Source organism: Pogona vitticeps, chromosome 2 (assembly GCF_051106095.1).
Source record: "Pogona vitticeps strain Pit_001003342236 chromosome 2, PviZW2.1, whole genome shotgun sequence".
In the NCBI taxonomy this organism is placed as follows: Eukaryota; Metazoa; Chordata; class Lepidosauria; order Squamata; family Agamidae; genus Pogona; species Pogona vitticeps.
The window spans coordinates 80,225,532-80,513,889 of record NC_135784.1 but is presented as its reverse complement, the minus strand read 5'-3'; the positions used below and the strand labels follow the sequence as shown (position 1 = coordinate 80,513,889).

General features: G+C 42.3%; 3 protein-coding genes and 1 long non-coding RNA gene across 26 annotated transcripts; 3 read left to right on the top strand and 1 right to left on the bottom strand.

Moving 5' to 3' along the window:
- The first annotated feature begins 125,290 nt into the window (after window positions 1-125,290).
- LOC144586749 (uncharacterized) lies at window positions 125,291-160,567 on the top strand. 5 transcript variants are annotated; one of them, XR_013541762.1, is made up of 7 exons: window positions 125,291-131,133; window positions 131,970-132,105; window positions 135,412-135,495; window positions 138,156-138,203; window positions 140,447-140,534; window positions 140,884-141,119; window positions 144,342-160,567. XR_013541762.1 is itself a non-coding variant. In XM_078385489.1 (7 exons), the coding sequence occupies exons 2-6, from the start codon at window positions 132,013-132,015 to the stop codon at window positions 141,116-141,118; spliced, it is 363 nt and encodes a 120-aa protein (XP_078241615.1). In that variant the 5' UTR covers window positions 125,291-131,133; window positions 131,970-132,012; the 3' UTR covers window position 141,119; window positions 144,342-160,567. The 5 variants fall into 5 exon arrangements, 4 of the variants coding, with proteins under 4 accessions (XP_078241615.1, XP_078241613.1, XP_078241612.1 ...); XM_078385489.1 differs by having other exon boundaries at window positions 141,069-141,119; XM_078385487.1 differs by having other exon boundaries at window positions 140,972-141,119.
- Window positions 153,832-179,382, bottom strand: C2H3orf18 (chromosome 2 C3orf18 homolog). Of its 13 annotated transcripts, none has more exons than XM_072989809.2 (7): window positions 179,208-179,382; window positions 171,881-171,950; window positions 170,504-170,890; window positions 169,399-169,424; window positions 168,956-169,088; window positions 164,309-164,335; window positions 156,899-161,981 (listed from the first exon to the last, which is right to left on the bottom strand). In XM_072989809.2, the coding sequence occupies exons 3-7, from the start codon at window positions 170,735-170,737 to the stop codon at window positions 161,910-161,912; spliced, it is 492 nt and encodes a 163-aa protein (XP_072845910.1). In that variant the 5' UTR covers window positions 170,738-170,890; window positions 171,881-171,950; window positions 179,208-179,382; the 3' UTR covers window positions 156,899-161,909. The 13 variants fall into 13 exon arrangements, with proteins under 13 accessions (XP_072845918.2, XP_078241619.1, XP_072845910.1 ...); XM_072989808.2 differs by lacking the exon at window positions 179,208-179,382 and adding an exon at window positions 176,090-176,290; XM_072989813.2 differs by lacking the exon at window positions 179,208-179,382 and adding an exon at window positions 176,090-176,290 and having other exon boundaries at window positions 168,956-169,085.
- On the top strand, window positions 176,722-263,215 carry HEMK1 (HemK methyltransferase 1, mitochondrial release factors N(5)-glutamine). Of its 7 annotated transcripts, none has more exons than XR_013541760.1 (12): window positions 179,348-179,506; window positions 188,665-189,145; window positions 189,814-189,905; window positions 196,228-196,321; window positions 228,798-228,959; window positions 230,280-230,344; window positions 243,446-243,495; window positions 244,395-244,500; window positions 246,524-246,606; window positions 248,241-248,336; window positions 259,879-259,992; window positions 260,530-263,215. XR_013541760.1 is itself a non-coding variant. In XM_078385484.1 (12 exons), the coding sequence occupies exons 3-12, from the start codon at window positions 189,885-189,887 to the stop codon at window positions 260,582-260,584; spliced, it is 807 nt and encodes a 268-aa protein (XP_078241610.1). In that variant the 5' UTR covers window positions 179,348-179,506; window positions 188,665-189,145; window positions 189,814-189,884; the 3' UTR covers window positions 260,585-263,215. The 7 variants fall into 7 exon arrangements, 6 of the variants coding, with proteins under 6 accessions (XP_078241609.1, XP_078241610.1, XP_020644445.3 ...); XM_078385484.1 differs by lacking the exon at window positions 246,524-246,606 and adding an exon at window positions 196,100-196,143; XM_072989807.2 differs by lacking the exon at window positions 246,524-246,606 and adding an exon at window positions 187,501-187,595 and having other exon boundaries at window positions 179,394-179,506.
- Window positions 206,181-208,686, top strand: LOC140704418 (uncharacterized). Its single transcript, XR_012083602.2, has 2 exons — window positions 206,181-206,928; window positions 207,590-208,686. It is a non-coding gene; the product is annotated as an uncharacterized LOC140704418 (long non-coding RNA).
- Window positions 263,216-288,358: the final 25,143 nt, after the last annotated feature.

The following is a 288,358-nucleotide window of genomic DNA, read 5'->3' as shown; positions in this document are numbered from 1 at the left end:
TTGGCCTTCTGGTTATTCTGTGTGGATAACAATAATACTGTAAGATGTGCTTTTTATTCTTAGAAACACATGTTCCAGAACTGTGCTATCTTCACTAAGGCATGAATATTAGATTGGGTAGGTTAGCTTTTATTATTTTCTGGTGTGTGTCTCTTGAATGCCTTTAAGTCTGTCTCCAAATTTGCTCCTGCATTTTGAAAGACCTTTTCTTGTAGTTGTTCTTGAACTTTTGCCATTTTGTTCTCTCCCGCTGGCTAGCTGGCTCTAATAAACTACAAGTTTATTGGAACAGCTTTCTGGATTTTTGGCTGAGAGGGTTTGCGGGCCTAACCCTTCCAGTCATTGCCTTGACCAGCTACTGGGGTTATCAGTGTTTGTGTGGGCGTGGTGGCAGCTACCTCACAAGATCGGTGCTTTAGCTCAAAGTGCCTAGTCTTAGGTATACTTTTCTGTTTTGGATTCCCTGGAACATAGCCAGGTCTGGGAGACTGGGGTGTTCAGGAGTGATATGGTTTCCATCAACCTCCACAGCCTTCACCATATCTGTTTCCCCCTGGGCTTTCTGACCCCAGGATGAGCAAGAGTAATGTGGCTGAGAGGGAGTTGTGACTGGAGAACCATGACAACACTGCATTTTGAATGTCCACAGCACACATTTAAAGCTGAGCTGGGCAGTAGCCTATTGGCCGCAATTCTGTTTTACATTGATTTCAATGGAATTTGACTAGTGTAACAACTTGAAAGCATTGCATTCTTTGATTTTTGCCACCACATTTGATGAAAGATGGATGTTCCATCCCCACTTACTTCCATTAAATATAAAACCAAGAAAACATCATGAACCTTTTCCTGAGATTTATTTCTGATGTCTAGTTGGCCATAGGGCCCAGAGGTTTCCCTCTGTGATTTATGTATCTTTTCACAGGGCCTTAAAGTTAATCTGTTCCCCTTAGCTGTCGGCAGGTTGGAACAGTATGAACATTTAAAAAGTGCTAAAAGTCTTAAAGCTTCTATGGAACAGCTATTGCTCTTGTCCAAAAATATATAAAGATATGAGTGGGCACATCGGTACTGAGAAATGCTCTCTAATTTCACTTTCCTCTGGGAAGAAAGGAAGGGAAGAAGGGAATAATAGAGAGAGACTAATTATACCATTACTGTAAATCACTGGTTTGGATTTCTTTAATTTGTTTTGATTTTGAGGTTATGCTTTTCCAGATTCTCACAGAAATCATGAAGATTAGACATGTTTGGCTTAGTCCTAAACATAATTACTGAAAAGAAAATCTGTTTCACCATGCACAACCCAGTACAGAACCCAGAAAACCAGAGTATCAGAGACCAACAAGAAATGTAGGGTTGCAGTTATGCCTCCAAAGCAGAAAGCCTTTGCTCTTCCCTGTTCACATCTGGTACTCACAAATGAGCTGCTGCGAGTACCGAAGGGATCACATCCTAAAAAGGCACCATAATCCTAACTTGAGATGGGCTTTAGCAGCAGGCGTGAGAAAGCCAAGAGAATCATATGTACAATGGACGTCCAGATAGCCTGAGCACCAGGGTCAATGAGCTGAGGCTATGGTGCAGTAATCATAAAAAGCTGTACCAGAGAGCTAGCTGGCTTTGATGTAGGGCCAGCAGTTGGCCAAAGAGGTCTTTCTCACACATCTCCTCATGGCTCACCACCACCACCACCAAAATGTTCCCTTATCAACTGAATAGACTGCACTCTGCTCCTGAAGTGTGCACTTTGGTGGAATCTTGATGTATCAAACTGCCTACAGAACTAGTAGGGAAAGGGTAAAGCAAGGATCCGAGAATTAAGAGCTTCTATATGGATCCATTGATAGCTGAAGATGTGGACCAAGAAACCTTCTGAACTGGAATAATGGAGGAATCATGAACCCTTGTACTTCTTCCTCCACTTCTTCTCTGGAAACCTTTGGTGGAAGAGCTGTCTGCTTCTTCAGATGGATCAGCAAAATATATTTTTTCCATTCTAAAGGTTTCAGGATTCCTAGCTCATGGGAAAATGTCCACGTTAGAGGCAATTACAGCTAAATGAAAGCACAAGAACCACTTCTTAAATTACAAGAACATCAGAGTTGCTTCTACATTGTGTTCTTCGTTCATGCTTTTCTAGCATGTATGAATCTTGGAGAACTGACATATCATCACCAGGAACCGAGACTAGTATTAGACAATGTAATCATTGATTCCTCCCCCCTGCCAAGCACAAGAATTCTGTTTTCCTAGAAATCTCCATGTGCCCGTGATGTATGGAAGTGAGAGGTGGACCATAAAGAAGGCTGACCACCAAAGAATTGATGTTTTTGAATTGTGGTGCTGGAGGAGACTCTTGAGAGTCCCCTGGACTGGGAAGAGAACAACCCTATTCATTTTGAAGGAAATCAACCCCGAGTGCTCACTGGAAGGACAGATCCTGAAGCTGAGGCTCCAGTACTTTGGCCATCTCATGAGAAGAGAAGACTCCCTGGAAAAGACCCTGATGTTGGGAAAGAGTGAGGGGAAGAGGAGAAGGGGACGACAGAGGACGAGATAGTTGGAGAGTGTCATCGAAGCAACCAACATGAATTTGACCCAACTCCTGGAGGCAGTGGAAGACAGGAGGGCCTGGCATGCTCTGGTCCATGGGGTCATGAAGAGTCAGACACGACTAAATGACTAAACAATAACAATCATTGACCTTCCTTGCCAAGCACAATAATTCTGTTTTCTTAGAAATCTCCATGTGCCCGCTTAGAAAATGAAAGTTTTCAGGCTTCCCTGGAAAGAGAGCATGATTATTTATTTATTATTTAAACAATTTCATTGGCAGTATGGTTACAGAATAAAACAAAACATGGAAGGGAACTCCCCATCCTTGTCTTTTCCTTGTGTTACCTCTAGCTGAAAAGCTAATGCCTCAAAATAATCTTTTATCTTGTTTTACTGCCATTCACTTCATTTCTGGAAATTCACAGTTTCAAGAATGGCAAGAATCTGTGCTGCTGCATTGAAAGCTAGTTCATTTAACTTGAGAGAGGAGCACATTACAGAATTCCACACAGAAGAAATAACAGAAGAGATTCCATTACACCATAATGTACCCTGGGAGTCATAGCATACAGCAGAATTATAGCATACACTGTCTTTTGGATGAATTTCTGAAAAACACCACAAAGTGTTAGCCAGTGAAAGGGATATCAATCCACAATGTTGGAAATTAGCCACCCTAACAATGAAAAATATATTTCAATTGCAAAGAAGGGATATCTGTATCTCTCTCTCTCTCTCTCTCTCTCTCTCTCTCTCTTTCTCTCTCTGTCAGAATATGAATATTGCCACCAATAGCAAGTGGAAACAGGCCTTCCACTTATCACTGGTGGTGTGGCATGCATGGCTGTCATTATTTGTGGTACACCAATTGCAGAAGTAGCCTGTCTGGGGCTTCCCCACCTCCCTGCACTGCTGATCAATCTGGCAAAGAGGCAGGATGATGAGTCTCCCTACTCAGCTACTGAGCCGTCAGCAGGGCAGGGAGGCAGGGAAGCCCCAACCAGGCTACACCCGCAATTGGCACAGTACAAACGATGACAGATTGTGCTGTGCCAGGAGCGGTAAGTGGATGGTCCAGTTCTGGTTGGAGGGTCCAACTGGCCCAGCCACCTGTGAGGGCAGTATTCATCTTCATTTCCCCCAGAAGATAAATATGAGTATCCCATTTCAAGAAAGGGCTTCTGGGGATTGTAGTTTTGTGATGGTACTAAGCGTTCACTGTAAGGTATCTGTCCCTTCATAGACCCACAGCAGATCCTTCTGTGCTCTTGTGAAAGCCTGAGGCAACATCATTAGGAGACGGAGGCTGAACATTAGCACAAGTTCAAGCTCCAACAGGTGATTGCATTCAGTCTGCACCATCAGGCTGTTCAACATGACTAATGTCACCATTATCAGGCATATCAAAAGGAAACAGACCTATTCCATTAAAGTGAGCAATATGTTAGGAAGGAAGAAATGGCAAGTTATTTTCTCAAAACCCTTGTGAAAAGTGGCAGACTCTTCTTTGGCTACCAGCCTGTCCCCTGCTCAATGTCTGCATGCAGGTTGATGCAAGGGGACCAGTAGGCAAAGCTCAGCGGTCCTCAGGCTTTAACTTTCTCTCTATGAAATTCTCTCTCCACCTCCCTCCTCTCTTGTCAATCTTTTATATGAAGAAGGATGGGCGGTGGAGTAGAGTGATGGGGCTGGAATGCAACGAAGTATGTTTGATAGCTACATCTGCCAAACTGCCAGGAAAATACACTTAACAGAGAAGAATTTTTCCTATATTACTTTGAAAAACACAAAACTGCTCTTTATACGAAAGGTATTTTAGGAAGTCATATAGATGCCTTGCAATATACTGTAAGCAGTGGGAAATTAGGCATAATCAGTGGCAGGCTGTCTATATCTCATTGCCCACCCAGCCCAGAAATAACAAGACAAGACACAAGTGTTGGGTTAAAACTTGGGCCACAACTTTATTAACTATTTAAAGTCATCCCCCAAAATGCAAGTGGGGCTATCGTAGTGCGATATTCTTTAATGTATGGATAATCCTCGATCTCTGGACATTTCTCTAGCAGGGCAGGTTCCTACTTCTGAATCATGCTGTCCACTGCACAGCATGCCTTCAGATGCTCTGTGAATTGGTACCCCCCAACCAACTCTTCCACCGAGCCTCATGACCCTAAGCGAGCAGCTGGCTGGGAGATTGTACCCTGTAAAACCCACCTCTCATCTGACAACCGATTGTCAGAAACTGATAGAGAGATGGCCAAAATGTTGTCACCACATGACAATCCTGAACTCACCCAAGCTTTTTTTTTTAATCGCACTACTCACCATGGCATGGGGCTATTTATATGCCCCACGCCCGCCACCCAAGCCAAAAATTTCGGCTTGGAGGCCCCCTTGCAGGTCCTTCAGGAAAATGTCTGTCCCTAGCTCAGACATATGAACTCCATCAACCCTGAACAACTCGGGTCGATGAATGGTTATGTCCAGGTGTTGAATCACTGCACCCAGCCCTGACCGTACTGTCTGGCCTATCTCCCAATTCATTCCCCACCTGGAGCGATCTATCCCACTGAGTTCACAGTTGGCTTTCCAGACAAGCCAAGGAATAATATTAGACCAAAGTATTCTCAATGAAGGAAAGCGATCCTTCAATGTCTGAAGGTCGTGGATGATGTCCAAAATCAACGACTTGCCCTTCCTAACTGTCAAGTCGTTCCCACCCAAATGAACCACCATCAAATTGGCAGGCGTGCACTCAAAATCCGATAGGGCTGCTCCCAATAGCTCTGACCATAACATGCCCCTGTTTCCTTTCCAATCGAGAGTGGCAAATGCCCCTAAACCAAGATTAGGTCCCCAACCTGTCTTCAAGGCATGCTCCAATGAACATAGCTGTGGCCATATACCACGACTCGTAGCCGAGAAATAGCTGCCACAGGTCCTGTAAGAGAAAACCAGAGTCACATCTATTCTGGGAGGGAATGCACATAAGCTTTAAACCTGTGAGAAGACCACCTCCCTAACTTCTTAATTTGTTCCTCGCCGTAACCCAAGGCAACATCCGTAGAGGCTGAGCCTATGCAGAATGAATGGGTTCCAAATTTACATCCAACAATGCCTGCTTCACAAAGGCCTCGGGAAGTGATAGCCCAAAATTGATACCTTGTCAGGTAATTTCCGCTTTATGTAACGTCCCAGATGACGATTTTTGTAAACCGAGGTACTACTGTATGGATGTCTGTATAGGTCATAAAATATGGTAGGTATTCATTAACTTGAGATGGAGTGACTCAGTAAATGAATCCAGAGCCTTGAGTTTGCAAAACCTGAGGAGGTCTACTAATGGTAGAGATCATTCATTAATAGTGTCGCTATACATGGAGAGCAACTTAGTGGCAGATAAATCAAATGTACGCACATGATTTACACAAATGATTGCTGAAGTGTAATTGTGGTGGGGTAGAGGGAAACAAAGGGCAAAAGAATTCATACAAATCTATAAACCAAGCAACCATTACAAAGGCACCTGCTTCCCAGCCATCCAGCACTGTTTGTGCAAAAATTGTCTTTGACATTTTTTTCAATGTCACTAGATTCTGCCTGCTGAAACCTGATTTCCTTGGCTTGTCTCACATCATCCTGAAAAGCGACCACAAAGGAAGCAAAATTGTTTCTTTTATTTTATGTATGCTGGCAAAGGAGACATCCAGATGGTGGATGTTATTTTACCAGGGTTAGATCCTAAAACTTCCTTTTCAAGAGTCAGTCTAAAGGAACAGTGCATAAAGACACAGTTGTGCATGCATGGATGGTCTTCTCCTTCTCCTAGTTAAACCTCACATCCTCCAAGATAATTTTTCATTGCTTGCTGTTCTTCAGATGCAGGGGACTACAACTCCCATCATGGCTGTGCTGTTTGGCAAAGATGGGAATATAGTGATGCAAACACACCTGGAGGGCATCGGCTTGGAGAAACCTGTTGTAAAAGATTAAGGTGACTGGAAGGCCAACTGCAGGAAAAGAGAAAGATCTGGAATCACAGCCAAATTAACTTAATATGGGTCATGAAGGGAATGTTTGCTGCCCTCCCTCCCTCCCAGCCACTCTCCCCATCCCTGTGGTGACCTCTTCAATACTGAGGTGGCTCAGAAGCATCCATTTCATGAACTTCCTTAAATTTTCTTAGACTCCAGGCCCTAGCCATAGTAGAAAGACTGTGACGGCAGGGATTTTTATGACACCAAATATAAAATATGCATTTTAGTGTTCTCTCATGATATGGAAGCATAAAGAAAAAAACTGGTTCAGATAAAGTGCATTGTTTGTTTGCGAAATGCCTCTTAAATGGTAATGCACAAGATAATAGAAAGAAATCCTCAGAGGAGGGGGAAATGTTCCTTTATAGAGCCCATGACAGTCAATTCTTGGGTCTATTACAGTTTAATACCACGATGGTTGCTGCCTGATGTTCTCCTTGCTTTCAGTTCCGGCTGATTAATACTACTCCTACGTTACTTACTGGCAGCCAAATGCATCTTAAAAACAGCGCCTTGGCCAGTGTGGTATTGCCAGCCATGCAACAAACTCATTGCCGGGTGGAGAGGAATCTTAACTTCTGCCCGGAGCAATAAAGCAGCTTAAGCCAGAGCCATAATGCTTCTCAAACAGCTTTGTTGTCTCTTCTCTCCTCAGGAAGGATTTGTAGAGGAGAACAGAGAGAGAGAGAGAACTCCCACTCCCCTCTCTCCTGTTTGACTTCCAGTCAGTGGAAGAATACTAGACAAACAGAGAAGACAATTACTCATGCGACAGTCACTGAAGAATGACAGTGTTATGGCTCTCCTGGGCCGCTTAGCAGCCAGGTTGGCCAGGAAGAGATGGGGGTGAGGGTGGGGGAAAGAAAGCTGAGATAGTTTATGGTTTCCTTTATGAAGTCCCCAAAGCCTGGATGGTTAGATTCATCTCTGAAAAATCCCACACCTAGAAAACGTTATCTGTGGTACAAAAATTTTTTGTTCTGATCACTGGGAGCTACCAAGCATATGTGACACACCTGGAGTTTAAAAAATATATTCTTTTTAATCCAATGCCTTGCCCAAATAAGCTTATAGAGAGTAACCTTTAAGCCAGAACCACACTGAAAATAAACCAGTACATGATCTATTGAAAGCTAGATACAGTGCTGAAAAGTCACACACCATCATCTTATTGGTTACTGACACTGACATAAGTGCAATGGCATGAGCTGAGGTGGTAAAGGTCTGCTAGGAAATGACTTGGCACTTGTCTTCCTCATCACACAGGAGTGAAATGAACCTACTGCATGACAAGGAATATGAAAGGTAATCTGTCAACTAGTGCCAATTTGCTGCTGTGATTTTTGCCATTGCCTTTATGCCAGCATATGTAAGCAATAGGATTCTGGTCATTCGCAGTCAAAGTAAGGAAAAACAATAAATTATGTTGTGTTGTATTTGCTTTGTTTAAATCACAGGTAATGAAGAAGTTGTATTGTGATTCTTAAAGAAACAATAGCAAAATATAGAATGAAATAAGATAAAATTGAGTACTAAGCCTATGGGGAGAAGGGGAGAAAGAGAAGGGGGGGAGAGCACTAAATTGATGAAAAACAGTTCTTTTTTTAAAAAAAGCCAGCTGAGAATATATGGTATGGGAAAATGCTGAAGGATAAATAGAGTAGGCAAAAACCAAACTGAGGTAACTTATAGACATAAATAGGGCAGCCTACCAATGTATGGAAAACTTTGACAAACTAACCCATGTGGAAATTACTCAAAGTACCTTCGGTTCTAATATCTTATTTATCTTACATCAGCTCTTGAACTCTTGCAGTTTCTCTGAGGAATGCAAACTTCCAAATCTCCCAAATAATGTAAGCAAACTTAATTTCCCAGCTGTTAAAGGAATGCATCTGTACCATCAAGCCTGAACTATCTTTGGAGGCAAAAGTGTTGAAACCGAGGTTATCCTGGTTTGGGTGTATCATGAGAAGGCAGTATGCTCTGGAAAAGACAATGATGCTGGGAAAGGTTGAAGGCAGCAAGAAAAGAGGAAGACCAAATATGAGATACATTGACTCCCTAAAGGTTTAGAAAGTACTTCATAAAATCTGAGAAAAATCAAGAAACAGAAATAATAAATCCCATCCTAAAATTTAGCAGCAAAAGTGATTTTTTTTAGAAAAATGAGTATATTCATTTTATATGCCACTTTTCTCCCTCAACTGGAACCCAACACAACTTACAATGAGTTATCAGAGGGAGTGTAACCCCATCCTGCACGATGTGAAAGCTAGGAAGGGCAAATGTCTTGTGCACATGCAATGGCTCTCACTTCCCCAGGGATTCTGTCCACATCCTCAAGCTGTACAAGTTGAAATATATACATTATCAATGGGCAAGCAGGCACCTGAGTTACATCCACTGGGATTGCATCAGTTGAAGCTTCCAAGCTGGAATAAATTTGAGTCATTTTTATCTGCAAAGCGCTGTGGAAATTGTTCACAATAGGCTGTTGAGTGGTCTACAGTCTCCACTCATAGGCAAAAGCAAAATTGGCTCTTGACCACTTGAGACAGCCCCTCTGAACAACTCTGGCCAGATGCAATGCGTGCAGAAAGAAATGCTTTCTTCACTGCCAGTGCTGTCACTAAATAGGCCTGCTATTGGGCCCTAGCCTGTGTTTCCTCAGGCTTGCTCAAAGTTTTCTACCATTGTCACTCTAATCCAGACCTGAGCAAAGTGCAGCCCTCCAGATGTTCCTGAACTGCAAATCCCAACATTCCTCACTATGTAGGCTAGGCCCAACTCTCCTCATACTATTGGCTGTATGGGCTAGGCCCAGATCTCCTCACTATTGGCTGTGTGGGCTAAGAATTATGGGAGTTGCAGTTCAGCAACATCTGGAGGGGCGCATTTTGCCCATCCCTGCTTAATCTCTGTCCTCCTCATTTTATCATTACCAGCTCCCTAGTAAACCAGGGGCAGAGTTTCTCTCCATTCCATAGAGGTTGCTTAGGAGCGATCATGCCCTTCCTGGCCATCTCCCTATTTCAGAATACAGAAGCCTCCTGCCAAGGCAACAGGAAATTCCATCACAGCTTCCCAGAGACCACTTGGACCCACCAGCCTCTGGGGTGGACCATTTTAAGTGGCTCTCACATGTGCAAGGGCTGCAAGTTCAGGTGAAACTTAACCCCATCAGGTAGTGTTCTGTCTGTCACAACAGAAGTACAGAGATCTCCTCCACCAACATCACTATCACCCTGTCTGGCACAGAAACGTATGTCTAGAATGTATCCTGCAATGTGAATGGGGTCAGATGGTGGACATGAAGTCCTGAGCCAATTCTGACAAGATGGTTTTAGCATGGAGGTTAGTTTCCTTTCACCATGAGTGGAGGGGACTCCAGCACCACTGCAAAGACCAATCCAGCTAGCCCAGGAAGAGAGACTCTTGAGCAGCGAGACGGGCAGTACAGCAACAGAATCCCTTATCTGTCCTGGACGCTCACCTTGAGGTATGCACACTCAATCCCACCAAACTGTGGGACAGGGCAATATGGCGAGTGGAATAAAATCATGGTAGATCACTGCAACTCCACCTCTCTACCCACCAGCTCTTGTCTGCTGCTTCACAGAGAATGGTGATGGGCAAAACTGAGAGAGATTAACCCCTGTGATTTGACACTCTTCTTCTCTTTTAAGAAAAATATATTTAAAATATATTCAAACCATCAGGAAAGAACACTTCAATGAAAAGTGAAGAATTTAGGTAGGGACTCTCTATTGGGTATGATGCATACTCCCTGTCCTGCTTTGTTGCAGATCATATTGGTTTCATGACTGACATATCCCTGTTACTTTTCACCCAGTGTCGTGTGATTCAACTATCCATATAGCTGAATATTGACTAAAAAAATGTTACTTCTTATTCCCCCACCCTCCCCAGCTTTCCCTGCATCCTCCTCTTCTGCCAGTATCATCACCCCTTCTCTGCCCTTTGCATTTCCTTTACTCCTTGTTCTCGCCACCTTGTTCTCTTATCATCTGCATCACAGTGAAGTATAAGTGGATATCAAGTAATCTTTTGCCTTAGCCAGATTTAATGTTTTCCCTTTTAATCTCATGGAAGGGAGATTTCAGGGCACACCCTATTCTGATCATTTATGTCCTTGCAATGGTGGTGAAGTAGAAACAGTGGGAAAAGTTCTCTTATACTGTCATTTCTATCAAGATCTCTGCAAGGGTATTCTCTCCTCTATTTTTCAAAAATTTCCAGGGAGATCCAATGAATTTTATATTATTTTGCTACTCTCTGATAAGGTTTCTTACATTACTAGTAAAGTGGCCAATACTGCACAGCCACTATAGCTTGCTGCAGTCTCCTGACCACGTAAGGTCTTTGAGTGTGCCCCGCCCTTGTTAGAAATATTTCTTGTTTAATTGTACTTTCTAGGAGAGTTTGGGTGGCATACTGATGGTTATAAGTGTCTCTTAATTTCATCTTATATTATGTCACTGGTGTGATGTTTTGCAAGTTTTTATATCTTTCAATGCCGCTGGCTAACTTAGAACTTCTTTTTTAATATTGTAAAAGAGCCAGGCGGTGCATTGATGGCGACATGTCTTGTCCAATGTCTCTGATATTATGTGAATTTATCTAAATAATGTATTTTTATCTTCCTGGTCATTGACTGTAATAAATAAAATAAAAAGAGATATCCAATACAAGGTTTTGGAAACATGGACTTACCTTAACATTTTGTTGTACATGTATTTTATGCATCAGTTGCACATAGCTGTTGATTCAACAAAACTTGGCTTCTCTTTCTTGTTCTTCATCTCCTTTATCATAATTTCTAAACTCTTCCCAAGGAGCTTGAAAAAGATTTTAAAACAACACAGTCGTCCAATGGTCACTTTTTCAAATTCTCTTTTTCCGTTGTATATGCTGCCTTATGATTCTCATCTTGTTTATCTTTTTAAAACCCCGTTGGCAGAATTTGGAAACATTGTCTTTTTTCTGACCAAAACTCCCCAAATACCCCAGTCAACATGGCTATTAACCATGTACTGTAGAGAGATTTGGAGAGGTGAGCTCCAAAATAGCAGCACATTGAAGCACTCACAGTTGCTTGAACTAAAATTCAGCAACCTACCTATAGCTGCTGTGGCGGACAGCCCACACGTCACTCCTGTCAGTCATTTTAGAGCTCTAGTGCAGGGGCTGAGTTAACGGAACTGGAGGAGCCAGAGAGTCAGTTAGGAAGAAGATTGTGAAGGGTTTAGACAAGAGATTGGAAAGTTGGTGCGTTAGAGAATATAAAAAAGTTAAAAGTGATAAGAAATGCACAGACAGTCAGAATGAGACCTGCATTAAATGAATGAATACAAGCAAGCTTACATGTAATCAAATCCACATTTATTGAATGAATAATAAAAGAACATCCATGATTTTACTTCTGTGATTTTCCTACCAAACCATAAATAAACCTTGTTATATTTGGCAGCAATGGTCTGAGATTCATAATTGATACAGTGAGGGTAAAATCCTCTGGTGGCAGCGAAAAAGGGTGAAAAGAATAAGTCGTGTCCGAAGATGAACCTGTGAGTGGGAAAACAAACAGGGGACACTGGGAGTGCGCGACAGCTACCTTGTGAGCTTCAGGCCTGAGCATTCTTGGTTTCAAGTCAAAATTCTGTATAAACGTACCAGTGTCCTCTCTATATCAACAGACAGTGATAGAAGGCCAGTAGCTGTTTTTTGTTTGTTTGTTTGTTTGTTTGTTTGTTTTGTCCTGGGAGCCTACAACTGTTACACAGACTGATCAGGAAGGACATTAAAAGTTCACTCATCTAGGAAATACATAGAAGATCAAAGCCTTAGGTTAGCAGTCCACTGAAGGACCACACTAGGTGATGTTAAATACATGCACTTAATAAGTTTTTTTTTAATTCATTAAATAGCAGCTTCAGGAAGGATCAGGATCAGAAACAGCTCAAGCAGAACCATGAAACATGGTCTTTTAATCTTTCTCCCCAAATGCTACAATTCTACTCATAATCCATCCCTGAAGCTGCTATTAACCTGTGGCCATCAAAAAATGAAGGATTTTGGAAAGAAAAAGTGCTAGAGGAGGATAATAAAAAGAAAGGCTTCCAGTAAAAACTCCAAGTAACTAGCCCTAGATTTCTGGTCTCAGGACACCTGTGCTGGCAAAATTTGTAGGCATCCTTCAGTCTCAACAGACTATGGTAACGTGCTCTGAATAGAGGACTTGGAACAGCATCTAGTGTGGCTGAGGAGAGTGACAATCCCTTCCACATTGAAGACAAATACAATCTATCCCCAGTCCAGCTCCCTGATTTTGCTGGTTTCGGGACTGCCTCTTTGTCTCAGCCTCCTGGACAAGGGTCTCTTCACATTGGGAGAGGCCATGATGCAACCCCTGCCTCCAGGCTCAACGCTCAGATGTCAAGATTTCCCATCTGTTGAGGTCCATTCCTAAAGCCTTCAGACCCCACTTGCAGATATCCTTGTATCGCAGCTTTGGTCTCCCTCTGGGGCGATTTCTCTGCACTAGCTCTCCATACAGGAGATCTTTTGGAATCTGACCATCAGCCATTCTCATGACATGCCTGAGCTAACGTAGACGTTGCTGTTTCAGTAATGTATACATGCTAAAAATTCCAGCTTGTTGTAGGACTACTCTATTTGGAACTTTGTCCTGCCAGGTGACACCAAAAATGCATCAGAGACAGCACATTTGGAATGTGTTCAGTTTCCTCCAGGAAAGGGTCCAGGACTCACTGCAGTACAGGAGTGTACTCAGGACACAGGCTCTATAGACCTGGATCTTGGTATATGACATCAGCTTCTTATTAAGCCATACTCTGTGAGTCTAGAGAACATGGTAGCTTCTTTGCCAATGTGTTTATCCAGCTCAACATCTAGGGAGAGAGTGTCAGAGATTGTTGAGCCAAGGTACACAAAATCCTGAACAACCTCCAATTCTTGTGTAGAGATGGTAATAGAGGGAGGTGAGTCCACACCCTGGCCCATGACTTGTGTTTTCTTCAGGCTGATTGTTAATCCAAAGTCTTGGCAGGCCTTGCTAAAATGATTCATAAGTTGTTGGAGCTCTTCAGCAGAATGGGCTGCATCATTGGTGAAGAGGAAGTCCTGCATCAGCAAAGAGATTAAAGAGCTTTCCATCTGATCTAGTCTGGAGAGAGACACCTGTTGCAGTTCCAAAATACATGAAATTCTTACACATCAGATGATTGTTAAATGACTAAACAGCTTTGCCCCTGGCAAAAAGGTTGGGAACTCTTCTCTGGACTCCTATTGATTCAGAGTTTAATAATCTGATTATCAATTAGTTTAATTTGATTGTTTAGTTCTTTTATTATCCAACCGTCAAATAAAGCTACCAAAACAATGAATGTTGTGCCAATTTTTTTTAATGGATGTGGTCAGCTAATTGAATTGTTCAGTAAACACTGGACTTCCTTTGCAAAAGCATGTTTTAACATTCCATGTTCTAGGGATACCTTCAGTATAAACCATCCAAAGAGCTGATAGAGGCTATTGACCATGGAGCTGAGGTTCAAATCCTCACTGTGCCATCTGGAAGAAGGGTCAACCAAGATCATCTGGGGCATGTATGGCTGATACAGGTCACATGCCCTACCACTTGTGCAGTCTGGACAAGCTCCACAGTACCAGAGCAATACCAGAAGGTGGGACTGGTAAAGCACTTCTGGAATACAGAAAGTACACCTCTGAGTACTTTATGCCTAGAAAACCCCAGAAGGGTTGCCATAATCAGTCAGAATTGACTTGCCAGCACATTGTTTTTCTTGTTGCGCATTAATCAGCGTGTTCCAATTCTAAAGAAGGCAGGTTAGTATGTACCTTAACAATGCCAGTTTCTTAGAAAGCAGAGCACCCTACTTATGCATGCTGAAAGACAAATGCAGCTATCTGCACTTGGGAATGCTTCATGTTTAAAACACTCTTCCTCTCAATGAAACTGAAAACTCTTCCGTGCAATTAAAGATAGGGCAATTGTATATTTGGTGGCTGAGTCAGAGAAGATGCTTCCTCAGGGGCTGCCCATTATGTCAGGAATCAAAATGCAGCCATTGCCAAAATATCCTGCACATATATTAAAGATACCCTGGGAGTTTGCTGGTCAGCCTCCCTTTGTTTAGACCCAGGATCTGAGCTTGCCTCTTCTAGCAGTCTTGGAAAGCCTCCACCCCTAACTCATTTTGTCCTGAAACTGGTTGATTTAACCTTGGCATTCTCTTATCATCTGCATCACACTGTCCTAGCTGCAAGAGCTAAATTGTTTTCCATTGTCCATGAACTGAATGGGGCGAAGGTTCCAATGAACCTCAAGAACAGAAGAGCACTTTTATTTATACCGTCTGAGATTGAAATGCAACAGGTAATATAAAAACAAACACAAACTTCTTTCTCCTCTGACTCCCAGAGGTTATTTGAATTGAATACATCAGGTTCTTCCAGAGGGGTAGATATGTCACTTTGTTGCAGCAAAAACAACCTGCAACACCTTAAAAAGCCACTTAATTAGAATCATGAAATGTTACCTTGAATCTCAGCTACATATAAACAATGGGAGGTTAGAAAGAAATGACCTCATTGTATATAATACTATCCTCATCCCCCATTACACACACATGTGTATTATCCTAGGGATGCAAATCTTCATCATCTTGTCCTGTTTAGATTTCCTACAGGAAAACAATGTTTGCACAATTCAAAGTGCTTATGGTAACATTTAAAGCCCTTAATGGTTTAGGACCTTGCTACCTGTCTAAGCACCTCTCCCTCAAAACATCTACCTGTCCCACCCATACCTCATACATCCCAGTGTTGTGGGTGGTGATCCTGAGGGAGGCCTGAAAATCTGGCACTTGAAACCAGGCCTTTTCTGTGGTTGCTCCATCACTTTGGAACTTGTTCCCACATGAGATACACTTAACCCCCTTCCCTCCTTGGTTTTACTGTTGACAAGTTAAAACTTGACTTTTCTCACAAGCTTTCTATGGCCTTACCCCAGAGTAATCTTGCTGATTAATGGGGCTTTCCCCCCTCCCCCTCTGTTTATGAATCTGCCTGTTTTTGCCACCTAATATTATGTTTTTAATATATTTTTTTATATTTTATCATCTTTATTTTTATTTGTTACTTTATCTTTTGCTAGTACATTTCACATTTACTGATCATGTGGGTGTTATTGGGGTTGTTTATATTGTGTTATTATGATTTGTTTGCTGCCCAGAGTAGTGGCTCTGCAATTAGTTGGGCAAGATTAAAATACAAATAAATAAAATAAATAAATAAATTTTGAGTTAAATTATCAGGACCTTTTTTCTCACTCTTGGCTGGAGGTGGAGAATCTATAGAGACTTCCAAATTGCTCACCAAGGTGTCTTGTTAAGTTGAGGCAGCCTAAATTAACAAGAACAAGGAATCTGATGATTATTTTACACATCCCTACTCTACGTAGCAGTTCGAAATCATGTAAAAATGCAAGTAGATATATAGGTACCACCATGGTGGGAAGGTAATGGCGTTCTGTGTCTAGTCGTGCTGGCCACATGACCACGGAAACTGTCTTCGGACAAAACGCTGGCTCTACAGCTTGGAGACAGGGATGAGCACTGCCTCCTAGAGTTGGACACGACTGGACTAAATATCAAGGGGAACATTCACCTTTACTGTATGTATGCCTAGATAACTGCATTTAAAGAGGGGACATAGTCCATGAAAGCTTGTGCCACAAGACATCTTTAAGCTGCAACAGAACACAGTTACACTTTAGCTTCTGTTTCTCTCAGGGAGCCTGATGTCTGAGTTCAACCACTTGCCTTTTCATCAAATTCATCCTTAGGGCAGGGTGCTGGTATTCCGTATGGATCCTTGAGGTAAAGTTATGGGCAGCTTTTCCAGATTTACAGTTCTAGGATTCTGTGAAAGGCAGAAGACTGTCAGAAAGGTTTGGACAAATGAATAGGCCAGAAGCAGGAACAATCAACACCATTTCGCTAGAGTCCATCTTTCATTATTTAAGCTTCCACCCACTCCCGCTCCATGATATTTTGGGATGGCCATCTGTCCCAGATTGGGGACTGTGATTGCTCTGACATGGCTAGTATGTATATCTCAAGAAATGTATATCCATGCAAGTGAATGCAAATTTAGAACTGCTCATTGCCTCATTATGAAAGAGTTTTAGAAACAGAATCTCAAAGTATAGAAGTGTTTTTCCTCTCTTTTATTGTTTAATTGAGTAGAAGGCAACGAGAATATTCTTTGTTAGGTCACAATCTTTGCTATTGCTTTGAATTTCCAAGTCAGTTGTTATTGGCCGTGATTGTTATTATTACATCACAGCTCTATGCTTCTCTCCGTCTTATTCAATTGTATTTATTTATTTATTTATTTATTTTATTTATTCGATTTTTACCCCGCCCCTCTAGACAACGTCTACTCGGGGCGGCTTACATCAGTTAAATTGTACATGGACACCCCCACACACTTTATACATGACTGTTCAGAAACCTATTCAGCAGGGACTCATCACCAGGTAAGTGTATAAAGGACAACAGCCTTAGGCACAGATCTATAAACTATCATGGCTTTCCTCAAGGAGTTGTGGTTTGAGACATTGCTAAGAATTTCTTAGCTCTCTGCACAGCTATAATCGGAGAGCTTCCAGGAAAGCAATGTTGATAGGTAAACATCTATTTGAGGTTGTAGAGCTGTAGACCAGCCCTCACCTCCATTTGACCAAGCACCTAGACAGCTGGCATAATTCCTGTACTCTCCATCAGCCTTTCTTTCTTTTATGATACTTTAAAACATTTTTAAAGAAATATTTCTTGTCTCTTTTTGATTTTGAGTAATAATTTCCTCAATACAGTACTCAGTTATTACATTTCTTAATCCATATCACTGCATGACAAAACAACATATTTATTGCTTGCATGTTTCTTACATTTATTTATTTATTTATTTATTTATTTATTTATTTATTTATTTATTTATTTATTTATTTATTTATTCATTCATTCATTCATTCATTCATTCATTCATTCATTCATTCATTCAAAATGTTTTTACCTTGCCTTTCTCCTTTAAAAGAACCCAAGGTGGCTCACTTCTTTAAAATACAATATTTAAAATCTAAAAAAAGGATACAAATTATTTTTAAAAATCAAACAAATACCACACTAAAATAAATAAATAAACAAACAAACAAACAAACAAAAGCAACACCGAAAACACATTCAAAGCAGTAAGGTACAACCAATCAATTAAAACTTTACCCAGGAAGTCAGTCATTAAGGGAAAGATTGTCTGAAGAGAAAGGTCTTTGCCTGCCTCCAGAAGGACAGCAAAGATGGGGCCAGCCTGCACTCCTGTTGGGGTGAGCTCTGAAATCTGGGAATAGTGACAAAAATGGTCCTCTCCTACATACCCATCAAATGTACCTTGAAGGAAGTGGGACCGAGAGAAAAGCCTCTCCTGATGATTTTAACACCTGGGCGGGTTCATAAAAGGAGACACAGCCATTGAAATACCCTGGACCCAAGCCAGTTAGAGGTTTATAGGCTAGAACCAGCACTTTGAATTGTGCTCAGAAACAATATGGCAGACAGTGGAGCTGCTATAGTAGGAGGGGTATGTGATCCGAATGACTGGCCCATTAGCAAAGTGGCTGCTGTGTTTTGTTGTTCTGCCTTTCTTCCAAGGCAGTGTTATGTGGGCCTTCTCCTCTTTACTTTGTCCTTCAAACAACTCTTGCGAAGTAGATCAAGAGGAAAGAATCTGAACCCAGATCACCCAGAGAGTTTTGTGACCACTTCAGGATGTGAAACTTCCATCTCTCCATCTCTTGTCTGACATTCTGGATGCTATACCCCAAAGGAAGGACTGTTTTACTTGAACCTCTGTAAGGACTGTGTTTTACTTGAACTTGGGCATAACAAAATGGCACCTTCAAACTGTACATAATTTTCAATGACATAATCAAACTGCTGGTTTAGAAATGTTTAAATTTTCATTGCCAGGGCTGAAAACCACCAACTGTTGGCATTCCTTCTGCACTGCAGCTGTGCCATTTGGTCACAGCACTTGCTTCCTGTAGGTCTTTCCCTTTTCCTAGTACTGCCCAGAAAGGTCAGAGAAAATCAGCAGAAGTAGGAGGTTAGGGATAGCAGAGGGGAGCCTCAGCAGGATGCCAATTAGCAAGAAATACAATTGGCTGCATGCAGAAGCTTGGGCTTTATTTTTCAAGACAGAAGAGAGAGATAGAGAAGTTTTAAAAAGCTATTGCCATTTTCTCTGACAGAAGATCCAGGCCTAGCAATGATATAAGAGGCAGAGATATAACAAGGAGGTGCAGCCTTCTGTCTTGTGGAAAAATATTATGTAATGACAGTTGTATATCTTTACCTGGAATGTGCTTTAAAATGGTGCTCACCTGTCAAAAAGGAAATGCAAAAATTCATATACAGTATTAAGGAACAGCAGAAAGACATTAGATAAAATATAGCAAAATATTGGTATTAGGCAAATCAGGGCTCAAAAGGCATTTGTTAGGAGCACAGCTTGAAAATAATGAGACAAAAGCAATGGCATTATCAGTAACTAGTTACTTTTCTAGGTAATTAATATGCAACTACATTATATCTGAAAAATGACATAAAGAGCAGGAAAAACTGGCTTGGTTGGAATAAAAAAGTAATCTTTACTAATTAATTTCAGAAGGTAATTTCCAAGTTTTATTTCATTCTCTTAGCAACTCTACAGGTTTTTTAAGGAAAAGAAAAGTAACAAAAAGCAATGAGCAGCAGAATGAATAATGAGTTGCTTTCTCAGCATTGCAACACGTAAGAACTTACTTTTCAAAAACAGTACAAATTTACAGGAATAAATCACATTTTAAAAGTAACTTTTCAGGCTCTGCTTATGAGAAAGGCAGAAAAAAAACTTGCAGATACATTCGTAAAGGAATTTTAGGAGAAAAATGGCAATGTTCAGAAATTCCCAAAGTTCAACCACCCCAATTTTCAGCAGGAACTTACCCACGTCTGCCTAGTGGATGGATGACTATAAAATCAAACAGGTTCTGTATGACTGTTACTTGGAAATGTTGTTCATGTTGTTTGTGTTGCACATGGTAATTGAAAAGATTGTATCATAGGTTCTATAATTAAAGTCCAATAGTCTATTCACAATGTTTTTTTTAATTCTCGAGATGCCAGGGAAAAACATGCTGTTTCTCATTCATAGCAATTTGAAACTCACACATGTTGAAATACAAGTATACAGTTAAGAAAACATCAGACCCTGGTTCAATAATGGGCATCTCTTGGATAAGTGCCAGCAGAGACGTCCCCATGTGGTAAACTCACCTGTAAGTGGATTTGAAGAGAAGATGGGCAGAGTGGAGAGAGGGGGGAGGAGCCATTCAGGACAGCGTGCAGGTGGTTTCCCAAAATCGGAGACCAGATCTACATATCCCAGCAGCCTTTAAAAACAGCAAGAGGAATTACACATTTAAAAACCTGAGAACACAAAACGTCGACTGGGCACTAAATGGACTGAAGAACGGATGCCAAGTACGTTTTCCTAAGGACAGGATTCCATGGCTAGGTGCCAAAGCTGAGGAGGTCCTGTCACTAGCCCCAATGGTGGGGACAATCACAATAAGGTTTCAAACAGGACCTTAGAAGATGAGGATGAGTCAGTAGGCTTTTTCTTAGGTATTGAGGAAGTCTCATGCAATGCAGGTTCTTCAACATTAGGTAGCAGCATCTTGAATTGCTCTGAGAAGTTAAATGGGGCTAACAGAATTGCTTAAGCTCTTGTGGGATATGTTCACTCCCGGTCCCAACTCCCCACCTCTGACAGCTGCACACCTGTTAAGCAAGCATAGTCCTCGGTTCCATCTCACAGGAAGTACTTTGTTGACATCATCATCTTCATCATCATCAATGTGGTCCATGTATTTTCAGTTTCTGGCTTACTTACAATCCAAACTATGGGAGAAAGAAAGGTTACCAAAATATAGCATCAAAATATTACTTCTCCCCAAACAGTTTTCCAAAAACAGGGGGCAGTGTGAAGGACAGTCTGATTGATGTTGGTATGTTGGTCCCTTAGATATCCCATCACATGTGCTTCTCAGAAACTAGCAGGTACTTCAATGCATAACACTTCATCATAACTGCCAAAGGCAGACTGAGGGAGAAAGAGAGATTTCAACTATGTGAAATGTGGAACTTTTGTCAGCTGGGTTTGGGCCCCTTTGCACAGGGCCATCGGTTCCAACACTCCTATGAAGGAGCAAAAGCAAAAAGTGAGAAAATGCCATTCCCATTCATGGATACTTTTTATTGGTTTGCCTGCATCAAGCTGCAGATTCCAACTGGGAACCAGAAGATCAGGGCTCCCCTCGGGAGAACCAAAACCTCCCATCTGTGTTACGGGAATTTCAGGCTATAGGCTGTCTTTCAGTGAACCACTAGGGCCTGTTTCCATAGGAGGAGTGATAGAAAGCTACACCATTCAATTGCATCTCTTCCCCCCCCCCTTCCTTTTCCAGAACTAAATGACACTTATTAAGAATGGCAGTCACATTTTAGGCATAGGAAGTAAAGATTAGACAGATAGGAGTGCTACGTCCCTTAAGGTTTTCATTGCTTAAAGGAAATTCATTGTAACCTTTCTGTTTCCTGTCAGGATTAGATGATACATGCAGAGACCAGTTATCCCTTCAGAAGACGTTAAGAAGTAAAGGTGTAGAGAATTTGGGGCAAAATTGGCTTTTACAGTTTGGGTGATTTGAAAAAAAAAGGCATGTTCATTCTTCCTAAGGTTTTTGTAGGAAACTGTCCTCAAAATGGTGTACAGAACAGGGGTTCATTGGCAAGAATATGGCTAAGTACTGAAATATTCTGAATTTACTGTGCTTTATCTGGATTGATAATGACACATGACATCATTGTCAGAGTTCCAATGATGGTAACAAAAGGTGTTAAGTGCAGCCATATAAATGTTGCTCTATAGCTAGACCAAGCAATGCTTACCCAAATAATGGGAAATCCCGCAGACAGCAAAATTGTACAACTCTATGCCTGGATTGCTAACAAAGATAGAGAAAACAGAACAAATTGATGAAGAATTCAAAGCCATTGTAACATATACATAAAGGAAAGCCTGAATTTCCTAATGGGTAGATTTTAGCTTTAATACTGGAAAAGAAGGTTGTTTGTATTCACGGGAGAATTTGGAAATTCTTGTAGATGTACTTGAGCAGAAATGTTGTGCAAAGGAACATGGATGCATACACTTGCTTTACTGAATATGAAAATACTTTTGACAAAGTCCATTATGGCAAGCCAGTGGAGTTGTTGGTGAAGAAAGGTCTTGATTCAAGAGATATTACTATAATTGGCAACCTGTAAAAGCAAGCAGCCCAAGAAATGCAGTTAAGGATTCAAAATGGAAGCATGCCGTGTGCTGCTGACAAATATAAGTACCTTGGAATTTGGTTGAACGAGCACATAGCATTATAGGCACATAATAAAAGTCAGCATAGAAGTGGCCCTGAGCATTTCCCTTGAGATGAAGAATGTAATATGCAACAAAAGCTTAAAATTGGCAGTAAGAAGGAGCAATGTACAGCGTTATGTATTCTCAGTTCTACATGGAATGAAATTATGGACTTTAACTGAGGGAACTATAAAAAGATATAAGCATCATAAATTTGTGCAGTTTTTTTTACAGGATGTTAAGAATTTCTTGGTTTGAGAAGGTGACAGACAAAGGAGTACTAAAATTGTGGTTAAAGACTAAAATCATAAAACACAAGAAATGTAGAAAACTAAACTGTATTGTTCATGTGATGAGAAATGAAAAGTACAGTTTGTTACAGCTGATCATCCAAGGTAAAATACATGGGGAAAGAAGTGCAAAAGGTGACCTTAGTGGCTATGGAAGAAGGAGACAATCCACTCACACACAAACACACTATAATATTGTTCCCTGGGGCACATTTGGTCCGGTTGCATCAGTCCCCTCTAGTTGGATGGGAAGGGTGAATTTGGTTGGGCTGCTCTATTTGGAAGTCATTGCACTTTCACAATCTTTTTTTTTTTTTTTTGGCCTGGAATGAGTACTGTAAATTGTTCTTGAGGATAATTTATGATTGGCTGCATCTGTCTTATCTAATCACACATGTGTCATGAATTTGCTTTGATTATCCTGCTCAGAAGTTACTATTCAGGGCTACTGTGTTCTGTTCCAGTGGGATTGGTATCTATAAAGAGTTAATGAAAGAATAATGTTTTTTAAGTCTGTGGTCTGAAATTTTTGTTCTGATGTTTTGTCTATTGCATTCCACTGTTTTTGGCATCATTTTTTTTATTAAGAAGTTCCTGCTCCATCCTTTCCGTTCCATTCCGGCTTTTACCTAGCCCCCCTTTTTATTCTGCATGTATGCTTTGGAAACACCGTATACAGTTCAAGACACTGATCCTGTAATGGAAATGTCATGGCACAGATTCATTGTTCCTTGTTCCAATGCTTTACCTATAAGGTGGCAAGCATCAGATCTCTCCCTGCTCCCACCTTTCCTCTTCTTTTGATTTCTGGTTAAGCCAACAGAAAAGTGATTTAGTATTTGCAATGGAAGAAATGAGTTAGAGAGAAAGTAGCTTCATTTGTTAGTGTGGCAGAAACATGGAGAAAAATCAATATGTGTAAGATTGTTATAAGAGATGTTACTGTTTTAATTCTTTGTGCTCATCTTATTTTGCCATAAAAGGGAATCGAACCAGTAAATTATTCGGGGATGTTGAGAAAAGCAGCACTTGTTGAATTTCCGCCTATTAGAACGTCTGCTGAAAGAGGCATGGAGAGCCCTTTTTGAGATGGGCGAGTAATAGTTCATGTGACTAAAAGTCTGGTAGTCCTCAGAAATTCCAAGTTCAAAAGAAAACAGTATTATTCATGGTGTCATTTTGGTCTTTTCTTGATGGTGCATTTTGACCATTGTGAGAAAGAACATCTCTTCCACCCCCAGCTACTGTAGTGGAATGCATGGTCATTCTTGTGCTATGATTAATTATCCACATTATCCACAGAGAGCTTCCCTGGGTCTCCAGGTGGGAGCCTGGGAAGAAATGTTTGCTTTAAAGGTGAGCTGCAAATTGAAATTAATTAAGAGGGAATTCATGCTGGCATAAAAGAGGTGATGTCGTGGGTTGTGTTCTACTTCAGCTTTCCATAAAGGATGTGGTACATGTAGACTAATTAAATGTGTGTGTTTCTGATGGAAACATTGCCTTAAGCATCTTCATGTCACCTTAAGAGAAAAAAAGGGCATGCATCTCCAGTGTGCTTGTCCCAGAACAGTTGCAAAAGCTTAGATCTCTTTTCTTTTTTTCTTTTTTTCTTTTTTTCTTTTTTCTTTTTTCTTTTCTTTTCTTTCTTTCTTTTTTTTTTCTTTTTTTGCAAAGGGAATAATGTTAAAAATGATAATAATGACCAGGGATGCTAGTAAGTCTTTGGGTCCCAGTCCTAAGTCTGAATCTGAGTCTTTTGGTACCAAGTCCCAAGTCTGAGTGAGAGTCCCAAGTTGTGGGGTCCCAAGCCCCAAGTCCAAGTCCCTATTGGAAACAAGCTTTTTTCCCTAGGAAAAAAGGGAGTGGTGGGTGGGTTCTGAGTCATGAGTCAAGTCTGAATCATTGAGGAAAAAAAACCCACCTTGAGTACAACTTCAGTTACCGATGACACTGACTTGACAGTGAGCTGCACAACTCGAATCCACATCCCCAACAATGACTAGTGGAAAGGGCAATGAAGAGTGAAACCACAAACTGCAAGATCTCCTCCTCTTCCTCCTTCTGTCCCTCATCTGACTGCCCATTTTCTCCCTTGTGGTTAAGATGGAACAATCATTCAGATCTCCATTGCCCCTCTTTTCTACTAAATTTATCCTGGAAATGATCTATGCCCTGTGTATGACATCAGACTAGAAGCTAATAATGTGCTCATACAGTATGTCACAGAAGTGAGTACACCTCCTCACACTTCATAAATATTTTCATATATCTTTTCATGTGACAACACTGAAGAAATGACACTTGGCTGCAATGTAAAGCAGTGAGTATACAGCTTGTATAACTGTGTAAATGTGCTGTCCCCTCAAAATAAGGCAACACACGGTGTTAATGTCTAAACCACTGGAAACAAAAGTCAGTACACCCCTAAGTGACAATGTCCAAATTGGGCCCAAGTAGCCATTTTCCCTCCCTGGTGTCATGAGACCTATTAGTGTCACAAGTGTGAAGGGGGAGTGGGTGTTATCTCTCTCTCTCTCACTCATACTGATCACTGGAAGTTCCACATGGCACCTCATGGTAATGAACTATCTGAGGATCTGAAAAAACGAATTGTTGCTCTACATAAAGATGGCCCAGGATGGAAGGTGAAAGGTGGAGATGTGCAAGTTCTCTAACACCCACCAGTTCTGTGATGTCGTCATGGAGGAGTGGGAGAGGACCCCAGTGGCAACCTGTGAAGCTCTGGTGAACTCCATGCCCAAGAGGGTTAAGGCAATGCTGGAAAATAATGGTGGCCACACAAAATATTGACACTTTGTGCCCAATTTGGACATTATCACTTAGAGGTGTACTCACTTTTGTTGCCAGTGGTTTAGACATTAATGGCTGTGTGTTGCGTTATTTTGAGGGGACAGAACATTTCACTGTTATACAAGCTGTATACTGTATTCACTGCTTTACATTGTAGCCAAGTGTTATTTCTTCAGTGTTGGCACATGAAAAGATATACTAAAATATTTATGAAATGTGAGGGAGTGTACTCACTTTTGTGATATACTGTATGTGGTTAACAGCCAAAGAATGCAGCAGCTATACTGATACAGCCAATGGTTTCCAGTCTCCAAGCATATTTCCCAGCTGAGAACACTTTTTTAAGGTGAGCCTAGCCAGATATCATTCTCGCTCTTGGCACTTGTCCAGATACAACTCACTTGCCTGTCATTTGATTTTCAGAGACTTGTACTGAGTCTCCTAAAAGAGGCGCATATCTCTGCAAAATGTTGGCGCTCACTGTCAAAGGATTCAAGGAAGATCATGTCAGGGGAGATGTTATCACAAAGCTAAAGCTCCCATTTTCAGAAACAGCTGCACTTCTGTTTACTCCACATTCAGGGTGCTCTTTGAAGGTAGCAATGACAAAATGGAATTCACACATCTCTGCACATTAAGACATTGGAGATGATCACATCTCGATAAGACGGTCTGAAAGTCTAGACCTGCCTAGAGGTCCTCATGATGATCCTGGAGACCCTGCCACAAACAGAGTTTTCTTTTCAACTGAAAGAAAACCTTTGGAACCAAAACAAATTCTGTCCATTTGCCATGTTCCCCTTATACACAAGAATTTTTCCACAGATAAGTGTTCTGGGGCTATTAAAGAGTTTCATGTGGATAAACTTTGGTGCCATTCTTTCCTTCTCTTCTCCCCCCATTCTCCCAGTGTTGTTGTATCCCTGGGGTGAGCAATGGTGTCCCTGCAAGTTGTTGGCTGTCACATAGTGGACCAAGAGCTTTTCAGGACCTTCTCAGTAGGAGGAACTATGTCATGTCACCATCTGCCACCCCCTCAGGCTTCCCTGTTCCTTCTGAGCTTAAGTGAAATCCTCATTTGGTCCATTTCCCATGTTGCCCTTATGAATTAAAATGAAACTTCCATAGAAAAATATGAAAAATGTGGGGGAAAAAGTCTCTTCCATAGATAGATAAATCATTTTTCTCAGGAGCATTATATTGTAACAAGCTATCCCTACAATAATGCCAAGTGAGTGAGCATCCATCTTGAATGCACCTCTTCTATTATTGGTTGCATCCTGTTTTCATTTAATTCAATGATTTGATTTTAATTTCTATTCCAGATGCTTTATTGCTATGTTGTAAACCACCCAGAACAGTCGACAGACAGACAGACAGACAGACAGACAGACAGACAGACAGACAGACAGACAGACAGACAGACAGACAGACAGACAGAGATAAGGCAGGCAGGCAGGAGACATTAACTTTACAGAACACTTTCCTGTTCGTTGTTGACATGGGTCACTATAGGTGCCTGCATTTTGGACTCTCCTTATTGTGTATAGCACCCATAATGCTATTAAGATAGTTGGGCTGCTGCCTTTACCAGCAAAGCCAATTATGAGGGATCATGGGTGCTACAATCTAACAACAGCTGGAGAGCCACAACTGCTCATTCCTGTTATAGTCATTCCCCTCCTTCATCCACTGTTCTAATTCCCTTAGATGCAAAAGAATGACATCCCAGAAGAAGCTTATTTTAATCTATATTGCCAACCACAAACAGTAGGAACAATCTCCATAATATCAGCCTTATGTCTCACATTCTCCCTGGGTCGCCTTTGGGTTGACAACATGGAACTAGAAAGTGAAAATGTGTTTTCTGTGTGCAGGGTATGCTTTGATCAATGGAATAAGATTCATTACTACTGATTTTAGGGCTAGAGGTTACAATGTAGGTTGCTGTGTATCTGCCAGTGAAAGCTACAGTTGACCCTCTACTTACAGAATTAATCCATATTGGAACGGTGGCTGCAGGTCGAAAAGTCTGTAGGTCGAATCTCCATTGACCTACAGTGCATTGAAAACCGATTAATCTGTAACCGGCCATTTTTGTTCCATTTTGTTTGGTTTTTTTTTCTGGTCTGTAGGTCGATTCTCCAGCTGCAAGTCGAACCTAAATTTTGCGGCCAGAGAAGTCTGTAACTCGAAAAGTCTGTAAGTGGAGCCGTCTGTAAGTCGAGGGTCCACTGTATTGTTGCTGAATCGTTGCATGTCGCAGATGCTAAAGGAACGGGAATGCTGCCAGGAAAAAAAATGGGCTGCCCAACTACAAGGGGGAATCATGTAAAAAAATGTTTTTTAAAAAGCCCATGAGATTCTAGATACTGTACCGGAGATCAGGTGTGGCTACCTAGTTATGGGAGAATGACAGTCCGCACATGATCTACATCGCAAATGTAAAGACCCCAGGTAATGTGCAACAGGAGATACAAGGGACTGGATTTCCAGGCATAAACCTTAGCAAATCCATCCCGAATTTAAACCCTCTGTATCACTTTGGAGCCCTCCTCTCAGGCCAAGTTAAAGAAACCATCCTTTCTAGTCACTGTGTTGAACGCAGAAAGATTTTATACAGTCCAGCATCTGTTTATAAACTCTAACATTCACACACCAATGCAAAAGCAGTAAGCAAAATATAACTCATTTATAAAAGAACATTCAATCGCACCATCCATCTTAAGTAAGAATTCAATATTTCCCAATACAAGCTGTTTTGATTTGATGAATGGGGAAATCATTCTTTCTACATCCCCCAGTGTCTCTTATTTTGTCATGGCAGATCCTTTGTTTTTTGCTCAACAAAATATTAGCATAAGATCTGGAAGCCTACTCATATATATATATATACCCTGCAATGAAGAATTGCTTTAAAAAGAGGAAAAAGGAGAAAAATAGGTAACCAAACTGTCTATGAACACCTGCTTTTGTTTATATGGCTGGGCTTAGGCTCCCCAGTGTCATTCTTTCAGGTGAAGTGACATTTAGCCTTATCATTTGCACTGTGGACCTCTTCCATAAATGAAGAAGGGGGCTATAAAATCAGGGGAAGATCAGACACAGGAAGCAAACATAGGTTTAAAAATTTTTATTTTTATTTATTTTATTGATTTGATTTTTACCCCGCCTATCTGGACCAACAGTACACTCTATGGGATTTGACAGACTTTCAATGGGAAGGTTTAAAGGATGGTAAAATCTCCATTCCACGCCACCCCACCCCACATTGCCACATGCATTTTATGTTGTGGGCTATTCTGTTTTGCATGTGGCTCAACAGCTCTGTGGGTTAGGTATCTGGCTGCAGAGCCAGAGGCAAGGAGTTTGATTCCCTACTGTGCCTCCTGCAAATAGAACCAGCCTGTGTGGCTTTGGGCAAGCTGCACAGTCCCAGGACACGCCAAGAATAAGGGAGTGGCAAACCACTTTGGAGTAGTCTCCACCTGGAAAATCCTGGAAAGGGTCACCATAAGTTAGAATTGACTTGACAGCATATCAAGCTGTCAAGCTAGATTCTGTTTGCTCATGCCAAGGGTCCTGACATAGCCTTATTCATTCTGCAGATGGAATCAATGAAAATGCTTAATTTATTATTATTATTATTATTATTATCATCATCATCATCATCATCATCATCATCATCATCATCATCATGGTCTTAGATGTGAACGTCAGAGAAACACCCCATGAAAGATAGCATATTGTACTCCTGGAAGAGAGGATATTGCGCCCCTAGGAGAGAAATACCCGATCACCTCTAGGGCCAGGGAATTTCCAGAGGGAAAGAAATGGCCAGCACTGCTAATGGTTGAAGTTCAAAATGGAGTCAAAGAAGTTACAAAAAACAGCACACCTATGAAATGCAAGTAATGTTTTCGTTACAATTTCAGGAGTATCCTGTTGATAAATTGCCTTCTTCCGCAACCCTCTAGAATGCAAATTGAGGGGTATGTAGGAGCGGTGTGATCTCAGTATACTGCAGTGCCACCATGATTGCAAATGGCCTGAAATAGTGAATTCTTCCAGTTAGGAAGACCCAAGAAATGAACAAGAGCCCACTCTGGCCCACAATCTCACAGGTTCTTCCAAAGTTCTCAGTCTGTTCAGCTTCTTTCAGTGGAGGTCAAATGACTTGTCTTCTTCTTGGTTACCTGTGATGTATTTGCTGTCTTGGGATCTTTTGGACCACTTGCTAGGTGAATCTGCAGTGCTCAAGAGGGCTAGAGAAACTGAGGCAAGGCTAGCAGTAACTTCACAGGAAGGAAGCTAGTTTGTCACTTAGACTGGAATGAACTACCACTTGGGGCCTTCTTCCATGTGGCCCTAGCCTAATATCGAAAGTCTCTGGTAAGCAATCAGTTGAAATCTCTGTCGAGACGGACCTGTCCCTTCTTTAGCTTCTCTCTGGGCAGGAAGAAAAAAAAAGAAGAGAACTGAGGCAACTCTACCCACTTTGGGATCTGGTTTAGACCACTGCTGGCTTTGGTCTTACTGATGTATCATACATGAGGAAACAAGGCCTTTGATAGAAGGGAAGCTTGCCCACTTCTCATCTCAATTAAGGAGGTCCCATGGCCTACAGCTAATGTTTGTGCATTTGTACTCCCGCCAACATTTTTGAGAGGAATAAAGCAATTTGCAAGTGAGTCAGAGCGTGTGGTACTGAATGAGCTAAATGATGCTTCCAGTGAGTCTTCAGGCATTGATTTGTTACACACTACTCTCTGAAGTCATTTGCCTCTCAATATATCCCTTTGCTTACTCATATGTAGACACCCTAAAAAGTACTCCAGTTGTGGAGCAATATTTGGAAGGAGCTGCATTTGCTTTTTATTGTTATGTCACTGCTAGCATTATATCTTCTTTCTTTCTTTCTTTCTTTCTTTCTTTCTTTCTTTCTTTCTTTCTTTCTTTCTTTCTTTCTTTCTTTCTTTCTTTCTTTCTTTCTTTCTTTCTTTCTTTCTTTCCTTCCTTCCTTCCTTCCTTCCTTCCTTCCTTCCTTCCTTCCTTCCTTCCTTCCTTCCTACCTACCTACCTACCTACCTACCTACCTACCTACCTACCTACCTACTTACTTACTTACTTACTTACTTACTTACTTACTTACTTACTTACTTACTTACTTACTTACTTACTTACTTACTTACTTAATATTTGTATTTCCAAACTTTTAAGATGCAGTCAGGCTGGGCCCAGAGTAAGCCACAATGAGACTCGTGCCTCAGGCAGCAAAAGAGGAAAGGCAAAATGAGGACACACCACCTATCTAGCAACTACCTGAGAAGTTAAGCTCCCCAGACTGCAAGAAAAAGTCCATTCTCTCCCTACTTGAACTCCTGGCAGTGGCCATAAAGGCCTAGTCAGATTGTTCACCATGAGGCCATCTTTCTCCCAGTGGATCAAATACTCCTCTAGTGCTGTTCAAACACACACACCTTCCATGACTAGGCTACATGGCGAGTCTTCTTTTGAATAGAAAAGAGGAGAGAAAGCAAGTGGTGGTTTACCAGCATTCCAAGGCTCCCAGCTTCTGGCTATGTTGGAGCACCTCATGGTGAGAGGCTTTCAGTAGATTCTCCCAAACCATGCCCAACCAAGTCTCAAGAGATGTTGCCAAGTCTCACAAGACAGTAAACTATTGCAGTGCTTTACCGAGTATCACATTTTCTCCCATAGGCCTGGTAAAGTCCAATGAGATTCAGAGAAGGTTCCCCATGATGCCAAATGAGTATTACCTGCCTGCTGGCACTGAGTGGGGACAACAGTGGTCAGTCTCTACCTCTGAGACAGAAAAGGCTTTGGCTGGCACTGAGTAGGGATAAACAAACAAACAAACAATCAAACAAATAATCCTTGCATAAGGAACATTTCAGAAGCTGTGATGGCAAATTGCTGTGCATTAATGAGAAGCTGCTTGTGTTCCTGGATCTGCACTTAATAGTGCAAGTGGGCACACACCCAGGAATGCTGAGGGCACTGATCTATGCAAGTTCCCTTACAGAAGTGTAAATCAGCAATAAGATTTGGGTCAGAGTTAATGCTACTAACTGCTATACTGTATAATGCTTGTGTAGTTTTGTGGCCTTTGGATTGATGATGTGTTTGCATGCAAGAAACCGTGGGATCATGATGGAAAATGAGGACATGAAGAAGAAAAAATAAAATGTTCAAATGTTCACAGTGCAGCATATGATAACAACCTTGACAGGTCTAGTTCCCAAGTATAGCACATTCCACTCTTCTTCCAAAGAGATCCAGGTGGCAGGTAGGCCAGGCGCCACATTTTGACACATATCTGTGACATGCACAGATACTGTCCAAAGAGATAGACTTGGGGGAGTGTTGTGTTTTCCTGTCCCTTCTGGAACTCCAGGACGGTTTCCGAGTGGCTCAGAGGAGAAGGAACCTTGCTTCAGCTCCTTTGCAACTTATTGGCTCTGCCACATTAGTCACCAGAGTTTCCCACATGGATGGGTCCTTGTTAGAAGCAGCTCCAGGACTTCCCTGCCCTCCAGAACATCGTCGTCGTTGTTTAGTCGTTTAGTCGTGTCCGACTCTTCGTGACCCCATGGACCAGAGCACGCCAGGCCCTCCTGTCTTCCACAGCCTCCTGGAGTTGGATCAAATTCATCTTGGTTGCTTCGCAGACACTGTCCAGCCATCTCATCCTCGGTCGTCCCCTTCTCCTCTTGCCGTCGCACTTTCCTAACATCAAGGTTTTTTCCAAGGTGTCTTCTCTTCTCAAGAGATGGCCAAAGTACTGGAGCCTCAGCTTCAGGATCTGTCCTTCCAGTGAACATACCATCCCAGAAATTAAGGATAGGCAACTGCCAGTAGTTAGCAGACCTCACTGGACTCACTCTAAGTCCACCCATGAGGGGCACATCATTGCCATGTTTCCTGCTACCACTGCAACCGAAATTCAAACACCAACCCCATGTTCATTCCAGAAGCATGTGCCTCTAAAATCCAGCAGCTGTATGTGAGGCTGCCAGAGTTTCTTCTCAAACCCTGAACTCTGATCATCCATAGGTCACAGGCCTTGCATGTGAAAGGAAAAGAAGGCCTCAAACACCAGTGGGAGTAACATTCGGGGGGGCTGCATCGTTTTAGTAGCAGCAAGGCAAAGGCATCAGGCACCTCAAATGTCTGTCAAGGCTGCATGGGCACCTTTCCATTAGAACTAGCCTGCATGCCCAGTAGTGAAGGTGAATGGGAATTATGGGCCTTCGACAACATGGAGGGCCACAACTTCCCCACTCCGTAGTGGGACCTGATTTAGCACCAAGGCTATTGTTTCTGCAGAAAGACTCCTTTGTTGCCTTCAGTCTGTCGTACAGCTTCTGTCACAGGCTAAGTGGCAGGTCTTCAAAGTCCTCACAGAATCTCATTCCCTTTTTCTTTATTCGGGATGTTAATAGTGGTGCCTGCTCACCCTCACCATCAGACCATGGCAGAGGCTTCTATTGATCTCACCCTTCTTCAAGTAAAGTCACCGGGCCTTTATCAAACTTGTGCTTGCCTCTGATAAAAAAGCCCACCTGTGTGGTCTCAATAAGGGAGCAGGCTTATCTAGTCTCACTTCAAGGTAGCAGAAGTTCCTTTGCCAACACTGATCTGGCAAAGAACATCCCCCTGGCCCTTGGCCATCCCTGGATGCAGAAAAGAAAGGCCAGAGACCACAGCAGGGATGAAGTCAATTCTTCAGCAAGGCACATCAGTCCCTTTTTTAAAATTATTATTATTATTATTTTGCAAGGGGCTAGGAAGGGAAAAAACAATGGAAGAAAATAGGGGAGCAAAGAAGGGGGGGCATTCTGTTGGCACAAAATCTACAGTCCCAGGTGCCCTACTGGAACTAAACAAAACCATGATAATTCTTAAATGGATTGGAAGCAACACAATGTAGCATCCTTATATTCATTCCTTGGTCCATACTGGCCTCGGCCACGAGCTAAGAATAAAGTCATGCCCACCTATGGCTTACTTTCCAAAGCTTACAATGGGACCTATGAACCTGTGAAAGTTTTGGCAGGGAACAGGATCCGGCCCCTAGTCTTAAGTAACAATACAGCAGCAAACTGAATGTTGTAGCTATGGCAACATGCAGTTCAACTCACATTCTCAAGCACATAAAAAGGCAATTTCCTTTATTTTTCTCTCCTCCTTCCCCCCCTCACATTTTTATATATTTCTCAGGTTTATAATGGCAATCATGGCCTCAGGTTCTTGCCTCTGTCAGTCAGTCACTAACTGCAGGGAAATGCTGACTTAACAGCTCAATCTCGGAAGCACACAGCCTTCACTGAAATCACTGGTGCTTGCTCTCATGGAGGGCATCATTCCCTGGCAACTGCACTAACAGAAGTCACACAAACATACCTAGAGATTCCATGGGTGGGTTAAAACTGCTGGGTTTTTTCCCCACCACTCGCTCAATGACTCTGCCACTCATATCAGCCAAAGGGACAGGAATTAAGGTGGGGTGGGGTGGATTTTCCCATCACTGAACTCACAGGTTGGGAACCTTCAGCCTTGCTGGTGCTGGTCTATAGCTCTCATAGATCTGGCCAATGAGCAGGGATGCCCCAGCAGGGATGGGAGGCAGACTCCAAAAACATTTGGAGGACTATTGGTTCCCTACCTTTCACTTAACACCATGCCAGGCTGCTGCTTTCAAAGATGAGAAGCAGGGCTAACGACAGCAACAACAACAACAAGAGAGATCCATGCTTTAGCAAGACCACTACACACCTTGTATTTATTTTAGCATTTACAAGCTTTCCTTCCTTCACAAAGGATCCCAGGGTAGGGTATATAAAAAACAGGCACAGTATGAGAAATAAGAAAGGTAGGATTTACCAAGGAAGAGACATAAAAACTGTTCAACCAACCAGGTAAACAAACAGTCAGAAAAGATCTGAATATTTGATGAGGGTGGGGGGAGATCATTCTGTTTGACATAAAAAATAAAGTGAAGTCAGTGCCACGTGTATTTCCCTTGGGACATATTCTGAAGTCAGGACAAGATTGGAATACCTTGAGGGGGGCGGATTGGAATTTGTGGCTGGGAGAAAATAGGGTTTCTATCTCTTCATTTTAAGCAGAGGCTTGATGGGTGTCTTCTGCCAGAGATGATATAGTACTGGATTTCCAGTGTTGGCAGAGAGCTGAACTGCATGAGCTTTGAAATCTATGATCCCTTGTCATAGAAAAAGAAAGTAAGGTCAGTAACAGTTGTATCTTCCAAGGAGGAGGGGTAAAAGTCCATACCAAAGTCAAAAATTTTTGCAGTGTTTCCTCTGTGTATGTCTGTTTGGGTGCCTGTGTGTCCTGACTATAACTAGGGTGGAGCAACTGCTCGATAGCTCAGTGGTTTAGGTGTCTGCCAGAAGTTGGGAGTTCAGTTCTCCACTGTGCCTCCCTGACAGGGGCTGGACTTGGTGACGTTGAGATTCTGATATGAAAATGTATTAAATATTAATGTTGTATAGTTAAATGGCTGATTTTACCTGAGTCACTGTACTGGTTGTATTCAACTGTGGGTATCAAGGATTACCGGTGAGACTTAATGTTGTACAGCTGTGCACATGATGAAACTTTGTGTAACAGAAAATGAAGTAATGTATTTTCTGATTGGTCACAGAACGGTACATAAGTCATGAATAAAATGAATGTCTTTATCTGCTGTAAGTCAGATCACTTTTTACTATGCTGTGTCTTGCTTCATGTCATGTCATGCTGCCAGAAGAGTGTCTACTCTCTATGTATATATGTAAACAGACTAAGTTGTTGGTTTTACTTTCTCAGTGTCAGTGTCATAAGTATCTCTGCTAACCAATATCTGCTTACTCTGCTGATGTTATGAGAATACACGTTATAAACAAAATTCTCAACCTATGAACCATAGGATTCCTTCCAGTTCTGGAGTTTTAAGATTACTATTATTGCAACCAGGGCAAAATTTAGAGGATCTGGCAGCTTGTGAGGAGGAGGATAGAGAAACAACTAAGAGTGAGCTGTTCCCTCAGGTAATTGAGGTAGACTCAGAAAGATCAAAGAAACCCGAGGCAAGAGGACAAGCAGAAGAGGTAGAGGAAAGTCGCGAGACAAAAGTAGAGAGAGCTCGAGAGGAAGGAGCGCGCGCGAAAGAGAGCAGTTGGGACCATTAGATAGACCAGAGGCAGGAGACAAGCGATCGGTATACCGCGAAAGGGAGAGGAAACCAGTAGAAAGACCCGAGGCAGGAGACAAAAGATTGGTGTCTAGAGAGAGAGAGAAAATAGATATATTCGTAACAACTGAGGAAGGAAACGTTTCTAGAGAGACGGAGAAGGTGTCTGTCTTTAGAGAGAGCGAATCCGGGAAAACAGAGAGAGATGCCCAAGTCTTTTCAGTTCTGGTTAAAAGACCTGCAGTGAATCCGATAAGCGAAGAAGAAGAAAGCCGAGCTAGCAGTAAAATAAGACCCATTATCCCTGGTTTGAGTCCAGAAAAATGGACTGTACTAGTGTACCTGAAGAAATAAGGTCCAGCACGTCTGGTGCATCACATCCCACCAGAAATAGAGAAAGAAGCCCTGAGAGAGGGAGATTGGGCCCGCCACCCATGTTGCCGGACTTTGTGTGCAATTTGAAACAATTTCCTGAGACAACCAATGGTGGAGGAGGAAAGAACAAAAACTTATTATTAAAAGATTTAAATGAAGAAAAATCTCTGTTATAGTTTTGGGAGAGTTCCCCTCCCCAGTTATCAGTTCAAGGTTCTGTTGTTTGCAACCAAGAAGAAGAAGTGAACACTGTTGTTACTAAAAATACTTTACTTTGTAATTCTGACTCTTCCTTTTGTGTCTCCTGAAAGAGCAACCCTCCAAGGTAACAGAGAACCCACTCATACAGCTGCTCTGTCCTGTGCTCATCTTCTGATGAGCTAAAAGCAGGGGCAGCCACACAGCCTTCATCCCCCCCCCAATCACCTGTAGCAGGAATCACTACCGAGATTGCCAAGCTGCCACTCTCCTCCCTGCCATGCCTGGTGAAAACAAACAAACACCCAGGACAGGCCACCACAGAAACAAGAGAAGGCAGTCGCCATGCCTCCTGGATCAAGGAGCTCCTTCTCCTCCACAGCATAAGCTCCTGTTCTTGAATGCTGGCTCCAGCAAGCAGTTCCCTAGAACCAAGGATAGTCTCTGAGGTCACTTGCGCTGGTCAATGATTCGTTTAATTGGGTCGTTGGGCTTCAAGTAGTTACCGTAGTTACATTAGACCTTTACCTAATGTGTAGGCAGAGGCTGTTTTGGTTTCGTTTCAGGTGCTGCGGCGGTCGAGTTGCGAAGACATGCGATGATTGTCGGCCACAGTTTCATTTATTGGTCGGCGAGATACGCGTCCTCTTCTTCCTGGGGGAACGACTTAGGAATGGGAAACCGTTTGCACATCACCTGGCGAGGTGTTCAGGGTTTGAAGTGGATACAGTTGGGTAGATTGACAGCCTTTGGCCAATCGCCTCCTGATATTTTGGTTATTCACTTAGGAGGTAATGATTTGCCTGGATTACCAGGTAAAGGGCTAATATTAGATATATTGAGAGATCTCACTTGGTTAAGACAGAGATATACTACAATGCGAATTGTGTGGTCAACAATTATACCGAGGCTAGCCTGGCGAGGTGCCCGGAATTTGGATGCGGTTAACAAGGCCCGGCGGGGCGTTAACAGAGAAGTTTGTCGAGGTGTCTGCAGCGGCGGCCTCGGATCCGTGGTTGGTCACCACAGGATCTCTGCGTGCGATGAGAGTCTTTTTCGAGAGGATGGGGTCCACCTGTCCAAGGCGGGTTTGGACATTTTTCTTGAAGACATTAAGGGGGGCCTGCTTTTTGAGCTCGAGGAGCTTGGTGGCGGGCATAAGACATAGCTACGCTAGTCTTTATGCTGTGGTGGGTAGTGCGGAAAAACAGGTGGTCTCGGTGAGTCCCGTTTGTAAGTCCAACTAGCCAACAGCGTGTCTGACCTCTCAGCTCTGCAGATTGTGCGATCACAGGGCTGGTGTGGGAAGATGCGTTGGGCCACTCCTGGATCGACAGTCATCAATTAAGGATGGCTCGAGGTCTAGGGGTGTTTGTTTAGCGGCCGGCCAGGTTCTTGCTGTCAGTAAGACAGCGGGAGCATGGGGGCCGGGGGCTCGCCCAATGGCGATCTTAGGGGGTATTTTGATACCCCTGTTTCCTGTTTCCGCACTACAGCAGGCCCCCCAACAGTTTTAAGAATTTGAATTTGGTTGAATTAATTAAATAAAGTGTGGCCCGTTTAAATCCAAGCTGTTGTCTCTCGTATTTATTCCGGGGCTGGGGGGGCAAGTCTTCAGCCGCCGAACGGGCGTTTTGCGCCCTGGAACGGCGTGGCTGGCTTTTGCACCCAACATCCCGGATGGAGCGAGAACGTTGGGAGACACGTGGGCGAGTTGGGAGGGGGAGCTCGCATATATATGCGAGCTCTCCCCGATGTTCGCCCTCTCCCAGTTTCGGGCACCCATCCACCCTCCCTTGTGTTAGTGTGGCTTTAGTGGTCGCCTTTCGAGGGGCCGGATAGGAATTTTTGACCTTCAGCTTGACTGGCTTTTGGCTGGGGGGATTTTTCGCCTATCCCACACTACTGACAGGGTTGTTGGCTTTGAGGTGGTTTTATATGGTCACACTGGCGGGTAGTGCGGAAAAACAGGTGGTCTCGGTGAGTCCCGTTTGTAAGTCCAACTAGCCAACAGCGTGTCTGACCTCTGGCTCGAGGTCTAGGGGTGTTTGTTTAGCGGCCGGCCAGGTTCTTGCTGTCAGTAAGACAGCGGGAGCATGGGGGCCGGGGGCTCACCCAATGGCGATCTTAGGGGGTATTTTGATACCCCTGTTTCCTGTTTCCGCACTACAGCAGGCCCCCCAACAGTTTTAAGAATTTGAATTTGGTTGAATTAATTAAATAAAGTGTGGCCCGTTTAAATCCAAGCTGTTGTCTCGCGTATTTATTCCGGGGCAGGGGGGGCAATCACCTGTGGCAGGAATCACTACCGAGATTGCCAAGCTGCCACTCTCCTCCCTGCCATGCCTGGTGAAAACAAACAAACACCCAGGACAGGCCACCACAGAAACAAGAGAAGGCAGTCGCCATGCCTCCTGGATCAAGGAGCTCCTTCTCCTCCACAGCATAAGCTCCTGTTCTTGAATGCTGGCTCCAGCAAGCAGTTCCCTAGAACCAAGGATAGTCTCTGAGGTCACTTGCGCTGGTCAATGATTCGTTTAATTCTTTAACTGATAAAAGACAGAGCAAAAATACATGTAAATTCATATTTTAAAAAGAAGGCATTCCTTCTTCATATATAAAATGTTAGGAGGCATGACCCACCTTGAACTTCCCATAGCAGTGTGACATGCAGAAATTAACCAGGCAATCCTTTCTGACCTGAAGAAAGGGAAAGCTTGACCTCTTCATGATGGCATATTTCTGTTAAAGCCACAGGAGCAGGCCAGGGAGGGGAAAACAGAATAATCCCATATATTTTTGCTTCTGTCCACTATATAGAACTGCCAATGATTTACCTTCCTTCCTTCCTTCCTTCCTTCCTTCCTTCCTTCCTTCCTTCCTTCCTTCCTTCCTTCCATATTTATTTATTTATTTATTTATTTATTTATTTATTTATTTATTTATTTATTTATTATTCGATTTATACCCCGCCCCTCTAGACAGAGTCTACTCGGGGCGGCTTACAAAGAAGAATAAAACATTATAAAATATAATCAAATAAAAACATCAGTATATGTAAATCAATGACATAATTATATCAACAAATTAGAAGATCAATTTGGAAAAAAAACCTAAAGAAAATCAGGCATTCCTCCTCTTCCTTTGACAGCCGCCTGCCAGATACACAACCATTGAGCTAGTAGAGGGGTTTTTTTTCTGCCAGGGAGATTAGAACATGGGAAAGCTTCACTATCTAAATTTGTATGTGGCTGGTTGATGTTAGAACCATGGAAGAAAGACTAGTGGGGGGGTGGGGAGATGGTGCTTATAACAGGGGTTGTAAAATACAAATCCTTCCAAAAACCTGAAGTGGTGTGTGTGTTTGTTTTTAAATAAGCTTTCTACAGCAGAAAACACATGAGAGAGAGATTAACTAGGAAAAACCTCAGTTACTCATTCATTGGTATGGTGTGTACTCTGGTCGTCCGGCACCCTCGCCTTAGAAGGCTGATACATAATCAGGTATGTTGAAGGATTTGATACAAAAGAGTATGATAATGAGCCAGATAAGTGGTTTATTATTTTCTCCTCTACTTTGTATGGCATGCTGTAATATCTATTTATCTATGTGTATTTATAAAGTGACAAAAAGAGAGAAGGGGGAAAGGGTCCTGTTTTTATTCACATCGGTTTATAATAGCTTCTTTAAAAAGGTCAATATGAGGTCTTAAACTACTTGAGGGTCTGGGCGTATTAGCTATTATGACATTAGAGATGAGCATCTTTTTCAGAAGGTCATGAATGAGTGCATTGGGCTGACCCTGGGTGGCCAGGTGGGATCGAGAAACAATAGCAGATGTCAGGAATCCGAGCTATCAGCATCCATCAGCTCTCTCTTTTGCCCACCTCTCAGCTGGCGCAATGTGAAGCTGTTTCTCCCAAGACTTAAAACCAACTGGGGCCAAATGGCAAAAATCCTGGGTGACTAAATTTCCCAGAGAAGGTCTCAGTCACGAATGACTAAAAACAAAATTATAGAGCAATCTTGGCTGACTGAGAGCAGAATGAAATGTGATTCATTTTCCTCTGCCAGGCAAGGACTGCAGCAAAAATGCCTCACTTAACCCTTTGTCTTCCATAAGTACCTCTTCTCCTATTTTCTTTTTCTTTTTCTTTCTCTCTCTCTCTCTCTCTCTCTCTCTCTCTTTCTCTCTCATGCTGACTCTTACTGAATGGGTGCTAATAATAGCAACAAACACACTCTGGACAATCACTTGAGAATATGCCAAAGAGCCTGGAAAAGAAGAAGGCACCAGTTAAGGCAATGATCATGTGTCAGAATATGGAGGACTAAAAATCATATTGTAGAGATCATTTTGCAAATATATGTTGGTTACTGGAGTGTAAAAATCAGTCTGCATCTTAAAGATGACAGCAAAGCCTTTAGCTGTGTGGACCCTTCTAAAAGGAATGGATGTGCCATGTCATGTGACTGTCCAATGAGTAGCCTATAGTCTGGACAATATGGAGAAACCAAATGGTTTCCAACAAGGAAAGGTATCAGGCAGATTTCTTCCTGCCTTGCCTGTTCAGTCTTTATGCAGAGCATATCACATGAAAAGCAGGATTAGATGCATATGAAGGAAAACCCAAATCTGAGTAGAAAAAGTAAAACCTCTCACAGGCACTATTGAGTCTTCAGTTGCAAGGTAGAAAGGGCCTAAAAATCATGTTCCTGTCTTCTCTAATGACATATATGCCCCAAGGAGGTCACAATGCTTCTTTGCTACTTTGAGTCTCAGTTTTCCTTTCCAGAAGATCCCATGCTTCACCACCTACATCCTTCTTTCATATACACCTCTATCAGAATACTTTCTTGTCTCAGAAATAGCGATCATATTGTGATTTTATTTCCTTGACAGCCATGCTGAATTTTATGCATGCCCATGTCATCAGCCTTATTACAGTGGCTCAGTGATTACAGTATGTTCAAAAGCTGGAATTATTTTAGTGACTCAGAAGCACAGGTTCCCATGTTAGAAAGTCCCATTAATTCTCAGACTTTCTTTCTTCGACTACTACAAAGAAATCACAGCAATGGGAAGAACCGTTTTAAGGGGATTAGAAAGAATCTGTAGCAGAAAAACCATCAGTCTCAAAGCACTGGCCAGGGCTGAAGGCATTTGTTGGTTTCAATGTGCAGCCAATCCCTTTTATTGTCCTTTTTTCCTGGTTCTTTTTTTATTTATGTTTTATTTTTAAAAACTAGGGATAAGGTAAGGAGTACAAAAGGTAGAGGGGGACATGGGGGGAGAAGAGGGGAAAGGAGAACACAAAATGTACTGTCATCCAATCTGTTCATGTTGCAATATCAAGTCAAATTTTCACCTTTCTACAATTTGATTGCCCTCCAGGTTTCAACTTACAGTTACATCTTAGTTTAATTCTATGTTATTCAAGCACTATCTGGAGACTCAAGCCATTTATATAATAAATCCCATCGTTCAGTTGCCTTTTGTATTGGACAGTCTTTCAACACTTCTGATAGAATATCAATTTCTGCCGCTTCCCATATCTTCTAAATGAGTTCCTCTTGTTTTGGTATCTCCGATTTCTTCCAGTTATTAGCATAAAGAATTCTGGCTGCAGTGGCTATATATATAACTAAGTAGTTCCTTGTCTTATCTATATTATCTGGTATAATGCTCAGTAAAAACAATTCTGGGGTTAGTGGAACATTACAAAGCAGTATTTTTTGTAACAGAGTATGTACTGCTATGCAATACGCTACTCTACAAGTCCACCACATGTGGTAAAAGCTTCCCTCTTGTGCTTCATACTTCCAACAAACATTTGACACTTCTGTATAAATCTCTGACAATTTTTAGGAGTCATATGCTAAGTAAAACATCTTATATATGTTCTCCTTCAAATTTACCGATTTTGTGAGCTTGATGTTATTTTTTCATATTTGCAACCATTGATCAATATCAATATTATGTCCTATATTTTGTGCCCACCTTGTTCCTGGTTCTGAAGTGGAGAACAGCAAAGTCAGATCTGTGTCTGATGTAGTTTTCACCACGTCTATAGACCACATCAGAGGAATGGGAGGCCTTTGTATCCAGCAAATGCAAGACACTCTCCAACCAACCTCTAGTACCGTTTTTTTTTCAGCCCCAGAAGCCTGACTGAAGAGGAGCAATGGCTGTGGAGTTTTCTGCTGCCCAAGGGAAGACACTTTCTCAGCCTGAACCCACTCTACAAGAAAAAAAAATGACTAAAGTGAGGCTATCATACTTTGAGCACATCATGAAAAGACAAACGTATCTGGAAGAAGTAGTACTGCTAGGAAAAGCTGAAGGAAGTGGGGGGGGGGAGACCAAATATGAGAAGGATTGACTCAATAAGGAAGCCACAGTGTTGAGTTTGCAAGAGTTGAACAGGCCTATTAATGATATAACATTTATGGAATCACTCATTCATGGAGTCATCATAAGCCAGAAGTGTCTTGACAACTCACGACAAGAACAAAACCGGGCTGAAGATCAGCACTTTGAAAAACGAATTTTTGGACTATAAATCTCAGAATCTATCAGTGGCCATTTTGGTCAGGAGTTTCTGAATGTTGTAGTCCAAACAGCCAATTTTGTGAAGCCGTAGTTTAAATATACACCGATCAGCCACAACATTAGAACCACTTGCTTAATATTGTGCAGGTCCCTCTTGGGCTTCCAAAACAGCTGTAATGCATTGATGTGGACTCCACAAAACCTCTGAATGTGTCCTGTGGTGTCTGGCACCAAGGCACTAGGCATAGATCCTTTAAGTCCTGCAAGTTGTGAGGTGGGGCCCCTGTGGATGGGATTTGGGTTCCAGCACATCCCATCAATGTTCAATCGGACTGAGAGCTGGGGAATTTGGTGGCCAAGGCAACACTTTAAACTCGTTGTCTTGTTCCTCAAACCATTCCTGAACAATTTTTGCAGTGTGGTAAGGTGCCTTATCCTGCTGAAAGAAGCCACTGCCATCAGCAAACACCATTGCCATGAAGAGGTGTATGTGGTCTGCAACAATCTCTCAGTAGGTGGCATGTGTCAAAGTAACATCCACATGAATGCTAGGACCCAAGGATTCCCAGCAGAACACTGCCCAGAGCAGAATACTGTCTCCACAGGCCAGCCTTCTTCCCATAGTGCATCCTGCTACCGTCTCCTCCCCAAGTAAACAACACTCACACACCTGGCCATCTACTTGATCTAAAACAAAAATGATCCATCAGACCAGGCAACCTTCTTCCATTGCTCCATGGTCTGGTTCTGATGCTTGTGTCCCCATTGTAGGCACTTTCGGCCATGGACAAAGATCATCATGGGCACTTTGATCAGTCTGCAGCTACACAGTCCCATACAAAGAGAACTGTGATGCACTGTGTGTTCTGGAACATTTCTATCATGGCCGACATTACTTTTTTCACCAGTAGCAATTTTGTGTGATGGGACCAGACAGGCTAGCCTTCACTCCCCATATGCATCAATAAACCATGGGCACCTACTGTGGGTGATCATGGAACAGAGGGAAGGCAATCAATCTTTAGAGAAAGTGCGAAGAAGTCGACAAGCAGATGTCCGAGCCAGCGGATCCTCAGGCAACGCCTTGAGAACTCTTTTTATTAACTTAGCACGATTACATAGAATGTTGTGAGAATTCAGTAGGACACTAGTTACCTAATCGCCATTAGGATTGGCTGTAGAAATCCTTTGATCTAATGCTCTAACTCTAAGCAAAAAAGCTGAATGAGAGTTCACCCCGCCGGCTGGGACCTGCTGCTCTCTTCCAGGAGTGTGTTCACTCACTGAAATGAAATGCAGCTGACAACCTTGAGCAGGGGCTTCCCACAACCCACAGCCCTGACACTGGTTAACTGGTTGTCCTTCTTTGCACCACTTTTGGTAGGTACCAACTACTGCATACCAGGAACACCCCAGAAAACTTGCAGTTCTGGAGATACTCTGACCCAGTCATCTAGCCATCACTGTTTGGCCCTTGTCAAAGTCACTCAGATATTTCCTGCTTCGAACACATGAAATTCAAGAACTAGCTGTTCATTTGCTATCTAATATATCCCAGCCCTTGACAGGTGCCATTGTAAGGATATAATCAATGCTACTCACTTCACCTCTCAATGGTTTTAATATTGTGGCTGATCAGTTCAGTTTAATATCTTGCCAAGATAACCAACAGTAAAACCCCTGTGTTCACAGGTAACTGGCCTCTGTAGTTCAACCTAAAAAATGACACAACAAAATAAAAGCCAAAGGTTGGGGGAGAGTAAGGATACATAGGTTCAACATTTGTTTCCAAGTTGTTAATGGTTTTGCTGACTAGTACTACTACATCTAAACTGGGTTTTAAATATTTACTATCTAGTCATAAGAGACGTATTATTTAAATATGCTCAGGAGGATTGGTGGCTGTGTCTTTCTGTAGTCTTGGATCTGCTATCTGCTTGATCAATATCTACAAAAGAAAAAGTGTGGGGAGGAGAAGAAGGGAAACATGGCACAATTATACAGAAAAGATATTAAACTGGAAAAGCCACACAGAACTGGGAGTCTAGGATTTACACTCCAGCAATCTAACCTCTGACTGAAACGGAATCAATGAAACTTTGATTGATTTCAATGGATACAATCAGAGCATCACTGAGAGCTTTTGAGAATCCAATCCACAGTGTCCAATGTTATTATTATTTTGTAATATATTTCTGACTGCTTGTAATGTCCATTTACCTGATCAAGCTGTGTGTTTATGTTATTATCTCCTACTAGTCTTAGTTTGACTAGGCCTCTTGAATGGCACTGTCCTAGCACAAAACAACTAGAAAAAGCATGTTCATAAAAGCTTGGACATTTCTCCCCCAAGAAACAAGATATCATTCCGGGCAAGCATGTGATTACAAAATATCAGGTTCCTTAGGCTGAACTGAATAAGACAGCTTTTTTGAAATTCCTACTAATGCCATTTAATAGGTTAAGACAGGGACAGGACAAGACAAGGCGTGGTGGTCAAGAGTACATATTTCAAAGAAAGCAGCAGGTCATCTATGTCTGCATATCTTCAAGGCTACTACTACTACTGGCCTATAGCCAAGGAAAGAGAAAAGATCCGATTTTCAAAAAGTATGTACTATATTGCCTTTGCCAAGGCTTCTAGAACGGGGGGGGGGGGGGAGAGGCTGCGATATTCTAGATGTTGGGGACCTTCTACGTCTATGATGCCTCATCATTGGCAATGCTGGCAACTGCTGATGGGAAATGGAGCTGAACAAGACCTTAGAGGGTCAAAACTTCACCAACCTGCTCTTGGGTCTTGGCTCAAACAGTGCCACCAGCAGCAGGGCCAAGAGTTTGTTGCAATCTATGAGAGGCCTCTGGACAGGCTCAACACTGCTGTACTTGTACTATGGGAATGAGGCTCTCTTGCCCCTCTGGACAATACTGCAATCGCAAGTTACAACTTCAAGTAGTGGACCTTCTAGAAATGCCATTTGAAATCATCCAGTCGCTACTGATGTGAAAGTGCCCTCCCCAAATGGCAAAACATCCAGACTTCCTCTAGTCAAAAGGACGAAAAGGTGTTCCTCCTATTTCCCCACACAGAAACTGACTGGACTGCCAGAGGACTAGTGATGTGACATCATCCTTGACCAAACCTCAGGGCAGCAACATGCTTCAGGGAAGTGGTTCCAAGACTCTGGCCTTTCACATTTTTCAGGCTTCAGCTCCCAGGATCCCTGATCATTAGTCGTGCTTACTGAGGCTTCGGGCAGTTAAAGTCCAAAAGATCTAGAGGTGGACAATCACTGCTCTTAGCAATCAGAAAATGCCCCGTGGCACACATAGACCTGACGACCCAGAGAGAGGATGAGGTCTGGGAGGTTCAGAAGGAACAGCTAGAGAGCTGCTGCAGGACTACACCACCTGCTTTTGCCTCTAATTTCCCATTTACGTGTAGCCTGGATCTGATACCTGTTAACTTATATGAAGTGACAAATGCACAACCCTGTGTGGTCTGGCGGTGACTTGATGCCTTGGCTTTCAATCACTGTTTATCAGGACACAGCAGCTCCTTCGGTGCATTGTAGCTATTCATAGAAATGACTTGCCAATTTTTCAAACAAGCATGGAAACCAATCTTCCTTAATCCAAGGCCAGCCATAGCCTGCAGTGATATTAACAGTCTGCTTTGGACAATGGATTCCAAAGGTAGCATTATTTTCCTGTCTCTGCTTATAAGTCCCCTTTTTCATTTTCCTTTTTAAAAATGGTTGGTGTCGTTTGGAAAGATATGAAGGAACAGGGGTTTCGTTTGATTCCATGTTTTGGGAATTTAAAAAGAATTATCATAAATCAGCATTGCAGTAACTCTGGACGAGATCAGACAGACATTTGTCTCACTGTTTGTTGCACTGTGAGGGGTGGGTTGGTTTGTTCTTTTTTCCCCAATGATCAAATGACCTGATCATTCGAGTGAATTAATCCATCCCCAGAGCATCCCTACCCACACCTTTTTGAGCCCCTATCAGGGGCTTCTACTTTTTTGGTGTGAGTAGGTGCACTCTAGTCTGATCTGTTTCCAGCACATGTGATCATCGGGAATGTACCAACTCAAGCCTCGCAGCTTCAAAACTGCTACAGCTTCTTCCACTGTCAAGTCTGATATCATGAAATGACTTAATAAGCAAGCCACTTCAGGATATTGGCAAATTGAACACTTCCCTTGTTCTTCCTCAGAGGAGTGGGGTGGTGAAATTATTATTATTATGCCTCTGCTAGACCATTGCTGATGCACTGAACAACTTAGATTAAATTTTACAAATATTTTCTTTGCCTTTGTGTGAAGTGTCAATCAAAACAGCAGCTGCAGGAAGTTTCTCAACTGACACTACATGCAAAGTAAAGATTTTTTTTAAAAAATGACCCAAGTGATTCAGCATATCAGCAATGGTCTACCAGAGACAATAATAATAATAATCTCACTTTCCCTGCCCTTCTGTGGAGGAACAGGGGAAGTGCTCAGTTTGCCATTATCCTGAAGTGGCTCATTTATTAAGCCACTTCACAATATCATAAATTGACAGCAGAAGGAGACTAACTAAATAGGGTTGCTTGAGGTCTGTGTGCCATCTGAATGAGACAATTGCACCAAATGACATATCGCTCTCCCCCTCCCGTTCCCCAACCTCAAGCAACTCTGATTAGACCTTACCAGCACACTTCAAAAATGTTACTGTAGTCAAAGCTGGATGGCCTTCAGGAGAAAAGTTCCTGATTCCTTGGATATTGCTTAGATTTGTTTCTTGTGACGCGGGTTAAAAATGTGTAAAGAGTAACACACTTTCCCCATAATACTTGCTTGATTACTAACTTTACAGAACATCTCTACAGCACAATTCCAGTGCTGATTGTCTGGTTTTTAAATCTTCCTTATCCCTTGGTGACAGTGGTAGGAATATGTATCACAGTGACAAGGCATTTGCGAAATTAAGTACACATCTTTGCCCATTCCAGTAAATGTAAAAGGTATACATTAGAGGCCTTCTCTGTATATGCTGCAAAATCTTGGAAAGCCATCATTAAAAAGTAGCCTTTTGGTTCTGATTTAAGACCCTGATGAAGCTCTGACAAAGCCATACAAGTCCTTCATAGAGCAGGAGGCTGCCTAGAGCCAGCAATAGATTAAAGCAACCGAGAAGTCTTCCAGGGCCAAGCGGCACTCAAACAGTTTGTCAAGGTAGAAATCTGCAGATAAACATGCTGCTAGCCTCGGAAGGCTTGATTTGGGAGCTGCTCAGTCTTATTTACTAGGTAGTTGTAAAGTGCCTACAAGCAGAGAAGTAAATGAGAGGAAGGAACACAGGAAGGGACTCCAAGGATTAAACAACAGGGGTACTTCCAGATTTTGCCTCATTTCTAGAACTGTATGGAGGGTCCAGACAAATGGTCTCATCCATTCAGAACCCTCCTATGTGAATCCTTCCTTTTAATTACCATCCAAGATACAAAGACAGAACAGCTACACAATGTCTTTGGATTGGTAGCAACAGAGAGTCATTTATCTGAAAGCACCTCAAACGTCTCTCTCCCTGAAAACTCCTCTGCTAAGTGTTTGCCAATAGACTTGCTGTCTGTGAAAGCACCCGTGTGTTGTCTAGTAATCTCTAAGCTGAAGAATAGCAGTAAATTCCAAATCACCAGGATCACAGCTGCCTCTGGTACAAAGATGATTCCAGGGCCCTGAACTGAGAAAGCAATGAATAAACAACGGGATAGGTCTAGTCAAATTTTAATTCAGGCACTGAATTTTCTGTACAAATTCAGATTTTGGAGGACTAGTAAGGCTTGAAGCATCTGGGATATCTCTTTTAAGCATTAAGCTTCTCTTCAAGAAACATTTCAAAAATATTCCAAATCTTAAAGAAGCCCTTTAAAACGATTTTGTGTGTGAAAAAGAGGGGGGGAGAGAGGGGGGGAGAGAGAGAGGCTGGGAGTGGGGAGTTACCTTTCTGAGGACCTTACATAGTTCTTCACTCACTTACTGCTTATCAACAACTGAAAGATAACAAGGACTGGCCTGCTGTGGATCTATACCCCCCCCCATCGTCCTTCGATACTGGAAGAAAACAATATTGGAAGGAAATAAGAACTTGCAAGGACATTGAACAGTGTTGAGTGGTTCAGATGTATTATAGGAATATCTTGGAGGAGAAACTAAACACGGAGAAGAAACTGCTACAACGTGAAACATAGTTGTATAGCCACTCCTATTGTTGGTATAGCAAACTTGGATCCTTTCACTTTTACTTTTATCTCTATTTTTCTTTTTTATTAATATCTTCTGGAAGAATTGCCAGCACACATAGTTGCAGCAGTTGGTGTTTTCGATATTGGTGCCTTGTACCTTTTTTTTTGTTTGAGTTGTTTTTTTATTGTTAGTATGTTTTGTTGGGCAGATAACTCATATAGCCAGCAAGACCTACTTAAAATAGGGGTCTGTTACAGGCAAAATGTCACTGCTGAGTTTCTCAGATCACACAATATTCCAGTGAACATAGCAAGGAACCCTGGCTCTCTGTGGATTGTCATCCCGACAGGAAGGACGAGAAGAGGGAGGGAAAAGGGGGGTGTAGAGCCAGTAGGCTACGGAAGCAACCATACAGGTCACCTCTTCCCAGTCTCTATCTCACAAATATCAGATCCTTGGTTAATAAGATGGATGAACTGAAGCTTCAGATGGTAACTAATAGTATTATTTGGAACACTTGCATTCTACTAATTACAGAGACTTGGCTGCACTGACTTATTCCAGATTCTGTGGTGGAGCTAGCGGGCTTTACTGCACAGTGTTATGATAGGACAAAGGATTCTGGTAAGAACAGAGGAGGAGGACTCTGTGTGTATGTTGATAACAACTGGTGCATAAACACAGTGACTGTAGACAAACATTGCTCCCCAGATTTAGAGTATGTGACTGTCAAATGCAGGCCCTTCTACCTTCCAAGAGAGTTCTCTGTGACTTTGATAAGTGCGGTTGATATTCCACCAGATGCAAATGCCAATTTGGCCATTGGATATTTATATGATACCATCAGCAGACAACAGAGCACATACCCTAGCACAGTGCATATCATAGCAGGAGACTTCAATCATGTGGGTTTGAAAGTTAAGATTAGGCATCCTTTAGTCTCGAGAAACTATGGTAACGTGCTCTGAATAGAGGACTTGGAACAGCATCTAGTGTGGCTGAGGAGGCCAATTTGAGAGTGACAATCCCTTCCACACTGAAGACAAATACAATCTGTCCCCTGTCCAGCTCCCTGATTTTGCTGGTTTCGGGACTGCCTGTTTGCCTTGGCCTGCCTCTTCAAATTGGGAGAGGCCATGCTGCACCGCATGCCTCCAGGTTGAACGCTCTGATGTCAAGGTTTCCCATCTGTTGAGGTCCATTCCTAAGACCTTCAGATCCCGCTTGCAGATATCCTTGTATCACAGCTGTGGTCTCCCTCTGGTGCACTTTCCCTGCACTAATTCTCCATACAGGAGATCCTTTGGAATCCGACCATCAGCCATTCTTATGACTTGAGAAGTAACACTACCAAAATGCCATCAGCATGTTAGTTGTGCCACCAGAGGGGCCAATATATTGGACAAGGTCTATTCTAATATCATGCTGGGCTACAGGGTCCGACCATTAGCACATCTGGGACAGTCTGATTATGTGTCCTTGTTTTTAATCCCTGCCTATGTTTCCATCAGGTAAACTGTTCTCCCCACTATTAAAACCATAAGAGCTTGGCCAGATCATGCCTCCCAACAGCTGCAGGACTGTTTCAATCAGACTATTTGGGACGTTTTTGAACATCAGGACCTGGAGATGTTCACGGACAGTGTCATGTGTTATATTGGGAATTGCATAGATACTGTCACAGTGGACAAATGGATCTGGGTCTACCCCAATCAGAAGCCCTGGATGACTAGGGAAGTACAGCATCCATTAAGGGAAAGGAACATTGCCTTCAAGTCTGGTGACAGGGCCCTTTATAGTATGGCCCAAGCAAACCTGAGGAGAGACATCAGAGAGGCCTAGTTAAACTGTAAACGGAGGATTGAACACCATCTGGACAGTAGTAATAGCAGGCAAGTGTGGCAAGGAATCCAGCATCTTACCAACTATAAGACCAATACTGGAGCTTTGGTGGGTGATGCAGCATTGGCAGAGGAACTGAGCATCTTTGAGGAACTGTTGAAAGCTGCCAATCCAAAGAAGGCTGCTGGACCTGATGGCATCCCTGGACAAATGTTGAAGGATTGTGCAAACCAATTGGCTGGAGTCTTCACTAGAATCTTTAACCAGTCATTGCTACAATCGAGTGTTCCATCTTGTCTGAAGTGCTCCACTATTGTTCCTGTGCCCAATTAATCTCACATTTCCAGTCTAAATGATTATCGACCGGTTGCACACACTTTAGTAGTGATGAAATATTTTGAAAAACTGGTTTGGAGTCATATTACATAATCTCTCCCCCAGAGTTTTGATACCCACCAGTTTGTATACAAAGCAAATAGATCAACGGAGGATGCTGTAGCTACAGTCCTTTATACTGCATTGTCCATCAGTGGAGACTGGGTAGAATGGGTGAGGGGTTTTCATTCTTTGGGTCTCCATATTGAGGAGAACCTAACTTGTAGCATAAATACCTCAGAGGTACTGAATAAGGCTCAATAGAGATTGTTCTTTCTAAGGATGCTTAGGAACATCACTCAGAGACTGTTGGTGTCCTTTTATCGATGCTCAATAGAGAGTGTATTGTCATACTGCATGTGCACGTAGTATGCAGGTTGTACAGTGTGTGTGTGTGTGTTTAGTCATTTAGTCGTGTCCGACTCTTCATGACCCCATGGACCAGAGCACGCCAGGCCCTCCTGTCTTCCACAGCCTCCTGGAGTTCGATCAAATTCATCTTGGTTGCTTCGCAGACACTGTCCAGCCATCTCATCCTCGGTCGTCCCCTTCTCCTCTTGCCATCACACCTTCCTAACATCAAGGTTTTTTCCAAGGACTCTTTTCTTCTCATGAGATGGCCAAAGTACTGGAGCCTCAGCTTCAGGATCTGTCCTTCCAGTGAGCACTCAGGGTTGATTTCCTTTAGAACTGATAGGTTTGTTCTCCTTGCAGTCCAGGGGATTCTCAAGAGCCTCCTCCAGCACCACAATTCAAAGGCATCAGTTCTTCGGCGGTCTGCTTTCTTTATGGTCCAGCTCTCACTTCCATACATCACGACAGGAAAAACCATAGCTTTGACTATTCGGACTTTTGTTGGCAAGGTGATGTCTCTGCTTTTCAAGATGCTGTCAAGATTCGTCATCGTTTTCCTCCCAAGAAGAAGGCGTCTTTTAATTTCAGGGCTGCTGTCTCCATCTGCAGTGATCATGGAGCCCAGGAAGATAAAATTTGACACTGCCTCCATATCTTCCCTTTCTATCTGCCAGGAGGTGATGGGACCAGTGGCCATGATCTTAGTTTTTTTTGATGTTGAGTTTCAGACCGTTTTTTGCACTCTCCTCTTTCACTCTCATTACAAGGTTCTTTAATTCCTCCTCACTTTCTGCCATCAGAGTGGTATCATCTGCATATCAGAGGTTGTTGATATTTCTTCCGGCAATCTTAATTCCGGCTTGGGTTTCTTCCAGTCCAGCCTTCCGCATGATGTATTCTGCATATAAGTTAAACAAGCTGGGGGACAATATACAACCTTGCCGTACTCCTTTCCCAATTTTGAACCACTCAGTTGTTCCATGACCAGTTCTAACTGTTGCTTCCTGTCCCACATATAGGTTTCTCAGGAGACAGATAAAGTGGTCAGGCACTCCCATTTCTTTAAGAACTTGCCATAGTTTGCTGTGGTCCACACAGTCAAAGGCTTTCGCATAGTCAATGAAGCAGAAGTAGATATTTTTCTGGAACTCTCTGGCTTTCTCCATAATCCAGCGCAAGTTAGCAATTTGGTCTCGAGTTCCTCTGCCTCTTCGGAATCCAGCTTGTACTTCTGGGAGTTCTCGGTCCACATACTGCTGAAGCCTACCTTGCAGGATTTTGAGCATAACCTTGCTAGCGTGCGAAATGAGTGCAATTGTACGGTAGTTGGAGCATTCTTTGGCACTGCCTTTCTTTGGGATTGGCATGTAGACTGATCTTTTCCAATCCTCTGGCCACTGTTGAGTTTTCCAAACTTGCTGGCACATTGAATGTAGCACCTTAACAGCATCATCTTTCAAGATTTTAAATAGTTCAACTGGAATGCCATCACCTCCACTGGCCTTGTTGTTAGCCAGGTTTTCTAAGGCCCACTTGACTTCGCTCTCCAGGATGTCTGGCTCAAGGTCAGCAACTACATTGTCTGGGTTGTACAGTGGCCCAGAGAAAATAGCTTCAGAGGGTGATTGATACAGCACAGAAAATTATTGGGTATCCCCTCCCCACCTTGGAGGAACTGTACAGGTCCCACTGTCTTAAAAAAGCACAAAATATTATTAAGGACACCTCCCACCCTGGACACCCTTTGCTTGAACTACTGACACCAGGAAGACAATATAGATATATTAAAACAAAGACAAATAGATTTAAAACAGTTTTTATCCAAGGGTGACAACTTTGCTAAATTCAGTTAAGGGTGGCATGTGAATGTATTTTGTTGCTGTTGTATTATGTTGGAATTTTGTAAGGAGTTTACATGGAGTTTTAGCTGAATGAGTGACACACTGGATAGCACTCTGGTGATTTTGTTGCACATGCAATGACAATAAAGTGTTATTCTATTCTATTCTGTTAAAAGGGAGTGGGGTGGCAGAGCGGAAGAGACCATGTAAGAGGATGGCTAACTCTGGAAATCAATGCTCTGCTCCACAGTGGTAAGGGAGGAAGGAGTTCCAGAGAAGCAATTTAGCTGCTATTGCTGTTATTTTCTCTTGTTTTATCAGCTAGGAAGCAGCAGAAGCACAGGCAGTTCTTAGTTTGTACCTTATTAGGAGGCATCATGTCACCATTAACACTGGGGAGAGAGATGAGTATGGGGCTTCATTCATTCAGTACCAGACTTGACAGAGGAAGTCCAGTCCCACTGCTATCACCTGGGCTTCCTAGAAGGGGATGATACAGCTGGGCATCCACTGTGTGCGTGTGTGTGTTGTAGCAGAGTAGTGCTAAAAATGGGAAGCTGATGGGAACTCTTGGCAGCAACATCGCCTCTAATCACTTTTCAGAAATCAGCTGTCTTTAAACAACTCTTTGAAAAATTGGTTAGGAATTCCTTCAAAAAGTGTTCTCCCTGCTAGATGTTTGTTTGTGTATTTTTGTGTGGGCACTAAAATAGAAAGTGTGCAACAAGATTAGCACTAAAACAGAAAGATTACAATCAGAGAAGGTGTTAATGGCTGAATTCCACCCAGTGTAAATGGTAAAAAACAAAAGAATCGTACAGGAGGTGGTAAAAAAAACACACAGAGAGAAAGCCACGGCGTGTGTTGTACTTTGTCACTGTGGATACCAGTGTATCAGTGTTATCTGAACAGTACTAAAATACTGGTATCACAAATGAACATAAACTGTATCTAATATTCCTTTGAATGAGCCCAGAGTGGGTTCAAAAATGTGAAAACCAAGGAATCACAAAATATGGGAGAATTTGTTTAATTCCTATTATAGTTAGAAGAGTATGAGATGCAAACAACAAATGCACAGGGAAAGTGTGAAAGAATAGCTTAAGTCTCAGTAACCCACCCGTATTCATAGTGACTAGCACGTGATATCTTAAAAATTCACTGGAAGTATAAGGAAAAATCAATTAAAAAAATTTGCTTACAGTTGCTGTCAATAATTACAATCAGTAGGAAAAAAGAAAAAGAAAAATGGAAGAGAATTCTCCATGCTTCCAGCATGATCAGAGGTCAGGAAAGGAGAGAGAGAAACAAACAAAAGAAAGCAAAGCAAACAAACAGGAATAGGGGAAAGGCAAGCTAGAGGCGGGCAAAAGAACTTTCGTTCGTTCGTTCGTTTAGTCGTTTAGTCGTGTCGGACTCTTCGTGACCCCATGGACCAGAGCACGCCAGGCCCTCCTGTCTTCTACTGCCTCCCGGAGTTGTGTCAGGTTCATGTTCATAGCTTCGATGACACTGTCCAACCATCTCATCCTCTGTCGTCCCCTTCTCCTCTTCCCCTCACACTCTCCCAACATCAGGGTCTTTTCCAGGGAGTCTTCTCTTCTCGTAAGATGGCCAAAGTACTGGAGCCTCAGCTTCAGGATCTGTCCTTCAAGTGAGCATTCAGGGTTGATTTCCTTTAGAACTGATAGGTTTGTTCTCCTTGCAGTCCAGGGGACTCTCAAGAACTTTACCAGTAGGTTAATGCAGTGGTTCCCAACTTTGGGTAATCCAGCATTCCTGGACTGCAATTCCCAGAAGCCTTCACCACCAGCTGGGCTCCCCAGGGTTTCCAGGAGTTGCCATCCGAGAACACTTGGGTTAACCAAGGTTGGGAATCACTGGGTTAGTAAGAAAGGAAAATTTAGGTCCCCCCTTCTACTGATGGCCAGTGTCAGAAAGCATGCAAGATTGTTATTATCTCAACATAAAAAGTATGAGATTTCGACTTTGGGATCTGCTCCCTCCAGTCACAAAATTATAGAACAGAATCAGAGTTGGAAGAGATCCCAATGGTCATCTAGTAGTTCACAACTCTGTCAGTTAAAAAAAAAGCCACAACTAACACATTCTTAACATGTGACCATTCCAATTTCTACTTAAAAACCTCAAATGAAGGTGAATTTGCCACCTTCCAAGCTTGTCAATTTCACTTTTCTACAGCTCTTGCAATCAATAGGTTCTTCCTAATGTTTAATCAGAATCTAATTAGGAGCTATTCCTTTAAATCCTACCTTCTGGAATCTTTCTTCCATGTGACAACCCATCAAATAGCCGCCCTGAGTACACATGGTCTAGAGGGGCGGGGTAAAAATCAAATAAATAAATAAATAAATAAATAAATAAATAAATAAATAAATAAATAAATAAATAAATAAATAAATAAATAAATAAATAAATAAATAAATAAATATTTGAAGATGGCTACAATGGCCTCTCAGTTTTCCTTTTTCAACCACTTCTCTCAACTGGTTCTCAACTTGATTTCCAGACCCTTTATCACCTTGGTTGACCTTCTATGGAGATATCCCAGCTTGTCTATCTTAAATAAGAATACTAAGAACTGGACACAGTACTCCAGGTGCCTATGACCAAAGCAGTCTTCTTCCCAAGGGAACTAAGCAATGAATTGTTTCGTCTTGATGCAGCAAAAGGGAGAGCCGACAATCATTATGGCTCTCCACATCTTAGCAGCTGCTTTGAGTGCACATCAATCCTTGCTCTGCCACATAGCAAATAGTTACATTGCAATGCCAACATCCAAGCTCAGCTTAGTACAGATTGGTGTTTTTTTTTTAACCACAGGAGTAGATTCTGGCGAGCTTGCTATGTCACACTTTGCTGGCACTAGAGGCATTTTACCAGGCTTGCTCCCCTTCTCTCTCTAGGCAGCAAGAGAAACTGTGTTTAGTTAGAGAAGGAATTAAAAAAGGATGCACTGAGCAGAATAATAGGATTTACATTTGCTACAAAACATCTGCATCACCATGCAGAGGGAGGGAGGGAGAGAAGAAGAAGGACAGGAGTAGTTTTCAAAGCTTTGACCAATTAGAATGGGTTGGGGGGGGGTTTGGGTATAATTAAATATTAAAGCCCCAAAGACAACACCGTAAAAAATGAAAGAAGCAGAAGAAAAACAATTAGCAAAGAATGAAAACAGGATGGGAGCAATATTAATTGAGCCTATTATAAAACACTAATGACATTTGAAAACCTAATTTTTGCGTTGTCAAACCATTTTGATTAAGTGTGAAATGTTGCTCTTATGAACCTGCCATATTTTAACTTGGATATTAATTCCTGCCTTTAGTTGTCTTTTTATCTGTCTTGCTCTGCAGGGGTGCTTCTGTACCAAGTTTGGCAGCGCCTGTTCTCTAGCCGCGTTTCCTCCATTTTCCTTCTGGGGACGTGCCCTGACACTCTCTTTCCTTGCCCTCCCTTGCAGTGATGTTGTAATAAATTTTGAAGTGCAGGTGTTCCTTACGACGGCCCTCCTAGCCAGGCCCTCAAAGAGAGTGCAAAAATGCCTCCACTCCGTTAACCCACATTTTAAACAATAACAACAACTTTTTACAATTTTTCATTTCCTACAGCAACAAGGCTGTAATAAGCTTAATCGCCCATTCAAGATCAAAGTCATCCTCCAGAATCATCCTCATCCTCATGTGCCATCATTTCAATTTTGATTTCTGATACCGCCTTTCTGGGTTTTCTAGGTAAAGAGTACTCAGAAGTGGTTCACCCTTCCCTTCCTCTTTGGGTATCCTCGGACTGGGCAAGTTGCCCAAGGCCACCCAGGCTGGCCACGCTGCACCTCCTCCAGTTAGCCAAGGTACAAGGAGGAATTGAAGTCTCAACCTCTGTCTTCGCAGCCAGATGCCTAAACCTTTGAGCTAGACAGCCAGCTCCTATCCAAAAGAATAGCTTGCAACAATATACATATATAGGAAGAAAACTATTTCCCCTAAAGTTGCCATAAGGACTGCAGCTAAGCCCAGAAGGAACTGGGAAACAAGAGAGATCATTGTCTTTGCTAAATCAGCTTCCTAATGGCAGCTGTGTTGGTCTGTGACAGCCAAAACCGCACAGTGTCTTGCAGCAGCTTGAAGACTAACAAGCTTAAATTGGCATAAATAACTTGGGGTATCAGATAAACCTGGCTGCAATTCAAAGAAAACCTGTAGATCTGAAGCCAGTGGATTAAATGCAATGGACCCAACTGCTTCTGCTGGAACTAGTGGCCTTCCCATGGTACTGCCTCTCCTGTTCACATTAAAATCCAGATCCAGGGGGTCAGGAAACTCCTAGGAACAACAACAACAACAACAACAACAACAACAACAACAACAACAACAACAACAACAACAACAACAACAACAACAACAACATCAAAAGCAAAAACAAATGTGGCATCACAGACGGTTAGATCAGCAGGAGGGGGAAAAGAAAGTCCTAATGCCTTTGGATCTCAAAAATTTTACTGCTGTTGGATTTTCCTCTAAGGAGCGACATGGCTCTTTGTTGCTCTTGCAAATCAAAAGGTTTGGGATCTTTGGCTCTGTGAACCCGGGCTCCACTACAACACTGTGGCTATGGAAGAAACAGTCACATTCATGAGAGCAGGGAGAATGATCTAGGAGCTGCTTCAGATGAGAAGTAAGCAATAATAGATGGAGGCTGTTGCAGTGGATGGGGGAGAACAAATGCTCTCTGTTAGATGCCAGCTTCGCAGAATGGAATAAACACAATAATTGAAAGAAAGAAATCTGACTTTTGATTGCTTTTTAAGTGTTTAGCATGAAGTTTCATCTAGGGAAATGACAGTTATTTTTATCTCTAGCTGTGTCAGTCATGCTTTCCCTTCCAGAAGTTATTTCTTCTCAGCTCAGGAAGCCAGCTGCAAGGAGCTGCAAGGAGAATGACAATGGCCTCTGCAATTGTAAGGTATCAGCCGTAAAGCCCATTTTGCAGCCTCAGAAGCAAGTAGCTGCAACAGCACAGAAGACTCAAGTTCAGCCCCAAGTCTTTGGCCTTGACAAGGGTTGATATGCAGCTCTAAGAAAGATTCCAATTTTTTTAAGGTTTATAAAGACAGCATGCTTAGAATCAAGGATTAACACCGAACTTTGTGTTTTGGGCTTTCAAGTCACACTTGTCTTATGAGACACCTTCCAAGTTATGTGAAATATTTAAGGTTTTGCTGGTTTTATGCACACACGTGCATGCGTGCACACACACAGAGAGAGACAGAGAGAGATATTCCATAGTTGAGGAGGGATTTGAACCAGTCCTCCTGAGTCCTAGTCCATCACTCTCATTGGCCATGCTTCCTGAGAGATTCTGGAAGTTGTTTGTTTTTTTTAATGGAATTTTTAATTCCATTTTTTAAAAAATGGAATTAATTTTTTTAAAAAGCAATCCCCCCCCATGTTGTAGGGGAGAAGAGCAGTCAGCCATTTCTTGTCTGAAAACTGTAAACACATAGACAATTTTTTAAAGCCTACCATGTAGTCTTTCTGTGACAGCACTGAAAGAATTGGGTGATAACTTTTCCAGTGGCTAGTTAAGTCTCCAATCCTAAAGCCACTAAGGAAGAAGTGCCACTGAGCCCAGCGGGACTTTGTTCAAAGTAAACATGCACAAGATCATCATATAAAAGAGGTATTCAACAGAGGAAGAATAGGCAAACTGCTAAAATATCATGTGCACAGAAGGAAGGCTAACGAATATGACTATGCTGATTAGGAAATCATCTTGGAACAGACAGGACCAGGAGCCTGTGCTTCTGGAGAGAAGGAACATATTGATCCATCTTGGACTGAATGGGCTTCTGGATTTCTGTTCCACCTATACATGTTATGTAATTGATAACTGTGTGAAGTCAAGTCAATTCTGACTTACAGCGACTCTTTTCAAGGCTTTCCAGGTAGAGATTACATTCTCCATTTTCTCTGTTCTATTCTTCCTCTTTTCCTCTGTGTTCATGTGTGTGAATCCCACCCCACCCTCCGTCTCTCACCCCTGTTCCCTCCTGTCAATGTATTTTATTTTTCTTCATCCTGCTATCCCATTTTCCAAATCAGCAGATGGGGAGGAGGGCTAAATCCCCACCAGTGTGACTAAGCAAGAGGTAATACTTGGCTTATTCTTTGCAGATGCAACTAATCTTCATTCACACAAATGCTTATTATTTTTCTGTTCCAAGACACAAAGATGTGTGCTGGCAATGATATGAAGTACAGTATGCAGAAGTCTTTGGTAGCCATTTAGCCCCGACAGTCTACAGCACTTGGTACACCACCTCTCAGCGATAGCTACTTTCCCTGCCCAAACCTCTTCATCTCCAGCTGCCTCTTCATTGCTTTGTGGTGCTTTCTCACTGCCTTGTTTCTGCTGTATTTGCTTTTGTCTCCTGTTACCTCTTTCTTCTATCTCCCAAGGATGGCTTTCCCAAGAGGAGTTAAGTTGAATTGATCTGCCATTTAATTACCTGATGTGTTCATTGCTCTGCTTGTTCTTTGTAAATAGCCCTGTCTGTGTTCCATTCCAGGCAGGAGATAGTGGAGGTCTAGCAAAAAAGAAAAAGCTAGCACCAGTGAAGTCAGGCTGCAGCTTCTTCCAAAACAAGACACCTGCCAGCAACACCTGTGCTTGTCAATGGGCTCTGCCTTCCTTGGGCAGGGCCCAGCATTTAGGGGAATGGATGTGTCTGTTCCGTGGCAGTGAAACAACCTGGCTGGCTGGAATGCATGGAGGCTCTAACAAGACACCTGGCCCCTTTCCAGTTCAATTCAATTGCTTCTGCCTCAGAAACCCACACTATGGGCTTCTGAGCATAATGGGAGCATGTACACTTCACGAAACAGAGACAAAACAAAAGTGCATGGCTGACTTTATTTAGCTTGCCCTGTGCTGTTCTTGTCCAAAGGCTTTTATATCCCAAGAGACTTCTTTGTCTGATGGATAATGGCGTGTAATTATTCCCTTCATGATCTATGGTTCCTCCACCAATTGTGACTCTTCTGCACCATCATCACATTTCTTATTTTCGTGACCAGTTGATCACCTGGTGGTCAGTCTTCTGCTGAGGAGCCTTTCTGTATTTGGCTAGACTTGTTCTCAGACAGCAGACACACAATCTGCCTCCAGGCTTATACCTCAGGAAAGCTTGCCAGAGTTTGTGTTCCTTTGGCAGAGCCTCTGAATAATCCAGGGTCAACTCCTGACCACGGTGAGACAGCAAACTCAGGCTTTTTGGAGGATGGGCTGTAATATCGGAAAATAATTTATTTGGGAAAGGAATGAAGGTATGCAGGGCAGACAATCATGCTTATCTCCATACCATGAAAAGTGTTCTCTGGTGATTCCTGTAAATGACCAAACCACTTTGAAAAGCAATGCTACTGAGTTTTGAGTTTTAAAAGTTTGGCACCTGAAAAGGACTGGAGTTGAAAGGGCCTGAAATGTGGATAAGTGCCAATGTCCACAGGAGAGACTAGAAAATAAGAGCAGTGTTCAGGTAGAAAAGACACCCTTTCTCGACATCAGTGCCAAAACTACAGTATATGTTTGCATTAAGTTGAGAAACCATGCTGTCCTCAACAAGTAATGCCCTCTGTTTTTATGATATGGGAAAAACACATAATATCTCTGGATTTGATCAAAAGCACTTTTACACAACGAAAGTCTTTTCATTGTGTAAAGTGCTGCACTCTGTTCCCCTTTCATGATACTGCACCATTCCTCTCTAACTAGAAGGAGATCCACATGGTCCCCCAACTCTATAGGCACAGCTGTGTTTGCTGAGCAGAACTCTGTGCACACATCTCTTGGGCCAGCTTTCTTTCTTTCTTTCTTTCTTTCTTTCTTTCTTTCTTTCTTTCTTTCTTTCTTTCTTTCTTTCTTTCTTTCTTTCTTTCTTTCTTCTTGGTCTAAACAAATAAGTTGAGAGACCCCTCCGAAAAGAAAAAAAAATCAAGGTTGGGGTAGGACATGTGATTGTTGTTGGGAGTGTAGCTCTCATCAGCCTCAGCCAGCATAGTCAGTGTCGAGGGATCATGTGAGTTGCATTTGATGACCATACATTACTATTCCCCAATTGACACAGAGACCAGTTTAGGTTAGTCTGCTCTCTAGATGCATAAAACATGGTCACATCCAGACTCCCAAGGCTCTCGTATTGCCTAAAGTGAACACAGCCAGCCCTAGCATTATGCAAAAGGAAGCCAGTGCTTCAGGCACCTACCTTTGGATGCCATAAAAGGACAGTCACTTGTTATTTAATTGCTCTTCCTTGTTCTCTTTACTCCCAGGAATTGGTGCTTGTTAGATTTTCTGCCTCAAATGCCAGAAGAGATTGACCAACCTTGGATCCAATGCCCCTCAAGCAGTAACGTGTCTTGGGACAGCCCTGGCAGTGGGGGAATAGAACCTCCGGCATGGCTGCGAGGGTTGCAGAAAGCTCACTTCTATTTTGCATGCTTTCCATATGCAAATAGTAATGTGGTGCTTTTGTGTGTCTTTCCTTCCTTTGGCACCAAGAGGCCTACATTTAAAAAAGAAGAAAACAGAAAGAGCTGGTTTTTGCTGAAGACCTAGCATTATAGGTGTCATATTATTGCCATGTGATTACAACTACACAGGTTTCTTGGAGGTGGAGGTGAGTGCAGGAAGAGCTTTCTGCCTGCTTTGGACCACTTGAGGAGCTGCTCAGTTCTGCCCTGCCTGCTTCTGTGCTGTAACAATCTCAGTTTTTTTCTGCTGCAATGTCCAGCTGATGGGATTTGCTACCATGTTAAATGAATATGGATTTAGGTCTCTCTGCTTGCTGCAAGTATGTGCACGTGTGAGAGGGAGAGAGAGTGCAAATATTGTCGTTACTGGATTTCTTGCTCCATTGGATTTTAAGTAAGTGCCATCATTCAGAAGCAGGAACTCTGCTGTGGTTTAGTTTTTTTGGCTCATTCCAGTGTTGATCCTCTCTCACTCTATACAAATACACACACACACACACCACCTGATCTATTGCTTCATTTGATGCACACATTCCCCCCATGCTCAGATTTATGTTCAACAAAGGCAGAAACATTTTGTATCAACAGAAAAATATGTCTTCATTTAAAAAATCTCTGAAGTGGGGTGAAACTTGGACATGGCCATCTGTCTCTTGGGCAGAGCAATCCTATTGACCTGCCTCAATAGGTTGCATCACTTCCTAAACTCTGCTGGCTTGCTGTGGCCAAGGCAGAAGCAGAAGCTGCTGCTTCTAATATATGGAGGAATGGTATATTTTCTCCCACCTTATATCCTGTTGCAGTTAATGGAAAGGAGTCCTTGTGGTGTTTCCAGACATGATTTATTTTATTTATGTATTTATTTATTGGATTTTTACCCCCCCCCCCCCGATCATGTCTACTCAGGGCGGCTTATAAAATAAAACGGGAGAATTACCAGGATGGAATAACATAAGAAAAGAAAAATAAGAGAGACTTAGTTGACTGGAGGGAAGCCCTGCTTGAATAACCAAGTTTTTAAATGGCTTTTAAAAACACCCAGCGAGGGTGCCAGCTGAATTTCTGTTGGAAGGGTGTTCCACAGCCGAGGGGCCACTGCCAAGAAGGCCTGGTTTCTTGTTTTTTTCTTCTGGGCCTCTCTCGGCGTCGAACCCCTCAGCCGTCCCTGCTGGCTATGATGGGTGAACTGGGTAGATCTGGGTGGGAGAAGACGATCTGCTAAATATTGAGGTCCCAAACTGTTTAGGGCTTTATAAGTGATCATTAGCACTTTGAAGTCTACGCGGAAATGGATGGGCAACCAGTGCAAAGCAGCCAGAGTGGGGGAGATATGCTGGTGTTTTCTCACCCCACTAAGGAGCCTGGCTGCTGCATTCTGGACCATCTGAAGTTTCCGCATCAGCCTCAAAGGCAGCCCCACGTAGAGTGTCTAATCTAGAGATTACAAGCGCATGGACTAGAGTAGTGAGAGCCCCCCGATCAAGATATGGTCGCAGCTGGGCAATCCGCCATAGATGAAAATAGGCGGTGCAGACCACGGACGCCACCTGGGTTTCCATGGTAAGCACCGGGTCCAGATGTATCCCCAAGCTGTGGACCTCACTCTTTGCAGCAAGGGTTGTCCCTCCAAAGGAGAGGGAGTCACCTATGTCGCTGATGGAAGGGCCACCCACCCTCAAGACCTCCGTCTTGTCCGGGTTCAGTCTCAATCCATTTGACTGCATCCATTCCAGTACAGTCTCCAGGCAGCGCTGGAGAGACCGGACAGCATCCACTGAAGCTGGTGTAAAGGAGATGTAGAGCTGTGTGTCATCAGAGTACTGATGACATGATGCCCCACACCCCCTGATGAGGCCCAGCGACCTCATATAGATGTTAAACAGCATTGGGGAGATGATTGACCCCTGTGGAACCCCACAATTGAGATTCCACGGGGCCAAGACATTCTCCCCAAGCTGTACTCTCTGGGGGCGGTCCTCCAGGAAGGAGCGGAGCCAGGCAAGTGCCAGGCCACCAACTCCCAACTCGGAGAGCCTCCCCAGGAGGATACCGTGGTTGACGGTATCAAAGGCGGCTGAGATGTCGAGGAGGACCAACAAGGACATATTGCCCCCATCGGCCTTCCTCAACAGGTCATCCAACAGTGCAGCCAGTGCCATCTCTGCACCATAGCGCAGCCTGAAGCCTGACTGAAATAGGTCCAGAGCATTGGTTTCATCCACGAGCGCCTGAAGCTGATCTGCCACCACCCTCTCAACCACTTTGCTGAGGAAGGAAACATTGGCAATGGGCCTATAATTGCCAATTTCGTCCCCCACCAAATTTGGTTTCTTCCTAATGGGCCTAATGAGTGTTTCCTTGATGGCGAGGGGAACCTTGATCAGCTGGGAGATCCTTTTGATGGAACAAGGGGGGCTGGAATCTGGTCCTCCTTATCCCTCCACTTAGCACAGCCCCCCAAAAAGGAACAAGAAGATAATACAGGTTTATATAAAGTGTTTACATGGTAATTTTTTTAGAGTCAGTGATTATGACAGCCAGCAAGATGCAGTTAATAGGTTGTCAGACTACGACTGAGTGGAACTGGGTTAAAATCCCTGCTCAGCCACTGAAACCCATGTGGGTGATGCAAGTGCAAGCTTCAGAAACACAAAGCAATGTTTCAGCAAATATGGGCATGTACTATGTGATAGAAAGACAGTGACGAAAGACAGACAAAAATCAACTCATTTAAAATGTAGTATTGGTGGAAAGCCTTACAGGTACCACATACAGCCAGAAGGCAGAGAAGTGGGTGCTCAATCAAGTCCAACCTGAATTCTCACTAGAGTAAAAATGAGTAAACTGAGACTATCCTACCATGCACATATAATGAAAATACAATGCTGACCATAAAAGATAATATTGCTGGGAATACTGGGAGGGGCAGTAGGATGAGAGAAAGACCTAACAGATTGCCTCAGTGAAGGAAGCCACATCTGTTAGTCTGCAAGACTTGAGCAGAATTTACTCGAAAAGATCATATTGCTAGGGGGGGTAGGTGTGGTAGTAGGAAGAGAGAACAATCTGAGCATAGCTGTTAATGATATGGCTTTTTGGGCCATACATCAGAAGTGACTTGATGGCACATAACATATTTGAAACTTTTTTCTTATTTACGAGACAATTTTCTAGTGACAAAATGGGTGGAATGGTTAAAACTATGACAGGACCAAAGCTCAGCTAACATGGAGTAAGACCACTCACAACCACAAAGCAAAAAACGGTAATTTCACAGTTTAAATTAATTAGCTTCTGAGTATTTGCTTCCTATTCTTTTTTAGAATACTTCTTTTAATATTTTTACAACCAGACACATAATGCCTGTTTGGCCAGGGAGGAGTTAAAAAGTTCTCCTCCTGAGAGTCAGCTAGTAGGATCCTGACTGAAAAGGTCAAAAGTTCAGATTGCTCCAGACCTGTAGGTAACTTCCCCTTTAAAAACTGGTGCAGGGCCCTGGTTTCAGTAATCCTGAGAGAATATTCACAGAAAGCACATAGGGCTAGGGCAAACACAACTGCTCTGTAGTTTTCTACTTTGGAGTGCTCTTGTTGGTAAGCCTGTTCTGAGCATGCTCAGTCTTATAACAAAGTGGTTGTTTCTCCTTTTGAAAGACCTTTTTCAAGGATGAATATTTCAGCCCCTGCAGCCTGGTTTCCTTCAAAAAAATTGAGGGGGGATTAACATCACTTGTTTTTACACAGGAATGGGGGGGCAATTTTATATTTAAAACATCATTTCAAGATATGTGAGATTTTAAAAAATCATAACTTAAAAAATCTTTGACCAAACTTCCCCAAATCTAGAACAAAGCAAGAACAGACTACCTACTATCTCTGCCAAATTTAGTGCTGCTCCAAAGTCTAACTTCAAAGTCGTAGGAGGGTTTTTTTGTTTTAGCTACCCCAATTTTCATGGTTGCCTTGTAGACTGTTGATTTGCTCTGCTGTGCAATAACATCACTGCAATCTTGTGCAATGATAATGTAGAAATTATTATGCAGGTACTCACTCTTGATGGGCCACTCACCTTCTTTTTCTACTCTTATAGTCCTTCAAGGACTATAAAGACTATGGATATAAAGACTATAAAGATTATAAAGACTATGGAGTTGGATTAGGTCCCTTCAAATACAGGACACCTTCAGATTGTGAACCGTTTTCTCACAAACCACTCTAAAGTAGGTCAGATGGCCACTCTAAAGATACATAGATTTCAAATTCCAATGAACTTGGAGTGAAGCCCTGCACTTTCCAAACCAGGCCACTAAACTAGTATATCATTTGCAAAAGAGGCAGCTCCTGCTTCTGGTCAAATGACTTAGTCAGCCTAAGTAACAGTTCGATAAAAATGAAGAAAAAATGGCTGCCATAGGAAAGGCCATTGGATGAAGGTGCTCTCAGTGGCCCTCTGAGGAATATTAGCATTTATATATTTACATGTTACATATATATAGTTCCCATAAGTAGGAAAGAGGTAGCTGGAAACATCCTCAGGCCCAATTCTACAAGCATTTGCCCGTAATCTGAAGAGATGCTTGGGACAAGCACGCTCATTTTATCATTTTCCCCCCAATGTTTCTGTGCCAGATCCTATACTCAAGTTAGACTGTGGTGCCGCCAGTTGCCAGAAATCCTCTTCTCTCACATATTTTGCCCCTTGTAGCCTATTGACTGAACACTTTATAACCTGTTCTGTTACAGATTAAACTGTTCTGCCTCATTCTGCTATCTTAGCTGCTTGTCTGGAATGATGTATTTATCTGATTTCCTGTGCCTAATTACAATACATTTGACAGCAACAAAAAGAGGGTTTAGCAAGTCTGCATGCTGTTCAGGCAAGAGACCATTCCAGGCAATGACTGTGGTAAGGTTTGGGAACCAGCAGTAATTAGAACTTCATAGCTAAATAAGAGAGATGTTTGCATTCTTTCCTAGCAAATAAAATTTATATTTATTTTATTTTATTTATATAACAGCCCATTAGTGCTAGAGCACTATTATGGGTGGTTTCACAGCAGGTTTAAACCATGTCAAAACAACCAAACACTTAAAAACACCCACAGTAGAAAAACTTAATGGCACAAAAGGAGCAGGACAAGAAATGAGCAAAATATCAACACAGGTTGGTATGAAAGGCCTTTCGAAAAAGCAAGGTCTTAGGTTTTCTTCAAAATTCCAAAAGGGAAGGATCCAGGCATGGCTCCTCCAAAAGCTGATTCCATAGAGTTGGGGCCACCATGGATAAGATCCTGCCTCTGGTGGAAGACTTTCTGGCCTCTCTCGGGGTGGCCACCCAAAGGAGCCTGGTCTAGGAGGATCTGGTGTGTCCAGTAGTTGACATTGGGGTCAAATGCTCTGACAAGTAATGTAGTCCCTAACCATGGAGCACCTTATATGTCAGAGTCAAAACCTTGGACTTGATCTGGGACACAACGGGTAACCAGTGTAGGCAAGCCAGAACTGGAGCAATGTGCTCAAATTTTCTTACACCAGCGACAGTTCTGGTCACCGAACCCACTGTAATCTCTGGGTCAGGTTCAGGTGGAGCCCCACATTGAGCATTGCAATCGTCAGTCTGAGAGATGACCAATGCTTCCACCAATGTCCTGAGGGAAACCTCGTCAAGGTACAGGCAGAGTTGGGTGATAAGCCTCAGCTGGTTAAAGGCTGATCTGGACATAACTGTGGTCTGGGAGTCTTAAAAAAGATCTGGGTCCAGAAGAACACAAAATTACGTACTTGCTCTCTAAACAAGAGGGCAAAGCCATCCAGTTGAGGATTTTAAATAGTTCAACTGGAATGTCATCACCTCCACTGGCGTTGTTGTTAGCCAGGCTTTCTAAGGCCCTCTTGACTTCACTCTCCAGGATGTCTGGCTCAAGGTCAGCAACTATATTGTCTGGGTTGTCCGGGATATCCAAATCTTTCTGGTATGGTTCCTCTGTGTATTCTTGCCACCTCTTCTTGATGACTTCTGCTTCTGTTAGGTCTCTCCCATTTTTGTCCTTTATCATGTTCATCTTTGCACAAAATTTTCTTTTAATATCTCCAATTTTCCTGAACAGATCTCTGGCTTTTCCTTTTCTGTTATTTTCCTCTATTTCCTTGCATTGTTCATTTAAGAAGGCCCTCTTGTCTCTCCTTGCTATTCTTTGGAAGTCTGCATTCAATTTTCTGTAGCTTTCCCTATCTCCCTTGCATTTTGTTTCCCTTCTCTTCCCTGCTATTTGTAAGACCTTGTTGGACAGCCACCTTGCTTTTTTGCATTTTCTTTTCTTTGGGATGGTTTTCGTTGCTGCTTCCTGTACAGTGTGATGAGCCCCCATCCATAGTTCTTCAGGCACTCTGTCCACCAAATCTAGTTCCTTAAATCTGTTCTTTACTTCCACTGTGTACTCATAGGGGATTTGGTTTAGATTATACCTGAGTGGCGCAGTGGTTTTTCCTACTCTCTTCAGTCTAAGCTTGAATTTTGCTATGTGAAGCTGATGATCAGAGCCGCAGTCAGCTCCAGGTCTTGTTTTTGCTGACTGTATAGAGCTTCTCCATCTTTGGCTGCAGAGAATATAATCAATCTGATTTCGATATTGCCCATCTGGTGATTTCCATGTATAGAGTCGCCTCTTGTGTTGTTGGAAAAGAGTGTTTGTGATGACCAGCTTGTTCTCTTGACAAAACTCTATTAGCCTTTGCCCTGCTTCGTTTTGAACTCCAAGGCCAAACTTCCCTGTTGTTCCTTTTATCTCTTGACTCCCTACTTTAGCATTCCAGTCCCCTAGAATGAGAAGAACATCTTTCTTTGGTGTCAGTTCTAGCAGGTGTTGTAAATCTTCATAAAATTGGTCAATTTCAGTCTCCTCAGCAATGGTGGTTGGTGCACAAACTTGGATTATTGTGATGTTGAAAGGTCTGCCTTGGATTCGTATTGATATCATTCTATCATTTTTGAGATTGTATCCCATTACAGCTTTTCCCACTCTTTTGTTGACTATGAAGGCTACTCCATTCCTTCTGCGGGATTCTTGCCCACAATAGTAGATATGATAATCATCTGAGCTGAATTCTCCCATTCCTGTCCATTTTAGTTCACTGACGCCCAGGATGTCGATGTTTATTCTTGCCATCTCCTGTTTGACCACCTCCAGCTTCCCAACGTTCATAGATCTTACATTCCAGGTTCCTATGCAGTATTTTTCTTTGCAGCATTGGACTTTCCTTTCACTTCCAGGCACATCCACAGCTGAGCGTCCTTTCAGCTTTGGCACAACCACTTCATTAGCTCTGAGCTACTTGTACTTGTCCTCCGCTCTTCCTCAGTAGCATGTTGGACACCTTTCGACCTGAGGGGCCCATCTTCCAGCATCATATCTTTTAACCTTTTGTTTCTGATCATGGGGTTTTCTTGGCAAAGATATTGGAGTGGCATTGCCATTTCCTACCCCAGGTGGATTGCATTTAGTCAGAACTCTCCACTATGTCCGGTCCATCTTGGGTGTCCCTGCACAGCATAGCCCATAGCTTCTCTGAGTTACTCAAGCCCCTTCGCCACGAGAAGGCAGTACCCATGCACTAAAATAGACTTTCCACTCCCAGTACAATAAGCTTAAATTTTCAAGCAATATTATTAAGCAGTCAAAGTTAGATGCCGTGTTTCCATCTGACCAAAATTAAGCCATGGGTTGTGGGCTCCATAGGCCTCCTGTTTTCTTCTAAGGTGTTATGCACAGGCAGTATGCTGTTCACTTCAGGCAGCTGAACTTTGCCACCATTTCAAGATATGTCCGGAGGTAATTTTTTTTTCCCATTTAAACGCATGGCAAAGGATGCCAACATTGACAATGAGCAAATTTTAATTGATTCAAACCACAGTCCAAAACTAAATTGCATATGAATGCAAGGAGGGTTCTTCATAAAGTTCCTTGTGACTACTGTTCTCTTTCTTTTTAGTCTTCTGTGTCTTTACTCTGGAGTCACAACTACTCTCAATTAATCCTTTCCAATATATTTTTTTAATTTTTATTTTCCCCCTTTTGTCTACTCCTCTGTAATCTTTTGCCAATCACCTTGTCATACACTGAGTTGCTTTTAAAAATGTCTTCTTCTTAGAGGTGAATTTAGAAAAAATCTGCCACCTAGCAACTGAAAAGGATACAGCAGGTTACAGACAATTTTAAACTACATAATTAGACCTAACTGCTGGAAATTAATTAGGGTCAGAATACAAGTGATTATTCAAACCTGTGAAGATGCAATAGTAACAGGGGTGGGTGATGTTATGATTGTTTTTATTTTAAACTTGTTAATCTTCACAAATACTAAAGATTTTTTTGCGGTATGTTAAAGATAAGCAACTGATTAACTTTAGACAAAAAGCTATAAATGGTTTTGATGTTCAAAATTGTCCGTGGGCCAGACAGGAGCGGCTCGCGGTCCTTATGTGGCCCTCGGGCCGCACTTTGCCCAGGTCTACAATAGTGTAACTCAAAACAAACAAACAAACAAACATACTATGTAACAAGTCCCTGATCAAATTCTTCATTGCCTACCAACTCATTCAACTGGTGCACTACTAGAAATTCAGTTGCAATTCTTTAACTAAGGGCTGTTCACTGTTAAACACTGAATTTACACAGGTGCAACTGTTAATTTTGGCTACTGCATTCTTAAATACCAAACAGCCCTCAGGCACATTTCTCTAGGATCCTCTTAGTAATCAATCATTCATAAAGCTTTCACAGAACTCGGAACTGTGAAGGCAACAAATAGGCAGATACAGACATACACACATGCTTTTAATGATCCTGCCTATCATGAAAGGAAACCCTAGACATCACAGTTGGCTTTATCAGCTATATAACAAACCAAAATCAATAGATGAGGCTTTTCCCAGTACGGAGAGGCAGTGATGGACAAAATGTCTTTGTGCAACTGTTAAGGACACAGCTGTTCTGACATTAAAAAGATTGTCCAAAGAGTCTGCAACATCAGAGAGAAGAGGTTCTACAGCAGTTTCGAAGGGAATCCCTTGTACATGATAGTCCCATAGACAAACATATATCCCTACAAAAATAGGAGTGAATAACCCTCACAAGATACAGATCTTAAAGAAAATGGCAACCTTCTCATCAGTGAAATCTATAAAAAATATGACTATCTGAAAACCACCTTTTCTGATTATTGAAGCTACAAAAATATAGGCAGTTTAGTGGGTGACTGTATGGACATTTGTCCCATTGTTTGATATTCTATGGGGACAGAGCGTTTCATTCCTTTTGCTAGTGATCACATGACATAAGTGCCAGTATAAACCAGCTCATTCCCGGAGTGTGCCTACCTGCACGTTTCTGGCTCCATGTTGATGTGGGTAGGACTGCTCCATTTTGGTTCATATGCATGTCATGAATTCAATGGGATTTCATCAAAGCAATGTTTTTTTTAAAGCCTATTTGGGCAGTACTGACATTCTGCACATTTTAGAAACAATTTTAAAAATCAAAACCTTTATACCAGAAGGAGGAGGAGACAAGCAAAGAGGAGAATTTTTTGTTGTTTTCTTTTTTTTTCCATAAAGGAGGTGGGCCAAATAGAGCCATTTGAGGTGTGGATGCCATGTGGATGCAAGGATCACACCAAATGGCATACGAGAGCTCTATGTGGCCTTAACCCAATCTGGGTTTAGCCCAATCTGGCCTCCTGTAATTGAGCCATCTAGCCAAACCCTTGGCCTGTCACACCATAGGAAGGAATGAGATCCTGATTTTTGTTTCTTGTTCCAGAACATGTTGTCACCTCTGATTTTCTCCTTTTCCTGGCCAAAGAAAGGCAACCTCGTGGCTTCTCCATAACTCCATAATGGCTGGATAGAGGAGACCTGCATATAAAGAAACCAGTTTTAGTTACGCTCTTTCTCCTTCATTGTCCCTGAACAGATTTCCTGACACAATAACTCTTAGTTCCCTACTGTTTCCCTATTGGAAGCTGCAGGCATAGTTAGTCCTGTTCAGTAATCATAAGCTTGGCCCTGGTCAGCTAGCTTAAGTATCAAAACATTATGTTACTTTTTAAAGGAGCTGTTCAGCAAGGTGGTGACTTTCACTCCCTTGTCAACAAATAGAGACAGTTTCCTCTGGCAGCCGTTTTCTCTGCAGGGTCCCCAGGGAACAACTGAAACAAGCCGTGCTATTGTCAGCTTCTCACCTTCCATTACCACCCGAGGTCTCCTGAGGCAGCAGGATGCTTTTGGCTGAGTTTGCCTGCTGTGCGAGGAAAAGACCGAAGAGCCTGTCGAGCCAGGATGGAGGGGCCCTGAGCGTTCGGTGTGGTTATGTTATAAGATAGAAGTAAGCCGCTAAAATGACTGCCAGGCAGGGATGGCTGAATCAATCAATGTCACTTCCTCTCACGTTTGAATATTTTAAATCTCCAACTCTTCGTGCCTCATTTGTGTGGACGTTTGTAAATGTTGGAAAGCTTGTACTAATTAATTTTAAAAATACTAACTAAAATGCAGATCCATCTACAGTGACCAAGTTCAACAGGTACAACTACTCCCAACATGGAAAGGCTGAACCCACCTGCCATGTCGCTTTGATAGATGAAGGATCTGGGGGCAGGGAGGGGGAGAGGGACTATTTAAAAAAGAGGTAGCTGCTCTTATGAAGCTTAACAAAGGTTATTTCCAAACATGCCTGGGTACAGAGGAATGGAAAGCTAGGCTTTTAAGCAGTAAGTGCTTGGGAATTTCTGCCTCCTTGTAGGAAAATTGTAGCTTGACTTCTGCATTTGTGTGTGTGTGGTTTTTCCTTTTTGTTTTAATCTCAAAATGTCTTCTTTTGAAATTTTGAAAAATGAACTTTTCCTCGGCTATCAAAATTAAAGAAAACCACAGCGCTTTATACAACTTTCAAGGGAGATGACCAAGGTCATGCCATCATAATATCTGTGGGGATGAACTAGACAGGAAGGAACTGGGTTTCTCCACAGAGAAATTTACTTAGCACCACACTGTTTTTCAGGGCTGGCCTAAGACACGTTGGCATCTGAGGAAAGGAATAATATAGGCATCACCCATTCCATGTTCAGATGAATCTTATTTCCCTTTTAGACCATCCCATAATCAACATTCTGTAGGCAGTTTATAAAACATTAAGCACATTAAAATAAACAGCAAAGCAATGACTGAAGATAGCACCCTAATAAAATTAAGAATTAAAAAACCCCAGCAAAGAATAAAACCAGTACAGCATGTGAAACCAAAGTAAAAAAAATAAGACTCAAATAAACGTTTTTAAAATGTTTTTAGTAGCAGCTTATTAAAAACATGATTAAATAAAAAATAGATTCAAAGAAGGAATGTGAATCAGCTGAGGAGCCCAAAAAGGGGATGGGGCAAGGAAATAGATTTCCAAATATAGAAGTTACTGAGAAAGAATTTCTCTGGGTTCTTGAGTTCCCTACCTGACTTCCTGACAAACACATATCAGACATTCACCAGCAGGATTTTAAGGATTTCATTGAGCCAGAAACAGTGCTTTGAACTGAGTTTGGAAAACTGCCGGCAGCTATTACATGACCTAGGTGTCCTTTCCTTAGGACATATTAAGAAAATGTATAGTCATTATCACAGTTCCTATTATGCCTGGCCTCAGGGGTAAAAATCCATTTCCCACCAGAAATCTGTAGGTTTCACACAGATGCTAGGTGTTTTACACACATACACACTCTATGTCACAGACACTGAGGGGGAAATAGCTATGTTAGTCTGCCCCCATTTGGTGTTTCTCACAGTGAATTCACATATGTGGCAAAGATCCTGAAGCTGAGGAAGATGATGAGACAGAAGTATATTACGGGCCATAATCTCCCAATCAGGGAATGGGTCTGAGAGTTATAATACAACAAAATAACCTTCTCAAATTCTGATCATGGGCACAGAGAGTGTGGCCCCAAGGTCATGCAAACAAGGGAAGGCATGGAATACAGCACGTATGCAGAAGGCAGGAGGCTGGGTTGTGACTGCAGGCAGGAACCAAAAGTGGACCCATCCATAATCACACAAGTGTCATCTTCTATCATTAAATTCAGAGCCCAAAGTTACCTTTCTGAATCATTGGTCATCACAATTCCTGCCACAACCAAAGTTTAAGTGTACTGTCAAAAGCAAAGCCTGAGATCCCAAGTAGACTGAAATAACAAATATTTTCCCTCCATGGCAGAGATGGGACTATTTCAGCCATGTTTCTTCTCCCTGTGTGTTGAACAAACCTGTCTAGGTCGACTAATTGTTCTCAGCTGTACCTGTACCAATGTATTTCTAGATGGGGAGAGGAAGTTGATTTCTTGGAAGAAATGCAATAACAGAAGCACACTTTCCTATTATTTGAAACACGAAATAATAACTGTGTTTCTCTTCACTGTTGTTTGGCATCTGACAAATCCTGACACCATAAACTCTGATTTAGATCTCTGGTAGAACAACACAAGAATTAGCTAAGTTGCTCTCTTTTTCTAATACAATTAGATTATTTTGCACTGTTTCACCAACTTCTTCTCATCTGACTTAAGTATCAAGTCTGTATGTCTGGGAATAAGTTTAATTCCTGCCCACCCACATGTTCCTCTTAAGTTGTCATCCTATCCTGTCATTATATCAGACTTGCTGCCTGGGATTTACTATTGTGACACCGTGTACTTTAGTATGACTTTCAGACTCAAACTGCCTGCAGCACTGCTCCTTTTGCTGGATGTTATGGCCCCCTCCAATAGTTTCACAGACACTGGGGTGGGGTGGGGAGTAAAAGTCTTGTTAAGCCTATAAAAGCAGGTGGCTTTTCCTGATTATGTTTAACCTTAAACGAATTCTGCTCTGATGGATTTTTCTTGTCTATGCAGGACAGATTTTTTTTTAATGGGGAGACATTTTCTTCCCTGACGGTCAACTTGTGATTAAGTCAAATTACTGATGTATCAAAGGGAAGGTGAGCTTATAGTCTGTCTAGTTCAGTTAAGTACAAAAAGAGGCCAAGGAAATTGACTGTGGTTGGTTCATAGCAGAAGCAGCCTGGGCTCACCAGGATGATTTTGGTAGCTGCCTTTGGTAGCAGTTCTGAAGTGATTTAAAAAATCTTAAGCCTGATCACTTCCATAGCGCTGTTTAACCTGGCTACATACCACAAACATGGCTCAGGAGAAGAACGATGGTTTTGAAAAAATTCCTATAAAGAGAAGAAGAGAAGAGTAGTTGTAACAGGAGACTCCCTACTGAATTGAAACTGAAATATACTGGGAAGATCTATGGATCCACCAGGTATGCTATCTGCATGGAGGACATATCAGGGATGTGACATAAGGATTTCCATCACTCATCAAATCCACAGATGCATATCCCTTTCTCCCCATCCATGTAGGAACAAATGACACAGCCAAGAGGAACTATGAAGAAATCACATCAACCTTTGATGCTCTGGGAAACCCAAGGAGTTTGGGGCCCAGATAGTCTTCTATCTATCCTACCAGATCTCAGAAGAGGCACAGAAAGGGAAAGAAAAATATTTTGGGTGAATAATTGGCTGTTAAAAGTGCCAATGTGAGGGATTTGGAGTTTGGGACCCAGGCTAAGCTTTCTGGAAGATGGATTGCTGGCAAGTGATGATTTGTACCTTACAAGAGCTGGGAAGGATGAAGAACTTTATCTGGAGAACTTTAAACTGTAAGAAGATGCAAACTCAGAGAGGAAGATAGATGAAGGCTTATGCACAATAAGTGAAAGAGACTGAACAGCTGTAATGGGGCTCAATAATACTCTTCATTAAAATGTAGGAAGGAAATCAGGCCACAAATCACACAATCTTCAGTGTCTATATGCAAATGCCAGGAGTATGTGAAGCAAACTAGAAGAACTGGAAATCTTAGTTTAGGAAGGTAAATATGACTTGATAGGGTTAACTGAAACTTGGTGGGATGATTCCCATGACTGGAATACAGCAATTCAAGGATATAAATTGTCCAAAAGTACAGAAAGAATAGAAAGGGAGATGGGGTCACAGTGTATGTCAGAAATCTATATTCCTGAACAGAAATACAGATGTGTGAGCTTGGTTGTCCCATGGAGAGCATCTGGATCAATATAAATGTGGCCAAAAAAGCCCCAAAAAACCAGAAGGAACATGGTAGTTGGATTCTACTACCAACCGCCCAATCAAGGAGAACAGGCAGATGTTCAAAAAACTGCAAGGATTTTTAAAAGACACAATGTAGTACTAAAGGGAGAGTTCAATTATCCTGACATCTGTTGGGAAGTAAATTCGGCCAAATAGAGCCCTTCCCAATAATTGGTTGTCCAATAGTATCCTGAGAGAATGCAGGTCCTCCCCCTCTTTCTGCTATAAGGGGGAGGGGGGGATACATGTAATTTCTAAACTGTTTCTGTTCATCCATTTCAACAACATCTAAAGATTAAAAAATAGAAGAATGGTCTTCAGTTAAGATCTGACAATTTGGATTCCCCAGATGGGAATACTTTTTGTAACAACCCCTAAATCTTTCCTGCCTGCATGGGCAACTTCTCCGATTTGCTCTGGTCACAAAGGAGAGTTACAATGGGTATTCTGGAATAAGAGAACTGGTGTGTTATACTTTATTCTCAAAAACACTATCCCATTCTCCCTGCCACCACTGTTTTCATGAATTGGGAGATTCTAGGTGTGTGTCTGTATAACTATGCTTTCAATTATAGAAATCCAACTGCATTTCCTACATTTCCTCACCAGCATCACAACTCTTACAGAAAGGTATTCCGAAGAAGGAAGCAGCTTCACATACTAAATCCCCATGCTACCTGAGCAGCTAAGGAAGCGTGCATCTTGCTGTAAGTCAGTAATAGAAGAGGAAAATGTCAGATGGCTTATTTTGGGGTTCATGCAAGGAAACAGGAGCCACTGTCCTGAAGTGACATTCAGTAAGTCTCTTCTTGAGGCCTGCAAAGGTAACAAAGGAAAATTGTCTTCCTTGTTTCCACATCTGTTCAGTTACAACTATTCACGTGAACCTCAGAATGTACATTTGTTTTAGTTAATTACACATAAAGGCTGATTGCATCTTCTAGTTTCTTATTCCTAGAGTATGGAATAGAAGACATTTAGTGCAGAAAAATGTTTTTATGACAAGATGATTTTTCAGTGCTTTCTGATTGAAAATTTATGTGCATTTATTTCTCATATCCATGCTGCTGTGTGTGTGTTTTTAAAAATTAACTCTAGGCCATAACATTTTCTGATATGTACAATGTATTTAGTGAATAATATTATCAGGTCTAAATAATACATCTCTAGAAAGAGAGATAAGGTTGCTTGCATATAGCATATTAAAAGGCAAGATATTCCTCTTGTTCTTAGGCCTCATGTATATAAATGTGCTGCTACTAGAGGCCTAAAGCCAGTACCAACAAGACACACATCTTGCCTCTAGTACCCTGCTTAGCCAGCAAAAGTTTGAAAGGAAAGGTGGTTCCCTCAGAGCCAGAGTAGAGTCGCACAGAGGTCAAAGAAAGTTAGTAGTCAGTGGTAGATGAAGAGTGAATCAGATATAAGGTATTCAGGACCATGGACAACTCCCCCAAAAGGTAGCCTCTTGTCTATATAAACTAGTGCGGACTGGATGTAGACTGCGTATGCTGGCTGGATAGCTCAGTGAGTTAAGTAGAACTAGAGGTTGGGAGTTTGATTCCCCACTGTGCCTCTTGGGAGTACAGTTAGTCTGTGTGGCCTTGGGCAAATTTTATATTATTATTATTATTATTATTATTATTATTATTATTATTATTATTATTATTATTATTATTATTATTATTATTATTATTATTATTATTATTATTATTATTATTATTATTATTATTATTTACCAGGCAGAGTACATCAAAATTATAAAAACACTGACTGGTATTACATAACAGACGCAAGTTTTTTTAACAAAAACCCTAATTATTTGTTAAATATCAATGTAACATAAATGCTGTTCCTAATATAGCCATTTTTGCAGCTCTAATGGTGATGTTATTTCTAGTCTGCCACTGCTTATAATTGTGACGGATAGTCCAAATGTCACGCCTGTCCATCACATTAGAACCCTGATGTGGGAGCCAATGACAGGACAGGAGGGCAGAACCAAGAAAAAGAAGGAAAGAAAAGGACGACAGTTGGAATCAGTTAGGGTGGACAGTTATGAAAAGTTAAGACAGGTTGGAGAATTAGAGAGAAGGAGGAGTAGGGATATGTAGAGGGATAGATAGACAGGGAAGATAGAATTTAAAAGAGAACACTTAGAAAGTTAATGTATGAGAGAACTAAAAGAAGTGAAAGTTATAAGAATTAAATAAACAGTTACACCATGATTAAAAACGAATATAAATGAACCAACGTATGTGTAAATCAAAAGACGTTTAATGAATTGCAACCACAATAACATCCATGATTTTCTTTATGTGTTTCACCTGTTAATCTTTAAATAAACATCATTATATTTGACATCTGTGATTCTGTGTTCATAATTAGTAATAGAGGAAGTAATCCTCTGGTGGCAGCATAATTAGGAAGAAAAGGAACAGTCATGCCCAAAGGTAAATCTGTCTGTTACAGAAAACAAACAGAGGAGCTGGGGGTGTGCTACAATAATACAGTATGAAATTTTTTGATTTTATTCCCAAAGCCCCAATGATGATGGGGGCCACTGAGGTATGTTTCATCCACAAGCAAGACATTTCAACTGCCAGGTCTCTGTATTTTGCTAGTTTTCCCAATTCTTTATCTTCAGCTCTGGCATCCCCTGGAATTCCAATGTCAATAATCCAGATATTTCTTTGTTCTGTTACTGCTGTGTCTGGTGTGTTATGTTCAAGGTGTATATCAGGATCCAAAAATCCCACAAGATCTTGACTTTGTCATTTTCTGACACCTTCTTTACCTGAGGTTCTCATGGGCTTTTGGAGGATGGCAAAGTTACATTTTTACATCATCATTATCATTAGAGTGGATATAGGTAATGCCATCCCTACCACCACCATTTCTGTACACATGCACTTGCATACACACACTCACATGTCAGTTGTGGCAAAAATGTTGGTCGATGTAGCTTTGTAGGCATCTAAAAGCTCCCTTCATTGGCCCATGTTTCAGCAGGTGATCTACTAATCACTATTGACCAGTAGCTCTTCTTTTCTCAAACAGATACATTCTCTTCACTGTACTATATACTTCTCCAGTCTCTTCCTTTGGGGTGGTGAGCAAATGGTGATGGAAGTGAGGAGGAAGTATAGGCACAACCACTACCTATTCATTTAATTACTGTATTTGCTTCTTTGTTGGAATGGGGAAGTATTGGAAACGGTCTGTGCTAGAGTAGCCACCTTGTATCAACAAAGAAGATGACCAAAAAACAAAATCAAAAAACACACCCCATCAGGTTCTTTCTGTCACGTAAATGTTGGCAGGTTCTTCTCCAAAGTGAAAACTAGTAGAATTCTCACCCACCCCTAATTCCTCTGGAATGGATTCAGATGTTTTCTAGAGACATTCTTCCAGAAAATCCAGCACTGTTTTTTTCAAGGGCCATATGCTAATCGGTTTCCCTGCTAACAATATCTGATGTGTGTGAATGTCATTTCATCAGCTGAAAGGTTACTGGGGGAAAATGACCATTTTCAGTCTGGGGGCTGGCTTTAATCCCAGGACAAAGACTGAGGGCTTTATGGCTTCTTCTAAAACAGCAGCTGACACAATGCAGAAACTCATTTGGCATCATCGGGAGGACGATTTACTCCTAGCCTTGCCCCTACCTTAGTTATGATGATTCTCATATGGAGACTTGGAATCCTCTCCTGATGGGATTCTAGAAGAATCCAGTGGCCAGCTTTCCTGATCACATTTGCTAGCAGGGTTGGCAGGAGGTGGGTGGGGAGAAGTTATCCATCTTCCTTTCTCGCTCTTCCTGCTGCCTGCCAAATTGCTCCAACCTCCCAACCCCCGTCTGGCTTCAGGTGGTTCATCAGTTTTCTTGCCTGTGAACGAGAAATAACAAAAGCACATCATTTGTTGTAGTCATCTCTCTGGAAAGGATAAAACACCGCGCCAGTCAGATGCTCCATTCTGCAACTGATAGCATAATCGCAGCATCCTGTCGCTGTTCTTGTAAGGACTGATCCCTTACTTAGCCACTGCACATGACAGCAAAATGAAAACTTCATTGATCTACTGTTTCTTCCTTCAGGGGAGGCTGTGGCACTGCATGTGTTTTGGCAACCGGTACCAAAACAGTCTTTTGCATTCTTCTTAATGTGATTCCTTGCTAAACACAAGAGTTGTTTAGCAGGTGGGGGAGTATCTTACCAAAGCACTGCATTCCAAAACACTGCTAAAAGAAAATAAAGTAAAAGGGGCCTGTAGGCCTTTAAAATTCCATTAATATGAGCATTCATCAATGGCTGCATTCTTTTGTTATGGACACGTGTTCTATGTCTTTAAGAGCTACATTACATGCAGAAATAAATACAGTACAGGTCTCCATGGCTGTCTTACACAGTTGGTATATGAGGGTGGACAGCCTTTGCACCTGACCCCTCATTTTGAACTACCAGCTCCTACAATCACCTACCGTTTGACACTGGCTATACCAGATCAAATTATTTGGAGGCTCCAAGGCCCCCACCACTGTGTAGATCTTGGAAAAGTTACTTTTTTGTATTATAGTAGTCCAAAAAGTGACTTTTCTATTACCTATCCCTGTGTTATATTCTCACAAACTTTACCCATTGAAAAATAGCTTTCATGGTTTCACTGGGTGGTGGTTTGTACAAGCATCTGTCTTCAAACATCATGCCAGAGAAGTCAGATAGACTTCCAGAAATCACAGGATTCTTTACCTTTCTAAACATTCAAGAGCCATACCTAGACATTAGTAAGAACAGTAAGAGCTGCTTTACTAAATCTAAAAGTGCCAATAGTCCAATTCTATGCCTGTCTACTAAAGATGTGCCATTTGGATTTTTTTGTTTCTGATCATGGGGCGTTCTTGGCAAAGATACTGGAGTGGCATTGCCAGTTCCTACTCCAGGTGGATTGCGTTTAGTCGGAACTCTCCACTATGTCCTGTCCGTCTTGGGTGTCCCTGCACGGCATAGCCCATAGCTTCTCTGAGTTACTCAAGCCCCTTCGCCACGACAAGGCAGCAATCCATGAAGGAGATGGCTGGACAGTGTCTGCGAAGCAACCAACATGAACCTGACACAACTCCGGGAGGCAGTAGAAGACAGGAGGGCCTGGCGTGCTCTGGTCCATGGGGTCACGAAGAGTCGGACACGACTAAACGACTAAACACACATTTGGATTTTTTTAAAATTCCAGCTTCCAGAATTATATATTCTGGAAACTTCTTCACAGACCTATACCTACAGATACCGAAAGTTCACTCACCTGAAGAAAGGCCATGTAGCTTGGCTCCAGCTTTGCTTCTTGTTAAAAATGGGGGAGGCTATCCTTATGCTATCCCTATAAGGCCGTGGTGGTGTTGAGGGTTAAACCGCAGAAGCCTCTGTGCTGCAAGTCAGAAGACCAACAGTCATAAGATCGAATCCATGTGACGGAGTGAGCTCCCGTCGCTTGTCCTGACAACATAACAGTTCGAAAGCATGTAAATGCGAGTATATAAATAGGTACCACCTTGGTGGGAAGGTAACAGCATTCTGTGTCTACTCATGCTGGCCATGTGACCATGGAAACTGTCTTCGGACAAACGCTGGTTCTATGGCTTGGAAACAGGTTGAGCACCGTGCCCTAGAGTCAGACATAACTGGATTAAATGTCAAGGGAACCTATCCCTATGCTAACTAGTCTCCCACCTAGCACCAGTATATCTTCCTTTTTAAACAGGACCATGGAACCTTTGAACTAAGCATTTCTCCTGTTGAGTAAAATTTAAGTGTCAGTGTGGATGTGTCAGATGGAACTTTCAGAATGGAGAATTCTGGGAAACGGGGACCAGAAAGTCCAAATGGCACATTCCTAATGTCTAGTCATTTCTGAATCCCACTGAATTCAGTTGGGTTTATAGCAGGCTTTCTGAACTCTGTTCTATTTACATCAAAATCTATTCAGCTGAGGTCAGAGGGACTGAGTTATGGTCTCACATCCCAGGTCTCTGAGCAATGAGAAGTCCCAGGTATGTGAGTATTACCCAGGTTTGTTTCCTTGAAAGAAGGCCATTGGAGACCTATAGCAGTGGTCCCCAACCTTGGGCCTCCAGATGTTCTTGGACTTCAACTCCCAGAAGCCTTCACCACCACCTCTGCTGGCCAGGATTTCTGGGAGTTGAAGTCCAAGAACATCTGGAGGCCCAAGGTTGGAGACCACTGACCTATAGCATTTTTCAATACATGATTTATCTATATCAGAAAGATATAACTGGAGCATAAGTGGAGGCTCACAACAGGCATCACTTGAAATCCAATGGTAAGTTCCAACTAGAGTAAACCTATTTCAGTAGAGATTTAGTTAGTCAACAATTGTGTAAAATCAAATTTAATTATCCAGTCATATCCGACCCTTGGACATTTCAAAAGCCAGCTCTCTCAATGATTTCTGATCTTGTACAGCTTCTTCCAGCTGCTTTATATTTTGACCAGTATCTGCTTTGATGACATCCAACCAACACATTCTTTGGTGTCCTCGTCATCTTTTACCATTGACCATTTTGAGCATAACATCTTTCTCCAATGATATTGATCACATGGTAGGGCCAAAATAACTAAGTCTACGTTTTGTTAGTTTGCCTTCCAGTGACATGTCCAGTTTTATGCATTTTAGCACTTCTTTATTCATTATCTTTGCAGTCCATGGAATGTGCAAAAGCCTCCTCCAGCACCATAGGTCAAAAAAATCAATTGTCCTTCTGTCCATCTTCTTCATCATCCAACTTTCACAGCCATATGTAGTTATGGGGAATATGATGGTGTGAACTCATCTGCCCTTGGCCATCGAGCTGACATCCTTGCTTTTCCATACAGGTACTTGATTTATACACATCATTGTTGTGTCCTATCTAACATGATTCGACGTTTTGTTTCTTGATTGCAATCGCCATTTGAATTGACCAGTGAGCCTAAAAAAAAGATGAGTTCTTCCACATATTCAACCTCATCTGACTATCTCCATATTGAGTTCATACAGTGGCTTCCTGATTTTCTTACAGTGATTTCACCAAATGTAGTGGCACCTCAAGGTCTTCTAGGGCTCTCCATACTTTGACATGGTCAACACAGTCAAAAGCTTTCCTACAATTGATGAAGAACATGTAGGTCTTCTTTCAATGTTCATAACATTCCCTATTATCCATCAAATATTTGCAATGTGATCATGGGTGCCATAATCCCAACTGAAACCAGCCTGGACATCTGGCAATTTTCTTTTGACGATTGGTACCAGGCATTGTATAATTTTCAGTAAGATCTTACGAGCCTGAGAGATGAGAACAATCATGCAGTAGTTAGAACAATCGTTTGAATCCTCCTTTTTTGGTAACAGGACACTGATTGTTTCCAGCCTTGTGGCTATGTGTTGGTTTCCCAAATTTTCTGGCACAAGACTTCTGGCACAATAATTGCCATTGGTACTGGCATTAGCAATTCTACAGGGATGTTATTGATCCCTGGAGCTCTGTTATCTGGCAACAACTACGTAAGTTCCGATAATTTAATGGTACTATGCTAGCGACAATGTACTACTGGATTTTAGCTATGGGTCTCTCATTAGTTCTCTATTGAGAGGGCACCAGCCCTACACCAATCTCACAGTGAGTACTGTACTCTGTAGAAATTTTGAGACATTTCTGTGTACTCTATATCTAGAAAACCCTGGAAAAGGTCACCAACAGGCAGTATAGACTTGATGGTACTTTTTTAAAAAAGCAACTGCTCGCCTGTAGAGTAGTGCAGCGAAACCATCAAAGAGTCTTGTAGCACCACAAAGACTTACAAGTGTTATTCGGCATAAGATTTCATGGGCTGCTGCTCACTTCTTCAGATGTAGGTGGCAGTTCATGAAAGCTTACGTTAAACAATACTCACTAGTTTTTAAGTTGCCATCAGTCTCCTTTCATTGCTTTTGTGGCATGAGCTCTTTTAATTCTTTCTCACTCCTGACTCAAAAAAAAGCTAGATATTTCTTTGATTTCCTGCTAATGCACAGATATGGCTCACCAAGTTTTCTTCTCAAAGGCTAGGAACAAGGTTGAGTTATTTCCACCAAGCATGTCTGCCTTTTGGGTCTTCATGGCTCCCATTGAGGAACACCACCTGAACATTATAGGTGATCAAACATCTGCCAGGTTTTGAGAGATATTTGCTTCAGAGCAACTCCCACTGATCTTTCTACTTGCCAGACCTGCAGAGTTAAGAATCACAGAATTGGATCCCAGGAGTACACCTTGACTAACAAAGCCTTGTTTATTCTCTTTCAGGTTAACAGATCATGAACCAGGGTGCCAAACAGTGTATTTCTTCCAGGATTCTTGGCAAATATCCAGAAGATGATTAGATTAAAAAAAAAAAAAAGAAACTCACATACCTTAAACAGCTGTACGGAAGCTAGAATTTCAGTAGACTTATGGCATTAGGCTAGTTCTACAAGGATGAACACATTCACCTACCCAGATGTCCTCTTCTGTAGGACAGCTGCATGGGAATGACCCTGTATTGGTTAGGGAACTCACCAGTGGGACATAGCTTCCTTCTGGGGGTTTCTTTAGAGTCATTCACCTGTAGCGTCTTGTCCTCTAAAAGTTTTTGTTAGCAATCCAGTAAGACAGAGGCACAGAACATATGAGCCTTCAGCTATTCTTGAACTCCCAGTCTCTTTCACTATTGGCTGTACTTCCTTGGGCTGATACGAACTGAAGTCCCAAAAAATCTGAAGATATATTTCCCACCCCTGGAGTAATATGACCACAAAGATGTTTCAGTCTTATTATTTGGAAATAATCTGAGAGGCGAATGACATTTTAAAGCTAACTTTTAGTTCTTTTTTGGAAGTTAGAGCAACTTGTGGCCTCCAGTTACTGTTGAACTTCCATCATCCCATCATCACTGGCTTCCTTGACTAGGCTGGTAGGAACTATGATCCACTAACATTTGGAAGGCCAAAGATTGTTCAGAAGTCATCCAGCTGTGAGGGCAGCATCATCATCTGGCTATGGTCTTTAAACAGTGTCTTCTATGATCCCATAACAGCATTTTCATTAAAAGCTGGCTGCCAGTGTGTTTACTTTCTCCATGGGGGCTTTTAATAACAAACACCAGCTGTCACTCCTAATGGAAGCAAAAAGGACTATGTGGTAGGCATTTTCACATGATTGGGTCACGTGAAATCATGGTTGATGAGAGAGGTTTGTGTGTGTTATCCCAAATAGCATCTGGAGCAACTGCACTGGTTACTTAAAGGATCAGTTTTTTGGCCTTGTGCATTAATGCAGATAATATCTGGACAAAGCAAACAAATGGCACAGAATTTAAGACAAATGTATTTCAATAGTACAGGAGCCTTCAAAAACCCAGGAACATTCCATTTATGAAGAACATTAGTATCCCTTCTGAGGAGAATAGAACGAATGTTCTCAGCCTGTCATTTGAGGTTTATCACATTGTCAATTTCTTTTTCAATGTATCCAGTGATGGTATTTAACTCTAATCCTACTTTCAACACTGCCAATATTTAGATAATACTGAGAAAGTGAGTTCTAGAGCTTGTCACTGCTATGGGGGTGGGGGTGGGGGCTACTCAAGCTTTAAAAATCTTTCAGTAGATTCTTCAGCAGTCTACATGAATGTCTTGCATAAAGCTTGGGACTTTGGGTTTTTGAACTACAACTCCCAGAATCCACTCTCCTTCAGCATTTCCACATAGTTATGCTGGCAGGGGGTGTTCTGACAGGTGTCAATCAAAATTATCTTAAACAAACAATGGCCAGGCCAGTGTACATTAGAATAGGGATTGTGGTGGTGCTGCTGTTGCTTCAGATGACAATAATAATTATGATGGTGGTGGTCAATGGCAGTGTTATTCTTACAACAAACTTCTTCTATAGTTCATGCTACAATAAATGTATTTATCTTCCTTCCTTAGAGAAATACAGGACTTTGTTGTTTTACATGAGACACACAAACAAAGCTTCTTGAATTTTTAAAGAAGCACATCATTGGACTGCAATCCCCAAAGAGATGCCAAACTCTGTCATTATCAGCTAAATGCCAGTTGGTATGAAGGGCAGAGTTATGGCAGCTAAACTGTACCTTCAGTTAACAGAGGCTATAGGATTCTCAGAACAAGATAGAGCTTGAAATAGTGGCTGGTTTTGAACTATTACCACCCAGCATCCTGTCAGCCATCATGGCCACCTTTCCAAACTCTGGTACCAAATACTGAGGGAACGTCAAACATTATACAGTGGTGCTCCGCATGATGATGATAATCTGATCCATAGAAATTGCTGTCTTGTGAAAACATCGTCTTGCGAAAACCGTTTCCCCATTGGAAAGCATTGAAACCGATTTAATGTGTTCCAATGGGGAAAATAGTCATCGTTTTGTGAAAATTGCCCATAGGGAAGCCATTTTGCGAAGTGCTGATCAGCTGTTAAAACGGCTGTCCTGCGAAGCATCAGTCCCGAAAACACCCGTTTTGCAAAGCACTGATCAGTGCCAAAATTGTCGTCTTGCGAGAAACAGTTTGCGAGGCACGGACCCAAACATCATCCAGCGAAAATCGCCCATTGGAAACACTGTTTTGTGAATCGCTATAGTGATCGCAAAATGTCACTGTCATGTGGATTTGTCGTTTTGCAAGGTTGTCTTCTAGTGGGACACCACTGTATTCACACTCTAGTTGTGGGCTTCCCAGGGAATCTAGTTGGCCACTTGGAGAAACAGGATGGTGAGGCAAGGAGGTCTGAAGTTTAATAGAACACAACCCTTTTTATGTCCTTAAAGCAAATCACACAGAAAACTGCACTGGAGTTACAAAACAACAATATCTACTGTCTTTGGTAAATGGCCAAAAAGTCCCAGGCATGAGATCACCATTCCACTTTTATTACAACAGCCAACATCTATTTTACGGACCAGTGCTATGCCTCTTCACTACACTGAACTAAATCAGCTTCCCTCTGAGTAAAGATGCATACAACTGCTCTCTTCATATCAAATTTGGAGACTCCTTTGTTCCTTACTATTATGTGGGCAAAGAAGCTCAAACAATCTTCTTTTCATGGAAGAAAGGGAACAGGTTCCTTAACAAAAAAAATGAATGCAGGAAATAACTTATTCTGGCAGAGTTGTATTTATTAAAGATGAAGCACAACAAGCGGGGCACACTCACACACCCCACGAGACTCATCTAAAGATAACCTCCACTTCTCATTGAGAGCGCGCCAAACACCTGCACTGCTTGGTGGCACAAGTTAATTGCACAACAACCAGGAGATAAATCTGTAATTGAAATCCGAGGAGCCACCCAACGTGCACTTTATTACCTTCTTCTCCCAGTGGAATTGTGATCAGTGATTTGCACCAAAGAAATTCTCTCTGCCCTGGAAGCCTCTTAGCCTATAGATGTAAAAGCAATACAGCAACGCCCTTCTGAACATAGCCAAGAGCTTCAGTGTGCACAGAACCCCAGTGCCCCATTCAGGGAGGTGTCTTAGAGAGCACTAAAATCAAGATACATGTCAAAGCAAAAACATCATCATCGTTGTCCTCGTTGTTTCAGTGTGAGCAAGCTAACATGGCAGTTGACTTTTTAAGGTTAATTTGAAATGGGGTAAAGGAGGCAAAGAAGGGATTTAGGAGAATAGAGAATATGCCAGTGACATTTACTTTCAGAAAAGCGTGCATAGGACAGCTGCCTAAACATATTGTTGGTTATATTCCTATGCATGATGTACAATATGAATATCCATGAACCCAGAATATTCATGAACCCAGACTTTGCATCCACCTTACAAGCATAAAGCTAGCATAGATCTGATGTACATGTCCATGGCTAGACCCATGTACACCCAATGTATGCACCTCAGATCTTCAATCTTGTTAAAGTTTGAGGCACCAACATTGTGGATTTGAACATAATTTTGAAAAGTTTGGTTAATTGCCGGGTGAATGACTATAGTACAAATTAAATGGAAGTGCTGGAGTTAGCATCAAGATGTTGGCAGGGTGCTTAAGGTGTGAAAACTGGAGATGATGTTACTCTTAACTCACAGGTCTTTTTGTTTTTAGCAATCTTGTTAATGGGAAAAACATCTGAGCTAATTTAAGTTGGAGCTAATGAATATATTTTGCAAAATAATATATACATATGTGAGTGTGTGCTTGTGTGTGATTGCTTGGAAATGAAGCATCTGTGCCATGCACATTATATGTCACTGTCTTCCGTTATTTTATTTCCCTATTGTATTATGACACTGGAGACCTTGAAGCATTATTGAATCTTTATTGCCACTGAAAGCAAATCCTCTGAATAGATATAGGATCTCACGTGTACTGTACCTTTTGTTATTATATATAATAGCTGTTACTACTTGATTCCGACTTGACTTTAACATTGGAACAGCCTTCTCTGGCTGAGACCAGTAGTCTTTAGTTTAGCCCCTTATCCTCTCTCTGGCTAAGATCCACTTACACATTTATGTAACAGGTACTTTCCTGGGTGGTTTCCTTTCAGAAACATGACCACCAAGTCTATCAACTTGTCTTTAAAGAAAACACTCTCAAGGAAAGTCATGAATGGGTTTGCTAATGAAATGGGAAATTTCCAGTACATGCCATACCCTTGCAGAGAATTTCCTCTGACAGTGGTCAGTAGGAAAGGCAGCTGTCAATGTGTATGTCAGCCTCCTTTGATCACATGCAAATAATCCTGCTTACCCCTCAGCATGGTTCACGCCTGCCCCACCTTATGCAACAATATCAGGAATGTAGCCATTTCTTCTGTAGCATCAAGAAGAAGGCAAACAAGTGGATAACCAATCTCACATATGCTGGATATTCCATGTTTTAATGCCTCCTTTGTCTAGGTTTCCACCTTTTCTAAGGGCTGTGCACCAGATACCTAAACCATTAAGCTTTGTTTTGTTTTGCTTTGTTTTGTTTTCATATGCCAGACAGACATACTTAGCTATCACTTGAACTAGACATCCAATAGATCTATAAGTAGTTCAAAAAAAGTTATCTCAATTTTTAAAAATCTGCTCTCATTTTGTAATTAAGTACAACGTGGTCACAATCTTTGTGCATAGTTATCCTAGTGTAACACGAATAATGTCCCTTTTGGAGGCAAATTGCCTCGAGTTCAGAAATCACCATAGACATGGGTTGAATGCTGGGCCCTTTGAGCTTGCATTCTGCTGGTGTACATGAAGAAGAGAGTTTTGGCCACTATTCCTTCATTGGCTGACTGCATTAGCAGATCTCACATTCAACTGCTGATACCTGGATTGATCTTAGATTTCCCTGCGAAACACAGTATTATGTACCTGGTCATCTGTGTAGGTCAGAAAAGCCATTCCTTTTTCTATAGACCAAGGCTAGTTTAAGAATGTCAACTTGTTTTTTTGTATTTATAGAAGCACCTCATAACATATATTCTCTTGTCAACCCTTGGAGAGAAGGCTTTTTTTAAAAAAAAAGTGTCACTGGCATAATGAAAAAATGTTTCGTTTATCTAACAGGAGATCAGACACTATGCATTCTGCTATTCAGTAATTTAGAGTTAATTATGGACCGGTTTACTATCCCTTTGCACAAGAAAAGAATCACATCTACCTTTTAGCAATCATTCGGAAGTCACCCCCTGCTTTTTAAAATTATTCTGGACTTTGAACTCTGGCTCTGTGAGTCCTTCTGCCTTTAGAGACTACCAGATCCACAGGCCTAATCAATGTAAGTTATTGATAGCAAATCAATTAACTCAAACAATGGATCAAAATGAAAGAGCTTTCATTAAATTAATAAGTGAATCCAAGTCTTTTAAGAAAAGTGTCAGATAAGGACGGCTCAGCCTTTAGGGACAGCAGCCTTCAGAATTCAGTATCCACCAGCAATCAGCAGCCAAAAGCGCTGGCATCATGCTATTCCTCCCCTTCCCCCACCCCCCCAGCCTGAAATGTTCTGATTTTTCCTAATAGTTTAAAGTGTGATCATAGAGAAGCTGTGAGAACCAACAGTAGCTTGGAAGGAACTATAGACTAATGCAAATCAGCTGCATGGTCTGGCTCCACAGATCATGCACAGATCATGCAGCTGCTATTTACTCTGATCCCATTCAAGAGATGTGATTGGAGATGGGAAACATGTTTTTAAAAAAAAAAAAGTCCCACAACACTGGCCAGGATATTTTGGAAGCTGTATTCTAAAAAAAAAAACCCACACCCGCAACCTTTTGGGTTTGCCTGTCCCATTGCTTGCATTCATTTTTAGTAGACCGACGCAGCAGCTCAGCCTTCCTCAGTTTGGTCTCCTCCAAATGTATTCGACTATAATCCCTCCAGCAGCATTGGAAGGGTGGTCGGGTGGGGAAGGGAACAAGAGCTACTAACTCCTCCTCAACTCAGAATTCCCCTCCTTGCGTTGTGTAGCCACGATGGCCAGTTTCCCTGCACTGCCTGAATATAAAGCAGAGGTGGAGAACATGTCATTCTTCAGGTACTATTGAACTGCAACTTCCATCGGCCTGAGTCAGTATAGCCAGGGGCAAGAGATGATGGGAGTTGTAGTACAAAGACATCTGGAGACCTTAAGTTGCACATCCCTTGTATAAAGTTCCCCACCTACTTTTCACAGTGTATTCCCAGGGCCAAACTTACATTAATTTCATGGATATAAATCATATATGTATGTTACATGGTGTAAATAGCAGCCACAGGGCATCCTCAGCATCTTTGCAATGTAAGTTGAGCCCTTTTCTCTCTTGTCCTGGGCTTGACAAAAATGACCCATCTGAATCTGATATTTGCATGTCAGTGGAAGCTCCCATTGGTGTCTGTGGAGAAAGCTTTCTGTGAAATGTGAATGGAAAAATTTGCTAAGGTTAATTTTGGTAGCATGGGGGTGAGGTGGGGATTTTTACAGCCATGTCGTAGGGAGTGAAAATGTCCCTGTGTGACATAATCCTGAGACTGCTCTTCCTATAACAGGTTTGTACATGACCTGTGCTCAGGCAAGTAACATGGAGTCAAATTCTGCAAGAAGAGCCAAGTTGACTCTCTAGTCTGCATGAATAGCTGCTGTCCCTGCAGGCCTAGAGATGTTCAGTGCTATCGATCGGAAATGGACAATTCTATTGGACCAGAGAAAGCATTCTCTGTCTAAGTGGGTTGTGGGTTGTTGTTTTTTAAACGGAACTCAGAAAAAAGGTTTCTCCTAAACTGATATGTAATTGTTAAAGACGGGTCCTTTTGCTCTGAATTGCTTATAGAAACCCATGTTCACATGTGTATCCCATCCTTTTAGTGATGACTTGAGGAGAGGCAATGTGAGGGCTTCCTCACACATTCCTCCTGCTCTGGGCGGTAGGCAAGATATAAAGACTGACCCACAGGATGATGAATTTTATGTTTTCCAGGCTTTGAACCTGGGAGTGTGTGCTCTGTTGTGAATGATCTTTTACACTCCCGTTTCCACACGGTCTGTCAAGACTGAGAACAACCAACTGGCCCTTATCATGAGCAGCAATACCTCCTTCAGGAGCTCTGGGGACATGTTTGGTGCATGGCTTTTGGTTCTTCACTTGACTGCCTTCAGCTGCCACCTGCCAAGCACACACACTCTCTCTCTCTCTTTCTCCCCCTCCACATAGGCTGCGGGTTCCTGAAATCTTTTGTCTAGGATAGCTACTTTTCCTAAAGGTTTGTCCCATAAAAGATCCCACATCACAAACCAAAGCAGAGGGAGAGGAAAATTCTTTGAATGCCCCTCCCTCCCCCCCACCCAATCTTTTCTCTTTCTTGGATAAATGAAAAAGCTGTAACTAGCAAATCAAAATCTATTTGGTATTTGTCCTCCCTTGATAACCAGGCAGCCGATGCCTATCACCCCTGCTGAGGCTTATCGGCTGCCTCCAGCCTCTTTCTCCGGCAGCAATCAGTTCCTCCAGGGTCACAGAGAGAGAGAGACAGATAGTGCAAGCAGGGGAGGCTTCCCTGCCTTCTGTAGCCATCCCCAGGTTGTGTGTTCAGACTCTGTGTTCCTGAGCAAGTGGGGAAGAAGATAAGGAACAACTAGGCCCATGTGAAGGGTTCTCTCAGGTCTCCTTAAAAGGCAGCTGCTTTTAATGTGCCTATAGTATGAAGTTTACAACTTAACTGGACTTTATAAAAACAAAGATATTATGTCTGCCTTACACTCAAGCCTTGTTCCTGTGCAACAAGAATACAGAATCAAGTAGAGAAAAACAGGCTCTGTCTTAAACATCTGAAGAAGCATAGGAGCGGACAGGGAGAGTCACAACTTTACGATGTGTTAGTCATGGGCCTGATGCACATACAGAGGGAGTGGGCATACGTTTCGGTCCTCCAGGTGTTTCAAGACTCACACAGCACTCTCAGCCAGCAGGGCCGATGGCCAAGAACTGTGGGAGTTGCAGCCTGGAACCTCTGATAGCTAAGGTTGCCTCCCAATTGACCCATACAGTCCCTATATTGAACCACATCTGAGCTGATTTGAGTTGAAGAAGAAAAATGTTATCCTCTCTATGCTTTTCCTCTTTAAATTGGGGTTGTTACATCTTTCCCTTGAGATAATGTTCCCTTACACCATACTGTAGCCAAGAAACTGTAACCAACACCTCAGGGGTACAGGGCCTGTACCTCTGCATCCTCTTACCCCTCTTTCCCCCTTATTTTTTATTACCATTTTACCCCATAGTAGTTTAAGGGAAAAGAGATGAAGGAATGGAATTAGAGACCTGCACCAAGAGAAGTGCTGATTTACCATTCAGCAACTGATTCAGTGAGTCTACTTTACTTGATAGCAGCAATTAGATGCAAGCCTAGGGGCTATAGATAAGAGTTATCTTCCTTGAATTTCTCTAATCCCCTATTTAAAACATATCAGCCAGTATCCTTCATTGCATCTTGTGGCAGGAAGTTGCACAGATTAATTAACCACTATATGAAGGAGTGATGGGATGAAATGGAACTGTGGCTGCTTGTCTCTTTTTCTTCTAAGGCCAACTTTGGCTATAAAATACGTTGTGAGCATGTGCACATTTAGCATTAGCAACACCTCTATGATGCTGGAGCGTTTCAGCGTGTTACATATAAGAGTGTGAATTGCAAATTGTGGCATCTGAAACATCTTTCTTATTATATCTCCAAGTCAAGGACAGATTTAAAACTTCTAAGCAAGGGTGAGAAAAAAAAATCTCCTGATAAATATCAGAGAAAACAGGTAGGAACGCGCATGTGTTTTATATAGATCTTACCAGGCCATGTTTGGCAAGAGGTGAGCACGAGAAATCCATTAAGAAATAGTTGTCTGCGCTGCTTAGAAGTGAGAGCTGAATGGAGTTGCCCTTGTTTGCTCTGCTTGGTAAATTAGCATTTCTTTAGAAGCTGGTTGTATAGATTAATGCACACTGTTGTCAGCTTGACAATGTGTAAAATGCCACATAAGTTTCAGTGGCAGCTTTTTTCAGGGAGATAAGGCCCATGGAGGGGTTGAGAGTGACAAGAGCCATGCAGTCAATTGTTCAACACTAACAAATGGCTAGATACAATTTTTTTCTCATTGGTGAAGTCATGAGATACGTCTCAGAACAGGAGATGGCCCAGGGATGGAACCCTAGGCAGAGCAATAGGGCAAAACCCGGCGAGACCAGTCCTTCTGGGTCATTCCCAGTTGAAAGACAAATTGTTGGTAGCCATCTTGTTTTTTGTACAAGCCTCCTCCACCACCCCCAGTTTTCTAACTGACATGCACTGTGCCATTACAATTAGAAAGCAGGACTGAACTTTCACATAGCTGAAGTAAGCTACAGCTTCCGTCCTCAAAATGCTACCGCTCTTAGAAAGAACACTACCCCAAAAGGGAGGGGGCTAATTCTATGGGGCTTTTTAAAGCTGATGAAGCTTCAGGCTTCAGCATGTCTCACTCAAGCCCTGTGGAAAGGATGGCATCTGGAAAGGACTGCCTAGGGTTACAGCAGAGACCAGTCCGTCTGCTTGACAACCTCCATCTCGGACAATTCTCCTGTGTGAGGATTCTATTATTTGTGGCCATCCTAAAGAATGGTCAGGGCCTGATGCCAACCAAGGTGCTGTGGGGAATGGGCAATCAGGGACCTTTCATCCAAGCAATCACTTAGCCCAACTTCCATTCCCTTCAATGGGCCTTAACAGCCAGTTCCTCAAAAGAGACCCCTCGTGCAAATGAATGTTCATGATTGCAAGAAGAAGTCACATTTCTAGACACGGGGCTTGATCAGGCCAAGAAAAAACATGAAGGTAAATGGAATTATGCATGGCCTCTTTTTAACAGATGAGCGGGTGAGAAACAATCCATATGTTTAAGCATTTTCCTGTACTTTCCAACAACATTGCACAACGTGAAGTCTGCAGCTTTCTTTTCTCATTCTAGCTAGGGTTGCTTGTTATATTACTTTCAAATGCCATGCTTTAAGTATTCTGAAACGGCATGCCATTCTAAGTACAAATAATACTAAGTATTTATTTCGGAATGATCTAAAGCAGTAATATCATTGATTATTAATAACAGTCATGTTACCTTTTAAAGTGCAGGAGCTCACATTGATGGTTGTCATTGTCACACCTTCAGGAAGAGTCTCAATACGCAGATGACGGTGTTGATCCATCCCTCCATACATTTCTTTTTCTCTGTGTGTATGTATGTTGTGTCATTATGCAACATAATACCCAGTGGTTTAGCATTAGTGGGCATTAGCAGGGCAGTATGTTGATGAGCATATTGGACATAGGCTAGAGAGATATTGGTTTGCGTTGCTGATCAACTTATATGTGCATCAGGCTTTCAGGTACATAACATACTATGGAGGGTCCCCAATTGTGTATGCTACCTTGAGTTCAATGGAGGAAAATGGGATGCAAATATCGGGAATATTAGCACAACCAATAGTCCACATTCTGCTACTAATGATGGTTGAGAGGCTCATCCAGAGTTGTTTTCGACAGAGCATAGGACAGTTTTATTTTCTAACCTGCTTTTAATGTAAAGGAGAGACTCCTTCATGCTATGTTCTAGCAATTTCATCTCCTCCACAACCACAAATCTTCTTTAAAATAATGGCCCTTCGTTGCCCCTTCAAGGCCAACTCACCCTAAAATACTTTGCATCAAAACAATAATAGCTCACAACAGTATATAACTATTAGGAAGATCCTTCCCACCTTCCAGGTGGGGGTTACACTTACTTTCTACCCATGTCTTGTAGGTTTTCTGACTCCTGTGTAATCTCTTTCAGCTCATGAAATTCATGGGATGGAGGGACACAGTCTTTAATTACTGAAAATTGTCACTGATGATGAAATTGGCAGGGGCAGGTTTTGAATAATTAAAGACTTCCTCCTTCCATCCTGTGGCTTTCACACAATGAAAGTGGTTACACAGGAGTAGGAAAAGCCAAGTGTCCAAATAACACTTTTAATAACCAAAAATTGCCTCCTGTGTGGGGAAATCACCACCCTTCCATAGGCCTATGCTATACAGTAGGATCTTAACCAGTATCCCATAGTGTTTCAGTTCTATGAGCCCTGGATTTGCTACAATAACAGCTCTTGTTTCTAACATAGGAACCAAGGACTCGATATCAACATGCTAGGCTCTTCACAAGCAGCTACTGATGGAATTTTAGAAAGGAATTCAAAACGCACACCCCAATAATTTGTCTACCAACTGACTTGTGTGTGAAACAGCCTTCCGAAACTATGGTCAAGCTGGCTGGGGTTAATGGAAGTTGTAATCCCACATACTGTATTTGAAAGGCAACATACTATGGAAGTCTCATCCAGTAGACCAAAGAAGTTGAAACAGTTTTGGAAGTTACAGTCAGATTAACATCTGTGTAAACCAGTTCAGGATTGTCCCGTCAGTCTCTTAATCACTATGTAGTACTACAGCTAGTTCTGATCATGCAGATTATTTTATTAAAGGCATGATATGGCACCGAAAACAAAACGGGCCCTGCCAGCTCAATCCAGAGGCCATCTAGTCCCATATCTGTTCCACAGGGGCCAACCTGATACTCCTGGGCAACCCACAGGCATGACAAGAGGGCAATAGCACCACATAGGAACTGATCATGAGAAGTGCTATGCCTCTGGCATCAATATATTGTAGTTATCCTCTTCTCTGAGTGCAAACAAATTTTCTCCCCTTTTCTTGATTCTTTCCATGGGAATACTGCATACTGGCTGAAGACCTATCCAGACTCGAAGATCACCTTCTGAGACCTGACTTCTTGGTTCTGCTGTCATTAAGAACTGAAGTGAGATTTGTGGGAATGGCTGCACCTCAGAGGGCATTTCCAGTGTCGGCAAGCCTGGTTATTGAATGCTGTCCCCAGGGTGACACTCCTGGCACCAGTCACATGGGCTTAAACCTTTCCTCTTTATTCTCTCACGCTATTAGGCGATGTCTGTGCTTTTCAGAGTCATGTGATGCTGTTGGTCTCAGCTACAGGTTTTATTTTGGTTCTATTCCATAGCTGTTTTAATTTTTTTAGGTTCTCCATTCTGTCCATTGTTCTTTTATTTTATGGTTTTGGTGAACTATCCAGAGAGCTCTAACTAAAATGAGTATGCAGCTCACGTGGGTGGGCAAAGGGTTCTTTGCATGATGATATTATAAAGTGGGGAGATATATAAATCTAAACAACAACAGCAACAACAACAATTTATTTTATTTATTTATTTATTTTATTTCTATCCCGCCTATCTGGACATATTAGCCCACTCTAGGCGGCTTACAATAAAAGAAACAATATAATTTTAAAACATTGCACCTAGACTAAGATAGAAATCAAAGAAAGATATAAGAAAGGAAAAATCGTCAAGAGTTTTCTGTTGGGAAAGCCTGCCTATACATCAATGTTTTTAGTCGTTTCTTAAAAATGTCCAGCAAGGGAGCCGCGCGAATCTCAGGAGGTAAGTTGTTCCAGAGACGAGGAGCCACCGCCAAGAAGGCCCGATTTCTGGTCTTCTCCTTCCGGGCCTCTCTCGGCGTTAGGCTCCTCAGCCTCACCTCCTGGCTCGCACGAGTGACACGGGTAGATCTTGGTGGGAGAAGGCGTTCCACCAAGTATCGAGGTCCTAAACCGTTTAGGGCTTTATAGGTAAGCATCAACACTTTGAAGTCGATGCGGAATCGGATGGGCAGCCAATGCAGTGCGGCCAGAGTGGGCGAGATATGTTGGAATCTTCTCACTCCACTGAGTAATCTGGCCGCAGCATTCTGCACCACCTGTAGTTTCCTCAGCAACCTCAAAGGTAGCCCCACAACAATAGTGCTAAACAAATGTAATAAATAAATACGTGCATGCATATACACAAGTGCGTGTAGCTTATGGAGATAAATTGGAGATGCCCCCTTTTTCTTTCAAATGTTTCTTAAGACTCAGCATTGATGTGTGAAATAGGATTTATTCTGCAGGAGTTTTCCGCATACTGTTAGTGACATCTCTGTTCCAGAACTGATGCAAACAGTGCTATTTTTTTTTTAATGTACAAAGGGAACCATCGTCTGCATCCCTAATCTATCCAATAGGAAAGTGACTCATATGGCCTAAAATCCATTTCTGCTGAGCAGAGAAGTGGCAACTTTCAAAAGCTGCTTTTCTGGTGCAATTTTCCTCTCACCGTTGAAATTCTGGGTCATGTCTCTTTAACTGACATGAGCTCTGTGTATTTTGCACATGCCACACAGACCCACCCCAAGAACCATTGCCCCTTTCTTGTCCACAAAGCTAAAAATGCATCTTAAGAAATCAAGCATTATTCTTCCGTCATCAGGCGTGCCCGTGTGCACAAACGCCAATAATCATTGGCACCGTAGCAGCTTGTTTTCTGCTCTCCGGCTTGTTGGAGATGATGTATGAAGTATAAAGAATACCGTGAGATGTTTTTCTTAAGCTACGTTAAACCCACTGTGCTGACAGCAGCAAAACGGAGCTTGTTTTGACAGGGAGCTAAGCTAATGTGACACTGAAGTTAAACATGGGGAGGACAAGTATCTCTATCAGGCTCTGGCATCAATTTTTCATTTGTGGGTCACTTCTAAAGGCGCTTGTTTTGCAGCGGGAGAAGGCGCCAAAGGAGAGCCGTTCCTCTAAAATTTCGTACCAATCCTCCACTGCCAAATCCACTGTCTAGCTGCAAACAAAGTTAAGCAGATCCACCCTTCCAAGAGACACTGAGGCAAGTGTATATTCCCAAGTGTAACCAGATTGAGCTGGATCCGGTTTTGAGGTTCCATCTGCCACTCAATGTCTGTAACACTTCTGCAGGCAAATGACCTGAAAGCCAATATTGTCCCCTCTCCCCCTCCCTGTTTTGTGAAAAAGGAAAACCACTGCTGCTGGCATAGGCAGTTCTAAGCAACGATGAGTAAAGTTACTTCTATAGACCACAGCCCCCAGAATTCCCCAGCCAGCATGGACCTGCACGAAGTGCTCTATCAAGCAAGGAACAAGGAATGTGTGACCTGCAGATACTGCCAGATCACACCTCTTACCAGTCCCATTCAGCCTGGACCATGAGGTTGGTCCATTCCCTACACCTGTGATCCGCCAAGCATGAGCTATCAGAATATCAAACCCTTTAAAGAAATCTCTGTTTTTCTCCAGGACAGCTTTTTATTTTATTTTTTCCCTGTCTAGTTTTTCATCAGTCTCCCCCCCCCCCCCATCCTGCTGAATTTGGTCTGTCAGTTTCTTGTTCCCTCAACACAACTGCAAATGCTGACTTTGGGAGTACAGACCTGGCATCCCAACAATTCTTGTGTTGATTTCTTTCCTGCAGGCCCTTGTAAGTTATATTTAGTCTGTAGAGGATTTAAATATTTCTACACATATTTCATCACGTGACTAGTTCTTGCTGGCTACGTCGAATTATGACATTATGTATTATTATATGGCTCTGCATCAGCTAGGATCATTCATGTGACCCACCCATATTTACTGTGCCACCAAGTTGTAACACTGCAACAATGCACAAGATCCCTTCTCTGTCCTGTCAGCAAAACCAATATTCCATGCCTTCTTGGTTTCTTACCTTGATTTTGCAATCTCCTCCTTTCTCATCTTCCATTATCTAACATTGGTGTCGTAATATTGACCCAACACTCACAAATCATGGATTCCCAACCCCAACAACCCCTTGTCTGATCATGTGACACCCAACCTGACCTGTTCCTAACAGCAGAAGAAGCTTCTAGTCCTTGTCACAGCCAAGGGTCAGATCTCTTGTTGTGCAACATAGTGTCTGAGAGTATGGAAGGTGGGGAAGACTGGGGGGCAGAAGCCAATCTCAGAAGCCCAGAGGCACAACCTATGAGCAACCTCCAGGGACAGAAAACACCACACAAGCCAACAAAGCTTTTGTCTGAGGATGCCTGGCCTCTGTGAAGTGCTGCCTGGTGACTCCACTTTCTCCAGGGTGAATCTGCTCCTGGCCTCAGTATGAAATGTATAGGGGCTCTACAAGGTGCCGAACCCGATCATCAAAATAGGATCCAATAGCTTCGGTAACTGCTATAAACATCAAATTAAAACCAAGAGCAGACCCACTGTTCTAAGAATCACCAGCCTCCACCACCTTGACTCAGCCTTCTCTCCTTCCAAGGTCGGTAAAATAAGTACCTAGCTTGTTGGGGCAGGCAATGTGTAGCCTGCATAATTAACTTGTAAACCGCCCCGAGAGTGCTTGAAGCACTATGGGGAAGCATATAAGCAGCACGCTTTGCTTTATGCCACCTCTAGGAGCAACCAAAGATTTCCATATCCCACTACGTAGAAAGCAGTATATAAATGTATTATTTAAATAACGCAGGTCTCAAAGGCAGAAAACCAGTAAAATATGAAAGCAAACTAACCGAAATGACAGCACAGACCATTTCAAATAACAGCAACAGAGAAAAATGACAGAATAAATGCAAGCATCCCTTCAATTAAAAGCAGACTAGGTTACCCACATTTTATTATCCCATTTAAACACACTCAAGGAAGAGGCCACATGCATATCCACATTAGTGTATTATATAAGGATGGAACCACCACAAAAAAAAAGCCGTCTCTGTTCTGCCCTACAAGCTAAGAGATTCTAGTGCATGACCATGAGCAGACATTTCATGATTGAACATAGGGTTCAGCAGGTTTAGGTGTTTCAGATAATCTGGTCCCAAATAAAAAAGAATTGAAGATAATCACCAGCAATTCAAATTTGCCCTGGAAAATACACTGGCAACTACTGTTGTTGGTACAGGATCAGTGTACCAACTGGCAACCCTTGCCTACCTCCCATGAACAACCAGGAAGGTACATTCTTCACCCACTGGTGTTTCCAGACCACCTTCAACCACCGGTGCCATCTTTCTGGACTAGTTGAATTACATTATCTCTATAGTACCTGTGTTTTGACGACACAGCCCAGAGGTAAGGTGCAGGGCACATATACAGCCCACAACATTGGGACCAATGTTGTGCTCCTGACACAAAGCACTTTCTTTTTTAAAAAGTCACGCTGGTTGGAGGGAGGGAGCTCCCAGTCCAAAAATAGGAACAAAGCTCCACAACATGCAAAAATGCTTCTTGTGCATCTGGATGGCTTAAATTTAAAAAACAAAAATGAGGATGATGACATAGATGGGCCCCTTTGGTGTCCTACCAGAGACACCTGCCGGCTTCACTTTACCTAGCCTTTCTTTAGCCTGTTCCTCCAGATGATTTCTCCTTAATGGATTGCTGCCTCGTCGTGGTGAAGGGGCTTCAGTAATTCAGAGAAACTATGGACTATGCCATGCAGGGACACCCAAGACAGACAGGACATAGTGGAGAGTTCCATCTAAACGCAATCCACCTGGAGCAGGAACTGGCAAGCCACTCCAGTATCTTTGCCAAGAAAACCCCATGATCAGAAACAAAAGGCTAAAAGATATGATGCTGGAAGATGGGACCCTCAGGTTGGAAGGCGACCAACATGCTACTGAGGAAGAGTACAAGTAGCTCCAGAGCTAATGAAGTGGTTGGCCCAAAGCCGAAGGGACGCTCAGCTCTGGACGTGCCTGGAAGTGAAAGGAAAGTCTGATGCTGCAAAGAAAAACACTGCATAGGAACCTGGAATGTAAGATCTATGAACCTTGGGAAGCTGGATGTGGTCAAACAGGAGATGTCAAGAATAAACATTGACATCCTGGGCGTCAGTGAACTAAAATGGACAAGAATGGGCGAATTCAGTTCAGATGACTGCCATATCTACTTTTGTGGGCAAGAAGCCCGTAGAAGGAATGGAGTAGCCCTCATAGTCAACAAAAGAGTGGAAATAGCTGTAATGGGATATAATCTCAAAAATGATAGAATGATGTCAATACGAATCCAAGGCAGACCTTTCAACATCACAATAATCCAAGTTTATGCACCAACCACCAATGCTGAGGAGACTGAAATTGACCAATTCTATGAAGACTTACAAAACCTTCTAGAATTGACACCAAAGAAAGATGTTCTTCTCATTCTAGGGGACTGGAATGCTAAAGTAGGGAGCCAAGAGATAAAAGGAACAACAGGGAAGTTTGGCCTTGGAGTTCAGAACGAAGCAGGACAAAGGCTAATAGAGTTTTGTCAAGAGAATAAGCTGGTCATCACAAACACTCTTTTCCAACAACACAAGAGGCGGCTCTACACATGGAAATCAAAAGATGGGCAATACCATAATCAGATTGATTATATTCTCTGCAGCCAAAGATGGAGAAGCTCTATACAGTCAGCAAAAACAAGACCTGGAGCTGATTGTAGCTCTGAACATCACCTTCTCATAGCAAAATTCAAGCTTAAACTAAAGAGAGTAGGAAAAACCACTGGGCTACTCAGGTATAATCTAAACCAAATCCCTTATGAATACACAGTGGAAGTGAAGAACAGATTTAAGGAATTCGATTTGGTGGACAGAGTGCCTGAAGAACATTGTATAGAGGCTCGTAACATTGTACAGGAGGCAGCAACAAAAACCATCCCGAAGAAAAGGAAATGCAAGAAAGCAAAGTGGCTGTCCAACGAGCCCTTACAAATAGCAGAGAAGTGAAGGGAAACAAAATGCAAGGGAGATAGGGAAAGTTACAGAAAATTGAATGCAGACTTCCAAAGAATAGGAAGGAGAGACAAGAGGGCCTTCTTAAATGAACAATGCAAAGAAATAGAGGAAAACAACAGAAAAGGAAAAACCAGAGATCTGTTCAGGAAAATTGGAGATATTAGATGAATATTTTGTGCAAAGATGAACATGATAAAGGACAAACAGGAGCAGAAGGCATCAAGAAGAGGTGGCAAGAATACACAGAAGAATTGTATCAGAAAGATTTGGATATCCCGGACAACACAGACAATATAGTTGCTGACCTTGAGCCAGACATCCTGGAGAGTGAAGTCAAGTGGGCCTTAGATATGCAGATGATACTACTCTGATGGCAGAAAGTGAGGAGGAATTAAGGAACCTTGTAATGAGGGTGAAAGAGGAGAGTGCAAAAAACGGTCTGAAGCTCAACATAAAAAAAACACCTAAGATCATGGCCACTGGTCGGTTCCATCACCTCCTTGCAAATAGAAGTGGAAGATATGGAGGCAGTGACAGATTTTACTTTCTTGGGCTCCATGATTACTGCAGATGGTGACAGCAGCCACGAAATTAAAAGACGCCTGCTTCTTGGGAGGAAAGCGATGACAAACCTCAACAGCATCTTAAAAAGCAGAGACATCACCTTGTCAACAAAAGTCCGAATAGTCAAAGCTATGGTTTTTCCTGTAGTGATGTATGGAAGTGAGAGCTGGACCATAAAGAAGGCTGACCGCCAAAGAATTGATGCTTTTGAACTGTGGTGCTGGAGGAGACTCTTGAGAGTCCCCTGGACTGCAAGGAGAACAAACCTATCTATTTTGAAGGAAATCAACCATGAGTGCTCACTGGAAGGACAGATCCTGAAGCTGAGGCTCCAGTACTTTGGCCATCTCATGAGAAGAGAAGACTCCTTGGAAAAGACCCAGATGTTAGGAAAGTGTGAGGACAAGAGGAGAAGGGGATGACAGAGGATGAGATGGTTGGACAGTGTCATCGAAGCGACCAGCATGAATTTGACACAACTCCGGGAGGCAGTGGAAGATATGAGGGCCTGGCGTGCTCTGGTCCATGGGGTCACGAAGAGTTGGACACGACTAAACAACTAAACAACAACAACCAGATGATTTATCCCTGTGGCTTCATGTTGGCCTTAAAAAGTATAGGAAGAAGATTCCTGAGCCCTCTTCAACGCAACTGGCCCCATGGAGTCCCCCAGCTGCATTTTCTGAGTACATCCTTTCCACACACACACACACACACACACACACACACAAAAAAGGAGTGCAGTCACTGTAACTACTCCAGTTAAATGACCCAGGAAGAAATCCTGGCCAATAGTATGAAAGGCCCTTACAAGGATTTAGAATAATTAGCAGATTCACATGAGTCACCTACCCACTCCCTGGTCATTCATTCTTGGGTATGGACTTTAGCCAAGCTTGAAAAGCAAAAAGCGAGCTGCTTATACACCACCCCATATCACTTAAAACACTTGCTGGGTGGTTTACAATTTAATTATACAGGTGACACCTTGCCCCCCCCCCCGTAAGCTGGGTACTCCATTTATTGATCTCAGAAGGATGTAAGGCTGAATGAACCTTAAACCAGCTACCTGCTATTGAACTCAGGTTGTGAGCACATTTTTGGCTGCAGTGCTGGCACTTTAACTCACTGCACCACAAGGCTTCACCAGTGCTCAGCTGACGGCCTGAGCCCAGAAACAGTGTGCCTGAGTAAATGCCGAGGCATTTAGTTGCTTCTTGGATCTAGCTCAGAGCTACTAGAGCTGCACCAGAGCTTGACAGTGAAAGTGTATGGTTGCTTTTCCTAATTGTCGGATGAAATTAATCTTAGATTATCTGCTTCACCAATCCAAACATGGGCTTTTGCATTAGCATCCATTTTTCCTTGGGCTTGAATCTCTCAGGGAATAAGATGCAAATTCTAAGGGCTACGTGACTTCATGAAATCTGTCAAATACTGGTTACAGCACCATGCAGGCTGGGAGACAGAGGGGGAAATAATGCTCCATTTATTTACCACAAACTAAGTGCTGTACAACAGTGTACGTGTCTGAAAGCAACTGGCGCTGACAGAGGGACGCTCAAAGTCACTTGTCAGTGGGTGTCATCAAGGGTACTGCTTGGTTAGTTTGAAACTCAACTTTTCTGCCTCCCCGCCAGATTGCCTTAGTTTGCTGGTACAGCTTAGCATTACAAGCAGGCTGTTTTAAATGTGCATACACTGAAATACGTAAAGGGAAACCTTTGTTAGCTGTTTTTTAGCAGGCTTCTCTGAAATATAGCAAAGAATTAAAATGGAAGTGTCCTGCCATACCATTAGAACAGTGGTTCCCAACCTTGGGTCCCCGATGTTCTTCGACGGCAACTCCCAGAAATCCTGGCCAGCACAGCTAGTGGTGAAGGCTTCTGGGAGTTTTAGTCTAAGAACATCTGGGGACCCAAGGTTGGGAAAACCACTGTACTAAAATAACCAGAGTCATGGAAGATAAACTAGTTTTGATCCTTAGAACCACAGGCATAGTGCCCGTGTCTTGTCCACAATGGTTTACAAACTAGGAGCGAAATCTGGATGCAGACAAAGTCTTCCTCCTTCACCAGCAATACTAGTGCATATTCTTCACCCAAGTGGATGATCTTGGAGCGTAGGCTCCCTCCTGCTCTTTCTTCCCTTCTTCATAAAGCTTTCCTTCTTCACTTTAGTCCTGCATAGGACTACATATGGTGAACACTATGCAGGATTGCTGTCACAGAATTTGAAACTAGAAATTGTAAGAATCTTTGCTATTTGTACTAGCAAAGGACAGCAAGCTAGTGAGGGGAATCAGAAAGCAGTCTATTTTATATTTATGCTAACAGTATGCACAGTGCTAATACTGAGCTTAAGGCTATTCATCCAGAGTGAATACTCCAGAAAGTCATAATTACAGTAGATAATAAACAGAACATGCAACTTTTTCTGTTTTTGGAATAAACTTTCATCGGAAATTCGCCTGCACCCTGGCTGGGTGTTTTTAAGAGCCAACTTAAGACCTGGCTCTTTAGGCAAGCTTTCCCTCCTGTCACCATTTGATTTTCTTTTCTATCTTAACTTCCATGTTGCTTTTCCATCTTGAATGCCACTAATATTATTGATTTGAATTGTCATTTAAATGTTTATATGCTGTTTTCATGCTTTTACTGTAAGCCGCTCAGAGTAGACGTAGTCTAGATGGGTGGGATACAAATCAAATCAAATCAATCAATCAATCAATTTGTTGCTTCAGGAAGGCCACTGGGGAATAGTGCAAGAGTCCTAAAACTTCATGCTGAAGCCATGTGAGTTTGTTTGTTTCTAAATATGGGAGGAAGAAGCAGGAAGGAATGTGAGAAAAAGGAAAGGAAGCCCAAGCATAGCAATCTACACACAGACTAGAAAGAGGGGAAAGCACTTATTGGTTAGGCAATTGAAATCTAGTGGCACCAATATTTTGCAGGTCTCTGAGTCCTTGGCAGTTGTGCCTCATTCGAGTGGGAGGGGAAATTGTGTATTATGAATTGTTGACTTTTACACACAGTGGCTTATTCCACTGGTAGACAAGACTTGAAATTTTTATAAATAACACATATTATCCAGTGACTCAACCAGAATGCTTCAAGATAGCACAAGACTGCCATTTGTGTCTCCTTTATTGAAAGATGAAACAATTGTAAATCCAGATTCTCCTGGTTTGACAGGCATGCAGATAAAATGGCCACATCTAGGTGGGAAAGCTGAGGTAATCCTGAGGACATATTATATCATATCTGCTACATAGATTTTTAATCACACTCTGGTTAGCAGAGGAATAAAAAGGAAGAATTGCTGTAAAAACAAATGAAATTATTTAAAAGTCCATAAAATGGTTAGAGAGCCCTCACCTACTGAGGCCTGGGACTGAGTTGCTTAGTACACACATAAATCTGGCATTGTGCGTTGCTTTTCAGTTATTTTAAAATGCACTTCTGGTTCAAGGTTAGCTTTTTAAAGTTATAAATTGGTGTAGATGTTCTCATTGTCTCATGCTTGTATTATCTTTAAAATGCTGCTTGACCAAAGGGCTGGTTTTTGGCGGAGCCTTTCTAGAAAAGCTACTTCTTCTGCCCTGATTATGTTAATTGAATAAAAGGACAGGAGCACTGCCTTTGTCTGTTTGAAGCAGTTCTTATATAATGGCACAGTTGAAAACTCAGTGATGCTTTGAAATGGCCCATTTTTAAAGCTCTTTCAAATCATTGCTGATGCATTGTGTTCATTAGGAACAATTTAAAAAACAGTGAAAAACTTCCTCTCCGTTCCCCTCTGCAGGTGCCTGCAAGGAAGCTTCGAATTTCTCAAGATAGTTAAGCAGCTTAAGCAAAGTATGGAGGAGGAGACAGGAGTGAGATTTATTTATTTATTTATTTATTTATTTATTTATTTATTTATTTATTTATTTATTTATTTATTTATTTCTAAAGGGACAGAAGATCAGTGGACGCTAGATGAACCATTCTCAACAGGGGACATATGACACACACACCCAAGAGACTCCAGCACATTTGAAGGCAGGAAACAATTCTTCACAGTGTGAGTGGTTCCTGCACCTTGCTCCATAATGACACGGCAAGTACTTGCAGGAACAGGCTCTTTATTAGAACAACTGAACTCCCCAAAGGGCCAACATGGTAGATGACACAACTAAGTAACTTGAGGGCACTGGGGAGTTGATTTCATACCTGAAGCCTTCTGGGGAAGAGAAACCCCTTACCAGTCTTTGACTGGGAGGAGTGGAGCCCCACTTCCTCTACCAGTTTGAGGACACCTCTCAGGTGATCCAGGCACAGAGTGTAGCAACAAGTGAGATGTGTACAGGCAGTCAGCTGTCCTTGGAGGAGTGTTGTGTGAGTTCCTTCTTCCACTACTCATCCAAAGTTCCCACCAGCGACGACTGCCCTGTAGGTGGTAGTAATTCTCTCGAGAGGCACAGCCCAACTCTACCTGGACCTGGCTAAGCTCTCCAGTGTGGCATGGCACAGGAGGAGGAGGTACAGGAGGAATCGTGAGTAAGCTGGTCAGGAGGTCTCTGATGAAGGGTTGCCTGCTTCTGCTGTGTCCTCTGCCAGTGGCATGCATGTCTCTGGTTTTCGAGGCGCCAAGCCTCTTGGTGCCTGACCTCGTCTCACCAAACTTGGACAGCTTCTTCTGGTTGCACCAGAAACTACTCCCAGCTGGGGATCACAGCACTGCATGGTCTCCCAGCCAACCCTTGAGCACTCTGGTAATGGCAGTGCCTCCTGGGTCTCAAATGCCTCCCAGTTCACAGCACCAGCCCAGCTGTCCTCTCCCTCTCCTCCCTCCCTCTCCTCCTTAAATATGCTGCCCAGAGCAGACCTTGCCACCCAGAGTAGATCTTTGGTCCAGATGGGTGGGGTAGAAATCCAATTAATTCACTCAATCAATCAATCAATCAATCTATCTATCAATCAATCAATCTCATCCCAGCCATCTCTGTACCTGTGGTCTTGATGGCATCATCTGCATCTCCACCTCCAACAGCCCAGTCCACAAAGGAACTGTGGATTGGCAATCTTGCCCTGACTCTCGAGGAGGTGGAGAGCCCACTTTCACCAGCAAAGGGATCAGGGCCAGTCCTACACACTCCCTATCTTATAAGATGCATTGTGCAACTTATACAACCCTGATTTGGCCTGTATTTCTTTCATATTCTGTTTATGGATGTCCACCCCCCCCCAAAAAAAAGTTGAGAATGGCTGATCTAGACAGATGCAGGACAGGACAATTGGGCTATTTGGTTACACCCTCCGACATTGTTGCACTGAGCCACTGCACCCTGACACAAGCTTGCAATGGACAGAGGTAGGTGCCCAGGTTAGGAAATCCATTTATCCACAAAAACCTCATACTTTCCCCTCTTCTGGCACCTCTCTTCCAAATGTGTTTCCTTACTGGGAGAAGAATAGCCATTCTCTGAGAAATTCCTGCCAGTGCCCTAAGACCTGGCAACCCTGCTCACAATAGCCTTTATAATACATCTGTCTACTCAAAAATAAGTCTCACTTGAATTCAGGTTTACTTCCAGATGTAGGTAGCTATAGGAGACAGCATTTAAAGATTCAGGGCCATCTTCTTGCAGTACCAAAATTCTTAAACTATCTTGCATGGTGTTCTACCTTGCTTTTTGCCAAAAAAGATTCTACTTAATAATATGCACTTTTCACACTTCTGATTAGATGAAAAAGATGATAAATGGAAGCAATCAGTGACCATTCTTCATTAAAATTCTAAGCCCCACAATTAGAAAATGATCAGCAAATACAGATGTACTGTATCTAAATTAACAGATGAATAAAAAACTGCATGAAATGTGAAGTAAGGATGATTGAATACATCAAATGCCAAGAAAAAAAAATATATGAGCACTTAATGGAGTAGCCCATGCTCCTTAGCATAAACTCTTGTGCTCTTTAAGCAATGTTAAGATTTAAATATATGGTATGATTGTCATCTTGAGGTGGCCAACTTTGACAGTATAGGTCTTATTCTCATTTTGCAATGAACCTCTATTTGAATGATGTGGGAAAGAACAGTCAGAAGTACTCCATTTGCAAATTATGCTGGTCAGTGGAACAGGGACCTTATTTTGTAATGGGAAGATAATGGGTTTTTAAAAAATGGATCCAGGTACTGGGACACTAAAGAAACCAGGTGGAGCTCAGACGGCGAATTGCCTAATAGATTATTTTCATTTACCATAGTCTCTCGAGACTAAAGGATGCCCAATCTATTATTTTCATGGTACTTCCTATAGGCATGCACATATAAAGTCTTGCAGTTGGTGGGATCTGAGAAGTTAAATTTGGGTGAACATAATTTTTATATAAATTATGCTTACCATCGATTTTATAGAACAAAATGAAGTCTTTCTGAACATGTCAGAGTGGGAGCCTTTCACCGGACTTTAGTTGGAATCAAACCATTAAAATCTAGGAATTAATTTTATGAGCCACAGACTGGAGTGCAGACACAACAGAGGAGTGTGACTTGTTATTTTGACATACACAGAAGCAGCAACTGGAAAAGGCCGAGTTCCATTTTCATTTATGTCAGAAGAACCTAGCCCTACACTCCTTTGGTTGACTAACTGAAGGACCTTTCCCCCATTTGAGCAGTGTATTAGAAGGATGCCCAAGTTCCCCCCAACCCAAGGCCCTCCCAAATGTCAGACTACAGCTCCCATTGTTCCCAGTCTGCATGGTTGTGATAATGGGATCTGTAGTCTGCCCCATCTGGAGGATATCATGCTGAGGGAGGCTGCCTACCTGTCTCCCAAAGGTGGCCTGATATGTTTCCAATATTTTCTGTCTTCACAAAAGGCATCTCCTAAGAGCCTTGCCACAAAAGGGTGATTGCAACAATAAGCACTGGAATCTCTTCAAGGAGTGTCAAGAGGACCCTGACCTTGAACTTCTCAAAGCAGCCAGCTGAGGAGAATACCTAAAATGCTGAAGCTCAATAAGAGTTAATAGCTGCAGTTACAAATGAGCGGCAAGCATTAAGTCATTGAATAGCTGGCGGTGGATGTGAAACACTGTTGCCCTTCTATTAATTCTAAACAGCATCTCTTAAACCAGAAAGCGGTGCCCAGATTTCCAAGTCAATATTAATTTTACACTTGGCACCACAGGAGAGTGAGAGCAGCTGGGTTCACAAGGGGTCAGTCTAATAAAGAGACAATAGAGGGGCGGAGGGAGAGACAGAAGACTCAAGATTGAGTTCACTTAGCCAGGCACAGAACATCAGGTAACTGAACAAGATGCATAAAGTCATGAGGAATTCACCATTGTAAAAAGAGAGTATGACCAGGATGAGGTCCTGCCAGGAGAAATCGGAACCATATAGATAATTTTAGTTCATGGTGGAAGCAAGTTTCATTGTGGATTGATATGACATTGCCAGGATCTCTTTGTAGTCTACTGAATCTTGTCCCAAACTGAAGAGGGATGGAATCAAAACTGACAAAAAAAGAGTTCCACATAAAGGCACACACAGTCATTAGACATTGTGTGTGTCTATATCTGAAAATCTTTTTCATCCATCTTAAAACTGCAGTGCTGGAAGGGACCCTATGGATCATTGTGTCCAGCCCCCCTCAAGGAGGCATAGTGGGGAATTGAACTCCCATACCTAAACTACTGAGCTACCAGCGGTTGAAGCTAAGGCATCTCTGGCCCTTTAGAGATTTTTGGCCTGTATTTTCCATCACCTCCTGCCAGTATACTGATTGTGCAGGATCGTCGGAGCTGTAATCCAAAATCACATGAACAACTAGAGTTGTCCACATCTTGTGCCGCTAATACTAGCATGAAATGTGCTAGAATGGAATACTTTCATTTCTGGGCTTCCCCATTGAGGAGGGAGAAAATATTTGAGCCTTCTCACCGAGCTGTAACTAACAGTTTTGGCACATGGGCCTTTAATCTCCTAAGGGCTGATTTGGGATCTGGGAGTCATACAAGTTTTGCATCTGCAGGAGAGAGAATGGCAGAACACCTTGGTCTGAGCAACCGATGGCCATTTGGTTTGGCACTCAACCCGCTTGTTTCATTTTCTACTCTACCCAGGAAGGACCAGCTGGAGAAAGCATGCAGGCTTGGAGTGAGTGGGTTCATATCCTTCCAGCAGCAAATGCTGTGACCCTCAATAAACACTGAGTGCTATTGAAGGAAAAAGCAGCATATAACAGGCAGATTAATTCCTTGTGTGGCTTGGCCACCTCATGCATTATTATGTGAACCACTCCTGAGGGAGCAACTATTGATGGAGAGATGCTTCAGTCTAAATATTCAGGGGCCATCCCCTGTTCGTTGTCATTGATTGCTGTTTTTTTTTTGTGTCCTTTCTTCACTTCTGCTGCTTGTTCTGGGATCAGTTCTGGCAGAATCTCAGTTTTGTCAACACTGATCTTGATAGAAAATGGTTACATTTAGAAGAGATAGGTGTTAAATATTTTCAGGTGTTTATTAGATCAGTGACACAATTACAGGCCTGCATTCATCCATCTGCTGTGACAGGGACCATTCAGATTTTAAGTATATCACCCACTAGGTATACAGGAAAAAATGGCCAATAGTAAACGGTCAATATATTTCATGCATCTGACATGACCCACAGTAACTGTGACATGTTGGAAGAGGCAGATAAATGTATAAGCAGGGACAGGGGTCTCACCCGGAAATTTCAGAGTATGGCATGCCCTCCCCCAATGACAAGCTCCCCATGCATGTTGATAATCACCTAAACATCTCATCTTACGCATGCAGTTTAAAGGTTCATTATAAGGATATAGAAAAGTTTATTGTGGAGAGGATGCATGTTGAACATGAAAGTTGCTAAAACAATTATATAGGAGTCTTCAGCTGAAACTCAGCTTGGAAAAATCACGTATTTGAACTGTTGTTATGTACCAATGAAACCTTCCCATCTTATAGAGACCCTATGAATTACTGATTTCCTTTTTGTAGTCCAAATTTGGCCTGCATCTCCCAAAATATCTTTCATGCCACTAACAATAACAGCAGCTAGGGGATTCTGAGCCTTGTAATACAAATGGGTAACTTTTCCGAGCCCTCCTTCAGAGTTGGTAAGAGCCAGGCCCAAGCACTTTATCCCTTGTCTTGCTGATGCACAACATTTCCAGAGTCGGCTGCAACAACTTGACATAGCACTCCTTTAATTGGTGCTTGCCTTCCAAGTCCCATATGACTTCAGAAAGTGGTATCTTAGGGATGGCCTCCTCTCAAGCATACCTGCTGGAGACAGGCCAAGACATTTTGCCTCCTGAGACAGAATAGCAAAAGGCATTCCCATCTCTCCACCCACACAAAGCCAGCCAAATCATCTCAGAAGGCGAGAAAATAAATCCCACAAACTGCACTCTGCATTCTTGGCAGTAAAAATACAGTAACAGTAGCAACTCAAATAGCTAGTAATGTGCTGGCCTTTCATAACACCCCTAGTCCACTTCCTGACGCAACCCTCTCACTCTGCCTAATGGCAGGCTGGCCTTGGTGCTTACTCATATGTGGAGATAATCATCTGAGGCTGTTCTCTGGATGACCTACTCACACTCTGAAATTAGTGGGCAGAAATGGGACAGCTTTCTTTTAGTTGCAGGGCCCTGTTTAGGGAAGTCTCTTCTGACGCTTGCTCTGATGTCTTTTTCACCTCTTTCTGACAAATGAACCTCCAGATGGCCTTGACATCAATCAGCATTCAAGAACAATGGAAATTGTACCTGGACTGCTTTTTGAAATGTTTTCTTCCTCTCCTATCCCCAAGTTTTATATAATCTCTGCCTGATGAAGAGTTCTCATAGAACCTGAAAGCTTCCCTTGCACATAACTCTTTAGTAATCCAATAAAGTTATTGGAACTTTTCTAGACATGGATCAGACAGCTGCTTTTTCCTTTTAAAAAAATATCTCTGGTTACCTTGAACATTAGCTGTAGTTATGGTTTTAGTCAATTGTGTTTTCTAACTTTTGCTTTAATGTAACCTTCATCATTTTGACATTTGAGATATTTTTACTCTTACCTAACGAGAAGGCCCCCTTCTTGGATATACACCTTAACATGGTGAGAGGTTTCGAGTGTGTCAGAGAGCTGAGAGCAATGTTGTCAGGAGGCTAGACTCCTTTCTGAGCCTGGACTCCAAGCAGGCTCATTCAAGGTGAGACACCAGACTAAGAGGCCTCTACCCACTTCAGGAGTAGCAGCCACATGAGCAGAAGAAAAAAAATGGATTTTCGACTGGTGGTAGAGGTGGAGAAACATCTGGAGGCCAGCTACTGTGCAGCAGTGGTAGCTGAAGGTGACACTGCTGGATCATCTTTCACAAACAACGGCAGTGACACTTGAGACAACTTTTTTAGTACTGCACATAAGGTGGCAATAGTAAACCACTGTTGAACATTTCTTACTTTTAAAACCCTACGACAAGATAGTCCAAGATGAAACAAGAGATAATGCTGGAAGATGAAACTCTCAGGTTGGAATCCATTCAATCGGGAAAGCAAGGGACAAATACAAATAGCTCTGTTACTAATTATACAACTAGATTAAATCCAAAAGGATATCTAGTGGCTGATCCGCACAACAGTGAAAAGAAAATCAAATGCTGTATGATACATACAACTGGAACATGGAAGGGTATATGAAGTATGAATCAAGGTAAACTGGAAACTGTAAAGCAAGAAATGGAACATTGAAACATTGAAGTGCTTGATGTCAGTGGACAAAACTGGACTGGAATGGGACATTTTTAGTCAAACAAGAACAAGTCATTTAGTCATTTTCTACTCTGGAAATGATAAATTCAGAAGAAATGGGGTGGTTCTAATATAGATAAGATATAGCACAGGTAGTTAGGGGCTATAATGCAAGGTCTGACTAAATAAAATAATCAGACTCTGTGGAAAACCCATCAACATAATTATATGTCTATGCTCCAACTACAGATAAAAATGATTTTTTTAATACAAACATCTGGGAGAATTTGATCAAACACCAAAATATGCTTACACATGACTGGAACACAAAAGTAGAAAACAAAGCGATTTGGAATACAGCTGCTCCATCTCCTGCTTCCAATCACATAGTCATAAGTAAATTAAATTCACTATGTGATTGAAAGCAGGAGATGGAGCAGCTGTATTCTTTCTTCCAAATTGAGATCAGGAGGGAATGAGGTGCTGAAGAGTAAAACTGAAAAAGAGAGCAAAAAAGAATTATATTGCTAAAATGTAATTTAAACAACATTTCCAAGGAATTTAAAGTCCACATAAAGAACAGATTTGCATTACTGAATTCAACTGTCTGAGAAAAAGAAGAATGGTGGGATTGAAGCTAGAGATATTATTAGGGAAGAATGCACAATTCCTGTATCAAAAAGAAAAGAAAAACCTAGATGGATCACAAAAGAAACAGAAGAAACCTTTAAAATTGTAAAAGACAGGCAAGAACCAAAAGTAAAAGGTGACAGAAATAGAGAACAAGAAAAGGGGGGAAACAAGATATCTCTTCCAGAAGTTCCAAGAAATCAAAGAGAAATATATGCCTAGATTAGGAATGCAGAATCACGCTGAATATGAGATGGTTGACTCCCTAAAGCAGTGGTCCCCAACCTTGGGCCTCCAGATGTTCTTGGACTACAACTCCAAGAAGCCTTCATCACCACCTCTGCTGGCAAGGATTTCTGGGAGTTGAAGTTCAAGAACATCTGGAGGCCCAAGGTTGGGGACTACTGCCCTAAAGGAAGCCACAGGCTTTAGTTTATAAAAGCAAAGCAGGGCTGCTGAGGAAAGAATATTTGGAAGATTGCCCATTCATGGAGTTGCTTTAAGTTGGGGGGGGGCAACTTGATGGCACATGCCAACAATAACATCCAGAAAGTTCTGAAATGTGGAATATTGTTTGAAAAATAATATGCATTGCTTGGTTGTGACTATGGGAGTGCGAAGACGCTCCTCTGTAAAAAGATGTGCATTAAAGGCAACAGCATGCCTGTCTCATTCCCTTTTCATGTGACTAGCTCTGAAATAGCTGCTTAAAGGTAATTTTATTTAATTGCAACTTTTTATGGCTCTTCTATATTTAACTGCGGTTGTTTCAGTAATAATGCTGGCAATTTATTTTAAGACAGTAACCTTGGCTTGCTCATTATGATAGCATTGGCAGGAGCCATTGTCAACTGAGAGCAAACAAAAGATGCATGGCACTGCTAAAGTTCGCTCGTCTATTCTTTTATGGATATTCCGTTATTCTCTTTCCAGCCCCGTGCAAGCCAAGAGGCAGGGCTTCGCACCCATTTCTCTCCCCATCTCTAACTCACAGTAAAGGGTGCGGATCTCTTGTCCATTCCTCTAAAGCCATTCAGTCCAAAGCGTTCTCCAACAGGGCCAATGTCCATCAAGCAAGTGATCCCAGAAGAACCTCGTCAGGCAAGGTCTAAGGCGCTCACAGTGAAGTTTCTGAATTCCAGCCACACCCACTAGCTTTGCTAGAAAAGCACTTTGACTTAGAACCAAAATAAGGCAGATTCCTTCTCTCAGAGAAAAAATGCAGCTGTTTACATTACTGTACTTGTGTGTGTTCACAACTGCTTTTATATTCCAGAACTTGAACTGCTAAGTCAAGATGGGCATGAACTGCCAGTTCGGTGATTCGTGCCAGTTCGTGTCAGCTTGTTTTTCAGCCAAACAGGCGTTCGGCATTTCTCAGCCCCACCTCCTCCAATGGGTGTCCGCTCAGAGGCATCGCTCTGGCTTCCCAACCCCGCTTCCTTGGGTTGAGAGGGGAAGATTTTACTCATTAAATGTTTGGAACTAGAGTTCTCACAATCCATCATCATTCATCATCGCTGGAGAGGCTTATGGGAGTTACAGGCCACACTATCTGGAGTGCCAAAATTTCTACAATCTGCTGTAAATTATTGGTGTAACATGTCATGTTATAGACCCTATTACACAAAATGCTTCAAAATAAGTTAAACAGCCCCTGTGAACCTTATTTTAAAAACAAAAGGTGCCTCAATTTTATTTTATTTTATTTTGCCATCAGCACACCACCTACATTTAGCATGACATGGTTTCCTCCTGGTCTCATAGAGGAAAAGTCAGTCCTGGAGTGGGAGACGTTTCTGTTGCTTATGTTGGGGATATGCTGGCGTTAGCCTCCTTTACCCCTCCCTATCTCCTTTACCCCTCCCTTTACCCCTCCCAATTCCATACTTCAGACCTGCCTGCTGAAAGGCCATAGGATTTCAGAAGTTCTGAGCTACAGCAGCAGAATACCAGATACAGTGGTGGATTTTTTTTTATTTTTATTTTTTGGCAAATGGACCAGCAGAATCCAGGGGGTGGGACTTGAATTGCTGGACTCACTGTCAAGTCAGACTTAAGTTGCATCTGTGACTTGAGTCCAGCTCAACTTAGGTTTTCTTTTTTCAATGTCTCGACTCGTGACTTGGAACCCACCCCACCTCGTTGTTTGTTTGTTTGTTTATTGTTTTTTCAAGGAAAAGAGCTTGTTTTTAATAAGGACTCGGACTTGGAGCTTGGGACTCAGGGCTTTGTACCAAACACACACACACACACACACAGAGAGAGAGAGAGAGAGACCAGAATGGCTAAAATGGGACAGAACCATGGATAGGATTGCAGAAGAGCACGTTCTCTATTCTGCACAATTCCAGACTTAGTGAAAGAAACTTTGCTGGCAGTGACCTCAAGGGGGAATTAAAATGTGCCCCATCATATTGTCGTGGCATCACATCATGCTATGGTTTAGCCCAGCATGCCCCACAGTGGCATATAAGCCTTCACATGGAGGGACCCTAACTCAGATGACAGCTTACACTGCTCTCTACTCATTCTTTTTTTCCCCTATGTTGTATAGAGGAGAACTTTGCTGAGGCAAATGATGGAAGAAAGAGAGCATTTTTGTGCAACCTATCTCCAGAACACTTCGAGGAAACAAACCACATTGCCTGCCATTCTTTCCCTGGAATTCTACCAAGCATCCTTCGCCTCCCCCTACAGAACTTCCAAGCACACCTCAGATCACCAGATACCAGCACCAATGCAGGGAAATGTATTTCTGAAAGCAAAATCTTACCAAACGTCCCTGATTTCCAACTCTAACCTAGTTCCACTCCAGTGCTATATCAGCTTCTTCTCCCACCCCCCAACCCATGCCCACACTGCTTAGATGGTTGCTTTACAGCACATTTTTTTCAGTACACACTCTCTTCTTTTGGACACATCCAGCTACTGACAAAAATGTCTATGTCTACAACATACAACTGTGTGCAGCTTTCTTTGTGCTTTTTATAAAAGTGCATGTGTGTGCTGTCAAATGCATTTTTTGAAATACACCTCAAACTTTGAAGTGCACATTCTGCCAGCTGCCAATTGGGTCCATGTCCAGATTGATGCACAGCTTCAGAACATCCATTTTAAAAAAAGATGGTACAAAAAAAATCATCCATGCACTCAGCCTCAAATGCTCTTCTGGCAACTGGGGATGTCAGGATAGAACACTTTCAGACAGAAGCAAAGGATGGAAGCAACCATGCCACCAAGTACTATGGCCGCAGATGGCTGCTAAGTTTCCTCTCTCATCAAACCCTTTTGCCATGAAAAGTGTATTACTCTAGCACTCTTCCTTCCCAACAACAAGGAGGACAGAGAGCTAAATTCTCCACTGACAAAAGTCCAGGGACCCTGTTCCAGCCACTGCGATTGCTGGCCACCTGGTGGAGAGTTCTTAAACATTTGAATAGTTCTGCCTTCAATAGGTTGACAGAGGTTAGCAGGCAAACTTTTTTCTGCCACTAACTGCAATGTTAGGAGAAAAGTTTTCCTTGGCAAATATCTGAAGTCAAAAAACCACAAAGGCATTGGAACTTAAAAACTGATGGTGGTGGTGGTGGTGGTGGTGGTGGTGACGACGACAACGACGACGACGACAACAACAACAACAACAACAACGACAACAACAACAACAGCAGCAGCAGCAGCAGCAGCAGCAGCAGCAGCAGCAGCAACAACAACAACAACAACAACAACAACAACAACAACAACCGGATCCAAACTGATAGACACCTTGAATATAACACACCAGACACAGTAGTAATAGAACGAAGAAATGTCCGGAGCATTGACATTGCAATTCTAGGGGATGCCAGAGTTGAAAATAAAGAGTTGGGAAAACTAACAAAATACAGAGACCTGGCAATCAAAGCATCTAGTTTGTGGATGAAACACACTTCAGTGGTCCCGTCATTGGGACTTTGGGAACAATATCAAGAAATTTCACACAGTACTATAAGCAGTTGCAGATCTCAGAAATCATACCATCATCAGAGCTTTAAAAACCCAGCAATATTAGGAACGGCATAATACTGCGTCAATATTTAATAAATACTTAGGTTTTTGGTTAAAACTTGTATCTGTTCTATACTACCAGTCAAAGTTTTTATAATTTTGACTGTGCCTTGAGTTTCAGAATAATAACGAGATCTTGAAAGTTGGAAAAAAAAACCCATATCCGGTCTTATATGTAGATAGCTGTCACCCACCCACCCAAGAAATTCAGGCTCTTTGAATATATGTGGGAGAGGTTGAGAATTGTTTTGCCAGATTTTCCCCAATCCTCTACAAGGCAGATGACACAGGAGCAGGGATGACATTGGGTTTGCTGCTATAGCTGTAGTTGTAGCTGATATTTTACCTGGGGACCTGATTTTCAGGATGTCTTGGGCATGGGGAAAGAGAAGCAAATCATGTATTCGCAAAGGCTTTCACGGCCAGGATCTAATGGTTGATGTGGGTTTTTCAGGCTCTTTGGCCGTGTTCTGAAGGTTGTTCTTCCTGACGTTTCGCCAGTCTCTCTGGCTGTGGCATCTTCAGAGGACAGCACTCCTAAAGATGCCGGCCACAGAGACTGGTGAAATGTTAGGAAGAACAAACTTCAGAACATGGCCAAAGAGCCCAAAAACCCCACAACAACCAGAAATAAAGCATATTCAACCAGAGCTTGCGCGGAGCTGCCTATCTGTGCAACCAGCTTTGTTTTTTCACATCTACCGTAGGGAACCGAGTACCAGGAGAAGAAAGTATCTATTGGCCTTTGTGCCATCACTCTCCATTCCAACAGGCCTAGTTTCAGATTCAGATTAAGCCTAAAGGTCCCCACCCCACCCCCCACTGTATGATTTCATAGCTGAAAATCGGGACCACAAATTGTGTGTTGCTTCATCCCTACAGCTGTTTCAGAGAGACAATTACAATGTTCTTGCCTTGCGGGTGTTATGCAAGTTAGCCCATGGCCTGCAATAAAATGTTGTACTATGAAGCCTAGCTACTTCCCAAAGCCATGCCACGCCATGCCTGCTTTCCATCACTTTCCTTTCCCCAGAAGAGTCAGTCAGTGTTCCTTGGCCACTGACCACATTCACACAAGCTTCATTGAAACTGTCTTAGGGGACCAGCTGATTGATTGATTGATTGATTGATTGATTGATTGATTGATTGATTGATTGATGTTTTGAATACCTTGAAGATGCAAGTGCTTACTGACAATTTCTCTTTTGAGCACAGATGGAAGGGTGGCCATGTGTCCTCTGTTGTGGAAAACAGTCCTCCATATGAAAGGCTGCCAGCAGACAGTTCCCATTTTTTAAGGTACCTCCCATTCGGAAGGCTATCCAGTCCAAATATAACCCAAAGAGCCACAAGGAGAGAGAGGAGGAGAGACCTTGAAAGATAACAAGTGAGTGCTGCAGCTTTAGCTACATAAACAACACTGAGGGCTTTCAGACTGAGAAAAGATCCCTGGGCAGCCACTGGAAGGGAAGTAATAGGAAGTTTCTGAGGGCTAAAGACACACCAATGATTGTCACCCATTTCCCCAAAATTTGGGTCACCTCCATATGTTACATTTTTCTATATTGGGATATCCTCCTTGTTAGGAATATAGAAGTCTGATATATTGATGCTTTCTTTATCAATTGTCTTTGACCATTTATACAGTGTATCCTCCACCAGTGGGTTTACAAATGCATGCCATGACTTGTGGCAGCCATCAAATAAGAAAATGGCCTACTTACATCTGAGCTTTTGACATACTCACAACGATCTAGCTAAGGCAGTTGTGTGGAAAGAAAACTATTGTTCATTTGCCTGTGTTAACCTGAGTGTCTAAACAAATTAAAATCAGCCACCCCCAATTTGATTTGCACGGAATTAAAAATAAGATATGCATGATATTTAAAAACCAAGCTAAGCAACCAACTCCAGAAGTTAACTGTTCCAGTTACAAAATTCAGCACCTTTTCTCAGTGGGATCCTTGTTACAATGTGCGAAGAAAGAACGTACTAATGAATGTGAGGAAAGGCCGCCACCATATGGATGGTGGGAGTAATTCATTCACTGCTTTATTCATCCACTAGAATAAATAAATAAATAAATAAATAAATAAATAAATAAATAAATAAATAAATAAATAAATAAATAAATAAATAAATAAATAAATAAATACTCTTGTCACTCTACAAGATGCATAAAAATCAACTTTTCCAACTTTTACCTATAAAACAGATAGGAAATCAAGTTCATCTTGAACTATTTATAACTGTTTACCCTGTTTCCCTGAAAATAAGATCTAACCTGAAAATAAGTCCTAGTATGATTTTTCAGGATGCTCGTAATATAACCCCTACCCCAAAAATGATCTTTAGTTAAGTGAAAGCTGGCCCTCCACCACTGTGCAGCAACCAGAAAATGGCATGACTGTATTTGCATAAACATAGATTGTTGTAGCCCCTTCATGGACTGCTGCCTTGTTGTGGCAAAGGGGCGTGAGTAATTCAGAGAAGCTATGGGCTATGCCGAGCAGGGACACCCAAGACGGACAGGTCATAGTGGAGAGTTCTGACTAAATGCAATTTACATGGAGCAGGAACTGGCAAGCCACTCCAGTATCTTTGCCAAGAAAACTCCATGGACAGAAACAGAAGGCTAAAAGATATGATGCTGGAAGATGAACCCCTCAGGTCGGAAGGCATCCAACATTCTACTGAGGAAGAGTGGAGGACAAGTACAAGTAGCTCCAGAGCTAATGAAGTGGTTGGGCCAAACAACTGACTGGAACAACTGATTGGTTCAAAATTGAGCAAGGAGCATGATAAGGCTATATATTGTCTCCCTGCTTATTAACTTATATGCAGAATACATCATGCACCAGAATTAAGATTGCCAGAAGAAATATCAACAACCTCAAATATGCAGTTAATACTACTCTGATGGCAGAAAGTGAGGAGGAATTAAAGAACCTCTTAATGAGGGTGGTGGGACGTGGTGATCATGCGGGTTAAACCACAGAAGCCTCTGTGCGGCAAGGTCAGAAGACCAGCAGTCGTAAGATTGAATCCACATGACAGAGTGAGCTCCCGTCACTTGTCCCAGCTCCTGCCTACCTAGCAGTTCAAAAGCATGTAAAAATGTGAGTAGATAAATAGGTACCACCACAGTGGGAAGGTAACAGTTTTCTGTGTCTAGTCGCGCTGGCCATGTGACAATGGAATCTGTCTTTGGACAAAAACGCTGGCTCTGTGGCTTGGAAACGGGGATGAGCACCACCCTCTAGAGTTGGACACGACTGGACTAAATGTCAAGGGGAACCTTTACCTTACCTAATGAGTGTGAAAGAGGACAGCACAAAAATGGCCTGAACCTCAACATAAAAAAAACTAAGATCATGGCCACTGGTCCCATCATCTCTTGGCAAATAAAAGGGGAAGATATGGAGGCAGTGACAGATTTTACTTTCTTGGGCTCCATGATTACTGCAGATGGTGACAGCAGCCACGAAATTAAAAGATGCCTGCTTCTTGGGAGGAAAGTGATGACAAACCTAGACAGCGTCTTAAAAAGCAGAGAAATCACCTTGCCGACAAAGGTCTGTATAGTCAAGCTACTGTATGGCTTTTTCCAGTAGTGATGTATGGAAGTGAAAGCTGGACCATAAAGAAGGTTGACCCCCAAAGAACTGATGCTTTTGAACTGTGGTGCTGGATGAGACTCTTGAGAGTCCCCTGGACTGCAAAGAGAACAAACCTATCCATTTTGAAGGAAATCAAACCTGAGTACTTACTGGAAGGACAGATCCTGAAGCAGAGGCTCCAGTACTTTGGCCATCTCATGAGAAGACTCCCTGGAAAAGACCCTGATGTTGGGGAAATGGGGAGGCAAGAGGAGAAGGGGGCAACAGAGGACAAGACAGTTGGACAGTGGCATTGAACCAACATGAATTTGACCCAATTCTGGGATGCAGTGGAAGACAGGAGGGCCTGGTGTGCTCTGGTCCATGGGGTCACGAAGAGTTGGAGACGACTGAATGACTAAACAACAACGATTGTTCTACATGAAAATAAGCCCTACTGATTTTTTTTGAGCAAAATTTAATATAAGACCCTGTCTTAATTGGGAAGAGGGTCTTAAAAGTCTGTCTTAACTTCAGCCAGATTTTACCCTAGTTTTAAAAACAGGACATTTCTATGATCCCAAACCTTACTCATCCCCAGATTAAAGAGTCAAAAGGAGTGATGTGTGTGTGTGTGTGGTGTGTGTGTTTGTGTGTGTGTGTGTGTGTATGTGTGTGTGTGTTTATTTCTTTAGGATCAATTTACATGCTCTGCAAAATCTAAGAGAGAAACTACAGAACTCTTTCAAATGTAGAGCCATCTGTAATTATAAAAATAGTGACTTTACTAGCACTCCTTAAGGTTTTTAAAAGAAAATGTTTTAAATGTCTTCAAATGTATGAAAATAGAATGAAGAGTGACAGCAGAAAACCACCATCCCCATGAAGCCCCAAAGCATTCATGGACAACTCTATCCCTTAGATGCAAGGAAGAGCTCAAACTGAGATAACTGAGCAACAGACAGACAGGCAGGCAGGCAGACAGACAGACAGATAGATAGATAGACTGATTCTTGCAACTCCTTGCGCAGACGCTTTGGACAGGGGCAGGGCAAAGTAGAAACTAGCATTCTCATTGCTAACTAAAATTAATGATCTACAGTATTGTTCTGTTGTTTGGTTGCTTGGTTGTTCATTCTGTCTGTCTATCTCAGAATTAGTGCACTACGGTCTGTCTTTCCCTCCATTCTTCTCTTTTTTTTGTCTGTTGGGAAGATGGGGCAAATACCACTGGCCACTGTCTTTTCCACATTGCTTGTGCATAAAAGCAAAATTATCTGTGCTTCCATCTCACTGTGTGCAGTCCGTGTAGACCACATACTGCAAATGAATAGACACCACATATATCCAGACCTATCCCAAGTGAGGGCTGCTCCATTTTCCTATTTGCAGGAACTACATTTTTAAATAGAGACCCAGAAAGGCACAGATAACAATCGAAAGTATCACCAAAAGGGCACAGGGCAGGTGGGGCGCCAATCTCTGCACTGTTATTCAGGCATGGGCTGAATAATGGGTTGGCAGTCCAGATCCCTAATTTTAATTGCTCTTACTGCACAATACAGCATGTTATATCTGTAAAACTGCTTTGGAGCCTCTGTTTGACAGAAGAGCAAGGTGATGGAAATCTACAAAGCAAATAATATCAGAGTATCTCTTTTCCTTGTTCTGAGCCAGAAATGACCCCTAGAATCAAGCCATGCAGGGCTGAAAGGGATCTGAGACTAATCCAGCCCCATATTCTTGCTGAAGAGTAAGGGTGGGCACTCTTGAGATATTTTCCACCTGCCTACCACTCCTATCAGCCCTGGCCATCAAAACCAATGATGAGGGATCATGAAATTCATGGTCACAAAACCCCTAGAGGACCCCCAATTGGCAAGCCCTGTTCTAAAGAGAGCAACAAGTGCTTCCATTCTGAATCATTCTTTTTTCTTTTTTAAGTAATCATGCTATTTTTAAAATATATATATATAACATAGAAAATAAGAGATGAACACCTGCACATTTTATATATATTATGTCTCCCTAGTTTAATTCGGTTCAATTATGTCATCACCACCTTCTGAAGCACATCTAAATTTGAACGCACTTGGAGATATCATCCTAAGCACACAGAACGACGGCTGAGGGGCTGCTGGGTGTTGTGGATCGCCTTCTTCACAGGAAAGGAAGAAAAGGGCTGATCCTGGAGGAGGCCTAGTCTTTGTTGCAGTTGTGGAAAACTCTTGTGGTGTTATGGGTGTTATGGGTTTCCAACGTTGTTGAGGGAGAGAAATAAGGGGGTGCAAGATGAGCTTCAGTAAGATTTTGGATCACCAGGCTCCCAAGGCCTCTTGTTCCACCAATGTGTACATACATGTACAGTGGTGCCTCGCTAGATGATGATAATCCATTCCACTGAAATCGCTGTTTAGCGAAATCATTGTCTAGCGACAATTTCCCCATTGTGTGTGTGTGTGTGTGTGTGTTGAAACCTGTTTAATGCGTTCCAATGGGGAAGAATTGTCGTTGTCTAGCAAAGATCGGCCATAGGAAAGCTGCTTTGCGAACCGCCGATCAGCTGTTTAAATCACTGTCTTGCAAAGCTTAGGTCCCGAAAACACCTGTTTTGCGAGCGCGGAGGAAGCTGTCAAAATTGTCTAGCGAAAATTGTTTTGCGAAGCAGGGACCAAACATTGTCCAGCAAAATTCCCCCATAGGAATCACTGTTTTGCAAATCGCTATAGCGATAGCAAAAAGTCAATGTCTAGCGAAAAAACTGTCATGCGGTGTAACTGTCTAGCAAGGCACCACTGTAAATAAAGAGAGAAGTCTGCACAAGGAATGAAAAAGAAACACCACCAGCCCTCAGCAAGCATCGTTATTTTTCTTTTGCATGCATTAGTCTTTCACTTCCATTGGGGCTGGGAAGGAAAACCTGGGGCAGAACAAAATAAAATGGAAAGGGGGCACTCACTTCTACCTTACACCCTGACTAATGAAAGGGAAACAAATTATTATTATTATTATTATTATTATTATTATTATTATTATTATTATTATTATTATTATTATTATTATTATTATTATTATTATTATTATTATTATTATTATTATTATTATTATTATTATTATTATTGAACTACAGCTGCCACAATACCACAGCAAATGGAACCAGTGGCTATGCTGGCAAGCAATTTTCTGATAGTTGTGGTCCAAAATTTTAACTTTTTTTCTCTCTGATCCTCACCATTGCAAAACTGGCAGGGGTCAGAAGTGGCCCCTTAAGCCCTTCTCTATATCTATAGGATTGCCCTGTTCACTATCTTTGCTGCAACAAACATAATGAGCTCACACTGAACAAATAATTATGCTTCAGCATTCATTTTGCCATGTTGTGAGAGATAGCATCTTCTCCTTCCAAGACTAACTTATTTGGTATCTTGTTGTTGTAATTAAATGAAAAATAATATTTTCCCTTCCTGCTTTGCAACCAGCTCATCAAAATATCTGAGAGTTATTTTGGGGATATATTGAGACTAAAATCCCTGTTATCTTATTTCCAAACATTTTACAGGGTTTTGTTCCCAGAAAACATGTAGGCATTAACAACACTGCATTAAATCTTTATTATGCCTATACCAGAAAAGCTGGCATCAAAATACTGTAGATATTTTGATCACTATCATGTTAAATTCCAGCACATAATGTACAAAAAAAGATGATAAATGATATACAGTATGAAGACACTCATATTCCAATTATAGTACTTTTCAAAAGCTCTGTGAATTTTTTCAAGCCATATCTTTATCCTATTTACTACAGTAAAATTATCATACATTGCTTACTTTCCGCATTATATCACAAAGTTTAGAAAGCTTACCTTTATTTGGCCTCAGTTTCCTTCCAATGGGTTAACCCCTGAGGATACTGCCATTTAAGGTTTGATATGCCCATTAGAATACCCAGTGCAGTATATTGGATAGAGTGATGGAATAGGACTCTGGAGACTAGGGTTAGAATCCCCACTCAGCAGTGAAAACTCACTGGAGGAGTGGAATGGACAAAACCACTCCTTAAATATCTCACTTACCTTGAAAGCCCTAATAGGGTTGCTATAACACAGTTCTGACTTGATGGCACGTAACAACAATCCTGATTATCATTATAGAAAATACTGAGATCAAATAAATCTGTCTTCCTCTTTTCCTGATCATCTCAATTCAAACTAGGACAGCAGGCATCAATGATCTTAGCCCACTGATTTTGCATCACCTCAACATACTGTATCATTCTACAAATGAGATAACCTCCATGTAGGAAAAAAATAGGCTGCATTAACAAAAGTATAGTTTTTCAATGATGTGAAGTACAAGTTGCCCTCTATTGAGCACTGGTTAGATCTCACCTAAAATATTGTGTCAAGTTTTGGACACTGCACATTAAGGAGGATTCAGACAAACTAGAACAGGTTCAGAAGAGGGCAAAAAGGATGATCAGGAGACTGGGGGGGTGGGGGAGCCTTATGAGGAAAGAATGAAAGAACTGGCCGTGTTTAGCTTTGACAAAAGGGGAGATATGATAGCACTTTCAAATACTGTACTTGAAAGGTAGTCATACAGAGGGGGGGCAGGATCTGTTCCCATGCAGTTTCTGGTGCTAACTAGAGTAGACTCATTGTATCAATTGCTAAATTGTAGGTGAATGTTTGTGTAAATCCAATTGATTCAGTGAGCCTCCTCTACTTGCAACCAGAAACTGCATTTTACTAATGGTCCCTCTTAGGCCCATTCCGATACTAGAATCATTGTGGTCTTGCTTGTTCATGTTATCTGTGTGCACAAGTACTCATCAAGATAATGAAGAGAAAGAACAGGATAATCAGATGCAAAGGAAGGACAAAGCAGGTTGCTTAAATCCCCTATTCCACAGGACTATTAAAGGGGCAGAATGAACCATCAGGCATCCTGTTCTGCATCTGATTTCTGCCCCTTTGATATTCTTGTGGAAAGGGGGATTTAAGCAACCTGCTTGATCTTTCTTCTGCAAAGCTGTTAAAGACATGGGAGACTTTTATGTTGTTGTCTCACTAAGAATGGGAAAACCGGTCCATGTCCCTTTCACCTGCATTCCACTAACTGAAAATCCTGAAAATGTTTCCTGAAAATGCTATTATCAAATTTTTTTTGAAAATTCTTCAAAAGCAAATTGAAATGCAATTTTCACCCATCTATACTGCACAATTCAAGAGGTATCACTATTTCTAGCATGAGGAAGACCATGTTGTGCCTGCCCACCATTGATGAGGAGGAAACTTTTAGAGAACAAAGATGATGAACCTAATTAAGCACTAACATGGTTCATTATGCAAGGACTTGAATCCAGACGTCTCAGAGTTAAGCACCCAGAGAACTGCACTTGTTTGGATGAATCTGAGTCCATGTTTCTTCTACATTTGATTTTCCTGCCCAGCTCTGAAGCTCTTACATAAATTTTGGAAAATTCTTATGAGATAAACTGAAACAAAGTTCTCCCCTATTCCTTCATATCTCTCTAAGAAGTAATAGTGATGTGTTAAAAATCAACTTCATTTGTTCATTAGATAGCTTGGATTTTTTTTCCTTTTGAAATGAAGAATGGTTGATTTCTTATCTTATTGTTCCCTCTAATCAATTCTGACTTATTGTGATCCTTTTCAGGGTTTTCTAAGTAACGAATACTCAGAAGTGGTTAACTATTTCCTTCTTCTTGGGAGATCCTTGGACTGTGAAGTTTTCCAAAGACTATACAGGCTGGTTCTACTCACAGGAGGCACAACGGGAAATCAAACTCTCAAACTCTGGTTCCACAGCAAGATACCTAAACCTATGTACCACATAAAAATACAGTATTATCCATAGAATATAATCTAGGCTCCAATAGATCCATATGAATTATTTAAAAAAAACATAGACCTTAAGCATGGTGTCCATGCACCTTAAACAGCTAGGAGCTAGTAAATACAGTAATTAACCTGTAGATGCTGGCTCCAGTAAGTGATTTCAATCTTTTTTCTGTTTTTCGAAACATTACATTTCTTCCTTGGATTTTATGAATGAAAAAACAACAGGCCATGTGTAATTTCCCTTTAATTAATATTCCTTTTCATGAAGAAAACTGAGATCGAGTTATTTTGGAGCAGCATCCTGGCACACACATTATTTTTATTACTGTGGGATTTTTCCTCAAGTGCCAAAAAAAATCCTGGTGCTCTCATAACAGTGTTGTGTACGTCCAAGTGAAGATTTCTGTATTGTGGTGGATGCTGATGTGAGATTCCTGTTTACTCCCCCCAATTGGGTCAATAAAAAGTGAAATAAGGAAGGAGAATGAAAGATACCCTGTGAGGTCTTCTTTCCCCATCTTTGGGACAACTCGGTTTGTGCAACCTCCCCCTCCATTTTATTTTCCTTGCTAACCTCTCCAGATGAATGTATTCATACATGCCCTAGCTAATCTAGCTTCTGCACCTGCCTTTCTGTGCTCTGGAGAAGCCTTCCTTACATTCCTTATCTATGCAGGTTCAGGGAGCAATAAGTTAAAAAAAAAGCATTCTCTTCTATGAATTGCGGTGTGGGAGCCATAGATCATTCGGTGTGAGTGAAATCAGGAAGCTGTCATTGTTTCCAGTACCAGCTGCACAGAATGGAAAGCCTAGCGCTATGTCAGGCCACAGGGAGCTACGTGTGCGTGTGTGTTCAGTTATTGTTGCTGGGGAATGAAATAGAGATCACCCTGAGCCTGACAAGACAAGCCTGTCTTTGCTTGTCTTGAGTAGCCTTCCCACCACTGCTGGCTGTGCCAACTTAAACTATTCCCCCCCTCCAACGCTGAAGGTGTTTCTGTGCTAGTAGTACTAATGCAAGATTTATTTCCACTCCTCCTATCTGGGTGCCTAATCAGTGGCCCAGTTCCATGGAGCAGATCTTTATCCTTTGGGTGTATTTGAAGAACCAAGCATGGTCTGGCAGTAGGTCATATACATCTTCTCTGTAGCTAGGACCAGGGAGCTCTACAAGGAGGACTGATTTCATCTCTTAGGGTGAAGCTGGTCTGTTTGGGCCCTTAAGCTGCAAAAGAGTCAATCAATATCAATGGACATAGGAATGGCAAGCAGGTGGTGTTGTGTGATGTTTTTGCTACACAAAAAGCAAGACAATCATGCTTGTATACTATAAGCCATAGGTCCATACAATTTCTTCACATCTGATAAAGGAGATATTTGGGAATTCACAAGGACATCTCTATGGGAGGAAATTCTGGAATGCTGGGTCCATATGTGAAGCTGCTAGGTGTGGATTCATGAAACTGGCCAATCTTACACACTACTGTCTAATCTGATGACATCAGCTCACTCAAAATATTGAGCAAAGGACTTTCCAAGCTGTGGAAAGGCTATGGGTAGAAACTGATGCCTCCTACATACAATTTAATTCAATTAAATTCAATTATGGGATCAGTGTGCTATCTTGAGGTAGGGTGGGGGATGCTATCTGCATTTGTAAGTGAACTGACTTGAATCCAACTTTCTATAATGAAATGTAGATTGGGATGCAGTTTTTTTTTTCTGTTTGAGCACTCCTCCAAGTATTGCAGTGCGGTTCTCTCCACAAAAATAAAATAACTAAAATTTGTATTAAAGTGTGCAGTGTATTATTAAAATGCATGCAAAATTCAGTGTGAAAAAGCATACAAAATGGTATTCTTGTGGACAGAGATAATGTTTAAAAATGATGTGAATTTTCATGCACGTAAAGAAAAGACTGTGCATGTTGATGAGAAAACAAGAGGGCAGAATGAATCATAAGAAAGAGATCACCACTCCCATCTCTGCTACCTTTGAAATGATCTAATATCTTGCAGAAATAGCAGGTAAAATGCAAAATAGTTCCTGATGACATCCCATTGCCCAAAAAAAAAAAACATCTATTCCTTCAGAGCAAGGATGTAGACCACAGGATCCCCCAGCTGTTGTAGGACATCTTCTGCCATCAACCCTGACTTGCCCAGCCAATGGTGAGGGACGGTGGGAGCTGCAGTCCAATAACATTGCATCTTCACACTTTGGAATGTGATAACAGCAGCTGTTTCAGGGAATGTAGTACTTATTGAGTCCTTTCAGTCTTCACAGTTCCCAGATACAAAGGCTTCAAGCTGCTTCCATTCCCTTTCCTTTCTAGAAGACAACAACAGCAAAAAGGAAGGCTGTATGTCTAGTACAATACCCTGTGGTATACATAGCTGGCTGGATGTCACTCTTAGGGATGTCCTACCATAGCTCAGTGGTAGAGCCTATGGTTTGCATGCAGAAGGTTCTAGGCTCAATTCCTGGCATTGCCAGTTAAGTGAGCAGGAAAGAGCTGAGGTGGGAAAGATCTCAGTTCGAGATCCTGGAATGCTCCTGGCAGTCAGAGCAGACAAGGCTGGGCCACTGGGACAAAAATCGGAGATTACTACGTTCCTGGTGGAATGGGGACTCTAGTGGAAAAAGAGAAGGATCTCCCATGCTTCCTGTTGTTCATGACAGTGGCCAACAAGGTGCTGAGACATCTACCTTGAGAGCCTGCCCTAAGCTTAACCCCTACTAGCCTGCTGGACTGTAATTTAGAAAAGTTTTGAGTCCCTGTGTGTCACTGTCAATTCAGACGTAAGGCAAAAGCCCCTAAAATTTTGCATGTGGGCTCAGAATCACTATGCATCATCTTATACCTAGAAGATCTTTCATTTTTTTTTCAAATAAGAGGAAACTTTCAAGAAATGAGAACCAGTCCTCTCTTGGATGCTGGGCTCATGTGTGAAAACACTGCCCTGTCTATTCATATTGTGGTGTCTGTCCTCTAACGAAACTGACTGTATTAGTACTGAACACGGGAACAAACGTCTGTCTCTGGTCGGGTTGGTGGTTGGGGCTTTTTCTTTTGCCTTTCTGTTAGTCTGTTACGAGATCCCAGCTGAGTTAAAAAGTGAACTTTAACTAGTTTCACTTGATGCTGCAGCTCGCGACTGCCATCACAAGATCAGAGCTAGACCAAGGCTCAATCTGCTTTCCGTGTCACTATTTGGAGTGGAGTGCAGATGGGCACCACAACTTGCGAAGCTCCTGAGATGAACATGTGTCGCTTTCAAAACGAGCTTTCTCCCCCCCACCTCCCCAAGGCAGGAAGAGGGTGACTCACTCAATCTCTCTTTTCTTCCTTCCCTCCCTCTCTAGCCTCAGATGCCTGGGTGTGCTGGGGTGCAGCAAGTGGAGGGACCCACGTTCTCGGCAGGTAAGCTCACTCCTGCCTTCCCCCTCCCTCTTTACTCCATTTAACAGGTGGGTGTCTAGTGTATGGTAGAAACCAGGCAATTGTCTTTGCTAGGAAGCTGCTGGAGTTCTTAAGGCATTCTTTATGCAGAAAAAGATTGAGGAGGAAGACCATTAAGGAATGGCAGACACGGCACCATTGCCTAGTGTTCCTGTCCCTTCAACACTGTAGGAAGCGGCCCCTTACTTAAAAGGTGTGGGGGGGTGGAGAACAGTGTGTTGCTGTAGGAGTTATGGCAACTATCTCCGAGTGCAACAAATGTCCAAGTTCTTCTGCACAAATCCCAGTGAGTTGCCTAATGTTGGTTTGTGTCTTGCTTCTCTCACTGAACCCCCCACAGCACCCATCTTCTGGAAGTTCTCACACAGGGTTGCCAAGGACACATGCACAAGATAATCCCCTTCTGCCATGAGTTCCTTTGGATTTCACATTACCTTCTCAGATGCCGGTCTTTCCTCCCCCCGTGCCATTCCTCTGTGTTGCACCTTATATGTCATCCTCTCCTAGCCACTATGGCCACAGTCGGAGAAGGCTAGTGCACTCGAAGAGTATTTATAAAGAATAGTTAAAGACGAGAGGGAAAAGTGGGGTGGCTGGATGAGATTTAGTGGAGATGCTGAAAGCCCCCAAAGGCTTGAATGTGCCGCAGATGTGATGGCCTGCTGCTTTCACCTGGTAGAGCTCGGTGGCAAAAAGTACCTATTGCTAATACAAGAAGTATGAAGGAGAGGGAGGAAAGAGACAATCTGCCTGCCTGGCCCTCTGAATCTCTCATTCTCTCTCATCTATTGCTTTAGAATACAGCAGAAAGAAAAGCCGTTGGAGAACTGGTGAAGTACCATGATTAATTCCGGAAAGTCAGTGGGCCAAGGACCAGCCCTTCCGACTGAGCTGCCGAAAAGAAAGCGAGGGCGGCCTAGAAAGCAGCCACAGGTAAATGTCTGCATCCTTAGTAGCTGTGCCTTTTCGCCACCTTAAAATTTATAGGCCACTCATGGCCATTCTTTGGTCATAACCAGGGTGGTGTTGAATGACTAAGACTGAAACTTTGAACTGCATGAGTAATTCTGGTTACATTTAATTTAGGGGGCCCAAATTATGTATGTATCTATGTCCTGTGTCTGTGTGCACGCTTATGCACATGCATGCAACGTATGTGCCTGTACCTGGGAAAGACATGGCAGAAACTTATTTGCCTGCTCTAGCATTGATCATTTTGGCCTAAAATAAACTGGGAAAGTCAGCACTGGTGCCAAGGGGCACTAGAAGCATGTTTTCCAACTCCAAAGAAGACTGGGGGTCATTTTAATTTATCATGAGTTCCTAAAACGACATTAAGTCTGAAACACCTGAGGAAATCTTGCATGGTAGTGAAGTGGCTTTTAATACTGAGCCAGTAGCTAAGATATTCCAAATAAGTTCCTTTCCCTTATAATGGTGGTCCAAGTCTGAAGAACGAGAGGAGAAAGGAAGAGTCTAGAGAGAAAGATGTGTAACAAAAATCAAAACATAGGAGTTGTAACACCTAAAATACTAACAGATTTATGTTATGTGTGAGTGTCTGTGGATTACCATTCACTTCCTTGACCGCTTAGAGGACAATAGTTAACAGATTTATATGTACTGACTACATGGAGGGAAGATGAGGTGGGGGGAGAAGTGAGATGGGGAAAAAAGGGTGGTGAGGGGCTTTTGAAATGACACCAGTTACAACCAGTCAAAGTGCTGTTTACATAGACATCCTGTTGTCAGCAGTCGGATGGTTGCGCAGAGACAGAATTACGTCAAGCAAATAACTTCTTTAATTACAAGTATATTGAAGATTTTGATGAATCTGGAGTACGTACACACACACACACACACACACACACACACACACACACACACACACACACACACACACACACACACACACACACACACACACACACACAATGTGCTTTAGAAAGCAGGATGTTTCCACTCCTCTTTGTGTGTGTGTGAACAGACAAAATCTTGCCTCAAATCTCTTTTTAGAATAGTCATGTACCACTTAAATCCATTAAGTCATTTACAGTAAAATGTAGGTAATATAAACATATATATTCACACATGTACACATATATCTGTTATCTGATATGTTGACTGTAATAAAGGAATTACTCAATTACATAAAAAGTGAACACATAGACACCCACCTGTCCAATAATAACTTTCCCTGGGTGTGAAACATGGCCCCATTCTATTCTGCAGACACCTCTCTCCACTGCTCAAAATGCCACATTACTCATATGCTTTATAACCCACTTGCTGTGCAACAAATATCTGTGTTGTTTGTCCTTTCAGCACCTCCTTGAAGACACCTGGGCCCACAGGGCCAAAAAAATGTCATTGGGCACTAGGCATTGTGCAGCCAATGGATCAAGCTATATCCTAACCCCCAAGTATACCCATATTTCCTGGAGTTCACTTAGGGTGCATTTGGTGGACATCACTGACAGGTGTTCCTGTGATGAAGTATACGCGCCAGAAAGGCCCATGTTAGCCTACACCTTTTAGGAGAAGAAACTGAAATCTATCTCCATTATTTAATAAACTTTGTATTATAATAATGAATCTGCCGTGATGCTTTCCTGCCTTCTTTCCTTCCTGGCAAATGTTAATATTCTCTTGATGCTGCTTTGATTTATTCAAATATTCTCCCATTATTTGACAACTAGGCTGGACAGTGATGTTTAATTTCAACATATGGTATCTGTGAGTTGATTCTCTGCAGTATTTGGCCACTGAAGTTCAGGGATCATTTGATACTTGACAGTATGGATAATGGAGGCAGGGATTGCCAGACCCTTCCAACAAAATCTGTCCAAGAACATCTGCAGGGCACAAACGGCAAAGCATTCTGTGGGCATGTTTTTAAGAGTGTTATACACACTTCGTGGGGAGCAGTGTTGGGCTTCATTACCGCACATTGGGCATGGAAAATGGCAATGCCAGCTCCACCATGAGGCTGACTGAGGGGTTCCCCTCAGGCAGTAAATGTTGGGTGGCATGGAGGAGGCAACTGGGTGGCATGGAGGGGGCAATGGGCCTTTCCCTTCTTTTGGAAGATGGGGCTGACTTCTCCACTTCTTCATAAACTCACCCACTTCCATCCCACAGGTGATGATGGAGGCTACTGACCCATCACTACTGTTGAAGTAAGATCCATTTACCAGCCTGGTTCCCTTTTTCAGGTGGGTGGGTGGGGTTGGAAACACTATTGTACCTTTTGCCCTAAATATCCTAGTATTTTGTGCGGGTCCTAGCATTTCCATAGCATCGCCCTCCTCCCTCCGCAGCTATGCAATGCAGTGGAAAATCAGTAGTGATGGAGAAAATGTTCTTCTCTTTGAGAACTCTTGATAAAATTCCAAAGAACTTGGGATTCCCAGAAGATAACTTGGAAATTCCACTTTATTTAACAATGTTTGACGGTTTAACCCCAGCAGTATTTAATATCAGTATCTTGAAATTGACACATAATTGTCACATATATTTGACAGGTGGCTGCTTTATGTGATTTTGTTATTTTAAGCTTGCTAAATTCAGAGATGGCAAGTGCTCTGAAGCACCTGAATTTTGAACTATTTTTTAAAATGCACCATTAAAATGCGGATTCAATATATATTTCTTTTAAAGTCTGCTTGGAGAAAATATAAAATTGGCCACATTTCTGGTACTCATGAATATTTGCTTCAGAACTCTTCCACATTAATTTGCTTCTGATTGTGTGTGTGTGTATGTGTGCATGCGCGCATGCATGTGCACTCGTTCTCGTCATGCTCACTTTAAAAAGTGCTGCTTCTTAACTGGAAACAATTACTTTTCTTCCCCTGAATGAAAAATCTGGCCTGCCTTTTTTAATTTTGGAAAAGTGTTCTTTTTCTTAAAACCTGATGTACATACAAATAAGACAAAACTTGATCTGTATTTGAACAAATACCACTGTAAGAAATCAGTCAGCTATCATTCTAAGACTTACCAACCAATTTTGAAGCTTAAATTTCAGTATTTTGTTATTTATTCTTTAGTGAAGAGTTTGTTCTCAAGACACACTGAGGTTGCAGCAATTGGATTACTTAACTTCTTGCCTGCACTGGCTGAATTTGTTTCCTTTTCTTTTCTGATGTTTCTTCATTGTATTCTATTCTAAATCCTACCTTTCTAGCACCTTTTCTTTGTGCTGTAGGAGTAAATTCTCTTACTTTGTCCAACCAGGATCCTGCTGGGCCATTGCCACCGAAGAAACCACGTGGAAGGCCAAAAGGAAGCAAGAAGTTGAATACTGGTAGTGGACAGATGGTGAGTGAATGAGTGGCAGGCAGGGGAAGCTGGTGCCCATTGGGATTGGTGGGGTGGAAGGCTCAGCAGCCAACTTATAAGCAGAGCCAGGAATGATTGGCAGAGCTCAGATAATAGTAAGTATTCATACACTCAGGCACACACCGGTCAACTCTCCCTGTCTGTCTGTCTGTCTGTCTGTCTGTCTGTCTGTCTGTCTGTCTGTCTGTCTGTCTGTCTGTCTCACTCACTCACTCACTCTCTCTCTCTCTCTCTCTCTCTCTCACACACACACACACACACACACACACACACACACACACACACACACACACACACACACACACACAAGAAGCAGGCTAGCATGCACTCACATGAACACAGAGAAGAAGGCAGGAGGAGGATAGCCGGGAGTATCCTGAGCCGGTGATAGGGCGGTGTTTCATTTGCCCTAATGAACCAATGTCTGCTGGTGGCGGAAGGATCTCAGGCAGCTCATTACTTCCTGGAGAAGGAGAAACAGAAGTGGGGAGAAGGTCTCCTTAGACCCTTTGGCTTCTTCTCCTGTCTAGCTCTATTTAAAGCTTTCAAAGTGATCAAATGCCATACATCCTAGGGACAGTCTGTCAAATCACTGGCCTCATGTTATGTACCCTGACTGGTAGCAGCTCCCCAGGGTTTGGCCAAGAGCCTCTCTAGCCCTACCTGAAGATGCCATGGATTGAACCCGGGGCTCTCTCCATTGAGAGTGAGTGCTTTGTCATGGAAGCCTGGCCTTTCGGTTCATGCCTCTAATCACCAAGCTCTATTGCTGCTTACAGGTAACCCACCTAGCCATCAAACTCTTTGCCTCCCTGCTGCTTTTGTTGTCCAGCTGTTCAGTTCCTCATTCTCTGCTATCATCATTCATACCCTCCTCTGACATCCCAAGCTTCAGTCCTGGTTTGGGCAAGACTCCCTCTACATTCTGGTTCATGGTCTTCCTCTTCTCTCTTATTTTCCCTTATTCCTCACATTTGTTCCATGATGCCAAGTTGGAGTCCTCTGATTTTTCATGTCAAAGATGGTTCTTTATCACACTCATGGCCCTTGTCTTTCTGGGTGCACCCATATGGATCCTGCTTACTTACTAACATGCTTACTACAATTCTCACCTGGGTCATTTAACGCTAGGTTCAGGTGTTGTTCCCTTTGGTCTATTAATGCGGTCTCATCCCCTTCCAAGGGCTGCTCTTCATCTACAGTATGTCCTTTGGGAGATCCTAATGAATAAAGCCATTCTCTGGCTGGTACCTTTCCGCACCTGTCGGAAGGCTCACATAAGCTTCCTACACCATGTCTATGTCATCCCAACCCATTTCCTCAGACCAGTGTCAGCATTTGAGAGCTGCCACAGCCCCTGAGCCTGAAGGCCTTGTTTGACTCCCACTACCACCCACCCAGTCCTCCTTGTCTTTAGCAGTCACTCTAAGCAATGCTACACAGGTGGATCCGGCCTTCTTTCCCTCTTTTACACTGACCCAGCTGCTTCATGCTTCACATTTTTCTGGCTTTTTCAGTGGATAGACATAGACATCTTTTGCTGCCTGGAGCACTGCCATTACAGACAGATCATAGAACCCTAGAATAATGAAATGATTCATTACTGAAGTCACTGAGGGGGGAGGAGGTTGGCCAGAGAACATTTTCCCCATGGCACCCTTGAACCTGCAGCCAGTCCTCCTTTCCCTCACGCTCATTCTTTCCTCAGTCCCATTCTTCTCCACTTTAATTACCTTGTTAGCAGTACATTTTTGGGATTGCCCCAGTGCCTCTTTGGATTCTCAGAATGTTACTTTTCAGAATAAATTCATTCTTCTCGTTTGTTGCAGTGTTTGAAAGGAACCCCGTTGTTGTTATGTTGCAGTGTTGAACAAAGCACTTATGTTACTTTTTCTGTTGCTAATTACTTTTTCATTATTTTATGTTATTTTGGAGTGGGGAGTTTTTAGGATTAATAGAACAGTGGCATAAAAATTCCTGCCAAATGCCTCTAAAATGCCTTAAAATTCCTTTTAAAGTAACTAATGAAAGTAACTATATGATGCTCATTACACCATTAAAGTAAGTTCATTCTTTTTGAAAAAAATAACCTTGTTGTGTACTCAGTACCCTGAAATATATCTACTTATTGAGTTTCACTGAAAACAAGACAGGAGCTTATGTATTATTTTTTGCTGCAAAGAATGCATTAGGTCTTATTTTCACAGAATTTTTTTTAAAAAAATTATGTACAACAATCTACATTTATTCAAATAGTCATGTCATCTTCTTCTGGTTGCTGCACAGTGGTGGAGGGTGGGGTTTCACTTAACTGGGGCTTAATTTTGGGGTAGGGCTTATATTACAAGCATCCTGAAAAATCATACCAGGACTTATTTTCAGGTTAGGTCTTATTTTCGGGGAAACAGGGTATTACCCTAGTTATGTAACTTGTAACATTATTTTACTGGCCACATCATTTGCCACCTCTCCCCCACACATACACACACACACCTCTCCCCAATAAATTGGCTTTTCTTCATGAACCACTAGCTTCTACCCACCAAGAAGATCTGATGTTTAGGGCTTTGGTTGGAAAGACAGGGTGCTGCCCAATGGGGAGATTGTGCTGCTGGTGATTTGTTTCTTCTTTATTACAGGTGCACACCATGGCTGAAAAAAAGCCCAGGGGAAGACCACGGAAATGGGTGAGTTGTGTGGAATCAAAGTCATCTTACATTTTTCCCCTTCCAGCAGCACATGGCATTCTACAGAAGCCTCAGGGCCAGTTGCCTCAGCCCCTCTCACTGTATTACTGAAAGCAAATGACATCTTGGAAGTGGGCCACAGGACCAGCCCTACCATCAGGCAGAGTGAGGCGGTTACCTGGGGTGGCAGATTCTGGGTAGTGAAGAGGGGGCAGAAAGTAGGCCTTCCTCCTCCGGTTGAGGGACAGAGCAGTTTGTTTCTTGGCTCCCTGGCGTATGTCCCTCAGGTGTGAAGGGAGATGCTGGTACTTCATCAGTGATAAAGCAAACACCAACCCCCAATCTACTTCACTTCTGTGATTGGGGGAGGCAACATCTTATCCTTTCTTTGGGGTAACAACATGTCTTGATGGGTAGGCTCTGAGAAAAGAAAAGCCTGGAATGCCTGTATCTTCTTCAGGACATCTGATGTCACTCCCTGTCAACAGGACCTCCCAGCTTGCAAGTCCAACAAGTAGGATCTGGGGAGCAAACATTATCATCAACCCGACAATGAACTGCCACTGTTTCCTGACCTCAGGAGGCATCCATGGCTCTGCTCTTAGTCCTGAGGCCATTCTCCTGCTTCAGTAAAGAGGCTTTCCTAATCTGGCTACCTTTGGAAGGCTTGGATTACAGTTCCCATAGGTGGTCATGGTAGCTTGGAATAATGGATATTGTCGTCCAACATGCCTCAAAGTTGCAAAGTTAAGGAACATACCATCACCATCACTCAGTCTTCCCAAATTTTCTAACCTTAGCTGAAATCCTTACTATAGCCAAGAAAGAGACAAATTTCCTCAGGAATATTATGTTGTGTTGAAGTATCTCTACAAAGTATTTTAAGGGGTTTGGTTTTGAATGGGTCACTAAAAGTCATTAACATTACAAAAGACCTGCTCCTCATTTTGTTCATGGGACCCAATCTTGCTATCTGCATTATCAGACTCTATTTTGGAGGGTAACCAAAGAGACTTTCATCATGAGTGCTGCTGATCTACATTATTAATAAGACTAAAGATGTTTCTCGGAGTATATGATCTGTTGCTATCTTTCCATAATCCTCTCCCCTCCCTGCAGCTCAAAACAACTTGTTTATAGATTAGTTTGCCATCTGCACAGCTACTATCAATTAGAAACAGAATGCCCAATGGCTAAATGTTTTGTCTGCAAGATATTTATAACCTTGCCTTCCCAGAATGGTAAAGGCAACTCAAACTTCAAAAAAAAAAAAGAAAAGAAAAGAAACAAAAGAAAAGAAGAAAACATCACTAAAAATGCTAAGAGCAGGAGGTGAGTTGGCTGCTTACAGTGGCTAACTGTACTGCACCTGTTGACATAGGCTGCCCTGTGGTTAAACTGCCAGCAATACAGCGTCGGGAGGAAAAGAATATCTCAGCTGTGACTCACGGCATTGCCTTGCAACTGTTTAGTGTATCTAACACACGACCGACCGGAGACAGTGAGGGCTCTGGAGCAGAAGAAGAGGCTTGCTGTAGCTTGGTCTGAGCTCTGCTAGTCTGGGGCGTCCTGCGCTGTGGTCCAAGGTTAGCAGGACCTTCATGCATCCCAAAGGCACAATTAAAACAACAGAGGGCAATGCTGAAGGATGGGGGCATTCTCTGAAGTGTCTATTCCATGCTCAAGAGATATTCCTTTCTTTGGGTGAGAATAAATGTAACGCAATAACGCATGGCTTTGTTAGACTCCATATAGACAACTATGATTTGCCCTGTGTGAGACTGCCTTCAAAAAGTGTTTGGCAATATTGATCATGCAAAAACGTTACCATCATATTGTTGACTAGACCAGTGACAGGGGACATGTCACTCTCTTACTACAGCAGCTTCACTGTTTCTGGGCACAATTTTAGAGTGCTGCTTATGACCAATAAACTCTTCTGCAGCTTGGACCCAAGATAGCTGTCCAAAGAGCCAGAATTCCCTCTGAAAACCTTCCTTGGCTCTGCAATCTTTGGGGAAATGCCTTCTTTCAGTACAGCTATCCTCACAGGCACATATCGGAAGGAACCAAGATAGTGGCTGCTCCCAGGCTGTAAAACCCCCTTTCTCTCCAGACAAGGCTAGCCTCCACTGTTGTTTTCTGATGATGGACAAAGCCCTTTGTATTCAGGCAAGAGTTGGAGACTGATCAGTTGTCTTTATGTTGTTTTACACTAATAGATATTTATATTTCTCTTGCAGCTTATTGTCCAGGAGGATGCATATCAAAAAGCTGGTACTGAAGGGAGAATCAACCCAAGTTCTGCTACTGCATGCCCTACCACTGAAGGTTTGTGGCATCAAAGAGCAGCTTTTGAAAGTAATATTAGAAGTGGCCCTTGCATGGGACAGATGGAAGTGGCCTAGCCCATTGCAGGAAGTGTTCCACTAACTGTTTCTTATGGAAAGGGCCTAAAGTAAGAAGAAAGGAACTGTGTATCTTCTCCCCGCATACTGTTAAGTTTTTCAATCATCTTACGTACCTCGTAAGCTGGTGACTGTCGAACAGCCAAGCACGGCATCGATTTCTAAGAAAGTACGCCGCGATGCCACTTGATAAATGCTGGGGTATTTAACCTCACTTGTTTGAGTCCATTTCCTTTCCTATTCCTGCTGTCATGTCATTTCTCACCACTAAGGCAGACAGTGACATCAGCACCGCCACAGACTCCTTTGTGATGGCCTCGCTTCCTGCCCAGAGCTCTGTCAAATCTGTATCTTCTGTAGAGACTTCATGCCACTTGAAACAACAGCTACCGCCTGTTGCGCTTCCGCCTTCTGCTCAAATAACCACACTTATACCTGCCTGCCTGCCCTCCTACAGCATCCTATCCTGTGCCACCTGATAAGAAAGGTGAAAGATTAAAGCAGTGATGTGAGTACAAGAATAGGTCTGTGAGAAATGTGACATTTTAATACGGTTTGCTTAGAATTCAGGGAGAAATGATTGGTTGGTAGCTCCTCCTTTCTCTGTGAGAAGGCAGAGATTTAAAACAACAGAGATGCTTGATGATCACTGCACTCCACAGTGCATAAAGCTAGGAGAATTTGGTGACACAATGCAACTGCTGCAGCACAGGCTGCTTATCAGCCAGGAAGTCAAGGCCAGCTTCAAGGACCGCAGCACAGCAAAAGGCCATCTAGCTGGTGCCCTCTGACATCCATCTGGTTTGTCTCTCCTATACAGGTTTACTGTTTCTTTAGAAGTCTGGCAAGCAGGCAGCAGTAGAGGTGCGGTGGCCTGGATTGAGGTTTTGGGAGCTGTCCAGCATTTTTATCTTCCTGCAGTACTTTAATGCACATGTTTTTGGGGGGGGGGGCAGCTTTTTATTAAAATACCCACTAGGCTGTTTTTATGGGCCCTGGCCCATTCCTGGAGTATGGCCATTCCTTGGCCAAGCAAAAGAAGTGAACAATTGCTCCCAGATGACTCCAGGGGTGGTAGTTTGCATTTTTAATCCATCACAAGTCCCCCCCATCCCACTACTAGACCATTAAACACTTCAAAATACCCATTCTTCACAAGCAAAACTGAAGCTATATCCAGTTTTTTTTTGTGCGTGCACACGCGCATGTGTCTGCACGCATGTATGTGTGTGGTGTGTACACACCTCCAAGTTGCCTTCCTGCCCTCGTGTACTGCTCCAAAGCCCTGAGGGGATATCAGCATTGAAGAGCTTAGAAACATGACTTTTTTTGAGCTCCAGTTTCTCTGCCATGTGAATGGGGAGATTATTATTTTGTCGCTTTCATTATTATGAACAATACTGTCATTTTAGTGCTCTATTTAAATCATACTGTATCTAATAACTTTGTAAAGATTCCCAGAATATCCAGTCCAAGATGGTCATTGGCCATCTTGGCTGGACTATTCAGCCAGCAGTACTCCAGAACAGGAAAATCTCCAAATTCTGTTAACAACAGCAATACGGTGACACTGCCATCTGGCAAATTCAGGTGAGAGAATATTGATAGGCAGGGGAGGAATGGCCCAGTTCTAGTAGAGAAGTAGAGCTTCCAAATGTGTTAGGTCCACAGCAGCTTCCTGGTTCTAGTAACAATCAGAGGCATGTAATTCATGGAGGTAAACTGAGCTTTTTTTATGATGTGTGCCTGCAATATCCATCTTCAATCCATGTCTGGTAAAGTTCCTGGATAGTTTTCCCTTTTGTTGTTGTTTAGTTGTTAATTCGTGTCCAACTCTTTGTGACCCCATGGACCAGAGCACGCCAGGCCCTCCTGTCTTCCACTGCTCCTGGAGTTGGGTCAAATTCATGTTGGTCGCTTCGATGACACTGTCCAACCATCTTGTCCTCTCTAGTCTCCTTCTACTCTTTCCTACACACTTTCCCAACATCAGGTCTTTTACAGGGAGTCTTCTCTTCTCATGAGATGGCTTCAGGTGAGCACTCAGGGTTAATTTCCTTCAAAATGGATAGGTTTGTTCTCCTTGCAGTCCAGGGGACTCTCAAGAGTCTCCTCCAGCACCACAATTCAAAAGCATCAATTCTTCAGCAGTCAGCCTTCTTTATGGTCCAGCTCTCACTTCCATACATCCCTACTGAAAAACCCATAGCTTTGATTATGCAGACCTTTGTTGGCAAGGTGATGTCTCTGCTTTTTAAGATGGTGTCTAGGTTTGTCATCACTTTCCTCCCAAGAAGCAGGCATCTTTTAATTTTGTGGCTGCTGTCACCATCTGCAGTTTTCCCTAAGAACTGACTATGTCTCCCTGGAGTGGTCTATGGAGACGGTGTAGAACAGAAAGTAGATCTAGTTCTATCAGGAGATCTCAAAATGATTTATAGAAAATGATAGAAATTTTGACTGTTATTTATGTGGGTTTTTTTTTAAAGAATGTATTGCAAAAATGTTAACAGAAAAGCAACTCCCACACTAAAGCATGCCATTGAAAATATTCAGGGTTACTGAAAGTGGATTTTTACATAGAAGGACTTCACGTTCTGTTCAGGTTTGGCAGTCGGTCAACTGAGTGTGCCTGAGCAGGGTTTTAGAACCAAAGAATTCTGATCCCAGGGATTTAAGCAGAGTGTACTCAAAACAAATCCATGTACTCAGAATTCTTTGGGTTCTAAAGCCTTATTCAGGCATTCAGAAAAGGGTTAATTTCAAAGCATGAGCAGAGAGACAGTTCTAGCCCTGCTCATGTTTGATGCTTCAGCTACACATGGAGCCTCTGCATGTGATCAAGAACCCTGATTTTTGTAAGAGAAGGGCATATAATCTGAAACATTCTTATCAAAATGCCTCTAAAATGCTTCATATGTCCCTCAAAAATCACTTTTAAAAATAACGACAACTTTGCTTGCTATATTAAAAGAATAACTTTGTTGCTACTAATTATGGGATTTTCAAAATGCATCTTTGCTATATTCCCTATTCCCCCAAAAAGTAACCAATAGCAATTAACTATGTAAGGGCACAAACACAAATAAGTTTATGCAGACTTCTCCATATCACACCATGGCATTTAAATCACTACTGCTATCACACAAAAATGTTTAAACCAGGAAAGTGTGTTTCAGGTGTTTACACATCACATAGACACCCTTCTCCCTCATCCTTCTCTGTCATTATCACAACTCTCCTAGGCTCACAACACTTTGTTGAATCTTTTAGCCAGTGTTCAAATCCATCCTTTCTTCTTCTTCTAATGTTTAGCTAGTGAAATAGCACTGAAGTCACGAGACATAGTAAGCATTTAGTACTAAATTTATGGTGCAAAACCAAGAGGGAGAAAAAATAGAAATAAAATTTACAAATCGCATTGCAGCTGCAGTCCTTACCTAAAGATCAGATCTACTTGTGTTTAACATTAACGTCATGTAGTCGACAGAAAAATATCAAAAGCAACAGTCAGAAGCACAGCCCAAACAGTGGGACAAGCACCCATGTTGTCTCTCCCTCACTTGCCGTCTGTTACTTCCAAGTAACTGCTCAGAATATGAAATAGAATTCTCTAACAAAACCAGGAGCTCCTCCTTGCCCAGCTGCAGTCTACGTAAAGACTCCACTTAGGGCAGAAAGCTGGAAAGCCAAGTGTTGTAACTCATTCTTCCTTCCATGTTCTCTTCAGGTACATCTTCTGGAAAAGGCTGTCCCAGAACCAAACGAGTGATCGAATCCAAGAGACCACTGACCACCTCCCCAGCCATGGCTCAGCAAGAGCCTGCTTGCTGATGTGTTGATGTGTTGCTGCAATAAAAGTTTCTTAAACCCTCTGTCATGCAAAAGAAGCTACTTGGTGATGCCCTCCCCTTGACTTTGGAAATGCTTCATAGGCCAGACTTCCTAAGGGGTGCTGGAACTTGTAGTCTAAAAATCTAACTACTTCTAAACTCTGCTACACACACACACACACACAGAGAGAGAGAGAGAGAGAGAGAGAGAGAGAGAGAAATATCCTTCCTTCCTTTCAAAAGTTCCCAAGCTGTGCCGTTGGCCCATCTGAAACCCCTCTCTCACAATCTTCAGCCATTCAACTTTAAAATGGAAGAAAGCAACATAAAACCAAACTAGATCACTGGAAAGGATAGACATCCTACTTGTGTAACAACATCAGGGGACTTGAACCTCCATCCCTGGCTGACTAGAATAGCTCATGGCTAGTCATGATATCTATCGTACAGCAGCAGCAGCACCATACAATGGCTACTGCAAATTCTCAGTCCAGCTGGAGAAAGATGCTTACAACCAGTAGAGCAAAAGTGCTTAATTTCTCTCCAAGGCAGAGGAATTCAACTTATCCATTGGTGCAAATGGGTCCTGCCCCTTCTCAGGCTACCTCTAGCCAAACCATTCCTGCCCTCTTGCTTGTATTCATTCATTCATTCATTCATTCATTCATTCATTCATTCATTCATTCATTCAATTTTATTTATTTATTTATTTATTTATTTATTTATTTATTTATTTATTTATTTATTTATTTGGTTTGTATCCTGCCCATCTGGTCTATACGACCACTAATGCTCAGAGGATAAGGGCACTGCCTATTTTCTCTCCCTGCCATTGTATATGTGTGAATGCTTGCTTGCCTACCATTTTGGCTCCTGTCATTCCTGGTTCTAACCACCTATGATGTGTGCCTGCTGTCCAACCAGCCACACTAAGTACCTGCTGCCACTGTCCCAAGGGCACTCCCTCCACCATCTTCTTTCGCAGTGATAAGTTTGTTTTTTTCCCTCACTGACAGAAGCAGTAGGGGGAAACATTGCTGTATGAAATCAGCACAAAATCAGGGTGTGTGGATGGGAGGATTTGACACCACAGGAGGTACTGCTTAGGTCTTAAGGGGATACAGTGTAGCTCATAAATCTCAGATTGTGCACCTCTGGTGTCCACGATTTGAGCAACAGGGAAGAAAAATGTAATAAATACCATCATTTATTCTCTTTGTAAATCTGATGCAAGACAGAAAATAGCAGGCATACCTTGCCTGTTAAAGACCTCTTCCTTTATTCTTCTACCCTAGAAAAAACGAGGGCTCCTGGTGAGTAAAGGTATAAGAAAGATAACCAACTTCAATCAAAGGATCATCCTACATTTAACTGTCCTTACAAAGCCCCTCTCTCATTACTGACCAACAGATTAGTAATTTTACAGGAGTATTTAAATGTGTTTTGTAACTGTGTGTATGTGTGTGACTACATGGACAAATAATGCAGGAAATGTTCCAGAATTAGGGACAGTCAGATTTGTATTATTTTTCATTGACTACATGATGTGCAAGTCAATGTGAATCAGTCCCCTCCTAATCTGTACCTTTCCCCCCTGATGCTGGGGCTTCTACTTTTTTTCCAGTCAAATGCATTTGAATTGCTTGAGATTGTCTGATCACTTGAGCCAATGCAGCTTCAAGGTTAAATGGGCAACCAGAAGCTAACTTGTCCAGCTTCCTAATTCAAGGTGAGGAGAAAAGAAGCAAGGGGGCATTCACAGATGGGGAGGGATTAGTTCCTCTCAACTGAGCACCCCTTGTCTCCAAATCATATGTTTAAGGTTTAGTGCACTAGAGCACTTAGGAGACCAAAAGGAGAGAGAGAGAGAACATGAGAGAGAAGGAAACTGGCAATCATCCTTTACAAGTCCATTTGCTTTATTTGAGCAGACAGCAGTCAGGGTAGAGGAAATTGGCAATGAGTCCCAATTTGCAGCTTGTTAAGGTAGCACCACTGTAGACATGCCACCTACAGATCTGGATGGCTACAGTAGAGCTGCCTTCACAAGCTGCAAACAAGGGCTAGCTGCCAATTTCCTCCTTTCTCTTTCTTCTGAATCATGTGTGTGATCAGCTAAAGTGAATTTACCTGGGGTAATCAAACTTCCTAGGTATGATTTCACAGAGGATCTATTCACATTTTCTCCACTGTGTAGTCACACCCTGAAACTACTTGCACCTGCCTCTCCAAATCTGAACTCCAGCACCTTTCTCTCCTGTGTCTAACACATGCACACACTCACAATAATGAACAGAGATAATCTGCATATCACTAGCTTTCTATCTTAGCCTGAACTGGTATTATGGTTGTCTGGCCAATTTTGAGAAGTCGGCTTCCTTACTTTGCTCATGCTTTTTCACTGAAGTAAATAGACGTGAAGGCTTTCATGGCCCAGCTAATAAATCATGACACTGACCTGTGCAGCAAAGAATCATTTCACCTAATATATACATAAACTCATGAGCTATCCTGGCTTGCATTCAGATGATTCTTCCCTTGATATGATATTCATAGTAGCATACCTAAATGAAAAACTATAGAAAGAGGAAGTAACCCAATTTTGCATATTTCAGTTTGTTTGCACTGAAATAAGCCTGTTGGAATGAACCCAGTTTGCAAAGAAGGTTGGAGGCAGCAGTTCACCTTTCTCTTACTGCCTCTGGGCCACCCTACTTCTGAATTTGGGCACTTTCATATAGTCATCCTCATTAACAGATGATCCAGTAGGGGTTGGGTAAGTGGGTGGGTTACCTGTCTGTCATGGGTTTGGAGGGAAAGTTCCATCCTATGGGGAGTGGAAGGCAGGACATCAGGAGGAGGGGCTGTACTGTATATATATGTGGAGCTTGTGTGGAGAAGTCAGAGAGCTGAGAGGAGAGCTGAGAGAAGAAGCTTGAGTGGGAGTCTGTGTGTCAGACAGGGTACTACTGTGTGTCAGTCAGTACCAACCTGATAGGTTCAGGTGTCTGTAGGGTTAGCCAGAACTGATAGGTTCAGGGTCTGTGCTTTAGTTAAATGCGTTCTGTGTGAACCAAACTAGTGTATGTATGATTGAGACTAAGCCACGTTACTGTATCTTATTCATTTGATCATTTTATTTTCCCTGTGTGTTATGTAAATAAACCTTGTTCTTTTATTTGTTAAAAATCCATCCCTGGTCTGTGTGACTTCTTATAGGGAATGGTTGGTGGCAGCTTAGTGAAACTGTGGCATATCCCAGTAGGTCTGGGGTTGTCACATTGATTGGTGTCCAGCGTGTGGGATACGACTGGTCCAGTTGTCCAGTGGTCCAGCAAAGCCTTGGCAAGTGTGCCCAGAGCAAGGGGGGTCTAGTCAGGGACAATCTGAGGGCGCGTAGGTAATCTTCTAGGCGTACCTCACGGGGAGGTGCGCTAGTCGAAGAACGTGCCAACTGGGGAGACTAGATTAGGGAGCTCTGAGGCAACCTGTTTTGGCGGGAAAAAAGCTGAGGCAAAACTGTGTAAAGTAGCAGTGATCTAGCTTGTCTGCTGAGAGGCCTAGCAGAGGGGGTTGGACTCCGGCTGGCAACAGTTGCAAGTTAGTGCTGAAGAACAGCAGCAATCTATAGAAAGCTGGTTCTGAGGCAAAAGAAAAAAAAAGTGGTCGCTTTATTTTGAGGCTTGACTTTTGAGAGCAGCCTGTTCTGGGGGGGGATTATGCCCTTGACTCGAAGCCAAATGGCAGAAATGGGTGAAGTGAAAGAACCCCAGGTAGACCAAGGTTCTGAGGAGGAATTTGGCTCAGTGCAGGAGGAGAGCACGGGAGAACTGACCTCAGAACTTAGAAAAATGCTCCGAGCCCAACTGCATGAATTCAGAATGAAAGAACTAGAGAAGGAGGAACAAATTGAACAGCTTAAAATAAGAGGAAAAGAAAGAGCTGAAATCAGTCAGGCAGAGGCAGATGCCAAGAAAAGGGGAATGGCCATGAGGATAGAAGAGATGGAACTGAAACACAGAATTAGAATGGCACAATTAGAATTAACATTCCTAAATAAGAGAAATAACAATTTATCAGTTGAAGAAATTTCGGAAAGAGAAAAGTATGAGGCTCAGGCCAGACAAAGTGAGCAAGATCTTGAAAAATATAATCAGCAAAAAGACATTAAATTAAAAGAAATCAGAGATAAGACTGAAGAAAAAGTAAAAGAGATAAAAGCTAGGGCTGAGGAAGAAATTTTACAGATCAGGGCTGAGTTTGAGGCTAAGCAAAAGGGGCTGGATTTGAGAATAAAAGAGAAGAAATTGCAGCTAGAAAAGAAACCAAAAGAAGGCACACAGGTTAAGGCACAACCTCAAAACCTGAATTATTCTGAAGAAAACATGAGGGAAACATGGGACCCTAAGTACTCCAAAGGGTTAGTTCAGAGCCTGCCAAAAATGGGCGGCCATTTTGTTGATAAAACTTCTGGGCAGAGCCAGTCCAGGAACCAGATTTTGGAGGGAAAACCAAAACCAGATGAGAAAGACTCCAAGTACAGCAGAAAATGTTATTTCTGTCAGGGAAAGGGCCACCTAATCTCAGAGTGTGAGAAATGGAAGCAGATAAAGGGAAATTTGCCTCATGATTCGAGTGGAACCAAGCCAAAAGCTGTGTTCTGTGTCCAGAAAGAGCAAAGCTCCTTGTCACTGAGGGAGCCTGTTGCCATGGCTACTCAATCTGGAACAGTTACATCTGCTGATCAGGCTGAGGAAAATGGTCCTCTTGTGGAGGTCAGGCGCTGCTTACTTGTGAGAACAGATTCACAGTTGTTTGAAACAGCAGGGGTGGACGTAGGAATACTTGACCATCAGTATCGGGGGCTAAGGGATACTTGTTCCCAGGTGACCCTGTGCCATCCAGATATTATTCCTAGGGATTATATAATCCCAAATGAGAGCATAAAGGTGGCAGGGATTGAGGGACAGGTGATCTCGCTGCCAGTAGCTGAGGTACCTGTGAACTTTCAAGGCTGGAGGGGAGTTTGGCGGCTAGCGATTTCATCGACTCTGCCAGCAGCCGTGCTCGTGGGAAATGACCTGGCTGAACATGTGAAACGGGTGCTAGTGATTACACGCTCACAAGCCACCACGGGGACAGTTCAGGGGGGTACTGATGAGCCCAAGACGGAAGCAGAGGGGAGTCACGAAGCTGTGGTGGAAACCTTGACCACAGACAGCAGATTCGGCCAAGAGCAAAAGGCAGACGCCACTCTCCAAAAGTGTTTTGAACAGGTGACAGACGCCCAGCTAACACCTGAAACCCCAGTGAGATTTCGAGAGAAAAAGGGAATTCTATATAGGGAGACCCTGAGGAATATCTCAAAAGGGGGAGATGGGATCAGAAGTCAGCTAGTGGTACCTGAAAAGTATCGCCCCATGATCTTACAAAGGGGGCACTCTGACATGTTTGCTGCGCACTTAGGGGTGAACAAGACACAGCAGAGAATCACACAGAATTTTTACTGGCCTGACATAGGGAAGCAGATCGGGGAGTTCTGTAAAAAAATGTGATGTGTGTCAGCGGCAGGGGAATAATCACGACAGGACCAAAGCAAAGTTGTGCCCTTTGCCTGTGATTGACACTCCGTTCAAATGCATAGGGGTGGATATTGTGGGACCTTTGCCCAAGGCCACAAAGAGGGGGAACCGGTTCATTCTCACCATTGTGGACCATGCCACAAGGTACCCTGAAGACATACCCTTGACTAACATTGAAACTAACACAGTGGCAGATGCCTTGGTGGGGTATATGTCCAGGATGGGATTTGCCTCAGAAATAATCACAGATTTGGGCGTGTCGTTTACATCGAAGCTCATGAAACGCTTATGGCAAATCTGTGGAATTAAACACAAGGAAACCACTGCCTATCACCCTGAAAGTAATGGGTTAATGGAGAAGTTCAATGGGACTCTGATGCACATGATTAGGGCTTACTTGGCAGAGAATCCAAACAATTGGGACCAGAAGCTGCAATCCCTTTTGTTTGCTTATCGATCCGTGCCACAAGCCAGTACCGGGTTCAGTCCGTTTGAACTTTTATTTGGGAGAAGGGTGAAAGGGCCCCTTGATTTGATCAAACAAAATTGGGAGCAGATCACCCAGGATGACCCACAAGATGTTGTGATATATATAAACTCTTTAAGGAATGACCTAAAGAGAAACCTAGAGCTAGCAGCAGAGACCCTGCAAGCTCAAAAGGTCAGAAAGAAAGCTTGGGATGACCAGAAAGCCAGGGAGAGGCACTTTAACCCAGGGGAGGAAGTGCTTTGGCCTAGGCTCTGCAAAGAGAACAAACTGCAGCTGGGTAGCCCAGAAATAAAATACTTGGGTCACATAGTAGGGGGAGGAGTGATAAAACCCCTAGAGGCCAAGATAGAAGCAGTTCGTGATTGGCCTAGACCCAACACCAAGAAAAAAGTCAAATCATTTCTTGGGTTGGTGGGCTACTACAGAAAGTTCATCCCGAGGTTTAGCGAGATAGCGACTCCGCTGACCGATCTGACGCGGAAGAAGACTGATGACCGCATCCCGTGGACCAGCGACTGTGAGGAGGCGTTCCAGAGGTTGAAGGAGGCCCTCATCAACTATCCAGTGCTGCGTGCTCCAGACTTCGACCGGGAGTTCATCATCTACACCGATGCGTCTAACAGCGGGGTAGGAGCAGTTCTTTGCCAGGAGGATGAAAATGGTGACCAGCATCCAGTGTCCTACCTGAGTAGGAAACTCCAGAAAGGTGAGAGACATTTGGCAACCGTGGAAAAGGAGTGCCTGGCCATAGTCTACGCGATCCAGAAGGCCAAGCCTTACATCTGGGGAAGACATTTTATTCTGGGCACTGACCATTCACCACTGCAATGGTTAAAGACAATGAAAACCCACAATAGTAAACTTATGAGGTGGGCTTTAAACCTGCAAGACTATGACTTTGAAGTGAAGGTGGTCAGAGGGTCAGTGAACTGTGTTGCTGATGCCTTGTCAAGAAGACCCGAAGAATGAAGACGGCGAAAGAAACATGGACTATGTATATATTTTGGTGACCAAAGGTTAAATGTATGTGTTTATTAAACATGCGTGGTTTGTATGAATAAAGGTAACTTGATGTATTGTAAATGTTCATGTTTAAATGCCTAATTGACATGTTTAGAGTGTAAGTATAAGTAAGTATGGTATTGTATGTTATTATATAACTGTTTTTGTATGTTTTGGGTCCAGGTTGTTTTTTGGAGAAAAGCACCTTAGCTTTCCCCCTACAAAACAACTTATAAAGAGGGGAGGTGTTACATACAGCACTGATGTTACCTGTCTGTCATGGGTTTGGAGGGAAAGTTCCATCCTATGGGGAGTGGAAGGCGGGACATCAGGAGGAGGGGCTGTACTGTATATATATGTGGAGCTTGTGTGGAGAAGTCAGAGAGCTGAGAGGAGAGCTGAGAGAAGAAGCTTGAGTGGGAGTCTGTGTGTCAGACAGGGTACTACTGTGTGTCAGTCAGTACCAACCTGATAGGTTCAGGTGTCTGTAGGGTTAGCCAGAACTGATAGGTTCAGGGTCTGTGCTTTAGTTAAATGCGTTCTGTGTGAACCAAACTAGTGTATGTATGATTGAGACTAAGCCACGTTACTGTATCTTATTCATTTGATCATTTTATTTTCCCTGTGTGTTATGTAAATAAACCTTGTTCTTTTATTTGTTAAAAATCCATCCCTGGTCTGTGTGACTTCTTATAGGGAATGGTTGGTGGCAGCTTAGTGAAACTGTGGCATATCCCAGTAGGTCTGGGGTTGTCACAGGTGGGTTTGGAAATCTGTGATGCATAATTCACCAAATCTATAGCTGGGCTTGTATGAGCAAAACCCAAGATCAGAGGGAAGGCAGGTGGCTGAGAAGGCAGCATGCTGGTCCCAGTAATGGCATGTTGAGAGAAGAGACAACTTTGGATCAATGGACCTGAAGCCTCCTTTGACTCACCCCTACAACAGACCCTTTGTGCTCCCACAGCCATTGGGAGTACCAAAAAGAACCAGCAGCAAAGGCTTGCATATCTGCAACAGGGAGTCTTGCAAGGCTATTCACCTTGTTTGCACAAAGATAGCAGAGGAGGTTAATACTATCTTAGGGCCACAGATGCCTTCCATTAGATCCTGATAGACAGAGAGACATCCATCCCCCATAAATGTTTCTAATCCCCACTCAAAGGCATGTAACTAATAGTCACTGCCTCTTTTTGTAGCCAGTGATAAAGTGGCAAATTTGGAAATGCCTATTCTGAAAATCCTCCACAGCCAGCCCATGCCAAGGAGAGTCCTAAAATCCTGCATTTGTCCATTATCAACCAATGCAGAATAGGTCTTCTGTAAAGTTAATGGCTCTGAATTAGTCATTCAAGACCAGATCTCCCACAACTACTTTGCATTATAACAGAGTTGCAACAAGAGCAAATTTCTCAGGAAATCCATTTCTCTTCCAGCTAGTAAGGATTGCAGCTACACTTGAAAGGAAGGGGAAAGCTGCAGATGATGATATATATACAGTGGGGTCTCTACTTAAGAACTTAATCCGTATTGGAAGGTGGTTCTCAAGTTGAAAAGTTCTTATGTTGAATCTGCATTTCCCATAGGAATGCATTGAAAACCATTTAATCCGTATCTGCTCTTTTCCGTCCATAGAAACTACAGTGGAACCTCTACTTAAGAACTTAATCCGTTTTGGAATGGTGTTCTTAAGTTGAAACGTTCTTAAGTTGAAGCAAAATTTCCCATAGGAATGGACCGAAAACCAATTAATCCGTTCTGGCTGTTTTTTTTTTTTTTTTTTTTTTTTTAATGTAGAGGTGTGTTCGTACATTGAAGCATTAGTTCCCATAGGAACTAATGCAAAGCTGGTTAATACGTACTCTACCACTAGGGGGAGAATTTTTTTTAACCTAAGATGACCTAAGGTTAAAAAAAGAGCAGGAAAGGTTTTTTTTCCTGTTCTTATCTTGGATTTCTGTTCTCAAGTAGAAGCAAAATTTAGCAAATGGAGCTGTTCTTAAGTTGGATTGTTCTTAAGTAGAGACGTTCTTAAGTAGAGACCCCACTGTAATAATTCCTCCTACTTAGAAAGTCCTGGGCCTTTGAGCCTGAGATCTAGTTCTATTACCCTACTGCTTGTAGCAATACACTTAATGAATCATATGCAGGTAAGTATGAAGAAGTGGATTCTCTTGGTCAGTGTGTGCCTAAGGCTGGGGAGAACCACATTCAAACCCTACTCTGCCATAAAGCTCAGTGGATGATTCTGAGACAGTCAATGTATCATTGGACTAACCTCACACACTGGCATGTTGTAAAGACAGGAAAGGTTGGGAGGGTGTGTAAGTGAAATAAATGCATTTATTTTGTCTGTTCTGCATTTATAGCTAATCAATTACTTTGAACGAGTCCAGTTCTTTTATTACAAGAGGCAAGAAAACTTCACTCTGCCCAGTTTTCCTCCTTTGCTGCCTCTCAGTGTCTCTTATTCAGCAACTAGGACAGAATCCATCTTCACAACAATCCTTTAAACTAGACAGTCAACAATGGCAAAACATCCTCCAAATACTTCCCTGTGTCTTTCAACACTTGTTCCTATGAATGATTTACATCCATCTTTTGTATGTGTTGGGACTGTAGCTTTAATAGTTAGTTTTTAAAGTTTTGAATGTTTTCTTGCCATTCATGTGCAGAATCTTCAGATGAGCCTGGACCGAAACGCTGTGCCTAAAGATCCCTGGACTTTCTTCTGAAGCTGAAATCTCTGAAATGCAGCAGATCCAAAAAAGCCAAGATTAAATGGATTTATATACAGTATTTAAAATACCACTGTTTGTGATGATGTGGAAGAAAACGTGGGACCTCTTTCATCTGCAGTCTAAAGGTTTAGGCTGCTCTGATAACTGATCCCAGTCTCTTTCCTTTTTAAAAAAAAAAAGACATTTTCAGGGTTTATTCTTTGATTTCACTGTTAATAAACCTGTATCTGCAACAGCACCTTTTGGTTTCCAGTTTTCACAGACTTTGTGCTTTCCTTATGGATGTGATAAGCACAGTGGGAGCGCAGGACATTTGCACATCATAAAGTCGCTCAGCTTTGACAGCTTGAACTGACAAAAACATATGCTTATACAATGACAAGTACACTGTGCAGTAGCCATGGACAAAAAAAAAAGACAGTACTGAATAAATGGCTCAGAGAAAAAACAGGTGGCAGTTAAAGACATAGAAGCTGGAGTTGTCATCTTGTAAATCTGTGCAGCAGACATTTAAAGGAAAAAAAAGGCTATGTGGTCCTTGTACACAATCTGAAGGCAAAGATGGGTGATGCCTTTATTAGACCATTAACAATTACAACCATAAGCTACTAACTGTTAATTCTTTAGTGGTCCAATAAAGATGTCTTTTGGAGATCTTCAAAATGCAGTTGTCACATACATGTGTACAAATGTGTGTATGAACACGTCAGCCTGAGCCATCCTCTTATAGATTTATTAGGTACACAGTTTGAATTGGGTTCCACTTACTCCAAAAATGTAAAATCATGTGAAAAAGAAAGTAGACCCTCTTTGAATTCTATGGTTTTACATATCAAGACATAATAAAAAATCACCCGGTTCTTAGCATGTCTGAAAATTAGGTAAATACAACCTCAGATGAATAACAACACACAACATGGTACACCGTGTCATTGTTTGTTTTACAAAAATTAAGCCAAATGGAGAAGCCATGTGTGAAAACTTGAGTATACTCTTCCTGCTTCCATAAAAATAAAGAGGCTAGGTAGCAGCCAGGTGCTGCTATCCAAATGCCCTTGAGTAATTGACCATAAGCAAGTGTGACCACCTCTAAAAAAGCCACCGTTTTAGCATTTTGCTGGTCTGGGGCATTTAAGTGTGTGTCCACAAAATGCCAAGGAGGAAATAAAGCAGCAAGGATAGTTGAGAAAAAATTGTTGCTGTCCATAAATCTGAGAAGGGTTAGGAAGCCATTTCCAAAAAAGTCCATCATTCTACAGTAAGGAAGATTATTCACAAGTGGAAAACATTCAAGACAGCTGTCAATCTTCGCTGGAGTGGACATCCAAGGAAATTCACCTGACGCCAGACCGTGAAATGCTCAGAGAATCTGAATTCCAAGAGTTATGTCTCAGACTCTACAGGCCTCAGTTAGCATGTTAAATGTTAAAGTTCATGACAGTACAATGAGAAAAACACTGAAGAAGTATGGCTTGTTTGGAAGGGTTGCCAGGAGAAAGCTTCGTCTCTTTAAATGTTTGCAAAGTTGCATCTGGACAAAAACCACAATACTTCTGGAATGATCTCCTTTGGACAGATCAGACCAAAGTGGAGATGTTGGCTATAATGTACAGTACCACATTTGGCAAAAACCAAATACAGTATATCAGCATAAACACATCAGGTGGTTCTACAAAGTACTGAATCATGAGGTGTACTTCGTTTTTCACAAATAGCTTCTCCATTTTAAAAAAATCATGTATTATGTCATGTGTTGTTCATCTGTATTGGTATCTGCCCAATTTTAAGACCTGCTAAGGATGAGATGATTTTTATAACATCCTGATATGTAAAACCATTTAATTGAAAGAGGGTGTACTTTCTTTTTCATATTGCTGTAATTGTAGAGAGCATGAATGTACACACACCCTCCTAGGAAAGAGGTAAACTCAGCAGAGGTCAAGGATAGGATAGGCTAGACTAATACTTCCTATTGTGGGTATACCACACATACGAAGTAGTTTTCATGTAACTTTAAAGCCAACTTGGTGCTGACAGGATATCCCCAGCTATCGCTTCCAACAGATCTGGTCAACAGCTAAGTATGAAAGGAGCCATCAAAACATCTGGGGGGCAATGAACTAGGGAAGTCATAAAATTCCCAAATAATTCAATTTTTTCCTCTCCAAACATCTTGCTTTACCATCCCGAGCATCCTGCCTAACTGAGGCATGGACCACGTCTTCCTTAGCTTTGAGGAGTTCAATGATGGGCAATGTCTACATATGTAGCTCTTCAGATTTTGCTGGAACGCAACTCCCATGACCCCTTAACAAAGGCTGCGGCTGATAGGAGAAGCAACGCAACAACCCCTGGGAGTTTCCCACCTATGGAACCAATAGGAAGAGTCAGAGACAGTTCAGGATGCTTCCTTGTTATTGGTTACTTGCAATCTGCCGCAGCTGCTAACCAAGAGGGACTCCACCAAGAACCCTGCTTAAATGGTTATGGGCTTTACAATAAACAGCTCTGTGTACCAGGAAAAAGAAGAAGAAATGGCACAGAATATCCATGGCATTTACTAAATAAAGTCTTTAGGCTCAACAAGTGGGGCGGGGGGGAGTGAGTAGCACAAGGGAATAAGTAAAACCCACACTCAGTTTCACATAAATATTTTAATAGCATCTCAAATACAGGAACATACTGGAACAGTTTTCCTAAATTATGCAGATACTTCCATCTATTGCATAAGGGTCACTGCATTAGAAGAACACTGTAGTACAAGCCCCGCAAACACCTCCCTAATATTTTAAGCAAGGCATCAACACTGCATTCTAGGTAAAACTGCCTCCAACAGAAGGTAGAACTAGGAGAGTGAAGGGAATGAGGAACAAGAACCCATTCCCATCCCAGTAGGGCCAGCCACGCAGGCATCTTTCAGATGCTTCTGGACTACAACACCCATCATCCACAGCCAGCATGTGGCTGGGGACCACAGGGATGGTGATCCGAGGCATCCAGAGGTATGGATGTGCAGGAGATGCCTGCAATGTAGCATCGCTTTCCAAAAGCTCATGTTTGTACTGAGTACCCAACAAGTCAATCACTGTGTGCTTTCAAGTGCCTGAGAATTGCAAGGATTTCCCTTAATGGCACTTCATGGAGCATATTGTTGCCTTTGGGAAAGACATTACTTTTTTCTCTCTTTATTGCTTCAGTGATGAGAGTGCTTAAGTACCAATGAAGTCATTGTGAAAAATAAAAGAACATTGGAGGGGGGGGGGAGAGGGAGAAAAGAAAGTATGTTGTTGTTAACCATGACAGCCCTGCAGAAAGCTAGAGCTTCTAGGCCTGACTGCAACTACCAAGGGAAAGGACCGACGAGCCAATGGACCACCAGTGGTCAAACTGTCACCTTCAGCAACAATCTAAAACCAGTGTTCAATGGGTGATGAGTCCAGTACAATAGTGAGGGGTAACCTCCTTCCCACTGCAGCTCTTCTTCCCCCAAATACACTTAAACTGCCCCCGGAAGGGGAGCAGGAGTCTTCTGGAGAAGACTCCTGGAGCCACTTTTCAGAAGCACTGAGGGTTGGGAGGGGAGAGGGAAGACATTTATTCAATAGCTGCTGGTGGAACATGGGATTTCTCCCCTAAGACGTCAGAAGCAGCCAGACTGTGGTGCAAATGGACCTGATGTGTGCACTCTGAAGGGGAAACAAAGCAAAAGCGAACTGTGTTGCTTATATACTGCCCCACAGCACTTAAAGTGCTCTCTGGGTGGTTTACAACATTTAATTATGGAGGCTACACATTGCCCTCCCTGCCCCCAGTGAGTTGGGTACTCAATTCACCGACCTCGAAAGGATGGAAGGCTGACCCACCCTTGAGCTGACTACCTGGGATTGAACCCTGGTTCATGAACAGAGCTTTGGCTGCAGTACTGCAGATTAACCACTGTGCAAAGAGGGAAGGCCAGGTAAACAAAGCTATCTTACACCAGCCTAGGATCTGGCTGGGCGTGTCCATTTCCTTCATCTTATTGTCAGCTAGCCTTGCAGCAAGTGTAAGTAAACTCTGACCTTTCAGCTGTGGTTGGACTCCCAACTGTCAACAACCCCAGGCAGTATAACTAATGGTTAGGGATGACTGAAGTTATAGCACTCACCCACCCTATCCTAGTGCCAACCAATGCCAACCTGAGTTGTCTAGATTTGCATTTTAAGATATGCTGAATTAAGACCAACTGTGAATTGCAGATGCAATTAAGCCCTTAGTACATTGTTGTTTTGCCTAATAGGGGGTATTCTTAGATGTAGCACTTTTTTTTTGTAGTTATTGTCAGCTTTATCACCATATTGTTTCTGATTTTTTTTTTCTTATTGTGGGGTATTGGGGGTTTGTGAGTTTGAATCTTGTCTAAACCGCCCTGTGTACTGCTTGCACTAATGGGATGGTGTAGAAATTGACTGATTGAATGAATGAATGAATGAGTAAATAAATAAATAAATAAATAAATAAATAAATAAATAAATAAATAAATGGAGACATGTTGTGCTACTGATGTTTGCATAAATGTCCTGAAAGGAAAAAAAATTATTGATTAGCAAAGGTTACATAATATTCTCCTCTTCTATAGTTATCATTACATACATCTCAAAGGATGGGGGTGCTATATAGGAATCTATGGAGTTAACCAAGACAATAACTTCTGGTTTGCAGAGCTAGGCACTGTATATGATAACATAGCCTGTCACAGTAATAATAATAATACATCTCAACTGTTCTGCTGGCCTAAAGCAGATTCTGCAGCTGACTGACAAACTGCATACACTGAAAAAACATTAGGTGACACTATGCTGATTACACTGATATATAGGTGCATGCACTGCATAGATCATGGCCATTAACTCATCAGTATGACAACCACCAGAGAGAGTCTTGCCTATATCACACAGATCCATCTCATTATGATTTACAGCCTCTCTCTTGTACAAAACAAGCCATGTCAAACAAGCCTTCTTAACCAGAGAAGAGTTGAGACATGAAGGATGGGGTGATTCTGCCATTCCTCCCCCCATTTCAGTTTCAAAAGGAAGCTGTAGAAGAGCCAAGATACAGACATGTGTGCCTGTACACCCATAAAAGATGCTGAGTTTAAGTTGTTAATTCGGTCTTTTTCTCCTATTGCTTGAAATTTCAGCTTGAAACCCCTCTTAATACTAGACTGCCCTTCTATTTGTCCTGATTAGTAGTGAGGCCCTAAAAGGACATTCCACTGGGGAAGCACTCACAAACGCCTACAATTTCGAGGTATTACCTTGGGGTTTTGCCATCCATCATCTTCCTCCTTCTAGGAATGGGGCTTTGCAGAGGGGAGAGGATTTTATGGACCTTCCACAAGCCACATGGTCCCCCACACCACACCTGCTTCAATTCTTACTGCTCAAATCAGCCATTCCCTGTTTTTTGCCCTACTTCGTATAATAACCATCCTTGTCAACTCTAAGAGCAGTATACGTTGCTTCTGTCATTTTTTCTTTTTCTGTTTTGGTTGTGTCTATATGTCAGTGGTAAGATTGCTCCAAAGCACAGGAAGTTCTTGGAAGTGGGGAAATTTTCCTTTTTAACTGAAGTTACAAAAGACAGACAGCATTGCACGGGTGGAGGAGTGGGGCCGAAGTGGAAGGTAGGCAGGGAACCATTGACAGTGATTTTTCCCAGTGGTAAATGGGGAACAGGAAAGATTTTTATGTGCCCAATACAAAGACTCAGGTTTTTCATTTTTCTTTGCACACTGATGACATCAGCAGACAAAACACACAAGCAACAGCAAAAGGGTCCAAAACTAGCTCTCCAGTTTTCCACAGGGTCATTGCCATTTGATGTTTAATTATTTTTCATATGCCTGCCCTCGCTTCTCAATTTGTTGTAGTTACTTTAAATGTAATAAAAATTGACCGACCGACTGACTGACTGATACCATAAAGCCTGAACCAAAGCAGAGGCTGCTTGGATCTCCAGTTTTCTGAGTATTTAAGCCATCAAAAACAGTGGAGGAGAAATGGAGGGATATTATCCTCATTGCTGCAAAGGAACATGTCAGTACAGTATTTCTCTTTAACAACAAGGTCCATGGAGAATCCAGTAGAGAGTGCACACACATTAGATTTCTACCTGCTGTTCCTTTATAAGTCGCTCAGAGTGGTCGCATAGACCAGATGGGTGGGATACAAATCAAATCAAATCAAATCAATCAATCAATCAGTCAATAATCTATGAATGCCAATCAATCTCTTCCTTGGTCCCATGCTTCTCACAAAACAAAATCTGTACCTCACAACTTATTTATTTATTTATTTATTTATTTATTTGATTTGATTTGATTTGATTTGATTTGATTTATACCCCGCCTATCTGGTCCAAAAGGACCACTCTTGAACTTGTTGGGGTTTTCTTAATGGAGGGCCAGGATATAAACTATCTTAGTAAATATGTAAACAGCCAACAGCCCACATATGACCCACAACAAATGGGACAGCAAAATTAAGTATGCCATTTATAGAAGATATGCCCACTCTACATACTTTATTTTAATATATTTGCCATTCAACAATCATCAACATCTTAAATTATTTGGGTAGGGCCACAGAAATCTACCCCTGTGTAATAAAGTCAAAGCAAGTACATGAAAACATAGCATCATCCTAACTTTTCTTTTCCTTTTAATCTAATGTCTTCCTTAGAAAGAGCTAAATAAAATATTAACTGAAAATCCTTGAGTATAAACAGATCGAGATCTTTACTCAACTGTGTAGCAATGAATTTATTTCTCATAATTTAACATAGACAAGAACTTGTTCACAATATTCTTTTGAAAGTAAATGCTCTCCAACCAAAGCTCACTGTCTTTGGCTGGGGGGGGGGGAGAGACTCAGGATGAATGATCTTAAAATCTAGGAGCTATTATTGCTGCTGCTTCTAAGACTCTTCAGCCTGCAATATCAGTAAGTGCTCTAAAAGCCACATTGATCACTTCAACAGTACCAGCTCCCAAATGTTTTACTTCCTCAAGGCTTGCTAGCAGAATATCTGGTGCAGGAGGAACCTAATGGATGGCCTCAAAGGAAAATCTTTGTACTTTGGGATCATGATTAAAGGACAGCTGCTCCCATAAAGAAGGAACACAGACATGGGACAGGCATGGGTACCCTTGGAAAATACCATATGCTTATGGCAACGTGACATAGGTGCTCAAGCTTCCAGCTCCAGGAGCTTAATCCCACATAACTGGCCATGAGAACCATCTCTTCAGTCTACTATGTGGATTGGCTTGAGTCAGCCCTACAGACCTCTGACAGCAAATCCAGGTCATCCTCAAAACTGATGCTCTGGCTCCCAACTCTAGCCTGTCACTATATATATCCTGATCCCTTCATCTATAAATAACCTCACATTTTCTATCACACACAGGTTGGCATTGGTATTACCAACTGGACTCAGAGTTCAGTGGCATGGGGCACCTGATTGGTAACAGAAGCACCAGCAGTCTTCATATTCCTGAAATTCATTGGCTTCTGGCACCTTCTGTCCCCTGGAATCGATGGTCAGCATCCATGGTAAGCTTCTAACTAGTTGGCATCCTCCTCCTGTGTTTCTGACAGACACTGTTCATGCATTGATGGCATTTGCAACATCTGTGAACACAAGGCGACTAGGTCTCTGGAGCACCCCTTGGTTTGTCTACAAGGAAAACAGAAGAGTAATAGCTGGAGTAGGGTGGCTCTCCAGAACCTGAAAAGTTCTTCATCAGAATTCAGACTGCTAGGTCATGAGTCAGAGGAAAACTGTACAGTGGTGCCCCACCTGACGACGACCCCGCCTGATGACGAAATCGCTTTACGATGCCTTTTTTGCGATGGCTAACAATGGTTCCAATGGGTGATTTTTGTTTAACGATGATTTGGTCCCTGCTTTGGGAACCGTTTTTTCGCTTAATGACTATTAAAAACAGCTGATTGGCAGTTTGCAAAATGGCTCCCCGCTGTTTTCCGGACCGATTCTTTGCAAGACAGGGATAAAAAATGGCCGCCCTGTGGAGGATCTTTGCCGAACGATGGGGTATTTCCCCATTGGAACGCACTGACCGGTTTCAATGCATTCCAATTGGGTTTTTTTTGGCTTGACAATTTCGCTGTACAGCGATTTTGCTGGAACGCATTATCGTCGTCAAGTGGGGCACCACTGTATTATCATAGTAGAGTCAGATTTTAAAGATAACAGGCAGCATTACACATGTGGTGTTTTCAATCAATCTGCACCTTCTTTTCCCTGATGACATGAAGGTGAGGAAGTGACCATCTAAACAACCACTGTTGGGGAGAAGAATCAGTGAGGGGGAGAGGAGAAGGACTTATAAGAATTGTAACTGACCCAGTGCTGGTTTTGGACCCACAGTCAAGTCTCATGGTGCGGCGGGTTAGAATATAAATCCAGTAACTAAATTAGATTTACAAATAGGGATGGCTAAGAGTGGAGAACAATATCTGAGAGAGTCCCATAAATACTCATCTCACCAGAGATGCCTGTGAGAGGGGGGAAGAGAGGGAAGGAGGAAGCAGAGAGAGAGGGGGGGGAGGGGGAGGGAGGGGAAATTCCTGCCTTCTTCCCTTGAGTCCTCCTCACCTTCCTCCAAACTCTTGCAAGGAAAACATCCCACTGCTTCAGCCCCACAACTGATGGAAGTAGGGGACCCCCAACCCAAGCAAGAGCCAATGTCCAAGGAACAGAGCGCAGAACTTTTAAATCGCAGTAGCTTTCAGGCAAGAAAGAAGGGTTGAATGTGGAAAGGCACAATGCTATGAAAGCCTGCAGTTTGCCAAAGTTAAGGCAGACGCACTACTGGAGCAATGGCCTCTGCTAGTTTTGCTGCCCTGAGCAAACCAAGGAACCGATAAGAAATTCCAAAGCCCTGTTGCTACCTTGATTTTTCATCAGAAATTTGCAGGAACCTTGCAAGGGTCCAGCCTGAATCAGGATCACTACCCTTGGAGAACAGTTTAAGCCACAGCTTCAAACAGCCACTGTTCTGGACCAGAACCTCCAGAATTCCACCCCAAACATCATATGGCCTCTCAATTTTTGGCAACCCTAGTCCAAAGCAGCCAATTCTAGCTCATGTTTTCACCACCCAACTTGGACCTTTTGCACTCTGAAGCTCAGGTACAACCTAAAATGGGGGAAGAGGGGGACATATAGCCCCCCAAAAAAAGCATTTCTGTGACCCTCATCACCCATGTTCCCCATTTAAGTGGTATGTGTGTATATATTTTAATACTCACAAATCCCCTCTCTTCTCCAGGGGCACGAGGGACAATTTTGCCATGTTCTGAGGGTCTCCTCACAAACCTGAGCCCCCATACCCTTGTCCGATTTTTATTTTTAACTTTTGGAGGCAAGTAAAAAGGAGAGGTTTTTTCCTTCACATTTTTAGTTAAGCTCTTTTTTTCCAGTTAACAAAAAAGCCACTGTTATCAAGCTCTTTACCCAGTGTGATGTAGTGGACAGAGTGGACTCAGGAGACTAGGGCTCAGTTTTCCACTCAACCATGGAAACATTCTAGGGACGTGGAACTGGTAAAACTCCTTAAATATTTCACTTACCTTGAAAGCCAGTTCTGAGGTGACAGCACATAATAACAAAATCAACCTCTTGGATCCCCTTCCGCCCAGCCCCCGTTGGATCGCAGCCTCTAAGGCTGCTGACAAATCTGAAAAACTGTCCAGAGAACTGTTGAAATGCTCTGCTTGTAGTCTGTGTTGCTCGTAAATTTCTTTGCATTTGAAACAAAATTCACATTAAAGGCTGATATTTTGCAAAGAAACCATTTCACAGGGCTGACTGAATATCTACTAATACCCTATTCATACAAAAATGAATGAGGTGATTCTGTCCCACCCTGTAAACCATGAGAAATTTGTCCCAAGCAACCATGAGTTCCCAGCTGGTCCACTACAGGGTGAATTCTAGCACAGACGGGAGGTCTACTCTAAACAACGACAGAAACATACCGGATCTTCCTGCTCCCATTGGCTAGGCTTTCAAAGAAAAATTAACAGAGAGGAAAAAAAAGAGTGCTGTAAGATCAGTTACAAGTTCTTCTATTCCCTCCCCCAAGTTGGGAGGGGGGGTGTAGGAAAAGTAGCCCTGAAAATGGAAGTGTTTTAAAAATTGAGACTTGAACAATAGTTTACTAAAGTCATTGCAAAAAAAAAATTAGCTAGCACCAGGTAGGCAAGGGCTACAATAACATTCCTAACAGTTAAAATGGGTTTGTGCTACAATGTGTTGACATGCCAGGCTGACGAGTGGATAGCTGATCACGAGCTCCGGAGTGATTGGAAGGGAGCGTGGAGCCAGCAGCAGCAGATGCATGAGTGGATGGTCCAGCCCCCCCGGGGGGGGGAGACCCTCATTATGTACAGCTGTGCAGGGGTATACGAATATGAATACCCTCACCTCTAGTCCTGAACAAGGTCTTGAGAACTACAGTTATACAGTCATGTGAAAAAGTACACCCTCTTTGAATTCTATGGTCTTACATATCAGGACATAACAAAAATCATCTGGTAAACCTCAGATGAACAATAACAGATGACATAGTACACTATGTCATGATTTATTTTACAAAAATCCCCATCTTTATGTGGCCCCCTACAGACAGTGGGCCCTGGACAATTGACCACTTTGCCCTCTGAATAAAGCAACCCTAGTTGGCTGCTACCTAACCTCTTCCTATCTATGGAAGCGGTAAGGGTGTACTTAGTTTTTCACACAAGGCTTCTCCATTTTGGCTTTGTCTGTAGGGGGCCACATAAAGATGGGGATTTTCCCCCTCTGTGATGGTGCTACACAGCTTGTGCTACCTGCTCCTCAGTGGGCCTTTGAAATCTTATATGCACTGAGATCACACAACAGGACCACAATGCATGACTTCTTGCCGTTTGAGCACTGGTGACACTTGCACCTTTTCTCCCACCACCCACGTCATTGAGGACCCCAGTCTGGCGGAGCTGACAATGACAGGCATAGCACAGAGAGGCTGTTTCGGGGGCAAAGATGGCAGAGAGAGGCTGTTAGGAGGCTAAAGTGTTACAGAGATCCTGTTTGGGGGCTAAGATGGCACAGGCAGGCTGTTTGGAGGCACAGAGGGCACTATGTATTTACTGCTCATTGGCATGATATTACCAAGTCTATGCATTAAAATGGTATGTTTGCAAAATTCTCATTCTATCAGAGGAGAATATCTTACCTGCCAATATTGATTAATTCTTGGAGCCAGGAGTATGGGTATTTTTTTGTTTGTTTTTATTTTCACTTTTTTGCCTCTCATGCTGAAATTCTGCACTCAATGGACTCCATTCAATAGCACGAGTTAATTTATCTCATTGAATATTATAGACCTTAATAGAAACTTTTGAGTTAAAAACCAGTGATATGATAAGTCACACCACTGAATTGAGTCCATTGTGTGATACTCACTTTGTGGACAAGACTGATTGCATTACTGTAAGGAGGATGTTTTGTGTTTAGTATTAAAATCCTCTTTCTTGCTTTTTTACACATTCTAATTCAGGGCTTGGAAAATCTAGGGAGCCAGGGCTCATAAGTAGTGCTGCTGGCACCTACTATTTTTAACTGTTTTATATACAACACTATGGAACGACCATTTCTTTGGCTCCTAAAATCAACCAGGCTGGCTCCTGAATTAGTCTGTGTGCCTCCCAAAGTCTACAAATATTTATCAAGTCTGGATCTTTTAAAAGGAAATAAAGGCATAAGAAGGGAACAGGGAAAGAAGGCAGCTGTAGGGCTTCTAGAGCAGTGGTTCTTAACCTTTGTTACTCGGATGCTTTTGAACTGCAACTCCCAGAAACCCCAGTCAGGACAGCTGGTGGTGAAGGCTTCTGGGAGTTGCAGTCCAAAACTCCTGAGTAACTCAAGGTTAAGAACCAGTGTTCTAGAGCATCTGAAGCCAAACAAAAAAGGATGGGTACTTTTCTTGAAGCAGCTTGGAGACACTCGCTAGTCTAGTCATGCTTATGCTGGTGAAGTTTTGCAACTGAACTATTGCAACATTACTGAATGTGTCCAAAATATGGGAAATAATCCAGATGAAAATCCAGTGTTATCACAGCATCCAGTGATATCACTTTCTTTAAAAAAGAGGAAACTTAAAATCCTGCAACAGGATTTTAAATCAGATTAATAAAACAAATGTCTATTTACAATCAAGTAAGCTGCACTTGGCCACTGCAACCAACATGCTTGAGTCACTTGTGAAATATGTTCAGGACTGTTGAAGGAAGCAGAAAGTTTCAAGTTCAAACTTATAATTTAGTTATTGACACATTTGTCAATTGTCTGCATGAAAGAAGGGAACGATATTCTTCGATAAACAGCAAGTTTGGCTTTTTGGATGACTTGGTTTTCATATCAGTTCAACAATTAAGAAAAGATGCATTTACTCTACAACAAGCTTATCAGTATGATTTGCAAAACATACTTACAGATGAAGTTGTTGCTTTACAGAGTTTACTACAACGCTGCCTTCCCAGTGTCAGAAGCAGCAAAGAGGACAAAGATTACCCAAACAATGCATACTGTACCAAATTATTGTGAGAAAGAAACATCATCTCAGTCTACCCAAATGTTGATATAGCCTTTCGTCCAGACCTTTCTGATATAATTCCTCAGATAGCATGTTAAATGTTAAAGTTCACGACAGTACAATGAGAAAAAGAATGAACTAGTATAGCTTGTTTGGGAGGGTTGCCAGGAGAAAGCTTCTTTTCTCTAAAAATAAAAATAAAAACAGGGCAGCATGGCTTAAGTTTGCAAAGTTGTATCTGGACAAACCACAAGACTTCTGGAACAATGTCCTTCAGACAGATGAGACCAAAGTGGAGATGTCTGGCCATAATGTACAGCACCACATTTGGCAAAAACCAAATACAGCATATCAGCACAGACACATAATATCAACTGTCAAACAAGGGGATGGAAGAGTGATAATTTGGGTTTGTTTTGCAGCCACAGGACCTGGGACCCTGGTAGTCATTGAGGTGACCATGAACTCCTCTGTAGACCAAAGTATTCTACAGTCAAATGTGACGCCATCTGTCTGACAGCTAAAGCCTGGCAGAAACTGAGTCATGGAACAGGACAATGATCCCAAACACATCAGCAAATCTACAACAGAATGGCTGAAAAAGGAAAGAATCAAGGTGTTGCAATGGGCCAGTCAAAGACCAGAACTCAACCTGAATGAAATGGTGTGGGTTGGATATTATGAGAGCTGTGCATAAACATATGCCTGCAAGCCTCAATGAAGCACCATTATAAAGAAGAATGGAACCAAATTTCTCCACAATGATGTGAGAGATTGCTAATGTCATACAGAAAATGATCATTTCAAGTTATTGCTGCTAAAGGTGGTTCTACAAAGTATTGAATCATAAGGTGTACTTAGTTTTTCACACATGTAAAATAAATTGTGACACAGTGTAATATGTCATGTGTTGTTGTTCCTCTGAGGTTGTATCCACCTAATTTTCAGACCTGCCAAGGATGATATTCTTTTTATTATGTCGTGATATGTAAAACAATTTAATTCAAAGACGGTGACTTTTTCACATGACTAGAACCAACATAAGTTCTATGATTGCTGCTTGACATTTTTGGTTTCAAAAAGTTTTTAATCCCGTCTTCAGTATGTTTCTATAAAACCTAGTTCCACCTGCTGCAGTTTGAAATCATCACAGGCAGTGATCCCATGTACACTTATTGGAGGCAAGTCTCATTTCACTCAGTGGATTAAGGTCAAAGTAGACCAAATTAAGTTACTTGTTTTAATTATGCTTATAAAACAACTGGGATTTGTTTTAAAGTACTGTAAAGAAAAATAGGATGTTCTTCTTGTTCCAATTACATTCCCTACTTCTAGTATTGTTTTCCGAGTTGTCATTCTAACTACACTCCCTAAACCAATCAAACAAGTAGTTGTTTTACTTATTCTCTAACTACACTCGCAAAACGAGTGGAATTCACTACAATATTTTTGAGTAGTTTGAACTAGAATAATTATCAGAAAGCTGAATATTAGTGTTACTAACAAAACTGAAATATCTGAATATTTTGGAAAGACATTTCAGCTTCTGCCTTCTTCAGCTGCTCTAAATAACAATAGTAACATGTGTCCATGTCTCTAATTAATTCTTAAAGACACTTCATTATTATTTAAATAAACCTGTTATCTTTTAGAGTAAAATTGATCACGAATTCTCAAACTGATGTTATTTACTTTTCAAATGCGGGTTATAAAAAGCAGCTATGGTTTCAACTGCTACGTAAAACTGTACCAATAGCCCTCTTGTAGTAGCATCTAGACCAGTGGATCTCAACCTTGGGTCCCCAGATGTTCTTGGACTACAACTCCCAGAAATCCTGGCCAGCACAGCAAGTGGTGAAGAGAATGTGGTCTGTAGCCACAAAATAGGGATAACTGCTATTATCCATCAGACAAGAGATGGGCTGCTGCTGGTTCTCCATATGTTGTTGGATTCCCATCAGCCTTCGCCTGCACAACCACTGATTGCAGATTATGAACAGTACCTGGAGATCCAAACATTACCCATCCTTGAAAGCAGTAGTGTTACCTTGTTCTGGGAGGCCTGCAAAGAAGCAGCATCTCTGCCATGCTCCAGGAGTTCTTGTTCCAGTTCGTCCTGTTCCTCAGCAGGATCAAAGTTGTACATAGGCATGAGCTGGTGCCGCAGCTTCTCTAGTCTACTAGGGAAAATGGAGAGCAAACATTTCCACCACTGTTGGGCATCAGGCTGAACAGAAACACACACCTTCCATACACACACCCCAGCAGCTGCACAGCTACTGCTGAGACTCCAAGCTTCCTGAGCAAAGACTACATCATTTCTGCTGACCTCAACATTGCTTTAAAGTTGGAAAGGCAAACTCTGAACCTGGTTCAAGACTCCACTGCTTACAAATGGAGGCCTATGGGTGGGTAGGTGGGGGGGGATTTCAAAATAAAAAAAACCTAGCAGGCCCTAAACACGGTTACCCAACAGCAGGGGAAACTTACCGTTTCCTTTTTCTTATGTACAAAACCTAGGAAAAACAATAGAAAAACTCAGTTGTTGGAAGTGTACTTTCAGCCGGACCTCTCCTTCACCCACCCACCTCCTGCACATATCCCTCTGCAAAATGAGAGCAGTTGCCATAAGTTTGCATCAGTTCCTGAGAAAAGCTGTAGCATCTGGAATGAAAACAGATGAATTAAGTATGTTGCTTTTGTACAGCAGGAAATATAGTTGGCCACCCAATTTTCGTTATCTTAATTTCATTTTCAGCAAGATTTAGCTATCTCTTCCTGTGTGTACACATCAGATAAAAACAAAACAAAAATTAAAAAGCGAGAAAAATAGTATTTCATTTTAATTTTTGTTTTTGTCCGATACTCTTGCACAGACTAGCACAGCGATGTCTTTGAAAACTCACACATACATTTTGTGGGAATGATCTAGGGCACGGCATGAGTATACTATATTGTATTCTTAAATTATTAGATGTGAAGCATACAATTTCTTTTACACTTTTCTATTGCATTTATGTGCACCAGATCATGTGCTTCGGTGGTGGCCACAGGACCCCATATACAAAGGTGCCACTAAAATCCATGTTGAAAAAATAGCCATAACCAGCCTTCTGCTTCATGGAGTAGGTATGTACTCTATGTGTAGACCTCCAAGCAAAACTATCCCAAAGCACTCCTTTGGAGGAAGCCAGTATAGCTCAATGTATTCGCGAAGGCTTTCACGGCCAGGATTTAATGGTTGTTGTGGGTTTTTCGGGTTCTTTGGCCGTGTTCTGAAGGTTGTTCTTCCTAACGTTTCGCCCACAGAGACTGGCAAAACGTTAGGAAGAACAACCTTCAGAAGGTTGTCTGTGGGCGTCTCTGTGCTGGCCACAGAGACTGGCGAAACGTTAGGAAGAACAACCTTCAGAACACGGCCAAAGAGCCCGAAAAACCCACAACAACCACCAGTATAGCTCAATTGCCACAAAACTCTGTAGAGAGATGAGCAAGGAAAGGCTCAGCCCTAGGCATTTTTGGACTCAAAAGATTAAGGTGGAGCTTAGCAGGGCCCTCCCCACCATGGAAGGATCCACACAGCATTCTTTCTCACCATTGCAACAGCCAGCCCAATCACAGTGATGATGCCGAAGGACAGCAGCATGGTACCCATGCCAGGGGTATTGCTGGCAACATCTGGGATTTTCGTACTGTTAAAGCTACTGGTTTCGGGTGCCATTGTAGCCATTTCCGAGCCAGTCCCATCCACATGTGCCCCATGGTCTGGATCGGAGACGGTCATGCCACTCTGGTACAAAGTGTTCACAGTAGATGCGCTGTAGTTCATCTTGAAGGAAAGCTTTTTACCTTCTACTTGAACGACAACGTTTTCAGCTACAAAGCCATTCCCACTTGTTTTTGGTCAACAAGCCTGAAAGAAAAACCTTTGGCTTGCATTTTCCTTAGTGGCTCTTCTGAACAGAAGTCTTGCTGGATAATCCTTAGCAAGGGAAGAAGGAAAAAGGAAAGATTCATCATTGTATCCCAAATTATCCTTAGCAACGCTACAAAGTAGACTAGCACATCTTACACTCATCATGCAAATGGAGAACTGTAAACAGCCAATTCATCTAGGTCCAGACCAGTTAGTTTCTTAGTTGAGCTGAAATTTCAGCCCAGTTTGTTCACCATAGGGCAACATGGATAGCACAATCCTGGATGTACCTCCTCGGGCACTAGTCTAGCTGAATCCAGCTTTTCCATCTTCTATTATTGGACCAAATGATGCTTCTAGGATGCATCAACACACACACACACAATGGTTTCCCTGCCAGGTGGGAATCTGAACCCTGGTCTCCAGAGTCCTAGTCTATCACTCTACCCACTACATCGTACTGAATACCTGCTAAAAAGTTAACATTCTGCATTTCTATGCTGACATCAGTGGAGACAGCATCAGCAGACTTTTCTTCTTTTAAAGCAACACAAAAATTTTAACAGATAGATCCTTATTTATTTATTTATTTATTATTTGACTTCTACCCCGCCCCTCTAGACAAAGTCTACTCAGGGTGGCTTACAAACAGTTATAAAACATCATAAAATATAATCATATAAAATCATAATTATAACTATCAAAATATATTGTAAAACAATCACATGATTAAATCAATAAATGTAAAACATCAAGATGGAGGAAAAAGAGAACTTTTTCCTTCTGCCGGTGGGTAACATTTTCAGAATTATTTACAAGGCTAGACTAAATTCTCACTGAGGTGAAAAGGGAAAAACCTATGATGAAATTGCTTTCTGCAGCCCTCTAAGTATAAAAATAAAATAAAGGAAGGATTTTAGGGAAGCAAGCCTCTTGAATCAGTATCACACACAGACACAGATTTTTACTAAGGAAATTGGACACATAATGCTTCTAGATGCATGGTACATAAGTCCACTGTCTAATGCTGAGTCCCTACATTAGAAAATCCCATACTTGTGGTCAGCAGGACAACATTTCTGTGTTTGCTGTTGGGGGTTGGAGACGACACAAGAAAGTCAAAGACCTGGAGTGCATAAAAACATACAAAGTTAAGTCAATGGTGTTTCTCTATCCTTCTGCAATCATTTTCATACATAAGAACATGGTGACAAGGCATGGGTCTACAGATGTTGTCAGAATGTGGCTCCTATTATCATCCCTCACCATGGGCTATGATGACACAGTCCAACAATATATAAAGGGTTTGTGTTTACCCACCTGTGTAATAAGTTAAGACCCTAGCAGTTGCTACGCAAGGTTGGGGTCATGCTCTGTCTAGTTTGGCTTCTTATCATCCAATACAAAAACTCAGCAAGACTAAAAGCAAGGTGGCACAACACTGTTCATTCTTGGCTAATTCCCTCTAAATCCAGTCCTCCAAGGTATACGGCACTTCTGGCTATTATATGTTGTAAATGATAGATCTGTCCTCACTGTACGAATCAAATATTTAAAAGTGTTTACTCTCATTACCCCAAGAACTTCCTGTGGCAATGAATCCTGGAAAGTGACCATGCACAGCACATACACTGCTCCAAGATATACACTTTTTGACTGCTAAGTAATTTTGAGGAAGAAATATAGTAAGTTGCTGTATTTTGTGATGAGTTATACAGTATTTTCTCTCTAGTAACGCTCCTGTACTAGTCATAATTTTATACATTATTTCCCCACTAATTTTAATCCATAGGCTGAAAATCACCTAGAACTCTTCCTTGTTTTAAAATCCTGCCTGCAATTAGCCTTTTAAAAAAATAACACATGGAAAAAACAGAAGTGTACCCAGTAGACACTATACAAAGTGTTCATGATTTCAGGTTCATGATTTCAGGTTCCACTATTTTCAAGTGCACTTACACTCTAGCAAGTATTGCAGCTTTGGTTTTATTTCCTCCTTGTTTAGGTTTTAGTACCAAAAGGATCAAATATTTGCCTTGATAGTGCTGCTGTAGTCAACTAAGTTGACATTTTTCTGAGAATTTTCAATCACGACCACAACATCCCTTCCCTAATGAATCACAGTCACTTCAAACCCTGCTGGATACTCTGTGGATGTGGTAAGCAATCTTTATATCTCTTCAAACATATTGACACCACAGCTCTAGTGCCAATATATGGACTAGTGAAGTCCAAAGAGATGCTCTCAGCCATCATTTTATCCCAGTGTCAAGGTCTGAAATTTCGTATGTATAGAGTGGTGAAATTAATGTGACTATAAAAATGCAACCCCAAAAATGTACAATATACTTAAGAAAATGAAGCTTGAACAACAGTATACTAAATGTCACTGCAAAACCCTCAGCCAGCTCTCCATCCAAGCCTGAAAGAAAGGCAATATAAAATAGCATTGCCTTGCAAAAAATCTCTTTCCTAGTAAACTAACATATGAACATGGAAGTGTAAACAAATAATAAAGAAATACAAGACACTGAAGAAAAAAGGTCCTAGACCATGAAATTCCTGGAGTACTAAAATGTAAGTGCAAAAAATTGGTACCTGACCACAGTGGTTTGCTCTCTTGAAATTTAACTGGTGCTGCAGGTGTTCAAGGGAACAAGTCAAAATATCAACAGTGTTTTGCTACAACAGTTTTGCCATTAAAGTAATTTGCTTGGACAGCAGCTTCCTAAGTTGACAAAACCAATGTAAATTCTCATAGAAGCTTTATAAGATGTATCAAATTGGGCAACAGTTTACTTCACTAGCAAGTTTCCATTGTTGATATTTGGAAGGAAATATAAACAAATATAAATATGGGGAAGCAAGAGACACACACATTACACACACTAGATACTGACAACACAGATACTAGGCACAAGATTCCAAGGAAGCAGGAGGCAGGAGATACAGCAGCACAGAGGCAACACACATAAATCACAGCTTTCCCTTCATTGGTGCGAATAGCAATGCCTTGAGTGAGAAAATTAATATTTTTCATGTGTGTCTGGATATACTAAAGGTTACTCAAAGCTATAATGCATTTTTACTTTTTACGGATGTGTTTCAGAAATGTACTCCCTGCTTTTTGATTGTGCCTTTTCAAGCTAACAACTCCTGTATTTTTGGATTTAATTCTTGCCTGTAACTTTTACAGCTAAACGCTTACAACCAAAATAAAATTTTCCAGCAACTTCATTTTTGCTTTTGGTTTCTTTTTTAGTTGCGACTTTTCATATTTACAGCTTTTCATAAGTTGTAAAAATAGATTTCTGTTGAAGCATTTGTACCTATGACCTTGTTCATACCTGTAAGAATGATTTCTCATTACATACTTCAAAGAGTTACATGTTTTCAATAACTATTGGATTTTTGTGTACAGAAGCAACACAAACGAATAAAGGTTGTAAAATTAAGCAAGCTGATGCTGCCTAGCATCATTTCAATGAAACTATTTATACGTTGATTATAGATCAATTGTGATACTATTGGAAGAGGTTATCTGGTTCACACTGAAGTTAACCCTTTCATGAATGTCATTTGTGAAAGACCACCACAGACTCAAATTACCAAGGTGTTATAAAGTTTTATACTGCCCTGAGGTTATTGTTTGAGTGTCATACTTTTGACTTTAACACCAGTAGAGGACCAGTCTTGCATGAATGAGAGAAACCATGTAAAAACATTACCAAAGACTTTTGTGACACCTTAAAAATTGAGAAGTTTCATTTGGCATAACCTTTTATTTTTAACCTTTAAAGTGCCACATGATGTTTTGATTGGGTTGCGGCAGACTAACAAAGCTACCCTTCTGGCTTGTAAGCATTTTATTTTCTGAACAAGTTCCTTTTCTCAAATAGTTCTTTCCCCCTTACATACAATTACAATGTGGTGAAGGAGTGCATGGTCCTAACATTCAATAGAATCATCAATTGTCAAGCTCTTTTCATTTCTGTTATAGCTGAGTGGTTCAGATTACGTCGCTGTCCGATTGCGGAACCAGAGGTGGATAGTTTGATTCTCTACTGTGCCTCCTGGGAGAAGAGCCAGCCTGTATGGCCTTGGGCAAGCTGCACATCCCTGGGTGGCCCCCCCAAAAAAGAAGGGAATAGTAAACCACTTCTGAGTGCTACTGTCTACCTGGAAAACTCTGAAAAGGGTCAGAGCAAGTCAGAACTGGCTTCACATCACATGATTTTTTTTTCCCCTGCAAATTTAAGTGGGGGAAGCAGGAAAAGATTCCCAGAGATTTTAGTGGATTTCAGTGGACTTCAGCTGCTGAGCTATACCTAATAACAGAACTCCCACCTTGATCTCCTACCAGTGGAAGAGGAAGTTTGTGAGAAAAGAGGAACTTCATTCAGACATACAGTAGTTCTCTTTCTCTGCAAAAGATGAGGATGTCCACCGAGATTCACTTCTGAACTGAGGCCATCTCCCACCCACCCCGTTTTAGTGCACGGCTGATGCTCCCTCCCGACGTGGAAAGAGGAAAAGAAAGTGGCGGCGCTCCCGCAGAACCCCGCGGTAGTAGATAGGCCGGGTTTTTCTGTTGGCTAGGAAGGCTGAACACACACCTTCCATCAATCCCTGGGGCCTGCTCTAAAGGTTCACGGAGTCCCATCATCCCCCCCCCCCCCACTGCTGTATTTGCGTCGTGCGCCGGGCCCGGCTTAGACAAAACCCATGACGTCAGCGCTTTGCGAGGTGTCCCCCGACCGGGACGAGTCGCGCCCTCTTCCCTTTCGGATGCCCACCTCGAAGGGGGGGGCACGGGACACACCAGTCCGCTCAAGGCCAGAATCGCTGGCGAGAGCCGGCCATGGGGGGGGGGGGGAGAGAAGGTCATCCTCCCTCCCTCCCTCCCTCCCTCCCTCTTTTGCTCAGAGCCCCACCCACTCCCTTTGGCCAGGCAGGGGCACCTGGGCGGACCCTCGCCTTCCCCTTCCATCCTTCAGCCCCCCTGCCCACCTCCGCGCTCGCCAAGGTGGGCGAGCGACCCTCTCCCGAGGGCAAGGCAAGGACCGGGGGGCGTGTGCCCGTGCTACGGACTAGCGGGCTCGCTCGCCTCTCTGCAGAAAGCCGGCTTCCGTGGCCCTCCCGGAGGGACCTCGGCGAACCGGGTTTGGCCGCCCGCCTGGCTGGCTGGCTAGCGGGAGAGCGAGCGAGCGCGCCCTGCCTCGGCTCTTTTGGGGGGGGGGGGGCTTCGCCACTAGGCAAGATTACCTTCACCGGAGGAGCAGCAGCAGCAGCGGGGGGGCGGCGGGGGCGGCGGCTCTCCCGGTCTGCCTGGCCATTGTGTTTTGCTGAGATACGGGGAGGATCTGCCCGACCCCCCCCCCCTCGCGTCGGCGGCCCTCTTGATGCTCTGCTTTGATCTCCCCCTTTTTTTTGGCTTGGGATTGGCTGGGCGCGGCCGGCGCTTCTGCTCCGCATTGGGCCGGCGGCGCTGTCACTCACGAGGGGAGGCTCCCTGCCGCAAGCTCCGAAATCAAACAGTGGGAAAAAGGGGTTTCTTCTCTGGAGGTACCGCACCCTTCCTACTCCATCCTTGCCAGGGTAAATTCCCACCACCACCCCCGAAAGGGGGAAGAAGGTGCCCTTTCCTTTCCAGAGTGGCCCTCAACCAGAAAGCCAACTTCAGTTTCTATAGGGTGGCTACTTTTCCTCATGATCTTACAAAGACCGTGGGCTACAGACTGCCCCAGAATTCTCACTTAGGCTTCCTCCTCCTCCTCCTCCTCGTGCAATAAACAAAAACACAAAAACCAGGTGTGTTTCATTTTGTCTCTTTCCCAATGTCCTCATACATCCTCCTCCTGTGACAAGAACAGGGCCATCTCATCTGCCACAGAATCCCTGCCACAGCTTTCCCCCTTCATTCTGTCCTTACAACAAACTCTGCCAAGGAGCTCTTTGGCTTGGGCCAATCCTAGGCTCTACTGACCAACCCCTTTTCTACTACTGCCCAGAGAGAAAGAAGGACTTGAAGAAACCATGATGGTAAGTAGGCACTTCCCTCCCTTCCACCTTCCCAAGGCTTTTAGAACCAGCTTCAGTTTGTCCAAAGGACCAAAAGTAATTCATTTAACTTGTTGTTTACCAGACTGAGTAAACATCAGTCCTTTAAACAATCATATACTGTACATCTCAAATTGATCTATATTCTGTTTCACAGAAATTAAAGGTATTTGCTTCTTCGTGTCTTGGAAGATTCTCAGTCATCCAGGTGAGGTTGAGTCATTGCAACTGGACTTCTTTCTTACAAATGAGTAGCGAAACATTTCAAACTAACAAGAAAGAAGTCCTGTTGCCATGACTCAACTTCCAGATTACTTCTTCATGGTGAGGAAGAGGCCCCATTATGTCACAATTACAAGCTGAGATTTCAGTGTCGTTTTACATTCTAATATACAATTTCCTGTTTTTATGAACATTTTAAATGAAATGCAAAGAATGCTGAAGAACAACGTGGAAGGGGCCAAATGGTGCACATAAAAACTGAAACAGGGAGCTCGTTGCCATGCCAGAACATACAGCAAATTGTCACAGACCCTCTGCTCCCAGACAAGGCTGTAGGGAGACCAAGCTATACAGCTTATGTGGAACAGCAACACGTAGCTGTTGTAACTACCACTGCACTCTTCCGCAGCAATATCTCCTAAACAGCCTACAGCAAGGGACCTCTGAGTTGGTGCTGTTTTCTGTGCCCTCCACCTCTGTTTCTAGGATCCCCATGAAGTCTCTATCATCCCATGTGGGTGGGTCTCAAAGGATGACTATCTGTTAAATAGCAGCATGGCTTGGTCCTTTTTTTTTTTTTAGCCAGTGTGCCACACTTTGCACAAGCCAAAGCTCAAAAGCCACATTTTGAGCAGTGGCAGTGCACAGTGCAACATGGTAATCATACTTTTAAGCTTTTGTTTTGTTTTCTAGCAGTTTCTAGTTAATTCACAGCACACATACTTTTAAAAAAAAGCTGCTGAGCTCAGCTTGATGTCCCTTTCTGCTCAGTCAACATTTCCATCACTTTAGTGACCTCTTAGCTTAGAGCTGCCTAGAGTGGTCCATGGGACTAGATAGGCGGGATAGAAATAAAATAAATAATAATAATAAATAATAATAATTAGCTTAGTTTGAAGTCCTGCACAACAGCCCAGCTTGCTCCACTGGCTTTGCACATAAATGATGCTACCCTCAAAAGTACCACTCCTTAATTCCTCTTTCTATTTACCTTGCATACCGTACAGCCCTCCGGATGTTGTTAGATTCCAGCTCTCATCTGCCCCAAACAGCAGTGGTTAGAAATTACGGTAGTTGGAGTTTAACAAACACATCCAGAGGGTCTCCTATTTCCCATCTACAGTATGTTTAAAACAGTTTCACTTTGAGCACAGATTATTTGAAGACCTATGCTTTCACCCACATTTATCTGCCAAAGGTTTGAGACTACCTTTGGAGGCCCTTCTCTATAGTTCATCTTTAAGTAATACCAGACTGCAGGATACTAGTGATATGCTCTTTTCAGAGGTGGGCCCTCAGTTTAGGAATTATTTCCTCTCAGGACTTCTATAAGGTACTTACATTGCTTAAAGGAAACCAAAGCTCAATAACTTAATGTCTGTTTTTTAAAAAAACTGAACTTGTAAATAGCCAGGTTAGAGGTTAGTTTCAAGCATGGCGGTGGTTAAAGTTAAAATACCTTACTTGTCACTACTATTCCCTATATCTTGTTTAAAAAAAAGCAGTGTGGTGTAGCACATGGAGTGTGGGATTAAGTTCAAATCACTTCTTGGCCATAGAAAATCCCTGATTAAAGGCACTGGTGGCAAGCCATTCCTTTGAATATCTCACACGCATAGGGTGGCCATAAGTTAGGAATAATTCGAGGGCTGAAAACAACAACAGGCATTCCGGAAACTTATTCTATGTGGTTTTTATGACTGATCTAAACTCGGGCTTTTTACGAAGAAGCAAAACGTGATCTAATAACAGGTGGCAGTCATTGGAGAAAACCGCAAAAGGGGAGGGGAAGAGAGGGTAATATAACTCCTACGTATTTTATCAACCTCAGGAGCAGTTTTTAAAATTTATTTAATTGCTATACGTGGGACTGGAGGATGAGTGACTCCTGCTTCCCACTGCCCAGCATAAGACTGCTACTGCGTTTAAATTTTAAACACAGTAAAGCTTCTTCTGGTTTTTTTTTTTTTTTACTTATATACCGCCCCATAGCGCTACAAGCACTCTCCGGGCGGTTTACAATTTAATTATACAGGCTACACATTGCCAAATCAACTTGCAAACGGCCGGGCTGAGGGACTCCACTGTCTGTAGTTTTTACCTTCTCTTCCTGAGTGTATTACCAGCTCCGTTCGTACCAATGCTGCAATCGGCGGGCGCTTCCACGCGGGGTCGCCCTCCCCTCGCTCACTCGGCGGCTGCGCTTCCAAGGGAAGGGCGGCTTGTGAGAGGCCTCTCTAGGAACCTCATTGCGACATAGTTGTTTCCCATACGGTTATAATACGCGTAGCCCAAACCGGAAGTGCTGTGTTTCATTTCACGCCTCGCGTGGTCGCCGGTTTTATCATCTGTTCGGTGCAGAAACGCAGGTGCCTAAATTAACACTTTGTTTAGTCGCAGGTAAAAACAAAAGCTTGAAGTCGTGTTCATGTCCTACTCTCACCTGAAGAAAGGGCAGATAGTTACTGAATTCCCTCTTCCTTAGGTCCATGAGTTTTTAATCATACTTCGTGGCTACCCAGCCCACCTTAATTTCCATGTCTTTTTGGTGTCTGCTTGTTTATTTTTTGTCTCAATCTATGTTTGTTCGGCTCCATCGATTGTGTAGAAAACGTCGTGCGAAGTGAGGGGCTACATCACGGTTTGGTTGGCGCAATCTTGAAAATGGTGCTTGGAAGAAGGCCAATTTTTCTTTCCTTATTTTTTTACTCTATCTTCTGTCTTGTAAATTGTTTTGGAAGATATTTTATGTAATAATTTTTGTGTTATTTTTTATTTGCTGTGTCGTATTGGAAGCCGCCTAGAGTGGTCGTAGGACCAGATGGGCGGGGTACAAATAAAATAAAATAAAAATCGGTAGTCCCACAATGAACGAAAGTTTATCAAACTTGGGTTCCGTTGTAACACATGTGAACAAGCTGGGCATGGTTACGTTCCACTGATTATACTGGGGGCTCACTATCACTGAGTCTGGATTCTGGCGGTTGTATTTTAGGACTGGACTTTAGAAATCCTAAAAGAACAGATTCAGTTCTTTTACTGGTTCAGACCATTTGCCTTCCTTGTCCAGTATTTCAAGCAGAATTTTGTTGGGGTTGAACCTGTGAACTTTTGCATGCAGAGTGTTTTCTTTTCCTGTGGCTTTGCCCACCTTCTATGCAGTGTTGGTTTCTCTCTCACTTTCTTACAATTCCATTTCGGTGTTGTGGCAGAGGGTATAGTAAATATGTAATAGGAGGGGCTGATGATGGATTTACTAGTTTTTTGCTTATTGCCTTCCATATTGTACTGCAGGCAAATGTCTGTAGTGGGAATCCTTTTGAGTCTGTATAAATAAAACTCACCTTAAATACATATCAGCACATGCACCTTTTTGATTTTAATATAGTATGTTGCTCTTCCTGTTCATTGTTCCTTGTGTTCTTTCGTATGTATACACACGAATTGTTTCTCGTACTGTACATGTATCTGTTGTTTTTTGCATACCCAAAAAGGGTATAGGAACCCTGCCTCTTATAACTGAGCCACAAAAATATCAGTCAGATTAAGTTGAAAACAAACCCCAATCCTGTTTACTTTTCCCTAAAGTGATACATGTTCCTCCTACATAAACACATAATGTTTGTTCCAGGTCATAAATCATGTCATTTGTAAGGCACTTTTAATGTGAAATTCAGTTGTAGATTATTATGCACAACAAATCCACACATCTTCATGAGTATGTTGAGAAGCCAAACGGTGGCCTCATAGCCTGTGTATAGCTAACACACAAATAGAAATAAATTACTCTATAAACAACAAGCAAGGGACAACTGCAAATCATATAGCATTAAAGAATATGCACGCAACATGGTCTTCTAATGGGGATTGATAGCAACATTTTGATACATATTAATGTTTTTGAAACTTTGTCAGCTCATTTGGTCTGTCTCAGCTCTGACTGGTAATCACAAGAACATATCCCGGAGGAGTGATGTGCATTCATATGCAGCTGGAAGCTGCATCAAGGACAGTTAGACAATCAGCAAGACAGTGGGGGTAGTGCATTTCTTAGATCTCACAATTAAGAAGGAATCAGGGAAGTTATACACAAAGGTGTACAAAAAAACATACAGATTGTAATACCTACCTGAGGTTTGATAACTCCCATCCTAGATCTCTTTGTTAAAGTTTCCCATATGGTCAGTTTTTAAGAATGAAAAGGAGTTGTGCCAAAAAGAAGGACTTTGAGCAGGAGCCTCCAATTCTGAGATATCTGCTAAGAGACAGAGGATACCCACATGAGATTATAAACAATAGTCTTGCAAAGGCTATCAGTACCACATGGGACGATTTCTAAAAAACTAAAACAAAAGAACCTATACACCATGTTAACTGTGTTTTAACATATAATTATTGTTACATACAGCACTGATGTTACCTGTCTGTCATGGGTTGGAGGGAAAGTTCCATCCTATGGGGAGTGGAAGGCGGGACATCAGGAGGAGGGGCTGTACTGTATATATATATGTGGAGTTTGTGTGGAGAAGTTAGGAGAGCTGAAGGAGAGCTGAGAGAAGAAGCTTGAGTGGGAGTCTGTGTGTCAGACAGGGTACTACTGTGTGTCAGTCAGTACCAACCTGATAGGTTCAGGTGTCTGTATGGGTAGCCAGAACTGATAGGTTCAGGGTCTGTGCTTTATTTAAAGGTGTTCTGTGTGAACCAAACTGGTGTATGTATGATTGAGACTAAGCCACGTTACTGTATCTTATTCACTTGATCATTTTATTTTTCCCTGTGTGTTATTTAAATAAACCTTATTCCTTTGTTTGTTTAAAAATCCATTCCTGGTCTGTGTGACTCCTTACAGGGAATGGTTGGTGGCAGCTTAGTGAAACTGTGGCATATCCCAGGAGGTCTGGGGTTGTCACATTGATTGGTGTCCAGCGTGTGGGATACGACTGGTCCAGTTGTCCAGTGGTCCAGCAAAGCCTTGGCAAGTGTGCCCAGAGCAAGGGGGGTCTAGTCAGGGAAAATCTGAGAGCGCGTAGGTAATCTTCTAGGCTTACCTCACGGGGAGGTACGCTAGTGGAAGAACGTGCCACCTCAGATTGGGGACTAGATTAGGGAGCTCTGAGGCAACCTGTTTTGGCGGGAAAAAGCTGAGGCAAAACTGGGTAAAGTAGCAGTGATCTAGCTTGTCTGCTGAGAGGCCTAGCAGAGGGGGGTGGACTCTGGCTGGCAACAGTTACAAGTGAGTGCTGAAGAACAGCAGCAATCTATAGAAGGCTGGTTCTGAGGCAAAAGAGAAAAAAAAAGTGGTCGCTTTATTTTGAGGCTTGACTTTTGAAAGCAGCCTGTTCTGGGGGGGGGGGATTATGCCCTTGACTCGAAGCCGAATGGCAGAAATGGGTGAAGCGAGGGGACCCCAGGTGGACCAAGGTTCTGAGGATGAATTTGGCTCAGTGCAGGATGAGAGCACGGGAGAACAGAACCCAGAACTCAGGAAAATGCTCATAGCCCAACAGCATGAACTGAGGGTGAGGGAAATGGAGGAAAGATTAGAGAGAGAAAGAATGGAGGAAAGGGAAAGAGAGAAACAAAGGCAATTTGCATTAGAGAGAGAGAGAATGGAAAGAGAAGAAAGATTGGAGAGAGAGAAAATGGCGTTTGAGTTAAGAAAATTGGAACTGATGAATCAGAACAATAATAACAATAGAGATTCTAAGGGGGGCCAATTGTCTAAAACTGACCTGAAGAAATTCCCTGTGTACCACAAGGGAGATTGCCCTGAGGTGTTCTTTTCCCTCGTGGAAAGAGCGTTTGTGGACTTCTCAGTAAGGGAAACTGAGAAGATGACCATCATGCGATCTTTAATCAGTGGCAGCCTGGCAGAAGTCTATGCAGAGATGCCAGAGGAGCTGTTAAAAGATTTTGCAGAGTTTAAAAAACTGGTGTTTGCCAGACATGGGATAAATGCGGAACAGCTGAGGCAGAGATTCAGGTCACTCACCAAGAAACCAGAGCAGACTTTTACCCAAGTGCGGGCCCAACTGGTGAGGCTGCTGGAGAAATGGCTGTCGCAGGAGGGGACAGAGACCTTTCAGCAGCTCAAAGACCTGATAGCGCTGGAACAGTTTTATTCAGTCCTGCATGGGGAACTGAAGTTCCAGGTGAGGGAAAGGAAACCGAAATCTGTGGCAGAAGCGGCCGAAATCGCAGATTTTATTTCCCAAATAAGAAAGCCCTTAGGTGCTGAGGGGAAATCGATGGGGAAACCTAAAGAAACCTACAGCAAGTACTCTCAGGGACCAGGGAGAAACCAGCAAGGGGGAGGGACCCATGTTGAAGGGAAGCCCTCAGACATGAAACCAAGACCTCAGATTTTGGAGGGAAAACCAAAACAAGATGAGAAAGACTCAAAATACAGCAGAAAATGTTATTTCTGTCAAGGAAAGGGCCATCTAATCTCAGAGTGTGAGAAATTAAAGCAGCTAAAAGGAAATGTGCCTCATGATTTGAGTGGAACCAAGCCAAAAGCTGTGTTCTGTGTCCAGAAAGAGCAAAGCTCCTTGTCACTGAGGGAGCCTGTTGCCATGGCTACTCAATCTGGAACAGTTACATCTGCTGATCAGGCTGAGGAAAATGGTCCTCTTGTGGAGGTCAAGCGCTGCTTGCTAGTGAGAACAGATTCGCAGTTGTTTGAAACCGCAGGGGTGGACGTAGGAATACTTGACCATCAGTATAGGGGGCTGAGGGATACTTGTTCCCAGGTGACCCTGTGCCATCCAGATATTATTCCTAGGGAGTATATAATCCCGAATGAGAGCATGAAGGTGGCAGGGATTGAGGGGCAGGTGATCTCGCTGCCAGTAGCTGAGGTACCTGTGAACTTTCAAGGCTGGAGGGGAGTTTGGCAGCTAGCGATTTCATCGACTCTGCCAGCAGCCGTGCTCGTGGGAAATGACCTGGCTGAACATGTGAAACGGGTGCTAGTGATTACACGCTCACAAGCTACCACGGGGACAGTTCAGGGGGGTACTGGAGAGCCCGAGACGGAAGCAGAGGGGAGTTCCGAAGCTGTGGTGGAAACTTTAACCACAGACAGCCGATTTGGCCAAGAGCAAAAGGCAGACGCCACTCTCCGAAAGTGTTTTGAACAGGTGACAGACGCCCAGCTAACACCTGAAACCCCAGTGAGATTTTGTGAGAAAAAGGGAATTTTATATAGAGAGACCCTGAGGAATATCTCAAAAGGGGGAGATGGGATCAGAAGTCAGCTGGTGGTACCTGAAAAGTATCGCCCCATGATCTTACAGAGGGGGCACTCTGACATGTTTGCTGCGCACTTAGGGGTGAACAAACCACAGCAGAGAATCACACAGAATTTTTACTGGCCTGACATAGGGAAGCAGATCAGGGAGTTCTGTAAACAATGTGATTTGTGTCAAAGGCAGGGGAATAGCCGCGATAGGACCAAAGCAAAGTTGTGCCCTTTGCCTGTGATTGACACTCCGTTCAAATGCATAGGGGTGGATATTGTGGGACCTTTGCCCAAGGCCACAAAGAGGGGGAACAGGTTCATTCTCACCATTGTGGACCATGCCACGAGGTACCCTGAAGCCATTCCCTTGACTAACATTGAAACTAACACAGTGGCAGATGCCTTGGTGGGGTATATGTCCAGGATGGGATTTGCCTCAGAAATAATCACAGATTTGGGTGCATCGTTTACATCGAAGCTCATGAAACGGTTATGGCAAATCTGTGGAATTAAACACAAGGAAACCACTGCCTATCACCCTGAAAGTAATGGGTTAACGGAGAAGTTCAATGGGACTCTAATGCGCATGATTAGGGCTTACTTGGCAGAGAATCCAAACAATTGGGACCAGAAGCTGCAATCCCTTTTGTTTGCATATCGATCAGTGCCACAAGCCAGTACCGGGTTCAGTCCGTTTGAACTTTTGTTTGGGAGAAGGGGGAAAGGGCCCCTTGATTTGATCAAACAAAATTGGGAGCAGATCACCCAGGATGACCCACAAGACGTTGTGACATATATAGACTCTTTAAGGAATGACCTAAAGAGAAACCTAGAGCTAGCAGCAGAGACCCTGCAAGCTCAAAAGGTCAGAAAGAAAGCTTGGGATGACCAGGAAGGCAGGGAGAGGCACTTTAACCCAGGGGAGGGAGTGCTTTGGCCTAGGCCCTGCAAAGAGAACAAACTGCGGCTGGGTAGCCCAGAAATAAAATACTTGGGTCACATAGTAGGGGGAGGAGTGATCAAACCCCTAGAGGCCAAAATAGAAGCAGTTCGTGATTGGCCCAGACCCAACACCAAGAAAAAAGTCAAATCATTTCTTGGGTTGGTGGGCTACTACAGAAAGTTCATCCCGAGGTTTAGCGAGATTGCGGCTCCGCTGACCGATCTGACGAGGAAGAAGACTGATGACCGCATCCCGTGGACCAGCGACTGTGAGGAGGCGTTCCAGAGGTTGAAGGAGGCCCTCATCAACTATCCAGTGCTGCGTGCTCCAGACTTTGACCGGGAGTTCATCATCTACACCGATGCGTCTAACAGCGGGGTAGGAGCAGTTCTTTGCCAGGAGGATGAGAATGGTGACCAGCATCCAGTGTCCTACCTGAGTAGGAAGCTCCAGAAAGGTGAGAGACATTTGGCAACCGTGGAAAAGGAGTGCCTGGCCATAGTCTATGCGATCCAGAAGGCCAAGCCTTACATCTGGGGAAGACATTTTACTCTGTGCACTGACCATTCACCACTGCAATGGTTAAAGACAATGAAAACCCACAATAGTAAACTTATGAGGTGGGCTTTAAACCTGCAAGACTATGACTTTGAAGTGAAGGTGGTCAGAGGGTCAGTGAACTGTGTTGCTGACGCCTTGTCAAGAAGACCCGAAGAATGAAGACGGCGAAAGAAACATGGACTATGTATATATTTTGGTGACCAAAGGTTAAATGTACTTGTTTATTAAACATGTTTGGTTTGTATGAATAAAGGTAACTTGATGTATTGTAAATGGTAAATGTTTAAATGCCTAATTGATATGTTTATCCTAGAGTAAGTATGGTATTGTATGTCATTGTATAACTGTTTTTGTATGTTTTGGATCCAGGTTGTTTTTTGGAGAAAAGCACCTTAGCTTTCCCCCTACAAAACAACTTATAAAGAGGGGAGGTGTTACATACAGCACTGATGTTACCTGTCTGTCATGGGTTGGAGGGAAAGTTCCATCCTATGGGGAGTGGAAGGCGGGACATCAGGAGGAGGGGCTGTACTGTATATATATGTGGAGTTTGTGTGGAGAAGTTAGGAGACCTGAAGGAGAGCTGAGAGAAGAAGCTTGAGTGGGAGTCTGTGTGTCAGACAGGGTACTACTGTGTGTCAGTCAGTACCAACCTGATAGGTTCAGGTGTCTGTATGGGTAGCCAGAACTGATAAGTTCAGGGTGTGTGCTTTATTTAAAGGTGTTCTGTGTGAACCAAACTGGTGTATGTATGATTGAGACTAAGCCACGTTACTGTATCTTATTCACTTGATCATTTTATTTTTCCCTGTGTGTTATTTAAATAAACCTTATTCCTTTGTTTGTTTAAAAATCCATTCCTGGTCTGTGTGACTCCTTACAGGGAATGGTTGGTGGCAGCTTAGTGAAACTGTGGCATATCCCAGGAGGTCTGGGGTTGTCACAATTATGTCACCAAGAAATTACAAAACTGCATAAAGAGGCATTGTCACATTTTGGAAAACATGGAAGTTTTTTCAGGAGAGATTACATATCTCCTTTAAAAACCTAGGGGATATTTTAGTGAAGAGTGAGTTCAAAGACAGATTATCACCATGAATCTCTTAATATTTTACCTAGTTCTCTCACAAGACATTGTCCCTGTGGCTATTGTGCCTACTGTAATAATACATGTCATATGACAACATTTAGAGATCCACGGAATGGCAAGAGATATGTCTTAAAGAAATTCACTACTTGTAACACTAAGGAAGTAATCTATACTATAATGTGTCCTTGTAATAAACTGTATATAGGTAAGACCTCAAGATCACTTAAGACATGTATAGGAAGACACCATAGCAATTTAAGAAATAAAAGACTGAGTAATCCTCTTGTTAGTCACTTTAGGGGATTTAATTATATAGAAAAATGCAGAGTCTCTTGCAGAGTGTGGGTGGCATGCAAGTTGAATGGATAAATTATTCAGTAAGAGATCTAACATTCTGGATTGTAGATGTAATTCCTGTTAAGTATGTGAAGTCCTTACTGAGAAAAGAAATCGACTGGATATTAAGATTGAACATTCTAGCCACTTAGATTTCTTGCCCTTACTTTAGCACTGTTCCCACTGTCTTGCTGATTGTCTAACTGTCCTTGACTCGGCAGCATATGATTGCACACCACTCCTCCAGGATTTGCTCTTGTGATTATCAGTTGGAGCTTTGGGAGACCAAATGAGCTTAAAAAGTTTTAAAAGCTTGGTATGTATTAAAAATGTTGCCATCAATCTATATTAGAAAATCATGTTGCATGCATATTCATTAATATTATATGATTTGCTGTTGTCCCTTGCTTGTTGTTTATAAACTAATTTATTTCTATTTATGTGTTAAGTCCTGAAGAAGGCCATTCACCAAAACACGTTGAACTTTTTTAAACAAGAATAAAGTTTATCACATCTTTTTTATGTCCTGAGACCAGTGTCTCATTTGGCATTCTGCCAGATGACTGACATTACAGTGTACAAATGGTTTGCATTTTAACACTACTTCTGTGCAAGAATTCTGTAAGATGTACACTAGCCTGTAGCCTAGGTTGCTGAAAAAAGAAAGTGTGAACAGTTTTAGTGATGTATTCTCGAAGGCTTTTAGTGATATTTGACTTTTCTATATAAATATGGTTAGACTTAATGTTTGCGGAAGGTGACTTTGATGTTCTTCATTCTTTAAGAATACTGTATAGAGAACAAATTCATATGTGCTCTTCTAATGACCCATTTCTGAAATTATTCTAGAGCAGGGGTGTCCAACCTTTCACCTTCCCTGGGCCACATTAGAAGATGAAAATTTGGTTTGGGCCGTACCTACATTTGGTTTGGGCCGCATGGGGGGGCAGCCCTAGCCGTCCTCCACAGCCCTGCTCCAAGCACGCTTACAAGCAGCTACGATCTCAGACAGCAGAGGCTGCCAGCTTGAACTCTGGTGTCTTTATGGGGCCGGGAGAGGGTCCACCTATTGACAGGGACGGCGCAATGCAGTCACGCAGCCCCCCTGTCCCCTCCTCTCCCGTTCCTTCCTACTTTCCCTCTCTTCCCCTCTACTGTTGTGACATGACCTGGCCATATTCCGGCCGCAAGCGCCAGCAGTGTAACTTGAAACTTTGGTATTTATTTAAAAATAAAAACTTGCACTGGGCCGCATTACGAGCTGACCTGGGCCGCATGCGGCCCTCGGGCCACAGGTTGGACAAGCCTGTTCTAGAGTATGTGAGGAGGCAGCTTGCTATGCATCTGGTCGATTTCCCTTTCTTTAGCTGTCTCTCTTTCTCTAGGTTACAGCGGGACAAATCATCCCAGTGCTTTTTAAGGGCAAGAGAGTGAGTGAAGTCTCCTGTTAACATTCTGTTCTATAAAGAATGAAGAGAATGGAATGACCTGCAGTGATGTTGGCTGTTCTTCACCCGGTCTGCTGATTTAGGCTTCCGGTCTACTGTGTTAGCTCAGAAAAGGAGAGCCTGTACTAATCCTTGGGCGTTGTTGCCATTGGGAGCAATGAATTTTTTGGCCAGCCCTTTGTACAGGAAGCTTTGCTCTTTGTTCCTTCATCATGGACATCTTGGAATGGGTTCTGCCAGGAGCTCTGTCCAAAATCCCTGCCACAGACGTTTGAGACAACTTTCCTATTATAAAGCAGGTCTGGTTACTGCTGCTGATCTGGTCAACTACTGGCAAGATGTGTTTGAGGCAAACAAGATCCCTGAACCACAGGAATCTTCAGAATATATTGTTTCTCATGTTCTGGGTGCAAAAACAGTTAAGTATGATGGGTGAAATTATGGGTATCCATGTTAAAAACTGGAACAAATATATGGGAATTATTCTATGCAGGGCATAAAAGACAGTAAGCTATCTCTTTTCTGGCAAGCATAAATATTTGCCAAAACTTTCATTTACCTGCATGGGGTTTCTTGTCTTTAGCTACCACACAAGTTGCTAAATACTAGGATGCTCGAAAAGGGAATTAGAGAAATTTGTGCAGGATTCTCAATGCATCTCAATGGGGGGGGGGGGAATTACAACAAATTTAAAAAGAGTTGGAACAAAGTCAAATTAGTTTAAGAAAGGGTTTATTAAGTGCACTTATGATTTCAAGCATTCTAAACATTTTTAAACATTTTTAAACATTTAAAAAACAGCCAACATGAGGCTGTTAAAACCATCGTTAAACGAAACAGGGGGACCCAAACTGTCATCACTATGTGAAGCATGGTCCCAAACATCACTATGTGAAAATCGCCCATAGGAACCATCGTTAAACGGAATGCAAGATCGCTCCGAAAAAATCATCGCTAAGCGATTTCCTCATTAAACGAAGCAGTCGCTAAGCGAGGCACCACTGTATATGAGGATATAAACCTTGATTTTGTGGGCTAACTATTTGTAGGCTTAGTTGAAAGACCTGCAACTAACTTCCTTTTCAGTTCCAGAGTTTGAGTGCCATCCGCATTTCTGCTCCTCTCTCAGCCAAGGAACTGGAACATGTGGAGCAACTATGTGCAAAACGACTACAAAGGTGAGCATTCATGGTGACCTCTTCTGCTTTTTGTAGAGATCAGTCTGAAAGAAGGCAAATGGGAGGAAATGAATGGAAAAAATGAACTCCCTTGTTTATGCGGATTGTCTGTCAAGTAGTATGAAGCTGCTCTCAGACTTAAAGCCTCTGTCATGCAAGAACTGGAGGAATATTTAAGTTTAAATGTGAAGGGAATTGGTCTTTGATTTGGCTTATAAAACCTGCACCATTACGTATTACTTAGTATTGGAGATTGCAAGAAAGCCTACTAAATCTTAGTGCCGAAGATAGCTACTGAGCTATCTCTGCCGCCATGCTGTCCAGCAGCAGACCTGTAGCCTTCTCTCTAGCACTTAAACAGATAGATTCCAGCATATAGTGACTCTTTTCAGGGTTTTCTAGGTGGAGAATACACAGAATTGGTTTATGATTCTCTTCTTCTGAGGGTGTCCTGGGACTGTGCAGAAATGTTTGGACATTAACAGGTTCCCCCCCTCCCATCTCAAAGCTCTTGAAGGCTTCCCCAGGATGAAAAGGATCCCTCAAAAGCCTTGGAACAGGCAGAGGGGAATCTCTTTTAATTAAAGATTAGAAACTGTGGCTGATGACATCATCAACCTTACACATCTGAAACTGTTCCAACAAGATTTTGGCCGCTAGGTTTTGAAACTGATTTTATTTTCCCAACATCGATGTCTGTGCATTCCTCCATTCCAAAAAGTAGGGAATCTCCCCACTTGGGAGAGGAGGAGGGACAATTGAAGCAAAAAATGTGTAGTTGATGTTACATCCTCAAAAGCAAGGAGATAAGAGATCCCCATGCTCACTGAAACTGTGCCCATTGATGTACACTTCTTGTATCATGACTTCTGCAGCAGTAAACACTACCACATAAATCACCCATTCCTTATATCATCTACATAATAATGTGGATTGGCTGTAATGAAACACAGGCTTTGTTAATGTCAGTGTCAGTAGAAAGCAGATTTGCAATGCAGTCCTATCTGCATTAACCTAATCAGTCCAGTCTCATGGAGCTGCATTTTGGAAAAGGAAATCTTGACTTAATGGGTTTAGTTCTAGGTAAGCAGGGTTTCCCCCCTTCCTCTTTAGGGAATCAATGAATGGATCTAACATCTTGTATTCACTTGGAGGGAAGCTTAAGGTGCAAGAGTGTGAATGTGCTTTCAGTAAGAATGGGTGGGGTTTTCCTGAGGAGTACAGCTTAAAATATCAGTTGTTGCTTTAAATCTAAGTCTGGCATAAAGACTAGGCTGCCATATTTAAATAAAAATGGAACACTGAAGTGTGCTGGACTGTAGAGTCTCTGTTGCTTGAAAGAAGTGTCTTAAAAACAAGAATAGTTTGTGGAATGAAACATCATCTGTCTTTTCCAAGCATATAAGAATATTCCCAACATACTTATTATCAGCCCTTTCATGTATGTGGATGGTAGATGGGGTGTGTTTTAGATCTTCCCATTAGATTTGAACTCTGACTCAAAGTAAAATAAGACAACTTGTTCCTTCCGCCCACAGCTTTGTGCGGGGAGATTAAATGTCCGCTTGCAAGGGAATGTACAAATACAGGGGCTTTCCCTTGATCTCCTTATCAGTGTTAATTAGCCCAGGTAAATGTCAGAAGGGCTGTGAGTTATAATAAGCCAATTTCCCTTGGGAAGTAGAAATTGAATATGAAAACCAGATACCTATATGCACCAGTAATTTATCACACGTAAATATCTGAAGTAAGAGTCATGTAAGAAAGAGGGATTTTCAGATGTATTTACACCTGAATAAGATTCATAGGGAAGGTGGAAAACAAATATATTAATACTTAAGTGTGGCAAGAAAGGTATCCTTATCTCAAATGCGAATTCAGTAATAAGTTCAGTACATGATCCGGTACATGTTTATGTCCTGAGTTCAGTGCAGCTTGCTCCCTAGTAACTACTCTTGGGATTGAATTTGTACTATTTGTTAGCACTGTCCCAGTGGTTCTTAACCTGGGCGATATCGCCCCCCCCCAGGGGCGATTTAGTTTTTCGGGAGGTGATGGAACAAAAAGGGGTGATGCAGGGGCGAAGGAACAGAAGGGGGCCGATAGGGAGGCAATGGACCGAGCCAAACCTGAGAAGGCGGCTGTAGCCGTGTTGCTGGCAGCAGATCCAGCAGGCGGATCCAGAGTAGCTGGTGCTGGCAGTGGATCCGGTGCTACCACTGCCGCACCGCCATTATGTTGGGGGAAGGGGGTGATGATAACTTCCTCAATGGCTCAAGGGGGCGATTCTTTCAAAAAAAGGTTAAGAACCACTGGTCTAAACTGTACTTAATAAGCTAGAATACGAATGAACCTTACACTTCCCACATGAACCTTTTTGTGCAATCTGGCAAACAAATCAGAAAGTCTCAAGTATGGTTTTGCATGATATCCAAGGGAAGGCATGAGACCAGGATTGAAGTTAACCTGCTGTCCTGGCTTATGCTGTTCTTAACAAGACATTCCAGATTCAGACATAACATAGCAGGCATCTGTAGTTAACTGGGGCTGGCTGAATGGCTCAGTGAGCTAGCTGGGTACCTGACTGAGAAGCCAGAGGTTGGGAGTTCATATCTATACTGTGCCTCCAAGGAGGAGAGCCAGCCGGTGTGGCCTTGGGCAATCTGCAGAGTCCCAGGCTGCCCTCAGAAAAAGGGAATGGTAAACCTGTTCTGAGTACTCAGCACTCTGGAAAGGGTTACCATAAGTCAGAGTCAACTTTACAGATAATCATCATCATAGAGACCTGGCAATGGAGATCTCTCACTTGTGGATGAAACAAGGTTTCAGTGCTTTTGAAGTCCTTTCCGACGTCCGTTTTTGCTCATTTTTAAGTGTCTTACAATGTTTGGAACCTGTTTTAAATGCTTGCGATCATTAGCCCACCTCCTGAACCCTATGCAAACTTAATTTGGTGTTGTTCTGAGTCGTCGTTAATTTTTGCTGATTTTTTGTTTTTTCTCTCATTGAACTCTATTGAACTGTCCGTCCAATGCATTTCAATGAGAGAAAAAATCACCAAAAATTAACAATGACTCAGAACAACACCAAATTAAGTTTACATAGGGTTCAGGAGGTGGGCTAATGATTGCAAGCATTTAAAACAGGTTCCAAACATTGTAAGACACTTTTACAGGAGCGAAAAAGGACTTCGCAAAGCCATTGAAATGCATTGAGTCGGCTTCAATGCATTTCATTTGGGGAACCGGGTTTCACTCAACGATGTTTCCTATGGCAATTTTCACTTAAGGATGCCAATCCGTTCCAATTGGAACGGATTAACCAGTTTTCAATGCATTCCTATGGGAAATGGTGTTTCGCAGAACGATGGTTTCACACAGCAATGAATTTTTTGGAACCAATTAACATCATTGTGCGAGGCACCACTGTACATTGAAGAACCTTGCTTATACCCACTTGGTCTGGGAGGATTGGCTTGCTCATCAACAAGGCAAAAAGTGAACATTGAGATTCAAAGATACCAAGACTTTTTGAGGCAGGCAATGCAGATAATATGCCTGTTTTTCACCTTGTCACCTTTCATTTGTTGCTGATCTCCATATATTTCAACTCCATATATTTCAGTTTTCATAAATGATGCTAACTAGAGCGCCAAATTCAATTCTGGATGATAAAAATATAGCAGAACAATATTGGCCTGTAGCTTATGGGTGACTGTTCTGTCTGCCTGGAGTGCTGCTGCTAATGGGATCCATTAAAGACCAATTATTTGTGCCCCAAGTCAGTATGGTTATGTGTGCGATCTTAAATTTCACAACTTTCAGTCCGATCAAATATTCAGAAAAAAGCTTCATCATAATGATTTTAATTTGGTGTTACAAAACGAAGTGACATGCAGGCTGGAGATCTAGTTTAATTATATAAAAAGCTACTGCAGACGTAGAGCAAATCTAAACAATCCATTAGTCAACCTGCCTGGCTGATCTTAGGCTATCTGATGGATTGACTTTACAAGCCAATCATGTAGTTTGAAGATTTCGTTTCTCTCCTACTTTTGGAAAAACATTTAAACAAATAAGAATTGCTTTTTTTCCTTTCCCTCTTGTGGTAGAAGACAGCAGAATAAAAATGATGTAAGTGTCTGGGTTTAGATACACATCAGAGCTATTAAATAATGCAACACTTTGATCACTTCAGTTGTCTTAATCACAGTGACTTTCAACACTATAATCAGAAAGCCTTTCAGTAGCTGAGAATGGCTTAACTGCCAGGGGACATGTCATATGTATAATCAAAATGTTAGAGATCTCTGATCTACATTTCTTGGATCTGAGTATGCCTGGGAGCAGAAATGTATAGCCAGATTGTAAACCCATGAATGGATTCTAAATTAAACACGCTAGATCTTTACCTTGGCAGTGTGTACTAAAACTGTGTGTGTAAAATCCCTCAAGTTCTATTATGTTATGTCTCAGAGGGATGTGTGATTTACTTTAATTTAGGAAGAAAGTGATGAGAACATCTGGATTATAAAGTCATAGAAGTACCTTGTCTGTTTTCTTCATGGCATCATACATTAGTTATTTTATTTCTATATTAAGCATCTAAAAATACACTAGCTGCTCTACAGAGCACATATACAAAGGGCTTTCAAAACTGTCAGGTACGAAGCAGTGTAGCTTGAGTGTATTCTGTCTTATTGGATGATATGCTGGTTGACCTCTTTTTATTACTACACTGGGAATTTAGACTAACCACCTTAAAGGGAAGCCTATTAGAAATGTTTCATTAGAGCATCATTTGTACAGGATAGTTATTGTTAAGGAACTTTCTATACAGAATTCCAGGTCTTGCACACTTAGTGAAAGCAGCCTTTTGGAAGATCAATAGCATGTTCTAAATCATGGTAGTATGCTCACAAACCTGATGTTTTACAAAAAGCTTTGTCTGTTAGATGTTATTCATTACATTTATATTCTACCTTACCTCCAGTGACCCTTCTTAGAACAATCCTGTGAGGTAAGTCACATTGAAAAAGAGTAATTGCTAGAGATGAGCACAAATCAGAAAAAATGGTGATTAATTATGATTTGTGATTTGTCAAGGTTGACAAATTACAAATTTACAATTTTTTTCTGATGATTTGATAAATCAGTTTGTCAATTTTTTTTTACTTTAAAACCCTATAAAATGCCCCCAGCACCTAGAGACACCAGATTTGCAAGGAGGCTTCCCCAGACTCTCCTCTAAAATCCCTCCAAGTTTGGTAAATATTGGGTTTCAGACATCCAAGTTATAAACCCACATGTACTCCGTCCCCCCCCCCGAAAGTGCCCTTTAGCGGCTGGCTTGGGGAAACCCAATCTTCACCAAAGTTGGAGGGATTGTAGAGGAGAGTCAGTAGAAGCATCTCTGTGATCTTGGTGTCTCTAGGTGCCTGGGGAGAGTGTTTTATAGTCAGACAAATTGACAAACCAAAAATTGCTAACAATTCATATTGATTGGGGGTATTGATTCATACAAATATGAATCGACAAATTTGTGATTTTGGAATAAAATTGTGATTTATTTTTAATTCATGCCCATCTCTAGTAATGGCTGAAAGGTTGCCCTGTTGCTCAGTGGGGACTTATTATTTTGTTGTTCTTTGTTACATTTATAACCTGCCTTTCTTCCAGTGAGAACACAGTAGAAGGCATTGGTCTTCTCTTCTCAGCTTATTGTCACAACAGTCCTATGAGCTAGATCAGGCGGAAATAATATAACTGGATTAGAGTCACACAGCGAGCTTCATGACTGAGTAGCAATTTGTACACAATCTGACCCCTCACTGCACCACACTGAACCTGGACCTACCATGTCTCAGTCCCATCTTTAACCCATAGTAGCTGTCTGCTTTATTTTATATGCTGTTTGACCAATTCCTGTGACAAGATTACACATTACTTTCTTGAGAGATCTTGGAAGACTTCTTGAATGTGAACCTCTCTCTAGTAATGGAGAAATGGTATGAAACCTGAGATAGGAAGTTCCAGTGCAGGAGTTGGCAAAGTAATGGACAGTCTGTTATAGGAAACTGATGGCAGCATCTTGAGATTCATTGGTTCAATCCTTCTAGGTTCTCATTGAAGAACATGTAGATATTCTCTCTGATAGCACTAAATGTTCTCTTTCCCTCCCACTTTGTCTTGTAGGAAAAGTACAGCCAGTGCAGTTGCTTGTGTTTCAGAGGGCAATGGTAATTTGAGTACGATAATCAGATCTTGCAAATAATTAGAACTCTGGCCAGGTACACCACGTAACATGCCTCCTCCAATTCCAGGATGCCAGTGCAGTATGTTCTCGGTGAATGGGATTTCCAGGATTTGACACTTAAAATGGAACCTCCAGTCTTCATTCCCCGACCAGAGACTGAGGCAAGTTGTTGGCATGGGAAAGCTGGGGTTCTTCTCTAAAGTGCTGTGTTGTTCCAAACATACTTTTAGCCAAGCCTTCTGTATGGAAGGAAGAACAGTGCCAGTCAGCTGTAGATAAACCATTGGTTACTTCAGCAACAAAACAAAACAAACAATGCTAATAAATTTATTTCAGTGTGAGATTTCTTGGATACCACAAAGTGAGGGCCTTAGGTTTATCTGCATGTAAAACAGAATAACGTAAGTGTATTCACAGTGTACTTTTTACTTGTTCAGCTAAAAGTCTTATGGATAGATCTTGCTTCTATGTAGGAGAGCCTAATTTTATTACATACTTGGTTGAATAATAGGCTTTATCCTAGAAATTAGAGAAAGTACAGTGCAGAAAATAATATAGAAAATGTTCAAATGATAATTAATCTTCTTTCTGTTACAATAATGCCAATGATACCTATTTATATATACTGTAGATGTCTCGGTGCTGCTGGATAGCTTGGCAGTTTAGATATCTGGCTGCAGTGCCAGAGTTTGAGAATTTAATTCCCCGTAGTGCTTCCTAGACAGGGGTTGAACTCAATCTATAGGGCAGTGGTCCCCAACCTTGGGCCTCCAGATGTTCTTGGATTACAACTCCCAGAAGCCTTCACCACCACCTCTGCTGGCCAGGAGTTCTGGGAGTTGAAGTCCAAGAACATCTGGAGGCGCATGTTTGGAGACAACTGCTATAGGGTTCTTCCAGCTCTGCTGTTACATTGTTGTTGTTAATCTGGGGTCTGATTTTTATCGTATTGGACCTTTATGTAATACATCTTCTGAACTTGGAAATGGAAGGTGTTAATAAATTGATAACAGAAGTTTGGTGGGCTTGTACACTTAATGTTTGTAGCCCAGGCAGAGAAAGAAGGAGGAGTCTGCTGGTCTCCCTGTTAAATTAAACTGGTAGAAAGTGGAGAAAAAAAACTTGGCTGCTTGCTTGTATACAAGAACATGAGATAACTGTGGATAGATGCTTAAAATCGTTCATTCGTTTAGTCGTTTAGTTGTGTCTGACTCTTCGTGACCCCATGGACCAGAGCACGCCAGGCCGTCCTATCTTCCACTGCCTTCCGTAGTTGTGTCAAATTCATGTTGGTTGCTTCGCAGACACTGTCCAGCCATCTCATCCTCTGTCGTCCCCTTCTCCTCTTGCTGTCACACTTTCCTAACATCAGGGTCTTTTCCAAGGAGTCTTCTCATGAGATGGCCAAAGTATTGGAGCCTCAGCTTCAGGATCTGTCCTTCCAGTGAGCACTCAGGGTTGATTTCCTTTAGAATGGATAGGTTTGTTCTCCTTGCAGTCCAGGGGACTCTCAAGAGCCTCCTCAGCACCACAATTCAAAGGCATCAATTCTTCGGCAGTCTGCTTTCTTTATGGTCCAGCTCTCACTTCCATACATCACGACAGGAAAAACCATAGCTTTGACTCTTCGGACTTTTGTTGGCAAGGTGATGTCTCTGCTTTTTAAGGTTTGTCATCACTTTCCTCCCAAGAAGCAGGCGTCTTTTAATTTTGTGGCTGCTGTCTCCATCTGCAGTGATCATGGAGCTCAAGAAAATAAAATCTGTCACTGCCTCCATATCATCCCCTTTTATTTCCCAGGAGGTGATGGGACCAGTGGCCATGATCTTAGTTTTTTTTTATGTTGAGTTTCAGGCCGTTTTTTGCACTCTCCTCTTTCACCCTCATTACAAGGTTCTTTAATTCCTCCTCACTTTCTGCCATCAGAGTGGTATCATCTGCATATCGGAGGTTGTTGATATTTCTTCCGGCAATCTTAATTCCATCTTGGGATTCCTCCAGTCCAGCCTTCCGCATGATGTATTCTGCATATAAATTAAATAAGCCGGGGGACAATATACAGCCTTGTCGTACTCCTTTCCCAATTTTGAACCAATCAGTTGTTCCATATCCAGTTCTAACTGTTGCTTCCTGTCCCACGCATAGGTTTCTCAGGAGATAGATAAGGTGGTCAGGCACTCCGATTTCTTTGAGGACTTGCCATAGTTTGCTGTGGTCCACACAGTCAAAGGCTTTTGCATAGTCAATGAAGCGGAAGTAAATATTTTTCTGGAACTCTCTGGCTATATAGAGTGATATACAGGCCTATATATCAGTGGTGGGATGTAGTGATGGAAATGGCCTGGTAGGGAAGTGTGTACAAGTTAAAATTGCAGTTTAGCCATTTCTTTCCCAGATTTGCAGTTTATGTTAGTTATATGGATTGATACCATGCCTTAGCCAAGTCATTCTAGAAAACGAATATGAAACCCAAGGATATGTTGCATGCAATACTTTGTCATATGCATTTCCAGTCTCTTGCCTCCTAACCTTAAATTGACCATGACTGCACTATTGAAATCTTTTCCCTCTGGTCATTCTTGCACCCTAAAAAAACCCCATACCCCAAGTTGTTTACAGTCACATAGTGAGGAAGGGTTAAGCTACTCCTTTATTCCCACTGGTGTTCCATTTAATATAGCAGCCCTTCTGGGTTGCTTTAATTTAGGCTTTTAAAAAGTGGAAATGACAGAATTGCACACAGTTGAGCAACCTTTGTTGTTTGACCTTTAATGGAAAGCTTGATCTGCAATCTAGAAAATAACTCTGGTCAAGTTTTTTATGACATCCATATGAGGTCTGGATTAGACATGTTACTCAGTGAGAAGCAGTTCCTGAGGGTACAATATTGAATGAAGGATCCGCTCAGCTCTTTCATGTATCAGTGATTCCACCGTATGTGACATATATACTTGCTCTTTTAATAATCTCTATTATCAATCCATATTGTTCAAACTAACCTCAGTCAGCCAGGTGTCCTCCAATTGACTTGAATACAACCCTCGGCATTGAAAAATGCTGTGGCCAGTGAATTGCAACCACCAGCTTATCTAGATGTGGTCATTGACCTCATAAACTGGGGATGCTGGAGCTTATAGTTCAGCACACCTGGAGTGCATCAGTTTGGGGAAGGCTGCTTTAGAATCTGCTTCTTTAGAATGGATGTCTTCACTTTGAATGCTCGTCTATAACTTTTGAGGTATGAGCAGCAGCACAAAGTAAGTTTATATTAGAACAAAAAACAATTCAAAATTACTGGTGTGGTAGAGATTGAACTAAAAATTTAGAGATGAAAGAGCTGAGATTATTGGGAGGGGCAATTTGCCCCAAGGAAGATATTAAGAATGTCTGATCATGATCTAGCCCTGAGGCAGATATGCTTCAGAGACAAATGGGGGAAGAAACACATATGTGATTCAGGCTTTTTATTTATTTATTGTATTTATTGTATTTATACCCCGCCTATCTAGTCATTTCGACCACTCTTTTTAAGGAGGTTGTGCCTTCTTCTTAATAATAGTTTTAGTTTTTTCATAGTTTTCTCTCTTCTTCCTCCTCCTCTATAATCTGCTCTGTTGTACTGATTGATGGTTAATCTTCCATCCAAGTAACAGCAAATACTTCATCTCTCTTTTGATGCAGTTCGGCATTTTTCTCTTTCATTGTCTTTTCTTCAAAACTACCTAGAAACCTGGCATTCAACTAACAAAAAGTAAACAAAAGTTTGCCGAATTCCTGTGGTCCTCTGCATTAGAAATGAATTAATATATAACTGTGAGGAGGATGCCTTTAGCATCCTCGGTGAGCTGTCCGCCTAATCCCATGCCTTCTGGAGGACTTCCTGAAGATCCTTGGAGCAGGGTATGCAGATGGCAGTTACCACAACTGGGTGTCTGGATGGGAGCGAGGAGAAGGAAAAGCCACAGCTGGAGGGCAACAGCACAAGTTATTTGAAGTGGCGGGAGCCAGGGATAAAAGAGGAAGAGGGTCATCAGAGTCAGGATCAGAAAGCTTGTTGGAGGCTTGGAACTCAACAAAGCCTGGCTCCCAGCACTGAAAAACACAATCTGCAAAAGGTCAACAAACTCTACCCAGCCACAAGGACCAGTGATCACTGCACACAAAAGACCAGCTAACGACATCCATCAATCACAGTGACAGATCATCTCTCCCCCTTATCGCAACAATACACCCACAACAAAAACACACTGATCACCATAATCACCCAATCTCCTGAAAAGGACAAAAAGCTGATCCCACAGCTATAAATACTGAACTATCCGACAAACTGCACCAGAGCACAGAGTTCTGACTCCTGTCCTCTGAAGATGCCAGCCACAGATACTGGCAAAATGTTAGAAAGAAAAACCTCAAGAACACTGCCAGACAGCCTGAAAACCTACAACAACCTGGCTGCCTCACCCCCTCTCAACATCAACCACCTGGCCTAGGGGGAGAGAGAGCTTACAGGCCGGAGCTGCCCCTGGGACCGCACCAGACCATCGTGCCTACACCCAGAAGGAGCCAAAGACCATCTGCCGGCCATAGCTCACTGTGTGAGAGGCAGTGAGTCTGTGGTTGGGCCCCTACTGGATCTCCCTCCGTGGTTACAGGCCTTGCGGCCTGCTGCTCCTGGCTGCCTCACCCCCTCTCAACATCAACCACCTGGCCTAGGGGGAGAGAGAGCTTTCAGGCCGGAGCTGCCCCTGGGACCGCACCAGACCATCGTGCCTACACCCAGAAGGAGCCAAAGATCATCTGCCGGCCATTAAGAGCCTCGTGGCGCAGTGGTTAAAACGCTGTACTGCAGCTAAAACTGTGCTCACGACCTGGGGTTCAAATCCCAGGTAGCCGGCTCAAGGTTGACTCAGCCTTCCATCCTTCCGAGGTTGGTAAAATGAGTACCCAGCTTGCTGGGGGGGCAATGTGTAGCCTTTATAATTAAAATTGTAAACCGCCCGGAGAGTGCTTGTAGCGCTATGGGGCGGTATATAAATCCAATAAATAAATAAATAAATAAATAAAGAGCTGCTCCCTCCATCTTTTACACCTTGGGGAAGAACCTGCCATTGTTCCTCTAAGACTCCAGGATGGGAAAGTGGATCAGTTTTGCTCTTGGGAGGAGCTTTGATGAGGGACCACCTCTCTTCTTACCACCTGGATCCTCACAGTGGTGGCCAGACCATCCAAGTGCATTACAACTTGGAAGTCTCCTGCCAGTCCATAAAAGGTGCTGGTGGTAGAAGTGGCAACACCAGTGGTTCGTACAATTGGTCTCAGAGAAGATCAGCTCCAATGGGGGTGACCCTCCTCAGTCTGCCATTACTCATCTCGTTGAGGGATGATGTTGGGTGACTGGGCTAGTGCCTAAAATTCAATCCCAGCTCCATACCTTGGACAGCGAGAGGCTAGTGCCTGCAATTCAGCCACAGATACAGGTACTGGGCAGCAGGGGACTAGTGGGAGAAACTAAGCCTACATGTAACATTTTACATCTTGACACAGAGACTGTGTCCAAATCCTAACAAGAACATGTCAACAAATATGGAAAATAAAACAGTGGCCTCCAGACAGAAAATGTTCATTCTAGGCCCCGAAAGGAAGGAGACGACAAGGAGTACAATAACTATAGGATCATTGCCCAAACGTCCCATGCAAACAAAGTGGTGCTCAGAGTGTTGTAAATGGAGTGAGAAATGCCAGACATTCAGCCTAGGCTCCAAAAAGGAAGAGGCACTAAAGATTGTATCACAAATGTACACCGGCTGCTTGAGCTTGCCAAAGAATTTCAGTAACAGATCACTCTGTGCTTCATAGACTGCAGCAGATCTTTTGACTGTGGATCATGAGAAGTTATGGATTGTTCTGAAAGAAATGGGTGTGACTCAGCACTTAAGTGTGCTGATGTGTAATATGTATTTTGGGCAAAAAGTTACTATGAGGACAGACTATGGAGAAACAGAATGATTTCCATAGGCAAAACCACCGATATTTGAAAATTTGCATTTAAGAGCTACTAAAATGATTACTGTATATGGAGAGCAGGTGCTTCTTCAAGCAATAGTTTATATTAATTTATAGTTGTTTTCAAAACAATCTGTTTCAGCTAAGTTTGAGAACACAGTTAACACTCCTTTGAAGTATTTCCTTCATTGTGTGACTGTTTTCATGAGTAGTGTAAACAAAATGAAGTAATGTTGTGGTCTAAATGACATGTTAATTGTAATTCAAAGACGCCATTGCTTGGAAAATGTAAAAATATGAATTTTTGTTTTTTTCCTGGCTTTGTAAAACATTAGTCAAACATTTCTGTATAGGAAGAATCTGAGGTGGGAAATCTGACTAAGATTCTCTGCAGAGAAGATAGTCATAACAAAAAATGTTATGTGAAGAAAAGATGGCTGACTTAAGGAAATGGAACAGGACCAAAGTCAAATGACAATTTGTATTGGGCTAGAAGACTTAAAACTTCTTACAATTAAAAATCCTAAGTTAGGAAAAAGACAATATGAGAAATGAAAACCATCTTGTAAGAGTATAAAGATGTAGGGAGATAGGAGACACAGAGATGGGGTACTCACATTGTGCTACATACGCTGAATATCAGCTACACTGACATCACAGGGCACCGCGGTAGTGGCATCAGGAAATCAATTGATTTTTTTTATATAGACTTTAACATAAATAAAATTATTTATTAATTTTTCTCTGTGTGTTTATGCTAAAAGGCTGAATAGTGTGTTTTACTTTCAGATTTTTAGATGCAACAGTTTTACTATTTAGAGATGTATTCTTTGTCTTCTGATTTTAAATCTGTCCTTTTAGACTATTATGTTTTTTTCATTTTTAGAATGTATTTCAACCATTCTTGTTCTTTTTTACTCTTAAAAGAGTCTATAAAAAGAAATGCTCCTGTATTTGACATTCAACTATGATTTAGTTCTGTCTACAACTTAAGTTCACCTTTCATATATTTAAGCATTTATACCTCTAGCTTTGTTTACAGCTAGCTGTAAGAATTATTTTTAAAATACCCTACCTGTGACTTCTCAAAAAGTTACATGTTTTCAATAACTCCTCAATTTTTGAACATTAAAGCAATGGAGAGAAATAAAGTTGATGGGTTAGACAGGCTGATGTTGCCTGGAATTATTGCAACATGGAAAAAGTCATGCTTTGTGTCAACGTTCCTGCATGTTCCTTGATTGTTTCACCAAACACAACTCTCTCTCTCTCTACTCCAAACTTACATCTTATATCTCATGACTCCGCCTCTCCAGCACTGTCATTGGTCCATGCAGATAGCATGTGAATATTCATGACCTGGGTGGACGTCACACTCCTCCCATAGGTTTTTGACAGGAGGGGAAACTTAAAGGTTTGCCATCATAAAACGAAGGATGGAAATATTAACCTCTTACATTACTTATACAACTAAGGATACTTACATTAATAAGGATTACATTACATTATTCTTACATTATTTTTTATTATTTATATTTTTTTATTTTCTTTATAAAGGTAGGGTAAGGTACAGGGCAGCTGGGATAGGGGTACCCTCAGAGGGGGTGGATTTGAACGGATGTTCTGAGCTCTCCGCCAAGTCCATTCCCTTTGCAACAGTACTGCTGCTAGTAGCTTCAGCTGTAAAAGGTTGAAGGAGAAATACTTTTTAAGGCTGAATGTAATATCCATTTTTAGGCAAACTAAAATCCCTATTCCTTTGAATTTCACATTGAGCCCAAAATGTCCCTCTTCTCCACAGGAAAAACATTGGCTCTATGCTCAGAATAAGGGAATTTATTAATTTTCCCCTCAGAACTATTTGATTTCATGGGACCTTGCTCTGGGAATGAGGGTTTAGTTTTAAAATGGCTTCCCTTAGCTTGAGCCTGACTGAAGTAATTTTTACCAGATTGGCATTTCTTACTGTCGTCCCACACTTTTTAACCAAGTTTTACCTCAGAAAATTGAGGATCTCTGATCCCACTAATAAAATCAGCATATTCAGACGCTTGTAGCACATTTTAGTATCCTTGTCTTTGACCAGATAACGCAATTCCTGGCAAAATTGAATAAAATTGTTCCAATCCAACCACATTTTTCATTTGTTCTAAGGAAGTGATATGTTCCTGCTCTAACCACCTATTAAGAAACTGAGTCAACCTTGCCCCAAGTTGAGCAAAAGACTCCTTAGGTTTCTTTGTAATTGCGCTAAGTTTTCTTCTGAGGTGCTCTGAATTCTCCTGCAGAGAATCTTATACCTCATGATTCCCAAATCTGGAATACACCATCTTTCTATAATCCTCAAAATCTCTAGCTTGCTCCAGAGGCATCTGTGAATAGATTTCAGCTAACACACCACCTATTTGTGATCTTAAAATTATCATTCTTTCATCACCTTTAATCCTGAAGTCCCAACAAGCTCTCTCAAAAGAAATCAGGAAAGATTCAGGACAGTGTATTCTCAAAGGCTTTCACGGCCAGGATCTGATGGTTGTTGTAGGTTTTCAGGCTGTCTGGCAGTGTTCTTGAGGTTTTTCTTTCTAACATTTTGCCAGTATCTGTGGCTGGCATCTTCAGAGGACAGGAGTCAGAACTCTGTGCTCTGGTGCAGTTTGTCGGATAGTTCAGTATTTATAGCTGTGGGATCAGCTTTTTGTCCTTTTCAGGAGATTGGGTGATTATGGTGATCAGTGTGTTTTTGTTGTGGGTGTATTGTTGCGATAAGGGGGAGAGATGATCTGTCACTGTGATTGATGGATGTCGTTAGCTGGTCTTTTGTGTGCAGTGATCACTGGTCCTTGTGGCTGGGTAGAGTTTGTTGACCTTTTGCAGGTTGTGTTTTTCAGTGCTGGGAGCCAGGCTTTGTTGAGTTTTAGACTTTCTTCTTTTTTGTTGAAGCTCTGCTGATGTTTGTGGATTTCAGTGGCTTTCCTGTGCAGTCTAACATAATGATTACTGGTGATGTTCAGTACAGTGGTGCCTCACACAACGATGTTAATTGGTTCCAAAAAAATCAACGTTGTGTGAAACATCGTTCTGCGAAACACCATTTCCCATAGGAATGCATTGAAAACTGGTTAATCCGTTCCAATTGGAACGGATTGCCATCGCTGAGTGAAAATCCCCATAGGAAACATCACTGTGTGAAACAATGTTTCCTCCATTGGAATGTATTGAAGCCGACTCAATACATTTCAATGGCTTTGCGAAGTCCTTTTTCGCTCCTGTAAAAGTGTCTTACAATGTTTGGAAGCTGTTTTAAATGCTTGCAATGGTTAGCCCAGTGGTTCTTAACGTGGGCAATAATGCCCCCCAGTGGGCGATTTCATTTTTCAGGGGGGCGGTAGAACGAAAAGGGGCGGCATGGGGGCGCTGGAGCAGAAGGGGGTGGTAGGGGGGCGCTGGAGCAAGCCAAACCTGTGAAGATGGCTGCAGCCTTTTTACAGTGTGCATGAATATATATTTTCCTCCAATTTTAATTTAGTTTCAGACTTTTTGTCTTGAAATTTTTAGTTCCTGCATTTGTTTTTATGCCCTTTTTATATTTCTTTTTGCGTCTTAAAATTCACTTGCAACTAAATCATTAAATGTTACTTTTTGGGGGGCATTTCATTTTCTTGGAATTTAATTTTGTTTTTCAGGGGTTATTGGATTTAAATAAATAAATAAATAAATAAATAAAGAAAGAAAGAAAGAAAGAAAGAAAGAAAGAAAGAAAGATATCACTGCGGGGAGGGGGGCAATGATAACTTCCTCAATGGCTCAAGGGGGCGTTTCTTTCAAAAAGGTTAAGAACCACTGGGTTAGCCCACCTTCTGAAACCTATGCAAACTTAATTTGATGTTGTTCTGACCGTTAATTTATGGTAATTTTTTGTTTTCTCCATTGAAAACTATTGAATGGTCTGTCTAATGGTTTCCAATGGAGAAAACAAAAAATCATCATAAATTAACGAAGTATCAGAACAACACCAAAATCAGTTTGCATAGGGTTCAGGAGGTGGGCTAACCAGTGCAAGCATTTAAAACAGCTTCCAAACATTGTAAGACACTTTTACAGGAGCGAAAAGGGAGATCAGGAAGAGCTTTAAAAGGCAAACGGAGATCAAAGAGCCCTTTCCCGATCTCCCTTTTCGCTCCTGTAAAAGTGTCTTACAATGTTTGGAAGCCGTTTTAAATGCTTGCAATGGTTAGCCCACCTCCTGAAACCTATGCAAACTGATTTTGGTGTTGTTCTGACACTTTGTTAATTTATGATGATTTTTTGTTTTCTCCATTGGAAACCATTAGACAGACCATTCAATAGTTTTCAATGGAGAAAACAAAAAATTACCATAAATTAACAAAGTGTCAGAACAACACCAAATTAAGTTTGCCTAGGTTTCAGGAGGTGGGCTAACCATTGCAAGCATTTAAAACGGCTTCCAAACATTGTAAGACACTTTTACAGGAACGAAAAAGAGACATTGTTGTGTGAAAATCCCCCATAGGAAACATCGCTGTGTGAGGCGGCAAATTTAACAGAAAAAGGCATCGTTGTGTGAATTCATCGTTGTGTGAGGCACCCGTTGTGCGAGGCACCACTGTACTTATGTATTTTAAATATAATTTCATGCCCAGCTTGTTTCAGGGCATGTTCAGCTACTGCCAATTTTTCCAGTTGTTTTAGTCTGCAGTGTCTCTCATGAAGCCCTGAAACTAAGTCTTCACCAAAACTCTAACAGGTAACCACTTCTTACCACAGATCCTAACCCCTCCTAGTTAGGAATACCTTCAAACTCCAACCCATTCAATTTTACACTGGATTGCTTCATATCCCAGTGCTGTGCCACCAATTTGTCATATTCCCGCCTCTCCCTTGATCGTTTCACCAAACACAGGGCACAAGCTAAATGTTTTCAGCTGCTGTCAGTTGATTACATCAGCGTTATGTATTATTAATAATAGAGTTCCAGGCCATGTGCCATTTTAAATAGAACAAAATAGAAGTTGTTTATTAATACAGGTGATGAAGGTACAATTAATGTCTTTAACTCTTAACCAAACATCCTACTTCATCCACCCTCAACTGCCAACTCTCTTTCTCTACTCCAAAATCCCAGTTCCCAAAATCTCTCTTCTCCACTCTCTCAAACTCCAATCTCCTCTCCCCCTCCTCCTGCAGAGAATCTTATACCTCATGATTCCGCCTCTCCAGCACTGTCATTGGTCCATGTAGATAGCATGTGAATATTCATGACCTGGGTGGACGCCACACTTTGTTACTCAGATGAACTTGAATATGATCATCTGAGATAGTTTGATTTCATTATGCAATTAATCTGTTAATGGGATGAATGCCAGCTGTGATGAACACAGACGTCTGTTTTTTGTTTTTTCTCAAAGGTCTCTAGGTCTGAAGAATTCTTGGGACAGTGATCAGGCATTAATATATCTAACCTGACAAAGCTGTCAGACAAGGGTGTACTTCATCTCCTTGTCTGTACACAGAATGCATCATAGAAAAAGCTGAATTATAATCAAGTGAAGGAGTGAAAAGAAACATCAATAATTTAAAATATGTATATGACAGCATATTACTGACAGCAGTAGTGACTTAAAATAACTTCTGATGAAAGTGAAATAAAAGATTGTAAAAGCAGGATTGCAGTTAAACATTAAGAAGACAAAAATCACAATGACTACAAAGAATGACATTTCTTTAATGTTGAAAGTGAAGAAATTGATATTGTCAAAGATTTTGTATAACTTGGTTCAGTCATCAATCCAAATAGAAATGACAGTCAAGAAATCAGAAAAAGACTGAGATTCAGAAGGGCAGCAATGAAGGAATTAGAAACAATCACATGTAATGATATGTAACAGGAACCCAAGCCCAAATCATCCATATTGTTGTATTTCTGATTACTGTGTGCCAGTGTGAAAGTTGAGACAGTGAAGAAAACTGATAGGACAAAAATAATTCCTTTGAAATGTGGTATTGGAACAGAGCTTTGCTGGTTATTAGAGCAAATGAAGCTTGAACTTTCTCTAGAAGCAAATGATGAAACTGAGGCTGTCATATTTTGGGCATATAATCAGAAGACAAGACTTTCAGCAAAAGACTGTAACGTTAGGAAAAGTGAAGGCAGCAGGAAAAGAAGAAAACCAAATGTAAGATGGATTGACTCCATAAAGAAGTCTTAACAGGAGCCAAGTACGATGGTTAACAACGTGATATTCTGTCAATCAGTTATTCATAGGATTGCCATAAATCAGAGGTGACTCTCAGAGGTAACAGCAACATTAGGGCTTTCAAGATAACTAAGGTATTTTAGGATGGGTTTTACCTGTTACATACACACACACCCCTTGAGTGTCCATGGCTGAGTGGGGATTTGAATTCAGGTCTCCTGAGTCTTATTCTGGCCCTCCATCCAGTACACCCCACATCATACCTTAAGCAGAAATAACCTGTAATAAATGTTTGAGTGAACATCTAAGTTTCAGGCTGTTACTGAAATTATTTATTTATTTACTCGTTTGATTGATTGATTGATTGATTGATTGATTGATTGATTGATTGATTGATTGATTGATTGATTGATTGATTGATTGATTGATTGATTGATTGATTGATTGATATACCGCCCATCTGGCAGCCAAGGCCACTCTGTTCATGGAGAACAGCATTTCAGAGTTGGATGCACAGAAAAGACTGTCTTATGTGTACTTTGCCCAGTAGTGAGATAATGAGAGGGCCCTCCCTTAGTGATCCAAGAGCATGAACTTGTTGGGAGAGTGAGCGGCGTTGCTTCAGATAGCTGTGCCCCAACTTATTTAGGACATGGTTAGTCTGTACCAGCACCTTGAATTTGGCCTGGTGTAACTTCCAGATTGTCTTGAGGGGCAGCTCCACATAGACTGCACTATAGTAATCCAGACACAAGAACAGCAGAATAGGTATTGCTATGGCAAAGTTATATCTGTCCAAGAATAACCAGCATATACTGTAAGCTAAACTAGGCAAATGTTGTATCACTGAAGCTGTGTGGCTTCTAATGACAGAACTGTACCAAGGAATACTCAGTTACATGCCTCTTCTTTCAAGAGAGGCCCATCCACATCTCGAACTTCGTCTTACGGCTTGCCTAGACTGTTCAGCTGGAATGGGCTAGATCAGGTTAAATAGGGTTGCTTCAGATTGGTATACCATTTGGTGCAATTCTTGTATCCTCATGGCATACCTATCTCAAGTGACCCTGTTTGCCCCCCCATCTCTTAAGAAAACAACCTTTAAAATAATCCCCTTCCTTACATCCTGCTGTCTTCTCTTCCTCCTTCTGGAAGGAAGCTTTCATTTTTCCCCCCTGAAAGGTGCAGTGCATCAGCACTACACTAAGAGGTTTTTTAAAAAGTGCTTTCTTTTCTCTGCCTCTCCACAAAAGAGAAGAGGAATTTTTAATTTCCCAGTATCATGAAATAGCCAAGTTACCTTCTTAAGCCATTTAACAATATTGGGAAATTGAAAGTGGAAGCAGCAAGCTATATTTTGGTTCAGTCCAAGTGATTGCATGGGCTGGAAACAAATCAAAATAAGAGCAATCCTACCTGCACCTAAAAAAGATTAGCCTCTGGCGGGGAGCCAGAAAGATGAGGGTAGGAATACTGTGATGATGAGCTGGTTCATGTTGGCACTTATGCCATCTCGTCACTGCTAAAAGGAGCAAACAAGCCCATTCCCATAGCAAACTAGCAGGACAAATACCATATGGTCAGTCCCTAATTCTGAGACACCCTTCTAATCTCCAACTTGTTGGGGTTCAGTCTAAGATTTTTGGCCCTCATGCAAGCCAGTGGAGCCAGTCAAAAAACTGATTCAACACCAACGTAGCCTCACGTGACCTTAATAACAAGATCAGCATACTATTGACACGTCAAACCTAAATCTGATGATGGCTTCTAGTGATTTCATATAAATATAAAAAAGGATTAGTTAATGATTGGGTGTCACATCCTCCTTTAGCAGATGAAGCTCATGAGATGATGGCCCAACACAAGATTCTGCCGATACTGTTCCTATCTGGTCTCCATGCTTACTGTCCTCAAACAACTTTAGTGCCATCCACTCCTACTTGATAAACAAAAAACTACTGTGTGAGATGCAAGCACTGATAGTAAACTGAAGGGAGTGTTGCTATCTCTGTCCACATGCTTGCTTAATTGATACCTGCCTGTACCAGCTTTTGTTACATTGCTTTGCACCAGGTTTGAGAGAATCATGGAGTTTGAAGGGGTCTATAAGTCCATTGAGTCCAACCCCCTGCATGGTGCAGAGATAACTTCTGACTCTTCGTTAAGCTGTCAAACCTACAGTTCAATGCATTCCAGTGGGGGGGAAATTCACCAAAAATTAACGAAGAGTCAGAACAAAGCCAAATTAAGTTTGCAAAGGTGCACTAACGATCCCAAGCATTTAAAACAGTTTTTGAACATTTTAAGACACTTTAAAAATAGCAAAAATGGACCTGTCAAAACCATTGAAATGCATTGAATAGGCTTCAGTGCAATCCAATGGGGGAAACATTGTTTCGTTTAGCGATGTTTCCTATGGCGATTTTCGCTTAAGGACGGTAATCCGTTCCCATTGGAACAGATTATCCGGTTTTCAATGCATTCCTTTGGGAAATGGTGTTTCGCTTAGCGATGTTTTCCCATAGCGATGTGTTTTTTTAACCAATTAACATTGTTAAGCGAGGCACCACTGTATTATAAATATTAAGGAGACAATATAGGTGAAGTATTGTATAAATGTTTGAGATTTGCTCTAAGATTTCACATTTAGAAATATTATTCTTAAAAACATTTCCATGTCATTCCCATTGTTGCTGATTAAGTTTATTGATGGTCTAGATTGGAGTGGACAAGTTAAAAGAGTTTAGGGGCCATTTTTGGCCCTTCCCTGAATATTGGTTGCAGCCCACCCTCATGTTTCCCTTGATACCCTCCAAAATGTTTTTATAAATTGCAAACCATAGTAGTCACTGGAGGCTGTCGTCTAACGTTATAAACATGATTTCTCCTCACACAGAGGAGTGTTTTTAGCCTGTTTTGATAAACGGAGAGTCTTCTGCGGGCAGTTGTGTGTAAATGGCAGACTGTATCCTCTCCCTCAAAGGTTGTGAAGGCGTAGGTTGTAATATGATGGCCAGTTAGTTTTCTTTTTTTTTTTTAGGGTTTGAAGATTGGAAAGATCTATGGGTAATCTTAAGCAGTGCTTCTGCATTTTGTGTTGCTCCTCCCCATATGCTATAGAAATACATAGCTATGGTGCAAAAACAATTCTTTCACACATTAGCTGAATGAACCGAAAATCAGATGGCCACCATAGCACCCACACACAACCTTGAGAGGTTAGTACTTGAGCAAGCAGCAAGCACTCAGCAAGATAAAGTTGTATGAATGGGGCTTCCTGGAATTCAGCATCGTAATGTATAATCTTGTTACACAAGCTGACACAGTTCACAAGCTGTGAGGTCACCGTACTGAATTGCAAAACAAGTATTTCACTTGTAAGTGTTTTCCCAGGAATTTTAACTTATATACACATGATGAAAGAAAGAGTAGCTTCAGAATGCTTGTTTAGTTTTCTTTTTTTTCCCCAGCAGGACTATATCGTATTTCTGCTGTCTAGTTGGCTGAATATAACTCTTCAAGACAATTTTTGTTTCTGAGTACCTAGCAAAGCGAATGTTTGCTCAGTAGTTGGACTGGTACTAAGGACTGACTGAGAGTAGAACTACCTGCTTAAAAAACAGTCTGCTCTTCCCCCCCCCCGCCAAATATTCACTAATGCACACTTCATTTTAGAACTCTAAAAACTTCCTGCATACAGATATCAAGCCAATAGACTGAATTTTAGATGGATCATCTTTAGGGCATTTCTTGTAATTTGGAGGTGACAAAGGCTTTCAGCCAGCTACCAATATAATTTTGCATTTATTATTTGAAGGGATAAAGGGAAGCCAGCACAAAGATTGCCAATTGACATTAGATTTCAGCAACCCTGAGGGGATAACCTCAGACCTAGGGGCATTATCTGGTTTTAACTTACTGTCAATTCCTAAATTATATCACTGTTCATTCACCTTTGTGTCAAAAAACATCACAGTACAGTTAATGACTACATCAGATATTTTTTGCCCATGAATTGGCAACAATCAGGAACATTTGGGGCAGCTAGCATCAAATCTTCTAATGTATACATTGAGGGACATAACATACATGGCACAAGTATGACGTTGCCTCTTCTCCATACTTTCAAATAACCATGTCGGTGCAAAGTCCCCATTTTCTTGGGCTCACCCTGATTCTGCCACCTCCAGCCTATAGTCTCTTAAGTGACTTCCAAGTAACCCAGTTCTCTGTGTGACAGGATGGTAGCCAGAGAGTGAATGTGCATTTGATGTAACTGCTTTAAGTCTTTCACTATTAGCTGCTACTTCTCTTCATTAGATTATTTCATCTTTTTGGAATTAGCCACAGTTATTAAGCCAGAAGATGGACAGTGTTGTACATTCAGCTTTGAGAAACCTTGTATAACCACAGAAAGCCTCAGAGTCATAAATGTTGAACAGAGAGAGGTAAAGTCAGCTTAGGGACTGAAGTAGAGGAGTCTCATTTGGACAGCTTGATCGTCCATGTATCCAGAGAAGAAGAGACAAAAAACTTCAGCTCTGGACTGCTCTGCCCTGGCTCCTTTATGAAATGTAGTGCAGCAGAATGATACAAACCCAACCTCATATATATATAATCAAAACACTTCGTTTCTTGGAGTAAGACTGTATCAAACCCTTCAAATAGTTAGGGAAATAGTGGTTCGTGTGTATAAATACCCAATGTGGTCTAACAGATCACTTTACAGACTAGGACTCCGGAGACTTAGAAATTCACAAAAACCACTCTTCACGTATCTCTTTTACTATGGAATCCCCTATTAGGGTAGATGCAACGCAGCTTCATCCTGGCAGCACATAACACACGTCTGCATTTATAATTTCAGCTAATTAAGTTCCAGGAAATAATTTTTAAGGGGAGATTTTCTTCTAGTTTCAATCAATCTGAAGATTCAGTATAATTCTGAGATTATATGTAAACTGTCTACAGAATCTTTTATAACATAGTTGGTGATTAATGAAACTTGGAGACTGGATGATCTCATGGTAAGGGGAATATTGCACTTGTCTTACATGTTTTCAAGGAAATAAGTCAAAATGAAACTTTGGCGTGTTTTGCTTTCTAGCAGTTGTTTCTTGGTTTGCAGCCTTATTATAATTTTGATGAGATAACTAACTACCTTCATGTGCTGGAGTCCACACTGAGAATTCTTATTATGGGGTAGAAAGGAGAAAAAAGTTATGTGCTCCTTGTATAAAATTGAAAAGCAAAGGTTGGCATTGCCTTTATTGGACCACTAATATATTCCAAGGAGGTGGGTTTTTTTTAAAAGTCCTGGTGGATGCTTCCTTGAGCTAGAGGGTGCAGGAGCATGGAGTAGAAAAATCCAAAAATCCTGGCCAGAATTGAGGCTTTGGGATTTATAATAAAAGTAAACTCCCAAGATGGAGACTGCAGCCTGAGATTTCAGGATTCCCATGTGGAATTATTTGCCTTTCTCCACCTCTGAAGACCAAAGGCAATGTGTTCCTTTCTGTTTGTGGATATACATTCCCATTTGTTGAGATTCTTGTTCACTTAAGCATAAACAAGCAGCCACACAGTCTAGGCTTAATTGGAGCCACCCTGGCAAGCCAACAGGATGTGTGCAGTGGAGGTTTTTTGTGAAAGAATGACATGGCACAAAGGGTAGCTAAGCTTTTAAGTACAGTCTTGAAAAATTCTCTCTGCTGGGGAACTCGGTGCCCCTGGGTGGACATTGACTAGAGTCAAAACAGGGCCACCAAGAAAAGAAAGAGGAAGAGTGTGGCAGGCTCAGAAGGGCCCCGAGATTGTCAGAAGTACAAAAGGTATTTGGGGGCAGAGAAGCCTGAAGGGCAGCCTTTGCATGCTCACCTTTCCTTATGCCAACATTGCCAGTAAGAGCTGGTTGTGTTCAACAACTTCCCGGTATGTCAATTGAAAAGGAAAAATGGAAAAGCAAGGGTGGGTGGGACTGGTCTCCTTGTCTCCTTGAGCCCCTTCTAGCTTAGGGCCTCCTGGAAGAGGGAAGTAGCTGGCTGTCATCCTGAAAAGAAACATGCCTGAGAGAGAGTTGGGTTACAGTCTTTGTCTTTCTTCACAAGTTTTGTCAAGATGTACTCTGTGCTGTTAGAAAAACATTCTGAAGCCATTAGGAATGAAAGAAAACATGCACGGGGTTTGATGGCCGAGACATTTTGGAATGTGTTGTGCCTTTGTGAGCTGGCTTATGCTTAGTGGTTTGTTTCTAGGAATCTTCACTGTACAATCTCTGCCTTTCTCCTGTTCGTATGTATTTCAGTGACAGATAGTTTTGGCCATGAGAGGGCAGTCGCGTGTTAGGTTGGAAGATGGTTTAGTTGTTTTTATTTCCAGGAATTACTATTGCTTTTCTGTTCATAGGCTTTCCGGTGTTTCTTTCTCTTTTCTTTCCATTATTGACATTTCCCTTTTTAGAGAAATTGAAGCAAGTGTGGTCGAAGTTCATGTTAGTTTCTCAAAACTCCCCTGTTTTTTTTTTTCCTAGGAAAGGCTCATTCCTGGTTTTTGTTCCATTGATTCAGAGAATGATGCAGGGGAGGGGGCATGTGCACATCGTCTATAGCCATTCTAAGCATGACTGTCCTTGTACAAGATGGCTACAGGTGTGCCGTAGCAACAACCAAAACATCTGATTTCCAAAGATATCCACCCAGCAGACAAAGTTGGAATCTAGAACTGAACCACTCTGCTTTGGAGTGATTTGTTGTCATTTTGACTTATATACCACCCCATAGTGCTAGAGAACTGCTGGATAGCTCAATGGTTTAGGTACCAGAAGTTGTGAGTTTGATTTCCCACTGTACTTCCTTGGCAGGGGCTGGACTTGATGATCCATAAGATCCCTTCCAACTCTGCAGTTCTTAAGATTATTATAGAGCACTCTCTAGATAGTTTACCATGTAACTGTGCAAGGAACTCTTTGGACTTCCACTGAGACAGAGCAGGAATTTCCACAAACCCGTGAAGCAAATTAATTGGATCTGGAGCTTCAGGCCCATCTCAGGGATTCTAAGGACACAGAGTTTGTCAGTTTCCCACCACTGGGAAAAGTGGTTACATCGCCCCGCTAACCTCCCTTTGAAAGAAATGAAAGTGACAGGAGGCACCGGATGGGATGGGACAGAATGACTGGAGGTGCTAGAGGTGGAGGTCAAGACCTTCTGTATGCAAAGTGGTCTACGGAGCACCAAACAATGGGCCTTTCCACAGACATGTGTTTGCAATGCTGTCCAACTGGCCTGATGGATATAAATGCTTCCCAACAGAGATGTTCAACATGTATTTTTCTTTTTTTAGACCTTGGTGTGCAAAAGCTTTCAGTTCCTTTTGTCCTTTTTCAGTCTGTGCCGTCTCTGTACCTGTCTGCTATATTGTATAATACCATGGAATTGTTTATCTCCCTGAGTTAACTTCTGTGGCTAAACTATTTTATATCTAAGGCAAGGGGGCAGTGAGGTGACATCCATATTTCCTGTTTACATCAGTTCCTTTGTATTACAAGCTGTGTGCATTGCAGCTGCCACGTACTGATCTCTCTTTGGATGCACCAGGTCTTTTTCTATAAACATTGTGTGGATATTATGACACCTCTTCTGTTTAGTAAGAGTCATTCATCTTAACATCCCATAACTGGCAGAGGATTTAGCATTGTCTGGCTTTTCCCCCAGACAAGCTGAAATGAACCTTTCTTCAAGGTCAGCAGCATTTTCTACAAGAGAAATGGGTGCTTTTTAGTTTTTTTGTGTGTGACCTCTCTGCCCCCATAACAAGAAGAAGGGAAGACACTTGAGAGGCACAGTGGGGTTTCTTTGCCACTTCTCAGTAGGGAACTGCTCAAAATCCTTTAATGTTATATGGAATGACCTAAGTGGAAACTGTAGTAGACAGAATCCACCCTGTGTTGTCCTCCTCAGCACCTGAGAAAGGGGGTATGATGAAATATAGTTGTTGTATTGCGTGTTATGTATTTATTTTGTAACCTACTTTTCTGCTGAAAAAAAGAGGGAAGGTTAATCAAGGTGACTAAGAGTAATAAAATGCAATTAGAACATATACCAGTGAAAAAGAAATAACAGTAACCAACTCAGAGGCAAAAGGCCTGTCTGAATAACAACACATTTGCTTGCTGGTGGAAGGGCAAGAGGTAGGTGGCCTGGCTTCCATTGGCGAGGTGTTCCAGAGCTTGGGAGCAGCCCTTTCTCATGTGTGTGCCCCACCCCTGCCCCAAATGAACCTTGGAGGGTTTAGAAACCAAGAGAAGAGCTTCTTCCAAAGATGGTAAACGGACAAGTAACTCCAACTTCAACAAAGCTTAATAAGTCACCAACAGCGTTGAGTCGTACATGAAGATAGACCAGTAGCTGACGAAGTTGTCGTAAGAGAAGGAGTCACATGCTCCCCAGGGTTGTTCCCTGTTGGCAGACTAGTGACAGCCTTCTGGACAAGCTGACATTCTTGAACATTTTTCAGAGGGTGTTCCAATAAGGCAAAAGGAAGTAATAAAAGCACATGGCCAGATTAGACATATCCAATAATGGGCACAGTTTATGCACTAGCCTTGACTGCAAAAAAATAAAATAAAAAAAATTAAAAAAATTTAAAAAGCACTCTTAGCTGTTGGAAAAACTCAAGCATTCAGGTTCGGGGCTGTATCCAGATTGTATTCACCCAATCTTTGAACCTGAGTTTTCAAGAGTGACCCCATCCAGCAAAGGCTGAATCCCTGTTCTCTGACCTGACAATGACTGACCTGGACCGCCACCACCTGGATTGCCTGGATTAAGCTCCATTTTGTTTGTCCTCATCCAGTGCATTGCTGACCTCAGGTACTATTCAGAACCAGTTCAGCTCCCTTGGACGTATGGAGAAAGAGATGCTTGGATGTCAGTGATACGTGAGGGTTTCTTTGGCATGTCGTAAAGCAAATCAGAAGAATTTACTTTGTATTAAAAATATTGTACTGTATTGTCACACTGAGCTGGGCTTTGTCAATGAATCAGTTAAAGAAAATAACCTTTTGATATTTGTATCCACGTGTTGCCGGCAGATGACTTGTAAAAAGTCCACAGTGCTTTGCTAAATTGTTTCAGAATTAGCTCAGTCTCTGGGAAGCCTTTTCCAGTCACTGAGCCTTCAGGAGAAATATTACTTTAGATGTATTCATTGTGTATGACTCGTTGTGTGTGGGGGGGGGGGACCTCCTAGAGTCCACACTCTAGGAAAAATGTTCTCCAGGAAGACAGCCTGCTATTTCCAAGAATCTCTGTTTTGGTTATGTGAAAAAAAAAAAGAAACAAAGCCCAGGCTTTCTCGTTTTCAGCTTTGCTCTCCTCTTTTTTTTTCCTTTTTCTTTCATTTGAAATATTGATATAATGCTGTTCAGCTAAAAGAGGCTGCAAAGCAGTGTGGTCACTAACGATATTTTTAAAAGGTCACTGTATAAAAATAGAAAATGCAGATCTCCTACTACGGAAAAGCACAAGAGAAAGGGAGAAAAAAAAGAAAAATATAAACTTCGCATTCTTTGGGAGAAATAGTAGAAGAAGGGCGAACAGTTAAGAAGAGAACCTAATTTATTTCAGAGTAAGAAAATTAGTAGAAATGCCAATAGGTTAACAGGGCAATCAGTGCAAATGTTTTAAATATTTTAATAATTTCTGTTAATGAGATAGAGAGGCTAAAAAAAAAAGCCTGGTCAGCACATGGAGGGGTTCACACATCAAAAGGTGTTTTGTGGGGAGAACTCCTATCCACCGATGGAGAGGTGGACATGCCAAGCTGGATCGACTGGGTTGACCTTCCGCTAGTGGCCTCTGTTCTCAGCCTCAGACTCAAAAGGTTGTGGAAGGTGAGAAATGGCATTTCATTATAATCCTTGGCCGCACAGCAAATAGAATACACTTTGAAAGGCTGCGTAAGAACTGAAATAACTGTGCCCTGTAAATAATTTAACCTCCCCTAAACATAGACCAAATCATACTGGCAAAGCCAGTGTTGTGCATGGTTGAACAAGGATTCGGGGCACTCAGTTCAAATCCCCGCTTGGCTCACAAGCTCACTGGATGATCGCGGGCCAGTCTGACCTACCTCACAGGGCTTCCTATTGGATAAAGTGGAGAGGAAGAGAGTTTAGTGCGCCATCCTGAGCTTATTGAAAGGAAGGCAGGATGTTAATGTACAAAACACATGAATAAAAAATAAGAATGTACTGGGTTTTCATGGACTGAGAAACAAATCAATATGGTGTCTGCTGTGATATTGCTGAAAAACAAAGCAAACACTTTTTAAACCCTGCAAACGTGGTGGTTTAAAAGACTAACACACTTGCATGACCTAACAAGCTTTCACAGTCTGGAGCCTGCTTCATCACATCTGTATTTAAGGTGCTATAAGACGCTGTTGGGGTGTGGATATGGGTGCCATTGGTGTGTTGAGTATGATGCTGGTGCACACTGTCTGGCCACCCTAATGGACATCACTAATCTGAATGACAGCAACGCAGGTGCCTTGTGGGTTGGTGACTCCCGTGTTGGGGAATTGGGTAAGCAGCCTACTTGGAAGGGGTTCTGTTTTACCCGAAGGGTCCAAAACATTGCCCGTGATTACCCCTAAATTCATTTGCATTGCTGGAGTCTTTACTTGCAATGCTCTTGGCCAGGTTCAGTTGGCCTGCTTGCTGTGACCATTCTTGGGCAGACCTAAGCTATGAATAGTCATTTATGCCTTGGTTATTTCCTCTTCAGATTATTGCGGTGCTCTGAAGGCAACAGTGAAGTTGAGAGTAGCAAGAATGTGACAACTATAATCGTCATCCACATCAAGTGCCATTAAGTCAGTTCTGACTTTTGGCCATCCTTTTTAGAGTTTTCCAGGTAGAGAGTACTCTTACCATTCCCTTCTTCTGGTGACATCCTGGAACTTCACAGCTCGCCCAAGGCCATACAGGCTGGGTCTGCTCACAGGAAGCACAGTGAGGGATTGGAATGCCAACCTCTGACTCCGCTGCCAAATACCTGTCACGATACTATACAGAAGCCACTCTTGTTTTAAGGATATTGTACTAGCTGTAGCATATGTGCAGTCCGAGTGGTAGGTATTAATCACTGACCTCAGTATTGGAGGAAGAGCCTCTTGCTCTATACACCCATCAAGATATTAAGGTGTGGTGAGTGGGCCCTCCTGTGTGAACTGCTGTGTGGAGTGGTACATTATGTCCTCAACACGAGAGGCATATCGGGAGACGTTTTTGGCTATGGCCTTGTGGTTATGGAATATCAAACCCACCCACCCCCATAATCAAATCTGGAGGCCTAGCTAATGCTGATGCTAGCCTCACTTTGTTACCAAATTAAGACCCAGGTTTTATCCAGTAATTTAGATCTTATTCACCATAGTGTGATTCTGTTCATTTGTCACTGCTGATATTGGCATGTGGATTGTTGCTTTATGGCTTTACAACTTTATTGATTTTTATCTTGCTCTGAAATCCATTGTTACAGAATGAATTGGAAGTATAAATGAAAGGTTCTGTAAACTGTGCTTGGAGGTTAGGGACTAGGATCAGGAGGTGAAAGCAAGCTATGGGAAGGAAAGGGGAAAATCTGGGGCTGAGCATTTTCAGGTTTTGGCATTAGCAGGAAAGGGGAAAGTGCAGTTGCTATCCACAGGCTTAGGTGCTTGAAAGACTGGTCTAATGCGGGAACTCGTGAGAGAGCATGAGTTATCTTTTGTCAACATGGTTTATTTTTAGAAACCACTTTGTCTTGGAAGCAGAAAGGCTGGAGAGAGAGGCTACACAAATAGCATACTCAATTTTGTTACTCTTTCTCCTCAGAACTGAAATGTAATTTTGATTAACAAGGATGTTTGGGGTTGAATGCTTGGCCTTTTACTGTTCAATTCATGCACAACCATTCTTCTGTGATCTGATATTTTGCCTACCAGGCTAGGTTACTGTGAATCCCTGTGTAAACACAGATTGCATCAGCACTAGGGTATTGGATTCAGGTACTCATCCCTGCTCCTTTCCAGTTCCTTCTCCTTTGCTTTAGGACTGGTATTCTGTTGTTCTTTTTCTATTTGCAGCCGTTCTTTTGTCAGTGAAACAAAATATTGTTCTGAAGTGCTAGGTGGTAGAATTTGTGTGCTTCTTTTCTTCCAGCGGACTCTGACTCCTCCTCCTTCCCATTTTACAGAAGGGTAGTTGAGGGAGAACGACGGGCTAAGGTCATGCCCTAAGCTTCAAGACTCAGTAAGGATGTGAACCTAGATCTCCCAAGTACGAGTCCAGCACTCTTAACCACTCTGCCATGCTACCTTATAAACATGCCCTTTACATCTTTTAGCCATAAGGTTACTGTTCTCCTTTACATTGCTTAAAAATGGGAACTGGCCAACCTCAAACCGAATGCACCCTACCCCTGCATAGCAGGCAGCGTTTAGGGTAAGCTCCTACTGATGATTGGTAGCAGCTTTTTAAAACTGCTGTGGGGAAAGCAGGCCTGGGGGAAGAAGGGTTAACTCTTTCCACATCTTGTTTTGATACTGAGGGGAGGGGAAAGTCCACTGGCACCTCTGACTACTTGTTAACAACTGTAATTGCGAGAGAGAGAGAGGGGGGGGGTAAGAAATATTTATTTTTATTATTTATTTATTTAAAATATTTTTGCCCCCGCCTCTGTCCCTAAAAGGACCCAAGGCAGCTTACATAATTAAAATACAATATTAAAGCAAACAGCAGTGAGTATACAAATACTAAAAAGGATCAAATAAGTACTATGCTAAAATAAGCAACACCGAAAGACATTCAATGCACAAAACACAGCCAGCCTATTTAAAACCCCACTCAGGCAGCCAGTCACTGAGGGAAAGCTTTCCTGAAGAGAAAGGTCTTCACCTCATTGCGGAAGGACAGCAAACATGGCGCCACCCTGGCCTCCTGTGGGAGGAAGTTCCGAAGTTGGGGAGCAGCGACAGAGAAGGCCTTCTGCCATTTAAGGGTTTGTAGGTTAGACCTTACACCTTGAATTCAGTCTGGAAACCGATTGGCAACCGGTGAAGCTGCTGAAACGGGGTTCTGTGGTCCCTGTAACCAGCTCCAGTCAGCAGTCTGCCTGCTGTACAAATAAGGAGGGCAGGCAGAGCCCAGCTGATGGAGATGTGATGTGTGCGTTGGTAAGAGACAGGAGGGAGTACTGTGCCTTGCTCACCATTGGCATGCTGGATAGCTCAGTGGCCTAGATCTCTGGTTGCAGAACTAGACCTTGGAAGTTCAATTCCACACTGTGTCTTCTTGAGCTGGACTTGATGATCCATATGACCCCTTCCAACTCTGCGATTCTAAGATTATTATTATTACATTGTAAGTCTGTTGCTGCTCCCAGACTCTGGAACTTCTTTCCACAGAAAGCCAGGCTGTCTCCATCTTTACAGTGGCGCCTCGCTTGACGACGTTAATCCGTTCCAGCAAAATCGCTGTAGAGCGAAATTGTCGTCAAGCAAAAGTAAAAAGTCCATTAGAATGCATTAGAAACCCGTTAATACGTTCTAATGGGCAAAATACCTCTTCGTAAAGCGAAGATCCTTCATAGGGTGGCAATTTTCTGCTCCCTGTAGAGTGAAGAATCCGTCCCTAACACAGCGGGGAGCTATTTTGAATAGCAGGCGGCCATTTTGGAAACCCGACGATCAGCTGTTTTGATCGTCGTAAAGCGAAAAATCGGTTCCCGAAGCAGGGAACTGATCATCATAAAGCGGGTTTTTTGCTATCCAAGAAGGAGAAGGAAAACTCCGATTTCAAACCTCCACTGCCTTGTGGCTATATCCACTCATGGAAAAGGCTTCAGGAGTTAACCTCGAGGCAAAATCCGGAGCTGGAGTCCCGAAGGCAGCATGTGTCGTTCTGCCAACTCCTGCGACATTGCTGGAACCAGTTGTATTGGCTCTTGCCTTTCCATTGGATCATTTCAGCAATGTGGAGAGGAGGGATCTGCTGCTTGGGTAACAGCCTATCCTCCACATTACCTTACCCGGGCTTCATGTTCTGGAGAGGACACTCCTTGATTCAGAGCATGTTACCATAGTCTCTAGAGACTGAAGGATGCCTATGATGCTATCCAATCATCGTTTTGCGATCACAAAAGCGATCACAAAAACATAATCGTTAAGCAGATTCATCGTGAAGCGGAGTAATCATTAAGCGGGGCACTACTGTACTGTCCTTCCATAAGCGGGTGAAGACATTTTTCTTCAAGCACTTTTCCCTTAGTGACTGACTGTCTGAGTGGGGCTTTTAAATGGATTGTTTTACTTTATTGCTTTGAATATGTTTTGGTGTTGATTTTGTTTACTTTTTTTTTAGTTTGATATTTGTTTGATTCTTTTTAGTATTTGTATACTCTGTTGTTAACTTTAAATACTGTTTTTTTTTATGATATAAGCTGCCTTGGGTCTTAAGGAAAAAGGTAGTGTTAAAAAATATTTTAAACAAGCAAATAAATAACCCCTCTCCTAAATCTTCACCAAGGGGGTGTGGCTTTCAGGTGGGGTGGAAGGTTTCCCACCTGTGGTTTAGAACAAATGAGAACCCCCATAATCCTTCCTGTTGTGTTCCTCTGGTCCCTCTGCACATAGCCCAGGATATGCCAGAGCAAGACTGTTGAAAAAGCTGATGGGATTGGGGGTGGGGGTGGCAGAGTGATTTAGTTTGAAAGGCATCTTCTGCCACCAGTTCTAGGAAAGAGGCACTGAGCTCCCCATGCCTCTGCCAGTGACTCAGACTGGCAGGATGTCTGGCATGTGGGATTGGATCACACGGAGTAAGGCGTTCTGTTAAGCAGGATTTGCATGCGAATAGTCTTGTAGGTTGAATGCCTCTCCACCAATCTGATGACTCATCCGTGGAGGTTGTGGGTATCTCTGAAACTAGGTCAGATTTAACACCGGTGCTTTCATGTACCACATGGAAGAAGCAACAGAAACCATGGAGAAACCAGGCAACACTGTGTTGAGTGTTCTGGCCTTCTATTGTATGGCAAGGAATCTGATCCCTTCCAGCTATGTCCAGAACAAGGGGTCTTGTTTCACTTCATTTTGTTCTACATTGTTTTGGGGCATTGTTTAATACTATGCTTACAGCATTTTCTACCTATACATTCCTTGTTCATCCAGGGTTGTTCTTTAAGAGTCATAATAATCTGAATTTCTGAGACTGTCATTGTGTTCTCCAGTAGAACTGATGCATCATGACGAAAGAAAAGGAGAAAAAAAAAAAAACAAGGGAAGAAGAGCCTTGAATGAGAATGGTGAGGTAGAAAATTTGTAGGGTCATGCTCTGGCCTACTTTAACCTGCCTTAAAATAGTTGGGCAACTTACGATCCCCCAAATGGCTTGCAGGTTCCTTCTGCCCTAGCTAACATAGCCAGTTACGAAGGGTGATGGGACAGTCTCCAGCAATACCTGGAGGGCCACAAGTTGCCTTATGCCTACTGTATCAGGAATTAGGAGACCAGATTTGTAAAACGTTTGGATGCACGGGTGTTACAATCCAGATCTGAAGTAGTGTTTATAGTAAAAGAAGGTATTCAGATAATGAAAGGGGTTGCCTGTCAAATTGTTCCAACTGCTTCTATATGTTCAGTGAGCTGCAAAAGCTATATGCTTGTTGCAGTTCCTTCTACTACCGCTATTACTACTACTGTTTACATTTATATTCTGTCTTTCTTCCAGTTAGGTCAGAGCTATGTACACGGCTTTCCCCATTCCCCCTGCCTTTTTCTTTGCAAAAACCTTGTGAGGTAGGTCAGGCTGAGAGAATGTGACAAGCTCAAACTCCTCAGAACACGGCCAAAGAGCCCAAAAAACCCACAACAACCATCAAACTCCTCTACTGATTCCTTTCCTGCTAGAGGCTGAGTGCCCTCATGGCTATCCTGCTGTTGTACAATTCTCAAAAATAATTTGCTGCATCCAAACCAATGCCAGGATTCTTCTGCTTCCTCCACGTTCTTTTCCATGTATAGGCGTACCTCGGTTTATGAACATCTCAGTTAATGTAATTTTTGGTTTATGAATGAAAATCTATTAAAAAGAATGCCTTGGATTCTTTTTTTTCTTTTTTCTTTTTTTGGCAATACGAAGCAAGTTTTCCCAGGATGTATTGCTCTTGGGAGGTTTATAGCACTGCCCCAGTGTATGCATTCCTATGGGAAACTGTTTCGGTTTGTGAATTTTTTGCAATACAAAACGTCCCAGAGAATGCATTAAATTTGTAAACTGAGGTATGCCAGTAGGTCGAAAGCCCATTTAAAAATGCTGCTAATGCTGGGCTGCACTGCCATGGAATGGCACTCTGCAACTGCATTATCAGGCCCATAGCTGAGTGGGGATTTCAGGCCAGGTCTCCTGAGTTCCAGGCTATTCTCTAACCACCATGCCAGGCTGATGTAAAAAAATTATGGAGTGACTACAGTCCAAACCTAGCCTTCCCTGTGCATATGTAGTTTTGTCAGAGAGCCTTTGACGACACTGAATTTTCACAGACACTGAATTTTAATGTATTTAGTTTGATTAAGGCCTTGTGAAGCAAATATAGCAAGTTATGACTGACTTAAACTCAGGACTATTTATTTACTTATGTATTTATGTATGTATGTATGTATGTATGTATGTATGTATTTATTTATTTATTTATTTATTTATTTATACCCCGCCCCTCTAGACCATGTCAGCTTGCCAAGGCTTGAGGGGTACCTATCACCCAAGGAAACTATTAGAAGTGGCACCTTCCCAGTGCATGTCCCATCAAAAACATTACTGCTGCTGCTGCAAAAAAAAAAACACCTAGCAATCCTTTTGCAATCTTGGCTGACGGGGGAAGCCTGCCCTTGTATCCCAGCAGGATCAAGTTCTTAGCAGCCTTTTGGGAATGGAACTGTGTTGAAAAAGATGGTATGCCATTCCTACACATTGTGTCTCTTAGTCAAATTATTGAGATTTTGAGGGTGGTGGCAGAAACTTTGGCAGTGAGTGGGAACATGAGAAGGTACTGTATTTTTCCGTTTATAAGATGACCCAATGTATAAGATGACCACTACCACCCCTTTTCTAACCCCAAATTAGAAAATTTGGCCGCTGCTTTTCCCTTCCATTTGCTAAGCCTCGGGGCTTAGCAAAAAAAAGGGGGAAGTAGGGATTGAAGGGCTGCACGATCACTGAAACCACAACCAGTGGCGGAGGCAGCAGGAGGCAGAGAGAACCCAATCACAAGGCGATTATCACTGGGGGGGGGGCGATTGTGCAGCAGCTGTGGTAGTCAATGGGCAGCAGCAAGAGGCGGCTGAGCCCGGCTGCTTCTTTGCCTCAGTCTCCACCTCCTCCTGCTGCTTTCTGTGTATAAAACAATCCTCAATTTTTCCTCTATTTTAGGGAAAAGTGTCGTTTTATACACGGAAAAATACGGTATGTAGCCCATCCCTATTTTAACATTCCCTCTCTACTATTTTAATAGACAGTAGGTTTCAAGAGCATTGTTCTTCTTTTCCTTGAAAGTGTGACTCTAAACTCAGTAAAGAGAAGGAAGGAAGCCTCCTCATTGTGCAACTGCTAAAGAACCTTCTGGGATTTATTTTTATGTTAGTGATTTAACTCTTCTGCCTTCTGTCCCAGTACTTGATTTTTTTTTTCCTGAAATGCTAAAGCCTTTGTATAAATGACATATTGTCACAGAAGGCCAGCGTGTTGTTCAAGGGTGCTTTTGCTGACCAAGCTTTTTCCGTATAGGTACAAACTTCAGCTGCAAATTCAAGGAAGAGTCCTTGTTGTGAAGCGCGACAGCCAACGACACATTCCCGTCTCCGATTTTCCTGTTTGAAAAAGAGAAAGCAGAACAAATGAGAGTGCTGGGCATGGAGTTCTGCTTGAATGTGATCTCAGGCCTTCCCACTGCTTGATTTAGAACAGGCCATGGGCAACCGTGTGCCCGTTGAAGTCAGATTTGTACCTCCTGAAGCCAGATTCAGCTAAGCACCCTTGTCCTAACCTGACCTTGTTAGAGCAGGCAGCTGTATGTTTTTTTAGGCTTCTAGGGACATTTTCTTAGAACAGTGTGTGGCTCAGCTCTTATCCTCAGCAATCCTCAGATGTGAGGAAGCCCTCCTCGTGGTCATTGTTTCTAGCAAAGCTGGCCATATTCTTGAAGAACTTCAGTAAAATATAGCCTGCATAAAATGAATCTATGAAAGGCACAATAGGAATAATTACAGAGGTGGGTTTTAGCTCTCAGTGTAAGTCACCTATATAAAAGAGGAGGTGGTGTGTGCAGGAGGAGCTGTATAGGGATGGCAGTGATAACAAGCTCCTTTAATGTATGCCAGTGAGTGCCCACATGAGAGAAAGATACAGCCACAGAAATTGTGGTTTGCATCTCCTTACCCTTAGGATATGCTGAAACTTTGAATACAGGTCATATGTTGCTCTTTCATCCTTTTCCTTAAGGGTATCGTTCCTTCAAATAGGAGGAAGAATTTCACTGCCGAAGAAGTCATGGGAGAGATGTTAATCCCAGATATATTGTTCTTCTTTGGCTTTTAATTGTCCCTGTCCTCTTGCCATTGCAAAAATATGGGCCAAGATGAGTCATTGCCACTGACCATAATCTTTTGTATTGTCAGGAAAACTCAATTGTGAAATATATATGACCGTGGCTTGGGAATGATATTGCTCCTGGAATAAGAACAAAAAGCACCTAAGGCACCTATAGCCAGCACAGTTCTCTTTTTTCAACCTTACTGTCAATGGATGTAGTACTTCTGCGTAAATGTTTTGTATTCCAACCCGCAGGGACTCTTCTGTCCCATTTTCTACATTTTATTACCTGTTTGCAGCACCCTAAGTGTTTCCACAGTGACTGATTTCAGGGCTCAGGACCCAAAAACACATTTACAGTGGCAAAGAAGTAGATGAGTTTCTTTCCAGACTTTGGTGGCTACTGCTGTTCTACGGCCCACTTTCACGGCTGCTTGTTGCTGGAGGAGGAAGGAGTGTGCAGATGTGCTGGCGTTTGGGCAAACAACATTCTTTGTTGGTGAAGGTTCTGGACTTCTTCACATGAGATGCTATGGAAATGTGTTCTTTCCACTGCTCCTCCATACCACAGTAATGCAGACACCCAAAATAACAGTGTCCAGGTGACCAAAGACCCTTGTGTGCACTTAAATACGTGGGCATTCATATTTTCTTTGAGGGTTTTCTTTCTGCATAACCAAAAGTCTGACACAGGATTTAACTGTCCTTTTTTCAAAAAATTGTGCTAATCTTTATTGAACGTAAACATTATGTAGGAGGTGGGCTAGGCATTCCCCTATCACCTTGTCCACTACACTAGTTGCAGTAACACCCAGATCAGACAATAGTCCTCGGAGGCTATGATCCTATAGGCTAGTGGTTCCCGACCTGGGGCCCGCAGACGTTCCGGGACTATAATTCCCCGAAGTTCTTGCCAGCATAGGCAGTGGTGAAGACCCCTGGGAGTTACAGTCTCAGAGCATCTGGGAACTACCGCTATAAGTACCTATGTCAGAGTGAGTGCTGTTGAATGTGATAGAACATGCAGTACTTTCGAGTCAGCATATCTGGAAGGGTGTATTAACATGGGAAGTTGTCAGGGTGCAGTCCCTGTTTTAGTAATTGTAATAGTTTCCATTCCCAGGTTCACCTTCTGCAGGTAGTCTTGTTTTTCCACACCATCCCGCACTTCTGTCCTATATCTGAAACTTTGTTTCTAAATATGGAAAGCTAGTTATGTCAGGGTGAAGGATTCTTGCCTTGCTTTCCCCCATATCAGCTAATTTTCTGTGCAGCAAAGAGCAATGGCCTGTTTTCTCCCTGCTGCAGAGGAGGCATTGCCGTAAAATGTTTTAGGATTTCTGGGTTCTGTGGGGAAAATTATTCTACGCTAATGTATGTCTATAGGCCCTTTGGTTTGGTTTTGCTTTGATTGTTTTATTAATACAGAATTTTTCCTTGTACTGTAGTTTCCTAAATGCAGGTAGATTTCCTTTAAAAACAATTAAAATGAACCAGATTTTTTTAAATAGCTGGCCTTTCTTGAGTATGTAGGTCAGGCCATATAAGGAGAAAAACTGAGGGCGAGAGAAATGTTACAGAACGTTGTTTCTCATCTTCTTCATTATCATTATATCTGTGAATGAAATTTTAATCTATTTTCCAGATGTGCAAGTTCCATGTAGAGAGCTGAAATACAGGCCCTCATTGAACCATCTAATTCCCAAGCTGTCAACAGGGCACTCTCCATGTTTAGGCAGGAAAGTAAGCAGTCAGAGTGAAATCGTTACAAAGGCTGGTTTTGACTTCCAGGAATTAGTCTCCCTTGCTGTGGATGAAGAACGCAAGAAGAGATTGAACTCAGCTGGCCGCCGAGATCCTTGGCCATTCCCTCCGTCTCATGGGCCCGTGATCCTGGAGGTTGGCTGTGGTTCTGGGGCCATAGCTCTGAGTATCCTGAAGAAGCTGCCTCATGTGAGTGTGTTTGATTTGTTTTAGGTAGAAAAACTAGAGATGAGATATTCACGGCCCTTTTCCAAACAGAAGAATGCAATCAAATAGATGAGAGAGGAGCCCCTGTTTCCAAGTCTGTGTGATCAAAGAGCTGACAGGAAGGACCAAACGTCCCATTTACAGTTTTGGTTTGGGTGCGCCTGTCTTTTAACTAGTTGCCTCCTGCTTTTCAGGAGTCTCCTCATCTGGAAATTATTTAATCCTGGTGGAAAACAAGTACATCCTGTTGGGTGCAGAAATGCTGTTGGAACTGTGTGAGAGGAAGATGGAACTTTCTGGGAAAGGAGATGTTGTGGAGAGAGTGTCTCTGGACAATATGAAGGGGGCAGACACTTTAGATCGGTTTCCTCAATGAGCCTGGGAAGTTTTGGAAAAAGAGCATACAATAATCCCTGTGGTGTGCTAGGTACGGAAGTAACCTGATTAGTGGCCAGGAGGATTAGTCAGATGGACACAAGCCGTCATTTCCTCCCCAGCTGGGCCACTAACCAAGAAGGCAGTGGGAAATTCTGGCAGAAAGAGAAAAATGCTCTGGGCTCACAAATGGCTACCATGCACCCACACACCCTTGAAAGAATGCAGCCTTTGGCCAAAAAAACGGAGCAGGGAACCTCACACTCTGGGGCTGAATCGGCTCTCTGGGCTTCCCCAGATGGCCATCACCACCCCTCTCCCTTTGTTCTTTAAAAAAAAAGGTAATTTGGTGGTTTCCTTGCTTTTGTGGAAACATTTTCCTATTCCTCAAAAAACTGGAACACCTTTCCTGAGGCTTAATTATTGGCAATTATAGATGGGGGTGAGTGGGTAGTCAACTACAAGCTCCGGAACAATAGGAAAGGATCACGGAGCCCACAGCACCAGCAAAAGGGTGAGTGGACGGTTCAGACCCTTGTTATGCCCACCTGTGTGGGGGTATTCGTATATGAGTACGAACACCTCCATCTCTATTGGCAATTAAGAACTTTATGCTTTAAAAATGATGTCCTATTTTGACCCTGTTCTTTAGGCTCAGAAAACTTCAGAGGCATTCTGTATAACATGGAGACAAAATGCATGGGTGTCAGAAAATATAGGAAGATGTTAGAAGTGATAATAGCTCTATTTTTTAAAAAAAAGTTGTGATATATTTAGGTAAAGTTAGCCAGAGCATTTTTCCGAAAATGTGACACTTGCATTGCTCACTGCCATTGCTCTTTTCCCAAATGACATCCAGCTGTGTCCAAGACATGTTTTAATGTTTGTTTTGTGCTTGTTTTTTGTTTTGTTTTTCCCTCCCTACAGAGCCGGGTCATTGCCATAGATAAATCAGAAGCGGCTGTGAATCTCACCAAGGAAAATGCTGAAAGGTAAAAAACCCACATTGTGCTCACTACTAGTGATCATATTTTCTGAGTTGGGGCCTTGTGCCACCAGAAGAGCACCATCTGGGTAGCATCAGCAGGCTTGAGAAAACATCAAAATTTTCAGAAGAACAACAGTTTATCAATCGGGATATCATATGCCTAAATCCAGTGCATAAAACATAATGGATGAAATCCTGTTGCTTGGGGTAGCAAATAGCAACTGGAATGGGCCTATTGAATCAGTAGGGATTTGGTAAGTCAACTCCTCTGCAAATTCAATTGACTCTAGTCACAATTAGTACACCAAGCAACAACATTACTGCCAATGTATTCTTTTAAATTTATCTAATTTAAGGAAGAATTAAGGTAATCCTGCATATTTTCTTTTCAACTGTGCACCACCCCACATTCTTAAAATGTATATTTTAGCACCAGTTCTCCTTCTGTACAAATACTCTGCCTATCCTCAGACATTTATTTGTGGATCATATCAAAAGAGATGGAACTTTAGTAAAGAAATTATTCCTTTGTAACACCTTTAAAAAGAAAAGGTTACTTTTAGCCATTTCTTCATTTGGCCCATTTTACTCACTGGCATCATTGTTGTTATTATGCCATCAATTCACATCTAATTTGTGATGACCCTTATAGATTTTTAAGGTATGTGTGATATTTAAGGAGTGTTTTGCCAGTGCCACACACTGGCCAAGTGGGGGCCAGATCTCCTGAGTTCTAGTCTGTCACTCTTATCTACTTCATAAGCTTCATGTGAGCAGTGGGAATGATTTCATTCAGCAATGGCAAATCACAAGTGATCAAAGCTTCCTTTGGCGATTTAGAGGGGCAGACTTTATTTATTTTATTTATTTAAAATACTTTTACTCTGCCTTTCTCCTCAAAAAGGCTCAAGGTGGCTTAAATCATTTGAAAGACAATATTTAAAAGCAAAAACAGCAAAAAGCAAAAATATACAAATATTTAAAAAGAATTAAATAAATATTATATTAAAAAGGGTAAATAAAATCAATACTAAGAACCCATTTAAAAGCAACAAGGCACAACAATCCATTAAAAAAGCCCTTCTCAGACAGCCACTCTCTAACAGACAGACATGTTCCCCTGTTGCCAGTTAAGGACTCAGCAGAAATTACTCGTTTCTACATGCCCTGATTTCAGTCTGAACTGAAGATTTGAACATTGTCCTCAAGGGACAGCCAACAAAAGGTGCCATTCTGGCAGTCAGGAGCAGTATGAATTCCTGAAGTAGCCAAATGAATACAGCCCAAGTGTTACTTCTGGACCAACTTGATCCTGCTTTCTTAAATGCTGTCTCATATGGGTTTTATGGAGTGTTTGTATTTGCTACAAAGTCACATACATGCCAAAATTGCCAAAGACTTTAAGTAGCAGTGGGTGGTGACAGTGGCGGCAGCTGACAACGATGAATTAATTACCTTTGCTCATCCAGAATGGCACAACAGGATTTCAGACAGGGTTCTAGGAAAGAATTTGATTGTTACCCTGATAGTACAGTTAACAATTCCTCTGTATCCTATAAAATCTTCTGTTCTCTGTGGGAATTGATTCCTTATAACTAGAGATACTCTTTTGCACATATGTTGCACATGTGTTGTAGACCTGAGAAATGAGTCACTTTTTAAATGTACCAGATATAGATAGACTTCAGGCTTGCTGGATATTCTTTGTTTTTTGTTAAAACCATGAGATTCAGCATCCAAAGACTCATGCAAAGTATATGAACTGAGAATTAAAATATTCTGATCCAGGAATTTCACATAAGTATCAGAACTAAACAGAGCTCACAGGCCTTCTACACAAAAAAAGTCAGCCTACCATATTTGCCGGCATACAAGACGACTTTTTGAGCCAGCTGCCGCTGAGACAGCTCCGCCCAGGTCCTGGAGCTACACCCCCACAGCAGTGCTGAACCCCCCCCCCGTCTCCCGGGAAAGCGACTGCCAGGAGAGCGGCCTGGTGGCCTGCAAGGGTTCGTGCAGCGCGGCCTGATCCAGCAGCTGAGAGGTCAGGAGGAGGAGGCTGGGAGGGACTTCGAACAAGTGGCCCGCCTCGGCAGCCCCTTCACCCGCCAGCAGCTGGTCCGGATGAACCCTTACTCTGCCCTCTGCAACCAGATGCTGACAGAGGTGATGAAGCAGCTGCGCGGCCGCCTGATCCCCCCGGGAGAGGCTTCTTCCGGGGGGTAGGGGGGCCCAGCTGAGAGTCCTGGGGCTCGTCCGCCGAAGGAGCGTGCGCGCAGGAGGCGAATAAAAGAGAGGCCTCTGCAAAATGGTGGTCCGGCTTGGGCTCGCTCCCCCGCCACCCGCCTGTTTCCCTTTTCCTCTTCCTCCTCCTGCCGCCCCCACTCACCTTCTTCCACTCTTCCTCGCCCTCTCGCTGCCATGCCGCGCGCACTTGCTCGCCCGCCACCCACCCGTTTCCCCTCTTCTTCCTCCTCCTCCTGTTGGGGAGGTCGTCTTATACAGCCGGTCGCCTTGTGCACCGGCAAATACAGTAACTCTTCTTCATTTCAGCAATATAATTTAGAGTCATTTTGTTACTCTTACTGTTAAATAGTCAGGAATCCCAAACCTTTTCTGTTCTATTGGAAATCAAGATTTACCAATAGATTTACTGGTTCATGTGTCTCACCCATATGGGTTTTACCCATGCACAGAGCCAACTTTGGTATACTTGATTACGAACTAGACTTTGGTGGGAGCCCCAGCCTTTTTGTGTACTGTGCATACTCAGCCACACTTTGACACTCTTCCTTTTTTTTTTCCTCCATGAAAGAAGAGACTAACTTAAATGTCTTGCTGAGTAGATCCTTTCCCCATCTTTCCTTTTCTTCATAGAGATTCATAGAGATTTTCTTCCTTTTTCACCTTTCCCTAATTGTTCTTTTTTTATTATTATTTTAATTATGGCATTTCAGTAGAGGCAAGATCACCACTGACCTGCCTTCTTTGCTTAAATGAAGGCCACGCGGTCCATTCATGTAAAATCCATAGAGGCAGGGTCTTTGAAATTGCCAGTCACAGCTGGACCTGTTCGTCTGGAAACAGTGTCTTAAGGAAGCAGAGCAAGTGATTAAAGACAGATCTTTGCATATGGCCTCTCTTTTGATCTCTAAAAGGCCATCTGTCTCTTCAGCTCTTGAAGTATTTGCCTAACTCACCACTATGGGACATGGAAGAAGCCTCCTTGAATACAGTGGGGTCTCTACTTAAGAACTTAATCCGTATTGGAAGGTGGTTCTCAAGTTGAAAAGTTCTTATGTTGAATTTGCATTTCCCATAGGAATGCATTGAAAACCATTTAATCCGTATCTGCTCTTTTCCGTTCATAGAAACTACAGTGGAACCTCTACTTAAGAACTTAATCCGTTTTGGAATGGTGTTCTTATGTTGAAACGTTCTTAAGTTGAAGCAAAATTTCCCATAGGAATGGACTGAAAACCAATTAATCCGTTCTGGCTGTTTTTTTTTTATGTAGAGGTGTGTTCGTACATTGAAGCATTAGTTCCCATAGGAACTAATGCAAAGCTGGTTAATACGTACTCTACCACTAGGGGGAGAATTTTTTTTTAACCTAAGATGACCTAAGGTTAAAAAAAGAGCAGGAAAGGTTTTTTTTCCTGTTCTTATCTTGGATTTCTGTTCTCAAGTAGAAGCAAAATTTAGCAAATGGAGATGTTCTTAAGTTGGATTGTTCTTAAGTAGAGACGTTCTTAAGTAGAGACCCCACTGTAATATGAAAACATGTTGGCGTTCCCTGGACAATGACAGCACCTATCAGCTGATTGTTCCACTTTAGAAGCGTCCTTTCCAAATTAAAATCAAGGACGCTTTTCAAAATCTTGAAGAAACAGCAGAGAATGTTAGGACTATAACGTGGAAAGAAAGAATTGCTCATCTCTTAAAATGGGTGGAACCACAGGAAAAATCTAGCTCCTGGTTACATGGAGAATTGGGTTACTTTGAAATCATTTAATAGGCTACGGAGTGGAGTTGACAGAACCAAGGTGAACCTAACAAATAGGGGTATCACACGGATGTAGTTCTTTCTGATTGCGGAGAAAAACAAGCAGCTTCATACCTATACATGCACCTCAGCATGTACTGTACCATGGAAGATTTACTTTCAGCTGTCCCAAATGCTCTTGATGTTGCCTGCTATTTGTTGATAATTACGCTTCACCTTGGAGTCTTACACTGCTTTCCACAACTTTTCCAACTCTTTTTTTAACTTACTTTTTATAAAATACATATCCTACAAACACATAAAACTTACTAAATACATAAACACAGAATACAAGTGCACCGCTTCCCCTAGGGACCATTATATCTTACATACTTCTACTAATAATCATAATCTCCCTCTTCCTTTATCCACCCCTAAAGTCCTTCTAAAAATACATATATTAATTGCAGTTTTTTCCCTTTCCTTTTACACAATACAACTTTTATAAATTCTTCTTATATTTTATTGAATCTATTAACCTTTATCTCTACCTCTCTTCTCCACCTTTTTTAAACTTAATTTCTCAAGTCAGTTTATCATTAACTGCTATATTCCATATTTCATTTTACCACTCTTACAGCTGGAAATCGCAATTTTTCTTCCCATTCTTTGATATAAGCAATTGAGCTGTGGTTATCAAATTAATTACCTTTTTTGGTATTATTCACATCACAATTTTCTATCATCAGTGACAATGCTATTTTTGGAACCATTTTAGTTGATTTCCAAGAATTTTCTGATCTTTTCTTGACCCATACTTTTTGTATAACTTCACAATTCACCAAAAATGAAAATATTTACCAATTTTGTTAATCCACATCACCAACATTTCTTGGAGTATTTAGAATCTATAATACTTAATTTTACCATTGGTGTTAAATACCATCTTCATAATATTTTATAACAATTTTCTTGTATCCTAATTGACATATTTTTAAAAATCCTTCTATTCCAGATTTTTTTCAGTTCTCCTTATCTATCTTCCCTATATCCACCTACTATACTGTTTTTAAATCTTCTAACTGTTCCCTCCGATTAGAGATGGGGTATTCGTATTCATATTCTACCTCCAATCCATCAAAATTCTATAAATTACTCATGTTCTTCCTTTCTCTTTTTTCCATCTATTTCTTTTTCCAAATTCTTTATAATTTTTGGTATATTTTCTATCCTCTAGTTTTAATTTCTCACTCTCTCTTAACCACTTCTTCAACTGCATTACATTTTACCAGTTTAGTTTTTAGCTTTTAGCAAAATTGATCTTATTTGTTCTTTAGTTTTAATTTTCTCTTCCCATTCTTCCCATTTGTATATCTGTTTTCTTTTTAAGACACATGTTAACCCCTTAAATCCATATTTTGGAAATTTTTCCAATTCCTTTCACTAGGGTTAAAGGAGATAGATATTCCAGGGCTTAATATCATATCTCCATTATATTCTTTATAAGAGGATTCTGAATTGTTTTTATTATTTTTTGAAAGATTTTTTTATGCAAACGATTTTCTTTCACTTCTCCAATTTCATATAGTTCTTATAATTTAATATCCTTCCATATAATTTCCTTACTGTATTTTGTATTATAATATCTGGGATGACTCTTTTGTTGGTTTGCAACATAATATTTTCTAATATTTGACATTTCTAATCCTCCTTTTTTGTGGTAAATAACACACCTTTTTATTTGTCCTCCTCTTTTCCCCCTGTTTCAATATTCACTTATTATTTGTTTTAATTCCTTCTCTAAACAATTAATAAATTTGTAAATAATTATGTGAAAAAGGATCAGTGTGGCTTTATAGGTGGTAGGCAAATGTCAGATTTGGTTAGAAGAGCTATGAGTATAAGTTACTATATAGAGAGAAATAAATTAAAAGGAGATATATTAGCATTATCTATATTGAGAGCCTTTGATTGTGTGGAATAGTTAACATTAAAGATACTGATAAAAGAAAAGAACAAAAATTAATAATGTTATACAACAATTATATTCTGATAATAAAGTAATAGTGATGGTAAATGATGGTATTACAGAAATGATAAACTTAAGTCAGGAACAAGACAGGTATGCTCCCTAAATTGTTTGCGTTAATAATGGAATTATTGGTGAATGCAGTAAGAACAGATGAAACAACAAAAGGGATTGGATTGAAACAGAAAACTAAAATAAGTCTATTTGCAGATGACACTTTGTTGATAGAAAACCCAGTAAAAGTTATAGACAAGATACAAAAGAGCTTAAAGGATTTAGGAGAATTAAGTGGATTAACAATCAACTAGAATAAATCTGAAATGATGTTTTATAATCATTCTAAAGAAGAAATAGGAAAAATGAAAAATAAAGCTGAATTTAAGGAGATAGTGTACTAGGTATCTGGGTATAGATTCTACAAAAGGAATACAAGATGTAAAGAAAATAAAAAAAGAGCCTCGTGGCGCAGTGGTTAAAACGCTGTACTGCAAGCTAAAACTGTGCTCACGACCTGGGGTTCAAATCCCAGGTAGCCGGCTCAAGGTTGACTCAGCCTTCCATCCTTCCGAGGTCGGTAAAATGAGTACCCAGCTTGCTGGGGGGGCAATGTGTAGCCTGTATAATTAAAAATTGTAAACCGCCCGGAGAGTGCTTGTAGCGCTATGGGGCGGTATATAAGTCCAATAAATAAATAAATAAATAAATAAATAAATATGGAAAGAATAAAGAAAGAAGTGAACAATATATTGGAGAAATACAAAAGATTTGTCTTAGTTTGGTAGAATTGCATTGTATAAAATGAAAATATTACCAAAATTTAATTTTATGTTTAGGATGATTCCAGTTAAAGTTTACCAACTTTGACTGTCCCACCAACTGAGATCTTTCTACCAGTTTCATCATCCCCACCAATTGATATGCTCTTTATCCATCTCCCCCATTGATACTGATTAAGACCACAACTTCCAGTTTACAGGTGATAGTCACCTTTGTGGTTATATGTGATGTCAACACCTCTGGTTCTTACTTCCCACCTGCCTGGTGCACTTCATGCCTCTGACCTCTACTTTTCTTTACTTTCCATTTGGTGCAGAGAAAGGGACCATCACCACTGGAAGATCCCTAATCTCAACTTCTCAATATCAGCTGGGCCTAGTGTTACATTCTGACCGTAGTCACTACACATACCACTGGGAGGAGCCTAAACTGGTCTGTGAGACCTGTGAGAACAATGGCTACTGTATCTTGTCCCCCAGAGTGACATCAATCAGCAGGTTGTTTGTTCTCTGTGATTTCAATTCCATTAGTTCTTGGCTTGGCTTTACTGGAATATCAGCTACAGTGGGGTCTCGACTTACGAACTTAATCCGTATTGGAAGGCAGTTCTCAGGTCGAAAAGTTCTTAAGTCGAATCTGCATTTCCCATAGGAATGCATTGAAAACCATTTAATCCGTATCTGCTCATTTTGTCCATAGAAACTAATGGGAAGCTGCTATTCCGCCTTCTGCCACTAGAGGGGGATATTTTTTTCTTTTTTCCTTTTAACCTAAGATGACTTAGCTTTAAAAAAAAAGGAAAAAAAAGAGTTCGTAACTCGAATCTAAGTTCGTAAGTCGAGTCCATATATTCCTATGAGAGCAGTTCGTAAGTCGAAACGTTTGTATGTCGAGCCGTTCGTAAGTCGAGACCCCACTGTATTAACTGCTGTAGTTGCTTCTACATTGAGCCCTTCAAAATCAACCCCTCTCAGTTCAAAAGTGTTGAATTCGGTCCTGAGGTCAGCTTCAGCTGCAGCCTTTGCTGGCTCACCTGATACTTATTGTGTCTGTGAGGTCTATTCTTGGTGTTCAACTGACTATGCTGCCCACCCAGCTGTGGTCTGCCTCCTCCTACCACAACTGTGTCTGTATCTGACTGAGCCTTTGTCCTTGCAAGACCTAATGGTACTCAGCAACATGATTTCTCAGGTATATGGGGCTTTTTTTATTTGAATATATCTTTGCCAACTTCTCCACCTCCCTTCACTTCTTTTCTGGACCCAGTGGTTGGAACTACAACTGACTCTAACTTTATGAGGACATCCATCCTTGTGCTACAGTCAGATTAGAGTTGAATGACTACTGGTCTCAGTCTGATGGATGGAGCTTCAAGCATCCTTCTTTCCCTCATGCTTCGATATTTTCCATCACTTGCACATCTTGTCCAACAGTCCATGATCAAAACAGTTCTAAGCCACCTTGGGCAAATTAGATTAGCGACTGCATCATTACGACTGGTAAGTGTGACAGTTCAGGAAAGGAAAAACACATACGTAGTTCCCTTTCATCCCATAAATATCCATTTAAAAGTTAGTTGTGATCTTTAATTCTGATTGCTGGGCACATTCTCTTATCTTATTGTAATACAAAGACCCTTTTGTGCCAGAATAAATCAGATATTGTGTTGTAATACCAATATATAACTATGGGTGTAACACCAGTGCAGGATCATAAGATTCACAGGAAGAGACCATTTCTGATTCATAGACATAATTAGCTTTCCCTCTGGGGGTGGAGGAAACCATTGAGAATGAGAGTGCCGTGGGTGGGGGTGGGGAGCCTGAAGCCATCTTACGTGAGAGCTAGTTTCAGCTGTATTAGCTTAATTTAGGACTATGAAGCTGGTGAAAACTGGGTACCTGGATCTGTGGTATCCAGAGATTGACCCTAGCTCTACATAGCTCAGCTCTAGCTCCTATAATTAGACCTAACTTAAAATGAGATGGGGCACTTCTCATAAATATTTTTGCCCTCAAAAAATCAAAACAAAGGGGCAAGTGGCTTTTTTGCAGGAGATTACATCCATTGTGGTTCAGTAATGGGTGGGAAGAGCTGTTGCTGTTGGGTAGGACATGGACAGAGAACACATCACCCACAAAAAAAAGCTGCCTAAATGGATGGCATTGGTGTCTCTTCAATCCTGTCCTAACTAAACACACAAGCTGTGTACCTAAAGTTGGACAGTGAACCTTGCTTGTCAGTCTTTGCTGCTCTCTCCCATGCCCACCAGACAGCAAAAGATCAGAAGAGCAGGAGATGTGAAGAAACATGGAAAATCTATGGAAGTGGAGGGATTATTCCACAAATGTCTCTCTGCTTCCTTGTCTATTCTTGTTTTCATCAGCATAAAATATAAGAACATAAGAAGAATCCTGCTGGATCAGGCCAAGGGCCGATCTCGTCCAGCTCCCTGTATCTCACAGTGGCCCCACCAGATGCCTCAGGGAGTACATGAGACAATTAGATACCTGTCTCCTGATCCCCCTCACATGCATCTGGCTTTTTGAGGTACCTTCCTTTTAAGCCTGGAGATTATATATCCCCATCATGACATGTAACCTGCAATGTACTTTTCCTCAAGGAATCTGTCCAGTCCCCTTTTAAAGGCATCTAGGCCAGATGTCATCACTACATCTTGTGGCAAGGAGTTCCACAGACTAACAACACACTGGGTCAAGAAATATTTTTCTTTTGTCTCTTTTCACTCTACCAACACTCAATTTGAGTGGATGCCCCCTGGTTACAGTATTGCATGAGAGGAAACAGAGCTTCCCTCTATCCACTTGATCCATCCCCTGCATCATTTTATACATCTCAATTAGGTCCCCCCTCAGGTGCCTTTTCTCTTGACTAAAGAACCCCAAACACTACAGCCTTTCCTCATAAGGGAGGTGCCCCAGCCCTGTTATCATTTTAGTCACTCTCTTCTGCACCTTTTCTAGTTCCACTATGCCTTTTTTGAGATGCAGCGACCACAACTGTACGCAGTAAATCCTCCAGCATTTTGTACAATGGCATTATAATGTTGGCTGTTTTATTTTAAATTCCCTTTTTAATGATACCTAGCATGGAATTGGCCTTCTTCACTGCTGCTGCACAGTGGGTTGACACTTTCATCGAGCTGTCCACCAACACACCAAGATCTCTTTCCTGATCCATCACAGACAGCTCAGAACCCATTAACTGTTAATAAATAAAGGACAGTACTGAAAATATACTATCTGTGAAAGTTACATACAATCTGATATATACACCAAAGCTGTTCTGTAATATTTTGCTCATTACAGGAGACCCTGAAGGACTGCAGTCCTGTGTAAATGATTGTGGGGTCAGGGGATCATTGTATTTTATAATGTTTTATTCTTCTTTGTAAGCAGCCCCAAGTAGACTCTGTCTAGAGGGCGGGGGTATAAATCGAATAATAAATAAATAAATCAGACTCACAATAAAGCGGATAAATTGTTTTATACATTAGTGCATTGGATGTTGAAGTGAGTTGAAAGACCATCACGAAAGCACCATCACCTCTTTGTTTTCTTTTATTCTGGAAAGTAATATGCACAATTAAACTAAATATGTTTTTTTATTTTGTATACACATGGATTGTTCTCTTAAGATAACAACTCTGGAGAACAGAAACCCATCTCCAAATCTTGTGGGTGAAGGGCTGTTATATACTGTTTTTTTATAATTGCACATATTTTTATTTTAAGTTTCTAATTTACTTGTTAACCACCCAGGAAGCTTCAATTAGAAGGATAATCTGCAAATCTAAGAAATAAAATAATTGGTATAAACAAACCATATGTCAAGAAGTGAAATGACTATAGCAGAGAGGGTGAACATTTTTCTTATATTTTTTTTTTCTTCATGAATCACTGGCACACAAGTCAGAAACCACCCAGGGAACTGCATTTCTGGATATCACATTTGCATAAACTTTTTCTTTAGCTGCTAACACAGCAGAATCTGTTAAAGAGCAGCTGGTGGGAAGCAAACATGGGGCTTTGCAAATTCACCTTTTAATTTCCAGTTTTAACCGGGAGAGGCTGCCAAGACTTGTCTCCCTTCAGCTGTTTTCCATGAGGCCAACATGTTAAGCCATGTTATCTTCCAATCTAAGTTGCCTTTTAAAATTCTGTGTTATAATGTTAAGTGTTTCCCTGTGGGCAAAGCTTGATAGGAACCGTTCTCTGATAATGAGTGCCACACCTCTGTCTCGTAAAGGCACATGGTTGCAGACTGGCGTGTTTTCTCCCCTCATCCCCCCTTTCTTTCCTTTCCTTTTTTCAGTCCTTTATGTCTAGTCAAGATGTGCCTTTGTGCTTTGTCTGCCTGACAGTGAGAATTGGCCATAGCCATAGAACACAGCATCCTCTCCCTTTGTTCTTAAATATCCCCCTTGTCTCTTGTTGCTAACTATATAAGAGTGGTACCCGACTTTGGGTAACCCAGGTGTTCTTGGACTGTAACTCCAGAAACCCCAGTGAGCACAGCTAATGGTGAAGGCTTCTGGGAATTGCAGTCCAAGAACACCTGGGTTACCCAAAGTCGGGTACCACTCTTATATAGTTAGCAACAAGTGTTATATAAGGACTTGTAAAAAAAAAAGTATTCTCTCTGCTTCCACTCTTAGAATAACTACTCTGATTCAATTGCTACCACAAAATGGTGGGACTGCAAAAATTATTGAAGTGTGTTTCTGATCTGCCCATCCACTATAGCCGTGGTTCCCAAAATTGGATAACTCAGGTGTTCTTGGACTGCAAGGCACAGAAACCTTCACCACTAACTGTGCTGCTGGCTGAGGTTTCTGGGAGTGGCAGTCCAAGAACATCTTAAGTTACCCAAGGTCAGGAATAACTGTTCTGTAGTATGGGAAAGGGGTGGCATTACATCAAGCTGCCCTATTTTCCCCTTATAGAAGCTAAGCAGTGAAGCTAACGGGCCAAAAGATGCATAGCAAGATGGTGGCTGAGGAGGGGCATGAGGCCAGCTTCCCCCCCCCCCCCAAATGTTTTCTGTCTAATGTGTATGACTTCCCCACAGTGTCTCTCCATATCTCCATAGGGTGGGTTGGGGAGCTCTCGGGCATCATTGCTACCACACACCTTCATTTGCTGTGCAAGTAAACTGGATATTGTCTGAAAGCAAAAAATCTGTGTTGTGGAGGAATCAAATATATTTTATATTTGAATCATAACCCGACTAATAGTCAAAACTTGTAATGAAATCTAGCCCTCTGCCAGTATTACTCTCAGTTTCTCTGACATACTCAAATCCCCTCACCATGTTAAGATGTGCAAGAGGTGGACCTTGAGATGCAATGAAAATTTTAATGACAGTTTACTGATGAAGAGACTGGTTTAGTGAAGGTAAAGTTCAGGCTGAGAAACTGAGCTTGCGATGAATGTATGTTATGTTCACATACCATAAAGTTGACGTTATGGTATATTCATGTACCATAAATGTCATAAGTGTGACACCCACACGGTGCAGATTGCAAAGCTGATCCTTGGGGGATTTAGCAGCCAAGCCAGGGAAGGACAGAAACAAAATGAGCCTGTTGTCATGTGCAGGTGTATGTGTGTGTGTGAGAGAGAGAGAATGCATGTCTCTCTCTCTCTGCCCCTGCAGGAGACCATGCTGGGTGGACAGAAGGGGCAGTTGGCTGTGCACCCTTTAAAAAGTTCCTTTTCAGGAGTATAGGAAAGGTGAGGGAGTGCATGATAAAATACCTTGGTTTCCAGTCGTAAAAATTCTGCATTCTTCTCTGCTACTCCCACCACAATTTTTAATTAGCTGGGTAAGTACTCTGATCTAACAATAGACTCAGAAAAGAGTCTAGCCAAAGAGGAAGCATATCTATGAAAACCTGCCTGCCACACTTCTACCTAATGTTGCCACGGCTTCTATCAGGCATGCAGAGCTGCACAACAGAATTTCAGCTATTGAGCCTTAAGCGTCAGCAAGCACTTGAGCAGTTACAAGCCATGAAATGGGAATGATAATTATATGCAGCATAACTGGGGGGGGGGGGGGGGGCTTATAAAGGATCATAGTAAAGAGTGCACAATAATTGGCGTAATAAAGGTTTTGCATAATCAGTGGGTTTTAAGAGCGGCCACAGATCATTTTATTTCGAGTTAATACCACAGGAAGCAAGAAGTCCACCGTCCTGCAGGTAGTAACATAGGTGTTATTAGTACACTGGATTTTAACAATCTTTTTAATTATAAAACACAATCTTCTACATGATCTCTTCTCCATAGATTAAATCTGCAGGACAGAATCAGTGTCCTTCACCATGATGTCTGCTCAGGTAAGTCTCCTTCATATTTAGATTGAAGGGCAAGGGAGAAAGGAGATCTGCCTGGCTTGAAAGGACGTAAAAGCTGCTGTGACCTAACGGTTCACTCATATTCCCAGACTGGTGTCCAGCATTCTTCTAGTTGCAGATGAAAACAGTGGCTTGTGTACCCCATTTCAAAGTTCAGTACCCTAAAATACATTAGCAACATAACTGAATGCATATCATGGTTGATTAGGCATATAGTATTAGAAAAACGAAGTACAGCATAGGGAGTCCATTTGTGTGTGCAGTTTTATCGATTATATGTATGTGCAGACGTTGATTGGTTGGCCTTAATGGCATAAGGCAATTTTCAGCCATTGTGATTGGTATGGCAGCTGGAACTCCAAAAGTGTAGAGAGTGCCTGGCTACAGTTATGTGCTAGTAATCTCTGCATTGGACAATTGCACTGAGTTGTACACAAATATGTCTATTGAAAGCTGCCCAGAAATTGCAGCCAGTTCAGAATATAGTTATTAGGCCATAAGAGGAACTAGGCACTTCTCCTGCTGTGTCCAGCCTATGGAATGCTGGCTTAATGCTGGTTAACTTATTAGAAAAATTGTTCAAGACCTCATTCTGTAGGTACAGTTCACAGGATCAGGCATGACTACCAACTGTCCTCCCAGAAGAATGTGATCTAACCTCAGCCCCAGCACTCCTTCGAGGTTTCGTAAATGGTTTCTGGGAGCCTGAACCAAATCAAAATGTAGCTGCCAATTATTCTCTCACATTGGGAGGAATAGGTCAACTGACGCATAAACACGTTTAATTTGGTTTCTCTCTGTGTGTGTGTGTGTATGGCGGGGGGAGTGATCTTCTAACCTATTATTACGCTTGGTTTGTTTTGATCATTTCTTCCATGTAGGTTCCTGGGAATGCTTACTGCCCTGTGGTTTCATAGACACTATAATCAGTAATCCACCTTATGTTTTTCACGAAGACATGACTCACTTGGCGGCAGAAATCCTCAGGTGGTTAACACCTTTTTCTTAGTCTTTCTCACTACTGTTTGTTCTTCTGTTTCCCTTTGATGTATATTTCTGTAAGTAATAGAATGTCTCCTAGAGTTTGTGTGTGTGTGTGTGTTTTAAGAGTTAGTGGCTACCGCACTCTTCCCCAAATATGGAGGGAGAAATAGTGCTGAGGAGTAGAGATGGGGGTTTTGTATTTGTATATGAATACAGAGCCCCGCAGCACAGGTGCCTGGCCTGATTACCTCCCACTCCCAGACCCTGTAGGACCACTTACCACACAATATGTGATGTGCGTGGCCAATGTTTTTCTTCTGTGCCCCATTCGTGGTGATAGCTCAGCTGCTGCTGCCCCACCTTCCTGCATGCCAAGCCACTCCGTAGCTGAACAGGGAGACTCATCCTCCTGCCCCCTTGCCAGAGTGGCTGGGCAAGTAGGGAGGCAGGGCCGCAGCAGCCAAGCTACTGCCACGATTGGGGCACAGAAGATTATGTCGGCCCCACACGTCGCGTATCGTGTGGTAAGTGGTGAAAGCTATAGAGGAGCTAGTTGTAGCTCTATGTAGAGGAGCTGTTCACAGTTGTATGTCAACCAGAAACCAGAAGTGAAGGTTGTGTGCCTGCCTCCCCTAACCCCATCTCTGTGGTCTCCAGTGGAGGTGGTTTCCAGGTGGCATTGAGAGAGCAGGAGGTGGGCCCTTGAAGATATTCAGGGAGGGAGGAGGAGATGGGATGGCCAAGGATGGCTGTCAAGATCTTGCCCTTGGTCACAGTGAGACTTATGGCAAATAATTCAAGGGAGCCACAAGCCCAAACTGTTTGAGGACCACTGCCATAGTCCGTCCCCTTCAGCTTTTCTCTTCAATTAAATGCCAGAAATGGAAGTGTGTTCAACTTGGTAAGAAGGTGAGGATGGGGAGTAGATTCGTGCTGCTCTTGTTTGTTTTAAAAGAGAAATCACTAAGTAGCATCCAGTCTAATGATGAGATCTCTGTTTAAATAAATGAACCTCTTTGGCATATTTAGTATCATCCTTGGTACTCCTTGTAAACCAGGAGCAGGCAGTTTCCAGGGGTCCAGGTTAGAAGAAGGCACAAGCCCCCTTCCACCCCCCAGTTTGTTTTAAGAAAAATAGGGGGAGGCTGTATTGAAAATCTCCCTTGTACCCTCTACTGACCAGATGAAATATTTCAGTTTTTTTCAAAAAAGTGAAATATTTGGGGATATGTGGGAGCTCTAGAAGTTCAGAGAGCCCTGAAAATGTGGCAGAATGGCCTTCTTGACCTCTATAGAGGAAACAAGGGGGCTTCATGAGCCCCCCATTTTTTTTCAGACCTCCTTTTTTAAAATTGAGGGTTGGGTTGTAGAACCACATTTGGGCCCCAGGTCGAAAAGTCCGTAGATCAGGGGTCCATTTCCCATAGGAATGAATTGAAAACCCATTAATCCATAACTGGCCTAAGAAAAAAATACCCCACAAACAAAAAAATGAAAATAAACACCTTACCTGTCCGAAGCCTTCCAAGGGTCCCCCGCCACCACTGCCCGAGGCCTCCGAGGGGTTCCCCGCCACTGCCAGAGGTCTCTCGGAGGTCCCCCGCCCCTGCCAATGCAGGATTTCCCAGGGTGGACCGGGCCTACCAGGGGAGGGCTTCCCCTGGTAGGCCCAGTCTACTGGGAAAGCCGGCGGCAGTGGGGGGGACCTCTGAGATGCCTCCCGTGGCAGCAGAGATGCCCTGGAAGGCCTCTGGAGGTCCCCCTCACCACCTGAGCTCCTCCCGGAGGCGCAATCGACAGCGAGAGGGACCTCCGGAGGCCTTCCAGGGCTTCTCCATCACCATCAATCGTGCCTCCAGTCCAAAGCATGGTCAGCAGTGGAGGGACCTCTGAGATGCCTCCCGTGGCGGCGGAGAAGCCCTGGAAGGCATCCGGAGGCAAGATTGACGGCCTATGGACCAGAAGGGGGGGTAAAGCGTCCAATTTGATTTTTGTGCTTTCTCCGCCTCCCCCTTCTGGTCCGTAGGTCGATTCTCCAGCCACAAGACGATGGGAAATTTTGCGGCCGGAGAAGTCCGTACCTCGAAAAGTACGCACGTCGAGCCGTGTGTAAGTCGAGCGTCCACTGTAAAAAAAAATTAATGAAAAGGTGTTGTTTGTACATAATGGCTGAAATGAAGTGACAGTCACCCCTAGTATTCCATGGAATGAGTCTGTTCATCTCACATTAGAGCAGTGTTTCCCAAACTTTTCAAGTTGCAACCCCTTTTAATAATAGCCAAATAATCTATGACCCTCCTGCCATATTTGCATAAAAAGGCATTTTAATAGGATAAAGAAAACATATTAAAATAGGGGTTTTTTTCAGAATATAATTCTATCCTAATATAGTAATATTACTATGATAATATATAATTGGGAGGGGGAGGGGGACTGTAAATCTGCCTTTACCAGATAAAACTTGAGAATAAGAACTATGTCAATACACTTTGATTTTAATTTGCTTTTTTGGGGCATGGAAATTACCCTCCTTTCAGCTCTCCACCCCCCCCAAAAGCCCCCTCAGTGAAGAGCTGCTCCTTCTCAAGCCCAAATAAACACCTCCCCCATGGGCTTTGCCCCATGCCCCGCCCCCTCCCTGGTTCTTCTACCTCAACTTTTTGCGCCTCTTACCCACCTCCTTCATGACTCAGGTGGTCTCCATGAGTCATCTCCCTGCCCAGGTTCCCTCTCCAATGGTCCCCTCTCCAATGGTACCTGGAAGAGCTGCAGTCTCAGGTGAAGAGAAAGATACCCCTGCCATGGCAGCAACACATTTTTAATCCTGTTGCCATCTTGGGTTGTCAGCATTCCCAGTGTATACTGTACACTATTCTCATTCAGCTTTTTGATTTGAGCTAACCCTTCGGGCCCAAGGGCTGATGTCAGTCCTCCAAAGGTTTATGTGAAGAAGCAGAGAGAAATTAGCAAGAATGGCTTTTCCAGAAGGGGTAAGAGTGATATGGATGTATAAAAGGAAAATCCATCCAAAGGAGTATAGAAATAACTAAGAATTCTTTATAATTTATACTTTGGCCATCTCATGAGAATAGAAGACTCCCTGGAAAAGACCCTGATGTTGGGAAAATGTGAAGGCAAGAGAAGAAGGGGACGACAGAGGATGAGATGGTTGGACAGTGTCATCAAGGCCACCAACATGGATTTGACCCAACTCTGGGAGGTGGTGGAAGACAGGACGGCCTGGCATGCTCTGGTCCATGGGGTCACAAAGAGTCGGACACGACTTAATGACTAACCAACAACAAAAACTCTTGGCTGCCTGCTGTTCCAGTTTAGGTTGAAATTGTCTACTTGTGGGCCAAGAGGATTAAAATAAAATAGCATTGTGTATACTGCATTTAATATAATAAATATAAAAATAATTGCAGCTAAAAATAACCATGATGACACACACACACACCGTCAAACACTCTGCGACCCTCTTGGGGATCCTGACTAAAAGGTTGGGAACTTGTGCATTAGACATAAATAACAGAATGGCTTATAGCCATCCCTAAAATGGTGCCCTGAAAGCACCTCAGGTTTTCCACTGAAAATTTTGCACCAGAAACTTCAATTCCCAGTATTCCTCACCATTGAGCTTCTAGATTAATTAGTGACATATTATTCATAGTGGTTTCCAAGCAACATGTACATTTTGTAAAGTGTTACTTTGGTTTTAAGAACTTTTCTTTGGTTTCTAGTTACGAGGACCTTGATGCCCTGGATGGAGGAGATGATGGAATGAGTGTCATCAAAGAGATTCTGAATCTTGCTTCTTACATTCTTAAAGATTTTGGGTGAGTATGGCTTGTATTTTTTTTAAACTGTTGTAAGGTTTGAGATTTTCATGAAGGGTATGATGTACTGCCACAACCAAAATATCTGGGGGTAAAGGAAAGCAGAGGAGTCGATGAACTTCTGTATTTACCCTGTTCCCTTCCTTTTCTAGTCTGCTGCCCTGCTCTAAGGCAGGAAGTGTCACCAAACAGGAGCTTTGCTCAGGGGTGGGAAGTGTCTGAAGTTTTAAGTCAAACCACAAAGTAATCATAACAAGGTTTCATGGGATATGTGGAGATTCTAGAGCCAAACTGTATGTCTGTCACTCGCATTCCAAAGCAATAGGACAGCCGGAATCAAGGTCATAAATAATGAAGTGAGACAGTAAAAGGAATCCTGAATATGACAATCATAGTATCGAACTGCCCAGGTACACACATTAGCTTCAGCAGCTTGTGCTGGATGGAACAGCTGTATTTCTTCACCTTTGCTTGTGAGTACCTCCCTTCTCCAGCTGGATCCACTTAATTATCTTGAATACGTTGCGTTCTTTATAGTTTCTAATTCAGTACTATCAGTCACCAGTGTTCTCTCAAAATGACTCAGAGTAATTTGTCTGTCACACCTCTTTTTATGTCCTGGAGGAACTGAGACTGCACATGGCAGGGTCAGAGTCTGCCTCAATGTCCTGTGCCTCTGGAAAGAGCTGCCAACCGGACCCTCAGGCACTTCCCGACAGCTGGGAGGACACTTCTCACAGCCTTCATCCTCTGAAAAAGACTCTGCCTGAAACAGCATGACACTCATTCTGGGCACTGAACTGAGAGGAGAAGCCCCACCTTCATTTACACACTTCAATCTATTTCAGTGTTCTGATCTTTCCCCATCAACTAGGAAAGAGCAGAGCCCAAATCTGCCTCCCTCAAGGAGGATGAGTGGGAGCCTTCGTTTTTCCTTCCGCCACTGTGATTCATTTTTTGGATAGGAAAGAGGGAAGCAAGGAATTGTGCTTTCCAGCATCACGTACGTACAGTCTGTAGTCCTGTTTCCACTCCCAACACAAATGCACAACAAATACACTAAGCAATGAAAAAAAACACTTACACATAGGAGTGTTCTGTTTTCTTACACATATTAATTTACGTAAGGTGGGGAGAGAGAATGTGCTCACCAACATCAACAGTTCTTTGCATGTGGCACCAAGACCAGAGCCTTAAATGTCCGTGTTGCTGGCTTTATACACTGCTTCCTGATGTAGTAGAAGGTCTTTAAGTAAGTTGGTCTGCAAAATATAAATATGGGGCAGTAAATCCAGTTCTGTCACAGCTGACTTGGTTGGGACTGAGCTAACAGTTATCAGGTCTCTAACTGTCTTCGCAATCCCTATGAGCGTGTGAGCAGGAACTGCTGAAGAGAGAGATTAGACTGAAGCTTTTAATTAGTAGAAGATACAGAAAAGGATTGGCTTGTGTTTGTTGGCTTGAGACTGTCTGAGCTGTTTGGTGGTTTCTTTGTGTGCTTTTGGCTTTTGTGTGACTGCAGCTGTGTGCTCTTCTCCAAGTACATGGTAGAAGAGGAAGTGAATCAGTGGTTTGGTTGAGAGCAGGACTACGAGGTGGGGCTGATAAGTATTGAGCCTTACCCAGAAAAAATTGAGCTAGGAAGCTATACATTGCAGGGTGTATTGGCCAATTTGTCTATATTCAACAGTGCAAAAATCACCTTCCTATGATTTTAATTTAACTTTCATTTTCTGGTCCAAAGTGAACATGGCAGCACCTCCAGAAAACTTCAGTGTGGAAGAGCATAGGACCATAATCAGGTTCCTGTTTCTCCAAGGGAAAGGTGCAAAGCAGATCCATGATGAAATGCCACAAACTCTGGGTGACAGTGGCCCTTTATATGCAACAGTTGGGTTGTCAATTTTAAAACTGCCCATTTCGGTGTTGAAAGTTTGAGAACCAGTGGAAGGCCTGTTTCTGTCTCTGTGCCTGCAAATGTGGAAACCATCCATGACATGAATATCAGCCAAAAGTATTGCTAGATATCTGAGAATATCACGTGAGAGAGTTGATGCCATTATCCACAATGACTTGGAACTGAGAAAGCTGGCAGCAAAGTGGATCCCCAAACTTTTGCTAACCGAACAAAAGAGGAAACGTGTGGAGTCATCGGTGGCTATTTTGGAACATTTTGCAAGAAATGAGTCAGATTTCCTGGTAATTGGTGATGAGACATGGATCTACTGTTATGATCCTGAGAGAAAGGAACAGTCTAAGGAATGGAGGCACAGTGGTTCCCCCAGGCCAAAGACGTTCCAAGTGCAAAGATGGGTGCAGCAGCAAATGGCAACAGTTTTTTGGGATAAGAAGGGAGTTCTGCTGGTGGACTACCTCCAACAGGGTTCAACCATCAGTGCAATATATTACTGTGCTTTATTGACAAAGTTGAGGCAAAACATCAAGGAAACTTGTCGAGGAAAGCTCTCCAAAGGTGTCATCCTGTTGCATGACAACGCCTCATCACACACTGCAGGTGAAACAATGGCAAAACTGACATCCTTAGGCTTTCAAGTCATGCCCCATCCACCTTGTTCTTCCAACCTGGCTCCTTCTGACTATTATCTGCTCCCCAAACTCAAAAAACACCTAAAGGGACAACAATTTGGGAGGCAACTAATGCTGCAAATGAGTGGTTACACCAGCAGTCGGAAGAATTTTATTTGTAGGGACTTAAGAAGCTGCAGGACAGATGTCACAAATGCATTGACTTCCTGGGGGAATATGTAGAATAGTGTGGCAGTTACAGCTTCCTAGCTCAATTTTTTCAATGAAAGGCTCAATACTGATCAGCACCCCCTCATAGCAGTTGCCATGTTTGTAGCTGTGCTCAGTCCCTGTAAGTTTGTGAACAGAAATGAAGGAACGGGGATGTTTTTTGCAGAAGTTTGAGGGGGTGTCCAGGATAACTTTGAATAGATGGTGTAGTGAAGGAGGTGTTGTGGTGATCTGTGACTTTGGTGCCATGTTTGGTTCCTAGAAAGCTACACTTGTAGTTAGCACCAGATGATTGTGCTACTAGGAAGGAAGGTACAGCAGTTTGAAGCCTACCTATCCACACTTCAGCTCATCAAGGAAGATAAAGGGTTTCTGGATAGAGGTGTGCTGACTCTCCTGAAGGACCAGCAGAGAGACGATGCCTTTAGGAAGGAAGTAAAATACCAAATGCTGGAGGAATATAAGGAACTATCAGGACGGATGCTATGTCCTTGGAGCTATCCACTTGGACAATAATTCTGTTCAAGTTGGACTTGATGAACCGTAAGGTCCCCTTCACCTCTGCAATTATTTTGAGTGGTACCGACGTATATAATCTGTTGCTGGGTGGTAAATCAGTAGTTATATAATTCTATTGCTTTTTGGACTATAAACCGCCCAGAGTAGATTTTTACATAGATGGGCAATATAAAAGCCAAATATATAAATAAATAAAAACACAATTGCCTTTATGCATTTATTCTAGCTGGGAATAGCAGTTAGATTTAGGCCTATGAAAACCATGATAAAGAAAGTAAAAATTTGAAAGGGACACTTATAGCAGATATCCTGGAGGGGTATTGGGTACTATTTGGGAAATGATCCTTAAAAAATTGTATTACAGTTTGTTGAGGAAATTCCTTTAGGAGGAGGGGAAGCAGGAAGTTCATATTCTCTGTTCTCCTGTGTTGAGTGGTAAGATGTGAGGCTCCCTAGCATTAGGGATACACCCATCTGCTGGTGAGGATAGATTGGAACAAGGACACTATAGAAGGTTTGATAAACAAATTTCAGAAATAAGATGAGAAGCCCTCCGCCATTGACCAACCCATGAAATGCCCATGTTTACAAAGAGTAGACAACAGAACAGTCTTCCACGGGGATGAGTTGCACAGTAAATATGAAATCCCATGTGTGTGCAAATATAGCAGACTACTAGAGAGAGAGAGACAAATGTATATTTTAGGTTGACAACAACAAAAAATAATGAGAGTAGGTGAGATGAACCAACAAAAGCAAAAGAAAGTCATTCCTTTCATTTTTAGCAGCTGAGCAGAAGTCATGATTTAGGAGCCTCTATATGACGCTGGAAGATGAGCCCATCAGGTGAGAAGGCATCCAATATGCTACTGAGGAAGAGTACAAGTAGCTCCAGAACTAATGAAGTGGTTGGGTCAAAGCCGAAAGGATGCTCAGCTGTGGACGTGCCTGGAAGTGAAAGGAAAGTCTGATGCTGCAAAGAAGAATACCGCATAGGAACCTGGAATGTAAGATCTATGAACCTTGGGAAGCTGGAGGTGGTCAAACAGGAGATGGTAAGAATCAACATTGACATCCTGGGCGTCAGTGAACTAAAATGGACGGGAACGGGCAAATTCAATTCAGACGATTATCGTATCTACTATTGTGGGCAAGAATCCCATAGAAGAAATGTAGTAGCCCTCATGTCAACAAAAGAGTGGGAAAAGTTGTCATGGGATACAATCTCAAAAATGAGAGAATGATTTCAATACGGATCCAAGGCAGACCTTTGATCCTCACAGTAATCCAAGTTTATGCACCAACCACTGATGCTGAAAAGCCTGAAATTGACCAATTCTATGAAGACCTACAACACTTTCTAGAATTGACACCAAAGAAATGTTCTTCCCATTATAGGGGACTGGAATGCTAAACTAGGGAGTTGAGATAAAAGGAACAACAGATAAGTTTGGTCTTGGAGTTCAAAACAAAGCAGGACAAAGGCTAATAGAGTTTTGTCAAGAGAACAAGCGGGTCATCACAAACACTCTTTTCCAACAACACAAGAGGCGACTCTACACATGGACATCACCAGATGGACAATACCGAACTCAGATTGATTATGTTCTCTGCAGCCAAAAATGGAGAAGCTATATACAGACAGCAAAAACAAGACCTGGAGCTGATTGTGGCTTTGATCATCAGCTTCTCATAGCAAAATTCAAGCTTAAACTGAAGAAAGTAGGAAAAGCCACTGGGTTAGTCAGATATAATCTAAACCAAATCCTTATGAATCCACAGTGAAAGTGAAGAAAAGATTTAAGGAACTCGATTTGGTGGACAGAGTACCTGAAGAACTATGGATGGAGACCTGTAACGTTGTACAGGAAGCAACAACAAAAACCATCCCAAAGAAAAAGAAATGCAAGAAAGCAAAGTGGCTGTCCAACGAGGCCTTACAAATAGCAGAGAAGAGAAGGGGAACAAAATGCAAGGGAGATAGGGAAAACTACAGAAAATCCAATGCAGATTTCCAAAGAATAGCAAGGAGAGACAAGAGGGCCTTCTTAAATGAACAGTGCAAAGAAATGGAGGAAAATAATAGAAAGGGGAAAACCAGAGATCTGTTCAAGAAAATTAGAAATATTAAAGGAACATTTTGGACATGATGGACATGATAAAGGACAAAAATGGTAGGGACCTAACAGAAGCAGAAAACATCAAGAAGAGGTGGCAAGAATACACAAGGAATTATACCAGAAAGATCTGGATGTCCCAGACAACCCAGATAGTGTGCTTGCTGACTTTGAGCCAGACAACCTGGAAAGTGAAGTCAAGTGGGCCTTAGAAAGCACGGCTAACAACAAGGCCAGTGGAGATGATGGCATTCCAGTTGAACTATTTAAAATCTTAAAAGATGATGCTGTTAAGGTGCTACACTCAATATATCAGCAAGTTTGGAAAACTCAGTAGCAGAAGACAGGAGGGCCTGGGGTCACAAAGAGTCGGACACGACTTAACGACTAAACAACAATACCCATCTAGTACTAGGATGAAACCTATCCGCTTCATCAAAATTGGCTGTACTATTAGGTCTTCCAAGATGACAGTTTTCAATACTAAAAGAGAGGATATTCACTGACTTGAAGAATAGGGATGAAAGAACTCACCTTACTCATAATGCAGGTTGACAGGAGAGAGGTTACAACCCGAACTAAAGATGTTGGTTGTCCCTGGTTTAGACAAATTTCTAGCCAGCAGAATGCACTGAACCATGTGGTACAATATGAAAAGATTAAGACTTCAGAACTTAAGTCCTTTCAAAAAAAACTTGGAAGAGTAAAAATTTGGATGACATTCAAGCGTTTTCCAGTAGCTTCTGTGAAAAAAAATGTAATGTTTTTTCCGGAACACAAGAACGTAAAAAGTGGTAGCAGGTCATTGCTACATTTTTGTGGGTTTTCAAAAGTACTGTTGACTTTAACAGCCCCAAAAAAGCATCTTAAACCCTCTCCTGTAAAATACAACCAAAAACCCTGTAATCTCATTCTTCAGGTTTTATAGTGGCCCATTTCATTTTTAACCTCAAGGATGTGAGGGGGGAAATGGGATTTTGGTGATCTGTTTTCCCCTGTGCACCCCTCACTGAGATGGAAGAAACAGCACAGAGGAGAAGGCATTTTTGTGGGACACAAGGGGATCCACACCCTTTTGTGAGAGAGTGACAGAGCTTGGTTCATTCAGAGGGAGTGTTTTGTGTGGGAAAGCACTGGAATTCTCAGAAGCACTTATTGCTTGGGTTTGGCTCTTTCTCCTTCCGTTTATTTTGTAGCCTGCAAAACTGCCATAGGCTGTGATCAAGTTGAGAATTTTAGGGATGGGTTTGGATACACAGTCATTAAGATGATTCTCAATAAGCCCTAGAAACTGAGATGTTGAGATTCCTAGTCTTGATGTTAGAGAATAATTTCTTCTCATTGAAAAAGCTTTGCGTCTTCAAGTTCAGCAACAAAAGTTGTCCCCATAGAACTGAACTACACAGGACATTGAAAACATGATTTCACTTAATATTTCTGAGTTGGTTCTGTTGTGGTGGTTGAAGGACTTCCTTCTCCTAGGTGAAGTAGACAAAGTGAGGTCTCTAGGTCACATTCAGCCTCAGGTGTGTTATTTGCAGCCCACTATGCCCCTGACGTGGTGCCGTGGCGGGTTAAACTGCAGAAGCCTCTGTGCTGCAAGGTCAGGAGACCAGCAGTCGTAAGACTGAATCCACGTGACATAGTGAGCTCCCGTTACTTGTCCCAGCTCCTGCCTACCTAGCAGTTCAAAAGCATGTAAAAATGTGAGCTGATCATCAGCTTCTTATAGCAAAACTCAAGCTTAAACTGAAGAAAGGATGAAAAACCACTGGGCTAGTCAGGTATAATCTAAAACAAATCCTTTATGAATACACAGTGGAAGTGAGGAACAGATTTAAGGAACTCGATTTAGCCTGAAGAACTATGGATGGAGGCCCATAACATTGTACAGGAGGCAGCAACAAAAACCATCCCAAAGAAAAGGAAATGCAAGAAATCAAAGTGGCTGTCCAACGAGTCCTTACAAATAGCAGAGAAGAGAAGGGAAACAAAATGCAAGGGGGATAGGGAAAGTTACAGAAAATTGAATGTTTATTTCCAAAGAATATCAAGAAAGTGAGGAGGAATTAAAGAACCTCTTAATGAGGGTGATGGAGGAGAACTCAATAAATGGTCCGAAGCTCAACATAAAAAAAAAAACTAAGATCATGGCCACTGGCCCGATCACCTCCTGGAAAATAGAAGGGGAAGATATGGAGGCAGTGACAGATTTTACTTTCTTGGGCTCCATGATCACTGCAGAGGGGGACAGCAGCCACGAAATTAAAAGATGCCTGCTTCTTGGGAGGAAAGCAATGACAAACCTAGACGGCATCTTAAAAAGCAGAGACATCACCTTGCCGACAAAGGTCCGCATACTCAAAGCTATGGCTTTTCCAGTAGTGATGTATGGAAGTGAGAGCTGGACCACAGAGAAGGCTGACCGCTGAAGAATTGATGCTTTTGAATTGTGGTGCTGGAGGAGACTCTTGAGAGTCCCCTAGACTGCAAGTAGAACAAACCTATCCATTGTGAAAGAAATCAACCCTAAGTGCTCACTGGAAGGACAGATCCTGAAGCTGAGGCTCCAATACTTTGCCCATCTCATGAGAAGAGAAGACTCCCTGGAAAAGACCCTGATGTTAGGAAAGTGTGTAGGAAAGAGTAGAAGGAGACTAGAGAGGACAAGATGGTTGGACAGTGTCATCGAAGCGACCAACATGAATTTGACCCAACTCCAGGAGCAGTGGAAGACAGGAGGGCCTGGCGTGCTCTGGTCCATGGGGTCACGAAGAGTTGGACACGACTTAATGACTAAACAACAACAACATAGGTACCACCACAGTGGGAAGGTAAGGGTGTTCCATGTCTAATCGCACTGGCCACGTGACCACAGAAACTGTCTTTCGACAAACACTGGCTCTATGGCTTGGAGACGGGGATAAGCACCGGCCCGCCGAGTAGGACATGACTAGACTAAATGTCAAGGTGAACATTTACCTTTACTTATGGCCCTGAAAAGGTTTTTAAAATTCTTTTTTTAAAAAAATTAAATGGCCAGATTCTGCTTCTAGAGGCCTCCAGGTACATCAGCAACCTTTTGGGGAGGCTCCCTAACTCCCACCCCACTCCACCCTCACAAACTAGAAGTGCCCATCTGGGCACCTCCTGATTCCTCCCCCCCACAAAACAGAACATGCAAAAACAGCCCTTTCCGTGTTCCACATATCCCAGATAATGTTGGAGACATAAATTTGCTCCACAAGCCCCCTAAGCTGGCCCACTCCTGGAAGTTATCAAGACATCTAAGTCTGAACATCTTCTAGAAGTGGGGGGAAAGAGCAGTTTCAGCAGACATGATGTGATGGTGGTATTAAGTTTCCTAGCACAGCATTTTGAAATTCATTTCGCATGTTACCTCCCTTGCTCTCTCTATTGTGTTTAACATGGATTAAGTGAAATGCAAGACTGAGTAGTTAGAGGAACCTGTAAACTAAAAACCGTGAGACCAGTGTTTCTTCAACAGGTTTCAAATTTGGAGGGAACACCACTGTCTTTAGTAAATCTCAAATGGGATACCTGAGGCATACGATTCCTGTTTCCTAAATCATGTGCTGTCAACTCTGGCTTACATAGATCATTTTCATGGTTTTGCAAATAAAGAATACTCAGCAGTGGTAAAAATGCCCATCTTCTGGGGGAATCCTGGGAATGTGCAGCTTGCCCAAGGCTACACAGGCTGGCTCTTCTATGGTGCACAGTGGGGAATTGAGCTCCTGACATCTGTCTCAGCAGCCAGATAACTAACTCACAGAGCTATCCAGCATCAGTATTAGAAAGGATAGATAGCTCTTTTTAAAAAGGGGGGGGGGAAATAATCACCATGTTAGGATTAACCCCATTTCTTAATATGGTGATTATTCCTTTTTTTTAAAAAAGAGCAATTTATATAAATTATCTGTGACTTCTAAAACTGATGCAAAGTTTTCTTCCATTGTGCAGATATAGCTTGACCTCTCTCCTGCTGTAGCCATGCAAATTAGAGAGGTCACCCAAAAATTGCCAGGGTGTGAGAAATCTTAAGTGGGGAAGTGGATTTCCCTCCTATAGACTCCCCCATATGAAACAGAGCCCTGATTTTTCTATATGGATAGAACAGACCCTCTCCTCATACTGTTTCTTTCACATGATCAGAACGATAATGAGGAAGACAGGACTAGCATTTTCCTCTCATCCAGCGTGCTCATGCAGCATGCTTTCAGAATTACTGCATGTGGCTTGAGAGAAGAGGAAATCTGGGGAACTAAGTGAAGTGGTTGAACTAAGAGGAAGAGAGAGAACTCAAGAGCACAGACAGAACTACTTCATTGTATGGAAAGGTTGTTTGCTGTCTCACATAGATTTTGAATATCCCAAGGAGAAGAAGAGAGAAGAAATCCCACTGAAGAAATCCAGTTATTTAATATGGCTGAGAAGTGCCTTCTCCAGGAAAACAGAGACATAAAATTACAGAGGCCAAAATGTAGAAAAGGCCTGAAGAGGCAGAACAGAACAAACTGACTTTATACCACTATATTGTATGAGCCTGTTCTGTCACCACTGTTCTATAGGCTCCTCTTTTATGATTTTTTAATTTCAAAGATACTGTAGTGTTTTTCACCTGCTGTTAAAGAATTAAACACAGTTGGTTGGGCAGTTTGATCATATCTCACTTTGTTTCCTCATCTGAACTTTGATATTTATTTCTGGCCAGAAGCCTATTGGTGTTCAGATATGATTTGTGTAAATTACAGGGATGCATCTCAGTTGCACAGCCAAGCACATGACCAGCCATGCAGCTAGGACATACCTTGCAGCTTGTCATTTTTCACTTAGATTCAGATACCCACTGATCAAATGTGGTGTGAATTACGATAGGATTCTGGCCTCTATGTATCATTCCCGTAAGTGCCAACTTCAAACAACTTCTTTGTATCTTGTATTTTCTCATATGAGCCGAAGGCCCCTCCTCTTCACATTTTCTCCACAACAGCCCTGCAGTGTAAGTCAGGCTGAGGGAGTGTGACTGGCCCAGTGCTAGCCAGTGAGTTTTGGAGCTCAGCTTGGTTCTTCTCATCCAACATTGTGACCACAACCTCATGTTGTGAATGTACTTCCAAATAAAGGGTCTCTGTGTGCATTGTGCAGGATATACACAATCACATGGTGGGCTTCAACACATTATTCCAGGTGTACTTGGCTTTCTTCTTGGGCAGTTGGATTTTAGAACTTAATTCTAAAAGCGTGTGGTCTTCTGACAACCTCATAGCTGAGTATTGGTGACAGTGAGTAGCAAAGCAGTTTTATTCCATTCATTAGAAAGCTATGCTGCTCCTCTTCTTTGCTGCTACAGTGTGTTCATTTTCTTTGAGTGAACAGTGAAAGGAGAAGCAGCAGCCCTTGTAGCCACCTCCGCTCTCTCAGAGTCGGATCTCATCACGCCCAGAGAGGGGCAAAAAATGGGCAATACTGAGGAGCAGGTGGAGTCCTCAGACCCCTCCCTCAAACTTCAGATTCCGCCATTATGAGAGATGTAATGAAAACAGCAGCATTTATTTCCCAATACAAGGGGAGGTTTAATTCCAGTGGATCATGCAGGTTGCATAATTTGGACTGGTCTGTGTGGTACTACATGAAGCATTACAGGGTAGTTTGGGATGTCTCAGTTCTCATGACCTGATAACTGATCTGCAAAGATGGTGGCCTTTGCTGCAGTGGGTGCGTAATTGCTTCAGCAATGCCCCAGCTCTTCATTTCATCCATGGTCTGTAGAGCTGCCAAAATTAAGCAGCAAGTGTGGCAGAGCTGGGAGCTTCATCTAGGTGAGCAATCACACAAATCAATTCTCAGTATCTCAGTTTGACCATGGGACGTAGAGGACAGAGAAGGAGCCTCGCTGAAGAATGAGGCGGCATTCATGTGCACTCGGGCATCCCCTGGGCAACATAGTGCAGCTTCACTTTGAGAAATGTTGCCCTGCAAACTTGCTGATGAGCAAAGTTACCCAACATCTTGTATTGTGCAACACTTTGATACAATTAAAGAAAGAAGACTGTGTGTAGTATCCTCCTCTTAAGGAAGTGTTGATTCATCTACCCGTTTCTCTTGCTCCTCTTTTCTGCTTTCAGGAGTATATTTCTGGAAGTTGACCCCAGGCACCCAGAGATGGTGAAGAACTGGGTTCGTAGTCACCCTGACTTGTCCCTCTTTCTGTCGGCCACCCACAAGGACTTCTGTGGCAAGTAAGAGGAAGATTCATGTGTGTGTGTGTGAGGGGGGGGGCAAGTAAAGCTAAACAAGCAAATAACTTCACAGAAGTAAAACAAATGCTTGAAAGAGTTGCCATCTGCATGAGAATCCTGGGAGGTTGTAACAGACAGATGCTGATTTGAACATTTTGTGAAAGTTTGAAGCAGATTATTTTGGCTATGTTGTAATATGCATGCTGTAATAAGATGGTTTAGGATGATAACAGCTTGGAAATCCAATCTTCTAAGGAAGGGAATTGTTATCATTCTAACCAAATGGAAACAGCAGGAGATCATACCTAAGAGAATGAAGGTAAATATAGGTGACCTGTACAGCACTCATTTACCACCCTCAGGCATATCATTAATAAACTTTAATACTCCATGCATCTGGGGTACAGAGACACGCAGTCCACCAAAGCTTGTGCCAGAATTAATCCGTTATATGAGTATTTAAGAAGCCATAAAACTCTGTGGCTTTGGTAATCTCTCTGCTAGGGCTTTAATGCTGTGGTTTGTGTTCTTCTATAGGCCAAGGTTCCTGCATATCCAGAAGAATGGGAGGAAGAACCACAGAGGAGCATGAGTAGTTCTAGCCTCATATTGCTGTCTTTTGTGTCACTGAACACCACTGTGTTCCTTCCAGTGAAAATTCTGTTGGCAAATCCTGTTGGCTCAAACACAGTTGTCGAGAGGGAAAAAAGGAGATGAGCAATTTATGCTTCTGAATGAAAGTGCTCCTTACAAGTTGCAGGCACTGGGTGGATCAGCTTGGTTCAAACTTTATGGGGGAAAGTGACTCCTTTTATTAACTTACAGGGATAGATATATCTTCACTGAATTTGTTATTTTAGAACAGAGATGGCCAACTTGTATCCCTCTAAATGTTGTTGATCTATAGTTCCCATCAGCCTTAGGCAACATAGCCAGTGATGAGAGGGTTGTGCATTGTAGCTCAGCACTATCCAGAGGGTAAGAAGGAGCCAGTTCAGATGTTTTCAGTATGAGATAATACTGTAGCCTGAATCCAGTTGGTAATGTAAACTAGAGTAAACTCGTTAGCCAAAGTCCTGTTTTGAAATACAGTGCCCATAAGGAAAATCATTCAAGCAGTTTTCACATTTGTCACACGTGGGTGTGTAAATGAGTATACAGTTGTTCAGTCTGGACGTGCCTCAGCCTCAGCATGCAATGGAGAGTTAACAAGATTGCACACACACCTCTCATGATTTCCAGTTAATGCTGTTCCATGCCAGCTGCATTCTGGCCATTGAAGGCCATGGGAGAGTTGCAAGTGTGAACTTACCATTCAGCAGTTATTTCAGTGGCCCTACTCTATGCAGGAGTAACCATGGGATGTTAGCCCATATAATGAAGCTGAATCAATGCTTGATCTTTGAAGATAGTGCATATTTTATGTACTGGAATGTCTCAGGACAGTGGTTTCCAACCTTAGGTAGTCCAGGTGTTCTTGTACTTCAGTTCCTGGAAGCCTTCGCCTCCAACTGTGCAGGCCCAGATTTCTTGGAGCTGCAGTCCAAAAACATGGCTGCGAACCACTGTCTTAGGAAATGCTAGGTGTTATCTGTCATAAATTGTATTAGATGAAGTTTTGGAGGGAAAATAATACCATGAAATAAGAGAAAAAGACAACCTCAAGAAAGAAACAAGAATGTACTTTTAACAGTAATCCTGTTGATTATGCAGGAATTGGATTAATTCAGAAAACAAATTACATTATACAAATCTCAGGGTATTAATAGGAATGAGCTCCTGCTCTGCTTTCTAAAGCCTGGATTAGTCATCTTTGAATCAGTGTTGCTAGACATCCAGTACATCATGTGGTCGCCTGAAGTAGCCCATGTGCTGGTAGTTGCTTCATTTGTGTGATCAGAATGTCTTGCCAATGATAAACCCGATAATGAGGAAGTTTAAACTGTTGAGCTGTCATGTGGTTTTTTACTCCATGGATGGGACCCATCTGACCTAGAAGAATCCCCCTTCTTCTTTTTATCTCTTTCTCTTCTTTCTTTAGTAAAGATTTTCTCCCACACATGCTTTACATCAGGAGGATCTAAATTGAAGTAGCTGACGTATATCAGGCACTTCCAGGTATCACACTGGGCATAGGACCCTAAGTGGAACACACACTGTGGACCAACGTAAGCCTCACAAAAATGGATAGGACTTAACGCAGGTAAAAAAACAATGGGAGTTCACCAGTTTCTGTGGGCAGATCTTTTGATAAACACAGGAAGTTTTCATAAGTGTAAACAACAAACTGGTTAAAGGCAGCCAAACAGTTTCTTCAAGTGGGGAGCTTATTTATGACTGCTATTTAGTCTAGGAAAGCTGGAGGAATTGTGATCCTTTTATCCAAATACTACCAGACATTGCAGTGCAGAACCAGTTATGGAGGCAAGCCAAAGCAGTCAGAAATATTAAGGGACAAAATTTGTGTTGTGGTGGTACTTTCATTAGGCAAGCTTTTGAGTTAAAAACTTGTAATCAGGCATGAGGATGTTACCAAAAACCTCCAAGGGAGCTCCATGAGCAGAGTAGCCTGCATGTTTTCTAAAGACACCGTGGGAAGCTGCAGGTAACAGGCTAGTCAGCTGCTAGGTTGTAGACTAGAAGCCCCTAGTTTTGCTGTGGAAAAGAAAGGCCGTAAGAAGCAATACATTTTGAATCTCTGTTTTGAAAATACAAGAATCTTCTCTGCAACACAGAGCCATCTATCCATTGCAAAGCTGTGGAGATAGTTGGCTGGCTTCTTTTGTGGACTGAATGTGAACTGAAACTAAACATGGAGGAAGGAACTAGCCACCAGCCTTTTCAGAGACCTTTCTAATAAACATATAGGAGAGAGCCTTCTCCCAAGTGGCTCCAATAATGTGGAATGCACGCCCAATGGTTACAGCTCCTAGTAACCCTAGTCATCACAATCAGTGCTCGGGGCTCTGGGATTGATAGTCCAAAAAACATCTCAGCGCTCAAGTATAGGAATTGCTGATGTACACCTATATTTTTGTTAATGTTATTATTTTTATCTTTGCCTTTGCTCTTGCTTGTATGTAATTTGTGAAATCTTAAAAAGCAACTAAATGTATTTTAAATAATTTTTCTTGATAAGCATGCCACACTTGTATTTTCTGTGTGCATTTTAGGACATTCTGTGCAAAAGAGATATCCAATATGACTCGGCATGTTTACAGTATTGCTGACTATATTAGCACATTATGTTCGCAACGATAATTTGTTGCAATCCTTATCTTTATTGTTCCAGATAACAGCCCTACAATATCCACTTCCGTCATTTCCAATTTACAGAGGAGTGCTGATGTAAAGAAAATTCTACATCCTTAAAGTAGAATTTGAACTCAAAACCAGGTCCAACTGGGCCTTTCTGCTTGTTTCTCCCTGCACTCTATCCTTGCATTTCCATCCAGGTTACAAACATTCACCCCATTAATGGCATGTGCTGTTAAGACTTCACAGGAAATGCTGACCTTCTCTTAAGGACATGGGTGGAGAACACTGCCATTCCTTTTCATGAGGCTGAGCTTCTTTGCCAGTGTGCCCTGTTAAAGGACACATGCCATTTTCTCAGTACAGTGTGTACCTCAGCATCTCGTACGCATTTGGCAAAACATTTTCAGTACGGAAGCCTTTCAGAGCATATTAACATGGCAGCCTTTGAAGGGCTAGCGATTCTTCCAGGCCTGATACTTTCCCCAAAAGGGTAGAGTCTAGCGTGGAAAGTCTGTAATTTGACTACAGGCTCTCTAGAGAGCTTGTAATGGTTTCATAAAGCTGCAGGCAAGCAATGCTACCGTTCTCGTCATTTTACATTATTGTATCATAATTTAATAGTCGCCGCTCTTATTTGTTGGCAAACATTTTAAACCCTTGGAGCATCAACGAGGAGAAGCAGTGAGGCAGTTCTGAAATAAAATTGGCAGAGTTGTGGCTTTATTCCCACCCCCCACCCCCCGAAGCTACTGGAGGTTGGGTTTCTTTGGGGACAACATGCAGCATCTGCTTGACAATTCCAGTTTTCCTGGAAAACGGTCTAGAAATAACCTAGGGCTTTGCCAGTATGTCAGGAGGTGATGCACATAATAAGGATCACCAGAAGGATCGTGCTGGGCAGGGCCAGGACCTTTCAGTTATCTATCTCAGGAAGGCATTTTTCTTTGGGATAGCTGTTCTGAATTAAGCAATGAATAAAATCCCAACTGTCTTGAAGCCTACGCAAGATTCTTTACCCAGACTGGGATTGCTTTCAGTTGCCTTCAGTCTTCCAAGCTGGTGAAAATATGCAACAGAATATATAACCAGAGCGTAGAGAGGTCAGTTGTTTAGACTAGAATTCCCAGAATCCTCCAGCAACCTGGCCTGATTCGTTCGTTCGTTCGTTTAGTCATGTCCGACTCTTTGTGACCCCATGGACCAGAGCACGCCAGGCCCTCCTGTCTTCCACTGCCTCCCGGAGTTGTGTCAAATTCATGTTGGTTGCTTCGCAGAGACTGTCCAGCCATCTCATCCTCGGTCGTCCCCTTCTCCTCTTGCCATCACACTTTCCCAACATCAGGGTCTTTTCCAGGGAGTCTTTTCTTCTCATGAGATGGCCAAAGTACTGGAGCCTCAGCTACAGGATCTGTCCTTCCAGTGAGCACTCAGGGTTGATTTCCTTTAGAACTGATAGGTTTGTTCTCCTGGCCTGATTAGAAATCCTAAATTTCCCTAGCCAGCATGGCCATTAGCTCCTGGAGGATTCTGGGAATTTTTTAAAAAGTCTTCCTAAGCTGAGGTTTCAGTAAAGCCAATCTGTTCATTTGAAGATAACACACCATTTGAATCAGAAGCAATCCAGTGGTGCTTCCAGAATGAAAGGATCAGCCAATGGGGAGCTGGCATTGGCCAGGGGTTGTTAAAATGTGTTCACAATCCACACATTCCTTGGAGAGTCTCCTTCCATGTCCTCAGAAAATAGAACAGACTGAAGGAAAGGTAAAAGAAGTAGCTTCAGGAGCAGATTTGAGACATAATTGGAGATAGCCAGCGAGCCAAGCATTTTCAGAAATAGCAGCTGTTGCCTCATGTGGCAGTGATCGTATTGTCACCTCAGAGCATGACAAACAGCCAGTGGGAGAACTAAATGTGGGCACTTACCCCTATCCATGGAACAAAGTTTTGTCCACTACAAACCAGCCTAAATGGATGTGTCAAAACCAAACTATGTGAATGGCACTGAGTGTTTACTGCCTACTTGTGATGAATTGGGAATAAACATGGGCAGACTTTTTTCATTTGCCTATCATATGCTGAAATCATCAGAGGAGCAGGTGATCATAGCCCATTATGGACGACTAAATATTTGCAGATGCCTACCTGATGTAGCCATGGCCCATAAACGCTTTGTGCAGACAAAGCAGAGGTTCTCCAAATCAGCTGATATGCACATCAGTGAATTAAAGGTAAAGGTTCCCCTTGACATTTTCAGTCCAGTTGTGTCCGACTTTAGGGGGCGGTGCTCATCCTATTCACTGAATAAGATGAAGTTAACACAGCCTTGGATTCCCTAATGGCTGTGGTACCCAGGCGTTAGTTTCCACTCTTGCCTTTGAAACATACTCAGAAATCACTTCATCCAAAATGTTGTGGCCTGATTGTTAACCAAGGCTAGTCATGGGCAACACACAACCTCCCTCTGGTGTACCATAGCTGTATTAGCTAGTGACAGCTGTCCTTGTTACCAGTCTGTTCCTAGGCTTAACTGAAGCACTGGTTATGATCTTGAAAACCCTACATTGCTTGACTCCATCCTCTCTGAAGACCATAGTCTCCCATCTGAGCCTGCCTGGGTTCTGAGATCTTTGGTAGAGGCCCTTCTCTAAGTCCTGCCACCACCACCACCCCGACAAATGTTTTTTTAGGGACACGAGCAAGGGCTTCTAGGCATCAGCTCCTAAGCTGTGAAACTCCCTTTCTGGAGGAGTCTCAGCTGGTCCTCTCCCTCTTGTTTAAGGCAGATATTTTTATGGGAACAGGCTTTTGACTGTTTACTAGCTGCTGGAGAAGTGTGGGACCTATGGGTACCACTCCTTTTTATCAAAATGTTTCTAAATCGTGTTTTATAATGTTATAATTTGCTTAACTGTGTTTTAACATTATTGCATTTTGATCCCTTCCATAGCTTTTAATAATCTTTTTTTTAAAAAAAATCTCCTGGTCTGGGGAGAAAGACAGGCTATGAGTCAAACAAACACAGTTTAAAAGTAGGGTGTGAATAGCTGCAATCTTGCCAGAGGTTTTTTTTTCCATGTGTAACATGTTGCTGTGGTGATGGGCCATGAGAACTAATTATCTTTTGGTGGTAAGGGAGGGGTGCTGCTCTTTGTTTTCCAAGAAACATTTCTCTGATCCTCCTGCGTTCCACAGGTGTCAGGTTTCTTTTCCATAAGTAAAATCTGCAAGTGAAAGGAAGGCACTTGCTTGAGCACAAAGTGTGGTTTCAAAATTCAGGGTGAGATTCACTGCTCAGCTCTGCTTCCCCCCCCCCCCCAATTATGATATGATCACCAAGTTATAAGGTGTATTATGGCTTGTGGATCCTTTCACGGAGTATATCTCATACACTACTTTCGTCTAATACTGGATGGGCCTGAAGAAATGCTTACCATGATAGGGAAAGAGAAGACTCTTGCACTTGTGTTCCCGAGGCTGAGGACCTGAGATTCTTTCAGCATCTTCCAGGCTTCCGTCTCCTCTGATGCAGGGAGAGGCAGATTTAAAAAACAAACCAATAAACATTGGAATGTCACCGATTTCCCAGGCCTGAATGAGCTAAAGAGATAACTAAGAGGAGGCCCCCTTGGTTGCCACTTCAGGAACCTGTGTGTTTCACTCTCAGTAAGAAACGTCTCCAAACTAGAGATGGGGATATTTGTATATGAGTACGAATACCCACACACACACAGGTGGACATAATGAGGGTCCAGCCCCCTGGGGCCAGACCATCCACTCACCTGCTGTTGCCCCAAGCTCTGTGGTCCTTTCCTATTGCTCTGGAGCTCGCAGTCTGTGAGCCACTCTTTAATCTTGCATCAGCGCTCATCCTCCTGCCAGGAGTGGCTCACAGACTGCGAGCTCCAGAGCGATAGGAAAGGATTGCGGAGGTTGTGACAACCATAGAAGGTGAGTGGATGTTATGTCCATCTGTGCGGGGATATTCATACTCATACACGAATACCCCCATCTCTACTCCAAACTGCAATCAGCTTTGGGTTTTTCAGAGACAGGAGCCCATTTTCTTCTCTCCCAATGTGCAGTTCCAGTTGTGTGCCAGTACAGTTAGAGGTGATGAAGTCAAGCTAAAATTTTCCTCTTGGAACTGACTTTTAACATTGAAAGTTGTGAGAACACAACAGGCATACTTAAGTCCTTCTCGAAATACTGAGAAGGAAGCACTTTTTAAGGGAATATGTTATTACAATGGTTATTGTACAGCACAGCAACCAGAAGTTGCTGCGCTGCGTGAAGGTTTGTAATTCTGGTATAGATAACAGTGCAAGGGAATAGATTGTGGTTTCAGACTCATTTTTACAACAGGGAAAAATAACTACCTGTATGTCATCAAGTCAATTATGGCTCATGGTGACACTTTCCAGGGCTTTCAAGGTGGAGAGTACTCAAAAGTGGTTTACCATTCCCTTCGTCTGGGGACGATCTTGGGACTGCAGCTTGCTCAAGGCCACACAAACTGACTTTCCTCCCAGGAGGTACAGTGGGGAATTGAACTTCCAACCTCAGACTTCACAGCTAGATACCTGGTGTAATGTGATGATTCTGTTAAAGTTTTCACATGCTCCCACTCAATTTAGTAATCTTTATTCTGGTCATGAATTCTCTACAGCGATGCAGCTGTGCTTGATTTTCATACCAAGGCACCATACAAATGGTTCTCCCTGCAAGCTTTTTCTGTGACTCGTTTTCAGTCCAACCAACCAAAGGGTTGGTTTCAGGCCTTGTGGAAATCTAGATTTGTGCCTATAAAATGTAGTAGGCCCTGTTTTCTCCGAAATTGTTGTCAGTCTAGCTGGTGTTCAAAAAACCAAACCAAACCATATAATTATCCACTGTTCACACCGTCCAACCCTTTCACTGGCGCTGGCTGGAAAAGATGAGTCTGTGCTATGTTGCTTCAAAGCAAGTTTGTCCCGTGCTTCAGGCCTGTGCAGAGATCTGGAAGATTCTGGTTTTTCCCTCATGCTTGCAGGCTTCCTATAAACAAAAAGCAAAAAAAAAAAAAAATGGCTTTTGTTACAAGCCCAGGCAAATTGGATATTATCATTTGCTGTTACTAGAGCTTAGAAAAGTTACTTTTGGAGATTTCTGCTTCCAGAATTCCTCAGTCAGGATGGCCATCTATTCTGTATTGGTTGTGTCTACACCAGAAAGATTAATCCTACATTACCTACAAACCTGGAAAATCAGGGTGCTGGAATTAGCACTCCTACCATGTTTGTCTTTCTAGCATGGTTTGGCTACTAAGGTCTTATATGGATTTGTACAGTCTGACAGTGTCTTGTTTACCAGAGATGCTTACACACTAGTGAAAAAGCTTATATTTCTTTGCTGTTTCTCATGATCACAGGTGTGATGGGTTGTCAACATGACCAATTCTTGAAATGCAGTTTGTCATCCTTTATGGGCTCCTCAGCTTTCCCTTCAATGCCTCTGTCTTCAAGGGGATATTTTGTATTCCCTGGTGTTTTGCATTGTCTGGTCTCTCTATCGCTTTGAAATGAGGTGTGTGGGATGAATCTTTTTTATTATTATTAATGTTTTATTAGTTTTTCAGTCCATCTACATTCAGTTCGTGCTTGTTAAACATCATGTTACATAGGTTGCTTATAATTATTTGTTTTTGCATCTTGGTGTCTTCTTAATTGTCCCTTCAAAATCTTTACATTTTTTAAACATTGAATCAATCATGTATGTATTTTAGTGTACAATATTGGCTACTATCATAATGTTGCTCTCATAGTATACATAGTATACAATTCGAGAGTGACAAACCCTTCCACAAGCTGTCCCCTGTCTAGCTCCCTGATTTGGCTGGTTTCAGGACTGCCTCTTTGCCTCGGCCTGCTGGACAAGGGTCTCTTCGAATTGGGGGAAGCCATGATGCACCGCCTGCCTCCAGGCTGAAGGCTCAGATGTCAGAGCTTCCCATCTGTTGAGGTCCATTCCTAAGGCCTTCAGATCCCGCTTGCAGATATCCTTGTATTGCAGCTGTGGTCTCCCTCTGGGACGACTTTCCTGCACTAATTCTCCATACAGGATATTTTTTGGAATCCGACCATCAGCCATTCTCACAACATGCCTAAGCCAACGTAGATGCCGCTGTTTCAGTAATGTATACATGCTAAAAATTCCAGCTCGTTCTAGGCCTACTCTATTTGGAACTTTGTCCTGCCAGGTGATACCAAAAATGTGTCGGAGGCAACACATATGGAACATGTTCAGCTTCCTCTCCTGCCATGCACAAAGAGTCCAGGACTCACTGCAGTACAGGAGTGTGCGCAGGACACAGGCTCTATTAGACCTGGATCTTGGTATATGCCTTCAGCTTCTGATTAAGCCATACCCTCTTTGTGAATCTAGAGAACATGGTAGCTGCTTTGCCAATGTGTTTATCCAGCTTGACAACTAAGGAGAGAGTGTCAGAGATCGTTGAGCCAAGGTAAAACTATGATGGGTTGGCCAAGTAACCAAGATTAGCAGACTTCCCTTATCATCAGTGGAGAGCACATGCTTTATAAACACCTGAGTAAGTCTTTCCCAAAGCCAATTGGGACCAGACAAAAAAATGGTTGCAGTATTTTTGTCATTTTTCTTCCACACAGTTCATCTTCACAGAACATCAAATATTTAAAGATGCAATCAGTGACGGAATATAAAGCATCTTGGCTTTACATGAGATAGGGTGGAATGTTCTATCTCATGGTTCCTGATCTGGCTTATGTTTCATGCACTGTCCTGTTAGGTATCCTGTGTTAGTCATGTGGCATCATGTGTCTGTAGGAGCTATATAGTAAAGCAGACTGGATGATGCATAAAGACAGCAGCCTTTACTGCAGAGAGGGAGAGGTCAACAGCTTAGCAAAAATGAGGAACTGAGAAAGCCCCAGTGTTACCACCAATCACAGTTGCAGAACTAGCAGTATCTGTCCTGGGACTGCCAAAATATCTATTTGAGGTTTTTACACATTAGTTTGATTTTGACGGGGAAGTCTTCCCATGCTTATGACAAGCTGGCAAGAACAGAAGACTTTCTTAGTCTAGAGACAATGTGAGACTGCCTTTGCCCAAGCCCCTGCTTAGCTGTGCACTAGCCTTAACAGACCAACCAGCTTGGTGAAAATATTTGTATTTCTTTCATTTTGGATTCTTTCATTACTGCCTCTGCTTTTGGTTTTTGTGCTTTATGTGCATCATTCCTTTCATTTAACGTTTCACATGAAAGGGGAAGCCTCGTCCAGGTTTTTGCGGCATTTGTTGTTTATTGTTGTTTGCTCACCATTTGTGTGTTAGAGCACTCTCAATGCCATATAGAACTCTTTAAAACTACTCCCAAAAAACAGAGGTAAGGCAACAGAGAATCCATCCACTCCAGAAGCAGGCAACAGCAAATGAGAAGAAAGAATTGTCATCAGACCTACGCAAAAAAAATCCTGACTCACCCACCAAATCAAAGAGCAGCAAGGCAATCCAAAATTTAGAATAGAAAAAACAACAGTCTGAGTTCAGTGGCAGGGCCACCCACCCAGTGCCTATATCTTGTGGGTGGGTGCCCAATAGGAAAAAAAAAGAGCAAGGAAGCAGTCCGCCACTGGGGCAGTGACTGGGTGCCTAGCACATACCAAAGCAAACAATAACTCAAAACAGTTCCTGAAAACCCTGGCTGGCTGGTTGGCACACACCAAAGCAAAGCAAAGAATCCCTCAAAAGTCCTCCAAAATATATACCTGTAAGAGAGTATATATACACTAAATTAATAATGTTTTTAAAAATCAGTCAATGATTCAAGGCTAATTATTCACTCCTCATCTTCACTAAAGGTATTGAGTCATGCATGAGAAAATCTATATCCTCAAAACACAGCAAGCACAATGGCCCCTTTGAGCCCCAGGAGGCCATCAGTTTTATGAGTTCATCTGGGATGTGCAGGAGGAGCCCACCTGCCTCTGACCTAGGGGTATGGCGGGGCGGGCCTGATCTGGAACTCACCTGGCAGATCAAACTGAAGTCATAGACATTTGGCAGCAAACCAGCAAATAAAACCACTTTTCCTGGACTGATTGTCAGAAGAATTTTAATATTTCTGCCTACAGGGCCTTCAGAAATGCTTTTAAGGTGGGGTGCTCAAGGCAGCTCAATGCTGCACTGAAAATTAAATTCAAAAGGCATTACAACTTAGCTGAAAATGACAGATCAAGAGAACTAAAAGCTCATGTTTAGCTGTCTTAACTTCCAGCTTTGATTTGTTCTTCCTTTCCTTCTCCCTTTCTTCTCCTTCTCTGGAATATGAAATAAACAATCTCTAGTGTCTTGTTTATAGTGATGATAGGGTGTCTCTGGACACCATGCCACAAAAATTCCCACCTACCACATGTTCTCCCCTCCAGCCTTTTTTCCTGAGGTTCTTTATGCAATATGCATGAAATGTATCTGATGTCATTTCCCTTTCTGATGTTAAGCACACGTGCGTGCATGCACTAAAGCTCTCTCTCTCTCTCTCTCTCTCTCTATCTATCTATCTATCTATCTATCTATCTATCTATCTATCTATCTATAACCCACCTTTCTCCTTAAAAGGACCCAAGCTGGTCTACATCATTAAAAGACAATATAAAAGCTAACAACAGTGAGTATAAAAATACTAAAAAAAAATCAAACAAATACCATACGCAAAATATAAGCAACACCAAAACACATTCAAAGTAGTAAGGCACAGCAATCCATTTAGAAAACCCCACTTGGGCAGTCAGTCACTCCAGGAAAGCTTGCCTGAAGAGAAAGCTTACCCCTTCCTGCAGGTGAAAGGCTGGAACCTCACTTTTGTCCCCCTGCTGCTATATATGTGTGTGTGAAACAGCTTCCTTTCTTCCTGTCTAGGTATGTTTGTGTGCACGGGGCCATGCATTTGCCCCCGACTTTGTCTATCATCCATACACAAAACACCATGAAATGCATCAACTTTTAGAACCTCAAGCAGCAGCAATTATCATCACTTTATCATTTTGCAATCAAGTCCTGAAGATCAACCAAGTCATGATGTGCATTTGAGGCCCCCTTGGGAGCTCTCGGCTCCATCTGCTGCAGTGAATTTCTGCTCCCAGGGCACAACAAGCAAGCTGTGGTAGACAGGCTTGGGATTCCAGGAAACTGATACTGCTGCTCTTTCTGTTTATCAGTTATATGCTGTGTTGTGTTCTGTGCCATAAAGTCAGAACTGACTTATAATGAGGTTAACAGGGTTTTCAAGGCAAGAAAGATTTTTAAGGTGTGTTTTTACTAGTTTCACACCTCCAGTGGGTTTCCATGGCAGATTCGGGGAATCCAACTCAGATCTCTTGAGTCCTCGTCTGTTATTCTGTCCACTGCGCCACACCAGGTACCCTTGTCTATTACATAAATCTCATTAATTTTCTTTATTTCTGTCCCTTCTTGATTCCCAAAAGGGACCCTTACCCATACTAGACAAGTTTCCTTTGCTTTCCTCCAAATAAAACGTTCAGTCGCCTACTGCAGGGGCAGAACAATCTGTCCCATTGACCGAAGTGAGAAATGTAGATCACATGCATGCACAAACACCAGACAGTGTGGGGCTGGAGCTCCTGTTGCCATGACTGCCCCCTTCCATCCTGTAAGGCAGCAGCTGTTGCGGAGACCATGTGGATGACATGGTGTCCCCACACACGATGCCTCAGAAGAATGGGAACAGCAGCCGCTCTGCATTCCCCAAGCACTTCCAAATGTTAGCTGCCTTTTTCAAACAGGCATTTTAACCTTTCCGAGCCAAGCATCATTGAAAATACCAGCCCACTTCTGGAATGTGGAGCAGAATATGGAAGCAAAATTCAGGCTATTTTGCCACAGCAGCTTTGCCACCCCAAGTACACCCCCATCTGTGACAACTATGTCAGTCTGGCTGAGCTGGCCCTGCCTTCTTGGGTAATCTTAGGAGAACATTCACGCCTGCTCATTTCAGGTCTTCATCTTCCCATCTAGATACCCGTAGTCCAAAAACACAAATTGCATACCTCTAATCCTGAAATCAAACGGCCACCTAAAATGACCGCTCTGTTCCTTCGTGGAAAGAACAGCCTGCTCTTGACATTTCGATAATCTGTTTACTGCTAGTAAAAAGGCTTGAACCCTTTCTTAGGGTGAATGATGGGGTGCATCCAATGGATTCATTGCACGAAGAAAGACACAGAGGCCTTTTTCAGAGAATAAGCGGTGGGTCCTCAGACTGTGAACGGTGTGACTGGCAGGGCCTGTCACTCCTTTTCCTCTACCCCCTGACAAAACTCAGAAAAGGGAGTGGCAGCCCTTTCTGAAAAAGGCAGCCAGCCTGACAGGTGGGGTGGGGGATATAAATACTCCTTCATTTTATCATTCTTGCATCAGTTAGAAGTGGCAGAAAGAAAAGTAAGTTTTGTGCACGTTATAGTTAAGGGGACCGAAGGCCTGTCACCCAGTGAAATGGATGTGAATAACAAACAAGTGATTATAGGCAGAGGAAGGGATGGCGTTGGCACTGTTGCTTTCAAATGGGGGGGTGGTGGCAGGTGTTTGAAGACTGTCTCCTGTTCTAACTTTGCTGCCAGACTCAAAGTAACCTGCTTAGCCAACCTTCCACTCCTTCATATTGCTAAATGCCAGGGTCTGCTTTAAATACTGTACTGCAAAGCCCAACTCATTCAGGATTTGATCTTGGAGGAGGGTGCAGATTTGGCCTATATTACTGAGACCTGAGTGGGCACAGAGGCAGGTAAAGCAAAAGACAAAGTGTGCTGCTTATATACCACCCATTACTCAAGCACGCTCTGAGCAGTTTACAAGTTAATTATGTGGGCTACACACTGCATGAGGTGGATGCTCCTTTTACTGACCTCAGAAGGATAGAAGGCTGAGTCAGCCTGGGTTTGAACCCTGAGTCCTGAGCACAGTTTTGGCTGCAGTACAACAGTTTAACCACTGTGACATGTGTAGCCCTCTCTTTAATTTTGCCCACCCAGATATTCCAGCAAGCACCAAGGGAGGATGGGGAAAGGGAGTTGCCATTGTCTGTAAAACACCTTGGAGGTTGTTAGGCTCTCTGTCTTGGTGATTCCAGGCCTAGAGGCCCTCCACATGTTGGCGGGGGTCAGGGATGATTTGGGATTGTGCTGCTTTACCATGTTCCTTGCTACCCAACACTCTCCTTTCCAGAGCTGGTGGGCTTCATCTCGGTGGCAGTGTTGAGTTCCCCTAGGCTGCTCATTCTGGGGGACTTCAGCATCCATGCCAAGAGTGAGGTCACCCACCCAGCTCTTGAGTTCTAGCCATATGCTAGATCTAGTGTTTTCAATAGGACAGGGAGAGAGTGACCCAAGGGTGATTGGTGTTGAATCAGTCCCCCTGTCATGGTCAGATCACTACCTGATAAAATTCAGCCTCTCAGTTGTACAGTGGTGCCTCACACAGCGAGGTTAATCCATTCCGGATTAACCCTCGCTGCGTGAAACATCGCTCAACGGAAAGTAAAAAGCCATTGGAACGCATTAAACATAGTTTAATGCGTTCCAATTCGGCCGAATACTCACCGTTGTGCGATGTTCCAGGATGGCCGGCAGCCATTTTCGCGCCCTCCCCTTGCTGAACGAGGGCATGAAAACACTGCGATCAGCTGTCCGGCGGGTCCAAAATGGCCGCCGGAACAGCTGAAATGGCTGGGCGCAGCGTTTTCGCGCCCTTGGTAAGCGAGGGAAGGGCGCGAAAACGCTGCGCGCGGCCATTTCGGCTGTTCCGGCAGCATTTTCGCGTCCTCCCCTTGCTTACCAAGGGCGCGCAAACGCTGCGCCCGGCCCTTTCGGCTGTTCCGGCGGCCATTTTGAAGCCGCGGAACAGCTGATCGGGATGTCGCAAAGCGAAGATCGGTAAGCGAACCGCTTACCTACCTTCGCTCTGTGAATTTTCCCCTATCTAGGTGCCGTTTTGCGATCGCATTTGCGATCGCTAAAACAGCATCGTTGCGCGGATTCGTCGCTCTACGGATCGACCGTTGCACGAAGCACCACTGTACTTCCCCCCTGCAGGGAATGGGGAGCCATTAAAATGGTCTGCCCCTGCAGGCCATTGGATCCAATTGGCTTCCAAGATGCAGTGTGTGGGATACCAGCTGATCTGATTGGCACTCTTGTCAAACCTCTGATGGAAGGATGGCTGCCACTACCAGGGCTGCGGACATGTTTGTACCCAAATGCCCCCTCCACTGCTGAGCCCACCCAGTCTCTTGGTATAATCAGCCACTATAGGAGATGAAGCAGGTTGGAGAACAACTAGACACAAGCCCTAACAGAATCTAGCTTAAAAGCCACAAAAATAGCATCAATAGCATCTATTTAGCTAAGTTGAAGGCCACAAGGAGAACATACTTTGCCCCTGAGATAAGCAAAGTGTAAGACCACCAGGCCAAACTATTTTGTATAGTACGCTATGTATCCGGGACTGGTCATAGTAATAGGTCTCCCAATAGTATTTCCTGTGACCAATTTGGAGCACTATTTAAACATAAAGTGGAAGCCATCTGCAGGGACCTTGATCCAGTAGATCAAGCCAAGACGTCCACTGCACTGCCTTACCTGGTGAGCTTAACACAATTTCAGCCTGTGACATCAGTAGAGGTTGACAGGATGTTTGATTGCTGCACAGCCACCACAGCCTCCATAGATCCTAGCCTGGCCTGGCTCATAAAAGATGGCAGGTCAGTAATAATGGAATGGGCCACTGCTATCATTAATGGGACTGTCTTTGGGGGCAGGGCCTTCTGAGCCCTCAAGGAGAAGCTTATTAGGACCATTCATAAAATTAACTAACTTGGTGGTAGATGATATTAACAAGTGTAGACCTGTCACCAATGCGCCTTTCCTAAGCAAGCTAGTGGAGAGAGTGGATCAGCTACAGTCACTCCTGGAGAAGATCAATGCCCTTGATCCTCTCCACTCCAGGTTCAGGCTGTGTCATGGCATGGAGACAACATTGGTCACCCTGCAAGATGACCTTTTGAGAGAGACTGACAGAGGCAAAATATCCTTGTTGGGCCTCAAATTTCTCAGCAGTTTTCAATACTGTCGACTATGGTATCCTCTTGGGGAGGCTTTCTGGGTTGGAGGTTAGTGGCCTGGCTTTGGCCTAGCTCTGTTCCTTCCTGGAGGACCATCCTCAGAGAATGCAGCTTGGGGAGATGATGTCCACTCCTTGGACTCTCAGTTGTAGAGTCCCACAGGGGTCAATAATCTCGCCAATGCTATTTAATATCTATATGAGGCCACTTGGGAAGGTCATCAGGAGTTTTGGAGCTTTGTGTTACCAATATACGTATGACACCCAGCTCTATCTTTTCTTCCATCCTTCTGCAGAGGATACTGTTCCATCCCTTGAGCACTGCCTGAACACCATGCTGGGGTGGATGAGGGATAACAGACTGAGGCTGAATCCAGACAAGATGGAAGCCTTGTGGATGGATGCCCCTTTGGGAGAATTACTCTTTGCACTGAGGATCGCAGCTTGGGCATACTTCTGGATCCAATGCTATCAATGGAATTGCAGATAGATAGTGTCTGTGGACTACACCTATTTCCATCTGAGATTACCAAGCTGCTTCCCTCCCTTGACACCAGGTACCTCACCACACTGAATTGGTAGTCTTGAGATTAGACTTCTGCAATGTTCTCTCTGTGGGGCTACCTATGAGGCTGCTACAGAAACTTCAGCAGGTCCAAAATATGGCACGCAGACTATTGAGTGGTGTGAAGAAATACCATCATATCTCCCCTACTTTGGCCGCCTTGCACTGGTTACCTGTTCATTTATGTGCAGGCTTCCAGGTGATGATGCTGACGTAAAGGGTTTGAGACCTTGCTACCTAGAAGAATGCCTCCTCCCAATGAGATCTGCCCATCCTACACAATTTTCCCAGCCCAGGCAATTGAGAATATTGACCCCGAAGGAGACCTGGAAAGAGAAGACCAAAAACTGGGCCTTCTTGGTAGTAACCCCCCCCCCCCCCATTTTTGGAATAATCTCCCACCTGGAATTTGCCTGGTCCCTTCACTGGGAATTTTTAAATGATCACTAAAAACATGGTTTATCAGACAGGCCTTTCTGGGCATCATGACATCTTAACACAGTGGCTGTTTTAACATTTTTAGTATCAGTTCCACCACCTTGCCTTTATATTAATTTAATTATTTTAGTTCAATTTCTTGTGTTCATTTTGATTTTATAATTGTTATGTTCACTGTTTTAAATTGTTGTTCATGGCGTTATGTTTGTTTAATGTTGGAAACTGCCCAGAGTGATCTTGGCAGCCAGATGGGCAGTATAAAAGTAAAATAATTTAATTAATTAATTAACTTCCAATAGAGCATTATAATAAATTATAGGACAAAATATAATTTAAATAATCTTCCTGATGACTTTAAAGTCATATTCTAGAAGAAATAGATGTGCTGCTTCATTAAATTGTCCTGATATAGAGCCTACATTACTAACTTGGATCTATGACTGCATGATAATAAAATAAATAAGACTTGAGTTCGCTGTTACGACAGAATATGGAGCAAAAGAATGGTTTGGAACTGGCAAAGGTGTTAAACAGCTATGTATTTTATCTCCCTATCTGTTCAATTTATATGTAAAACATACTTTTATGGAAAGCCAAATTAGATTGAAATGGAGGATGGGTAAAAATGTTGGCAGAAACATATATAAGATATGGAGATAATAGCAGTGATTTGACATAGCTACTGAGAAATGTTAAAGAAGAAAGGGGAAAGGCAGGATTAAAATAAAACATTGGAGAGACAAAATTACAGCTAGAAAAGCATTACATAATTTTAATGTCAATGAAGAGTAAATAAAAATTACTCTAGATTATCTATTACATGGTTCCATCATCAAGAACTCAGACTGAAACTCAGAAGTACAGGTATGAAGGCAGTAGGAAATATGTTAGAGTGTAAGGATGTGTCACTGGAAACCAAGGTCAAGATTATCCATACTATAATATTCCTGAGAACTGTGTATGGATATGAACAATTGGACAATGAAGAAAGCTGAAAGGGGAAAAAAAATAATTGATCTGAAACATGGTGTTGCAGGATAGCTTGACAAATAGCATGGGCCATCATAAAGACAAATGAATAAGTTCTAGATCAAATAAAGTCTTAACTCTCAGTACAAGTTAATATGACTAAAATGAAACTATTGGACTTTGGACTTATCTGCAAAACCAAAATTTGCTAGAAAAGACACTAATGTGAAGAAAAGTTAAAGGCAGTACAAGAAGATCCAGGCCTCATGTCAAATGTATACATTTCAGTTGACAGCCATGGTTGGTAGTTTCTGCATTTAGCTTTCTCCCTTACCCACACACACACACCTCGAACTTCCTAGGTAACTTTTCATGTATCTGAAGAAGTGGGGTGCAGTCCACAAAACCTCACACTTTAGTAATATAATAGTCTTTAATGTGTCATGAGATTCTTAGTTTTGTAATAAGAAACTAAAACTGCAACACCTCTGGAAATGGTGAAGCACCTAAAGAATGGGTCTAAAAATTCCAAAAAGTCTTTTGTATTTTGTGTCTTTTGTTATACTGAACTAGACTTGGTTCAGTCTGTTTGCATGGAATACTGGTTCACTCAAAAGCACAGGAAGCAGGTTTGACTCTCCTCCTTTCACACTCTAAAAGTAAACATTTTCAGGTGCAGGTTGCTAGGGCCGCTTCCAATTTTGATATAAGATCAATTTAAGGGGTGCCTCAGGTATCACAGCTTCAAGAAGAACTGGTTTAATGCAGGACAACCTAATTGATAGCACATGATTCTTCTAACCAGAGGTTTGTTTACATATTGAGATAAATATTTTGTGGTTCTCCTAATTTAGCGTTGCCATATTCCAGGTTGCCTGGGCTTGTAAAGAATCCCTTCTTGTTTATAGGAAGCCTGTGAGCATGAGGGGAAAAAACAATCTACTAAATCTCTACACAGGCCTGAAGCATGGGACAGACTAAACTTTGTAGTAACATAACAGAGATTCATCTTTCCCAGCCAGCGCCAGTGAAGGGGGTGGACAGTTTGAACACTGGATAATTATGTGTTTTGGTTTAGTTCTTTTAACACCTGCTAGATTGTCAACAAGTGAAGAGAAAACAGGCCTGCTACCCATTTCACAGACACAGCCCAAATCTAGATTTCCCAAAGGCTTGAAACCAGCCCTTTGGGGTTCAGCAGTGGGTGGTTGAATTGAAAACGAGTCATAGAAAAGGAGAGAAACGGCCACATTGTCACCTTGCATGGAGCAAGGTGAAATGTTGCCTTGGTATGAAAATCTATATTGCCCTGGTATGAAAATCAAGCACAGCTGTATTGCTGTAGAGAAGAGTTCACACCGGCAATACAGACCACTGAGTACTAGGTATAGATGTAATGGCAGTAGAAGGAAACTTGAATGAGATACTAATTTTTAAAAAAAAAAAAGTCTCGGACACCACAACTTATTTCTCCCCACTATTATTTATACCTGAATTAGAAACTGGGTGCACTTGGTTTGGGAGCTATAAGGTAACAACTGTAATAGTGTCCTATTCTCTGAAAAAAAATATTTAGATTGACAGGTACAAATCCTGGTGGCATGGTGCAGGCATTTTTCTGCAGTTACTGTACAATAATTTGAACCTTCTACCCAAAGAAATCAGATTGTTTTATGGGATGGTTCTTTCTCTTGATCTGTGGTTTTCGGAGGACAAGGAATGCTGTCCAGCCATAGAATATGTCTTTTGTTTATATTAGGGATGGCCAACATATAGACTTCCAGATGTTGTTCGACTGTCTGGAAGAGTGTTTATTATATACAGTGTGGTGGCTATTTTAACTTGAGTTTTCTTTTTATATTACTGTACAACTTGGTGTTCTTAATGTGTTTATTTTATTTTTAACTTCCTTATAAATATGCCGAGGATTATTATCTGTCAGATAAATTCTATCTATGCTTACTCAGAAGTAAATCCCCTTGAATTTCAAAAGGAAATGATTTGAAAAGTCGAATCTTGTCTAAGTTTATTTGATGGGACCTCCATGATTTCTTTGGGATTTACTTCAAATTGTTTTGGATTGTAACTTGGGTACCTATTTCATGGCCTTTGGGTAATAAATTTTTCCTTGCTTATAAACATGCTTCTACTCATAGCAACAACAGACTGAAACAGAGGGACTAGTCTTGACGCAAATCCAGATATCAACTCTATCATCATATCTAGAGACAGGGGTATGTGTATACGAACACGAATATCCCCGCATAGGTGACATTAACAAGGGTCCACTCACCAATACAACACAGATGCCGCGATTCTAAGAATGGCCCCGCAACGTGCGATCTGCTCTCACTACTCTTTGACTTTGCAGTGAGACTTGTCCTCCCACCTCTTGCCAGGAGTGGCAAGCAGATTGCGCACCACTGGGCCAACACTACGGCAGGGCGTAACAGCATCCCCTGCTATACCAAGGATTCATTCGTCTACTTATTTTTCCAGTGTGCTACATGCTATCAGTGGCTAGAGATCCTCTTCTACAATCTACATAGGACAAACCTGCCATGCCCTACAGAATAGACCCAGAGGGCACAGAAACCACTGAGACTGCATTTCACCAGCATTGCACACTCTGTCACTGACCTTAAAGTAGCCATTCTCAAACAAAAGAACTTCAAAAGGAGACTTCAGCATGAAACCCATGGGTGGATCATGGACTAAAGGATGGGGCAGAGGGACCTCCTTCCATCTTTTGTGAGTAAGGAACTTCGCCTGCTTAGTTTATGAGCCAGCAGGAGAGAAAGCAATGAAATACAACCAGCCAAAGAGCTCAGTTTATACCGTTACACCAAAGCCGGCACGTATGTGTTATCATCAATAGTGCTGCAAAGATGGCTGCTGTGGTTATCTTAGATATATTTATGATTTAATGTACTTGTCACTGTGCATTTTAGTTTTTGGAAGTGCCCTTTCAAAATTTCCTATTACTTGCAAATTATCTCTTGCCACTTTGTACATCTCTATCTGCCAACTCAATGTAACAGTTCATTCATCTGATGAAATGGACTGTAGTGCAGGAAAACTCATGCCATAATAAATATAACATTATTTAAGGTTCTGTGTTGCTTTTGCTTCAGCTGACTAAAAAGAGCACTGCCCTGGACGTTGTTCCAGAATAAAGACTCTATTCCATGGCTAGTCCTGTTGCTGCTCCTAGCTTCTGGATCTCCTTCCCACAGGAGGCTAGACTGGCCCCATCTTTGCTGTCTTTTCACAAGCAGACAATAAGTCAGATCACAGACACGTCTCCCAACAAATGAGAAGATGTTAAATAGGGTGAATTGAATAAGCCCTGCAAGTGAAGTAATGCATCCTCCACAGAAATATAAAGCAATGGCACATCCAGGACAAGTCACTTTGGGTTCATTTTTAAGAGAAATGTGAGGAAGAATAAATCATAGAGTCATTGGCCTACTGTAGAGTAAGAAGGGAAACCAAAGGTTATCATATCCAGCCCCCTGCCAAAGCAGTAAAGTCACAACTAAAGCATTCCAAATGAATGGCCCTCTAACCTCTGCTCTAAAATCCCCAAGGAAGGAGAGTCCATCACCCTCTAAAGCAGTCTATTCCCGTGTCAAAGAGTTCTTGCTGTCAAGAAACTGTTCCTAATGGTTAGATGAAATTGCCTTTGCATCCCTTATTTCAGGTCCAACCCTCTGGATCTACACAGAACCAGCTTGCTCCATCTTCTATGTGACAACCCTTCATATATTTGAACACAAATATCATTTCGCCCCTCAGTTATCTAGGCTAAATATACCCACCTCCTTCCTCGGTCACCCTTAAAGATTGGTTTTCAGACCTTTTACCATTAGAGGGCAGGGCTACACAGAAGTTTTGGAATCACTGCAAAAAAGCGGGGGTGGGGGGAGAGTCTGCTGGCCAAATAAAATATACAGTAGTTGCTGTGGGTTTTTCGGGGCTTTTGGCCATGTTCTGAAGGTTGTTCTTCCTGACGTTTTGCCAGTCTCTGTGGCCGGCTTCTTCAGAGGACTGGAGTAGGAACAAACAGAACATGGACAGAGTTCCTACTCCAGTCCTCTGAAGATGCCGGCCACAGAGACTGGCGAAACATCAGGAAGAACAACCTTCAGAACACGGCCAAAAAGCCCAAAAAACCCACAACAACCATTAGATCCCGGCCGTGAAAGCCTTTGCGAATACATCCATACAAGCTTATCTCCTAAGAACAAGGATTGTACCATACATCACTTGTGTGAGGCATAATTGCTAGTTTTGTTGTGCTAGAGGGTGTAATTGCTGCTGCCACATCTTTGGAACTTGCCCATATATCATCTGGTAAAACCATCCTTAACCTGACCTGCATCGCTCAAAGAATATCTATCTATACCACAGGTTTCAGGACGTTGTCTGGAAGTTTTAGAGAAGGGTTAGTCAAAGTCCAGCTCTCCAAATATTGTGCTTCAACTGCCAGTGTTCCTCATCTTCGGCTATGATGCTTTCAGTTTCTGGATGTTGCAGCCAACTGCACCCGGATGGCTGCACTTTCTCCACCCCCTTTCTAAAGATTCCATGGAACCGTCTTCTCGGGAAGGTTGAGAATTGTAAACATGAGCCTGCCTGAGGCACACCCCTATGAACTGATCTTTACAATGTATATAACCACTAACTCTTTGGTATTTGTCCAGCAAACCTTCTCGGGGAGCTTCTGAGAATCTAAGCTTCTGAGAATGCACATCCGTGTCCTCCGTAACTAATGTAAGCATGCCAAATACTTCTCCTTCAATGTCTGTGGAGTCATCAGTTCCTCAAGCATTAACTGTAATCTCTGAAGCATTTCTGTATTATGAATTGCTAGTATTTCACATCACTCAGTGTCACCTTCAGGCCATAGTATATAGTAAGGATTTGCCTCGAACCTGCAAATAAAGGCGTACGGATTTGTGCCCTTCTGAGACACTCCAACAGGCAACCCCCTTATGCAGAGCTTGGTGCTCTGCTTATTTTAATTGTAATCACTTTTTACCAGCTCTCAGGAGGAAGCTGCTACCAATTTCCAAAGGCAGCCCCTGGAAAGGGTTGAGGGAGGGAATAGAAAAGGGAATAGAAAAGGGCTATGGGCATCGTCTTCTTTGGTTCCTTCTTAAAAGAGCAATGCAGGGAGCCTGCACCTCTCTACACTCATTGTCCTTCCTCTTTCCTTCCACCTTTCTTCTTCACTAGATCTGAAATTAGTATGCTATGCTATGGCCACACTATAGATTTTCATCATTTAATCAATGACTTTGCAGCAAGAAAGGCAAGAAAAATTCATTTCTCATATAAAAACATTCCTTCTCCTTTGCCACCATCTGTGGGTTTTTTCTTTCTCTTTCCCCACATCTAATCACAATGCATGATTGTTGGATTTAACCTGGTGGATCTGTGGGTGTATCCGATGCCAGTCTTCCCAATTAAAACCTCTAAGCTCTTTACTTCACCCCTCGGTCACCCTGGAAATGCACAGATACCCTGAGTCTGTTCTTTTGTACCTCTTGGTCCAAAGACTGCATGTTCATAGGTACGCAATTTGAAGAAAGTCTCCTTATGCGAGTAGCGCCGGGAATACATTGACAACAGCCTGCTTCCTTACTTTTCCATTAGTTCCTCCCCTGAATCCTTCTGCCTGTGATTCCAAGAAAGCAACTGATATGCTTTGCTACGTGCAGAGTTGCATGACCATCTGGGGATCTCTTTCAACTGCTTCATGTAGAGTACTGTACATTAAATATAGAGAGACCAATATAAATGCAAGCCTAAACTCTGAATGCCATGAATATTTAACCACTTGACTGAGTTCTAGCCAGCTTGCTCTAATTAAAGAGAATGTCCTAGATTTTTCTGGTGTTTCAAACTATTACCACTTGGTTGAGTCAGTGAAGTAATGACAATTTACGCTCGTCTGGTCAATGAACAGTTGACAGCACTATGTTGTCACTTTCTTCTTTGGCTATTTTGGGATGTTGCAGTAACATGGTACTCTAAATAGGACTCTCAGGAATTCAGCTACTGGCTCTGCTATCACACACACACGCACACACTGTGAAGAAGTGAAGTGGGAACCTTCAGCACCATGTGAATCTATTTGCCTCTCAGCTCTGCTACAGATAAGGCTGTTCTAGGGGTTCTCAAAACAACATTTATATCTCTCTTACTCTCATTTCACAAACGAAATTAGGGACACTTTGTCTACCTTTCTTACTCTTGCATTAGATTTCCCTCCCGGAGCTTTTCCCCACGCCCACCCTCACCCTCTCAGCACTGGTCCAGATTGCCAAAGGTTTTTCCAACTTTTCCGAACAACTTGGGTTCTGTTCAGCTGCCTCAACTGCTTGGGAAACAAATAAAGAGCTTATGAGAGAAGTAGAGGGCGGTTGCTTTGTTTAACTACATATTTGGATCAGGTGTCGCTTTTAAAAAATGTGGGAAATGTTTCATGCCATCAAGAGCCACATTCTTCATGGGTAATGTTCAACACCCTGGACACTGGCCTGCAGGGTCCCTCAGCGTTCTGTTTTGTCTCCTATGTTATTTAGCATCCACATGACACTGCTGGGAGAGGTTCAGATTCTGTGTCACCAGTATGCAGATGATGCCCAACTCTATCTCTATAGTATCTAAATCTAAGGGGGCTGTTTCAGCTCTAGATTGGAGTCTGATGCCAGTGATAGACTGAATAGGGGCGAATAAACTGAAATTTCTTCCAGACAAGAGAAAGATGCTTCTGGCCAGTCAAAAGGCAAATCAAACAATAAGGATACAGCCTGTGTTGGATGGAGTTGCACTCCCTCTGGGGGAAAAAAATTCTGGATTCATCTCTGAACCTGGATGCCCAGGGCTCGGTGGTGGCCAGGAGTGGATTTGCACAGTTAAATCTAGTGTGCCAGCTGCTCTTATTCTTTGACAGGTCTGATCTGGCATGGTGACACATGCCTTAGTTACACCTCAGCTGGATTACTGTAATGCTGTCGATGTAGGGTTGCCTCTGGTAAGTATCCAGAAGCTTCAGCAAGTTCAAAACACAGCAGCCAGATTGCAAACTGGGGCTCATTACAGAGATCACACAGCACCCCCATTACAGCAACTCCACTGGCTGTGGATCCAATTTTGGGCTGAATTCAATGTGTTGGGACTAACCTAGAGAGCCCTAAATGGCTTGAGCCCAAGCTATCTCAAGGAACACATCTCCCTTTATGTGCCTACTCAAGTTTTAAGATAATCAGGAAAACCCTTTTCCTCAATCCTGCCACCTTCACAGGTGCATTTGGTGGGTACACAAGAGAGGGCCTTCTCTGTTGCTGCTCCCAGACTCTGGAACTCCCTCCCACAGGAAGATAGGCTGGCTCCATCTTTACTGTTCTTCTGCAAGCAGACAAAGAACTTTCAGGCAAGCTCTCCCTGAGTGACTGTCTGCCTAAGTAAGATTTTTAAATAGATTGTTGTACCTTACTGCTTTGAATGTGTTTTTGGGTTGCTCATGTTTTTGTATGGTATTTGAACCTTTTTAACATTTGTATACTCACTATTGTTTGTTTTAATATTGTCTTTTAACAATGTAAGCCGCCTAGGGGTAAAAATATTTCAAATTAATAAAAATTAATGGGGGCAGACTTAGGCCACCCTTCCTCTCTTTCTCCCCCTTTCTCTCTCTATGACTTTTCTATGTTTCCCTCTCCCCTTCTTCCTCCCACTCACAAGGCTGTTGGGGCAAACAGCTTTTGACAGAGGTTGAAACTTAAAACTAATTCTTTACACAGTATGCTGGAAATGTAGGTGACAAATACATGCATACACACACACACACCCGTGGGTCACTGTTTTGCTGTCCCTGCTTTAAGCTGAAAACATTGGCCTAAATTGTGCAGAGCTTTCTCCCACTTCTTGGCGTTGGCACCACCCTGAGCAGGTGCATGAAGTTGCTCCCTCTGATTCCATGATCAAGTGACAGGCCTATTCAAAGCAATCCTAGTGATAGGTCAATTCACAGTAATCCAATAGCAAGCTCAGAACTCCATTTTAGCAACTGCTATGTGGGTGTGTACGGGGGTGTGTGTGAACAACAGGCAAACTTGTAAAGAATGGCTATTAAGTTTATAGAATTTAATCATTCTGAGTGAGAAAGGTTATTTCTAGTGTGAATAAGGATAAAAGAAAGAAGGTAGGAAACAATCTAGGAGAAGCTTTAAATTGTTTAGATCCTACAAAATGATGCAAGAAGTTTGCATGAAAAGAAAATCATCCTTTATTATAGCACTGTATTTTCTTCCAGGACTCAAGTGTGGAAATAAACACTAAGATACACACTTTGTTTATATACTTTTTATATATACTTTCCTAAATGATGTAATAGTTTAAAAGTTAGCCAATATAGCAGAAGAGTAATATCAATGTTAAAAGAAATTTTAAAATGGCAAGAATCTTATTTCTGAGCCATGATTTACTCGAAAGAAAGAAAGAAAGAAAGAAAGAAAGAAAGAAAGAAAGAAAGAAAGAAAGAAAGAAAGAAAGAAAGAAAGAAAGAAAGAAAGAAAGAAAGAAAGAAATACAGGTACCAGGTATGGAGAGGAGAGGTTTCAAGTGTTTAACAAGCTGTACACAAGGCTGATTTCTACTGTCTCTACTGAATCTTGTGTGCCTGTTTGGAGTGAATTAACCTGACAACCCAGGTGCAACTTCACAGTGGATTCTTTTGTATTTTTCCCACTATGTAATCATAGTCTATTGAACTATATACATTCATGAAGAGCTTGATGATATGTTAAACATTTAGGCTGGGCCCTCCTTGCCTCTAGAAAGCCACATTATTAGTAGGAGGAGATCCACTCTAGCAAAATTCTTTGCTTTGGGTGTAGAAAGAACCATGTTTACAGCTCTTGTATATTTCCTCATTGCGAAAGCAGTATGGTGGAGCAGACTGGAAAAGGGTATTCACCCAGTTGCTCTTAGAAGGGAGAACTGCAGCAGCATCAGAGCTGAAAAGGCATGTTTATCTCACTCTAGGTGCTTTCCACCTTAAAACTGTGGTTCGACAGGGTTTGGGATGTTTGAGCTCCTCCTTTAGAGGTTTTCCCTTCACCACCCTCAATAGATTCTTCTGTTCTTTTAGCAGAAACTCTCAGGGCTGGAATGAACACCACATTCAGGTGTTCAGCCTCAAGGTGACACACATCTGGAGCATGTGGTTCTGTGAGTGAGCTAGGGCTGGACCCCAAAACATCAACTTTTTCAGATCTTAGACTTCCTCCCTCTTCTTAACTATTTACATGCATTGTATAGTGGCCATGTTGTTGTTGTGTACTAGACTGTGAGCCAGCTCCTGACCCATCAGATAAAGACCACTGGGTTAGACAATACAAAATACTTCCAAGCCAAACACAAGTTGTAATTACTTGGAGAAGATGCCTTTTTAAAGCCTTTTTTGTTTCTCCTCCCTTTCTGGTCAAGAATCCACTTGATTTCATCTGGTCCACGTAGTCAAAGGGGTGGGGACCTTGCCCGGCACTCTAAATAAGACCCCTCCCCATTTAAATCATCGATGCCATAGCAGTTTGCAATGCAACAGGTGTGTTTATTTTAAAATATAACCATAGAAACCAAACATTTTCTAACTGATGTGTTATGCAAGTTTTAATGTTGCACAACTGTCATGTCTTGACAGAACTCTCTCTAGATATATCTTGCACTCACACCTCTTCTGCCATCTGGAGCACTTTATGAAGCATTATCACATATACTTCATATTGCTGCCCTCCACACCACTTCATCATAATCATAATTGTGTGCCGTCAAGCCAGTGTTGACTTATGGCAACTCTTTTCAGGGTTTTCTAGATAGAGAATATTCAGCAGTAGTTTACCATTCCCATCTTCTGGAGACATCCTGGGACTACGCAACTTGCTCAAGGCCACACAGGCTGACCCTACTCAGAGG

What these genes read in the sequence shown, in the direction of transcription:
- LOC144586749 (XM_078385486.1), top strand. Translation starts at nt 132,013, where the DNA reads ATGATTAATTCCGGAAAGTCAGTGGGCCAAGGACCAGCCCTTCCGACT. An exon ending in GGCCTAGAAAGCAGCCACAG is followed by an intron (nt 132,106 to 135,411) that starts GTAAATGTCTGC and finishes TTGTCCAACCAG; the next exon opens with GATCCTGCTGGGCCATTGCC. An exon ending in TGCATGCCCTACCACTGAAG is followed by an intron (nt 140,535 to 140,887) that starts GTTTGTGGCATC and finishes CCACTAAGGCAG; the next exon opens with ACAGTGACATCAGCACCGCC.
- HEMK1 (XM_078385483.1), top strand. Translation starts at nt 188,885, where the DNA reads ATGAATTTTTTGGCCAGCCCTTTGTACAGGAAGCTTTGCTCTTTGTTC. An exon ending in TTCCCCGACCAGAGACTGAG is followed by an intron (nt 196,322 to 228,797) that starts GCAAGTTGTTGG and finishes TTTGACTTCCAG; the next exon opens with GAATTAGTCTCCCTTGCTGT. An exon ending in TCCTGAAGAAGCTGCCTCAT is followed by an intron (nt 228,960 to 230,279) that starts GTGAGTGTGTTT and finishes CCCTCCCTACAG; the next exon opens with AGCCGGGTCATTGCCATAGA.
- C2H3orf18 (XM_072989809.2), bottom strand. Translation starts at nt 170,737, where the DNA reads ATGAACTACAGCGCATCTACTGTGAACACTTTGTACCAGAGTGGCATG. An exon ending in TTGGGCTGGCTGTTGCAATG is followed by an intron (nt 169,425 to 170,503) that starts GTGAGAAAGAAT and finishes TGTTTTTCCTAG; the next exon opens with GTTTTGTACATAAGAAAAAG. An exon ending in TGCAGGCCTCCCAGAACAAG is followed by an intron (nt 164,336 to 168,955) that starts GTAACACTACTG and finishes TTTCTTTGAAAG; the next exon opens with CCTAGCCAATGGGAGCAGGA.